This window comes from Ranitomeya imitator, chromosome 2, assembly GCF_032444005.1.
Source record: "Ranitomeya imitator isolate aRanImi1 chromosome 2, aRanImi1.pri, whole genome shotgun sequence".
In the NCBI taxonomy this organism is placed as follows: domain Eukaryota; kingdom Metazoa; phylum Chordata; class Amphibia; order Anura; family Dendrobatidae; genus Ranitomeya; species Ranitomeya imitator.
Window position 1 is genome coordinate 626,802,290 of NC_091283.1, and position 288,358 is coordinate 627,090,647.

Genomic DNA, 288,358 nt, shown 5'->3' on the forward strand with positions numbered 1-288,358 from the left:
CTCCAGGTTGCCTTTCCTGAGCTTCTATCTTCAGGCTCTTGTTGAATAGTGGTTAAATGGAACAACTGCATTTGGCGTACTAGTTGGTTTGGGGCCTACTAACAGTGTCTGCCGCTCCTTGCTGTTCTCCTGGTTTCCTGTCCTGAAATTCCATTTTCAGGCTCTCGTTAAGTAGTTGTTAATGTTAGACTGCATTTGGCCTACTAGTTGGGTTGGGGCCTACTATCGGTGTCTGCCACTCCTTGCTGTTCTCCTCCACTGAACAAAGCTGTGCCGCCTGTTTACTACGGTTGCCAATTTTGAACTGCATTTCGACTACTTACTGATTTGGGCCTACTCTCTGTGTCAGCCTCTCATTCCAGTTGTCCTCCACTGCAATGCCCCCTGGTTAGTCCTGTGTTACCAATTTTGAACTGCATTTAGCCAACTTTTTTCTTTGGGCCTATATCTGTGTTTCCTCCTCATCCTGCCCATTGCCCAGCCAGTGATAGATGAGTCTGCTGGTACATTGACCCATAACGCAACATTCCCCGTGCACGCTACACAGCAAGATTGTGACCCTGCTGAAAGTCAGGTTCCTCTTCCCGCATACCATACCACCTTACACGGGGACAAAGAGGAAGGTGCAGATGAAAGTGCAGGTTCCTTCATCAGGTGGGGAGAGAATACTAGTTGGCGACGTCACTGGCACAGGGCCTCTCATAGTACGCAAAAGTGTTGCTGCCGGTGGGAGGCGCCCCCGTCGTGCAAACACACCGCTGTACTTTGAGGGGCCCTGTGCCAGTGCCAATGCCAACGAGTGGGCCCCCCCTGCTTGCTCAGGATCACAGCACTTGCAAAGTTGAAATACTTACCTCTCCCTGCTCCACTGCCGTGACGTGGTCCAGATTTCCTGGGCCCACTAATTACTTGAACCAGCCCTACCCCCCACAACTTTAGCCAAATGACCCCCAATTTCAAATGCCTTCCAATTATTATAAGGTAAATTACGATTCACAAGCTTCTGTAACAAGAATGGATGTTTTTGCCATTAAAATGGGCAGTGTAGGTGTTTTCCTGGCCTCCACTCACTGCCGACTATGCTCCCCCATTGACTTGCATTGGGTTTCGTGTTTCGGTCGATACCCGACTTTTCGCGATAATCGGCCGATTCCACTCGACTCGACTTCTAAGATAGTCGGGTTTCGCGCAACACGGCTCGACTCTAAAAAGGTCAAGGTCGCCCAACCCTAGTAGTCAGTAATGGTTACTTTTTTTAACCAAGCATAGGGAAAAAATTATGGAATCACTCAATTCTGAGGAAAAAATTATGGAATCACTCAATTCTGAGGAAAAAATTATGGAATCATGAAAAACATGTTCTTGATTTCTTTTAGTGTTTCTTAAAGCCAGAAAGTTGCCATTTGAAATGACTTTAGTTTTGTGCCATGTCTGTGATCTGCTTTTTTCCTACAAAATTAAATAACTGAATGAACATCCTCCAAGGCCGATGATTCCATAATTTTTGCCAGGGGTTGTATGTCACTGTTGTCAGTTTATGGACTAATCAGAAATAAAATTCCAATGAGAAATGTTTGCAAAAAATGTTTTACTTTTGAGTAGTATGCGATTTGAAGCAATCTGTATAGTATTTTTGTATAATCAGTGTGAGTAAACCCTCCCCCACTCCAGACTTTTACTGATGAGCAGAACAAATGTGCTTTGATCCACACTCGAGTAGCACATTACTTAAAAAGGAACTGTACTTTTAAAAATCTTTGCATGGATCAATAGTACAGGCAAATATAAAAACTTTGTAATATATCTTATCAGAGAAATCAGTTTCCTTCTTACTCATCAGATGCTTCTTCCCCTCCCCAGCCTGAATTTTTCATCCACTGTGAAAAATCAGCTGAAGTCCATCTTGCTCATAGAAGACATGTAGCAATTGTCAGGTGGCACAGCCCATTATACTCTATGGAGAGGGGAGGTGGGAGGATGAGGGAGGCGTTGGGAAGGAAACATACAGAAGCAAACAGAAAAACATTGTGGAGAGCTCTATATAACAAGTATTATATCTCACACCAGAGATTGATTCAAATCAAGACAGCTCAGCTCTGCTATATCATGTCCTCCATGTTGCTATAGCTTATCTATGTGAGCTAAAAAGTGAATGAAGAGCAGGTGTTACCCTCTCTGTGATGTCTATGAGAGAAACAACTGCAGCTCGTCTCCTCCACCAGCAAACAATGAATTGGAAGTTATAGATAGAGCATGGAAGGAGGAAAACTGGTGAAAATGCAGGATAGAAGTCACATAATGTCCAGAAATAGTGTTATTCCTCATGTAATTATGTAATTAGATGGACATACTGCCCAGGTTCCCTCTTGAAGACACATGTATTGTTAAACTATAATGTGTATTGTGACATTCATTTTTGGACATAGACTTGTGTCCTGCCCCACAGTAGTAAGAGTTATGGTTATTAATTAAGACTATCCCAGAGTGGGAGGGGCTAAGGTGTAGGGACAGAGACAGTTTCCTGTCAGGATCTCAGATAGGGCCCAGCGTGCCACACAAGGAGACCTAAGGTCTGACCAGTCAGCAGAGCCATGTGATGTAGGTGTCCTAAACTTGAGTGGAGACCGATTCAAAGGATGGCATGATCCTGAGTCGCGAGAGAGTAGTGACCAAAGGATAGAGTGATCAATTGGAGACAGGTCCTGGGACAGGACACCTTGCAGTATGGCCCTGAGTTTATAACTCAGAGAGGTAATGGGCCAGGATGGAACAAACAATGTGAGATGAAGAGAGTACCCTGGGTCTGAGTTCCAAGGCATGAGGCACAAAGATGCCAAGTACTATTGGCATATTGGCAAACTAGTTCCCTTGAGAGGAAAGAGGATGCAGAACTGCGGGTTGTTTGAAAATAGGACTCTCACCAACTGGACTGTAGTACCGAGCTGGGTTGTGGTGAAGGCAGGTGAACCAGTGGAGACAGAGACCAAGCGACTTAAGAGATGCTCAGTATTGTGAAGGAAATGTTCATCAAGTTGTGTACCCACTATCTTTTGTACATAATCCCTAACAAGTTTTCATTCAGTAAAAGGTTCATTTTTGAAGTCCTTAACACCTAGTCCTGGCGTGCAGGGGCATAGTATCCCCATAGGACAAGTCCATACATCCAGTCAGGATCCCCACTTTCATGTAACGTGCCAGGCATAAAAGATGAGTGCCTTGCCCATGGCTACCACCAGTGCACCGTTACACACACACACAACAGCTTATTCTGAAAAGTTGCTCAAATTACCGTTAAATGAACTAAGCTACCAAGCCATGAACAGCTATAGCCATATATACTGGGTTCACAGCCTTTCATTCTCCTGGTTGGTGGGAATTGGAACCCAATCAACTGTACATTTATTTTTTATCCTATTCTATATTAATTTTGCCACTTTATCAATATGCCAAAAGAACAGCTGTACATAAGGCAGTCTTTTATGTCTAAATTGCTATTACTGTCAAGTAACAATGTTGGTGGCACCTTGAACTCAAAAGGCAAATGGTGTATTGAACTAGTAATTGTGTGCACCAAGTGAGGTCAAGGCATGCAGAGGGTAAGTTCAATCTGGATTCACCATAGAAGTGCAATATGCAAGAGAGGTCCAAGCCAACATGGCCGCTCCTTCCTCCCCGCAGTCAGTGCCCGCTTCGTACTCCCCTCCAGTCAGCGCTCACACAGGGTTAATGGCAGCGCTAATGGACCGCGTTATCCCACGGTCTAACGCACTCGATTAACGCTGCTATTAACCCTGTGTGACCAACTTTTTTACTATTGATGCTGCCTATGCAGCCTCAATAGTAAAAAGATCTAATGTTAAAAATAATAAAAAAATAAAAAATGATCATATACTCACCTTCTGGCGCCTTTCTTGCTCCTCGCGACGCTCCGGTGACCGCTCCATGCAAGTGGCAGGTTCCAGTGGCAAGGATGGTATGCGACAAGGACCTGCCATGACGTCACGGTCATGTAACCGCGACGTCATCACAGGTCTTGCGAGAAGGACCTGCCATGATGTTACGGTCATGTGACCGCAATGTCATCACAGGTCCTGCTCCCATACCAAACTGTTGTGAATTCTGTTGTTGAGCTCCCTCCTGTGGTCAGTAATGGTACTTCGGCTGGTTCTGTCCATGGACTTTCTCTGGTGGCTGTGGGTGTTTCTGAGTTTCCTTCCACAGGTGACGAGCTTAATTCGTTAGCTGGCTACTCTATTTAACTCCTCTTGGATCATTGCTAGATGCCAGCTGTCAATGTTGTACTATGGCTCTAGTTTGCTCCTGGATCGTACTGGTTACCTGTTACTCCAGCAGAAGCTAAGTTCCTCTTTGCTATTTTGCTTGTTTGCTATTTTTTCTGTCCAGCTTGCTATTGTTAAATATTGCCTTGCTTGCTGGAAGCTCTGGGACGCAGAGGGGCGCCCCCCGCACTGTGAGTCGGTGCGGAAGGGTTTTTTTTCCCTGCACTCTCTGCGTGGCTTTTGTAGGTTTTGTGCTGACCGCAAAGTGACCTTTCCTATCCTCTGTCTGTTCAGTAAGTTGGGCCTCTCTTTGCTAAATCTATTTAATCTCTGTGTTTGTGATTTCATCTTGCTCACAGTCAATATATGTGGGGGCTGCCTTTTCCTTTGGGGAATTTCTCTGAGGCAAGGTAGGCTTATTTTTCCTCTTAAGGGCTAGCTAGTTTCTGAGGCTGTGTCGAGTTGCATAGGGAGCGTTAGGAGCAATCCACGGCTATTTTTAGTGTGTGTGATAGGCTTAGGGATTGCGGTCAGCAGAGTTCCCACTTCCCAGAGCTTGTTCTGTGTTTTGTGGCTATCAGGTCTTTCCGGGTGCTCTTAACCATCAGGTCCATTGTTGTCCTTACCACCAGGTCATAACACCAACCCTGGGACCAGAAGCTGCCACGTGCACTGCACACAGGGCCAGGACTTCAACGGAGGGTGAGTATATGTTTATTTTTTATTTTAAGTCTGTATACTACATGGCTCTGTGCTGTATACTCCGTCGCTGTGCAATATACTACGTGGCTGGGCAATATACTACGTGAATGGGCAATATACTACGTGGCTTGGCAATATACTACGTGGCTGGGCAATATACTACGTGGCTGGGCAATATACTACGTGACTGGGCAATATACTACGTGGCTGGGCAATATACTACGTGGCTGGGCAATATACTACGTGACTAGGCAATATACTACGTGGCTGGGCAATATACTACGTGGCTGGGCAATATACTACGTGGCTGGGCAATATACTACGTGGCTGGTCAATATACTACGTGGCTGGGCAATATACTACATGGCTGGGCAATATACTACATGGCTGGGCAATATACTACGTTGCTGGGCAATATCTACGTGGCTGGGCAATATACTACGTGACTAGGCAATATACTACGTCGCTGGGCAATATACTACGTGGCTGGTCAATATACTACGTGGCTGGGCAATATACTACATGGCTGGGCAATATACTACATGGCTGGGCAATATACTACGTTGCTGGGCAATATCTACGTGGCTGGGCAATATACTACGTGACTAGGCAATATACTGCGTGGCTAGGCAATATGCTACGTGGCTGGGCAATATACTACGTGGCTGGGCAATATACTGCATGGCTGGGCAATATACTACGTGGCTGGGCAATATACTACGTGGCTGGTCAATATACTACGAAGCTGGGCAATATACTACATGGCTGGGCAATATACTACGTTGCTGGGCAATATCTACGTGGCTGGGCAATATACTACGTGGACATGCATATTCTAGAATACCTGATGCATTAGAATCGGGCCACCATCTAGTAAAAAAATAATTGTGTGGAATGGTCTCATTGTTTCTATGGAGCTCAATTCTCACATATCTCACTCTCAGAGGAATAAGCATTTGGCACCAGACCAGATCACGACTTTTTACTAATTTTGGAATTAATACGAAATTACATAGTAACATAGTAACATAGTTAGTAAGGCCGAAAAAAGACATTTGTCCATCCAGTTCAGCCTATATTCCATCATAATAAATCACCAGATCTACGTCCTTCTACAGAACCTAATTGTATGATACAATATTGTTCTGCTCCAGGAAGACATCCAGGCCTCTCTTGAACCCCTCGACTGAGTTCGCCATCACCACCTCCTCAGGCAAGCAATTCCAGATTCTCACTGCCCTAACAGTAACGAATCCTCTTCTATGTTGGTGGAAAAACCTTCTGTCCTCCAGACGCAAAGAATGCCCCCTTGTGCCCGTCACCTTCCTTGGTATAAACAGATCCTCAGCGAGATATTTGTATTGTCCCCTTATATACTTATACATGGTTATTAGATCGCCCCTCAGTCGTCTTTTTTCTAGACTAAATAATCCTAATTTCGCTAATCTATCTGGGTATTGTAGTTCTCCCATCCCCTTTATTAATTTTGTTGCCCTCCTTTGTACTCTCTCTAGTTCCATTATATCCTTCCTTAGCACCGGTGCCCAAAACTGGACACAGTACTCCATGTGCGGTCTAACTAGGGATTTGTACAGAGGCAGTATAATGCTCTCATCATGTGTATCCAGACCTCTTTTAATGCACCCCATGATCCTGTTTGCCTTGGCAGCTGCTGCCTGGCACTGGCTGCTCCAGGTAAGTTTATCATTAACTAGGATCCCCAAGTCCTTCTCCCTGTCAGATTTACCCAGTGGTTTCCCATTCAGTGTGTAATGGTGACATTGATTCCTTCTTCCCATGTGTATAACCTTACATTTATCATTGTTAAACCTCATCTGCCACCTTTCAGCCCAAGTTTCCAACTTATCCAGATCCATCTGTAGCAGAATACTATCTTCTCTTGTATTAACTGCTTTACATAGTTTTGTATCATCTGCAAATATCGATATTTTACTGTGTAAACCTTCTACCAGATCATTAATGAATATGTTGAAGAGAACAGGTCCCAATACTGACCCCTGCGGTACCCCACTGGTCACAGCGACCCAGTTAGAGACACTACCATTTATAACCACCCTCTGCTTTCTATCACTAAGCCAGTTACTAACCCATTTACACACATTTTCCCCCAGACCAAGCATTCTCATTTTGTGTACCAACCTCTTGTGCGGCACGGTATCAAACGCTTTGGAAAAATTGAGATATACCACGTCCAATGACTCACCGTGGTCCAGCCTATAGCTTACCTCTTCATAAAAACTGATTAGATTGGTTTGACAGGAGCGATTTCTCATAAACCCATGCTGATATGGAGTTAAACAGTTATTCTCATTGAGATAATCCAGAATAACATCCCTCAGAAACCCTTCAAATATTTTACCAACAATAGAGGTTAGACTTACTGGCCTATAATTTCCAGGTTCACTTTTAGAGCCCTTTTTGAATATTGGCACCACATTTGCTATGCGCCAATCCTGCGGAACAGACCCTGTCGCTATAGAGTCCCTAAAAATAAGAAATAATGGTTTATCTATTACATTACTTAGTTCTCTTAGTACTCGTGGGTGTATGCCATCCGGACCCGGAGATTTATCTATTTTAATCTTATTTAGCCGGTTTCGCACCTCTTCTTGGGTTAGATTGGTGACCCTTAATATAGGGTTTTCATTGTTTCTTGGGATTTCACCTAGCATTTCATTTTCCACCGTGAATACCGTGGAGAAGAAGGTGTTTAATATGTTAGCTTTTTCCTCGTCATCTACGACCATTCTTTCCTCACTATTTTTTAAGGGGCCTACATTTTCAGTTTTTATTCTTTTACTATTGATATAGTTGAAGAACAGTTTGGGATTAGTTTTACTCTCCTTAGCAATGTGCTTCTCTGTTTCCTTTTTGGCAGCTTTAATTAGTTTTTTAGATAAAGTATTTTTCTCCCTATAGTTTTTTAGAGCTTCAATGGTGCCATCCTGCTTTAGTAGTGCAAATGCTTTCTTTTTACTGTTAATTGCCTGTCTTACTTCTTTGTTTAGCCACATTGGGTTTTTCCTATTTCTAGTCCTTTTATTCCCACAAGGTATAAACCGCTTACACTGCCTATTTAGGATGTTCTTAAACATTTCCCATTTATTATCTGTATTCTTATTTCTGAGGATATTGTCCCAGTCTACCAGATTAAGGGCATCTCTAAGCTGGTCAAACTTTGCCTTCCTAAAGTTCAGTGTTTTTGTGACTCCCTGACAAGTCCCCCTAGTGAAAGACAGGTGAAACTGTACAATATTGTGGTCGCTATTTCCTAGATGCCCGACCACCTGCAGATTTGTTATTCTGTCAGGTCTATTAGATAGTATTAGGTCTAAAAGTGCTGCTCCTCTGGTTGGATTCTGCACCAATTGTGAAAGATAATTTTTCTTGGTTATTAGCAGAAACCTGTTGCCTTTATGGGTTTCACAGGTTTCTGTTTCCCAGTTAATATCCGGGTAGTTAAAGTCCCCCATAACCAGGACCTCATTATGGGTTGCAGCTTCATCTATCTGCTTTAGAAGTAGACTTTCCATGGTTTCTGTTATATTTGGGGGTTTGTAACAGACCCCAATGAGAATTTTGTTACCATTTTTCCCTCCATGAATTTCGACCCATATGGACTCGACATCCTCATTTCCTTCGCTAATATCCTCCCTTAAAGTGGACTTTAGACAAGACTTTACATAGAGACAAACCCCTCCTCCTCTCCGATTTTTACGATCCTTTCTAAACAGACTGTAACCCTGTAAGTTAACTGCCCAGTCATAGCTTTCATCTAACCATGTCTCGGTTATTCCCACTATGTCAAAGTTATCTGTAGATATTTCTGCTTCTAGTTCTTCCATCTTGTTTGTCAGGCTTCTGGCGTTTGCGAGCATGCAGTTTAGAAGATTTTGTTTTGTTCCAATCTCCTCGCTGTGGATTGTTTTAGAAATGTTCTTACCTCCCTTCTGAGTATGTTTTCCTGGATCTTCTTTGTTCAAGTCTAATGTTTTTCTTCCCGTCCCCTCTTCTTCTAGTTTAACGCCCTCCTGATGAGTGTAGCGAGTCTTCTGGCGAATGTGTGTTTCCCAGGTTTGTTGAGGTGTAGTCCGTCTCTGGCGAGGAGTCCATCGTACAAGTAATTCACACCGTGGTCCAGGAATCCGAATCCTTGTTGTCTGCACCATCGTCTTAGCCAGTTGTTTGCATCAAGGATCCTGTTCCATCTCCTGGTGCCATGCCCGTCTACTGGAAGGATAGAAGAAAAAACTACCTGTGCATCCAGTTCCTTTACTTTCTTCCCCAACTCTTCAAAGTCTTTGCAGATTGTCGGTAGGTCCTTCCTTGCCGTGTCATTGGTGCCAACATGTATCAGAAGAAATGGGTGGACGTCCTTGGAGTTGAAGAGCTTTGGTATCCTATCGGTCACATCCTTGATCATCGCACCTGGAAGGCAGCATACTTCTCTTGCAGTTATGTCCGGTCTGCAGATGGCTGCTTCTGTGCCTCTCAGTAGTGAGTCTCCCACCACCACCACTCTTCGTTGCTTCTTGGCTGTACTTTTTGCTGTCACTTGTTGCTGTGTGCCCTTTTCTTTTTTGCTTGCTGGTATTGCTTCATCCTTAGGTGTGCCATCTTCATCCTCTACAAAGATTTGATATCGGTTCTTCAGTTGTGTGGTTGGTGATTTCTCCATGGTCTTCTTGCTTCTTTTGGTCACATGCTTCCACTCATCTGCTTTTGGAGGTTCTCTGACACTTTTTTCACCTTCTGTGACCAGTAGAGATGCTTCTGTTCTGTCTAGAAAGTCTTCATTCTCTTTGATGAGTTTCAAAGTTGCTATTCTTTCTTCCAGACCCCGCACCTTTTCTTCTAAAAGGGCCACTAGTCTACACTTCTGACAGGTGAAATTTAATTCTTCTTCTGGTCGATCTGTGAACATGTAGCACATGCTGCAGCTCACCATGTAGGTTGTCACATCTGCCATGTTGCTCCTAGATCCTGCTGACTTGCTGTGTGTTTTCCTTCTTGTGTAATCTACTCAGCCAAGCTCTCTTGCAATAATGTCCTACAGGCGCGCGGTTTGGTGATTCTTTCCAAGCAGCTGGTCCCGGCTGTACCCAACGATCTTCTAGCTTAGGGAGACTCTTCGCTTTTCCCAGAAGGCACCTGGAATATGCAAATTAGCCTCCTCAAGCTTGAATCCCTGGTTTGGTGATTCTTTCCAAGCAGCTGGTCCCGGCTGTACCCAACGATCTTCTAGCTTAGGGAGACTCTTCGCTTTTCCCAGAAGGCACCTGGAATATGCAAATTAGCCTCCTCAAGCTTGAATCCCTGGTTTCCTCAAGCTTGAATCCCTGGAATTCTTATATATGTATATATATATATATATATATATATATATATATATATACACACACAATCGAATGCACATTTCTTTCCCCATCCAACACGGAATATTGGAATAAAGAAAATAAGGGGGTCATAAGAACCACTAGTGAATCCAGCATCGTGTTACCTGTGTGCCAATAAGCAGGTATGTACTTAATCAGTACTTAACACACCACATCGACTCATATCTACAGTTGCAATGAAAATTATTCAAACAAATCATTACAAATTAGGTTTCCTTGCAAAATTTACAAACGTTCTGCTGTATGCGATAAACTAATCAAACAAGAACAATGTGAATAGCTTAACACGACTATTATAACAAGTGGTTTCTTCAAATTCTACCCTAAATTATACTTTTACGGGCAATCTCAGAATTATTCACCCCTGTCATGACAAGTGTCTTTAGTTCATCACAGATGAATGTGGTATGATGTTTTAGCCTAAGATTTCCTAAGACTAGACTGAATTCATCTTGCTCTTCACATGCTTCAAGTTTCCCATGCCAGACAGGTAAAACAACCCCACCGAGCCATAACTATGCTTCACTGTAGGCAGGGTGTTCTTTTTAGCTTATGCCTAATTTTTCTCCCACCAAACATACTGCTGATCTATAAGCCTGACAGATTTTGTTTGCATGCTACATAGAAAAGAACTTCTGTTGTTTGTTCAAAAAGTTTGGAGCATATTGGAGTCACTTTTTGTGCTTTTGGGTCAGTAGTAGTGTATGTATTGAAGTTCATACATGGAGACCTTCAGAGTTTAATAAGCACTACACTGTGCACTGTGCTGCTGCCACCAAATTTTGAAGTAGTTCTTTTGCGGTCACTTGATCCTGCCTCTTGAGGAATTTGGCGTCAGTCGATGACAGCTTCCTTTTTCTGCCACATCCAGATAGGGTACTCATTGTTTTTTGAACCTTGCACTCATGAACTAAGATTTCATTAATTATTTTTGCTATATTTTACATTATATGCCTTGAGGGTGCAAACCAATGTTCTCTTCACTTAAAGGGGTAATCAAGGACTTCATATTTTTTTTTTACTAGAGGCCTAAGAACTAACAAGCAGGAAGTTACTAACTACCTGTTAAGGGACGAAACGCGCGTTGGGGTGCTTAGGGAAGACTGCATGTAGCAGACCACCACCAATGTAAGTGCTATATCAGCATTCCCTTATTTGATTATGGCCTCAGTAGGATACAAGCGGAACCGGAAATAGGATATTTCATGGGGCTAAAAAGTGGGACCGAAATATGCACTGTGCACTTTGGTTGTAGGTTGGTCTGATGGTGGAATATTTCCCCGATATGTTTAAGTAGTGACCTTGATATTCTATGTGGAATTATGTTGTACTATTTATACATGAACTTTGCGGAGTTTGTTTTATGAAGATTGTATATTTTAATAACGGCACGTTAAACTGGATTTTTTCTCTTGTGGTTACTGATATTTGCCAGTTTGTGTGCCCCGGTTACTTGAATGGGTTGTGCTATATTCTGTGGTCTGGTGAAACTAAAATTGAACTTTTTGGGTATAATGACCATCGCTACGTTTGGAGGAAAAAGGGAGAAGCTTGGAAGCATAAAAACACCATCCCAACTCTGAAACACGGGGGTGGCAGCATCATGTTGTGGGGTTGTTTTGCTGCAGGAGGGACTGGTGCACTTCACAAAATAGATGGCTTAATCAGAAAAAAGAAAATGTGACAATACTGAAGCAACATATCAAGACATCAGCCAGGAACTTAAAGCTTAGATGGAAATGGGTCTTCCAAATGGACAATGACCCGAAGCATACTGCCAAAATGGTAACAAAGTGCCTTAAGGATAACAAAGTCAATGTTTTGGAGTTACCATCCCAAAGTCCTGATCTCAATCCTATTGAAAATTTATAGGCAAAGATGAAAATGCAGGTGCGAACAAGGCGACCTACACACCTTGATCAGTTACAGCAGTTTTGTCAGGAGAAATAGGCCCAAATTCCGACCAACTATTGGGAGAAGCTTGTGGAAGGATATCCCAAACATTTGACCCAAGTCATTCAGTTTAAGGGCAATGGTACCAAATGTTAATGAAATATATATAAACTTTTGACTTTGCAGTAAGTAATAAAAATGCCTTAAACATTCTCACTCTCTAATTATCTTATTATTCCTAATTGACCTAAAACCGTGAAGGTTTATTCTGATTTCATGTCAGACATTGAGAAAAACATTCAATATATATAAACTTCTGGTTTAAACTGTAGATACGGAAGGAGCTTCTATTGGCTAAGGAATAATTAAATGACCGGCTCCCTCTTAGCGTGTCAAAAGTAATCAGGTTTACACAAACAAAATATGTTAAAGTTCTCCCACTTCTGAATCCTACGTAGTGTATCTATAGTTTGTGCCACACAACTTTTCTGACCACATGATATGCTCTTGTCCTGTCTTTAGCTTTAAACATATACAAGTCCTTAATGAAGCCATGTACGAGAGCTCTTAGGGTATGTTCCCACAGCTGTAACCGTCGGCGCTTTGGACGCAACGCATAGGGCTGCAACCTTGAATTTTGGGGCCCTAAAATGGCAAAATATTCGGGCTCCTTTGAGACTCCGCCCATGCTCCTCCCCATCTCCCCCTCCAACCCTCAAACCTTCCACACAGTCCCACCACCCACTCATAGAAAAACTCCACATCTGCATTACGTCCTCACCAATCACACATTATCAGTTCCCATCTAACACCATATCACATACATAACCAGCAGCTTTTTCTTTGGGTAATAGATTTTTTTTAAGCCACCACCACAACAAGATAGGCTCTTTTCGCCGGGCCGTACTCTACTGTAACCTATTAAACATTTGTTAAAATATCCTGTACTCTTTTTAGGTATATTTTTATTTATGTTTCTTTAAGGGCATGTGTCACATACATGTTTTAAAATGAACAATAATGCCACATGCAAGGGACAAATACAGCTACACCATGGCCGGACCACATATTACCATCACAAAGTGACCAAATACTGCAATACTGATCATTAATAATAAAAAAAACACAATGCTAATTTTACCATAAGTGCCATTATACACAGGAGCTTTGTATATAGTATACATTGTATCATGTCAGTGTACACGTAATACAGTGATCACCATTGACATTATACACAAGAGCTCTGTATATAGTGTCAGTGCACAAAAAATACGGTGATCACCAGTGACATTATACACAAGAGCTCTGTATATAGTGTATAGGAAATACAGTGATCACCAGTAACATTATACACATGAGCTCTGTATATAGTGTCAGTGTACAGGTAATACAGTGATCACCAGTGACATTATACACAGGAGCTCTGTATATAGTGTCAGTGTACAGATCATACAGTTATCACCTATGACATTATACACAGGAGCACTGTATATAACATATACAGTGGATACGGAAAGTATTCAGACCCCTTTAAATTTTTCAATCTTTGTTTCATCGCAGCCATTTGGTAAATTCAAAAAAGTTCATTTTCTTTTCACATTAATGTACAAGCCATGAACAGCTATAGCCATATATACTGGGTTCACAGCCTTTCATTCTCCTGGTTGGTGGGAATTGGAACCCAATCAACTGTACATTTATTTTTTATCCTATTCTATATTAATTTTGCCACTTTATCAATATGCCAAAAGAACAGCTGTACATAAGGCAGTCTTTTATGTCTAAATTGCTATTACTGTCAAGTAACAATGTTGGTGGCACCTTGAACTCAAAAGGCAAATGGTGTATTGAACTAGTAATTGTGTGCACCAAGTGAGGTCAAGGCATGCAGAGGGTAAGTTCAATCTGGATTCACCATAGAAGTGCAATATGCAAGAGAGGTCCAAGCCAACATGGCCGCTCCTTCCTCCCCGCAGTCAGTGCCCGCTTCGTACTCCCCTCCAGTCAGCGCTCACACAGGGTTAATGGCAGCGCTAATGGACCGCGTTATCCCACGGTCTAACGCACTCGATTAACGCTGCTATTAACCCTGTGTGACCAACTTTTTTACTATTGATGCTGCCTATGCAGCCTCAATAGTAAAAAGATCTAATGTTAAAAATAATAAAAAAATAAAAAATGATCATATACTCACCTTCTGGCGCCTTTCTTGCTCCTCGCGACGCTCCGGTGACCGCTCCATGCAAGTGGCAGGTTCCAGTGGCAAGGATGGTATGCGACAAGGACCTGCCATGACGTCACGGTCATGTAACCGCGACGTCATCACAGGTCTTGCGAGAAGGACCTGCCATGATGTTACGGTCATGTGACCGCAATGTCATCACAGGTCCTGCTCCCATACCAAACTGTTGTGAATTCTGTTGTTGAGCTCCCTCCTGTGGTCAGTAATGGTACTTCGGCTGGTTCTGTCCATGGACTTTCTCTGGTGGCTGTGGGTGTTTCTGAGTTTCCTTCCACAGGTGACGAGCTTAATTCGTTAGCTGGCTACTCTATTTAACTCCTCTTGGATCATTGCTAGATGCCAGCTGTCAATGTTGTACTATGGCTCTAGTTTGCTCCTGGATCGTACTGGTTACCTGTTACTCCAGCAGAAGCTAAGTTCCTCTTTGCTATTTTGCTTGTTTGCTATTTTTTCTGTCCAGCTTGCTATTGTTAAATATTGCCTTGCTTGCTGGAAGCTCTGGGACGCAGAGGGGCGCCCCCCGCACTGTGAGTCGGTGCGGAAGGGTTTTTTTTCCCTGCACTCTCTGCGTGGCTTTTGTAGGTTTTGTGCTGACCGCAAAGTGACCTTTCCTATCCTCTGTCTGTTCAGTAAGTCGGGCCTCTCTTTGCTAAATCTATTTAATCTCTGTGTTTGTGATTTCATCTTGCTCACAGTCAATATATGTGGGGGCTGCCTTTTCCTTTGGGGAATTTCTCTGAGGCAAGGTAGGCTTATTTTTCCTCTTAAGGGCTAGCTAGTTTCTGAGGCTGTGTCGAGTTGCATAGGGAGCGTTAGGAGCAATCCACGGCTATTTTTAGTGTGTGTGATAGGCTTAGGGATTGCGGTCAGCAGAGTTCCCACTTCCCAGAGCTTGTTCTGTGTTTTGTGGCTATCAGGTCTTTCCGGGTGCTCTTAACCATCAGGTCCATTGTTGTCCTTACCACCAGGTCATAACACCAACCCTGGGACCAGAAGCTGCCACGTGCACTGCACACAGGGCCAGGACTTCAACGGAGGGTGAGTATATGTTTATTTTTTATTTTAAGTCTGTATACTACATGGCTCTGTGCTGTATACTCCGTCGCTGTGCAATATACTACGTGGCTGGGCAATATACTACGTGAATGGGCAATATACTACGTGGCTTGGCAATATACTACGTGGCTGGGCAATATACTACGTGGCTGGGCAATATACTACGTGACTGGGCAATATACTACGTGGCTGGGCAATATACTACGTGGCTGGGCAATATACTACGTGACTAGGCAATATACTACGTGGCTGGGCAATATACTACGTGGCTGGGCAATATACTACGTGGCTGGGCAATATACTACGTGGCTGGTCAATATACTACGTGGCTGGGCAATATACTACATGGCTGGGCAATATACTACATGGCTGGGCAATATACTACGTTGCTGGGCAATATCTACGTGGCTGGGCAATATACTACGTGACTAGGCAATATACTACGTCGCTGGGCAATATACTACGTGGCTGGTCAATATACTACGTGGCTGGGCAATATACTACATGGCTGGGCAATATACTACATGGCTGGGCAATATACTACGTTGCTGGGCAATATCTACGTGGCTGGGCAATATACTACGTGACTAGGCAATATACTGCGTGGCTAGGCAATATGCTACGTGGCTGGGCAATATACTACGTGGCTGGGCAATATACTGCATGGCTGGGCAATATACTACGTGGCTGGGCAATATACTACGTGGCTGGTCAATATACTACGAAGCTGGGCAATATACTACATGGCTGGGCAATATACTACGTTGCTGGGCAATATCTACGTGGCTGGGCAATATACTACGTGGACATGCATATTCTAGAATACCTGATGCATTAGAATCGGGCCACCATCTAGTAAAAAAATAATTGTGTGGAATGGTCTCATTGTTTCTATGGAGCTCAATTCTCACATATCTCACTCTCAGAGGAATAAGCATTTGGCACCAGACCAGATCACGACTTTTTACTAATTTTGGAATTAATACGAAATTACATAGTAACATAGTAACATAGTTAGTAAGGCCGAAAAAAGACATTTGTCCATCCAGTTCAGCCTATATTCCATCATAATAAATCACCAGATCTACGTCCTTCTACAGAACCTATTTGTATGATACAATATTGTTCTGCTCCAGGAAGACATCCAGGCCTCTCTTGAACCCCTCGACTGAGTTCGCCATCACCACCTCCTCAGGCAAGCAATTCCAGATTCTCACTGCCCTAACAGTAACGAATCCTCTTCTATGTTGGTGGAAAAACCTTCTGTCCTCCAGACGCAAAGAATGCCCCCTTGTGCCCGTCACCTTCCTTGGTATAAACAGATCCTCAGCGAGATATTTGTATTGTCCCCTTATATACTTATACATGGTTATTAGATCGCCCCTCAGTCGTCTTTTTTCTAGACTAAATAATCCTAATTTCGCTAATCTATCTGGGTATTGTAGTTCTCCCATCCCCTTTATTAATTTTGTTGCCCTCCTTTGTACTCTCTCTAGTTCCATTATATCCTTCCTTAGCACCGGTGCCCAAAACTGGACACAGTACTCCATGTGCGGTCTAACTAGGGATTTGTACAGAGGCAGTATAATGCTCTCATCATGTGTATCCAGACCTCTTTTAATGCACCCCATGATCCTGTTTGCCTTGGCAGCTGCTGCCTGGCACTGGCTGCTCCAGGTAAGTTTATCATTAACTAGGATCCCCAAGTCCTTCTCCCTGTCAGATTTACCCAGTGGTTTCCCATTCAGTGTGTAATGGTGACATTGATTCCTTCTTCCCATGTGTATAACCTTACATTTATCATTGTTAAACCTCATCTGCCACCTTTCAGCCCAAGTTTCCAACTTATCCAGATCCATCTGTAGCAGAATACTATCTTCTCTTGTATTAACTGCTTTACATAGTTTTGTATCATCTGCAAATATCGATATTTTACTGTGTAAACCTTCTACCAGATCATTAATGAATATGTTGAAGAGAACAGGTCCCAATACTGACCCCTGCGGTACCCCACTGGTCACAGCGACCCAGTTAGAGACACTACCATTTATAACCACCCTCTGCTTTCTATCACTAAGCCAGTTACTAACCCATTTACACACATTTTCCCCCAGACCAAGCATTCTCATTTTGTGTACCAACCTCTTGTGCGGCACGGTATCAAACGCTTTGGAAAAATTGAGATATACCACGTCCAATGACTCACCGTGGTCCAGCCTATAGCTTACCTCTTCATAAAAACTGATTAGATTGGTTTGACAGGAGCGATTTCTCATAAACCCATGCTGATATGGAGTTAAACAGTTATTCTCATTGAGATAATCCAGAATAACATCCCTCAGAAACCCTTCAAATATTTTACCAACAATAGAGGTTAGACTTACTGGCCTATAATTTCCAGGTTCACTTTTAGAGCCCTTTTTGAATATTGGCACCACATTTGCTATGCGCCAATCCTGCGGAACAGACCCTGTCGCTATAGAGTCCCTAAAAATAAGAAATAATGGTTTATCTATTACATTACTTAGTTCTCTTAGTACTCGTGGGTGTATGCCATCCGGACCCGGAGATTTATCTATTTTAATCTTATTTAGCCGGTTTCGCACCTCTTCTTGGGTTAGATTGGTGACCCTTAATATAGGGTTTTCATTGTTTCTTGGGATTTCACCTAGCATTTCATTTTCCACCGTGAATACCGTGGAGAAGAAGGTGTTTAATATGTTAGCTTTTTCCTCGTCATCTACGACCATTCTTTCCTCACTATTTTTTAAGGGGCCTACATTTTCAGTTTTTATTCTTTTACTATTGATATAGTTGAAGAACAGTTTGGGATTAGTTTTACTCTCCTTAGCAATGTGCTTCTCTGTTTCCTTTTTGGCAGCTTTAATTAGTTTTTTAGATAAAGTATTTTTCTCCCTATAGTTTTTTAGAGCTTCAATGGTGCCATCCTGCTTTAGTAGTGCAAATGCTTTCTTTTTACTGTTAATTGCCTGTCTTACTTCTTTGTTTAGCCACATTGGGTTTTTCCTATTTCTAGTCCTTTTATTCCCACAAGGTATAAACCGCTTACACTGCCTATTTAGGATGTTCTTAAACATTTCCCATTTATTATCTGTATTCTTATTTCTGAGGATATTGTCCCAGTCTACCAGATTAAGGGCATCTCTAAGCTGGTCAAACTTTGCCTTCCTAAAGTTCAGTGTTTTTGTGACTCCCTGACAAGTCCCCTAGTGAAAGACAGGTGAAACTGTACAATATTGTGGTCGCTATTTCCTAGATGCCCGACCACCTGCAGATTTGTTATTCTGTCAGGTCTATTAGATAGTATTAGGTCTAAAAGTGCTGCTCCTCTGGTTGGATTCTGCACCAATTGTGAAAGATAATTTTTCTTGGTTATTAGCAGAAACCTGTTGCCTTTATGGGTTTCACAGGTTTCTGTTTCCCAGTTAATATCCGGGTAGTTAAAGTCCCCCATAACCAGGACCTCATTATGGGTTGCAGCTTCATCTATCTGCTTTAGAAGTAGACTTTCCATGGTTTCTGTTATATTTGGGGGTTTGTAACAGACCCCAATGAGAATTTTGTTACCATTTTTCCCTCCATGAATTTCGACCCATATGGACTCGACATCCTCATTTCCTTCGCTAATATCCTCCCTTAAAGTGGACTTTAGACAAGACTTTACATAGAGACAAACCCCTCCTCCTCTCCGATTTTTACGATCCTTTCTAAACAGACTGTAACCCTGTAAGTTAACTGCCCAGTCATAGCTTTCATCTAACCATGTCTCGGTTATTCCCACTATGTCAAAGTTATCTGTAGATATTTCTGCTTCTAGTTCTTCCATCTTGTTTGTCAGGCTTCTGGCGTTTGCGAGCATGCAGTTTAGAAGATTTTGTTTTGTTCCAATCTCCTCGCTGTGGATTGTTTTAGAAATGTTCTTACCTCCCTTCTGAGTATGTTTTCCTGGATCTTCTTTGTTCAAGTCTAATGTTTTTCTTCCCGTCCCCTCTTCTTCTAGTTTAACGCCCTCCTGATGAGTGTAGCGAGTCTTCTGGCGAATGTGTGTTTCCCAGGTTTGTTGAGGTGTAGTCCGTCTCTGGCGAGGAGTCCATCGTACAAGTAATTCACACCGTGGTCCAGGAATCCGAATCCTTGTTGTCTGCACCATCGTCTTAGCCAGTTGTTTGCATCAAGGATCCTGTTCCATCTCCTGGTGCCATGCCCGTCTACTGGAAGGATAGAAGAAAAAACTACCTGTGCATCCAGTTCCTTTACTTTCTTCCCCAACTCTTCAAAGTCTTTGCAGATTGTCGGTAGGTCCTTCCTTGCCGTGTCATTGGTGCCAACATGTATCAGAAGAAATGGGTGGACGTCCTTGGAGTTGAAGAGCTTTGGTATCCTATCGGTCACATCCTTGATCATCGCACCTGGAAGGCAGCATACTTCTCTTGCAGTTATGTCCGGTCTGCAGATGGCTGCTTCTGTGCCTCTCAGTAGTGAGTCTCCCACCACCACCACTCTTCGTTGCTTCTTGGCTGTACTTTTTGCTGTCACTTGTTGCTGTGTGCCCTTTTCTTTTTTGCTTGCTGGTATTGCTTCATCCTTAGGTGTGCCATCTTCATCCTCTACAAAGATTTGATATCGGTTCTTCAGTTGTGTGGTTGGTGATTTCTCCATGGTCTTCTTGCTTCTTTTGGTCACATGCTTCCACTCATCTGCTTTTGGAGGTTCTCTGACACTTTTTTCACCTTCTGTGACCAGTAGAGATGCTTCTGTTCTGTCTAGAAAGTCTTCATTCTCTTTGATGAGTTTCAAAGTTGCTATTCTTTCTTCCAGACCCCGCACCTTTTCTTCTAAAAGGGCCACTAGTCTACACTTCTGACAGGTGAAATTTAATTCTTCTTCTGGTCGATCTGTGAACATGTAGCACATGCTGCAGCTCACCATGTAGGTTGTCACATCTGCCATGTTGCTCCTAGATCCTGCTGACTTGCTGTGTGTTTTCCTTCTTGTGTAATCTACTCAGCCAAGCTCTCTTGCAATAATGTCCTACAGGCGCGCGGTTTGGTGATTCTTTCCAAGCAGCTGGTCCCGGCTGTACCCAACGATCTTCTAGCTTGGGAGACTCTTCGCTTTTCCCAGAAGGCACCTGGAATATGCAAATTAGCCTCCTCAAGCTTGAATCCCTGGTTTGGTGATTCTTTCCAAGCAGCTGGTCCCGGCTGTACCCAACGATCTTCTAGCTTAGGGAGACTCTTCGCTTTTCCCAGAAGGCACCTGGAATATGCAAATTAGCCTCCTCAAGCTTGAATCCCTGGTTTCCTCAAGCTTGAATCCCTGGAATTCTTATATATGTATATATATATATATATATATATATATATATATATATATATATATATATATACACACACAATCGAATGCACATTTCTTTCCCCATCCAACACGGAATATTGGAATAAAGAAAATAAGGGGGTCATAAGAACCACTAGTGAATCCAGCATCGTGTTACCTGTGTGCCAATAAGCAGGTATGTACTTAATCAGTACTTAACACACCACATCGACTCATATCTACAGTTGCAATGAAAATTATTCAAACAAATCATTACAAATTAGGTTTCCTTGCAAAATTTACAAACGTTCTGCTGTATGCGATAAACTAATCAAACAAGAACAATGTGAATAGCTTAACACGACTATTATAACAAGTGGTTTCTTCAAATTCTACCCTAAATTATACTTTTACGGGCAATCTCAGAATTATTCACCCCTGTCATGACAAGTGTCTTTAGTTCATCACAGATGAATGTGGTATGATGTTTTAGCCTAAGATTTCCTAAGACTAGACTGAATTCATCTTGCTCTTCACATGCTTCAAGTTTCCCATGCCAGACAGGTAAAACAACCCCACCGAGCCATAACTATGCTTCACTGTAGGCAGGGTGTTCTTTTTAGCTTATGCCTAATTTTTCTCCCACCAAACATACTGCTGATCTATAAGCCTGACAGATTTTGTTTGCATGCTACATAGAAAAGAACTTCTGTTGTTTGTTCAAAAAGTTTGGAGCATATTGGAGTCACTTTTTGTGCTTTTGGGTCAGTAGTAGTGTATGTATTGAAGTTCATACATGGAGACCTTCAGAGTTTAATAAGCACTACACTGTGCACTGTGCTGCTGCCACCAAATTTTGAAGTAGTTCTTTTGCGGTCACTTGATCCTGCCTCTTGAGGAATTTGGCGTCAGTCGATGACAGCTTCCTTTTTCTGCCACATCCAGATAGGGTACTCATTGTTTTTTGAACCTTGCACTCATGAACTAAGATTTCATTAATTATTTTTGCTATATTTTACATTATATGCCTTGAGGGTGCAAACCAATGTTCTCTTCACTTAAAGGGGTAATCAAGGACTTCATATTTTTTTTTTACTAGAGGCCTAAGAACTAACAAGCAGGAAGTTACTAACTACCTGTTAAGGGACGAAACGCGCGTTGGGGTGCTTAGGGAAGACTGCATGTAGCAGACCACCACCAATGTAAGTGCTATATCAGCATTCCCTTATTTGATTATGGCCTCAGTAGGATACAAGCGGAACCGGAAATAGGATATTTCATGGGGCTAAAAAGTGGGACCGAAATATGCACTGTGCACTTTGGTTGTAGGTTGGTCTGATGGTGGAATATTTCCCCGATATGTTTAAGTAGTGACCTTGATATTCTATGTGGAATTATGTTGTACTATTTATACATGAACTTTGCGGAGTTTGTTTTATGAAGATTGTATATTTTAATAACGGCACGTTAAACTGGATTTTTTCTCTTGTGGTTACTGATATTTGCCAGTTTGTGTGCCCCGGTTACTTGAATGGGTTGTGCTATATTCTGTGGTCTGGTGAAACTAAAATTGAACTTTTTGGGTATAATGACCATCGCTACGTTTGGAGGAAAAAGGGAGAAGCTTGGAAGCATAAAAACACCATCCCAACTCTGAAACACGGGGGTGGCAGCATCATGTTGTGGGGTTGTTTTGCTGCAGGAGGGACTGGTGCACTTCACAAAATAGATGGCTTAATCAGAAAAAAGAAAATGTGACAATACTGAAGCAACATATCAAGACATCAGCCAGGAACTTAAAGCTTAGATGGAAATGGGTCTTCCAAATGGACAATGACCCGAAGCATACTGCCAAAATGGTAACAAAGTGCCTTAAGGATAACAAAGTCAATGTTTTGGAGTTACCATCCCAAAGTCCTGATCTCAATCCTATTGAAAATTTATAGGCAAAGATGAAAATGCAGGTGCGAACAAGGCGACCTACACACCTTGATCAGTTACAGCAGTTTTGTCAGGAGAAATAGGCCCAAATTCCGACCAACTATTGGGAGAAGCTTGTGGAAGGATATCCCAAACATTTGACCCAAGTCATTCAGTTTAAGGGCAATGGTACCAAATGTTAATGAAATATATATAAACTTTTGACTTTGCAGTAAGTAATAAAAATGCCTTAAACATTCTCACTCTCTAATTATCTTATTATTCCTAATTGACCTAAAACCGTGAAGGTTTATTCTGATTTCATGTCAGACATTGAGAAAAACATTCAATATATATAAACTTCTGGTTTAAACTGTAGATACGGAAGGAGCTTCTATTGGCTAAGGAATAATTAAATGACCGGCTCCCTCTTAGCGTGTCAAAAGTAATCAGGTTTACACAAACAAAATATGTTAAAGTTCTCCCACTTCTGAATCCTACGTAGTGTATCTATAGTTTGTGCCACACAACTTTTCTGACCACATGATATGCTCTTGTCCTGTCTTTAGCTTTAAACATATACAAGTCCTTAATGAAGCCATGTACGAGAGCTCTTAGGGTATGTTCCCACAGCTGTAACCGTCGGCGCTTTGGACGCAACGCATAGGGCTGCAACCTTGAATTTTGGGGCCCTAAAATGGCAAAATATTCGGGCTCCTTTGAGACTCCGCCCATGCTCCTCCCCATCTCCCCCTCCAACCCTCAAACCTTCCACACAGTCCCACCACCCACTCATAGAAAAACTCCACATCTGCATTACGTCCTCACCAATCACACATTATCAGTTCCCATCTAACACCATATCACATACATAACCAGCAGCTTTTTCTTTGGGTAATAGATTTTTTTTAAGCCGCCACCACAACAAGATAGGCTCTTTTCGCCGGGCCGTACTCTACTGTAACCTATTAAACATTTGTTAAAATATCCTGTACTCTTTTTAGGTATATTTTTATTTATGTTTCTTTAAGGGCATGTGTCACATACATGTTTTAAAATGAACAATAATGCCACATGCAAGGGACAAATACAGCTACACCATGGCCGGACCACATATTACCATCACAAAGTGACCAAATACTGCAATACTGATCATTAATAATAAAAAAAACACAATGCTAATTTTACCATAAGTGCCATTATACACAGGAGCTTTGTATATAGTATACATTGTATCATGTCAGTGTACACGTAATACAGTGATCACCATTGACATTATACACAAGAGCTCTGTATATAGTGTCAGTGCACAAAAAATACGGTGATCACCAGTGACATTATACACAAGAGCTCTGTATATAGTGTATAGGAAATACAGTGATCACCAGTAACATTATACACATGAGCTCTGTATATAGTGTCAGTGTACAGGTAATACAGTGATCACCAGTGACATTATACACAGGAGCTCTGTATATAGTGTCAGTGTACAGATCATACAGTTATCACCTATGACATTATACACAGGAGCACTGTATATAACATATACAGTGGATACGGAAAGTATTCAGACCCCTTTAAATTTTTCAATCTTTGTTTCATCGCAGCCATTTGGTAAATTCAAAAAAGTTCATTTTCTTTTCACATTAATGTACACTATGCACCCCATCTTGACTGAAAAAAAAAACAGAAATGTAGAAATTTGTGTAAATTTAATAAAAAAGAAAAACTGAAATATCACAGTATTCAGACCCTTTGCTCAGACACTCATATTTAAGTCACATGCTATCCATTTCCTTGTGATCCTCCTTGAGATGGTTCTACTCCTTCATTGGAGTCCAGCTGTGTTTAATTAAACTGATAGGACTTGATTTAAAAAGGCACACACCTGTCTATATAAGACATCACAGCTTACAGTGCATATCAGACCAAATGAGAATCATGAGGTCAAAGGAACTGGCCAAGGAGCTCAGAGACAGAATTGTGGCCAAGATTACAGCAGAATTTCTGCAGTACTCAAGGTTCCTATGAGCACAGTGACCTCCATAATCCTTAAATGGAAGAAGTTTGGGCCCACCTGAAGTCTTCCTGGACCTAGCCATCCAACCAAACTGAGCGATCATGGGAGAAGAGCCTTGGTGAGAGAGGTAAAGAAGAAACCCAAGATCACTTTGGCTGAGCTCCAGAGATGCAGTAGAGAGATGGGAGAAAGTTCCACAAAGTCAACAATCACTGCAGCCCTCCACCAGTCAGGCCTTTATGGCGGAAGCCTCTCCTCAGATGAAAGACATATGAAAGCCTGCATAGAGTTTGCTAAAAAACACACATGAAGGACTCCCAGACTATGAGAAATAAGATTATCTGGTCTGATGAGATGAAGATAGACCTTTTTGGAGATACGGTAATTCTAAGCGGTATGTGTGGAGAAAACCAGGCACTGCTCATCACCTGCCCAATACAATCAGGCAGGGAACTCAGAGCACCACAGGGAACTCAGCTAGTCTGTACCCGCAGTTTCTATAGGGACTGCACCCCCTTCCCGTGCCTTTCCGGATCCTTACCTTTTATACAAAAAGCTCTCCTTTGGAGCATGTACTTGGCTGCTTCGTACTGTGGTTCTTCTCCCTTTTTGTATTATCTTCTCCCAAGCGAGGTTTGAAAAAGACCCGTCTTGGGGTTGAAACGTTACCTCGATACCTTTGTTTTACTGTGGTGACCCCTAATAAAAGTCTGCTCATGATATGCATTTGAAAATCCAAATTTTGAGTGCGGCTGTTTTTTCCCTGAATTTACAATACAATCCCAACAGTGAAACATGGTGGTGGCAGCATCATGCTAGGGGGGTGTTTTTCAGCTGCAGGGACAGGATGACTTTTTGTCATTGAAGGAAACAGGTACAGAGATATCTTGGATGAAAACCTCTTCCACAGTGTTCTGGACCTTAGACTTGGCCAAAGGTTCACCTTCCAACAAGACAATGATACTCAGCACACAGCTAAAATAACAAAAGCGTGGCTTCAGAACAACTCAGTGACCATTCTTGTCTGGCCCAGCCAGATCCCTGAACTAAACCCAATTGAGCATCTCTAAAGAGACCTGAAAATAGCTGTCCACCAACGTTCACCATCCAACCTGATGGAACTGGAGAGGATCTGCAACGAAGAATGGCAGAGGATCCCCAAATCCAGGTGTGAAAAACTTGTTGCATCATTCCCAAGAAGACTCATGGCTGTACTAGCTCAAAAGGGTGCTTCTACTCAATACTGAGCAAAGGGTCTGAATACATATGATCATGTGATATTTCAGTTTTTCTTTTTTTAATAAATTTGGAAAAATTAACCGTCTAATGTCAGGGCCGTATTTAGAGTTTTTGCTGCCGTAGGCACTTTTCGTGCTGCCTACCTCATTGGTGAGTATGACTAATGCAGACCCTGTCGGCAGTGACTTAGGCTACTTTCCCGTCAGCGATTTTTTCCATTCGCGGCAGATCTGGCAGTTTTTCCGCATAACGGATCATTTACGGCAACACTGTGTTCGGCCTCATTCATTCCCTATGGGACTTGTGGACATGTGCAGCACTTGCGGTTTTGCTGCGATCCGGAAAATGTGGTACTTGCAGCAATGGAAAAAAAAGTTGCTAGCTGTGTTTTTTTTGTCTCACCGCAAGTGCAAAACCGCAAGTGCTGCACACGTCCGCAAGTAGCCATCACTACCTGTCCCTGCACCTTGCTAGCTCATCCCTGACCATCCCTCCCTGACCTAAAACTACACTATATAGCTTAGAAAAACAATTTATTACCTGACATATTCCTACGATAATGAGGGCTCCAGGCTACGGCATCAGTGCATTGTTTTCCCTGTGGAGGGATTCAGGAAGACGGCCGCCACAGGCGGCGCATGTGCAGACTGAGATCGCATCTGCACCAAGAACCCAATCTCCGCCTTCGGTGGACCACAGCTTCAGAAATATGGCCGGTAGGAAAGCAATGCACTCCACTTAGCTCTTACCGCCAACATCGGGCCCGCAGCATTGCACCACTGTGACACTCCCTCCTCCCATTCAGGGCCCTCTGCATGGTCCCACTTCTGCCACTGCAGACTTCCAGAGGAAGGGACTCAGCCTCCTGTGATACTGTTTACAAGACAGGAGACCGCTATTACTGGACCGGGGACGCTATTACAGGGCAGGGACATGTGTATGCACACACACATACATACACTGCACAGGGGGGCACAGTATGCACACGCACACACACACTGCACAGGGGGGCACAGTATGCACACACACACATACACTGCACAGGGGGGCACAGTATGCACACGCACACACACACTGCACAGGGGGGCACAGTATGCACACACATGCATACACTGCACAGGGGGGCACAGTATGCACACACATACACTGCACAGGGGGGCACAGTATGCACACACACACATACATACACTGCACAAGGGGGCACAGTATGCACACGCTCACACACTGCACAGGGGGCACAGTATGCACACACACACACATACACTGCACAGGGGGGCACAGTATGCACACACCCATACACTGCACAGGGGGGCACAGTATGCACACACACATACACTACACAGGGGGGCACAGTATGCACACATACATACACTGCACAGGGGGCACAGTATGCACACACACACTGCGCAGGGGGGCACAGTATGCACACACACACTGCACAGGGGGGCACAGTATTCACACACACATACACTGCACAGGGGGGCACAGTATGCACACACACACAGATACACTGCACAGGGGGCACAGTATGCACACATACATACACTGCACAGGGGGCACATTATGCACATACACACACTGCACAGGGGGGCACAGTATGCACACACACACTGCACAGGGGGGCACAGTATTCACACACTGCACAGGGGGCACAGTATGCACACACACACTGCACAGGGGGCACAGTATGCACACACACAGACTGCACAGGGGGGCACAGTATGCACACACACACTGCACAGGGGGGCACAGTATGCACACATACATAGACTGCACACACCCATCACAAGGCAGTCTCCAGTGAGCAGATGAGCAGAGCGGCCACGCCTCCCGGCCTCAGCAGGATAACTCCGCAGCAGTGTGCCGCCAGCCGGCATGAGCGCCTCACTTCAAGCCGAGGTCTCGCTCTGGCCCAGTGTTCTCCACTTACCTGTCAGATCCCAGGACCGCCCTAGACAGCTGCGATCTGGACTGGGTGCGCTGTGCCGCTCTGGATCTCCTCCTTCCAGTCAGGTGAGTTCGGCAGACACTGACTGCACACAGTGTGGGCATGTCTGCAGTGCAGGGATGCTGCTGCCGACACCTAGCCTTTAACCCAGCAAGCAGCCAGAAGTTGGGGGACCGTCCCAGGGGCATCTGCACCCTGCGCCCCGGCCCAGCCTAGCCTGCCCCCGGCGGGATCCGAGACCCCCACAGCAGCCGGAAGACAGGTGGGTGGACGGGCCGACACAGGACTGTCAGGCAGGAACTAAACTTGGCGCCTCAGAGAGGAGGGGGTAGGGCTTGTACTGTGACTTGTTTCCGCTTCCGGATCCCTGTGCAGTACACGTGATGGCGCTGTATCTGAGATCCCCGCAGCAGCCAGAAGACTGAGGAGGGTGGGAGGCGGGCGGACCCTGACTGTAAAAAAAAAAAACTTAAAAAAAAACTTTAAAAAAAAAACACCTTGCCTTGCTCAGGTGCCGCCCCCTGCATCCTGCCACCCTAGGCACGTGCCCTCAAGTGCCTAGTGGCAAATACGGCCCTGATTCCAGCACCGGTGAAAGTGCACCTGCGCGGGACAGCGATGCTACTGTGCAGGCGTAAGATTTTGTTGTGCTATGTGGATGACAAGTCATCCATATTTATCAGAGCCGAAGGACGACACTTAGGAGCAGAAAGGAGGCACACAGACCACAGAGATGACGCCCGACCAGCCTCACTTAAATAAAGTGTGGGAGCAACTCAAATGTTTTGTTTGGGGGTAAACAGGGGGTCAGGAGTCAATATACATGTTCGTGTAATGCAGCACAGAGGAGATAAAGGTGGCAGCATTTGTTGAAAGACTCAAACACTGGTGATAAGTTCCCTTTAAAAATAGACTTTTGTTTCCACAAAACTGCAACACAGGGCAGTAAAATGCAAGTTACAGAAATTAAGGGTGGGCAGCCTGGGGGTCGTGATTCTACAGCATTACAGTACATACACACATATACATACATAGGTCAGGCGTCACCGCTGTCACTGGGGTTACCCTAGCCGTTAGCGTGCACCTGCTCTTTACCTTCCGCTAGGCCCTGTCATAGTTGTGACCTTTTTTCCCCATGTACCTATCCTCTACCATATGGTGTTTACCGTTTACAGCAGTATTATGACCATGTGTTACATTATGCTGGGGTGGTGAGATGTAGGGTGTTTTTCTCCCCCTTTCTATGCTATGTCGTGGTTTACAATGTGATTATTACTGATGTCCAATGATTTTTTAATCTTTTTGTACTAATAAAGATAATCTTATTTATATCTTTACTATATGCTCCTGGTTCTCCTCCTTTTCTTATATGTGTATATATATATAGTTGAATCGCCCCCACGTAAGGGCAATGGGGTACTCAGTACCGGATCCTTCATCTCCTTCAGCGAGGATGTCACGGTGGCCCGACCCGGCCCGTGGCCCTATGAGGGGCGCCCAATAATAGGCAGAGTTCGTAGTTAACGGTAGTGTTCGTGACGCCACCTATGGTATTCGGTCAGAGTGACCGACGCTGCTTAGGGGTCCGCTGGGGTGATATGATGGCAGCTAGATGGTATACCTTCCCACAGGTGAAGTATATCCCCAGGGCTTCCCAGAGGTGGAGATGGTGATGGTGTGAGGCGCAGTTAATAACGAGGACACAAAGGGTTCAGTCTCTTTACCTTTACTGAAGGCTTTTGCATCCGCAGTCCAGAGTACAGGATTACAGGGTAGACAGGGTCCAGCCGGTCTGATGACACTTCCAGAGTCCCCCTTTCCAGTTGGAAATCAGTAGAATTCCTACTACCGCTCGAGCGTTGTGGTACCCCCCTGCTGAGCAACTCGGTAAGGTCGTCACAACTTTTGTAGATGTTATCTGTTCTCTCTGTCCCCCAGATGGATAGGACAAACCCGTATGACTGTGGTGGCCTGAGGCTATTTTATAGGGACCCTAGTGTCGCCCCTCCTCCACGTTGCCACCTTGTCTGCTTAGGTTCTTAGGTTGGACAGCCAACTTGGAATTGACTGCCCTGCCGGTCTTTGAAGTAAAGCATAGAGTCTATTCCTCCCTCTGTGTTCCGGCCACCAGCCCGTGCTCCAGAAAGAGGCAGCCTCTCACAGGACAGGACTCCTTCTGGTTTTCTATTCTCTTTCGCCGTGACTTCGTGTCTCACTCCCTACAACACAATTCTCTTCGTATCCTTTCTTAGGATGCTGCCGCATGGGTTGCAGGCACAGCTCCGTGTACCTTCGCTCTCCTCCTCAGACTGTAGTCTGGATCTGACTAAAGATCACTCTAGCCAGCTCGACCTGGAGACCTTTCTTGTCGGTCCCCAGCCAGGAACTCTCCTCCTTCTGCCTAACTTCCTATCCAACCCACCAGTTTTACCTTATGTGAGGAGTGGCCTAGTAAATAGAACTCTTGCTCCCCCTGGTGGCCTGGAGTGTGAAGTGTGCTGTGGGTCTTGTGATACCTGGCAGGGTGAACTCCTTTGGTGCCATCAGACGTAACATCACTCCCCCTGGTGGAAGAATGACATTACTGCAATGACCAGGACTCTGGGGCGCTGCATATATATATATATATATATATCTATAATATAACGCTGGGAGCGTCACTCTGTCCGAAGCCTTTATAGACTGCGCAGGCGCAAGCGTCGGCGCAGTCTGGGCCTCACAGAGTGACGCTCCCGGGAGATCGCGGTATGCGTTCACACTGAACGCACACCGCGATCTCCAACAGAGAAGCAGGGACCGCCAGGAGGGTGAGTATCGGCCATATTCACCTGTCTTGCGTTCCATCGCTGAGCGCCGCCATCTTCCCGGTCTTCGGCCTGTGACCTTCAGTTCAGAGGGCGCGATGACGCGTTTAATACGCGCCGGCGCAGCCCTCTGACTGAACAGTCACAGCCAGGAGACCGGGAAGATGGCGGCGCCCAGCGGTGGAACGCAGGACAGGTGAATATAGTAACTGCTGGGGGGCCTGAGCTGGCGGCGATACCGGCACCTGACCCCCACAGCGCGCCGGTGTCCCCGCCTGCTCAGGCCCCCGGATGGGTGCAGCACATGACAGGATGGGGACGCAGGATGGGTGCAGCACATGACAGGATGGGGACGCAGGATGGGTGCAGCCCATGACAGGATGGGGACGCAGGATGGGAGCAGCACATGACAGGATGGGGACGCAGGATGGGAGCAGCACATGACAGGATGGGGACGCAGGATGGGTGCAGCACATGACAGGATGGGGACGCAGGATGGGTGCAGCACATGACAGGATGGGGACGCAGGATGGGTGCAGCACATGACAGGATGGGGACGCAGGATGGGTGCAGCACATACCAGGATGGGGACGCAGGATGGGTGCAGCACATGACAGGATGGGGGCGCAGGATGGGTGCAGCACATGACAGGATGGGGACGCAGGATGGGTGCAGCACATGACAGGATGGGGACGCAGGATGGGTGCAGCACATGACAGGATGGGGACGCAGGATGAGTGCAGCACATACCAGGATGGGGACGCAGGATGGGTGCAGCACATGACAGGATGGGGACGCAGGATGGGTGTAGCACATACCAGGATGGGGACGCAGGATGGGTGCAGCACATGACAGGATGGGGACGCAGGATGGGTGCAGCACATGACAGGATGGGGACGCAGGATGGGTGCAGCACATGACAGGATGGGGACGCAGGATGGGTGCAGCACATACCAGGATGGGGACGCAGGATGGGTGCAGCACATGACAGGATGGGGGCGCAGGATGGGTGCAGCACATGACAGGATGGGGACGCAGGATGGGTGCAGCACATACCAGGATGGGGACGCAGGATGGGTGCAGCACATGACAGGATGGGGATGCAGGATGGGTGCAGCACATACCAGGATGGGGACGCTGGATGGGTGCAGCACATGACAGGATGGGGACGCAGGATGGGTGCAGCACATACCAGGATGGGGACGCAGGATGGGTGCAGCACATGACAGGATGGGGGCGCAGGATGGGTGCAGCACATGACAGGATGGGGACGCAGGATGGGGACGCAGGATGGGTGCAGCACATACCAGGATGGGGACGCAGGATGGGTGCAGCACATGACAGGATGGGGGCGCAGGATGGGTGCAGCACATGACAGGATGGGGACGCAGGATGGGTGCAGCACATGACAGGATGGGGACGCAGGATGGGTGCAGCACATACCAGGATGGGGACGCAGGATGGGTGCAGCACATGACAGGATGGGGACGCAGGATGGGTGCAGCACATGACAGGATGGGGACGCAGGATGGGTGCAGCACATACCAGGATGGGGACGCAGGATAGGTGCAGCACATGACAGGATGGGGACGCAGGATGGGAGCAGCACATGACTGGATGGGGGCGCAGGATGGGTGCAGCACATGACAGGATGGGGACGCAGGATGGGTGCAGCACATGACAGGATGGGGACGCAGGATGGGTGCAGCACATGACAGGATGGGGACGCAGGATGAGTGCAGCACATACCAGGATGGGGACGCAGGATGGGTGCAGCACATGACAGGATGGGGACGCAGGATGGGTGTAGCACATACCAGGATGGGGACGCAGGATGGGTGCAGCACATGACAGGATGGGGACGCAGGATGGGTGCAGCACATGACAGGATGGGGACGCAGGATGGGTGCAGCACATGACAGGATGGGGACGCAGGATGGGTGCAGCACATACCAGGATGGGGACGCAGGATGGGTGCAGCACATGACAGGATGGGGGCGCAGGAAGGGTGCAGCACATGACAGGATGGGGACGCAGGATGGGTGCAGCACATACCAGGATGGGGACGCAGGATGGGTGCAGCACATGACAGGATGGGGGCGCAGGATGGGTGCAGCACATGACAGGATGGGGACGCAGGATGGGGACGCAGGATGGGTGCAGCACATACCAGGATGGGGACGCAGGATGGGTGCAGCACATGACAGGATGGGGGCGCAGGATGGGTGCAGCACATGACAGGATGGGGACCCAGGATGGGTGCAGCACATGACAGGATGGGGACGCAGGATGGGTGCAGCACATGACAGGATGGGGACGCAGGATGGGGACGCAGGATGGGTGCAGCACATACCAGGATGGGGACGCAGGATGGGTGCAGCACATGACAGGATGGGGAAGCAGGATGGGAGCAGCACATGACAGGATGGGGACGCAGGATGGGAGCAGCACATGACAGGATGGGGACGCAGGATGGGTGCAGCACATACCAGGATGGGGACGCAGGATGGGTGCAGCACATCACAGGATGGGGGCGCAGGATGGGTGCAGCACATGACAGGATGGGGACGCAGGATGGGTGCAGCACATGACAGGATGGGGACGCAGGATGGGTGCAGCACATACCAGGATGGGGACGCAGGATAGGTGCAGCACATGACAGGATGGGGACGCAGGATGGGAGCAGCACATGACAGGATGGGGGCGCAGGATGGGTGCAGCACATGACAGGATGGGGACGCAGGATGGGTGCAGCACATGACAGGATGGGGACGCAGGATGGGTGCAGCACATGACAGGATGGGGACGCAGGATGAGTGCAGCACATACCAGGATGGGGACGCAGGATGGGTGCAGCACATGACAGGATGGGGACGCAGGATGGGTGTAGCACATACCAGGATGGGGACGCAGGATGGGTGCAGCACATGACAGGATGGGGACGCAGGATGGGTGCAGCACATGACAGGATGGGGACGCAGGATGGGTGCAGCATATGACAGGATGGGGACACAGGATGGGGACGCAGGATGGGTGCAGCACATACCAGGATGGGGACGCAGGATGGGTGCAGCACATGACAGGATGGGGGCGCAGGATGGGTGCAGCACATGACAGGATGGGGATGCAGGATGGGTGTAGCACATGACAGGATGGGGACGCAGGATGGGTGCAGCACATATGACAGGATGGGGACGCAGGATGGGGACGCAGGATGGGTGCAGCACATACCAGGATGGGGACACAGGATGGGTGCAGCACATGACAGGATGGGGGCGCAGGATGGGTGCAGCACATGACAGGATGGGGACGCAGGATGGGTGCAGCACATGACAGGATGGGGACGCAGGATGGGTGCAGCACATGACAGGATGGGGACGCAGGATGGAGACCATATACCAAAATAAATGCCCGCCACCCGGGCGTAGAACGGGTTCAATAGCTAGTATATATATATGTATATATACACACACATACCTACACACACACTACATATACAGACACATAAGGTGCATATATATATACATATATAGATATATATACACAGTACATATATATATATATATACATATACTCAAACTACAGACACGTGACTTGCACATATTCACACTTTACACATTGAGCATACACCTATATACTCACCTCTTTCTTCAGGCAGCTGGATTTCTTCATCTGACGATACTTCCTAGGAGCAGGGGATTTCAGGTCCCTTGCTAGGGCAGTGGTTGCACACATGGGCCTGAGCCCTCCTCTCTAAGCCCTGCATCCTCCAGCACTGACCCTCTCTAAGCCCTACATCCCCCAGCACTGATCTTCTCTAAGCCCTGCATCCTCCAGCACTGTCACTCTCTAAGCCCTGCATCCTCCAGCACTGACCTTCTCTAAGCCCGCATCCTCCAGCACTGACCCTCTCTAAGCCCTGCATCCTTCAGCACTGATCCTCTCTAAGCCCTGCATCCTCCAGCACTGATCCTCTCTACGCCCTGCATCCTCCAGCACTGATCATCTCTAAGCCCTGCATCCTCCAGCACTGACCCTCTCTAAGCCCTGCATCCTACAGCACTGTCCCTCTCTAAGCCCTGTATCCTCCAGCACTGACCCTCTCTAAGCCCTGCATCCTACAGCACTGTCCCTCTCTAAGCCCTGTATCCTCCAGCACTGATCCTCTCTAAGCCCTGCATCCTCCAGCACTGACCCTCTCACCCTCAGCCCTGCATCCTCCAGCACCGATCCTCTCACCCTCTGCCCTGCATCCTCCAGCACTGATACAGCAGAGGAGGGAACGCTGCAGTTGCTATTGGAGGAGCTCAGTGCTGGGATCTTCCATAGTCTTTTTCTCCTCACAGCACTGGCCCCACCCACCTTCTCTCATTGGTTTATGTAGCTCCCCTGCTTGATTTCATTGGCTGGGTGCTCCAGACAGCAGCTGTGGTAAAGATGTGGATCCAGGACAGGTATATATGTAAATTATCCCAGTGGTCACCGCTGCTCCTGCTCACATGAAAAGACCATTTGAGGCCACGCCTCCTTCTCCTGCTCCTGAGCGGCTCCTGTTACCACATCAAAGGTGCTCCTGCAGAGGGAGCGGCCCACTGCAGGGGGCAGCCCCTCTGGCAAATGCCAGAACTGCCCGATGGCCAGTCCGGCCCTGGCCTGAACCTTTTATGGGCACTGTCTTCTCATTGGCAGCCCCAAGCTCCTGATTTGCTGTGGTACCTGCAGGAGTTAGATGGGACAGGAGACTTGCAATCTCCTGCCCTCCGGGTTCAGTGGCTGGCTCTGCAATTTCCACATCTCATGGCGCTTTCCTCTGAGGTGAGCCCTCTCGCCGCTTCAGACCCCAGGCTCCTCTCCTTTGCCTCTTCTCCTCTCATTCTCCCTAACAGACTGAACTCCAACACCTCCTCCAGGTCACAATTTATAGGGAAGTTCCCCTGAAACTGGGTTTAGAGTTCCCCCTTCTGGTCTGGAGTCAGGACGGTGTTGCATGTCAGTGTTACCTGATTAAGGGATCACTCCTTGTTTCCAGGCATGACATCACCTCCCCCATGAGGAAGACAATACCATTGTGGCATCCAGACTCCTGGGGTGCCACAAGTATGCAGCATGATAGCTATTGAGGTGTCATAATACAGTGTTGGAGCTAATGCAAGGGCCTTTATACAGTACAGTTTAAGGCAGGGGTGGGGAACTTCAGGCCCCAGGGTCATTTACATTCCTTGATGACCTTTTATAATGCCCCAGGGCAAATTCTCAGGGACCGCATTCTTGGGCAAGGAGCTGTATTTTGATTGTCACAAGCTCATTAATTTCTTCTTGCTCTGTTAGCACATACACGCAGTGTTCACAACACTGAAGGGCATGCAATGAAAGATTACGTACTGAAACCAGTGCAAGAGTCAGGATTTACCTTGTGGGCGGAGTTTGTACGGCCCCCGAAGAATGGTAAAAATATCCAAATGGCCCTTAGCAGAAAAAAAGATTCCCCACCCCTGGTTTAAAGGCTACTGTGGGGCCATCATACAGTGTGGGGGTTATTGGGGGGTTATTGTGGGGGTTGTCATAAACTGGGGTTTATATAAAGTGTGGGGACTTTATATTGTGTGGGACCTACTGTGGGAACCATTAACCCCTTCACGACATGCCCCATACTAGTACGGCGCATGTCGTGTCTCCCCCTTTGATGTGTGCTCCGGCGGTGAGCCCACATCAAATTCGCGACATGTCAGCTGTTTTGTACAGCTGACATATGCGCGCAATAGCAGCGGGTAAAATCATGATCCACCCACCGCTATTAACCTGTTAAATGCCGCTGTCAAACACTGACAGCGGCATTTAACTACGGTTTCCGGCCACGTGGCTGGAAATGAGTGCATCGCCGACCCCCTTCACATGATCGGGGTCGGCGATGAGTCAGGATGATAACTATAGAGGTCCTTGAGACCTCTATGGTTACTGATGCCAGTCTGCTGTGAGCGCCACCCTGTGGTCGGCGCTCATAGCAAGCCTCCAATTAAGCTACAGCAGCGATTTGATGATCGCTGCTATGTAGTTGAGACGATCAAGTGGTGCCAGCTTCTAGGGTCCCATGGAGGCTATTGAAGCATGGCAAAAGTTTTTAAAAAAAGTTTTTAAAAATATGAAAAAAATTAAAAAAATATAAAAGTTTAAATCACCCCCCTTTCGCCCCATCCAAAATAAAACAATAAAAAAAATCAAACCTACACATATTTGGTATCGCCGCCTTCAGAATTGCCCGATCTATCAATAAAAAAAAGCATTAACCTGATCGCTAAGCAGCGTAGCGAGAAAAAAATTCGAAACGCCAGAATTACGTTTTTTGGTCGCCACGACATTGCATTAAAATGCAATAACCTAGACATGTTTGGTGTCTATGAACTCATAATGACCTAGAGAATCATAATATCAGGTAAGTTTTTGCATTTAGTGAGCCTAGCAAATAAGCAAAACAGAAAACAAGTGTGGGATTGCACTTTTTTGCAATTTCACCACACTTGGAATTTTGTTCCCATTTTCTAGTAGAAGACATGGTAAAACCAATGGTGTCTTTCAAAAGTACAACTCATCCCACAAAAAATAAGCCCTCACATGACCATGTTGATGGAAAAATAAAAAAGTTATGGCTCTGGGAAGGAGGGGAGCGAAAAACGAAAACACAAAAACGAAAAAGGTCCGCGGCGGGAAGCGGTTAAAGAGTGTGTAAGCTACTGTGAGGGCACAGAAGAGACATTTTACTATGTAAAGGACACAGTGGTGGCATTGCTATGTGAGGCAGTAAGAAGATCCCTGCGCCTATACCACACAGCAGGTGCAGTAATAGGGACACATACCGCAGAGCGGGTCAGCATTGGGGTATTAGCAGGATGAGTTTTTGCAGGTTGGGAATAGATGGGGACAGTGCTGAAAATATGAGACGTTAAATGCGTCTTTGGTGTAAAGTGTAAGCAGGTCCAGGGGTGCAGTAACACAGGGAATGCAGAGCAAGAGTCAACAACAATGTGGTTTAATTTATAACAATAGTGAACTCCTCGCAGCGAGGCAACAGATAATTAACAATAGAATTAAGGCATAACACAACAGTCTTGTTATTAAAATTCACTTATCGTGACTTCTCTGTTCCTCAATCGCATGCAGTCTGATGAGAGTTGTAACACCGGCAATGGCATCCTCAGGCGTAACCCGCCAACATGCGATCCAGCTTCTGATGGCAAAGGGCAGTCACCGGTTTTGCCCATTGAACCCCTAGTCCATTAATCTGTAAAGCCGAAGTGGGTAATGCCGTGGATGTCTCTACCCGGGGTGCTATGGCCTTCGGTAAGATGGCCGAGTGGCACTATATACGCATGCGCAGGCATTTTGTGACCGCGCAATACCACGGAACCTCTTCCTCTGTCTTATGTATTACGGTGTCGCTCTCCCTGGAGCGCATGGGGCCCGTGTGCTTTCCGGTGTGAGGTGACCAGGTGTACCGAGTACAGATGATGAAGATATTCCTGATGATGCTATTGGTCAGCTTGTTAACTTTAGCTCCACCATTTTGCGCTCCCTTGTTTGTATATTGTATATATACTGAACCCAGTACTACAACGGCATACCCCTTGAGAAAGGCATCAGCCGAAACGCCCGTCGGGGTGGACAGGGGAGAGGTGCCTGTTCGCACAAGTGATATTCTTGCACTGACCGGTACGTATGTTTTGAGTGGGCTTCTTTTTGCTGTTAAATTGTAAACCTTAGTACTTCCTACATGCAGCCATACTATATTAGTCCTACATCATTATTAGTCTGTCTGCACGGTCAGTGCGTGGACTTTTATACACTATAGGCACTTACCCCCTGCCCTTTTCAGGTGCATGCCATGGGTAGCACGGGGATTGCTTCCTCCTGTTATGTTTTTATCTGTTGTTATTAATAAAGATTTTTTGTACATTTGCATATACTGTACTTGGACTCTTGACTGTTTTTCTTTGGTTTGGTTTGTATTAATATGGGTGCAATGGAAAAACACTTTTTCAAAGTTTCAAAAGCTTTACTGGCCACACTGGACCATACGGAGAAATCCGTGCCTCTCTTGGTCATGTCTGTCAATGGTTTGGCTACTACTGAAAAGTCTTTAATAAATTTGCGATAGAAATTTGCAAAACCTAAAAACCTCTGTAAAGCCTTAAGGTCCTCAGGACGATTCCACTCCAAGACCGCCCTGACCTTAGCCGGATCCATACGAAAACCTGTGGAGGATAAGAAATAACCCAGAAACGGAATCTCTTTGACCGCGAACATGCATTTCTCAAGTTTGGCAAACAGTTTATTGTCCCTGAGTACCTGAAGGACCTGCCGTACATGATCCTGATGTGACTCGAGGTCAGGGGAATAAATTAAGATGTCATCGAGATATACCACCACAAACCTACCTATTAAGTGACTAAGTATATCATTGACAAAGTGTTGAAACACAGCAGGAGAATTACTTAAAGGGAACCTGTCACCCCGTTTTTTGAGATTGAGCTATAAATACTGTTAAATAGGGCCTGCGCTGTGCGTTACTATAGTGTATGTAGTGTACCCTGATTCCCCATGTATGCTGAGAAATACATTACCAAAGTCGCCGTTTTCGCCTGTCAATCAGGCTGGTCTGGTCAGGTGGGCGTGTTCACAGCGCTCTTTTCTTCCCCAGCTTTCCGTTGGTGGCGTAGTGGTGTGCGCATGTCCAGAGTTCCGACTTCCCTGCGCCCACGTGAAGACACAGCGCGCGATCTGCGCTGTAATCCCTTGCATCGGTGGGGGCGGCCATCTTCCTGGGGCCGCGCGTGCGCAGATGGAGTGCTCTGCTGCACGGGGCTTCAGGAAAATGGCCGCGGGATGCCGCGCGTGCGCATTAGAGATCGCGGCGGCCATTTTCCCAAAGCCGAGCTCGGCGGCTTTGGGAAAATGGCCGCCGCGATCTCTAATGCGCACGCGCGGCATCCCGCGGCCATTTTCCTGAAGCCCCGTGCAGCAGAGCACTCCATCTGCGCACGCGCGGCCCCAGGAAGATGGCCGCCCCCACCGATGCAAGGGATTACAGCGCAGATCGCGCGCTGTGTCTTCACGTGGGCGCAGGGAAGTCGGAACTCTGGACATGCGCACACCACTACGCCACCAACGGAAAGCTGGGGAAGAAAAGAGCGCTGTGAACACGCCCACCTGACCAGACCAGCCTGATTGACAGGCGAAAACGGCGACTTTGGTAATGTATTTCTCAGCATACATGGGGAATCAGGGTACACTACATACACTATAGTAACGCACAGCGCAGGCCCTATTTAACAGTATTTATAGCTCAATCTCAAAAAACGGGGTGACAGGTTCCCTTTAACCCAAAAGGCATAACCAAGTTCTCGTAATGTCCCTCTGGAGTATTAAACGCCGTCTTCCATTCATCCCCCTCCTTCATCCGAATCAGATTATATGCCCCCCTGAGATCTAATTTGGAGAACCATTTAGCCCCCACAATTTGATTAAAGAGGTCCGGAATAAGAGGGAGCGGGAAAGAATCCCGGACCGTAATTTGATTTAATTCACGGAAGTCTAAGCATGGGCGTAAACCCCCGTCCTTCTTCTTTACAAAGAAGAACCCAGCAGCAATGGGTGATGACGAGGGTCTGATATGACCCTTGGCCAGACTCTCCGTGATATAGTCCTTCGTGGCCTGTCTCTCTGGGGCAGAGGTAGCCTACTCTTAGGCAGTTTAGCACCAGGAATGAGACGTATGGCGCAATCATAAGGACGGTGTGGAGGTAGCTCTCGACTCCCCTCCTCAGAGAATACATCCTCAAAATCTGAGATGAACTCTGGCAAAACCTGAGAACTCAATCCGGCCAGCCGAGTACCCATGCAATATTCCTGACAAAACTCACTCCATCTAGTAATCTCCCGAGTCTGCCAGTCTAACACTGGGTTGTGTAACGTGAGCCATGGTAAACCGAGAACTACAGGCGACGGCAAACCCCCCAACACATAACAATCTAATGACTCAGAGTGCAACGCCCCTATTTGTAGGCTCACCCCACGGACAATTTGAGTGAAAATCCCCTGGCTCAAAGGTGCAGAATCAATGGCAATTATAGGTATGGGTCTAGACAACTCTTGAGTCTTAAGCCCATGTGCCTGAACAAACCCAGCATCAATTAAATTAAACCCTGCCCCAGAGTCCAGAAAGGAAGAGATATTGAACCTACTTTCACCAAGATGAATCTCAGCTGGTAGGAAAAATTGAGGTTTACCTAAGGAGGAAATTAGTGCACCCGAGTTGCCAACCTCCCCGCAAAGCGGGCTCAATAGTTTTCCGGCGGTTGTCTTCTAGAAGGACACACATTCACATAATGACCCCTTCTGCCACAAAAAAAACATGCACCTCCCTTACGCCATACTACTGCCCCTTAGAATGAGAAACGCCACCCAACTGCATAGGTTCTCCTAGAGACTCAGGTTCTGATGAGTCCAAATCTGAATTACCCTTGAATAGCGGCAATTCATTAAGTCTCTGGCACAGGCGGCGGTCCACACGGATCGCAAGAGATATAGCTACCTCCAGTGTGGTTGGTGTCTCCTGTAGAGCGAAGGCATCTTTTACTTTATCAGATAGGCCCTGATAGAATTGACTGCGGAGTGCAGGGTCATTCCACATTGTGTCAGTAGCCCATCTCCGAAACTCAGAGCAGTACTCCTCTACCGGCCGGTCTCCCTGTGTAAGATGGCGTATTGTGGACTCAGCGAGGGAGATGCGGTCAGGATCATCATACACTTGACCTAAGGCTTGAAAAAACTCCTCCACAGTCCGTAACGGCAAAGCGTCAGCGGGAAGTGAAAATGCCTAGGCCTGAGGGTCACCTTGTAGGAGCGATACTATAATTCCAATCCTCTGCTCCTCTGAACCTGAAGTGTGAGGACGCAACTTAAAATACAATTTACAGGCCTCCCTGAATGTAACAAATTTGTCACGCCCCCCAGAGAACCTGTCAGGTAACGCAATTTTAGGCTCCAGCGAAGCTTGTGGAGGTGTAGCAACCCCTGTAGTGGCCACTGGAGTGCGCTGTACAACCGCCGAGCGGAGGTCAGCCACCTCTAGACTGAGTTGCTGCATTTGTTCAGCTAAAGCAGCAATGGAGTCCATATTGGACAAAGAAAATTTTTAAGGTCAGTGATACTGTCACGCCGTTTACGGCGAAAAAGGGGCAAGACGGCGTACTGGGACCCCCCGCACCTGTCCCTGCCACTATAATGGGGCCCTGGCTTTCCCTTATCTCAGGGGTACCTATGATGGTTAGGAGACCTGAGCCGCCAGCGTATCCCTGTCTCCTGTGCAGACCCTATCAGTGGCCCCCTCTCCCCCCAAGGGAGGTGCACTGCACCAGTGTAACAATACAACAAATAACAGGGTATACAGACAAGGTAACTAAAAGTCTCAAACTCACCAAATGCTCACACAACCACAGAGGAAACACAGAGAAGGGAAGAGAAGGAATAAACTAGGAAGGAAAACAGGTTTAACATGCAACCAAAACAGCAGACACCAATCTCTGTAAATAAACCTCCAAGCTCCTTCAACCTCCAAGCCAGGCAGTAGAACTGATCACTGACAATAGCTGAAGTCAGGACTGGGTCTATATAGAGGATCAGATTACAAAATCCACTTCAGCTGAGAGAGACCCAGCTCTCAGCAATAAGGTTAACTCCTGCACTGCTGGCACAATGCAGCCAAGTCAGAATACAGGTGAAGAGCTTCTGTTCACTGTGTGTGAACGAGGCCCAGAGCACTTCGGTTCTCTGGAACCTCTCTGTCGTGGTAGCCCCAATGACAGGGATATTGATTAAAGTTTATGTTCGTGATGCCACCTGTGGAATTCGGTCAGTAGGGACCGATGCTGCTTAAAGGGGTCCTCTGGAGTGATGGTAGGGCATCTAGATGGTATAATTTCCCACAGGTGAAGTAGGTCCCCAGGGCTCCCGATGTATAGGTAACATAGTAACATAGTTATTAAGGTTGAAGGAAGACTTTAAGTCCATCTAGTTCAACCCAGATGAAGATGGTGAATGGTGTGATGAAGAACGAGGACACAGGTTTGCAATGTCTTTACCTGGTTTACTGTAGCTTCAGGCAACCGCAGTCCAGGGCACCGGACAAAAGGTAAAGGCAGGGTCCGGCCGGCTTGGAGGCGACTCCAGGTCCTCTCACCAGGTAGAGATCAAAGCTTTCCTAAAAGTGCGGTGGTGATGTGGGTCCTTACTGCCTATGGCTTCAAATAAGGTCCTCACAGTTCCTCTCTGTCCCCCATAAAGGTTAGGAAACAACCCGTATGACAGGTGAACTGGGCCGTTTTACAGGGTCTCTATCATGACCCGGGCCCTATAAATATTGCTGTGTCTCCTGGATATCAATGCGGACAGGTGATCTACAATCCAGTTGTCCTGCCGGTTTCTGCTATGCCACTATATAGTGTCACGCTCACGCCCTGACTGGTGGGCGTGAGCTCGGGGGTTTGTGGCCCCACTGTGCCACAAACCAGACTACCCTGAAAGGGGCGTGACTATGACAGCTGCCTGGGTTTTCACTGGAGCCTCTGATGGTGAGGTCAGGCTTGTGCAGCAGGCAGCAGCCAGGTGCTACTCCAGGGTGGTGTCTGGCTGTGGCTGCTGATCCCACTTGGGACACAGGAACACCAGGATTGGTGCGGACATCAGGCAGGTCTGGCAGAAGAGCACGGCTGAAACTCTGATGAGTAGGCTGGCACGGCTGAGACACAGGACTGGCAGAGACACGGCAGAGAACACAGGGCTGGCAGAGACACGGCAGAGAACACAGGGCTGGCAGAGACATGGCAGAGAACACAGAGCTGGCTAGGACGGCAGGAAACACAGGACTGGCTAGGCACGGCAGGAAACAGGACTGGAAGGCACGGCAGGAAACAGGACTGGCGGGAACACTGGATTGGAAGGCACGGCAGAGAACTCAGGACTGGTTATGAAGGAACACGTAGGGGCCTGTTCACACTGGAGGTGCAGGTACGGATGTGTAGTTAGGAGGAACAGGTAGGGACCTGTTCATACTGGAGGTGCAGGAATGAATATGTAGAATGAATAAACAGGAAGGGACCTGTTCACACTGGAGGTGCTGGCACGGAAATGTAATATGGAAGAACAGGTAGGGACCTGTTCACACAAGAGGTGCAGATAAGGAAACAAGCAGAAAGAAGTAAGAGGGAACAGGTTGGGACCTGTTCAGACTGGAAGAGAACTGCAAGGCTGCGAATAGGAGCGGTAGAGCAGCAAGAGATAGCACAGCAATAAAAGCTAAGCAGAGCGGAGCCACAAGGAATGTGGAGAGGAGCTGCAGCAAGAGATACTGCTGAAGCTAAGCAGAGTGGAACCGCAAGGATTGCGGAGAGGAGCTGCAGCAATAGATTACTGCAGCAACGGGAGCGGAGCAGAGTAGAATGGAGCAGAATCGCAGGAGTGCAGAGTAGAGATCAAGCCACAAAGCTACAGAGCAGGCAGAGCCGCAAGAGTGCGGAGCAGAAGCAGACTGGGAAACAAGGAAAGACACAGCAGGGGAGGAAGCCACAGACACGGAGACCAAGATAAGACTAAGTACAGACAAGGCAATGGAACAAGACACAAGGACAAAGACACAGAGACCAGGATATTCTGCCTCCTGGAGGGCGGACAACAAGATCAAGGCAATAGCACAGAGAAAAGCCTCCAGAGAGGGAGTAACACAGAGCAAGACCAGGCAAACTCAGAAGCTAGACACAAACTGAGCTAACACATTGCACAGGCCCAGACCACAGGGTGGAGCTGCACTATATACTGGAGGCCTCTTGGTAATTGGTCAGGAACAGATTAGACAGATGCACCTGATTCCTATAAGAACCATAGAGTTCAGGCGCCGGCCCCCTATACACACAGCCATGAAGCATGCAGAGAGCAGAGACACAGAACATGGAGCTGGCAAGAAACAGAAACCACATCATGGCCTGGAGCAGTGGGTAAGATTGTGTGAGAAATGAGAGGCCATGCCGTGATGCCAGCAGAGTTGTTACATATAGTTCAGCACGGCCACGTTCTTCCGGCTACCGGAATCTGCACTAGCCAGGGAGGTAGCCACTTCCCAGCTCTGTTCCACTGGCTCTATTCTCCTGCGCTTCTCCCTCCTGCAATCTCTTCCACAATCTGTTCATCTTTCTTAATTCTTTCAATGCTTGAGCTGCAGCCCCTCCGGCTGCACGGCTCCAAACACGTTCCTATCCCCAGACTGCTCCAGTCTGCTGTCAGGTGCTCTCTGCTCCCTTGGTCTCTCTGGACCAACTCCTCTCTAACTTCCCCTCCAGCCAGAATATATCAAGGCAGCTCCCCTTAATCCGGGTTCAGAGCTCCCCTTCTGGCCTGGAGTGTGAACGTGTTGTAAGTGAGATTTACCTGGTGATAGTTATCCTTCATCGCTTCCAAGCGTGACATCACTCTCCGCAAGGGGATAGTAATGCCACTGTGATGACCAGGACCCTGGGGCGTCACACACGCCTGTCAGCGGGAATACACCTCATGATCCTGCACCTTCTCAATGCGAGCACCGCACACTGTATGTCCAAGTACCCGAAGCTCTGCGCGCTCACTGGCTCCACGGGGTCCACACGTAACCTCTAACAGTCTCAGCTCTGCACCCTCTCTCTCCTCGCAGAGCACAGTGCACACCTGCTTCCTCTCCCTGCCGGCAGGAAACTCTGCTCCTTTACCACACTTCCCGCTCTCTACCTTGTCTCGCCACGCCCTCTCTCACCAGGTCATGGGTCCTGTCCGGCTCCCTATTCTTCCCCCCTGGCAACACTGAACGCAGCCTCGACAGTTCCGGACTCGGCATTGCGCAGGTACCCACAGCCCGGTCTTCCTCCTTACAAAATTTCTACAGACGAGTCGTGGCTGGAGAAGTTGTCATGTTGGTCTGGGCCAGATGGAAAAGTGAAGGACTATCAGAAAGAATGTCACCTGTGAGTCATTATCTTTAACTCCGATATTTTGCCCTCTCTGAACTGAGCCCCTAGCTACGTCTCTGCCCTAAACATGCTGCCAGAGCTACAATGGAAGGGTTTAGATCAAAGCATATTGATGTATGTGAATGGCCCAGTCTCAGTCCAGACCTAAATCCCATGGAGAATCTGTGGCAAGACATGAAAATTGCTGCTCACAGATGCCAACGTCCAATCTCACTGAGCTAGGTTGCAATAAAGAATGGACACAAATGTCAGCGCTAGATGTGCAAAGCTGGTGGAGACAGACCCCAAAATACTTGCAGCAGTAGTTGCAGTGAAAGTTGGTCCTACAATATACGGACTCAGGGGGGCTGAATACAAATCATGTCACAATTTTCAGATTTACACTTTTAAAATATTTAGAAGAACATTAATTCTTTCTTTCACGTGTCACAAATATTACTTTGTATTGGTATATCACATTAAATCCCAATAAAATACATTTTTGTGTGTGTAACATAATAAAATGTGGAAAAGTTCACAGGGTATGAATACTTTTCCAAAGCACTGTAGGTATTGATAGACAACTTTGAAAGACCATTTATACTGTATGGAGGGTGGGTCTTACTGACAGTTTCCCGATAGTGAAGCATTTCTCAGACTTTGGGAAACAGCATGATCTACAACTTTCTACACAGGGATGAGGTTGCAGCCCTGCTTTTGGGCTTTTTAGACATGCAGAAGAGCAAATCAACAATTTCAGCACATACTTTGTCTTTCCTGTGCTTTCACTATTGCAGAACATCTGGTGGTCCAGATGCACATAACCAAAAATATTCCCAACATTATCCTACACTATGAGCATGGCCGGCTGTAGCTGTTCACTGACAGCAATAGGTTTCTTGTGGGATCAGTGATTTTAGGACCCAGTGGCAGAGTCTGCTCATTCTCACCAGTCAGCCAGCATAAGTGACAGGTTGTGTCCCCACCCACAGGGCAGGCTGCATTCTGCATCTGTCAAGTACAGACTTTGGCAAAGGCACCGGCTCCTGGTGAGACATCTAACCTGCTCTGGGTGTAAAAGAAGAAGGCAAGAGCAAGGAAGCCTCCTACCAAGTGCTCCATGTCATGGCTGGGCTCAGGGTGGTCATGGATGCTGAGGGATGACTTCATGAACTCTTCTGGGAGGACATTCTATCCCACAAGTGCCTCTTCCAAGAACTTTGTGAGTGCCTCACCTGTTTACCTCTGTATTTTATCATCTCCCTCGCTTGCGTCTACTGTTACAGGTTTATTCTTCTTTGTTACGTAAGTGATTCTTTGTGTGTGTAGTATACAGTAGGACAATAAGTACACCTGAGACTTATAGTTCTTCCTAGGGCAGGAAAATGTCTATCTGCCATTAGCTTTGGCAACCTATTTTTCTCTGGTGGCTGCAAAGCTACAAGTTCAAGACATGTCCTATTGAGCTGGGATTTGTAGTACTACAATGAGAGTTTTGCACCTATTTTTTTTAATCCTATTAAAGTCACATTTATATCAATAGTGTCATTGACCCTTGTATATAGGATATTCAGCAATGTGGGATGCCCTGATTATAATTCTGCGTTAAGGGGTGATGACTTTAGGAATGTGTTTGTGCACCGTCCATTCTTCCCACAGATTTGTGTATCTGAAGTTTTCCCAATGGGAGTTTGGGTTAGAAGTCACTTATTCCTGTGTGGGAAGCGGCTACTGAGCAGATCGATGAATGACGAGGAGCAAGTGACAGGAGGTTCACTAGATTCATAGCTTACAGACTGTGGGAGTCTGCAATCTGCAGTCGGATCCAGTAATGACTGTATATATTGTCTATACACTTTCCATACTTACAGCGGATAAGAGTAATCGTACCAATGTCAGGATTGTTCCATAAGACTTAAGTCACTTTCTTTTTATCCTTGTGGTACACATTGCCATTTTAGCGCCACATTGTTCAAAACGGGGCATGCGGGGGTCATAAATTTTGCGCGAAATCAAAAATTCTTATTTTTGTCTATCTTTTTTGCTCCTTTTTTAGAGCAAAAGTTTTCAAGATCGATTTTAAAAGTTACATGCAACTCTAGTTTTTGTGCAGAACATCCTGGTGTACAAGAAAAATCACTCAAGGGGGTACATTTGCGTAAAAATGTTCTGACTTTTTAAAAAAAAAAATCACAAATAATGAATCAACTGGAAACTTCTGTATTATGAAAAAAAAAGTCAAATCAACAAGTGGGAAATAGGCTTCAAAATGGGCGCAACTTAAAGTGAAAAATTGGTGAAAAACAAAAAGTAGCCTTCAAATGGGAAAAACTAGATGAAAGATGGGGAAATTCAATAGTGACTCGGACTCATAGTTTTAATGATTCTGACTGCTCACAATGGAAATAATGCTTGTGCGCATTGATGATATTTATCATTTATTTATTGAAACTATCAGCAATGATTATCGGGACATGATCGGCTGCATTTTGCTTGGCCAGATTATGTAAGTACTTGTCCACACAAGAGCTCACCTGGGGTTAGATACTTCCCTGATGCCAAAAAACCTGAAAAATATCTGCACTCTGAGTTCTGCTCCGGAAGTGGCGACTGTGTGTTTGCCACAGGCGCTTGCTTGGACTTTGTAAATTTATACTGCATCTTGTTAGTAGTGTATTTCCTGAGTTGTGCAACGAGCTACAGGTTACTGATCACCTTGTGACTCTAAAAGTAGTGTGGGTGAGAGCTGGGATATACCAGGTGTGTGGATATAGAATATGAACGAGTGCAAATATGTCCAGGGGTGGGGTGTTAGATGGCATGAGTGCAATCATGCATTGCCTGTATGTCTGTGGCCAAAATAATAGCTGATGAAAGCAGAGGATTGGAAGACGCTTCAATGGAAGACCAGCTCTTATATTCATATATCTGTGCGATTTATGAAGATCAGGCAGTAAGATGACACAATGAACCCGATTTATGACCAGGGCTCGATATTTGGTGCCTACTGCTAGTCGTCAACCACCTATACAAGTCCTAACCACAGAAAAGCTCATGAGATACCTACAACTCAATGAGATATATCACTCTACTAAATGGATAGAAACATTTACATTTTCCCCAGGCATTATTTTAGGTTTATAATTAAACCAGAGAAAAGAGGACCATCTAAGTCCCATAGCTCATCATCATATATGCGATGTGACAAAAGCTGCTATGGAGGTGAAAATGGGCCCATTTACCTCTTTGGCCCCTGTATGGCTGCACAGGTTTCACCAATTATATGTCCGCCCCTGAATCAAGGAATCCTCGAGTAACGCTTTTTTGGTTTCCGGGATTATTAGACCACTAGGCGGTGCTCTTCCATTGCAGCGTTCGCAGATATAGCAGATTTCACCTTTCATAGGATGCTATTTCGAAAGAATAAGCAGTGAAAATGGAAAATGATCAGTTCAATAAAAATTGTGCATGTGAAAAGCAATTTTTTTTTACAGGAAGCTAACTGTGCATTTATACAATGTGAACTCAACTGGAAAAAAAAACCTAATGTGAGTTTGTCTAATGTTTCAGGATATTTTTCTCTAAAATCGTAATTCCACATCATATAAGTGGAATATAATGTATGCTCAGCGCATAATGGGTCAGTGAACCAAAAATACGCTGATCACCGGAAGAACCTGGCTGCTTAGTGGTTTCTAATTGGACAGGGTTCAATACAATCCTTTTAATCCAGCAAATAATATTCCAGACAATCATACTGTCCGCCACAAGTTCCAAGTAATTCCAAATGCAAAAACGTGTAGAAACTAAGGCTCTGTTCACGTGTATGCTTGTCTATTGCGTTTTGGAAACAAACAGAAAATCCCCTTTTTGCATCGCGTTCATGCCCACGTTTGATGGTCACGTCGGGGCTTGCATCGCAACACGGGATTTGGGCAAATGCGCCAACAGGATCATTGACTATAATGGCACTGACAGAGTCAATGTGGGTTCTGTTGTGCATAATTTCCGGTCGTATACACCTCTGACATAGAAGACACGTTTTGAGGGGTGGTTCAGACGCAAACCCAGACAGCACCACTGAACGTGGGACAGAACGCAATGTGAAAACACCCTAAGTGATCCGTTCCATCAGTTATGCAAACGGAAGGGCCCTATTAATTATTAGGGTTCCGGTTTTTAGAGCATAAGAAAAAATTCTACATGCAGAAATATATTTTTTTTTCATCCTAAAAAAATAGACACCAAACAGACCCTATAATAATCAATGGGGCACCTCCCCTTGTGTAACCAATGCAATGGACCACTTATTCCTAAAATGGATCAGATAAATGGAAACATGAGCAGAACCAAAAAATGAGGAACAATCAAAAATTTGTTTTTTTTTATTAACGTAAGTCCAGGAAAAAAAAACTGATGCACAGTAATTTGCCTTGTCTAGGGACTGAGGGTCACTAGATGACAGAGGGATTCTAAAAATACCAACGGGATAATCCCTGTGTCATTCATTGCCCTGACACTACTGGCTTTTTTTTTTTCGGCTCTGCTATTTTATCAGAAAAAGTTGTGCTGCTTGCTGTCTATTAGTGTTTTTTTTTAATTACGAGTAAGTTCTGCACCCCTGCATGGACTGATAGCTACTTTTCTGATTAACCAGTAATACAGAATTTGATATTCGGACTCTGTCCCCAACTGCTAGAATGCACAAAGTTCTCTCCCCAATTTTTTATAGTAAAGGCGGAAACAGACCGCCGTATAACTCGTGCGAGGATCGCATCGTAAACCTCGTACTGGTTGTCGGCTCTCCTGACCTGAGCTTCACAACTGCATAGAAATCCATCATGCTGTCATGCTCACGTCAGGAGAGGTGCCGGCCCGTCCGTGCAGTGCAATGCGATCATCGCACGAGAAATACGGCAGTCTGTCTCTGCCCAGATACAGTTAATTTTGTGAAGCTGTCCATGTGTATTCACAATATATCATGGGGATTGCGTATTTTAAGATTGTAGACTTTCTGCTGGAACATTCAGTAGGAAATGCGTGTAGCTGTATGAGGAGTAATGTGCACACTAACCACATGCAGTAAGATCTTCCATCATGCTGGTTTCAGTATCCGATTTAGATTTCTTTAATCATATGTGTGATGTTTTTTTTAAGCATGAAATTCTAGATGATATAAGCGCTGAAGATATTTCTCTCCATGGGGCAATAACCTCAGTTCTCTCCAAATTTCTAAGTACCTCAAACCATTTATGACATGTAAGTTGAAAATGAGAAATCCAGGCACCCAAGGGTGTAAAATGAAGACTCCAAAATCAATTTTTAACTAATTTTCAGGATCTGTAGGGGCAAACAACCAAGTTCGCAATGTGAAACCATAGTACTCATTTTTCATGTACAAGATGGAAATCAAAATTGCAGCTACCCCAAGGTGTAAACCAAAGATCCCAAAATCAATTTCCAACAAATTTTCAGGAACTGTTGGAGCAAACAACCTAGTTTTAAAGGTTGGGTTTATAAGTGCCTTAAACCATAGTAGCCATTCATCATGTGCAAGATGGAAATCCGAGGGCTAAGGGTATAAACTGTGATCCCCAAAATCAATATTTGAACTCATTTTTCAAATCACTAGGCAAGTATAGATCTATTCATGCAATGTGGCAGCTGGAGATGGCAACTGCTGAGGGAACCAGAGGGCAGGTTAATGGCAGGGAATCTAGCACTAGGTGGATTAGGCTCCCTGATAACACCAACGTAGTGGGGGAAATTAGTCAGTGATTTTGTACAAACTTCTGAGTGTTTTACCAACTTAAAAAATGGCGGCACCTATGTTTTATTCAAAGCTTATTCTATGGTTATTCACCATGGCTTTAGATGCTAATGGTTCCTAGCAAAACTAGAGCATGAATAGTTACAACAGACGTTGTACGTATATTGCTTGGCTGTTATCGTGCTGTGGTGTATATCTAAATAATAGGAAATTGTGATAAACTGACCTTTTTTTCTGCACAAACAAGCATATACGGTATATAGTGGTTTTCTTTGTGATTGATATCTGTGTGGTTTTCCTGTTTAATTTGTATGAAATTTCAAGAACTGGGTCTATTGTTATGTGAAATTAGTATACAGGCATATATGCATATAGTCTAGCTGTCTATTTGTCCAACTCTATAGGTATTTCAATCAAGAAAATAACATATCTTTATGGATAAGCCCTTAATAAGCTAATAAGAAGAGAAGCGCTTTTAGCGCTTGTCTAATAGGAGTTACCACCTCTGGATCTTCATTGGTTAAAGTCAAGAGCTGCATCCAGTCTGTCTACTAGCAAATGGTGTCTGAAAGGGGCTTTAGTATTGGCATACATGGAGGAAAAAAGTAAAGACTATCTCACAGTATCAAGAGTCACCTCACCGCCATCTGCATATAAGGGCTCATTTCCACTTGCGAGAAAAACGGACGAGTGCAATCCGATAAAGAATGGGATTGCACTCGGACCAATGTTATTCAATAGGTGTCTTTTCATTTGCGATTTTTTTTGTCAGCCAAAATCGGACTGAGAAAAAAATTGCAGCATGCTGCGATTTGCTGCGAGTCTCGGACGAGACTCGCCAATACAAGTCAATGGGTGCGAGAGAAAAAACGCATGGAATACGGACCATCCATATTCCATCCATTTTTTACGGATACCTTACCATTCTGTGGCACAGAACACTGTAAATAGTCCTGTAAATGACTGTATAAAAGTAGTTGCAGAGAAAAAAACAGATTGCATACGGATGTTATACGGATGTAAAACGGATGGTGCGATTAAAAAATCGCATTGAACACGCATGACAATCGCATACTTTTCATCCCTTTTTTCGGTCCAGATTACGGACCGTTTTTTCTCTCGCAAGTGGAAATGAGCCCTTAGAGAGGTATCTGCAATGTGAGGGGTCCATCTGTTAAATGGAGATTGTAATGATCCAGAGAATTCACTGTTTGGTCCAGGCACTGGACAAATATTCATCCCAAAAGTCTTACATAAGACAACCCTATGTGGAGCCAACTTTGGAGAAAATCATACAAATTGGAAAAAGGATGCCAGCATTTTCCAAAATCAATCTCCTTTGTTAAAAGTTCTATACAACACAGCAAAAAGGGCAGTATTTTGTATTTTTCACAACCAATCACAGTATAAGTTTTGACAATATGGAGGAAAAAGTATCATGTTGATCAGGGAGTGTCATTGGACTAGAGTTCGTAGTGGACCTACTCAATGCAACAGAGTTTAGTGGGTTGGAGAGGCCGGATTGTATTTTATTTTTCTGTGAAGTTCTAGAATATTCACGAGTCCTTAAGGAAACTTTAGAATTAAAAGCAAAGTGGATAAATTCTATTAAGACACATTTTCTTACCTCCAGTGTAAAGAGACTGATTAAGAATAACCATTGTGAATATTGATACCATACCAAGTTAATGCTATTTGTATGCTTTGAGCTGATCTATTTCAGAATTGACTGGTTGGATCTTTTGGATCACTCACCAAGTATAAGAATCATGAACATAGTTTTCAGAGCAGTAGATGCTCTGTTATTAGTTGCCCTTATCACTGTCCAGTTACTATATATCTCTTATAGGGTTGAGCGAAACGGGTCGAACATTTTCAAAAGTCGCCGACTTTTGGCTAAGTCGGGGTTTCATGAAACCCGATCCGACCCCTGTGCGGGGTCGGCCATGCGGTACGCGACTTTCGCGCCAAAGTCGCGTTTCAATGACGCGAAAAGCGCCATTTCTCAGCCAATGAAGGTAAACGCAGAGTGTGGGCAGCGTGATGACATAGGTCCTGGTCCCCACCATCTTAGAGAAGGGCATTGCAGTGATTGGCTTGCTGTCTGCGACGTCACAGGGGCTATAAAGAGGCGTTCCCGCCGACCGCCATCTTACTGCTGCTGATCTGAGCTTAGGGAGAGGTTGCTGCCGCTTTGTCAGAAGCAGGGATAGCGTTAGGCAGGGTCCATTAACCACAAAACCGCTTGTGCTGCAGCGATTTGCACTGTCCAACACCACCCTCGGTGTGCAGGGACAGTGGAAGTTTTTTTTTTTTTTTTTTTCCCCTCAGCGCTGTAGCTCATTGGGCTGCCCTAGAAGGCTCCCTGATAGCTGCATTGCTGTGTGTACGCCGCTGTGCAAACCAACTGCTTTTTTCAAAGCACAAATCCTCTTGTTCCTTCCTTTCTGCACAGCTATCTTTTTTGTTTGTCCACACTTTTTATTTCATTTGTGCATCAGTCCACTCCTTATTGCTGCCTGCCATACCTGGCTGAGATTACTGCAGGCAGGGAGATAGTAGCTGCCTGCCATACCTGGCTGAGATTACTGCAGGCAGGGAGATAGTAATTGTAGGACATTCCCTGTTTTTTTTTTTTTTTTTTTTTTGGTGGGAGATTAAGATTGGCAATTTGGCATTTCTGCTAGAGTGCCATCCCTGTGTGTGCCATCTCTCTCACATAGTGGGCCATAGAAAGCCTTTTCATTTTTCTGTATTTTTTTTTGTGGGGTGTATAAATTCTCCCTGATAAAAATACAGTGGGAGATTAATATTGGCCTTTGGGCTTGTGTGCCAGTCCTGAGTGTGCCATCTCTCTCACAAATAGTGGGCCATAGAAAGCCTATTTTATTTTTTTTGGGGTTTTATAAATTCTCCCTGAAAAAAAGGGAGATTAATATTGGCCTCTGGGCTTGTGTGCCAGTCCTGAGCGTGCCATCTGTGCCAGCCCTAGGCGTGCCATCTCTCTCACAAATAGTGGGCCATAGAAAGCCTATTTATTTTTTTTTTTGGTTTTATAAATTCTCCCTGAAAAAAAGGGAGATTAATATTGGCCTCTGGGCTTGTGTGCCAGTCCTGAGCGTGCCATCTGTGCCAGCCCTGAGCGTGCCATCTCTCTCACAAATAGTGGGCCATAGAAAGCCTATTTAATTTTTTTTTTTGTTTTATAAATTTTCCCTGAAAAAAGGGAGATTAATATTGGCCTCTGGGCTTGTGTGCCAGTTGTGAGCGTGCCATCTGTGCCAGTCCTGAGCGTGCCATCTCTCTCACAAATAGTGGGCCATAGAAAGCCTATTTAAATATTTTTTTGGTTTTATAAATTCTCCCAGAAAAAAAGGGAGATTAATATTGGCCTCTGGGCTTGTGTGCCAGTCCTGAGCGTGCCATCTGTGCCAGCCCTGAGCGTGCCATCTCTCTCACAAATAGTGGGCCATAGAAAGCCTATTTAATTTTTTTTTTTGTTTTATCAATTTTCCCTGAAAAAAGGGAGATTAATATTGGCCTCTGGGCTTGTGTGCCAGTTGTGAGCGTGCCATCTGTGCCAGTCCTGAGCGTGCCATCTCTCTCACAAATAGTGGGCCATAGAAAGCCTATTTAAATATTTTTTTGGTTTTATAAATTCTCCCAGAAAAAAAGGGAGATTAATATTGGCCTCTGGGCTTCTGTGCCAGTCCTGAGCGTGCCATCTGTGCCAGTCCTGAGCGTCCCATCTCTCTCACAAATAGTGGGCCATAGAAAGCCTATTTTATTTTTTTTTGGGGTTTTAGAAATTCTCCCTGAAAAAAGGGAGATTAATATTGGCCTCTGGGCTTGTGTGCCAGTTGTGAGCGTGCCATCTGTGCCAGTCCTGAGCGTGCCATCTCTCTCACAAATAGTGGGCCATAGAAAGCCTATTTAAATATTTTTTTGGTTTTATAAATTCTCCCAGAAAAAAAGGGAGATTAATATTGGCCTCTGGGCTTCTGTGCCAGTCCTGAGCGTGCCATCTGTGCCAGTCCTGAGCGTCCCATCTCTCTCACAAATAGTGGGCCATAGAAAGCCTATTTTATTTTTTTTTTGGGTTTTAGAAATTCTCCCTGAAAAAAGGGAGATTAATATTGGCCTCTGGGCTTGTGTGCCAGTTGTGAGCGTGCCATCTGTGCCAGTCCTGAGCGTGCCATCTCTCTCACAAATAGTGGGCCATAGAAAGCCTATTTAAATATTTTTTTGGTTTTATAAATTCTCCCAGAAAAAAAGGGAGATTAATATTGGCCTCTGGGCTTCTGTGCCAGTCCTGAGCGTGCCATCTGTGCCAGTCCTGAGCGTCCCATCTCTCTCACAAATAGTGGGCCATAGAAAGCCTATTTTATTTTTTTTTGGGGTTTTAGAAATTCTCCCTGGAAAAAAAAAGGGAGATTAATATTGCCCTTTGGGCTTGTGTGCCAGTACTAAGCGTTCCATCTCTCTCTCTCTCTCTCAGTCAGTGGGCCATAGAACGCCTATTTTTGGTTTTATTTGTTTTCTAAATTCTCCCTGAAAAAATCATTTTATTTTATTTGGTTTCTAAATTCTTCCTGATAAAATCATATTTTTTTTATTATTTTTATTTCTAAAGTCTCCCTGAAAAAAAAAAAAAAAAAACAACCAAAAAAACAGTGGGAGATTAATATTGGCCTTTCTGCTTGTGTGCCAGTCTTGACTCCTGGGTGTGCCATCTCTCTCTCTCTCTCTCTCTCTCTCTCTCTCTCTCTCTCCAATTGTGGTCCATAGAAAGCCTATATTTTTTTTCCTTGATTTGGGTTCTAAAATCTACCAGAGAAAATAACTACATCAATCATTGGTAGAAAAATATTGGCCTCTGGGTTTGTGTGCCACTCCTGACTCCTGTGTGCGTCATCTCTCAGTCAGTGGGCCATAGAACGCCTATTTTTGGTTTTATTTGTTTTCTAAATTCTCCCTGAAAAAATCATTTTATTTTATTTGGTTTCTAAATTCTTCCTGATAAAATCATATTTTTTTTATTATTTTTTTTTCTAAAGTCTCCCTGAAAAAAAAAAAAAAAAACAGTGGGAGATTAATATTGGCCTTTCTGCTTGTGTGCCAGTCTTGACTCCTGGGTGCGTCATCTCTCAGTCAGTGGGCCATAGAACGCCTATTTTTGTTTTTATTTGTTTTATAAATTCTCCCTGAAAAAATCATTTTATTTTATTTGGTTTCTAAATTCTTCCTGATAAAATCATATTTTTTTTATTATTTTTTTTTCTAAAGTCTCCCTGAAAAAAAAAAAAAAAAAACAACCAAAAAAAACAGTGGGAGATTAATATTGGCCTTTCTGCTTGTGTGCCAGTCTTGACTCCTGGGTGTGCCATCTCTCTCTCTCTCTCTCTCTCTCTCTCTCTCTCTCTCTCTCCAATTGTGGTCCATAGAAAGCCTATATTTTTTTTCCTTGATTTGGGTTCTAAAATCTACCAGAGAAAATAACTACATCAATCATTGGTAGAAAAATATTGGCCTCTGGGTTTGTGTGCCACTCCTGACTCCTGTGTGCGTCATCTCTCAGTCAGTGGGCCATAGAACGCCTATTTTTGTTTTTATTTGTTTTATAAATTCTCCCTGAAAAAATCATTTTATTTTATTTGGTTTCTAAATTCTTCCTGATAAAATCATATTTTTTTTATTATTTTTTTTTCTAAAGTCTCCCTGAAAAAAAAAAAAAAAAAAAAAACAGTGGGAGATTAATATTGGCCTTTCTGCTTGTGTGCCAGTCTTGACTCCTGGGTGTGCCATCTCTCTCTCTCTCTCTCTCCAATTGTGGTCCATAGAAAGCCTACATTTTTTTTCCTTGATTTGGGTTCCAAAATCTACCAGAGAAAATAACTCCATCAATCATTGGTAGAAAAATATTGGCCTCTGGGCTTGTGTGCCACTCCTGATTCCTGTGTGCGTCATCTCTCACTCAGTGGCCCATAGAAAGCATATAGTTTGTTACATTTGTTTTCTAAATTCTCCCTGCAAAAATCTATTTTTTTTTTTTGGGGGGGTTTCTAAAGTGTTCCTGAAAAAAATAAAAATAAAAAAAAAATAATAGTGTGACATTAATATTAACATTTGTGCTTCAGTGACAGTCCTGCGTGTGGGGCATCTCTCTAATTTGCAGCCACCAAAAAAAGAGTGTGTAACATTGGGCCTGATTTTCGCTGTGGTCTCACCAACCTGTAAAGGGGTAGCTAAATCATACTGAAGTTATAGCTCACCGTGTAAGTTGTGTGACTGCAACAAATAACGTTAGTTTGGTTACGTTTTTAAAACAATGAGGAAGTCTAGTGGAAGAGGTCGTGGCCGGGGGCGTTCATTGTCAGCTGGTAATGAGGGTAGTGGTAGTGGTGGAGCATCAGGTGGTCGTGGGGGAAAAAATATTGCACCTAAGTCTGGAGCTGTGGAGCCAGGTTCGTCGTCCGGCTACACAAGGCCTCGAACGCTCCCTTTTCTGGGATTAGGAAAACCGCTTTTAAAGCCGGAGCAGCAAGAGCAAGTTTTGGCTTATCTTGCTGACTCAGCCTCTAGCTCTTTTGCCTCATCTCGTGAAACTGGTAAAAGTAAAAGCAGCGCGTCGTTAGTGGATGTTCACGGTCAGGGACAAGTCACTTCCTTGTCCTCTTCAGCAAAAACAACAACAGAGAAGAATGCAGCAGGCGACACAACGGGTTACTCCATGGAGCTCTTTACACATACCGTCCCTGGCTTAGAAAGTGAAGCAGTTAACAGTCCATGCCCATTACAAATTGAATCTGACATGGAGTGCACTGACGCACAGCCACAGCCAGACTACTATGCTGGTCCTTTGACTCAGACCACAACATTGCCCTCGCAGGGTGCTGATCAAGAATCAGACCCTGATGAGACTATGTTGCCCCATCACGAACGCTATACCACCGAACGACACGGTGACACAGACGAAGTTGCGCAGGAGGTACAAGAAGAGTTATTAGATGACCCAGTTCTTGACCCCGATTGGCAGCCATTGGGGGAACAGGGTGCAGGCGGCAGCAGTTCTGAAGCAGAGGAGGAGGAGGGGCCGCAGCAGGCATCAACATCGCCACAGGTTCCATCTGCCGGGCCCGTATCTTGCCCAAAACGCGTGGCAAAGCCAAAACCTGGTGGAGGACAGCGTGGCCATCCGGTTAAAGCTCAGTCTGCAATGCCTGAAAAGGTATCCGATGCTAGAAAGAGTGCAGTCTGGCATTTTTTTAAACAACATCCAATTGATCAGCGCAAAGTCATCTGTCAAAAATGTTCTACTTCCTTAAGCAGAGGTCAGAATCTGAAAAGTCTCAATACTAGTTGCATGCATAGACATTTAACCACCATGCATTTGAAAGCTTGGACTAACTACCAAACGTCCCTTAAGGTTGTTGCACCCTCGGCCAATGAAGCTAGTCATCAACGCAACATCCCTTCCGGCAGTGTAGGACCACCATTTAGCGCACCACCTGCTGTATCTGTGCAGGTATCTTTGCCAGGCCAAAGCAGTCAGGGTCAGGGAATCACCAGTTTCGTAGTAGGAAACACTGCATCTAGGGCACCGGCGGCAACAATACCATCTCCCACCGTCTCTCAGTCTGCCATGTCCACCGGCACCCCCGCTAGTTCCACGATCTCCAGCTCTCCAGTCCAGCTCACCCTACATGAGACTATGGTTAGAAAAAGGAAATACTTAGCCTCGCATCCGCGTACACAGGGTTTGAACGCCCACATAGCTAGACTAATCTCGTTAGAGATGATGCCCTACCGGTTAGTTGAAAGCGAAGCTTTCAAAGACCTGATGGACTACGCTGTACCACGCTACGAGCTACCCAGTCGACACTTTTTTTCCAGAAAAGCCATCCCAGCCCTCCACCAGCATGTTAAAGAGCGCATCGTCCATGCACTCAGGCAATCTGTGAGCACAAAGGTGCACCTGACAACAGATGCATGGACCAGTAGGCATGGCCAGGGACGTTACGTGTCCATCACGGCACACTGGGTAAATGTGGTGGATTCAGGGTCCACAGGGGACAGCAAGTTTGGGACAGTTCTGCCTAGCCCACGGTCTAGTAAACAGTTGTCTGTAGCCGTTCGCACCCCCTCCTCCTCCTCCTCCTCGTCCTCCTGCAGAAGCAAGAGCTCGTCCACAGACCGCAGTCGCACAAACACTCCATCCGCACCTGCCACTGTTGCACACCAGGTCTCCCATTATGGGGCAGCTACTGGCATACGTCAGCAGGCTGTATTGGCTATGAAGTGTTTGGGCGACAATAGACACACCGCGGAAGTTCTGTCCGAGTTCTTGCAGCAAGAAACGCAGTCGTGGCTGGGCACTGTAGATCTTGAGGCAGGCAAGGTAGTGAGTGATAACGGAAGGAATTTCATGGCTGCCATCTCCCTTTCCCAACTGAAACACATTCCTTGCCTGGCTCACACCTTAAACCTGGTGGTGCAGTGCTTCCTGAAAAGTTATCCGGGGTTATCCGACCTGCTCCTCAAAGTGCGTGGACTTTGCGCACATATCCGCCGTTCGCCTGTACACTCCAGCCGTATGCAGACCTATCAGCGTTCTTTGAACCTTCCCCAGCATCGCCTAATCATAGACGTTGCAACAAGGTGGAACTCAACACTGCACATGCTTCAGAGACTGTGCGAACAGAGGCGGGCTGTTATGTTTTTGTGGGAGGATACACATACACGGGCAGGCAGTAGGATGGCAGACATGGAGTTGTCAGGTGTGCAGTGGTCGAAGATTCAAGACATGTGTCAAGTCCTTCAGTGTTTTGAGGAATGCACACGGCTGGTTAGTGCAGACAACGCCATAATAAGCATGAGCATCCCCCTAATGCGTCTGCTGATGCAAAGTTTGACGCACATAAAGGATCAGGCGTCTGCACCAGAGGAAGAGGAAAGCCTTGATGACAGTCAGCGATTGTCTGGTCAGGGCAGTGTACATGACGAGGTACCGGGCGAAGAGGAGGTGGAGGATGAGGAGGATGATGGGGATGAGTATATTTTTAATGAGGAAGCTTTCCCGGGGGCACGGGAAATTGGTGGCGTGGCAAGGCCGGGTTCTGGTTTTTTGAGGGACACAAGTGACGTAGATTTGCCTGCAACTGCCCCTCAACCAAGCACAACCGCAGATTTGACAACGGGAACTTTGGCCCACATGGCGGATTATGCCTTGCGTATCCTCAAAAGGGACACACGCATTACAAAAATGATGAACGATGACGATTACTGGTTGGCCTGCCTCCTTGATCCTCGCTATAAAGGCAAATTGCAAAATATTATGCCACATGAGAACTTGGAACTAATATTAGCAACAAAACAATCAACTCTTGTTGACCGTTTGCTTCTGGCATTCCCTGCACACAGCGCCCGTGATCGTTCTCACACGAGCTCCAGGGGCCAGCAGACCAGAGGTGTTAGAGGGGCAGAAATCAGAAGTGGCGTTGGACAGAGGGGTTTTCTGACCAGGTTGTGGAGTGATTTTTCTATGACCGCAGACAGGACAGGTACTGCAGCATCAATTCAAAGTGACAGGAGACAACATTTGTCCAGTATGGTTACAAACTATTTTTCATCCCTTATCGACGTTCTCCCTCAACCGTCATTCCCATTTGATTACTGGGCATCCAAATTAGACACCTGGCCAGAATTGGCAGAATATGCATTGCAGGAGCTTGCTTGCCCGGCAGCTAGTGTCCTATCAGAAAGAGTATTCAGTGCTGCAGGTTCAATACTAACAGAAAAAAGGACTCGTCTGGCTACCCAAAATGTAGATGATCTAACCTTCATTAAAATGAACCACAACTGGATTTCAAAATCTTTTGCCCCACCCTGCCCGGCTGACACCTAGCTTTCCTATGAAAAGGTCTTGCCTGTGGACTATTCTGAATGACTTTTCCAATCTCGTAATTTTCTTCACCTGATTGTCCAGCATACGACATGTTTCCACCTCACGAAATGGCCAAACTCCCCACACGGGGCCGTGCTATCGCCACTTTGCGCTTGGACCCTTGAGAGTGCTGTTTGTCTGAAGAGGTGGGTGTGGCCGCTTTTGGTCGACGGCACTGCCACTGGGTCCCTCATAGTACAATAAAGTGTCTCTGGCGGTGGTGGTGCGCACCCAACGTCAGACACACCGTTGTAATATGAGGGGCCCTGTGCCTGTACCGCCGGCCACAAGACAGTTCCCCCCCCCAGCTCAAACAGTGCTCTACCACTAGCAAAATTATCTCTCACAGCTTCACCAATGTGTAGTCTAGCCGCTGACATCCTTCAATGCCTGGCACTGACAATACCATTGTTTTGACATTTTTGTTATGTTAGGCCTTCGAAGCCTGTCTGCGGTCCCTTCTTTCTACAACTACTACACTGACCAGGCCACTGCTGGCCGTGTTACCCTGGAACCAATTTAAAAGTGCCTACAGTCAGCCCAATTTTGTTATGTTAGGCCTTCGAAGACTGTCTGCCGTCACTCCTTCCACTAGACTTCCACTGACCATACACTGCTGCCCATGTACCCCTGGAACCAATTTAAAGTGCCTACAGCCAGCCCAATTTTGTTATGTTAGGCCTTCGAAGCCTGTCTGCGGTCACTCCTTCCACTAGACTTCCACTGACCAGACCACTGCTGCCCGTGTACCCCTGGAACCAATTTAAAAGTGCCTACAGCCAGCCCAAGTTTGTTATGTTAGGCCTTGGAAGCCTGTCTGCGGTCACTCCTTCCACTAGACTTCCACTGACCAGACCACTGCTGCCCGTGTACCCCTGGAACCAATTTAAAAGTGCCTACAGCCAGCCCAAGTTTGTTATGTTAGGCCTTGGAAGCCTGTCTGCGGTCACTCCTTCCACTAGACTTCCACTGACCAGACCACTGCTGCCCGTGTACCCCTGGAACCAATTTAAAAGTGCCTACAGCCAGCCCAAGTTTGTTATGTTAGGCCTTGGAAGCCTGTCTGCGGTCACTCCTTCCACTAGACTTCCACTGACCAGACCACTGCTGCCCGTGTACCCCTGGAACCAATTTAAAAGTGCCTACAGCCAGCCCAAGTTTGTTATGTTAGGCCTTCTAAGCCTGTCTGCGGTCCATTCTTTCAACTACTACTACACTGACCAGGTCACTGCTGCCCGTGTACCCCTGGAACCAATTTAAAATTGCCTACAGCCATGTGTTATTATTTTAGGCATTCGATGCCTGTCTGCGGTCCATTTTTTCAACTACTACTACACTGACCAGGTCACTGCTGCCCGTGTACCCCGGGAACCAATTTAAAATTGCCTACAGCCATGTGTTATTATTTTAGGCCTTCGATGCCTGTCTGCGGTCACTCCTTCCACTAGGCCTCCACTGACCACACCACTGCTGTCCGTGTACCCCTGGAACCAATTTAAAATTGCCTACAGCCAGCCCAATTTTTTTATTTTAGGCCTTCGATGCCTGTCTGCGGTCCATTCTTTCAACTACTACTACACTGACCAGGTCACTGCTGCCCGTGTACCCCTGGAACCAATTTAAAATTGCCTACAGCCATGTGTTATTATTTTAGGCCTTCGATGCCTGTCTGCGGTCACTCCTTCCACTAGGCCTCCACTGACCACACCACTGCTGTCCGTGTACCCCTGGAACCAATTTAAAATTGCCTACAGCCATGTGTTATTATTTTAGGCATTCGATGCCTGTCTGCGGTCCATTTTTTCAACTACTACTACACTGACCAGGTCACTGCTGCCCGTGTACCCCTGGAACCAATTTAAAATTGCCTACAGCCATGTGTTATTATTTTAGGCCTTCGATGCCTGTCTGCGGTCACTCCTTCCACTAGGCCTCCACTGACCACACCACTGCTGTCCGTGTACCCCTGGAACCAATTTAAAATTGCCTACAGCCATGTGTTATTATTTTAGGCCTTCGATGCCTGTCTGCGGTCACTCCTTCCACTAGGCCTCCACTGACCACACCACTGCTGTCCGTGTACCCCTGGAACCAATTTAAAATTGCCTACAGCCATGTGTTATTATTTTAGGCCTTCGATGCCTGTCTGCGGTCACTCCTTCCACTAGGCCTCCACTGACCACACCACTGCTGTCCGTGTACCCCTGGAACCAATTTAAAATTGCCTACAGCCATGTGTTATTATTTTAGGCCTTCGATGCCTGTCTGCGGTCCATTCTTTCAACTACTACTACACTGACCAGGGCACTGCTGGCCGTGTACCCCTGGAACCAACATCAGAAAATATAAAAATAAGTATTTTGCTTATAAAAAAGAAAATACTGGTGAGATATCAAATGCAGACATTTTAACATTAAAAACAAACACACAACTAAAATCTGGTACAGTACTAAAAATGGCCACCAGCTACAATTACTTTCTCCTGCAAGTAGTTAACTGAAAGTTTTTTTAAATTGAAAACACACATATGGCATCCACCGAGTGTTGTCCTGTCGCGTCTTCTTTATATTATTGCCGAGAAGATGCAAAATAATGAAAATAATAAAATCATTAATTACCAAAATAATAGAGAAAGTCAACACCACATTGCAAATAAACATTCATTCCAAATAAAGAAGCAGGGCGCGTCCGAGGGTGAGTATATACCTAATAAGAATATAATCACCCTCGGACGCGCAATGCTTATTTCCAACAGCCTTCCTTCCTAAGAATCAGCCCTTCCGTCGTGTAGAGAGACGTTGTGTTACACTCCAAGGTGTTCCCCAGGTTGCCTTTCCTGAGCTTCGATCTTCCGGCTCTCGTTTAGTAGTTCTTGGAAACTACTCTGCATTAGGCCTTCAAATTGGGTATGGGGTGTAGAGAGATGGTGTGTTCCACTCCAAGGTGTTCCCCAGGTTGCCTTTCCTGAGCTTCGATCTTCCGGCTCTCGTTTAGTAGTTGTTGGAAACTACGCTGCATTAGGCCTTCAAATTGGGTATGGGGTGTAGCGAGAGGGTGTGTTACACTCCAAGGTGTTCCCCAGGTTGCCTTTCCTGAGCTTCGATCTTCCGGCTCTCGTTTAGTAGTTCTTGGAAACTACACTGCATTAGACCTTCAAATTGGGTATGGGGTGTAGAGAGAGGGTGTGTTACACTCTAAGGTGTTCCCCAGGTTTCCTTGCCATTGCTTCGGTCTTCCGACTCTCGTTTAGTAGTTGTAGAAAAGTACACTGCATTAGGCCATACAAAATGGGTATGGGGTGGAGAGAGATGGTGTGTTACACTCCAAGGTGTTCCCCAGGTTGCCTTTCCTGAGCTTCTATCTTCAGGCTCTCATTAAATTGTGGTTAAATGGAACAACTGCATTTGGCGTACTAGTTGGTTTGGGGCCTACTATCGGTGTCTGCCACTCCTTGCTGTTCTCCTCCACTGAACAAAGCTGTGCCGCCTGTTTACTACGGTTGCCAATTTTGAACTGCATTTCGACTACTTACTGATTTGGCCCTACTCTCTGTGTCAGCCTCTCATTCCAGTTGTCCTCCACTGCAATGCCCCCTGGTTATTCCTGTGTTACCAATTTTGAACTGCATTTAGCCCACTTTCTTCTTTGGGCCTATATCTGTGTTTCCACTTCATCGTGCCCATTGCCCAGCCAGTGATAGATGAGTCTGCTGGTACATTGACCCATAACGCAACATTCCCCGTGCACGCTACACAACAACATTGTGACCCTGCTGAAAGTCAGGTTGCTCTTCCCGCATACCATACCACCTTACACGGGGACAAAGAGGAAGGTGCAGATGAAAGTGCAGGTTCCTTCATCAGGTGGGGGGAGGAATACTAGTTGGCGACGTCACTGGCACAGGGCCTCTCATAGTACGCAAAAGTGTTGCTGCCGGTGGGAGGCGCCCCCGCCGTGCAAACACACCGCTGTACTTTGAGGGGCCCTGTGCCAGTGCCAATGCCAACGAGTGGGCCCCCCCTGCTTGCTCAGGTTCACAGCACTTGCAAAGTTGAAATACTTACCTCTCCCTGCTCCACTGCCGTGACGTGGTCCAGATTTCCTGGGCCCACTAATTACTTGAACCAGCCCTACCCCCCACAACTTTAGCCAAATGACCCCCAATTTCAAATGCCTTCCAATTATTATAAGGTAAATTACGCTTGACAAGCTTCATTAAGAAGAATGGATGGTTTTGACATTAAAATGGCCACTCTAGGTGTTTTCCTGGCCCCCACTCACTGCCGACTATGCTGCCCCATTGACTTGCATTGGGTTTCGTGTTTCGGTCGATCCCGACTTTACGTCATAATCGGCCGATTTCACTCGACCCGACTTTGGACATAGTCGGGTTTCGCAAAACCCGGCTCGACTCTAAAAAGGTCAAGGTCGCTCAACTCTAATCTCTTACATAACCAGAGTGTGTACTGGATTACCGTGTGCGGACCAGGTCCAGCAATTTGTCCCTTGGTGGACAGGGGCCGTTTTTCCATAACTTTTTGCTTTTAGTTGAATTTTTGCAAAACGCAAGAATAAATAAAGGTGAATCCCATTTTGTGGCAGGGCTCTTATAATGTATACCTAAAAGCCACAGCTCAAAGCTCCTACCCCTTAGGCATCTAACCCTTATCCCTGTTCTCATGTGTGGCATTAAGGACAAGAGCTTTTATCTAACTGCTATACTTGCACAAAATAAGAAAACTAATGGATATTATTCTTGTCTTTGTAAACATAATCCTACATCGCCCTTTGTTCTAAGCTATCGGCAGCTTCTCTGAGGTGGTACAGCTTTATGTAACCTGAAATTTCTATGGAAAAAGGCTAGGTCTTATAGGAAATCTTTAACATGCCCTCATAGGATGGAGTTAATAGGTACTAAGTACACAACACACAATCCATACTCTGGAGCCACAACACAGAAAAACCTAAAGGGATTGTCTGGTGAAAACAAGTTATCACTTATTCCAGTAGTCGGACCCCCACTGATTGTTAAGTTATCACCTATTATCAGGATAAGTGATATCTTGTTTTCATCAGACAACCACTTAAAGTACTTGTAAATATAGATACTTTAAAGACCTAGCCTTCTTCCATAGAAATTTCAGGTTACATAAAACTGTACCACCTCAGAGAAGCTGCCGATAGCTTAGAACAAAGGGCGATGTAGGATTATGTTTACAAAGACAAGAATAATATCCATTAGTTTTCTTATTTTGTGCAAGTATAGCAGTTAGATAAAAGCTCTTGTCCTTAATGCCACACATGAGAACAGGGATAAGGGTTAGATGCCTAAGGGGTAGGAGCTTTGAGCTGTGGCTTTTAGGTATACATTATAAGAGCCCTGCCACAAAATGGGATTCACCTTTATTTATTCTTGCGTTTTGCAAAAATTCAACTAAAAGCAAAAAGTTATGGAAAAACGGCCCCTGTCCACCAAGGGACAAATTGCTGGACCTGGTCCGCACACGGTAATCCAGTACACACTCTGGTTATGTAAGAGATATATAGTAACTGGACAGTGATAAGGGCAACTAATAACAGAGCATCTACTGCTCTGAAAACTATGTTCATGATTCTTATACCTGGTGAGTGATCCAAAAGATCCAACTAGTCAATTCTGAAATAGATCAGCTCAAAGCATACAAATAGCATTAACTTGGTATGGTATCAATATTCACAATGGTTATTCTTAATCAGTCTCTTTACACTGGAGGTAAGAAAATGTGTCTTAATAGAATTTATCCACTTTGCTTTTAATTCTAAAGTTTCCTTAAGGACTCGTGAATATTCTAGAACTTCACAGAAAAATAAAATACAATCCGGCCTCTCCAACCCACTAAACTCTGTTGCATTGAGTAGGTCCACTACGAACTCTAGTCCAATGACACTCTCTGATCAACATGATACTTTTTCCTCCATATTGTCAAAACTTATACTGTGATTGGTTGTGAAAAATACAAAATACTGCCCTTTTTGCTGTGTTGTATAGAACTTTTAACAAAGGAGATTGATTTTGGAAAATGCTGGCATCCTTTTTCCAATTTGTATGATTTTCTCCAAAGTTGGCTCCACATAGGGTTGTCTTATGTAAGACTTTTGGGATGAATATTTGTCCAGTGCCTGGACCAAACAGTGAATTCTCTGGATTAGAGTTGAGCGACCTTGACCTTTTTAGAGTCGAGCCGGGTTTTGCGAAACCCGACTATGTCCAAAGTCGGGTCGAGTGAAATCGGCCGATTATGACGTAAAGTCGGGATCGACCGAAACACGAAACCCAATGCAAGTCAATGGGGCAGCATAGTCGGCAGTGAGTGGGGGCCAGGAAAACACCTAGAGTGCCCATTTTAATGTCAAAACCATCCATTCTTCTTAATGAAGCTTGTCAAGCGTAATTTACCTTATAATAATTGGAAGGCATTTGAAATTGGGGGTCATTTGGCTAAAGTTGTGGGGGGTAGGGCTGGTTCAAGTAATTAGTGGGCCCAGGAAATCTGGACCACGTCACGGCAGTGGAGCAGGGAGAGGTAAGTATTTCAACTTTGCAAGTGCTGTGAACCTGAGCAAGCAGGGGGGGCCCACTCGTTGGCATTGGCACTGGCACAGGGCCCCTCAAAGTACAGCGGTGTGTTTGCACGGCGGGGGCGCCTCCCACCGGCAGCAACACTTTTGCGTACTATGAGAGGCCCTGTGCCAGTGACGTCGCCAACTAGTATTCCTCCCCCCACCTGATGAAGGAACCTGCACTTTCATCTGCACCTTCCTCTTTGTCCCCGTGTAAGGTGGTATGGTATGCGGGAAGAGCAACCTGACTTTCAGCAGGGTCACAATGTTGTTGTGTAGCGTGCACGGGGAATGTTGCGTTATGGGTCAATGTACCAGCAGACTCATCTATCACTGGCTGGGCAATGGGCACGATGAAGTGGAAACACAGATATAGGCCCAAAGAAGAAAGTGGGCTAAATGCAGTTCAAAATTGGTAACACAGGAATAACCAGGGGGCATTGCAGTGGAGGACAACTGGAATGAGAGGCTGACACAGAGAGTAGGGCCAAATCAGTAAGTAGTCGAAATGCAGTTCAAAATTGGCAACCGTAGTAAACAGGCGGCACAGCTTTGTTCAGTGGAGGAGAACAGCAAGGAGTGGCAGACACCGATAGTAGGCCCCAAACCAACTAGTACGCCAAATGCAGTTGTTCCATTTAACCACAATTTAATGAGAGCCTGAAGATAGAAGCTCAGGAAAGGCAACCTGGGGAACACCTTGGAGTGTAACACACCATCTCTCTCCACCCCATACCCATTTTGTATGGCCTAATGCAGTGTACTTTTCTACAACTACTAAACGAGAGTCGGAAGACCGAAGCAATGGCAAGGAAACCTGGGGAACACCTTAGAGTGTAACACACCCTCTCTCTACACCCCATACCCAATTTGAAGGTCTAATGCAGTGTAGTTTCCAAGAACTACTAAACGAGAGCCGGAAGATCGAAGCTCAGGAAAGGCAACCTGGGGAACACCTTGGAGTGTAACACACCCTCTCGCTACACCCCATACCCAATTTGAAGGCCTAATGCAGCGTAGTTTCCAACAACTACTAAACGAGAGCCGGAAGATCGAAGCTCAGGAAAGGCAACCTGGGGAACACCTTGGAGTGTAACAAACCCTCTCTCTACACCCCATACCCAATTTGTAGGCCTAATGCAGCGTAGTTTCAGACAACTACTAAACGAGAGCATGAAGATCGAAGCTCAGGAAAGGCAACCTGGGGAACACCTTGGAGTGTAACACACCCTCTCTCTACACCCCATACCCAATTTGTAGGCCTAATGCAGCGTAGTTTCCGACAACTACTAAACGAGAGCCGGAATATCGAAGCTCAGGAAAGGCAACCTGGGGAACACCTTGGAGTGTAACACACCCTCTCTCTACACCCCATACCCAATTTGAAGGCCTAATGCAGTGTAGTTTCCAAGAACTACTAAACGAGAGCCGGAAGATCGAAGCTCAGGAAAGGCAACCTGGGGAACACCTTGGAGTGGAACACACCATCTCTCTACACCCCATACCCAATTTGAAGGCCTAATGCAGCGTAGTTTCCAACAACTACTAAACGAGAGCCGGTAGATCGAAGCTCAGGAAAGGCAACCTGGGGAACACCTTGGAGTGTAACACAACGTCTCTCTACACCACGGAAGGGATGATTCTTAGGAAGGAAGGCTGTTGGAAATAAGCATTGCGCGTCCGAGGGTGATTAGATTCTTATTAGGTATATACTCACCCTCGGACGCGCCCTGCTTCTTTATTTGGAATGAATGTTTATTTGCAATGTGGTGTTGACTTTCTCTATTATTTTGGTAATTAATGATTTTATTATTTTCATTATTTTGCATCTTCTCGGCAATAATATAAAGAAGACGCGACAGGACAACACTCGGTGGATGCCATATGTGTGTTTTCAATTTAAAAAAACTTTCAGTTAACTACTTGCAGGAGAAAGTAATTGTAGCTGGTGGCCATTTTTAGTACTGTACCAGATTTTAGTTGTGTGTTTGTTTTTAATGTTAAAATGTCTGCATTTGATATCTCACCAGTATTTTCTTTTTTATAAGCAAAATACTTATTTTTATATTTTCTGATGTTGGTTCCAGGGGTACACGGCCAGCAGTGCCCTGGTCAGTGTAGTAGTAGTTGAAAGAATGGACCGCAGACAGGCATCGAAGGCCTAAAATAAAAACACATGGCTGTAGGCAATTTTAAATTGGTTCCAGGGGTACACGGACAGCAGTGGTGTGGTCAGTGGAGGCCTAGTGGAAGGAGTGACCGCAGACAGGCATCGAAGGCCTAAAATAATAACACATGGCTGTAGGCAATTTTAAATTGGTTCCAGGGGTACACGGGCAGCAGTGACCTGGTCAGTGTAGTAGTAGTTGAAAGAATGGACCGCAGACAGGCATCGAAGGCCTAAAATAAAAAAATTGGGCTGGCTGTAGGCAATTTTAAATTGGTTCCAGGGGTACACGGACAGCAGTGGTGTGGTCAGTGGAGGCCTAGTGGAAGGAGTGACCGCAGACAGGCATCGAAGGCCTAAAATAATAACACATGGCTGTAGGCACTTTTAAATTGGTTCCAGGGGTACACGGGCAGCAGTGGTCTGGTCAGTGGAAGTCTAGTGGAAGGAGTGACCGCAGACAGGCTTCCAAGGCCTAACATAACAAACTTGGGCTGGCTGTAGGCACTTTTAAATTGGTTCCAGGGGTACACGGGCAGCAGTGGTCTGGTCAGTGGAAGTCTAGTGGAAGGAGTGACCGCAGACAGGCTTCCAAGGCCTAACATAACAAACTTGGGCTGGCTGTAGGCACTTTTAAATTGGTTCCAGGGGTACACGGGCAGCAGTGGTCTGGTCAGTGGAAGTCTAGTGGAAGGAGTGACCGCAGACAGGCTTCGAAGGCCTAACATAACAAAATTGGGCTGGCTGTAGGCACTTTAAATTGGTTCCAGGGGTACATGGGCAGCAGTGTATGGTCAGTGGAAGTCTAGTGGAAGGAGTGACGGCAGACAGTCTTCGAAGGCCTAACATAACAAAATTGGGCTGACTGTAGGCACTTTTAAATTGGTTCCAGGGTAACACGGCCAGCAGTGGCCTGGTCAGTGTAGTAGTTGTAGAAAGAAGGGACCGCAGACAGGCTTCGAAGGCCTAACATAACAAAAATGTCAAAACAATGGTATTGTCAGTGCCAGGCATTGAAGGATGTCAGCGCCTAGACTACACATTGGTGAAGCTGTGAGAGATAATTTTGCTAGTGGTAGAGCACTGTTTGAGCTGGGGGGGGAACTGTCTTGTGGCCGGCGTTACAGGCACAGGGCCCCTCATATTACAACGGTGTGTCTGACGTTGGGTGCGCACCACCACCGCCAGAGACACTTTATTGTACTATGAGGGACCCAGTGGCAGTGCCGTCGACCAAAAGCGGCCACACCCACCTCTTCAGACAAACAGCACTCTCAAGGGTCCAAGCGCAAAGTGGCGATAGCACGGCCCCGTGTGGGGAGTTTGGCCATTTCGTGAGGTGGAAACATGTCGTATGCTGGACAATCAGGTGAAGAAAATTACGAGATTGGAAAAGTCATTCAGAATAGTCCACAGGCAAGACCTTTTCATAGGAAAGCTAGGTGTCAGCCGGGCAGGGTGGGGCAAAAGATTTTGAAATCCAGTTGTGGTTCATTTTAATGAAGGTTAGATCATCTACATTTTGGGTAGCCAGACGAGTCCTTTTTTCTGTTAGTATTGAACCTGCAGCACTGAATACTCTTTCTGATAGGACACTAGCTGCCGGGCAAGCAAGCTCCTGCAATGCATATTCTGCCAATTCTGGCCAGGTGTCTAATTTGGATGCCCAGTAATCAAATGGGAATGACGGTTGAGGGAGAACGTCGATAAGGGATGAAAAATAGTTTGTAACCATACTGGACAAATGTTGTCTCCTGTCACTTTGAATTGATGCTGCAGTACCTGTCCTGTCTGCGGTCATAGAAAAATCACTCCACAACCTGGTCAGAAAACCCCTCTGGCCAACGCCACTTCTGATTTCTGCCCCTCTAACACCTCTGGTCTGCTGGCCCCTGGAGCTCGTGTGAGAACGATCACGGGCGCTGTGTGCAGGGAATGCCAGAAGCAAACGGTCAACAAGAGTTGATTGTTTTGTTGCTAATATTAGTTCCAAGTTCTCATGTGGCATAATATTTTGCAATTTGCCTTTATAGCGAGGATCAAGGAGGCAGGCCAACCAGTAATCGTCATCGTTCATCATTTTTGTAATGCGTGTGTCCCTTTTGAGGATACGCAAGGCATAATCCGCCATGTGGGCCAAAGTTCCCGTTGTCAAATCTGCGGTTGTGCTTGGTTGAGGGGCAGTTGCAGGCAAATCTACGTCACTTGTGTCCCTCAAAAAACCAGAACCCGGCCTTGCCACGCCACCAATTTCCCGTGCCCCCGGGAAAGCTTCCTCATTAAAAATATACTCATCCCCATCATCCTCCTCATCCTCCACCTCCTCTTCGCCCGGTACCTCGTCATGTACACTGCCCTGACCAGACAATCGCTGACTGTCATCAAGGCTTTCCTCTTCCTCTGGTGCAGACGCCTGATCCTTTATGTGCGTCAAACTTTGCATCAGCAGACGCATTAGGGGGATGCTCATGCTTATTATGGCGTTGTCTGCACTAACCAGCCGTGTGCATTCCTCAAAACACTGAAGGACTTGACACATGTCTTGAATCTTCGACCACTGCACACCTGACAACTCCATGTCTGCCATCCTACTGCCTGCCCGTGTATGTGTATCCTCCCACAAAAACATAACAGCCCGCCTCTGTTCGCACAGTCTCTGAAGCATGTGCAGTGTTGAGTTCCACCTTGTTGCAACGTCTATGATTAGGCGATGCTGGGGAAGGTTCAAAGAACGCTGATAGGTCTGCATACGGCTGGAGTGTACAGGCGAACGGCGGATATGTGCGCAAAGTCCACGCACTTTGAGAAGCAGGTCGGATAACCCCGGATAACTTTTCAGGAAGCACTGCACCACCAGGTTTAAGGTGTGAGCCAGGCAAGGAATGTGTTTCAGTTGGGAAAGGGAGATGGCAGCCATGAAATTCCTTCCGTTATCACTCACTACCTTGCCTGCCTCAAGATCTACAGTGCCCAGCCACGACTGCGTTTCTTGCTGCAAGAACTCGGACAGAACTTCCGCGGTGTGTCTATTGTCGCCCAAACACTTCATAGCCAATACAGCCTGCTGACGTATGCCAGTAGCTGCCCCATAATGGGAGACCTGGTGTGCAACAGTGGCAGGTGCGGATGGAGTGTTTGTGCGACTGCGGTCTGTGGACGAGCTCTTGCTTCTGCAGGAGGACGAGGAGGAGGAGGAGGAGGAGGGGGTGCGAACGGCTACAGACAACTGTTTACTAGACCGTGGGCTAGGCAGAACTGTCCCAAACTTGCTGTCCCCTGTGGACCCTGAATCCACCACATTTACCCAGTGTGCCGTGATGGACACGTAACGTCCCTGGCCATGCCTACTGGTCCATGCATCTGTTGTCAGGTGCACCTTTGTGCTCACAGATTGCCTGAGTGCATGGACGATGCGCTCTTTAACATGCTGGTGGAGGGCTGGGATGGCTTTTCTGGAAAAAAAGTGTCGACTGGGTAGCTCGTAGCGTGGTACAGCGTAGTCCATCAGGTCTTTGAAAGCTTCGCTTTCAACTAACCGGTAGGGCATCATCTCTAACGAGATTAGTCTAGCTATGTGGGCGTTCAAACCCTGTGTACGCGGATGCGAGGCTAAGTATTTCCTTTTTCTAACCATAGTCTCATGTAGGGTGAGCTGGACTGGAGAGCTGGAGATCGTGGAACTAGCGGGGGTGCCGGTGGACATGGCAGACTGAGAGACGGTGGGAGATGGTATTGTTGCCGCCGGTGCCCTAGATGCAGTGTTTCCTACTACGAAACTGGTGATTCCCTGACCCTGACTGCTTTGGCCTGGCAAAGATACCTGCACAGATACAGCAGGTGGTGCGCTAAATGGTGGTCCTACACTGCCGGAAGGGATGTTGCGTTGATGACTAGCTTCATTGGCCGAGGGTGCAACAACCTTAAGGGACGTTTGGTAGTTAGTCCAAGCTTTCAAATGCATGGTGGTTAAATGTCTATGCATGCAACTAGTATTGAGACTTTTCAGATTCTGACCTCTGCTTAAGGAAGTAGAACATTTTTGACAGATGACTTTGCGCTGATCAATTGGATGTTGTTTAAAAAAATGCCAGACTGCACTCTTTCTAGCATCGGATACCTTTTCAGGCATTGCAGACTGAGCTTTAACCGGATGGCCACGCTGTCCTCCACCAGGTTTTGGCTTTGCCACGCGTTTTGGGCAAGATACGGGCCCGGCAGATGGAACCTGTGGCGATGTTGATGCCTGCTGCGGCCCCTCCTCCTCCTCTGCTTCAGAACTGCTGCCGCCTGCACCCTGTTCCCCCAATGGCTGCCAATCGGGGTCAAGAACTGGGTCATCTAATAACTCTTCTTGTACCTCCTGCGCAACTTCGTCTGTGTCACCGTGTCGTTCGGTGGTATAGCGTTCGTGATGGGGCAACATAGTCTCATCAGGGTCTGATTCTTGATCAGCACCCTGCGAGGGCAATGTTGTGGTCTGAGTCAAAGGACCAGCATAGTAGTCTGGCTGTGGCTGTGCGTCAGTGCACTCCATGTCAGATTCAATTTGTAATGGGCATGGACTGTTAACTGCTTCACTTTCTAAGCCAGGGACGGTATGTGTAAAGAGCTCCATGGAGTAACCCGTTGTGTCGCCTGCTGCATTCTTCTCTGTTGTTGTTTTTGCTGAAGAGGACAAGGAAGTGACTTGTCCCTGACCGTGAACATCCACTAACGACGCGCTGCTTTTACTTTTACCAGTTTCACGAGATGAGGCAAAAGAGCTAGAGGCTGAGTCAGCAAGATAAGCCAAAACTTGCTCTTGCTGCTCCGGCTTTAAAAGCGGTTTTCCTAATCCCAGAAAAGGGAGCGTTCGAGGCCTTGTGTAGCCGGACGACGAACCTGGCTCCACAGCTCCAGACTTAGGTGCAATATTTTTTCCCCCACGACCACCTGATGCTCCACCACTACCACTACCCTCATTACCAGCTGACAATGAACGCCCCCGGCCACGACCTCTTCCACTAGACTTCCTCATTGTTTTAAAAACGTAACCAAACTAACGTTATTTGTTGTAGTCACACAACTTACACGGTGAGCTATAACTTCAGTATGATTTAGCTACCCCTTTACAGGTTGGTGAGACCACAGCGAAAATCAGGCCCAATGTTACACACTCTTTTTTTGGTGGCTGCAAATTAGAGAGATGCCCCACACGCAGGACTGTCACTGAAGCACAAATGTTAATATTAATGTCACACTATTATTTTTTTTTTAATTTTATTTTTTTCAGGAACACTTTAGAAACCCCCCCAAAAAAAAAAAAAAGATTTTTGCAGGGAGAATTTAGAAAACAAATGTAACAAACTATATGCTTTCTATGGGCCACTGAGTGAGAGATGACGCACACAGGAATCAGGAGTGGCACACAAGCCCAGAGGCCAATATTTTTCTACCAATGATTGATGGAGTTATTTTCTCTGGTAGATTTTGGAACCCAAATCAAGGAAAAAAAATGTAGGCTTTCTATGGACCACAATTGGAGAGAGAGAGAGAGAGAGAGAGAGATGGCACACCCAGGAGTCAAGACTGGCACACAAGCAGAAAGGCCAATATTAATCTCCCACTGTTTTTTTTGTTTTTTTTTGTTTTTTTTTTTTTTCAGGGAGACTTTAGAAAAAAAAATAATAAAAAAAATATGATTTTATCAGGAAGAATTTAGAAACCAAATAAAATAAAATGATTTTTTCAGGGAGAATTTATAAAACAAATAAAACCAAAAATAGGCGTTCTATGGCCCACTGACTGAGAGATGACGCACCCAGGAGTCAAGACTGGCACACAAGCAGAAAGGCCAATATTAATCTCCCACTGTTTTTTTTTTTTTTTTTCAGGGAGACTTTAGAAAAAAAAATAATAAAAAAAATGTGATTTTATCAGGAAGAATTTAGAAACCAAATAAAATAAAATGATTTTTTCAGGGAGAATTTAGAAAACAAATAAAACCAAAAATAGGCGTTCTATGGCCCACTGACTGAGAGATGACGCACCCAGGAGTCAAGACTGGCACACAAGCAGAAAGGCCAATATTAATCTCCCACTGTTTTTTTTTTTTTTTTTTCAGGGAGACTTTAGAAAAAAAAATAATAAAAAAAATGTGATTTTATCAGGAAGAATTTAGAAACCAAATAAAATAAAATGTTTTTTTCAGGGAGAATTTAGAAAACAAATAAAACCAAAAATAGGCGTTCTATGGCCCACTGACTGAGAGATGACGCACCCAGGAGTCAAGACTGGCACACAAGCAGAAAGGCCAATATTAATCTCCCACTGTTTTTTTTTTTTTTTTTCAGGGAGACTTTAGAAAAAAAAATAATAAAAAAAATGTGATTTTATCAGGAAGAATTTAGAAACCAAATAAAATAAAATGATTTTTTCAGGGAGAATTTAGAAAACAAATAAAACCAAAAATAGGCGTTCTATGGCCCACTGACTGAGAGATGACGCACCCAGGAGTCAGGAGTGGCACACAAACCCAGAGGCCAATATTTTTCTACCAATGATTGATGTAGTTATTTTCTCTGGTAGATTTTAGAACCCAAATCAAGGAAAAAAAATATAGGCTTTCTATGGACCACAATTGGAGAGAGAGAGAGAGAGAGAGAGAGAGAGAGATGGCACACCCAGGAGTCAAGACTGGCACACAAGCAGAAAGGCCAATATTAATCTCCCACTGTTTTTTTTTTTTTTTTTTCAGGGAGACTTTAGAAAAAAAAATAATAAAAAAAAAAAGATTTTATCAGGAAGAATTTAGAAACCAAATAAAATAAAATGATTTTTTCAGGGAGAATTTATAAAACAAATAAAACCAAAAATAGGCGTTCTATGGCCCACTGACTGAGAGAGAGAGAGAGAGAGATGGAACGCTTAGTACTGGCACACAAGCCCAAAGGGCAATATTAATCTCCCTTTTTTTTTCCAGGGAGAATTTCTAAAACCCAAAAAAAAAATAAAATAGGCTTTCTATGGCCCACTATTTGTGAGAGAGATGGGACGCTCAGGACTGGCACAGATGGCACGCTCAGGACTGGCACAGAAGCCCAGAGGCCAATATTAATCTCCCTTTTTTTCTGGGAGAATTTATAAAACCAAAAAAATATTTAAATAGGCTTTCTATGGCCCACTATTTGTGAGAGAGATGGCACGCTCAGGACTGGCACAGATGGCACGCTCACAACTGGCACACAAGCCCAGAGGCCAATATTAATCTCCCTTTTTTCAGGGAAAATTTATAAAACAAAAAAAAAAATAAATAGGCTTTCTATGGCCCACTATTTGTGAGAGAGATGGCACGCTCAGGGCTGGCACAGATGGCACGCTCAGGACTGGCACACAAGCCCAGAGGCCAATATTAATCTCCCTTTTTTTCAGGGAGAAATTATAAAACCCCCCAAAAAAATAAAATAGGCTTTCTATGGCCCACTATTTGTGAGAGAGATGGGACGCTCAGGACTGGCACAGATGGCACGCTCAGGACTGGCACAGAAGCCCAGAGGCCAATATTAATCTCCCTTTTTTTCTGGGAGAATTTATAAAACCAAAAAAAAAAATAAATAGGCTTTCTATGGCCCACTATTTGTGAGAGAGATGGCACGCTCAGGGCTGGCACAGATGGCACGCTCAGGACTGGCACACAAGCCCAGAGGCCAATATTAATCTCCCTTTTTTTCAGGGAGAATTTATAAAACCCCAAAAAAAATAAAATAGGCTTTCTATGGCCCACTATTTGTGAGAGAGATGGCACACTCAGGACTGGCACACAAGCCCAAAGGCCAATATTAATCTCCCACTGTATTTTTATCAGGGAGAATTTATACACCCCACAAAAAAAAATACAGAAAAATGAAAAGGCTTTCTATGGCCCACTATGTGAGAGAGATGGCACACACAGGGATGGCACTCTAGCAGAAATGCCAAATTGCCAATCTTAATCTCCCACCAAAAAAAAAAAAAAAAAAAAAAACAGGGAATGTCCTACAATTACTATCTCCCTGCCTGCAGTAATCTCAGCCAGGTATGGCAGGCAGCTACTATCTCCCTGCCTGCAGTAATCTCAGCCAGGTATGGCAGGCAGCAATAAGGAGTGGACTGATGCACAAATGAAATAAAAAGTGTGGACAAACAAAAAAGATAGCTGTGCAGAAAGGAAGGAACAAGAGGATTTGTGCTTTGAAAAAAGCAGTTGGTTTGCACAGCGGCGTACACACAGCAATGCAGCTATCAGGGAGCCTTCTAGGGCAGCCCAATGAGCTACAGCGCTGAGGGGAAAAAAAAAAAAAAAAAAACTTCCACTGTCCCTGCACACCGAGGGTGGTGTTGGACAGTGCAAATCGCTGCAGCACAAGCGGTTTTGTGGTTAATGGACCCTGCCTAACGCTATCCCTGCTTCTGACAAAGCGGCAGCAACCTCTCCCTAAGCTCAGATCAGCAGCAGTAAGATGGCGGTCGGCGGGAACGCCTCTTTATAGCCCCTGTGACGTCGCAGACAGCAAGCCAATCACTGCAATGCCCTTCTCTAAGATGGTGGGGACCAGGACCTATGTCATCACGCTGCCCACACTCTGCGTTTACCTTCATTGGCTGAGAAATGGCGCTTTTCGCGTCATTGAAACGCGACTTTGGCGCGAAAGTCGCGTACCGCATGGCCGACCCCGCACAGGGGTCGGATCGGGTTTCATGAAACCCCGACTTAGCCAAAAGTCGGCGACTTTTGAAAATGTTCGACCCGTTTCGCTCAACCCTACTCTGGATCATTACAATCTCCATTTAACAGATGGACCCCTCACATTGCAGATACCTCTCTAAGGGCTCATTTCCACTTGCGAGAGAAAAAACGGTCCGTAATCTGGACCGAAAAAAGGGATGAAAAGTATGCGATTGTCATGCGTGTTCAATGCGATTTTTTAGAGTCATGCCTTGCCATTAAACCTCCAAGAGCCCTTTTACCTATAAAGAACACTAGAAGGCAGGTTCGGACTGGCCTATAGGGTCAGCGACGAACTGGAGCACCTTGGGTCCACCAGAGAAAATCATTCTTGGGGCCCACTATGTAATACTAATATAAGGTAGTACCCATCTTAATTATGTAGTAGTGGTTAGGGTAGCCCCCTCATAGAATATAAGTAGCCTCCCTCATGGAATATAATGCAGCCCCCCTCATAGGGTATAATACAGCACCCCACAAAATATAATGCAACCCCCTCATAAGGTATAATGCAGCCCCCCATAGAATATAATATAGCACACTCATATGGCATAATGCAGCCTTCCTCATATAGTATAATGCAACCCCTCCATAGAATATAATGTAGCCCTCTCAGAGTATAATGCAACCCCTCATAAGGCAGCCCCCCATAGAATATACTGTAGCCCCCTCATAGGGCATAATGCAGCCCCCTGAAAGGGTATAATGCCTCCCCACTCCACCACTGTCATTAGTCTCCCCCTCCACCCCCATCATTGTACTCATCACCACCTCCATCATTGCCTTTTCACCCACCAACTCCATCATTGCCTTCTCCCCCACCACCACCATCTTTGTCCTTTACACCACAACCATCATTGCTTTCTCCCCCACCACCCCATCATTGCCCATTCTAACACCTTCATCATTGCCTTCTCCCCACCACCCCATCATTGCCCATTCTACCACCATCATTGCCTTCTCCCCATCATTGGCTCGCCCACCACCATTATCATCATTGCCTCCCCCACCACCATAATTGCCTCCCCCATCACCAACATTGCCTTCTCCTTCACTACCCCATCATTGCCTCCCCCACCACCATCATCATCTTTGCCTCCCCCACCACCATCATCATCATTGCCTCCCACACCACCATCATCATTGCCTCCCCCACCACCATCATCACCTCCCCCACCATCATCATCATTGCCTCCACCACCATCATCATCGCCTCCCCCACCATCATCATCATTGCCTCAACCACCATCATCATCGCCTCCTCCACCACCATCATCATTATTGCCTCCACCACCATCATCATTGCCTCACCCACCACCATCATTGCATCCCCCCCACCATCATCATTGCCTCCTCCAACACTATCTTCATTGCCTCCACCACCATCATTGCCTCCCCCACCACTATGATCATCATTGCCTCCACCATAATCATTGCCTCCCCCCACCACCATCATTGCCTCCCCCACCATCTTCATTGACTCCACCAACACCATCCTTGTCTCCCCCACCACCATCATCATTGCCTCCACCACCACCATCATTACCTCCCCCCATCATAATCATCATCATATCCTCCACCATCATCATTGCCTCCACCACCATCAGCATTGACTCCACCACCACCTTCATTGCCTCAGCACCATCATCCTTGCCTCCCCCACGACCATCATCATTGCCTCCCCCACCACCATCATCATCATTGCCTCCACCACCATCATTGCCTCCACCATAATCATTGCCTCCCCCACCACCATCATTGCCTCCCCCACCACCTCCATCATCATCGCCTCCACCACCATCATCATTGCCTCCACCACCATCTTCATTGACTCTACCAACACCATCCTTGTCTCCCCCACCACCATCATCATTGCCTCCCCCACCACCATCGTTACCTCCCCCAATCATAATCATCATCATATCCTTCACCACCATCATTGCCTCCACCACCATCAGCATTGACTCCATCACAACCATCATTGCCTCAGCACCATCATCCTTGCCTCCCCCACCACCATCATCATTGCCTCCCCCACCACCATCATCATCATTGCCTCCACCACCATCATTGCCTCCACCACCATCATTGCCTCCCCCCACCACCATCATTGCCTTCTCCCCCACAACCCCATCATTGCCTCCCCCACCACATAATCATCATTGTTCCCCCCACCATCATCGTCATCATCATTGCCTCCCCCACCATCATCATTGCCTCCCCCACCACCATCATTGCCTTCTCCCACACAACCCCATCATTGCCTCTCCCACCACCATCCATCCCACCACCACCATCATCATTGCCTCCATCACCACCATTATCACCATCATTGCCTCCACCACCATCATCATTGCCTCCCCCACCACCATCATTGCCTCCACCACCATCATTGCCTCCCCCAACCACCCCCATCATTGTCAATCTCCACACACACACAACACCACTATCACACATACAGCGCCACACACAGACAGCACCGCACCACTCTCACACACACAAAGCACCGCATCACACACACACACAGCCACACACACAGCACCTACTCACCTCTCTGCACGTTCCCGGCAGCTGCAGCACATGCCACGCTGAATGATAATGTCATCCAGCCGCGCTGAGTCAGACAGGAAGTGCTGGGCAGGCAGGCAGGAAGGAATACAGCGTCAGATCACTGCAGATCCGCTCCGGTCCCAAGCGCTGGGGCCCCGATTCAGCAGCATCGGCGGGCAGTGTTAGCCTCAGCCTGCGGCTAACTCTGCCCGCTATTACAGTGAAATCAATATTCACTCTTCTCCACGCCCATGGGGCATGGGGAGCGTGAATATTCATTTCTCTTTAGCAGCGGGACAGTCTCCTGTTTCCAGCTGCTGCTCTCTGGCACCGGGAGGGCCCCCCTTGGCTCAGGGGGCCCATAGCAGCTGGATGTGCCACTATTAGCGACACACCACTGGCTGGGGAGCCCTGGAGCAGTGGGGTCCCTAGGCAGCTGCTGGCCAATGTGTCAGCAGGTGTCAGTGCCTGGGCCCTCCGGAGAATCCTCCGGTTCTCCGATGGGCCAGTACGACCCTGTATAGGGTAACAGGGGAATCCCCCGGTGGGCCCCCAACTCCACTGTATGGGAAGTACTTTTCATAATTCACTCTGTACAGAAAAAAGCAACATCTCGTCATTCACTCGCTAAACTACCCGAGATATAGGTAAATTTGTGAACAAGGGTAGTATAATATTTGTATGCAGGTGAAAAGTTGCCCCCCCCCCAAGTCAATGTTACTGGTGGGCTCTTGGCCCCCCAGTCCGACACTGCTGGAAGGACTAACATGTAGGACTCCCAATGTGCTATCCTTAATAACACATATCTTCCAAGTTTCAACTCTTCATTGAACAGGAAATTGGAACATAGCCTCTTTTCTTACTGTTGGGGTGTTGTTTTGGGGGTTTGGGTACTAATGATAAAAACAGGCATGACATACCTTTTACTTCACAGACTTTATGTCTTTACGGATTCAGTTGACCATGCTTAATATTTCTCACTGGCTGTACAGTTTTGACTTGCTGCCATTGGACATCAACTTTTGACTCTTTTTTCATCATTGGGAGCAATTGTTAATACTTTGGACCAAAGCCATGGTTCCATTGAAGTAACATCCAAGATGCAGGTAAAGAACAGGGGGCACTGCTTGGGGGATGTTCTTTGGTGGCTTGGCAGTAGGGAGCTGTCGCTTCCCTCCATAATCCGCCTGAGATGTTTCCTGAACTTGGATCGTCACTCTTACTGGCCCTCTACAGGTGTCCTGGCTTCATGTTTTGGGTTAAGGAGCTCAAGTTATGGAGAGGTCACGGGTCACATCTAACACTGAAAACTCTTTAGCAATTATTTAGCAATTAGGAACGTTTCCTGAGGGTAATGGCTTACGCCTTGACCTTATCTTGCACACTGGAGACTTTCTATGAAGTAGTTCCTCTTTCTATTAAAACCTCCTAACTGGTCGGTGGTGCCTGTGGTGGAATCTGGTTTGAGCTGGCCGTGGAATGCTACCCCCGAGGGCGCATAAGAACAATATTACGTGTGTCAAATCTTCTCTAGCCGGATTAAACATAAAAATGTGAAAGGGTTTAATCTGCCTAATGAACAAGCGTATTGTTTAAGCAAACGCTAAGGCTCTACCATGTGGTGCAAGGTACCTGTGTAAGGCTCAAACAATGACCCAATGCCCAAATCAGACTAAAATGCATCCGGTTTAGTGCACACCTCTTTCCCTTGTGCCATGTCTCTCAAATTTCTTCCAACTTGAAATATTAACTTTTGATTTTCTGTCATTTATGCTGCTTTTAGAAGAAGGGCCAATAATTGGGAAAGGAGCCTTCTTAAAACCGCTTGGTCCCAAAGAGGTCAACAATCACAAAAGCAAAACGCTTGTTTTTCCACTGTGAGAATTTTTTAGCCGGCTTTAAAAAATCATAATTCTCGGCAGCACATCACCCTGTGTAAACAGGACTTTTGCTGCCAAGAACAACAATATGTTATACGCACATATTCGTCATTAATTTACGCACATGGATTTGCAGGCGACCAATCAAAACAAGCCATTAAACAACTGCCAAGTGACTGGCATGTTATTTAGAAACCTCTCAAGGTTTATGGAGAGAAACTTAATCTCATTTTTTGCAAAAATCAAGCATCCTCATTCTCAGGACCTGCATTTCTATAGTTCTCATCCTGAACCGATTTTCTGCATATCTTATGCCATTATGAAAACATGCACTAGCTTGTGTGTATATGGTAAATGTTGTTTGTAGATATAAAATGGGGTAAATAACAGAAAAATATGAATAAAATATGGTAAATGACAAGACACCATGGTGCCCTGAAATACCCTATCATAGTGATTTATTTGCATTGCGTCTCTCTTATTTTGGATCTGCCACATCATCTTTTTTTCAGGTTTATGCTCCTATGATATAACAGAAAACCAGGAATGTTTAGTGCAGGTGTGAACCTAGCATTAGAAAAGAGTTTCCATTGGCAACAGTTATTGACCAATGATATATTATGGAAGCGCATTGTTATTATCAAGGTTGACCTTATTGGAGGCTGTATACATTTACTGTATATGAAAAGAGCTCCTTCTAGTGGTAGGTGCAGGCAACAACAATTTCATCATTTAATAGTACCCACCTGCTCCCAATAAAAAAAATTACCAATAAATGCTAAACTCAGAGATAAAATAGCTGTTTCCCTATTTTCTATCCTTGCGTTGTTCCTCTGATTTCCAATCCCCTCTTCATTTATGTAAAATGGCTGCCCGCGTATGTTTATTGTGCTTTGAAAGTTTGAGACCCTCCTCGGACTCTCGCTTGAAAATGACACCTTTTAGGCCGGGATCAGACAATTGTATTTTCTCTCTGTGAATTTCTCCATCTTCTCTGTTCTCTGTTGTATGAATCTGCAGAAATCGGACTGCACTCGGATGACGTCCGAGTGCAGTCCGATGCTTTACATGCGCTCATAGACTTGCATGGGTGCATGTCATGTTCTCATACACTTTATGCAGTATTAGCCCTCTGTGTCTGTACTGCTACATACTTAGGCAGGTAACTGGTTCATGCAGCTTTACATGAACACCTGAGCCTTACACTATAGCTGGTCCGAATAACTAAAGCAATTGTTACCATCCACCTCTCGTGTCTCCCCTTTTCCTCATAGTTTGTAAGCTTGTGAGCAGGGCCCTCACTCCTCCTGGTATCTGTTTTGAACTGTATTTCTGTTATGCTGTAATGTCTATTGTCTGTACAAGTCCCCTCTATAATTTGTAAAGCGCTGCGGAATATGTTGGCGCTATATAAATAAAATTATTATTATTATTATTATGTCATCCAAGTAGCGGAGCCACTCGCAGCATGCAATCTGTTAATTATTGATGGAGACACTTTGGTTGTATTAATGGGGGATTGGCCACACTTTTGAATGGAGTTTCCAAAAATATTTCACAGGACATGCACGATATACTGTATCATTAGTTGGGTAAATACCACTATTATTCTTGCAGTGGATGTTTTTACTTCTGTAATTGATGACTGTATGCGTGTGATGACTTGTGAATGCGACCAAACCATGAAAACCACTGTGTGTGCATATACATTGTGAGCTTCCTATTCTGTGTCCTGGCGATGAACTGCATGCAAGTTAACCCCTTCATGGCTAGTGTTAGCCTTCTATTTTAACTAGGCTCACACCTTCCTTAAAATACTACACATATTAGTGATTTTCTATAAATTATATAGTTATTGGGTACTTGTCTATTGCGTGTATTTGCATGCATAGATATTGGTACAGAACTATACAAAAGTTTTTGGCAGGTGTGGAAAAAACATGCTGCAAATTTAGAATGCTTTAAAAAATAACAGTGTTGATAGTTTATTTTTTAATCAATTAACAGAATGCAAAGTGAATGCACAAAATAGAAATCTAAATCGAATCAATATTTGGTGTGCCCACCCATAGAGCATGACCTGTGACAACCTCACCTTTGTAGCAGAGTTTGGCTGTTCCTCACCAAGTTTTCACCCTCCTTTGCTGCTGTTTCTGTTTCAGTTAGGCTAGTTTCACATTTGCGTTAGAATCCGCAGCGTTTAATCCGCAACCGTAAATGAAGAAAAAACCGCCTGGACACGCGTACAAACGCTGCGTTTTTTTTACACGCATACGGTAACTCATGCGGTTTAAAAAACGCTTTTGCGTTTTTTGTGCACATCGTAGAAAATTTTACAGGAGAAAAATCTAGATAAACAGACACCGCCAATGGGACTACAGAGGGCGTGTATTATGGGATATCTACATATGGAGCCTAGGACTGCTGAAATTTTAACAGTGTGCTACTGTATCCTGTGTCATGATGGATCTTCGCATGGAGAGCTTTCATTTCAACCTGGATTTAAGCATCAAGCTGTTTCTTGCCTGTGCGTTTGCTTGGGAGCAACAAAGAAATCGAGAAAGACAGAGAAGGACACGGCATAGGCGTTTTTGGAGACACCCCATTTTCGAACTCCAGGAGAACGTGGAGCCTACCACACGCTATATGGCCAGCTTAATGCCAACCCGGACAAATTTCTGGAATATGCCCGGATGTCGCAAGACTCTTTTCAGGATTTGCTTGGTCGTGTCCAAGGAGCCATCTGGAGACAGGACACCCAGCTCCGTAGAGCAATTCCTGCAGAGGAACGTCTGCTGGTTACATTAAGGTACGTAATAATTCTAAACAAATGCCAGTCATTGAGTGGCTCAATGATATTGAGGTCAGGAGACTGAGACAACCACTCCAGAACCTTCACTTTGTTCTGCTGTAGCTAATGACAGGTCAATTTGGCCTTGTGTTTTGGATCATTGTCATGTTGGAATGTTTAACTACATTCAATGCGCAGCTTCCAGGATTATGATTGCAAATTTGCCTCCAGTATTTGCAGATCACATGCTGCATTCATCTTTCCTTCAACTTTGACTAAGTTTCCTGTGCCTTTGTAGCTCACACATCCCCAAAACATAAACGATCCACCTCGGTGCTTTACAATAGCAATGGTGTTCCTATCATCATAGGCCTTGTTGACCTCTCTCTAAATGTAATGTTTATGGTTGTGGCCAAAAAGTTCAATTTTGGTCTCATCACTCCAAATTACCTTGTTCCAGAAGTTTTGAGGCTTGTGTCTGTGCTGTTTTGCATATTGTAGGTGAGATACTTTGTGGAGAACTATTTTCCTGGCAGTTGTGGACGACATTTTTGTTGGTCTACCTGACCATGGTTTTGTTTTTACAGAGCCCCTAATCTTCCATTTGTTAATCACAGTTTGAACGCTACTGACTGGCATTATCAATTTCTTGGATATCTTTTTGTATATCTTTCCTGTTTTATACAATTCAACCTTTTCCCATAGTTCCAATAGTTCCGTTGACAATTATTTTGCTTTCCCCATGACTCACAATCCAGAAATGTCAGTGGCTGTATGAAAGATGCAAGAGTCTGTCTGGATCCCATCCACACACACTGATTACAAGCAAACAGGTCACAGGTGACAATATTACTTATAGAAGCCATTCAAACCAATTTGTGTCAACTTCTGTGCATGTTATCAGGCCAAAATCACCAGGGCATGTGAACTTTTGATCAGGGTAATTTGGATGTTTTGTGCTGTCATTGTGATTTAAAAAGAGAAAACACAGTAGTTTAACAATAAATGGCTTCACCCAACCACTAACCACCCCTCCATAAGTGACCCCATTTTACAAACTACACTTCTCAATTAATTCATATAGGGGTGCAGTGAGCATATTGACACCACTTGTGCCTCACAGAATTTTATACCACTGGGTGGCGAAGAAGCAAAATTTAAATTTTTACCACAAAAATGTTGTTTTAGCCTCAAGTTTTAATTTTTTATAAGAGATAATATAAAAAATGGACCATACAGTTTGTTGTGCAACTTCTTCTGAGTGCACTAATACTCTACATGTAATCGAGAACTGCTTTTCAGGCACAGTGGAAAGTTCAGAAGGGAAGGGGCGCCATATTGTCATGCAGATTTTGCTGTTATGGTTTGCGGATGCCACTGAAAAGAGCCCCTGAAGTGCGAGGACAGCAAAACCCTACAACATCAGAACCCCCATAAGTGACCGCATTTTACAAAATACACCTCTCAATGAATTCATTTAAATGTGCAGTGATCATATTGACACCACAGATGAATCACAGAATACCATTGGGCAGTAAAAAAGTAATAAAATTTTTACCACAAAAATTTTGTTTCAGCCCCAGATTTTATATTTTCACGTGAGGAAATTGCCAAAATGTGTCCCACAAGTGATACCCCATACGTGGCTGTACAGTACTGCTTAGCTATATGGAGAGACTCATGAGGAGCACTATTTGACAAATAATAATATGTGGACTCCATATAAATTTGTGGACTCCATATAAAGAGCCCCTAAGTGCCAGAAGAGCAGAGTCCCCACTAAAATGACCCCAGTTTGGAAATTACACCCCTCTGCGAATTTATCTACAGATGTAGTGATGATATTAATTTCAAGGGTGTTCTCCAGAAACAAACAGCAGTAGATGTTCCTGGGTGAAAAATGCAAATCTGCGATTTTAGTGTCAGTACATTGTCCTGCCCATACATTGTGCCTAGCTAGTGCTTCTGAGGACATGGACCCCGTAAATTAATATAAAGTATGTGGATTGATTCAAACCCAAATATATAGAGTAGATAAGCAAATTGGGATCTAAAAAATAACCTTTATTGAACTATTTAAAAAAAAATCAAAATACAAAAAAAGTAACACAAAGTGCAGCGTGCAAGTGTGCAGAAATGGATACAGCATCCAAGATACAATTAGAGAATAGCATCCTCCCCCTACCATTTACTACAGAAACCGTGGTACCTGTATATATATCATGGAGTTTGTCAAAAGAGCGTCACCCTGATCAAAGGTACCAGCACCATTTAATGGTCACTGTAACACTAGTTGACTAAATAGGTAAAAAAAAATGGATCCCGGGTACTAAGCAAGATGAACCAATGTCAATGTAGGCAATTGCCTGTGCCTGGTGACTAGCAATGTCCCCCTGACATAGGTCAAAACCTGTACAGAGGACTGGTATGTAGAGGTTAACTAATGTCTTTCAAGATAGGTTTGAAGCCAAGGCTGATTTAACAGCACCACAGTTATGGATCAATACCTTACCTTGGGGATCAAATTGTAGTAACTCGTGAAAACATCAGAAATGGCTGTTAAAAATAAATTTCTTACATTACCTTCCACATAGTAATGCTATAGTCATGAACACCGATATGGTGTATGTATATGAGGCAAGTACACAGGAGGATCAATACACAAGAAGCTACTCCTAATTTAGTACAGTTACAGCAGAAATTGTTAGGATTATGACACCAAAAAAATCAATTACCGTATATACTCGAGTATAAGCCGACCGGAGTATAAGCCGAGGCACCTACTTTTGCCACAGAAAACTGTGTAAGCTTCTTGACTCGAGTATAAGCCGGGTAGGCATTGTCCCCCTCATCCCTGTCCTGCTATGTGTGGCTCCCCCTGTCCTGATATGGACAGGATTCCCCTGTCCTGGTATGTGTCTCCTCTGTCCTGTCCTGGTATGTGGCTCCCCCTGTCCTGGTATGTGGCTCCCCCTGACCTGGTATGTGGCTCCCCCAGTCCTGGTATATGGCTCCCCCTGTCCTGGTATGTGGCTCCCCCTGTCGTGTTCTGGGATGTGGCTCCCCCTGTCCTGTCCTGGTATGTGGCTCACCCTGTCCTGTCCTGGTTTGTGTGGCTCCCCCTGTTGTATGCATGGCTCCCCCGATCCTGCATTGCTCAGCTACCCCATCCTGCATTGCTCAGCTCCCCCGGTCCCGCATTGCTCAGCTGTTATGATACGGTGGTCTAGGAGCAACATGGAACGAGCTCTGAAGGAAGTGGTAACTGTACTGACCGCAGTCCCTAAGCTCAACACAACACTAAAAGTAGCCGTGGGATGCTCCTAACTCTCCCTAGGCACCTCGTCACAGCCTAAGAGCTAACTACCCCTAAAGATAGAAGCAGGAAAACTATCTTGCCTCAGAGAAAATCCCCAAAGGATAGATTAGCCCCCCACAAATAATGACTGTGAGTGGAGAGGGAAAAGACATACACAGAATGAAACCAGGATGAGCACAGGAGGCCAGTCTAGCTAAATAGATTTGACAGGATGGAATACTGTGCGGTCAGTATAAAACACTACAAAAATCCACGCAGAGTTTACAAAAAATCTCCACACCTGACTAAAGGTGTGGAGGGTAAATCTGCTTCCCAGAGCTTCCAGCAAGACAGAATTAATTCATACTGATAAGCTGGACAAACATAGAAAGCACAGAACGGATAAGTCCACAATCTATGGACAGAAAAGAGCAAGCAAAAACTTAGCTTTGCTGAACTGGTCAGGATAACAGGGAAATCCAAAGAGATGTGAATCCAACCAGGAACCATTTACAAGTGGCACTGGCTGAAGAAAGAGCCAGGCATAAATAGCCGAGCAGAAAAGACGATCAGTGGAAGCAGCTGAAGACAGCTAAATCCAAGGAGCAGCCATACCACTAGAAACCACAAGAGGGAGCCCAAGAGCAGAACTCACAAAAGTGCCACTTACAACCCCCGGAGGGAGCCCAAGAGCGGAATTCACAACAGTACCCCCCCCTTGAGGAGGGGTCACCAAACAATCACCAGAGCCCCCAGGCCGATCAGGACGAGCCAAGTGAAAAGCACGAACCAAATCGGTGGCATGGACATCGGAAGAAACAACCCAAGAATTATCCTCCTGGCCACAACCCTTCCACTTGATAAGATACTGAAGCCTCCGCCTCGAAAAACGAGAATCCAAAATCTTCTCAACCTCATATTCCAACTCTCCCTCAACCAACACCGGGGCAGGAGGGTCAACCGAGGGAACAACGGGCCCCACATATCTCCGCAACAAAGATCTATGGAAAACATTATGAATGGCAAAAGAGGCTGGAAGAGCCAAACGAAAAGACACCGGATTAATAATTTCAGAAATTTTATAAGGACCAATAAACCGAGGCTTAAACTTAGGGGAAGAAACCTTCATAGGAACATGACGAGAAGACAACCAAACCAAATCCCCCACACGAAGCCGGGGACCAACACACCGACGGCTGTTAGCAAAACGTTGAGCCCTTTCCTGAGACAACGTCAACTTGTCCACCACATGAGTCCAAATCTGCTGCAGCCTGTCCACCACAGAATCCACACCAGGACAATCAGAAGGCTCAACCTGCCCAGAAGAAAAACGAGGATGAAAACCAAAATTACAAAAGAAAGGTGAAACCAAAGTGGCCGAACTAGCCCGATTATTAAGGGCAAACTCGGCCAACGGCAAGAAAGACACCCAATCATCCTGATCAGCAGACACAAAGCATCTCAAATAGGTCTCCAAGGTCTGATTAGTTCGCTCAGTTTGGCCATTAGTCTGAGGATGAAACGCCGAAGAAAAAGACAAATCAATGCCCATCCTAGCACAAAAGGTCCGCCAAAATCTAGAGACAAACTGAGAACCTCTGTCAGACACAATATTCTCCGGAATGCCATGCAAACGAACCACATGTTGAAAAAACAATGGAACCAGATCTGAGGAGGAAGGCAACTTAGGCAAAGGTACCAGATGGACCATTTTAGAGAACCGGTCACAAACAACCCAGATAACAGACATCTTCTGGGAAACAGGAAGATCCGAAATAAAATCCATGGAAATATGCGTCCAGGGACTCTCAGGGACCGGCAAAGGCAAATGCAACCCACTAGCGCGGGAACAGCAAGGCTTGGCTCAGGCGCAAGTCCCACAGGACTGCACAAAAGCACGGACATCGCGCGACAAGGAAGGCCACCAAAAGGACCTAGCAACCAAATCTCTGGTACCAAAAATCCCAGGATGACCAGCCAACACTGAACAATGAACCTCAGAAATCACCTTACTTGTCCATCCATCAGGAACAAACAGCTTCCCCACAGGACAGCGGTCAGGCCTATCAGCCTGAAATTCCTGAAGCACCCACCGCAAATCAGGGGAGATGGCAGAAAGAATCACCCCTTCCTTAAGAATGCCAACCGGCTCAAGGACTCCAGGAGAATCAGGCGAAAAACTCCTAGAGAGGGCTTCAGCCTTAACATTCTTAGATCCCGGAAGATACGAGACCACAAAATCAAAACGGGAGAAAAACAGGGACCATCGAGCCTGTCTAGGATTCAGCCGCTTGGCCGACTCGAGGTAAATCAGATTCTTATGATCGGTCAGGACCACAACGCGGTGCTTAGCTCCCTCAAGCCAATGTCGCCACTCCTCAAACGCCCACTTCATAGCCAACAACTCCCGATTGCCGACATCATAATTGCGTTCCGCAGGCGAAAACTTTCTGGAAAAAAAAGCACACAGTTTCATCAAAGAACCATCAGACTCTCTCTGAGACAAAACGGCCCCTGCCCCAATCTCAGAAGCGTCGACCTCAACCTGAAAAGGAAGAGAAACGTCCGGCTGACGCAACACAGGGGCAGAAGTAAATCGGCGTTTAAGCTCCTGAAAGGCCTCAACAGCCTCAGAGGACACATCAGTGCCTTTCTTCGTCAAATCAGTAAGGGGCTTAACCACACTGGAAAAGTTGGCAATGAAACGGTGATAGAAATTAGCAAAGCCCAAAAATTTTTGAAGGCCCTTTACAGATGTGGGTTGGATCCAGTCATGAATAGCTTGGACCTTAACAGGATCCATTTCTATAGACGAGGGAGAAAAAATAAAACCCAAAAAAGAGACCTTCTGAACTCCGAATAGGCACTTAGACCCCTTCACAAACAAAGCATTATCACGAAGGATCTGGAACACCATCCTGACCTGCTTCACATGAGACTCCCAATCATCTCGGAAAAAATCAAAATATCATCCAAATATACGACCATGAATTTATCAAGATAATTGCAGAAAATATCATGCATGAAAGACTGGAACACAGATGGAGCATTAGAGAGCCCAAATGGCATCACAAGGTATTCAAAATGGCCTTCGGGCGTATTAAATGCAGTTTTCCATTCGTCACCCTGTTTAATATGAACACGATTATATGCCCCTCGGAGGTCAATCTTAGTAAACCAACTAGCCCCCTTAATGTGAGCAAACAAATCAGTAAGCAAAGGCAAGGGGTATTGGAATTTGACCGTGATCTTATTAAGAAGACGATAATCAATACAGGGTCTCAAGGAGCCATCCTTCTTAGCAACAAAAAAAAAAACCCGCTCCCAATGGTGATGAAGAGGGCCGAATATGCCCCTTCTCCAAAGACTCCTTAACATAACTCCGCATGGCGGCATGCTCTGACACACAGATTGAAAAGTCGTCCCTTAGGGAACTTGCAACCAGGAATCAAGTTAATAGCACAATCACAGTCCCTGTGCGGTGGAAGGGAACTGGACTTGGGCTCATCAAATACATCCTGGAAATCCGACAAAAACTCAGGGACCTCAGAAGAGGGAAAAGAGGAAATTGACATCAAAGGGACGTCACTATGTACCCCTTGACAACCCCAACTAGTCACCGACATAGTTTTCCAATCCAGCACCGGATTATGTTCCTGTAACCATGGAAAACCCAGTACAACAACATCATGCAGGTTATGCAACACCAGAAAACGGCAATCTTCCTGATGTGCTGGAGCCATGTACATAGTCATCTGCGTCCAGTACTGAGGTTTATCCTTGGCCAAGGGTGTAGCATCAATACCCCTCAAAGGAATAGGGCTTTGCAAAGGCTGCAAGGAAAAACCACAGCGCCTGGCGAATTCTAAGTCCATTAAGTTCAGGGCAGCGCCTGAATCCACAAATGCCATGACAGAAAAGGATGACAATGAGCAAATCAGGGTCACAGATAAGAGAAATTTAGGCTGTATAGTACTAATGGTAACAGACCTAGCGACTCTCTTAGTACGCTTAGGGCAATCAGAGATAACATGAGCAGAATCACCACAGTAAAAACACAGCCTATTCTGACGTCTGAATTCCTGCCGTTCTGTTCTAGTCAAAATCCTATCACATTGCATAGGTTCAGGACTCTGCTCAGAGGACACTGCCATATGATGCACAGCCTTGCGCTCGCGCAGACGCCGATCAATCTGAATGGCTAGAGACATAGATTCGCTCAAACCGGCAGGCGTAGGAAAGCCCACCATGACATCTTTAAGGGCTTCAGAAAGACCTTTTCTGAAAATAGCAGCCAGAGCCTCCTCATTCCATTTAGTGAGCACAGACCATTTTCTAAATTTCTGGCAGTATAATTCTGCCGCTTCCTGACCTTGACACAAGGCCAACAGGGTTTTTTCTGCATGATCCACAGAATTAGGTTCGTCATACAATAATCCGAGCACTTGAAAAAATGCGTCTACATTCAATAATGCCGGATCCCCTGTTTCAAGAGAAAAAGCCCAGTCTTGAGGGTCACCACGCAGCAAGGATATGATGATTTTTACTTGCTGAATGGGATCACCAGAAGAACGGGGTTTCAAAGCAAAAGACAATTTGCAGTTATTTTTAAAGTTCAAAAACTTGGATCTGTCCCCAAAAAACAAATCAGGAGTAGGAATTCTAGGCTCTAAAGCCGGAGTCTGGACAACATAGTCTTGGATACTCTGTACTCTTGCAGCAAGATGATCCACACGAGAAAACAAACCCTGAACATCCATGCCAAAGCATATATCCTGAACCACCCAGATATCAAGAGGAAAAAAGAGACAAACCAGAGCACAGAAAAAAAAATGGTTCAGAACTTTCTTTTCCTTCTTTTGAGATGCATTTAATTCATTTTTGGCCACTTGTACTGTTATGATACGGTGGTCTAGGAGCAACATGGAACGAGCTCAGAAGGAAGTGGTAACTGTACTGACCGCAGTCCCTAAGCTCAACACAACACTAGAAGTAGCCGTGGGATGCTCCTAACTCTACCTAGGCACCTCGTCACAGCTTAAGAGCTAACTACCCCTAAAGATAGAAGCAGGAAAACTATCTTGCCTCAGAGAAAATCCCCAAAGGATAGATTAGCCCCCCACAAATAATGACTGTGAGTGGAGAGAGAAAAGACATACACAGAATGAAACCAGGATGAGCACAGGAGGCCAGTCTAGCTAAATAGATAGGACAGGATGGAATACTGTGCGGTCAGTATAAAACACTACAAAAATCCACGCAGAGTTTACAAAAAATCTCCACACCTGACTTAAGGTGTGGAGGGTAAATCTGCTTCCCAGAGCTTCCAGCAAGACAGAATTAATTCATACTGATAAGCTGGACAAACATAGAAAGCACAGAACGGATAAGTCCACAATCTATGGACAGAAAAGAGCAAGCAAAAACTTAGCTTTGCTGAACTGGTCAGGATAACAGGGAAATCCAAAGAGATGTGAATCCAACCAGGAACCATTTACAAGTGGCACTGGCTGAAGAAAGAGCCAGGCATAAATAGCCGAGCAGAAAAGACGATCAGTGGAAGCAGCTGAAGACAGCTAAATCCAAGGAGCAGCCATACCACTAGAAACCACAAGAGGGAGCCCAAGAGCAGAACTCACAAAAGTGCCAATTACAACCACCGGAGGGAGCCCAAGAGCGGAATTCACAACACTCAGCCCCCCCGGTCCCTCATTGCTCAGCTCCCCAGTCTCGCATTGCCCAGCACCCCTGGTCCACATTGCTCACCTCCCCCGGTCCTGCATTGCTCAGATCCCCCTTTCCCACATTGCTCAGCTCCCCCTTTCCCACATTGCTCAGCTCCCCCATCCCCCATGGCTCGGCTCCCCGTGCCATGGTTGTATGCATGGCTCACATTGCCCCCCATCATACTCACCCTCCTCGCGCCTGCATCTCCACCCCTGCGCTGGTGGCTCTCTTCTGCTCAGCGATCATGTGGTACTGCTCATTAAGGTAATGACTATGCGCTCCATGCCTATGGGAGTGGAGACACGTTCATATTCATTACCTTAATGAGCGGTACCACGTGACCGCTTAGCACAGGAGAGGAGATACGCTGGCGCCGGGACAACAGAGATGCAGCGACGGAGGGTGATCTCTTCTGTTATCCGGCAGCTGCAGCTATCACTGTGCCACAGCCACCGGCTTCTGTCACCCGCTGCTCCGCCACCCCCCTCCCCTGCCGGATTTCTAGACCGTGACTTGTGTATAAGCCGAGGGAGGTGTTTTCAGTATAAAAATTGTGCTGAAAATCTCGGCTTATACATGAGTATATACGGTACATCAAAAACACTTTTCCAGAGCCTTTGTGCTACCAGTAACGAGGAAGCCCCCTATATTTCCATTGACAGATAACGGACCTGAGAGAGGACTTGCTTTTTTTGTGGATTGAGTTGAAGCTTTTATTGAGAATATTTTAGATAACATTTTGGATCACATTTATCCGGCGCTCAACACTGAGCGCTTACATTGGGGTTTTCTCTTATATTTTTGAATGACGTGCTTCAGAAGAAACCTCTGAGGGTTCTATTCACCATAATGAGGCTCTAGACTTTGTCTGTTCTCTATTCAGCAGTGTCTTTCTTTTCAGAGTTGTATAAAATTGTGGTCGACCGTGCTTTTAAAAAATGCCAGATCATAAGCCAGACGACGTCCACAGTGCATCCATCTGTCTCATTTCATTATTTGGAATCTTCTGCCAGTGGTTCAGTCTGAATCAAATATTTCAGAGATTTACATGGAAACCTTGTTGTAAGCGCTCAGCATAGAGCACAGGATAAATGTGAGCTGAAACTTACTGTGATCTTTGGTGAAGAATTGGTTTTATTTTTTATGCCGTTCCTCACTTGATATAAGTGATTAGACAACTTTATTCTTCAGGTCGGTGCGATTATAGTGTAGAGGATCGTAAAGACTGGTATACACCCCTACCCCTTTAAGTACGTCCCGGTTGCTGCACTGTGTAAGGATAATTTCATTTTGCTATGTATATGGTGTCTTCTAAACGTTTGCTGTTATATGAATGTGTCAGTACCTTACTTGGCCCACAAGATGGGTACGTAATAAATAGTGGATTATAGGAGGAGTTTACTGAGGTAAGGCAGGAACAGTTTCCTGGTTAGAGTCAGTGGAGCTAGAGAGCCTGAACAGCTTGGGCGGGCCTTAGAGCCCGAGCTACCCAGTAACTTCATAACGTTATAAGCGAGAAGCCCAGCCATCCAGGTCCCAGGGGGGGGCAGAAGTACAGCTTGAGCAGCAGTGTGCCAGCAGTGGTGGAGAAGAGGTTACAGTGGTGGTCATAGCAGTACAGGGATACAGGTGGCTCTATAATGTTTCAGCTTACTGCATGGGCTGATGCCCTCATATCCAATGCGAAACGGAAGAAGGAATCCTAAGTGTAGTGAGTCTGAACAGGGAAGATGCTGCATTACCGCAAGAGATGGTAGGACCCGGGCATATACTGAAGACCATAGGAAGAGGTGCAGGGAATGTGGAGAATCTGGACTGTATGGAACCATATGCTGATGTTGTATCAAATAAGCATGTGCTGCAAAGAGAAACAAGTAAAGTTTTGCATTTTAAGTTACAACTGGACTGTGTCTCTGTTTGTGCGCAAACATATGGAGAAGACTTCCAGCAACCTGGAGGAGAATCTGAAAGGATGGAGAACAGAGAGACAGGTATACTGATTAAAGGACAGTCTTTTCATGTGAAGGGAAACCAGAGCATGCAAGATCTATTATGCTCAGCCACGACTACAGCTCTGGCGCTCCCCCCAAACTAGAAATACCAGATTTATATAGTTTTTTTTAATCTTTGGCTGCTATCACACTAAAAAAGCTTTTTTTTTTCAGAAACAAGTATTTGGATCACTATATTTTGAAAGCTATGATTTTTCTGTATTTCTACCGACAGTCATATGACGGCTTGTTTTTTGCTAGATGAGTTGACGGTTTTATTGGTATAATATTGGGACAGATAACATTTTTTTGTTCACTTTCTATTCAGATTTTTGGGAGGCAGAATGAATAAAACCAGCAACTAATTTATTAATTTTTTTGAGGGATTTTTTAATGCCATTCACTGTGTGGTAAAAGTGATACAACAGCTTTGTTGTTCGAGTCAGTACGATTACAACATTTATAAAAAAAAATTTTGTTTTGCCGCTTTTACACAATAGAAACTATTTTATAGAAAATGAATTGTTTTTGCATTGCTGCATTCTGAGAGCTATAGGTTTTTTATTTTTTTCTGCTGATAGAGCTGTATGGTGGCTTGTTTTTTTGCCGGACAAGATGACATTTTCAGTGATATCCATTTTATTTCCATTCGACTTTTTGATCACCGCTGATCATGACGACCTTGGGTTGCCATGACAACGTGGCGCCGTTGGGAAAAGAGAGGTGCCCCTTCCCTCTCCTAACCTTCCAAATGCTGCGATCAATATTGATCATGGCATTTAGGGGGTTAAAAAGGCGGCAGCAGTGCGGGTGTTGCACCTGGCTGTGACAGCCAGGGCTAGGCTATCATGTAAGTCGAGCTCCCAGCGGTGATCGTGCAAGCACATCTTCTATGCTGTGCATTATCGCCATGACATACCTATATGTCAAGGGTCAAGGAATCCTAACCAACCATGACGCATAGGTACGTCTAAGGTCATGAACAGGTTAATGCGTATCTAATAAAAGTACCTTTTTAAGGGGTTTGTTGACACTGGTAGATAATTGTAAACTTGACTCTTTCTTTGTACTGTCTATATATATAATTGATTTGAGTTGGCATTCAAAACTACAATTCACCTCATAAAAAAGCTGTCATACAGCTATGTCTATGGAAGAATAGAAAGAGTTATAACTTTTGGAAGAGAGGAATAAAAAATAAAGCTAATAAATTAAAAATGTCTCCAGCTGGAATGGGTCAAAGGGAACCTGTCATCACATATGAATCTCCTAACCTGATGTTGCCTTATTATTACATGGGACAATAACCATAAACTTGGAAATATTAAACTAACCAAATGACTGTGGATGATATAGTTTATGGGAGCAGATATGGTTTTACCGTATAGTGGAATGGTAAATTGCTTTTGTTACTACACTGTGTGCAGAATTATTAGGCAAGTTGTATTTCAGAGGATTCTTTTTATTATGGATCAACAACTATGTTCTCAATCAACTCAAAAGACTCATAAATATCAAAGCTTAATATTTTTGGAAGTTGGAGTGTTTTTTTTTTAGATCTTAGGAGGATATCTGTTTGTGCAGGTAACTATTACTGTGCAGAATTATTAGGCAACTTAATAAAAACCAAATATATTCCCATCTCACTTATTTTCACCAGGTAAACCAATATAACTGCACAAAATTTAGAAATAAACATTTCTGACATGCAAAAACAAAACCCCCAAAAATTAGTGACCAATATAGCCACCTTTCTTTATGATGACACTAACAGCCTTCCATCCATAGATTCTATCAGTTGCTTGATCTGTTTGCGAACAACATTGCGTGCAGCAGCCACCACAGCCTCCCAGACACTGTTCCGAGAGGTGGACTGTTTTCCCTCCCTGTAGATCTCACATTTTATGAGGGACCACAGGTTCTCTATGGGGTTCAGATCAGGTGAACAAGGGGGCCATGTCATTATTTTTTCTTCTTTGAGACCTTTACTGGTCAGCCACACTGTGGAGTAGTTGGAGGCATGTGATGGAGCATTGTCCTGCATGAAAATCATGTTTTTCTTGAACGATACCGCCTTCTTCCTGTACCACTGCTTGAAGAAGTTGTCTTCCAGAAACTGGCAGTAGGTCTGGGAGTTGAGCTTCACTCCATCCTCAACCCAAAAAGGTCCCACAACTTCATCTTTGATGATACCAGCTCATACCAGTACCCCACCTCCACCTTGCTGGCTCTGAGTCAGAGTGGAGCTCTCTGCCCATTACTGATCCAGCCTCTGGCCCATCCATCTGGCCCATCAAGTCACTCGCATTTCATCAGTCCAATAAAACCTTTGAAAAGTCAGTCTTAAGATATTTCTTGGCCCAGTCTTGACATTTTATCTTATGTTTCTTGTTCAAAGGTGGTCGTTTTTCAGCCTTCCTTACCTTGGCCATGTCCCTGAGTATCACACACCTTGTGCTTTTTGTTACTCCAGTAAAGTTGCAGCTATGAAATATGGCAAAATTGGTGGCAAATGGCATCTTGGCAGCTTCACGCTTGATTTTCTTCAATTCATAGGCAGTTATTTTGCGCCTTTTTTGCCCAACACGCTTCTTGCGACCCTGTTGGCTATTTGCCATGAAACACTTGATTGTTCGGTGATCACGCTTCAAAAGTTTGGCAATTTCAAGACTGCTGTATCCAACTGCAAGACATCTCACAATTTTGGACTTTTCAGAGCCCGTCAAATCTCTCTTCTGACCCATTTTGCCAAAGGAAAGGAAGTTGCCTAATAATTAAGCATACCTTATAAAGGGTTTTGATGTCATTAGACAACACCCCCCCTCATTACAGAGATGCACATCACCTGATTTACTTAATTGGTAGTTGGCTCTCAAGCCTGAACAGCTTGGAGTAGGACAACGTATAAAAAGTATCATGTGATCAAAATAATAATAATAATAATAATAATAATAATAATAATAATAATCTTTATTTATATAGTGGCAACATATTCCACAGCACTTTACAGTTTAACAGCTTCAAACATAACAGTCATAAGTAACAATGTTAACAATACAATAATTAAAGCAACACAACCCTGCTCGTGAGAGCTTACAATGTACAAAATACAACTTACCTTTTAATTCTGCACACAGTGTATATTTAGACATGGACTCTGTAACTATCAACTTATTTAAACATAACAATCCTCATGTAGATCACAACAATAGGATCAAGAAGTGTTTCCAAACACAATTTTTTTTAGAAAAACAAAACAATTTATTCAAACATAGATAACTAAACAGTAAAATCAGATGGTGCCTCAGACCAAGCAAAAAGCGAAGGCCAAGCGAGCGAAGTGGAACTCAGCAAACAGTATATACTGTGAGAAAAGTTTTTTTTCCCCTCTTTTAAGATTTTCTAATTATAGAGGTATATAGATGTATATTTAGTGAATGACACATTGCAATATTTTTCATTAAACATTATTAGTATAATACTTGCACCGAACAACTTGTCCACATTGTCAGTGGAAAGAAGGAGAAAAAAAAACTAAATCATATCTGCAGTTTCAGAGCAAGTGCTGAGGGCGCAATTCACCCATATCACAAAACACCCCTAATCAATTGTATCATTCCTCCAACAGCCCACAAATATAGATTGCACAAGGTCAGTTCCTCAACATATTACCTCTAAGCGTGTTCCACAGCGAAACCACTGCCGAGTGACAGGCTGTGCCTCCAGACCCCAACGCACGTTTCGCAGTCACTTCTTCCTGGGGGTGTGTCTATGGACAGGCATCATATGACTTATACCATCCTACAGCCAATCATAATAACCTGGGGGGAGCTATACCGTTGGGAAGCCAGTAAGTATTCAGGGGCATGTCTATAGGCGGAGTCAGATGATTCAGATTCAAGAAGGAGGAGCAATCCAGACCACCAGCATACAGGCGCACAGACGATTATAGATACTAATTGCCACTATAAATAAATAACGCCTTTCACAACAATTGCCAGACCGGACCGAAAACCCAAATAGGACTATCCAGGCACGCAGTTAAAACCGAAGAAAAGATATATTATTGCTAATGGGAGGTATTTCACACGAATTATAGAGAGGAGCAAAACATCCGGATGGCAAACATAAACGGAGCAATGTGAACTCACATCAAGAATGTCACTACCGCACCGTGATTGTGCCCCTAGTATATTAAATATATCAAAACGCATGACCCATATTGTAAAAGCGCATAGATTAATGGCAAAATAATAAACCAACATTAATCAGTATAAAACCCACAACACTAGCTGGCCTTAACACACATCCGTCACACTTGAAATTCAATTCCCCAGATAAGGCAGATTTATGTCGTCATTCATTAGTCAGACTAAAGTGGGAGGAGTTATATTATCATGTGTCAGTGGATAGGAGTCAAAGGACTCATATCATACAAACGGCCAGTTGGATTCAAATGGGAGGAGTAAATCAACCATACCACCAAAGAATGCACATAGGGAGGGCCATAACAGCACACTCACTCATATGGATCAATAGACACAACCACCCCGCGGCCAATGCCAAGCCTCAAAAAGGATTATATATACTAAGACTGTGAAAAACATCACATACTAAAGTGACCCGTGCACATGAATATACAAACAATTTAAAAATATATTAACGTGCAAGGGGCAAATGCCAGAATCATACCTACAATTATTTTTAAGATTCTAACAATGTGTATAATATTGAAGTTAAAAAGGCCCAAGCCATTAAAGTGATAAGTGCATGAAAAATGCTTAAAGTGCATTAGGTAAAGGGAAGAACAGTAGGCCTCGTGTAGAAAAAGTGAATAGTGAACCTATACCAAAGTCATGCCAACGATGAGAACCATCAGCCGACCCCCCCTGCAGGATAGGGGACAACAGCAAGAACATCACCTGGCGAGATTTGGTAAAGGAGAAAGACCCCAAATGACTAAGCCATTAGACACAAGACAAAGGAAGAAAGACTTATGTTACGTGTTACGTAACCACTCTGCACCCAGAATATGTTGTGCAGTTATATGTATGTATAATAGGTTCCATGTTTGATGCATGTACCTAATGCATCATCCCACAGGCTGCGCCCCCCCACCTTTGTAATTCCCACAGTAAATATCGGCAGGCTCCGGCCACCTGCAGCTATTGTAATGTATGTCTGGCCTACCGCTTTTCTATTGGCCTGCCCTCTGTATTTGTGTGATATATTCTGTGTCCTGTGAGTAAAGTGTTGTCAGACTGGAAATACGTGGAGAAGCAGTGATCTTTTATATGCGCCCATGTAACCAAGCAATTCCAGCCAGCGTCCTTCATTCAGACTCCAGCCAAAGCAGGGTGGACCTCCTGAAACACGGGGTGGTACTGAAAGAGGTACCCCAGCTTGGTAGACCCCATTACAACTTATTTTATAGAAATATTCTTTTGCTATGTACAAATAGATTTAGTATTATACATGTAAATGAGACTTGAATCTAGGGTCCCAACTCGTTTTACAGTATCAATCACAGAAACTATAGAAACTATGAAGCCACGGATAACTATATTAATTGATTATTCCTAAATACCCAGAGAAATTGCACCTTAACCCATACCAAATGGTCTACCAACCCGCAATAACTAACAAATATATGTCCGTTCAAAAAAGGCCTGGACCCTACCCTCATATTGTTAAAGGCCATGTACAGTATATTGAAAAAATTCTTTCTCCCCCCAAAACATTAGTCCATATAATCTTCCAAGACAAAAGCTTAATATTGGTCCACAGATCAGGTATATGATTCTTCTTTTTGTCTTCCTTTCTTCTTTTTTCTTTTCTATTTCTCTTTTTTCCTTTTTTCAACAACTGGAGGACCAGTCCAAGGTAGAAACAAGTCCCTATATCGAAGTCATCAAGAAAGATTCTGCTCCATAATACCAGATTATAGCAGTTCCAGCTTGAAACAGCCCCATACACATAATGGTTCCATCATATAAATTCCTAAAACATAAGAAAACAGTTAAAATAAAGCTAAAAGGCAAAATAGCCAACCCTACCACAAACACAAGATTAAAACCAGAGAGCGAAATACAAACATTTATCAGAGTATCTATAGGAATGCACTAAACCCAAGATTCTCATTGAGACCATTGGGAGCCAAAGTGCCCAAATGATATATCCATCGACTCTCTACCTGAGCGAGAGTTCTTCCCAAATCTCCCCCCCTAGGCCCCAAAGAAACCAGATCAATCCCCTTTACCTTCATGAGATATGGATCACAGTCATGAAATTTCTTGTAATGTCTCGGAATTGTCTTTAAACTGGAAATGTCATCCACACTCTTTGCTTTCTCAATGTCCACGTGATGTTCACGAATTCGGACTTTCAGTTCCCTTGTGGTAAGGCCAATGTATACCTTACCACATGGGCAGCTAGCATGGTAGATGATTCCTTTTGATAATGTGGCACCCCTAGGGGTATTTGCCACAAAAATAGTTACTGACAGTAAGTACAAATACTAAAATAGCAAGACTGCACTACCACCTCCGGCCAGAAGGGGGAGCTCCAGAGACTCCCCTTGATCCATTCTGGTCTGAGAGAAGAAATGGCAGTTGGGCCAAGGAGCTGAAAGTGAGAGGTCATACAGTTGAATCTCTAACAGCCCTGTGACTGTTACCAGGCCTAAATCACCGGCCTGAGGAGAAGAGGGATAGAGAAAAAGGACATTGTGAGAACCGGGTAGCATTAATCACTACCCAGAACAGGCGCAAAGACGGATACCGGATCCGTGGCTGTATTCATTACATATAATACAGCAACCGGAAAAACGTGAGGTGATATCAGCTTCACTAGGGTCGGACGCAGCAACAGACACAGAGTTCAGCGGTACTCCTGGAGGGGGTAAGCCGATAAAAGGACTCGGGTTGCCCGTCGAACCAGGACCCGGAGGGGACAGATTGGGCCGGCAGCCAGTTCACATACAGCAGCAGGGCCACACAGATATTGCGTACAATAAGAGGCGAAGACCCCGGCAGGGTCAAAGTAACTCAGAGTTCCTATACAGACTCCGGTGACAGGACTGGTTGTAAATCCTTTTTTGTTAAAGTAAACTGGTTAAACGTTTCAGTGCCTCAGTCTTTCATTTGGACAATAGCCATCTATCCAGGATTGGGATCATCACCGCTGGGAGAACCTGCTGCTGATCAAGTAAGTGCCTGTTCCCTCACGATACCCTTTACACTGTGCATTGCCTGAGGCCACAGCACCGGGTCAAGCCACCCGTGACACCCCCCTCAAGAGACAGACCCCATTGGTCCGGTGCTGGGTACCCCGGTCTCTTGGGCGTCACAATTGGTGTCACGAACAGGATCTAGCCAGCCCGTATACCGGGTATTGTGTGCCGTGATTGGAGCCCAAAACTGTGAAAACTTGGATGAAAAATCTTGAAAATTGACTTTATTAAAGAAAAATCCATTCTCCATTGAAAACTATTGAAAGTGACTTTTCCCCATTGGTTATAATGGAGTAAAGATGGCCGCCATCCCCTGAGGTAATCACTTCATAACCGTTAGGCACGAGACTGTTAATTGAGCTACGCCATCACCTGAGCCCCAGTCTAACTGAAAAACTTCAGAATCCGCCATTACAGAGCGCGGTGGGTGGGAGCAGCAGGGGGCGTGTCATTGTGGGCGGCACCAAGCTGAGCGCTCTGACATCAGAGCAAGGGGAAAATCGATCCTGCTGCACAGCGGAACGAATCTACACTATCCCGACGGAAGCGGAGGACCGGAAGGGTCCGGATTAACTAAGGGGGCACAGTATGTCGCAGCAAGGAGGCGCCGCAGCATCCGGCGACGCTAATGCAGCTGAAAGACAGAGTGTCGATAGAGAGTCCGGTAGCGCAGCGGTGCAAGGAGTGGCGCCCATCATGCCGGTGCTGATGCCATATACCCCGGGTGGCCCATGGCTTCCAATGTATGAAGGTGAGCCTAATACCCTTGACGATTTCAGAGAAAAGATGCTGGCCCATTTTGACATGTTCCCTGTGGGTGAAGTTCAGCGTGTTAGTCTCCTGATGATGCAGTTAAGTGGCCATGCTAAGCGAGAAGTCACAGCATGGGCAGCTCATCTAAAAGGCACTGTTGAACGCATATTTGCTGGATTAAAAGCTACATTTGAAACCACTGCCAGCAGCAAAGCTAAAGTACGATTCTTTAATTGCAAACAAAAAGTTAATGAGGGCGTGAGAGACTTTGCCTTAAACCTGCAGGAAGCCCTTAAATCACTTACACTGGCTGAACCCATTTTTAACACCGGAGCGGATAAACTGCTAAGAGATCAATTTATTGAGGGACTCTACACCCCTTCTCACCGGGGGCATGTGAGCATGCTTGTTTTTAAGAACCCTGAATTGACATTTGCCCAATTAAAGGAGAGCGTTATACGTCTCCAGCTGGCAGAGGCACCTCGGGATCAGGATCCTGCGCAACTCATGGCAGAGGCTCCTCAACAACATGGAGTACCAGTGACATCAGCTATGTCCGGGGCCATTGCTAAGCCCCTGGGGCCCAGTACTAATGAGGCTCTTCAACAAAAGCTTGACTCTTTAACTGATGTTGTTGCTTCAATGGCTAAAACCATGCAGGAGATGAGAGGACCCAAGATGGAGTTGTCAAACCGTAGAGAAGGTGTTCCATGGATGAGACCCCGGAGATACCCGACATGGAGAGGACGACCCCGCGACCGCTACCAACTGGATGGACAGCCCATTTGCCGCCGTTGCCAGCAGCCAGGCCACTTTGCACGAGATTGTGATTTAAACGGGAATCCCCTGGGAATGCGGGCCGCTTCACAGGAATGAACTTTCAAGGCCCAACACCCTGGCACGACAGGTACATCGGAGGACGACCCATTATCCCTATCGTGCTGGACGGAATGCCCCTCAACGCTTTGCTGGACACAGGTTCCCAGATTTCATCTATACCGTATATCCTTTATAAGAGGTACTGGGCTGATGCAGATATTGATAAAGGGCCCTCTGATGTTGAACTAGATATATGGGCCAGTAATGGTAAGTTGGTACCGAAACTAGGATTCAGGGAGATGACCATAAAGATTGGTAAAGTAGAATTGAAGAAACAGGGTATAATTGTTGTTGATGTTGACCGGCGGAACTGTGAACCAACTGTATTGATAGGAATGAATGTGTTAGAGAACTGCTTTTCCGAAGTCATTTCTGTCTTACAGCAAATTGCTGAAACTGCCCAATCCTGCCAGCAGAGAGTTCTCCGGAGGGAAATAAAAGTATTGATGTTAAGGCAACAGGTAGAAGTTGCAGGTGGAGAAATCGGCAGTGTGAGGGTAAGTGATCCAACATCTATTGTAATCCCACCAAAAACAGTAATGCTGGTATGGTGTAGAGCAGCCATTGGTACTAAGGGACGAGATTATCAAGCCTTAATAGAACCAGTGTACACCGACAGCAGGCCCACTATACTCACAGCACGAGGGATAGTCGAGGTACACCGGGGACGAGTGCCGGTACGACTTTTGAACTGTGGAGAGGAAGAGGTCACTTTGCCAAGGTATGCTACAATGGCAAAGCTATATACTGTTGACAACAATGCCATCACAACCATTGAGCCCTTAGAACCAACCTGTCAGGTGGAAGGCAATGGCTCAGATGGAGAAATGGAGGATTGGTGCCAACAGCTACACGTGGGCATAAATTCAACACCTACCCATCAAAAACAAGGGGTGTATAGGCTAGTGACGGAATATGAACAAGTCTTCAGTAAACACCCATTGGACTTCGGACGGATAGAAGGGGTAGAACACACAATCCCCACCAGTGACCATCCCCCAATAAAAGAAAGATATAGACCCATACCGCCCGCTCACTATCAATGTGCAAAAGATATGCTGAGGGAGATGAAACAGGCCGGGGTAATAAGAGACAGCTGTAGCCCCTGGGCGGCCCCTCTAGTGATTGTCAAAAAAAAGGACGGAACCATGAGAATGTGCGTAGACTACCGGAAGATTAATAACATCACCCATAAAGACGCCTACCCCTTGCCTAGGATAGAAGAGTCCTTAACTGCTTTGAAATCTGCTAATTATTTTTCCACCTTAGACTTAACAAGCGGGTATTGGCAAGTCCCTGTGGCTGAGCGAGATAAGGAAAAGACGGCATTCACCACACCAATGGGTCTATGTGAATTTAATCGCATGCCGTTCGGACTCTGCAACGCATCCGGTACCTTCCAGCGGCTGATGGAATGCTGCCTCGGACACAAGAACTTCGAGACCGTCCTCCTGTACCTAGATGATGTGATCGTCTACTCAAAGACTTACGAACAACACTTAATAGACCTGGCAGAAGTGTTCGAAGCCTTATCCAGGTATGGCATGAAAGTCAAGCCATCCAAATGTCACCTTCTCAAGCCAAAGGTACAGTACCTGGGACACATCGTGAGTTCGGAGGGAGTAGCACCAGATCCCGAGAAAATAAGCGCCATAAGGGATTGGCCAAGACCTACCAGCGCAAAAGAAGTGAGACAATTCCTGGGATTGGTGGGTTACTATCGCAGATTTATAAAAGGATTTACCAAGTTGGCAGCACCCTTGCAAGACACCTTGGTAGGGCAGACGAAGAAACCTTCAAACCGAAACCCTCCTTTTCAGTGGAACGACGAAAGGGAAGACTCCTTTGAACAACTAAAGAAGGCACTAACCGGAGAAGAGGTTCTGGCATACCCAGATTACCATCAACCTTTCATCCTCTACACCGATGCCAGTAATGTGGGACTAGGAGCGGTGCTGTCACAAAAGCAAGAAGGTCGGGAGAAAGTCATCGCCTTTGCAAGTAGAAAGCTCCGGCCTACTGAAAGAAATTCAGAAAATTACAGCTCCTTCAAATTTGAACTACTGGCAGTAGTTTGGGCTGTGACTGAACGTTTCAAACACTATCTGGCCGCTGCAGAATTTATTGTCTATACTGACAACAATCCGTTGACCCACCTGGACACAGCCAAATTAGGTGCGTTAGAACAGCGATGGATAGCCCGGTTATCTAATTACAACTTCAAGATCAAGTATCGAGCAGGTCGCAAGAATGGAAATGCCGATGCCCTGTCCCGGATGCCACACTTGAGAGATGTAGAAGAAGAAATGGGGGAGCTTGAAGAAATTGAACTACCAGCCTTCCATCATCCCAAGGCAAAACATCATCAGTCAAGTACCTATCAGAAACAACAAGAGGTGAATTTAAATCCGTTAGCACACCATAGATGGGCTGACACCCAAGACAGCAATCCGGCTGTGAAGTTGGTGAAGGAACTGTTAACTGAGCAAAGTGCATATCCCGATGAGGATGCCCCAGAAGAGACGCATCAACTCTGGAAAGAGAGAGGCAAAATGTTCCTGTATCAAGGGAAGCTCTGTAGAAGGTACACCAATCCGAAAACACATGAATTGGTTTGGCAGATTATCGTGCCTAAACAAGATGTCAAGATGGTCCTCGAAGCTTACCATAATGGTGCTGGTCACTTCGGTTGGAAAAAGTTAGAAGTACTTCTAAGAGAAAGATTTTATTGGGTCGGGATGAGAAAATCAATCGAACAGTGGTGCAGAAATTGTGGCCCGTGCAACCTCAGAAGAAACGATCAAAAGAACCAAAGAGCACCACTGCAGCCCATAATCACCAAACAACCACTTGAACTTGTAGCCATGGACCACGTGAAGTTGACACCAAGCCGGTCTGGCTATGCCTATGCCTTGACCATCGTGGACCATTATTCACGCTTCTTGGTAGTAGTACCCGTAAAAGATCTGACAGCAAAAACAGCAGCCAAAGCGTTCCAAACGTACTTTTGTAGACCCCATGGATATCCGGAACAGGTTCTCACCGACCAAGGTACAGCCTTTGAATCAGAGATCTTCAGAGAATTCTGTAATATGTATGGTTGCAAAAAGATCCGGACGACGGCCTATCATCCATAAACAAACGGCTTATGCGAGAAGATGAACCATATTGTAATAGAACTACTAAAGACTTTACCTGAGGCAGAAAGGAATCAATGGCCAGAGAAATTGCCTGACTTGGTGGATCTGTATAATCATGTCCCGGTGAGTTCCACCAATTGCACCCCAGCTTACCTTATGCGTGCAAGACCCGGCCAATTACCAATCGATCTAGAAATGGGAATTCTGAAACCAGACGCAGAAGTCCAAGACTCCAATTGGGATATCATACGGCAAAAGCAGTATCGCCAAGTGCAAGAGAGTGTGGAAAGAAGCCTTCAGCAAACTAGAGAAAGACAAGAGCGAACTTTCAACCAGAATGCTCTAGCGACCCCATTAAGACCAGGTGACCAAGTGCTCAAGAGAAATCGTCGAACCAATAAACTGGACAATCAGTGGGAAGCCGTACCCTACACAGTTTTACCAACAAGAGTGGATAATCCTAAAATGTGTCTCATTAGCAAAAACGGAGGCTTAACATCTGTACTAGTGTCAAGAGACAATCTTAAATTATGTCCGAAAGCATTGAAAGAGCCAGACGTTGTCCAGCCAGAACCAGAAGTTATTCAACCCATACAGGTTCAACCAGTAAAGGAAAAAGAAGAGGAAGTGTATCACACCTGTATAGGAGACTTTCCCAAAACCCTACTAACATACCATGGTGCAGTAGTGGTTCCCATGGTGGCCTTTTACCCAACACCAAACCCAATACCAGAAGTCCCAAGACAGGAAGAGGCTGACCCCGTACTACAGGAGGTTCCAGGCCAGGAAGAACAGATTCCTGGTCAGAGTAATCCCATTCACGGTGGACTTGCCAACTCCATAGTCGTGGAATTATCTTTAGCAGAGCGGGCAGATACTACATCCGCAGTAGACAGTAGTACACCACATGAAGAGACACCGCTATTACGTAGATCACAGCGTAGTACCCAGGGTCAATTACCGGCCAGGTATGCAGATTACCAACTATAAAGCTCATAATGTGAATTGTATATATGTTATGCCGTATATAGTTAAACAGAAAATGTAGTATAGTCATTGTTATCAGTCTGCAACGTTTAAGCCCAGTGCCTACAGAGACTTGTCTGTATGAACTTATTGCATATTCTTGAACTTTTTATCAGCCCGGAGGCACTAAATCAAAGCTCCGGAAAGACTGCTTTTTGAACTTTGCTTTTTGCTCTTTTTGAACTTTCTTTAGACTTTATATTGATAACTCCGTTGGAAAAATGGAACTAAATTCCTGGACACTAAGTACAGTGCCGTTCCTAATACCTTCAAGGATAGAACTGTATTAATGGACGCTATTTGAAGTGACTTTTTACAGAACTCTATTTTTGTTTCCTTGAGTGGTTTTTGTAACTTTTAATTTTTAAGACTCTGTACATATTAATTGTTATTTCAAAATGTTATTGTCCCACAGTCCCGGAGTACTGTTCTTAACTAAGGGGGAATGTGGCACCCCTAGGGGTATTTGCCACAAAAATAGTTACTGACAGTAAGTACAAATACTAAAATAGCGAGACTGCACTACCACCTCCGGCCAGAAGGGGGAGCTCCAGAGACTCCCCTTGATACAATTCTGGTCTGAGAGAAGAAATGGCAGTTGGGCCAAGGAGCTGATAGTGAGAGGTCATACAGTTGAATCTCTAACAGCCCTGTGACTGTTACCAGGCCTAAATCACCGGCCTGAGGAGAAGAGGGATAGAGAAAAAGGACATTGTGAGAACCGGGTAGCATTAATCACTACCCAGAACAGGCGCAAAGACGGATACCGGATCCGTGGCTGTATTCATTACATATAATACAGCAACCGGAAAAACGTGAGGTGATATCAGCTTCACTAGGGTCGGACGCAGCAACAGACACAGAGTTCAGCGGTACTCCTGGAGGGGGTAAGCCGATAAAAGGACTCGGGTTGCCCGTCGAACCAGGACCCGGAGGGGACAGATTGGGCCGGCAGCCAGTTCACATACAGCAGCAGGGCCACACAGATATTGCGTACAATAAGAGGCGAAGACCCCGGCAGGGTCAAAGTAACTCAGAGTTCCTATACAGACTCCGGTGACAGGACTGGTTGTAAATCCTTTTTTGTTAAAGTAAACTGGTTAAACGTTTCAGTGCCTCAGTCTTTCATTTGGACAATAGCCATCTATCCAGGATTGGGATCATCACCGCTGGGAGAACCTGCTGCTGATCAAGTAAGTGCCTGTTCCCTCACGATACCCTTTACACTGTGCATTGCCTGAGGCCACAGCACCGGGTCAAGCCACCCGTGACACCCCCCTCAAGAGACAGACCCCATTGGTCCGGTGCTGGGTACCCCGGTCTCTTGGGCGTCACAATGTAAAAGTAATACATCTTCTTATTTCATATTTTTAGACCCATCAAAGTTTGAGAAAAATATGGTTTTAACACAGTTGGCACAAGCCTTGCATCTACCACAAGGATTAAATCCAGCTGGTTCCTGATGAAGAATATTAACTTTTTTAGTGGGCTCATAATGGCTGTGTACCAATATATCTCAGAGATTTCTAGATCTCTTGGCTATTATAGATGGAGTAGGAGGCAAGATTTGTTTCAGAACAGGGTCCGTAAACAGAATAGGCCAATGTTTATTCACGATCCATTTTAGTTGGTACCATTTATTGTGAAAGCTGGTAATGAATCTGACTTGGTTGCTATTGGTATCCTTGACAGTACCTTTTTTTATTTCATTGTCATAAAGTATCCCATTTCTGGGTGTGTGTTTTTTGCCCGTAAGTAACTCCTCCATATCATCTTCGGGTTATATCCCCGTTCCAGAAATCTCCCTGCCAATTCCTCTGATTGTACCTCAAAGTCATGGTTGTCGGAGCAGATACGCCTGACTCTTAGGAATTGCCTCACCGGGATTCCATTAATTGTGGTCTTTGGATGTGCAGATTGTGCATGGAGAACAGGGTATGTTGCTGTCTTCTTGCGAAAAACTTTGGTGGTAATATTTCCATTGGGCAGGGCACTGTTGTGAATTCCGCTCTTGGGCTCCCTCCGGTGGTTGTAAGTGGCACTTTTGTGAGTTCTGCTCTTGGGCTCCCTCTTGTGGTTTCAAGTGGTATGGCTGCTCCTTGGATTTAGCTGTCAGCAGCTGCTTCTACTGATTGTCTTTTCTGCTCGGCTATTTATGCCTGGCTCTTTCCTTTAGCCAGTGCCACTTGTAAATGGTTCCTGGTTGGATTCACATCTCTTTGGATTTCCCTGTTATCCTGACCAGTTCAGCAAAGCTAAGTTCTTGCTTGCTCTTGTCTGTCCACAGATTGTGGACTTATCCGTTCTGTGCTTTCTATGTTTGTCCAGCTTATCAGTATGAATTATCTCTGTGTTGCTGGAAGCTCTGGGAAGCAGATTTACCCTCCACACCTTTAGTCAGGTGTGGAGATTTTTGTAATCTCTGCGTGGATTTTTGTAGTGTTTTATACTGACCGCACAGTATTCCATCCTGTCCTATCTATCTAGCTAGACTGGCCTCCTGTGCTCATCCTGGTTTCATTCTGTGTATGCCTTTTCCCTCTCCACTCACAGTCATTATTTGTGGGGGGCTAATCTATCCTTTGGGGATTTTCTCTGAGGCAAGATAGTTTTCCTGCTTCTATCTTTAGGGGTAGTTAGCTCTTAGGCTGTGACGAGATGCCTAGGGAGAGTTAGGAGCATTCCATGGCTACTTCTAGTGTTGTGTTGAGCTTAGGGACTGCGGTCAGTACAGATACCACTTCCTTCAGAGCTCGTTCCATGTTGCTCCTAAACCACCAGATCATAACAGGGCACACACCCGCAGATCCAGGAAATCAACACATCTGCCATGGGAAAAAGTAAGTTTGATGTTAAGATTGTAGTAGTGGCCGGAGCTGGAGCCGCCCCTCCCCCCAGCGGCGTAAGTGGAGGTCAGCATGACCATGGGATGGAGGGAGGGGTTAGGGTTAAAGAGGTGGGGTCTTAGAAAGAGCGGGAGCTTAAGTAGCAGTGAGGGGGGTGGGGCCTGGCAGTTCCCGCTCTCTGGGCAGCTTGAGTCCCGCCCTATTTGTTTATGGTTATTTGGGGGTGGTATTTTTATTACGATGGGGAATTATTTAATTTTGTTAACAAGGGTCATTGTGACCGTGGTGGCTGGGGGGAGTCCTTGGAGTTGGTGGAAATCGGGTTGGGGGAGCCATTGGCTGATGGCTCCTCTGTATTTAGAGTTCAATTGGTTTTGGATCTGGTGACTGGGGTGGGGGTTCCGGCAGGGGTGGTCGGTTCCCCTGGATTTTAGCGTGAACAGTGAACCCGCTGGGGTTTTTTGGTGCTCCCGAGCCAGTGTGGTAACGGCTGGGAGTAATTTGGTTTTTGATAATGGTCACTCTATGCTGTGTGGATCACCAGATTCTTGGGAGCTCCAAGGACTCCTTCACAGTTTTAATTGTTGGTGGTTTTATATATTTCAATGTTTGTTGTTTATGTTAAATAAAAAAAAGGCTGCTGTGGCCGATACTATTCCAAAGAATCTGTTGTATGTGTTTTATTTGCGGTTAACGGGGCTTGCACTTTGAGGTATGTGCAATGATGGGTGGGGGTGGGGTGGGTGCCCCTTACCCCAATCGCTCGACATTACCAGGGTCATGTGATTAAGCGTGTTCATCCTTTGGTCCAACTCATCAAGTCCTCTCTTCCACACAAACCAAATGTCATCTATATATCTCATCCATTCCTGAATGAGATGACTTTGGTGGGTGGGATTGCAGATAAAAATGTCTCTCTCCCAGTCCCCCAGAAATAAGTTTGTGTAGGAGGGGGCACAGCAAGCCCTCATGGCAGTCCCCTGTAACTGCAGGTATGTGTCCTGCCCAAATAGGAATACTTATTAGTAGGGTTGAGCGACCTTGACCTTTTTAGAGTCGTGTCTGGTTTGCGAAACCAGACTATCTCAAAAGTCGAGTCGAGTGGAATCGGCCGATTATCGCAAAAAGTCGGGGATCGACTGAAACACGAAACCCAATGCAAGTCAATGGGGGAGCATAGTCGGCAGTGAGTAGAGGCCAGGAAAACATGTACAGAGCCCATTTTAATAGCAAAAACATCCATTCTTGTTACTGAAGCTTGTCAATTTTAATTTAGCTTATAATAATTGTGAGGCATTTGAAATTGGGGGTCATTTGGCTAAAGTTGTGGGGGGTAGGGCTGGTTCAAGTAATTAGTGGGCCCAGTAAATCTGGACCACGTCACGGCAGTGGAGCAGGGAGAGATAAGTATTTCAACTTTGCAAGTGCTGTGATCCTGAGCAAGCAGGGGGGGGGGGCCCTCGTTGGCATTGGCACTGGCACAGGGCCCCTCAAAGTACAGCGGTGTGTTTGCACGGCGGGGGCGCCTCCCACCGGCAGCAACACTTTTGCGTACTATGAGGGGCCCTGTGCCAGTGACGTCGCCAATGAGTATTCCTCCCCCCACCTGATGAAGGAACCTGCACCTTCATCTGCACCTTCCTCTTTGTCCCCGTGTAAGGTGGTATGGTATGCGGGAAGGGGGACCTGACTTTCAGCAGGGTCACAATCTTGCAGTGTAGCGTGCACGGGGAATGTTGCGTTATGGGTCAATGTACCAGCAGACTCATCTATCACTGGCTGGGCAATGGGCAGGATGAGGAGGAAACACAGATATAGGCCCAAAGAATAAAGTGGGCTAAATGCAGTTCAAAATTGGTAACAGGACTAACCAGGGGGCATTGTTTTGTTCAGTGGAGGACAACTGGAATGAGAGGCTGACACAGAGAGTAGGCCCAAATCTGTAAGTAGTCTAAATGCAGTTCAAAATTGGCAAGAGTAGTAAACAGGCGGCACAGCTTTGTTCACTGTAGGAGAACAGCAAGGAGCGGCAGACACAGATAGAAGGCCCCACCCCAACTAGTAGGCCCACTGCAGTTTTAAAATTCCGCTGTATTGAGTGGCGCAGCCAGACACTACAAGTAGGCCTTAAACCACAAAGTTGGCTCAACGCTGGATTAAAAAAGGTTACATGGGTACACGTTCTGCATTGTTGTGCTCAGTGGAGGACAATTGGAAGGAGGGACCGCAGAAAGACTTTGTAGGCGTAAAATTACAAAATAGGCTCTATGCAGCTTCGATTATGTGGCAACCTGGAGAACACCTTGGAGCGGCAGACACGACCCAGACCCAACTTGTAGGCCTAATGTAGTGTTGTTTCAACAACTACTTAAGACGAGCATGAAGATTGAAGCAATGGAGAGGAAACCTGGAGAACACCTTGGAGTGGAAGACACCGTCTCTACAACCCAGACCCAACTTGTAGGCCTAATGCAGTGTTGCTTTCAACAACTACTAAACAAGAGCTTTAAGATTAAAGCAATGGAGAGGCAACCTGGGGAACACCTTGGAGTGGAACACACCGTCTCTACACCCCAGACCCAACTTGTAGGCCGAATGCAGTGTTGTTTTCAACAACTACTAAACGAGAGCCAGAAGATTGAAGCAATGGAGAGGCAACCTGGGGAACACCTTGGAGTGGAACACACCGTCTCTACACCCCAGACCCAACTTGTAGGCCGAATGCAGTGTTGTTTTCAACAACTACTAAACAAGAGCTTTAAGATTGAAGCAATGGAGAGGCAACCTGGGGAACACCTTGGAGTGGAACACACCGTCTCTACACCCCAGACCCAACTTGTAGGCCGAATGCAGTGTTGTTTTCAACAACTACTAAACGAGAGCCAGAAGATTGAAGCAATGGAGAGGCAACCTGGGGAACACCTTGGAGTGGAACACACCGTCTCTACACACCATACCCAAGTAGTCGGCCTAATGCAGTGTTGTTTTCAACAACTACTAAACGATAGCCAGAAGATCGAAGCAATGGAGACGAAACCTGGGGAACACCTTAGAGTGGAACACACCGTCTCTACACCCCTGACCCAACTTGTAGGCCGAATGCAGTGTTGTTTTCAACAAATACTAAACGAGAGCCAGAAGATTGCAGCAATGGAGAGGCAACCTGGGGAACACCTTGGAGTGGAACACACCGTCTCTACACCCTAGACCCAACTTGTGGGCCGAATGCAGTGTTGTTTTCAACAACTACTAAACGAGAGCCAGAAGATTGAAGCAATGGAGAGGCAACCTGGGGAACACCTTGGAGTGTAACACACCGTCTCTACACCCCAGACCCAACTTGTAGGCCGAATGCAGTGTTGTTTTCAACAACTACTAAACAAGAGCTTTAAGATTGAAGCAATGGAGAGGCAACCTGGGGAACACCTTGGAGTGGAACACACCGTCTCTACACCCCTGACCCAACTTGTAGGCCGAATGCAGTGTTGTTTTCAACAACTACTAAACGAGAGCCAGAAGATTGAAGCAATGGAGAGGCAACCTGGGGAACACCTTGGAGTGGAACACACCGTCTCTACACCCCAGACCCAACTTGTAGGCCGAATGCAGTGTTGTTTTCAACAACTACTAAACGAGAGCCAGAAGATTGAAGCAATGGAGAGGCAACCTGGGGAACACCTTGGAGTGGAACACACCGTCTCTACACCCCAGACCCAACTTGTAGGCCGAATGCAGTGTTGTTTTCAACAACTACTAAACAAGAGCTTTAAGATTGAAGCAATGGAGAGGCAACCTGGGGAACACCTTGGAGTGGAACACACCGTCTCTACACCCCTGACCCAACTTGTAGGCCGAATGCAGTGTTGTTTTCAACAACTACTAAATGAGAGCCAGAAGATTGAAGCAATGGAGAGGCAACCTGGGGAACACCTTGGAGTGGAACACACCGTCTCTACACCCCAGACCCAACTTGTAGGCCGAATGCAGTGTTGTTTTCAACAACTACTAAACAAGAGCTTTAAGATTGAAGCAATGGAGAGGCAACCTGGAGAACACCTTGGAGTGGAACACACCGTCTCTACACCCCAGACCCAACTTGTAGGCTGAATGCAGTGTTGTTTTCAACAACTACTTAAGAAGAGCCAGAAGATCGAAGCAATGGAGAGGCAACCTGGGGAACACCTTGGAGTGGAACACACCGTCTCTACACCCCAGACCCAACTAGTAGGCCTAATGCAGTGTTGTTTTCAACAACTACTAAACGAGAGCCAGAAGATCGAAGCAATGGAGACGAAACCTGGGGAACACCTTAGAGTGGAACACACCGTCTCTACACCCCTGACCCAACTTGTAGGCCGAATGCAGTGTTGTTTTCAACAACTACTAAACGAGAGCCAGAAGATTGAAGCAATGGAGAGGCAACCTGGGGAACACCTTGGAGTGTAACACACCGTCTCTACACCCCATACCCAACTAGTAGGCCTAATGCAGTGTTGTTTTCAACAACTACTAAACGAGAGCCAGAAGATCGAAGCAATGGAGACGAAACCTGGGGAACACCTTGGAATGGAACACACCGTCTCTACACCCCTGACCCAACTAGTAGGCCTAATGCAGTGTTGTTTTCAACAACTACTAAACGAGAGCCAGAAGATTGAAGCAATGGAGAGGCAACCTGGGGAACACCTTGGAATGGAACACACCGTCTCTACACCGCAGACCCAACTTGTAGGCCGAATGCAGTGTTGTTTTCAACAACTACTAAACGAGAGCCAGAAGATTGAAGCAATGGAGAGGCAACCTGGGGAACACCTTGGAGTGGAACACACCGTCTCTACACCCCAGACCCAACTTGTAGGCCGAATGCAGTGTTGTTTTCAACAACTACTAAACAAGAGCTTTAAGATTGAAGCAATGGAGAGGCAACCTGGAGAACACCTTGGAGTGGAACACACCGTCTCTACACTCCAGACCCAACTTGTAGGCCGAATGCAGTGTTGTTTTCAACAACTACTAAACAAGAGCTTTAAGATTGAAGCAATGGAGAGGCAACCTGGGGAACACCTTGGAGTGGAACACACCGTCTCTACACCCCAGACCCAACTTGTAGGCCGAATGCAGTGTTGTTTTCAACAACTACTTAAGAAGAACCAGAAGATCGAAGCAATGGAGAGGCAACCTGGGGAACACCTTGGAGTGGAACACACCGTCTCTACACCCCTGACCCAACTTGTAGGCCGAATGCAGTGTTGTTTTCAACAACTACTAAACAAGAGCTTTAAGATTGAAGCAATGGAGAGGCAACCTGGAGAACACCTTGGAGTGGAACACACCGTCTCTACACCCCAGACCCAACTTGTAGGCTGAATGCAGTGTTGTTTTCAACAACTACTTAAGAAGAGCCAGAAGATCGAAGCAATGGAGAGGCAACCTGGGGAACACCTTGGAGTGGAACACACCGTCTCTACACCCCAGACCCAACTAGTAGGCCTAATGCAGTGTTGTTTTCAACAACTACTAAACGAGAGCCAGAAGATCGAAGCAATGGAGACGAAACCTGGGGAACACCTTAGAGTGGAACACACCGTCTCTACACCCCTGACCCAACTTGTAGGCCGAATGCAGTGTTGTTTTCAACAACTACTAAACGAGAGCCAGAAGATTGAAGCAATGGAGAGGCAACCTGGGGAACACCTTGGAGTGTAACACACCGTCTCTACACCCCATACCCAACTAGTAGGCCTAATGCAGTGTTGTTTTCAACAACTACTAAACGAGAGCCAGAAGATCGAAGCAATGGAGACGAAACCTGGGGAACACCTTGGAATGGAACACACCGTCTCTACACCCCTGACCCAACTAGTAGGCCTAATGCAGTGTTGTTTTCAACAACTACTAAACGAGAGCCAGAAGATTGAAGCAATGGAGAGGCAACCTGGGGAACACCTTGGAATGGAACACACCGTCTCTACACCGCAGACCCAACTTGTAGGCCGAATGCAGTGTTGTTTTCAACAACTACTAAACGAGAGCCAGAAGATTGAAGCAATGGAGAGGCAACCTGGGGAACACCTTGGAGTGGAACACACCGTCTCTACACCCCAGACCCAACTTGTAGGCCGAATGCAGTGTTGTTTTCAACAACTGCTAAACAAGAGCTTTAAGATTGAAGCAATGGAGAGGCAACCTGGAGAACACCTTGGAGTGGAACACACCGTCTCTACACTCCAGACCCAACTTGTAGGCCGAATGCAGTGTTGTTTTCAACAACTACTAAACAAGAGCTTTAAGATTGAAGCAATGGAGAGGCAACCTGGGGAATACCTTGGAGTGGAACACACCGTCTCTACACCCCAGACCCAACTTGTAGGCCGAATGCAGTGTTGTTTTCAACAACTACTTAAGAAGAACCAGAAGATCGAAGCAATGGAGAGGCAACCTGGGGAACACCTTGGAGTGTAACACACCGTCTCTACACCCCAGACCCAACTAGTAGGCCTAATGCAGTGTTGTTTTCAACAACTACTAAACGAGAGCCAGAAGATTGAAGTAATGGAGAGGCAACCTGGGGAACACCTTGGACTGTAACACACCGTCTCTACACCCCATACCCAACTAGTAGGCCTAATGCAGTGTTGTTTTCAACAACTACTAAACGAGAGCCAGAAGATCGAAGCAATGGAGACGAAACCTGGGGAACACCTTAGAGTGGAACACACCGTCTCTACACCCCTGACCCAACTAGTAGGCCTAATGCAGTGTTGTTTTCAACAACTACTAAACGAGAGCCAGAAGATCGAAGCAATGGAGATGAAACCTGGGGAACACCTTAGAGTGGAACACACCGTCTCTACACCCCTGACCCAACTTGTAGGCCGAATGCAGTGTTGTTTTCGACAACTACTAAACGAGAGCCAGAAGATTGAAGCAATGGAGAGGCAACCTGGGGAACACCTTAGAGTGGAACACACCGTCTCTACACCCCATACCCAACTAGTAGGCCTAATGCAGTGTTGTTTTCAACAACTACTAAACGAGAGCCAGAAAATCGAAGCAATGGAGACGAAACCTGGGGAACACCTTAGAGTGGAACACACCGTCTCTAAACCCCTGACCCAACTTGTAGGCCGAATGCAGTGTTGTTTTCAACAACTACTAAACGAGAGCCAGAAGATTGAAGCAATGGAGAGGCAACCTGGGGAACACCTTGGAGTGGAACACACCGTCTCTACACCCCAGACCCAACTTGTAGGCCGAATGCAGTGTTGTTTTCAGCAACTACTAAACAAGAGCTTTAAGATTGAAGCAATGGAGAGGCAACCTGGAGAACACCTTGGAGTGGAACACACCGTCTCTAAACCCCTGACCCAACTTGTAGGCCGAATGCAGTGTTGTTTTCAATAACTACTAAACGAGAGCCAGAAGATTGAAGCAATGGAGAGGCAACCTGGGGAACACCTTGGAGTGGAACACACCGTCTCTACACCCCAAACCCAACTTGTAGGCCGAATGCAGTGTTGTTTTCAACAACTACCAAACAAGAGCTTTAAGATTGAAGCAATGGAGAGGCAACCTGGGGAATACCTTGGAGTGGAACACACCATCTCTACACCCCAGACCCAACTTGTAGGCCGAATGCAGTGTTGTTTTCAACAACTACTAAACAAGAGCTTTAAGATTGAAGCAATGGAGAGACAACCTGGGGAACACCTTGGAGTGGAACACACCGTCTCTGCAACCCAGACCCAACTTGTAGGCCTAATGCAGTGCTGTTTTCAACAACTACTAAACGAGAGCTAGAAGCTCGAAGCTATGGAGAGGAAACCTGGGGAACACCTTGGAGCGGCAGACACCGTTAGTAGGCCCTACCGAAGTAGTACTAGTAGCCCCAATGCAGTTTTCAAATTCCTATAGGCTGAAAACCAGACTATAGACGCTCAGCTTTTTTAAAAGGAGGACAGCTGTATTGAGTGGCGCAGACAGACACAGGTGGTAGGCCTTAAACACAAAATTTGGCTCAATGCAGTTTAAAAAATTTACAGGGGTACACAGGCAGCATTGGTCTGTTCAGTGGAGGACAATTTCAATTATGGACCACAGACAGAGTTTGTATGCCTACTATTAAAAAAGGATGCTCTATGCAATTTAAAATAGGTTCCAGGGGTACACGGGCAGCAGTAGACAGGTCACTGGAGGACTAGTGGAAGGAGAGACCGCAGACAGGCGTAGTAGGCCTAAGATAACAAAATTTGGCTGTAGGCACTTTAAAATTGGTTCCAGGGGTACACGGGCAGCAGTAGACAGGTCACTGGAGGACTAGTGGAAGGAGGGACCGCAGACAGGCGTAGTAGGCCTAACATAACAAAATTTGGCTGTAGGCACTTTAAAATTAGTTCCAGGGTTACACGGGCAGCAGTAGACAGGTCACTGGAGGACTAGTGGAAGGAGGGACCGCAGACAGGCGTAGTAGGCCTAACATAACAAAATTTGGCTGTAGGCACTTTAAAATTGGTTCCAGGGGTACACTGGCAGCAGTGGTCAGGTCAGTGGAGGACTAGTGGAAGGAGGGACCGCAGACAGGTTTAGTAGGCCTAACATAACATAATTTGGCTGTAGGCACTTGCAATTCTCTTGCAGGGGTACACAGGCAGCATTGGTGTTGTCAGCGGAGGCCGATTGTAATGAGTGTCTGCCAGTTAGTACTCCAAAAAAATAAATAGATGTTAATGTCTCGCATTACACCAAAACCAAAACACAAAAGGGTGGAATACTCAGGTACAGGGGTGGGCTCCTCTACTGAGTTTTAGACCTAGTAATTTGGCGCTAATTATATACTGGTGTAAATATAGGACACTGCCCCTGACTATGTTAAGTACCATCATACATGTCAACACAATGGTATTGTCAGTGCCAGGCATTGAATGATGTCAGCGCATAGACTAAACATTGGTGGAACTGTGAGAGATAATTGTGCAAGTGGTAGAGCAATGTTTGAGCTGGGGGGGAACTCTCTTGTGGCCGACGGTACAGGCCCAGGGCCCCTCATGTTACAACAGTGTGTCTGACGTTGGGTGCGCACCACCACCACCAGACACACTTTATTGTACTATGAGGGACCCAGTGGCAGTGCCGTCGACCAAAAGCGGGCACACCTACCTCTTCAGACAACCGGCACTCTCACGGGTGCTTGCGCCAAGTGGCGAGACCACGGCCCCGTGGGGGGAGTTTGGCCATTTAGGGAGGTGTAAACATGTCGTATGCTGGACAATCAGCTGCTGCAAATTACGAGATTGGAAAAGTCAGTCAGAGTAGTCCACAAGCAAGACCTTTTCATAGGAAAGCTAGGTGTCAGCCGGACAAGGTGGGGCAAAAGAATTCGAAATCCAGTTGTGGTTCATTTTAATAAAGGTTAGATCATCAACATTTTGGGTTACCAGATGAGTCCTTTTTTCGGTTAATATTGAACCTGCAGCACTGAATACTCTTTCTGATAGGACACTAGCTGCAGGGCAAGCAAGCTGCTGCAATGCATATTCTGCCAATTCTGGCTAGGTGTCTAATTTGGATGCCCAGTAATCAAATGGGAATGACGGTTGAGGGAGAACATCGATAAGGGATGAAAAATAGTTAGTAACCATACTGGACAAATGTTGTCTCCTGTCACTTTGAATTGATGCTGCAGTACCTGTCCTGTCTGCGGTCATAGCAAAATCACTCCACAACCTGGTCAGAAAACTCCTCTGTCCAACGCCACTTCTGATTTGTGCACCTCTAAAACCTCTGGTCTGCTGCCCCCTGCAGCTCGTGTGACAACGATCATGGGCGCTGTGTGCTGGGAATGCCTGAAGCAAACGGTCAACAAGAGTTGATTGTTTGGTTGCTAATATTAGTTCCAAGTTCTCATGTGGCATAATATTTTGCAATTTGCCTTTACAGCGAGGATCAAGGAGGCAGGCCAACCAGTAATCGTCATCGTTCATCATTTTAGTAATGCGTGTGTCCCTTTTGAGGATACGTAAGGCATAATCCGCCATGTGGGCCAAAGTTCCAGTTGTCAAATCTGCGGTTGTGCTGGGTTGAGGGGCAGTTTCAGGCAAATCTACGTCACTTGTGTCCCTCAAAAAACCAGAACCCGGCCTTGCCACGCCACCAATTTCCAGTGGCCCCGGAAAAGCTTCCTCATTCAAAAAATACTCATCCCCATCATCCTCCTCGTCCTCCTCCTCCTGTTCGCCCGCTACCTCGTCCTGTACACTGCCCTGACCAGACAATGGCTGACTGTCATCAAGGCTTTCCGCTTCCTCTGCTGCAGACGCCTGCTCCTTTATGTGCGTCAAACTTTGCATCAGCAGACGCATTAGGGGGATGCTCATGCTTATTATGGCGTTGTCTGCACTAACTAGCCGTGTGCTTTCCTCAAAACACTGAAGGACTTGACACATGTCTTGTATCTTCGACCACTGCACACCTGACAACTCCATGTCTGCCATGCTACTGCCTGCCCGTGTATGTGTATCCTCCCACAAATACATAACAGCACGCCTCTGTTCGCACAGTCTCTGAAGCATGTGCAGTGTTGAGTTCCACCTTGTTGCAACGTCTATGATTAGGCGATGCTGGGGAAGGTTCAAAGACCGCTGATAGGTCTGCATACGGCTGGAGTGTACGGACGAACGGCGGATATGCGAGCAAAGTCCGTGCACTTTGAGGAGCAGGTCGGATAACCCCGGATAACTTTTCAGGAAGCACTGCACCACCAGGTTTAAGGTGTGAGCCAGGCAAGGAATGTGTTTCAGTTGGGAAAGGGAGATGGCAGCCATGAAATTCCTCCCGTTATCACTCACTACCTTGCCTGCCTCAAGATCTACAGTGCCCAGCCACGACTGCATTTCTTTCTGCAAGAACTCGGACAGAAGTTCCGCGGTGTGTCTGTTGTTGCCCAAACACTTCATAGCCAATACAGCCTGCTGACGCTTGCCAGTAGCTGCCCCATAATGGGACACCTGGTGTGCAACAGTGGCAGCTGAGGATGGAGTGGTTGGACGACTGCGGTCTGTGGACGAGCTCTCGCTTCTGCAGGAGGACGAGGAGGAGGAGGAGGGGTGCAAACGGCTACAGCCAACTGTTTCCTATACCGTGGGCTAGGCAGAACTGTCCCAAAATTGCTGTCCCCTGTGGACCCTGCATCCACCACATTCACCCAGTGTGCCGTGATGGACACGTACCGTCCCTGCCCATGCCTACTGGTCCATGCATCTGTTGTCAGGTGCACCTTTGTACTCACAGATTGCCTGAGTGCATGGACGATGCGCTTTTTAACATGCTGGTGGAGGGCTGGGATGGCTTTTCTCGAAAAGAAGTGTCGACTGGGTAGCTCATAGCGTGGTACAGCGTAGTCCATCAGGGCTTTGAAAGCTTCGCTTTCAACTAACCGGTAGGGCATCATCTCTAACGAGATTAGTCTAGCTATGTGGGCGTTCAAACCCTGTGTACGCGGATGCGAGGCTAAGTACTTCCTTTTTCTAACCAGAGTCTCATGTAGGGTAAGCTGGACTGGAGAGCTGGAGATCGTGGAACTAGCGGGGTTGCCGGTGGACATGGCAGACTGAGAGACGGTTGGAGACGGTATTGTTGCCGCCGGTGCCCTAGATGCAGTGTTTCCTACTATGAAACTGGTGATTCCCTGACCCTGACTGCTTTGGCCTGGCAAAGAAACCTGCACAGATACTGCAGGTGGTGCGGAAAATGGTGGCCTTACAGTGACGGAAGGGATGTAGCGTTGCTGACTACCTTCATTGGCCGAGGGTGCTACAACCTTAAGGGACGTTTGGTAGTTAGTCCAGGCTTGCAAATGCATGGTGGTTAAATGTCTATGCATGCAACTTGTATTTAGACTTTTCAGATTCTGACCTCTGCTTAAGGTAGTTGAACATTTTTGACAGATGACTTTGCGCTGATCAATTGGATGTTGTTTAAAAAAATGCCAAACTGCACTCTTTCTAGCATCGGATCCCTTTTCAGGCATTGCAGACTGAGCTTTAACCGGATGGCCACGCTGTCCTCCAACAGGTTTTGGCTTTGCAACGCGTTTTGGGCCAGATACGGGCCCGGCAGATGGAACCTGTTGCGATGTTGATGCCTGCTGCGGTCCCTCCTCCTCCGCTTCAGAACTACTGCCGCCTGCACCCTGTTCCCCCAATGGCTGCCAATCGGGGTCAACAACTGGGTCATCTATAACCTCCTCTTCTATCTCGTGTGCAACTTCGTCTGTGTCACCGTGTAAGTCGGTGGTATAGCGTTCGTGACGGGGCAACATAGTCTCATCAGGGTCTGATTCTGGATCAGTACACTGCGAGGGCAATGTTGTGGTCTGAGTCAAAGGACCAGCATAGTAGTCTGGCTGTGGCTGTGCATCAGTGCACTCCATGTCAGATTCAACTTGTAATGGGCATGGCCTGTTAACTGTTTCACTTTCTAAGCCAGGGACGGTATGTGTAAAGAGCTCCATGGAGTAACCCGTTGTGTCGCCTGCTGCATCCTTCTCTGTTGTTGTTTTTGCTGAAGAGGACAAGGAAGCAACTTGTCCCTGACCGTGAACATCCACTAACGACGCGCTGCTTTTACATTTACCAGTTTCAGAAGAGGAGGCAAAAGAGCTAGAGGCTGAGTCAGCAAGGTATGCCAAAACTTGCTCTTGCTGCTCCGGCTTTAAAAGCGGTTTTCCTACTCCCAGAAAAGGGAGCGTTCGAGGCCTTGTGTAGCCAGGCGACGAACCTGGCTCCACAGCTCGAGACTTAGGTGCTATATTGTTTTTCCCACGGCCACCTGATGCTCCACTACCACTACCATCATTACCAGCTGGCAATGAACGCCCACGGCCACGACCTCTTCCACCAGACTTCCTCATTGTTTTAAAAATGTCACCAAAGTAACGGTATTTGTTACTGTCAAACAACTTACAAGGTGAACTCTAACTTCTGTATGATTTAGATATCCTTTTATAGGTGGGTGAGACTGCAAGGAAAATCAGGCACGATGTTACACACTCTGTTTTCTTTGGCACCAAATGAGAGAGATGCCACACACGCAGGACTGTCACTCAAGCACAAATGTCAATATTAATCTCCCACTGTTTCTTTTTTTTTCAGGGAGAATTTAATAACCAAAAACAGGCACTAGGCTTTCTGTGGCCCACTAATTCTGAGAGATGGCACACACGACTGGCACAGAAGCACAAAGGCCAATATTAATCTCCCACTTTTTTTTTTGTCAGGGAGAATTTATAAACCCAATAAAAAATAAACACTAGGCTTTCTATGGCCCATTATTTGAGAGAGATGGCACACTCAGGACTGGCACACAAGCAGAAAGGCCAATATTAATCTCCCACTGTTTTTTTTTCAGGGAGAATTTAGAAACCAAATGTAAAAAAAAAGGCTTTCTATGACCCACAATTTGAGAGAGATGGCACACTCAGGACTGGCACAAAAGCAGAAAGGCCAATATTAATCTCCCACTTTTTTTTTTTTCAGGGAGAATTTAGAAACCAAATTTTAAAATAAAAAACACTAGGCTTTCTATGGCCCACTATTTGAGAGAGATGGCACACTCAGGACTGGCACACAAGCAGAAAGGCCAATATTAATCTCCCAGTTTTTTTAATTTTTTCAGGGAGAATTTAGAAACCAAATTAAAAAAAAAAAAGGCTTTCTATGGCCCACAATTTGAGAGAGATGGCACACTCAGGACTGGCACACAAGCAGAAAGGCCAATATTAATCTCCCACTTTTTTTTTTTTTTCAGGGAGAATTTAGAAATCAAATTTTAAAATAAAAAACACTAGGCTTTCTATGGCCCACTATTTGAGAGAGATGGCACACTCAGGACTAGCACACAAGCACAAAGGCCAATATTAATCTCCCACTGTTTTTTTGGTCAGGGAGAATTTATAAACCCAATAAAAAAAATTAAAAAAAATTAGGCTTTCTATGGCCCGCTATTTGAGAGAGATGGCACACTCAGGACTGGCACACAAGCAGAAAGGCCAATATTAATCTCCCACTGTTTTTTTTTCAGGGAGAATTTAGAAACCAAATTTAAAAAAAAGGCTTTCTATGACCCACAATTTGAGAGAGATGGCACACTCAGGACTGGCACAAAAGCAGAAAGGCCAATATTAATCTCCCACTTTTTTTTTTTTTTCAGGGAGAATTTAGAAACCAAATTTTAAAATAAAAAACACTAGGCTTTCTATGGCCCACTATTTGAGAGAGATGGCACACTCAGGACTGGCACACAAGCAGAAAGGCCAATATTAATCTCCCAGTTTTTTTATTTTTTCAGGGAGAATTTAGAAACCAAATTAAAAAAAAAAGGCTTTCTATGGCCCACTATTTGAGAGAGATGGCACACTCAGGACTGGCACACAAGCAGAAAGGCCAATATTAATCTCCCACTTTTTTTTTTTTTCAGGGAGAATTTAGAAACCAAATTTTAAAATAAAAAACACTAGGCTTTCTATGGCCCACTATTTGAGAGAGATGGCACACTCAGGACTGGCACACAAGCAGAAAGGCCAATATTAATCTCCCAGTTTTTTTGATTTTTTCAGGGAGAATTTAGAAACCAATTTAAAAAAAAACACTAGGCTTTCTATGGCCCACTATTTGAGAGAGATGGCACACTCAGGACTGGCACACAAGCAGAAAGGCCAATATTAATCTCCCACTGTTTTTTTATTTTTTCAGGGAGAATTTAGAAACAAAATAAAAAAAAACACTAGGCTTTCTATGGCCCACTATTTGAGAGAGATGGCACACTCAGGACTAGCATACAAGCACAAAGGCCAATATTAATCTCCCACTGTTTTTTTGGTCAGGGAGAATTTATAAACCCAATAAAAAAAATAAAAAAAAATTAGGCTTTCTATGGCCCGCTATTTGAGAGAGATGGCACACTCAGGACTGGCACACAAGCAGAAAGGCCAATATTAATCTCCCACTGTTTTTTTTTCAGGGAGAATTTAGAAACCAAATTTTAAAAAACAAAAAAAAAGGCTTTCGGTCCACAATTTGAGAGAGATGGCACACTCAGGACTGGCACACAAGCAGAAAGGCCAATATTAATCTCCCACTTTTTTTTTATTTTTTCAGGGAAAATTTATAAACCAAATTTAAAAAAAAAAACACTAGGCTTTCTATGGCCCACTATTTGAGAGAGATGGCACACTCAGAACTGGCACACAAGCAGAAAGGCCAATATTAATCTCCCACTGTTTTTTTTATTTTTTCAGGGAGAAATTAGAAGCCAAATTTAAAAAAAAAACACTAGGCTTTCTATGGCCCACTATTTAAGAGAGATGGCACACTCAGGACTGGCACACAAACAGAAAGGCCAATATTAATCTCCCAGTGTTTTTTTTTTCAGGGAGAATTTAGAAACAAAATTAAAAAAAAAACACTAGGCTTTCTATGGCCCACTATTTGAGAGAGATGGCACACTCAGGACTGGCACACAAGCACAAAGGCCAATATTAATCTCCCACTGTTTTTTTTGGTCAGGGAGAATTTATAAACCCAATGAAAAAAAAAATAGGCTTTCTATGGCCCACTATTTGAGAGAGATGGCACACACAGGGATGGCACTCTAGCAGAAATGCCAATCTTAATCTCCCACAACTTATTTTTTTAGGGAGAATTAAAAAAAAAAAAAAAAAGGGACTGTCCTACAATTACTATCTCCCTGCAGTAATCTCAGCCAGGTATGGCAGGCAGCAATAAGAAGGAGTGGACTGCTGCACAAATTAAATCAAAAGTGTGGACAAACAAACAAGAAAGCTGTGCAGAAAGGAAGGAACAACAGGATTTGTGCTTTGAAAAAAGCAGTTGGTTTGCACAGCGGTGTACACACAGCAATGCAGCTATCAGGGAGCCTTCTAGAGCAGCCCAATGAGCTACAGCGCTGAGGGGAAAAAAATGTAGCTTCCACTGTCCCTGCAAACAAAAGGTGGTGTTGGACAGTGGAAATCGCTACAGCACAAGCGGTTTGGTGGTTAATGGACCCTGCCTAACGCTATCCCTGCTTCTGACGAAGCGGCAGCAACCTCTCCCTATGCTCAGATCAGCAGCAGTAAGATGGCGGTCGGCGGGAACGCCTCTTTATAGCCCCTGTGACGCCGCAGACAGCAAGCCAATCACTGCAATGCCCTTCTCTAAGATGGTGGGGACCAGGACCTATGTCATCACGCTGCCCACACTCTGCGTCCACCTTCATTGGCTGAGAAATGGCGCTTTTTGCGTCATTGAAACGCGACTTTGGCGCGAAAGTCGCGTACCGCATGGCCGACCCCACACAGGGGTCGGGTCGGGTTTCGTGAAACCCGACTGTGCCAAAAGTCGGCGACTTTTGAAAATGAACGATCCGTTTCGCTCAACCCTACTTATTAGAGCGGATATTGGTAGGACTATCATTGTATATGGAGAAGGGTTAATGTGACTACACTTGCATATCAAGGATAACCTTGTGAGGTGGCATTTTGAGGTTGCTTCTCTGATCGTACCTGTGAATTATCACCGTGTATGGATAAGGTGTATGGCTATGCACATTTTCAAAGATTTTGAGACTGACACAAATTTTGGTTTTCTCATAGTTTGCTGCTTTAGTGTTTTTAGATCTTTAGTCAGTTGCTTCTATGGTCACTGAAATACAATTATATTCTATAAATTTCATAGGTTTTTAAAAGTTTAGTGACAAATACATAACGTTTATGCAAAGTCGCAATATTTACAGCATTCACAATTATTTTTCAAGACTTCTACAATTTGCCCTGGCATGCTGAAAACCATCTTCTGGGCCAAATTCCAACAGATGATACTGCATTCTTGTCTAGTTAGTGTTTGGAGATTATCATAATTACTATGTTTATGATTGTCCACCGCTTTTTGAGGTTTGACCGCAGCTTCGCAATGGGATTGAGATCTGTTGAGTTTCTTAGACATGGACCCAAAATTCAATGTTTTGTTCACTGAGCTACTTAGTTATCAATTTTGCCTTGTGAGATTTTGTTCCATCATACTGGTAACGGCATTGCTCTTCACCAAATTGCTCCTGGATGGTCTGGAGAAGTTGCTCTTGGAGGATGTTTAGATCCCATTCTTTAATGACAATGTTCTTAGGCAAAATTGTGAGTGAGCCCACTTCCTTGGATAAAAGCAACCCCACACATGAATGGCCTCAGTATGCTTTGGCATGACTCAGGACTTCAGCCAGTGACTGGAGTACATTTTGATCATAATTGACACCACCTTTGTAGAGTAAATTATAATGAATTTGTTAGGTGCCCTTGGCCATGAAGCTAAAACTTCTATATAAACAGTTTCCAGATATGGCGGCAACTATAGTAAAAAGGCCGAAAGTGTCATGATTTTTGCAAAACTATGAGTTGCGCAAAAAATTTGTGGCATTTCAAACATTTTCATACCAGAGTTTTGGCAAAAACTGTTTAGTAAGCAAGGGCAACTGTATATAATTTTTATTAGCAGTGGCAAGCATCGCAGAAATGGTCCTTGTGTCAGTGTCTGAGCCCTCCGGAGCATTCTCCGGTCCTACTGTGTGCCAGTTCAGCACTGCATAGAAGCCATTACTGGCTTATGATTTGTTATTGTACCTTTACACATCACTGGAAAGCATGAACTTCCTTTATTGGCAACCATGGCGGTTCACAATCGTTTAACCTAGATTTCTAGCTGTACCGTTTTATCGTTTGCACCATCTGTTGTTTACTATCACTGTCTGTTCTTCATCAAAGAATTGCTGAATTTCACACCTCTTACCATCTCCGCAACCCAGGAAACTTTTCAGAGTTTTTCAACTCTGTCACAAAACAGATCAGACACTTCATTTGTCCAAATTTCTGCTGACACTAAATATTCAGTACTGAAACACTAACTTGCTCCATGCAAAATATTTTCCATTAAAATTGAACTGTACTTTGAAGCAAGATATTGCATTGTGAACTTTCTTCAAATTTGTTCTGGTGCTTTTTTATACCTGTGTTTGAGTCAATGTGTGTTTACATGCACTTACCATGACAGATTAGAATTTGCATAGGATAACCTAACATATTTTATAATAGTTTTGCTTTTGTCTTTTTTGGATCATCCAAGGCTAAAAATGATAGAACTTGAAGGACACATGTGTGATCTATTTTCATCCTAACAATACCACAATGGAGCCAAGCCTCATCATAGTAGTCTTGTAGTTCCCACTCGTTACTTTCCAAAAGAGGCTATATGATATTAAGCAGCAAGCATGTGGGTGGTTTGAGAGAATTTCATAGCAGAATTAGTATGTAAGTGAAGCGATGGCCGGGGGACCACCACGGTGCAGGAAGACTACTGTACACAAGATGAGGTGCAAACAACAAAGGGTAGATTTATTGGAAGGCAAGGAATGAAGTGGATGAGGAAAATGCAAACAGGGGTATGCAATGGCAAAAGATAATTTACAAGAGTTATATTCTTTAGCTTGTCCGTAAAATAGCACGGTTCTCCAACTTTTACAGACTCAATCAAGTAAATACAAACAACAAACAAAGAATGATGCTACTCTACGTATAACCTTCCTGGCCTTTACTAAGTAGGCCACACGGCTGCCATGTTCTGAGTATTGAAGCCTTCACTAGGCCCTGACATGTGCACAAAACAGGAACAAACTCACGGTGATGTTGGGGACTCAGATCCAGTCCCGGGGGGCCCCAGCAGTCTAGTATGGTGGCGCGCACAGCTCTCTGCCAGGTCTGTGAAACGTGGTCTTCTCCTTGCTTCTGGGTCCTGGGGGTGCTCATGGAAACTGTAAATCCCTTTCTCAGTATCTTCGTGGCTCCTCAAACTAACACAGGACAGCCACCCTCGCTGCATCCGGAAAAGCCTGTCAAATCTCACAAGTCCACTCTGTTACAGGCTTGGGGTCCTCTCATGCAGCTATATCAGGACATAGTTCTCCTCTCTTGCAGCTATCAGCACAAAAGTTCTCTCTGCAGCAGCCTGAGCTCACACATAGTTCAGGCTCCACCCCTGCCATCTGCACAGTCCAGTCCATTCATACAGTCTATTGCAGGGGAGAAGCAGAACATTCTATCACGCCAGACAACGGGGTGCAGTCTCTTAAAGTAACAGCGTGTTCCTTACTGTTCATAACAACAGCACCACCCTCCTACATAAGTATTCATTCAAAATATTACAAACCACAACAATGATTAAAAGTGCAAAGCATGTGTGATTGATAAAGTACTTCTAGGTTACCACTATGGCTCAGAGGTTAGCATTGTTGCTTTGCAGCACTTGGGTCCTGGGCTAAAATCCCCCCAAGGACAACATCTGCAAGGAGTTTGTATGTTCTGCATGGGTTGCCTCCCACCAGTGTCGGACTGGGGTGCCAAGGGCCCACCAGTAACATTGACTGTGGGGGCCCACTTTTCACCTGCATAAAAATATCCCAGTGCCCGCCTTCACAAATTTACCTATATCTCTATATAATAATAAACTGGGTAGTTTGGTTAATGAATGAGGAGATGCTGCTTTTTTCTGTGCAGAGTGAATCAAGTGAATTATACCCAGCACTGTAGGGTTGGGGCCCAGATCTGCACAGGGGCCCACCGGAGCATTCCCCTGTTACCTTATGGGCCAGTCTGAGCCTGGCTCCCACACTCTAATAGAGGAATTAGACTGTGAACTCCAATGGGGAAAGTGTTGTTAATTTCTGCAAAGTGCTGCAGAATATGAGCAGTATGATATATAAGCAAGCATAATATATAAAGACACCATATGCTGTTAAAATACCATATATTTCCATAGCTCTTTTTTGTATCAGTTAGGCTACGTTCACACTTGCATACCGGGGCTTTGCGGATGGCTGTGTACTTCCTCCCTGAAGCTCCGCCCACTTCTGCAATTCTTCCATTTATGTCCGCCTACTTCTGCATGCGTCCTGTGAACCTTTCCAGCAGTTGCCGGCTGACCAAAATTATCCCAAGAGTGCAGCGACAACTCATCCAAGAGGTCACAAAAGACCTCACATCAACATCCAAAGAACTGCAGGCCTAACGTCTTCAATTAAGGTCAGTGTTCTTGACTCCACCGTAAGAAAGAGACTGGGCAAATATCTCCTGCATGACAGAGTTCCAAGACAAAAACCACTGCTGAGCAATAAGAAAATAAAGGCTTGTCAGTTTTGCCAGAAAACATCTTGATGATCCCCAAAACTTTTGGGAAAATACTCTGTGCACTGATGTGATAAAAGTTGAACTTTTTAGAAGATGTATGTTCCATTTCGTCTGTCGTAGAAGTAACACAACTTTCAGAAAAGAAACATCATACCAGCAGTAAAATATGGTGGTGGTAGTCTGATGGTCTCTAGCTGTTTTGCTGCTTCAGGACCTGGAAGACTTGCCGTGGTAAATGGAACCATGAATTCTACAGTCTACCAAAAAATCCTGAAGGAGAATGTCCAGTCATCTGTTAATGACCTCAATGCGAATTGCACTTGGGTTATGGAGCAGAACAATGATCCAAAACACACCAGCAAGTCCACCTCTGAATGGCTTAATAAAAGAAAAATTAATATTTTGGAGTGGCCTAGTCAAAGTCCTGACCTTAATCTGATTGAGATGCTGTGGTATGACCATAAAAAGACAATTCATGGTTGGAAACCGTACAATGTTACATAGTTACATAGTTATTAAGGTTGAAGGAAGACTATATGTCCATCTAGTTCAACCCATAGCCTAACCTAACATGTTGATCCAGAGGAAGGCAAAAAAACCCCATGTGCAAAGAGTAAGCTCCACATTGGGGAAAAAAATTCCTTCCCGACTCCACATACGGCAATCAGACTAGTTCCCTGGATCAACGCCCTATCAAGGAATCTAGTGTATATACCCTGTAACATTATACTTTTCCAGAAAGGTATCCAGTCCCCTCTTAAATTTAAGTAATGAATCACTCATTACAACATCATACGGCAGAGAGTTCCATAGTCTCACTGCTCTTACAGTAAAGAATCCGCGTCTGTTATTATGCTTAAACCTTTTTTCCTCCAACCGCAGAGGATGACCCCTTGTCCCTGTTTCAGGTCTATGATTAAAAAGATCATCAGAAAGGTCTTTGTACTGTCCCCTCATATATTTATACATTAAAATAAGATCACCCCTTAGTCTTCGTTTTTCCAAACTAAATAGCCCCAAGTGTAATAACCTATCTTGGTATTGCAGACCCCCCAGTCCTCTAATAACCTTGGTCGCTCTTCTCTGCACCCGCTCCAGTTCAGCTATGTCTTTCTTAAACACCGGAGACCAGAACTGTGCACAGTATTCTAAGTGTGGTCGAACTAGTGACTTGTATAGAGGTAAAATTATGTTCTCCTCATGAGCATCTATGCCTCTTTTAATGCATGCCATTATTTTATTTGCCTTTGTAGCAGCTGCCTGACACTGGCCACTGAATTTAAGTTTGTCATCCACCCATACACCCAGGTCTTTTTCATTGACGGTTTTGCCCAGAGTTTTAGAATTAAGCACATAATTATACATCTTATTACTTCTACCCAAGTGCATGACCTTACATTTATCCCCATTAAAGCTCATTTGCCATTTATCAGCCCAAGCTTCTAGTTTACATAAATCATCCTGTAATATAAAATTGTCCTCCTCTGTATTGATTACCCTGCAGAGTTTAGTGTCATCTGCAAATATTGAAATTCTACTCTGAATGCCCCCTACAAGGTCATTAATAAATATGTTAAAAAGAAGAGGGCCCAATACTGACCCCTGTGGTACCCCACTGCTAACCGCTACCCAGTCCGAGTGTGCTCCATTAATAACCACCCTTTGTTTCCTATCCCTGAGCCAGCTCTCAACCCACTTGCACATATTTTCCCCTATCCCCATTATTCTCATTTTATGTATGTGACTGAAGTACAACAATTCTGCAAAGATGACTGGACCTAAATTCCTCCAGAGCGTTGTAAAGGACTCATTGCCAGTCATTGCAAATGCTTGATTACAGTTGTTGCTGCTAAGGGTGGCCCAACCAGTTATTAGGTTTAGGGGGCAATCACTTTTTCACATGAAGACCCTGTAGATTTGGATTCTTTTTCCCTTGATTATAATAAAGTCCTTTATTTAAACACAGCATTTTCTGTTCACTTGTATTTTCTTTGTCTAATATTTACATTTGTTTGGTGATGTGAAACATTTAAGTGTGACAAACATGAAAAAGGATAGGAAGTCAGGGGAAGGGAGCAAATGCTTTTTCACACAACTGTATATACACAGATACAGTATATATATGTACAGTACAGACCAAAAGTTTGGACACACCTTCTCATTTAAAGATATTTCTGTATTTTCATGACTATGAAAATTGTACATTCACACTTAACGCATCAAAACTATGAATTAACACATGTGGAATTATATACTTAACAAAAAAGTGTGAAACAACTGAAAATATGTCTTATATTCCAGGTTCTTCAAAGTAGCCACCTTTTGCTTTGATGACTGCTTTGCACACTCTAGGCATTCTCTTGATGAGCTTCAAGAGGTAATCACCGGGAATGGTTTTCACTTCACAGGTGTGCCCTATCAAGTTTAATAAGTGGGATTTATTGCTTTATAAATGGGGTTGGGACCATCAGTTGTGTTGTGCAGAAGTCTGGTGGATACACAGCTGATAGTCCTACTGAATAGACTGTTAGAATTTGTATTATGGCAAGAAAAAAGCAGCTAAGTAAAGAAAAACCAGTGGCCATCATTATTTTAAGAAATGAAGGTCAGTCAGTCCGAAAAATTGGGAAAACTTTGAAAGTGTCCCCAAGTGCAGTGGCAAAAACCATCAATCGCTACAAAGAAACATGGCTCACATGAGGCCCGCCGAAGAAAAGAAAGACCAAGAGTCACCTCTTCTTCTGAGGATAAGTTTATCCAAGTCACCAGCCTCAGAAATCGAAGGTTAACAGCAGCTCAGATTAGAGATCAGGTCAATGCCACACAGAGTTCTAGCAGCAGACACATCTCTACAACAACTGTTAAGAAGAGACATTGTGCAGCAGGCCTTCATGGTAAAATAACTGCTAAGAAACCACTGCTAAGGACAGGCAACAAGCAGAAGAGACCTGTTTGGGCTATAGAACACAAGGAATGGACATTAGACCAGTGGAAATCTGTGCTTTGGTCTGATGAGTCCAAATTTGTCAGTCCAACCACCGTGTCTTTATGCCACACAGAAAAGGTGAACGGATGGACTCTACATGCCAGGCTCCAACCGTGAAGCATGGAGGAGGAGGTGTGATGGTGTGGGGGTGCTTTGCTGGTGAGACTGTTGGGGATTTATTCAAAATTGAAGGCATACTGAACCAGCATGGCTACCACAGCATCTTGCAGCGGCATGCTATTCCATCCGGTTTGCGTTTAGTTAGATCATCATTTATTTTTCAACAGGACTATGACCCCAAACACACCTCCAGACTGTGTAATGGCTATTTGACCGAAAAGGAGAGTGATGGGGTGCTACGCCAGATGACCTGGCCTCCACAGTCACCAGACCTGAACCCAATCGAGATGGTTTGGGGTGAGCTGGACCGCAGAGTGAAAGCAAAAGGGCCAACAAATGCTAAGCATCTCTGGGAACTCATTCAAGATTGTTGGAAGACCATTCCCGGTGACTACCTCTTGAAGCTCATCAAGAGAATACCTAGAGTGTGCAAAGCAGTCATCAAAGCAAAAGGTGGCTACTTTGAAGAACCTAGAATATAAGACATAATTTCAGTTGTTTCACACTTTTTTTGTTAAGTATATAATTCCACATGTGTTAATTCATAGTTTTGATGCCTTCAGTGTGAATGTACAATTTTCATAGTCATGAAAATACAGAAAAATCTTTAAATGAGAAGGTGTGTCCAAACTTTTGGTCTGTACTGTATATATATATATATATATATATATATATATATATATATATATATATGTATGTATATATATATATATATATATATATATATATATATATATATATTGTAGGGGTTCCACTCACTCAGCTGCGACGGCTGACACTCAGGAGGCAGGTTCCTTTAAAGTTCACTGGGTTTATTGCTCCATAAACCATATGACAAAACAACAGAAAGCAAATAGCCTTTGGGTCAGGCAAAGAAAAACAAGGGTCCAGTTCATCCGGCTCAGTCCTGAAGCCGTAACACACTCAGGAGGGTTTCACCTCCACACATATCTCTCTGTGTTAAGCATTAGGCTTTCTTTTATATGTCTAACCACACCCAGAACCCATCACATGACCAGACATGTGGTTGTGACATCACCACAGGTCCTGAAACACATATAGGTAGCTATGGTTACATCACAGTAGCAAGCCATCTATAAGGGACATATCTCCCATCGATTAGACACCCTTTAGCCACGCTACATACCTCCCCCCTCTGCCTAAAGCCGTGGGGCTTGGCACTTTCTCCCACTAGACAAGGGATTCTTGACAGGGCATCAGCATTACCGTGCAGCTTTCCAGCCCTATGTTCCACATGGAAACAGAAGTCCTGCAGGGCTAAGAACCAACGGGTGACCCTAGCATTTCTACCCTTCGTTTCCCTCATCCACCTAAGTGGGGCATGGTCGGATATCAGTCTAAATTTACGTCCCAGCAAATAGTATCGTAATGTGTCGACTGCCCATTTTATGGCCAAGCACTCCTTTTCAACGACTGAGTAGTTCTTTTCAGACGAGGACAGCTTCCTACTCAGATAGAGAACAGGATGCTCCTCTCCATGTAGTTCTTGGGAAAGGACTGCTCCCACCCCAACATCTGAGGCATCTGTTTGAAGAATAAACTCTTTCTTGAAGTTTGGGGCCATCAGAACGGGTTGCTTACATAAAGCCTCTTTCATTTCTTGGAAGGCTGAATCTGTTTCTTCGGACCACTTAACCATTACTGATTTTGTCCCTTTTAGCAGGTCAGTCAGAGGCGCCGCCATTGTGGCGAAGTTTGGGATGAACCTCCTGTAATATCCCACGATTCCCAGGAAGGCTTTAACTTGCTTCTTGGAAACTGGTTTTGGCCATGTTTGAATTGCCTCCACTTTACTGATTTGGGGTTTTATTTCTCCATGACCCACTATGTATCCAAGGTACTTAGCTTCTTCTTTACCCAATGCACACTTCTTCGGGTTTATTGTAAATCCGGCCTCTCTTATAGCATCAAACACCGCTTGGACTTTCTCCAGATGACTCTCCCAGTCCGGGCTAAAGATGACGATATCATCTAGGTACGCAGCAGCGTATGCCTTGTGGGGTGCAAGGACTCTATCCATAGCCCTTTGGAAGGTGGCCGGAGCTCCCTGTAGGCCAAATGGCATCCGGACATACTGGAAGCACCCATCTGGTGTAGAAAACGCCGTCTTCTCCTTGGCTTCCTGTGCCATGGGGATCTGCCAATACCCCTTCGTCAAATCCAAGGTGGTTATGTACCTGGCGGGCCCAAGCCTTTCGATGAGCTCATCAACGCGGGGCATGGGATATGCGTCGAACTTAGAGACCTCATTCAACTTCCTATAGTCATTGCAAAATCTCCACTCCCCATCAGGTTTTGGGACCAGGACAATTGGGCTCGACCAACCGCTCTTGGATTCCTCAATGACTCCAAGCTTCAACATACGCTCCACTTCCTTGGAGACTATTTCTCGACGGGCCTCAGGAATTCTATAGGGCTTCACGTTCACGCGCACATGGGGCTCTGTCAGGACCTCATGCTCTATGATCTTCGTGTACCCAGGCAACTCGGAAAACAGGTCCCTGTTTTTCTGGAGTAACTCCCGGCATTGCTGTTTCTGGGACTCCGATAGCGTCTCCGCTATAGTAACCGCTCCAACCTCATCTTCTGGGTTGCTTAACAACGATGGAGTTACTGTCGGCTCTCTATCTTGCCACGGCTTGATAAGGTTGACATGGTATACTTGGAATGGTTTCCGTCTTCCTGGTTGGTGAATTTTATAGTTTACTTCACCAAGTTTCTCGACAACCTCATATGGCCCTTGCCATTTGGCCAAGAACTTGCTTTCCACTGTCGGAACTAACACAAGAACTCGGTCTCCCGGATTGAATTGCCTCACTCTTGCAGACCGGTTGTAGACCCTGGCCTGAGCTTCTTGTGCTTGGAGAAGGTGTTCTTTCACGATAGGCATCACCTTTGCAATCCTCTGCTGCATCAGGGCCACATGCTCAATGACGCTTCTGTGGGGCGTGACTTCGGCTTCCCAGGTTTCCTTGGCTATATCCAGGAGTCCTCGTGGATGTCGGCCATACAGAAGCTCAAATGGTGAGAAACCTGTGGAGGCCTGTGGAACTTCACGAATGGAAAACATCAAATAGGGTAAGAGACAATCCCAGTCTCTACCGTCTTTTTCTATAGCTTTTCTCAGCATGCTCTTCAGTGTCTTGTTAAATCTCTCAACAAGGCCATCTGACTGAGGATGGTACACCGAGGTCCTCACCTGGGAGATTTTCAGGGCTTTGCATAGTTCCCTCATCACCTTGCTCATGAAAGGTGTCCCCTGGTCAGTCAGGATCTCCTTCGGCAGACCTGTCCGGGAAAAGACATGGACCAACTCGCGAGCTATACTCTTTGAAGAAGAATTTCTCAAGGGAATTGCCTCAGGATAGCGTGTGGCATAGTCCAGGATGACTAATATATACTGATGGCCCCGGGCTGATTTAACTAAGGGACCGACCAAGTCCATGGCAATTCTCTCGAATGGCACCTCAATAATGGGCAGTGACACAAGGGGGTTTCGGAAATGAGGAGTGGGAGCAGTTAGCTGACATGTAGGGCAGGACCTGCAATAGTTCACTATTTCCCGGTGGCACCCAGGCCAATAGAACCTCTGCACAACCCGTTCCTGCGTTTTTTCCACCCCTAGGTGTCCACCCAAGATGTGTGAATGGGCCATGTCCAACACCTTCCGTCTATATGGACCCGGCACTACCAACTGCTCTACCAACTCCTCCCTTATTTTCGTGACCCGGTACAACAACTCCCTGCTCATTAGAATGTCAGATGCAGGGGACACTTCCTCCTCATCTCCAGCCAGGACACAAAAAGGAAACCTGTCTGACTCTGGGTGTGGCACCACCCTTCCAGGGTTCACTGGTTCCCTACTCTTGCTAGGGAGCTCAGAACCTTTCCCCCACAAATCCCAAAACAAACAGAAATCCCGGCCAATAATTATAGGGTGCAACAAGTCCTGAACGACGCCGACTATGTGGGACTCCGTGCCACATGTCGTTTCAATGTTCACACTGGCCACAGGGTAGTCCTTTGCATCACCATGTATGCACCGCACTCCGACCTTCTTTCCCGGGAGCAGGTGGAGAGGAAAAGTGGCCCTCACCAGGGTCACTAGGCTCCCCGAGTCTAACAGTGCCGTTACTGCTCGACCGTTCACCTTTACGGGACACGCTTGAGGTCCCTCGTTGGGCGGAGAGTTCACACTGCAGGCTGGATACGCATAGTATGAACAACGGCGTCCCATGCTACAGTCCATCTGCTCAGTGGTCTGGGAACATCTGGCAGCTATATGTCCTGGCTTGTGGCACCTCCAACAAACAATATCACCCGTAGGGACCTTGGGCACCACCTCCCCCGCCCTTGGTGACCTTGGACGCGCCACCCCTTTTTGGGGCTCAGCTTCCTTCTGGGACCCCCAGTATGGCATGGGCTGCCTCCTGAAGGAGCCTTCCAACCCTTGGTATCTCTCAACCAGTCCGATCAGCTCGTCGGCATTCTGGGGATCACCCTGGGCAACCCAAGTCTGTATAGGCCTCGGGAGGGAATGGACAAACCGATCCATCATCACCCGTTCTACCATTTGAGCAGGCGTAGATGACTCTGGCTGCAGCCATTTCTGGACCAGGTGCAACAGATCAAACATTTGGGAACGAGGTGGTTTGTCCCGGTGATAGCCCCAGGAGTGAACTCGCTGTGCCCTGACAGTCAGTGTCACCCCCAAACGTGCGAGAATCTCGGCTTTCAATTTGTGATACTCTTTGGCATCCTGCAAGGTCAAATCATAGTACGCCTTCTGGGGTACTCCTGTCAGGTATGGCGCAAGTACCTCTGCCCACTGCTCTGGCGGAAGTTTTTCCCTCTCAGCGACCCTCTCAAACACCGTCAGGAAGGCCTCAACATCATCCCCGGGAGTCATTTTCTGCAATGCGCGTCTTACCGTCTTTCGAACGTGGGTGTCATCAGCCAAACCTGGGGTTGGGGCGCTCGCCTTGCCCTGGATGGCGGTTGCCAGAAGCTGCATCTGCTGCTGGCTCTGTTGTACCTGCTGCATCAACAGCCTGTTGGTCTCTTGCTGCCTTTGCTCCTGCTGGACCAAGTGTTTCAGCAAGTCCTCCATTTTCTCCGGCAATGCTTGCTGGCTTGCAACAGCCTTGACCCAGGACATTCAAAAAATAAACTCACTTCTCCGCTGGGAACGCTGCTCGCATGTCTCCACCAATTGTAGGGGTTCCACTCACTCAGCTGCGACGGCTGACACTCAGGAGGCAGGTTCCTTTAAAGTTCACTGGGTTTATTGCTCCATAAACCATATGACAAAACAACAGAAAGCAAATAGCCTTTGGGTCAGGCAAAGAAAAACAAGGGTCCAGTTCATCCGGCTCAGTCCTGAAGCCGTAACACACTCAGGAGGGTTTCACCTCCACACATATCTCTCTGTGTTAAGCATTAGGCTTTCTTTTATATGTCTAACCACACCCAGAACCCATCACATGACCAGACATGTGGTTGTGACATCACCACAGGTCCTGAAACACATATAGGTAGCTATGGTTACATCACAGTAGCAAGCCATCTATAAGGGACATATCTCCCATCGATTAGACACCCTTTAGCCACGCTACAATATATATATATATATAGTAGTGCAGCGATATCCACGCTGTGCAGTGATGAGGCAGTGACCCAGGAAAGTTCCAAAACAAAAGTCTTTTTAATGGTCAACTAACAAAAATACACAGCACCTCATATCCTCCGGATCACAGCCCAGAGGTATATCCTCCAGATTTCAGCCAATAAGCATGCCAGTCCACCTACAAGACCAGTTGCCGTGGGCAACTGCACTATCGTGTATGGTGTGGGTGCCAGGCTTTTCAGCTTCCTTGTTTGTTTGGCTCCCTTCCTGTGTTCCCTCACACAGGTGGAGCTCTGCAGAGACTTCCACTCTGCACCTTGCAAACTCCAAACTGACACTGACACTGACCCTGACACACCCAAACCCTTTACAGCAGGGTTTTAACTAGAAAATGTGGCCGGGGGAGGGAACAGACTGCCCCACTACAATCCTGTAGTCCATTTAAAAAATATAAGCTCATCAGGTTTTCTTAAATCTTCCCTGGACAAATAGCAAGAACTATACTCTTTTTTATTTTGCATTGCAATCACAGCTACGTCTGTGACTGGAATGCACTCCCATGGCCTCAATACGCCTCCGTGCATATCCTGGGGGGAACACACAGCGACCCTCACATGTGATGCCGATCTCTGCCTCACAATATATATATATATATATATATATACATATATATATATATATATATATATATATATATATATACACACACGCATAGATAGTGTGTTTATATACAGGTGCTTCTCACAAAATTAGAATATCATCAAAAAGTTTATTTCAGTTCCTCAATACAAAAGTGGAACTCATATATTATATTATAGAGTCATTAGAGTCATGGGAAGAGGGAATCAATATCACCATTACACACTGAACGGGAAACCACTGGGTAAATCTGACAGGGAGAAGGACTTGGGGATCCTAGTTAATGATAAACTTACCTGGAGCAGCCAGTGCCAGGCAGCAGCTGCCAAGGCAAACAGGATCATGGGGTGCATTAAAAGAGGTCTGGATACACATGATGAGAGCATTATACTGCCTCTGTACAAATCCCTAGTTAGACCGCACATGGAGTACTGTGTCCAGTTTTGGGCACCGGTGCTCAGGAAGGATATAATGGAACTAGAGAGAGTACAAAGGAGGGCAACAAAATTAATAAAGGGGATGGGAGAACTACAATACCCAGATAGATTAGCGAAATTAGGATTATTTAGTCTAGAAAAAAGACGACTGAGGGGCGATCTAATAACCATGTATAAGTATATAAGGGGACAATACAAATATCTCGCTGAGGATCTGTTTATACCAAGGAAGGTGACGGGCACAAGGGGGCATTCTTTGCGTCTGGAGGAGAGAAGGTTTTTCCACCAACATAGAAGAGGATTCTTTACTGTTAGGGCAGTGAGAATCTGGAATTGCTTGCCTGAGGAGGTGGTGATGGCGAACTCAGTCGAGGGGTTCAAGAGAGGCCTGGATGTCTTCCTGGAGCAGAACAATATTGTATCATACAATTATTAGGTTCTGTAGAAGGACGTAGATCTGGGTATTTATTTATTATGATGGAATATAGGCTAAACTGGATGGACAAATGTCTTTTTTCGGCCTTACTAACTATGTATTACAAACAGAGTGCTCTATTTCAATTGTTCCGTATGTGTTTCACCACCCTCCCTGCACTGCATGACTTCATGTGAATAAATCGCTTTTTGCTCAACACCGGTGAGTGCGCTGTTACTTTTCTTGTTCTGGATACTCTTATACAAATTGTTTTTTTCATGAAGCAGCACCCAGGTGGAGCTTGTATAGCGATTACTTTTTTTCCATTGTGACTAAAGGCTTATACGGTGTGGCATTCAATACCCCTGAAGCAAAAAGGGTCTAACGTATAACGGCTGTGCGATTGCAATATTTCTGGACTGTGGACTTATTTCAAGTGTTTATTTCTGTTAATGTTAATGATTATGGCATACAGTCAATGCAGAGCTCGGAGGCATGGCGTGTTTGTAAATAGTATTTTTTTTCCTAACTTTATGTGTGCACATTGCGGGTAGCCAATCAGAGTGTAGGAAACATTCACAATGTCCTGACACAACAGCTTTTGTCATTGGCTGCTGAAATCACATTTCCCTCCCTATATAAAGAGCAGACATCTTGTTTTTGACCATTTGGAAACTGTAACAGCACAGAGAGGCTGCTTCTGACACTGGCAGTGTTAGAAGATATAGTTTAGATTGTTAGCTAGGCGGTTGTTTCTTACTCAGATAGTTTAGCCAGGTAGTGTCTTGTGTGGCTGTGAAATCGACCTTCCAGCTATTTTTTTGTTGTTGCCATTACTGAGGTTCACAGACAAAGCCAGCAGAGCACATGTCATACAAGTGTGTTGTACACTGCTTTATTATTATACATTTATTATTATACATTTTTATAGCGCCATTTATTCCATGGCGCTTTACATGTGAATACGGGGCAAATATAGACAAATAAATTAAACACTGCTTCTATTGTGTTCCATGTACGGGTATAAAATCTTATTTTTTCACTAGCTAAATGTGAAACAGCATGCCATATCCCACTTTGACATTTAGTGCTGTGATGGCATTGTGTTAGGGTATGTGTCCACGTTCAGGATTGCATCAGGATTTGGTCAGGATTTTATGTCAGTATTTGTAAGCCAAAACCAGGAGTGGGTGATAAATGCAGAAGTGGTGCATATGTTTCTATTATACTTTTCCTCTAATTGTTCCACTCCTGGTTTTGGCTTACAAATACTGACATAAAATCCTGACCAAATCCTGAACGTGGACACATACCCTTAGGCATCGGGATTTTCCCTCTGCACCGGGTAGATCCAAAGTGTTGTCTGACTTTGCAGTCTCCCATTCTGTTCAGGCCGCAGTAGGGGCTGCTCAGCAAAGAAGTCAGTCTCAGCGTCTTGCTCAGACTCAGGCTGTTCACTTGGTTACTGCTGGCCTTCCAGCCAAAGTTATGGTAATCAGCAATAAGCAGCGGCAAACAGACGCCCCAGATGCTAAGTCCTGAAATCACTCTACTGAGCATGCTCGTGAGGTGGCGACTTCTCGTTGGTGGTCGGTCGTCAGCTGCTCAGGTGAGGTGGCAGTTACGGATTGGTCTTCGAGCAAGGTCCTGTTTGACTGGACTTAAGCGGAACGTATAAAAGGTTCTCTGGAACGCACGCTGATGTGCTAAAGATTATTTATATCTTATGAGTGTATGGAACATAATGGTAGTGTTGACTTGTCTGGTTGTGCACAGGGCAGACGTATAGCCTTTAGAATTCCGACACCTCCGGAGAGGAGTTTGAGTGAATTCAGGGCAAGCCTGTAGCCTTTGGAATTACGGCACCTCCAGAGAGGAGTTTGTGTGCGTGCACATGCTGTGATTGTGTCCACTACCTGTTCCCTTGCCTCTGTGAGGGTTGCGTTCTCCTGTGACGTTAACAGGGATCGTCTTTAGCACGATACCTGCTCTGTTAGTGTGTGAGAGTGACACAGCTCTACTGCAGAACATCTATTCTGTTGCTGTGTGCGAGTGACACAGCTTCATGTGTTATACACTGAGTGACGTTTAACTCAGTGCAAGCTAGCTATTGCTCGCTGTGTGTTCAGCCATTGTTCATATTAGCTGCAGTTTTCCATCTCTGCATGGTGGACTTTAGATTGCAATCGCACTTCACCATAATTTATGTTCATTAATAATAATAATTTTTATTTATATAGCGGCAACATATTCCGCAGCACTTTACAATTAAGCGGGGACATGTACAGGCAATAAATTCAATACAAGTTAAGACAATTTAAACAGTGACATTAGGGGTGAGGTTCCTGCTCGCAAGCTTACAATCTACAAGGAAATGGGGGGACACAATAGGTGAAAAGTGCTTGTTATTTCAGGTCTGGCAATTATAATAAATAGGGATTTTCATATAAAGCTGCATGATCCGGTCATCAGCCCATGTGTTTAAGTGCAATAGTCAAGTATCAAGTGCAGTTATCATGTGCATGGAGGGTGTGGAGACAGATGAAGAGTAGGGTGCAGATTCAGAATAATATTTGGAAGGAAAGAACAGGGCAAAGTTAGTTTACTGAGTAGTTGATGTGGTAGGCTTGTTTGAAGAGATGGGTTTTCAAAGCGCGCTTGAATAGGTCGGGGCTAGGCATCAGCCTGATCGTCTGGGGAAGTGCATTCCAGAGAGCTGGCGCAGCACGACAGAAGTCTTGGAGACAGAGGTGCGAGGTTTGGATATTAAGGTACCATTACACTAAACTATTTACCAACGATCACGACCAGCGATACGACCTGGCCGTGATCGTTGGTAAGTCGTTGTGTGGTCGCTGGGGAGCTGTCACACAGACAGCTCTCTCCAGCGACCAACGATCAGGGGGAAAACTTCGGCATCGTTGAAGCTGTCTTCAACGATGCCGAAGTCCCCGGGTAACCAGGGTAAACATCGGGTTACTAAGTGCAGGGCCGCGCTTAGTAACCCGATATTTACCCTGGATACCATTGTAAAAGTAAAAAAAAACACATACTCACATTCCGATGTCTGTCACGTCCCCCGGCGTCAGCTTCCCTGCACTGTGTAAGCGCCGGCTGTAAAGCAGAGCGGTGACATCACCGCTGTGCTCTGCTTTACGGATAGCCGGCGCTGACACAGTCAGTGCGGGAAGCTGACGGCGGGGGACGTGACAGACATCGGAATGTGAGTATGTAGTGTTTTTTTTTAACTTTTACAATGGTAACCAGGGTAAATATCGAGTTACTAAGCGCGGCCCTGCGCTTAGTAACCTGATATTTACCCTGGTTACCAGTGAACACATCGCTGGATCGGTGTCACGCACGCCGATTCAGCGATGACAGCGGGTGATCAGCGACCAAAAAAAGGTCCTGATCATTCCCAGCGACCAACGATCTCCCAGCAGGCGCCTGATCGTTGGTCGCTGTCACGCATAACGATTTTGTTAACGATATCGTTGCTACGTCACAAAAAGCAACGATATCGTTAACGAAATCGTTATGTGTGAAGGTACCTTTAGTCTTAGGTCATTTGTAGAACGGAGGGCACGTGTAGGGTGATAGACAGAGATGAGAGAGGAGATATAAGGCGGTGCAGAACTGTGGAGAGCTTTGTGGGTGAGAGAGATGAGTTTATACTGGACCCTGTAGTGAATGGGTAGCCAGTGTAATGACTGGCACAAGATGCAGGCATCGGTGTAGCGGCTGGACAGAAATATGACCCTGGCTGCTGCATTCAAAATGGATTGGAGAGCAGAAAGTTTGGTAAGAGGGAGACCGATCAGAAGAGAGTTGCTGTAGTCCAGACGAGAATGAATAAGAGAGACAGTAAGAGTCTTAGCAGTTTCAAAGGTGAGAAAAAGTCGGATTCTGGAGATGTTTTTAAGATGCAGGTGACAAGAGCGAGTGAGTGATCGGATATAGGAAGTAAAGGAAAGTTCGGTGTCGAATATGACCCCAAGACAGCGGGCATGCTGCTTGGAAGTTATGTTTGAACCCTCCAGGGTAATTTCGATGTTGGGTAGAGTGAGGTTAGTAGAAGGGAGAAACACAATAAGTTCCGTTTTCGAGAGATTTAGTTTCAGATAGAAGGAGGACATGATGATAGAGACAGCAGACAGACAATCCTTGGTATTTTGAATTAGGGTATGGGTGATGTCCGGGGAAGAAGTGTATAATTGGGTGTCGTCAGTATAGAGATGATACCCATATCTGCTGATTGTTTATCCAATAGGGGCAGTGTATAGAGAGAAGAGGAGGGGGCCTAGGACTGAGCCGTGCGGAAACCCTGATAGTAAGGGGACGAGGAGAGGAAGAGGAGCCGGCAAAACATACAGTGAAGGAGCGGTCAGAGAGGTAGGAGGAGAACCAGGAGAGGGCTGTGTCCTTGAGGCCTATAAAGCGATCTGACAACCCTAACACATTGTTCTGTGATTTGAGCTGTTGTGCATGAACAAATATTTTTTGGTGTAGTTGCTACCATGATTCACCATGCCATATCTCACCTTATTATTTAGTGGCAGTGAAATTCCACAGTGTGTATAGCTCATGTACTTTAAAAAAAAAATTCTGTTGCAAAACGTGATACAGTCCATTGTATCCAACATTGTCATTTTGTGGCTGTCTGCAGACCTCATGCACATTAAAAAAAAAATTCTGTTGGTAAACAATTCGACCCGCCGTATTCCATGTTGTAATGTTATGGCGGTGATATGAAATTGTCTGCAGACCTTAAACATATTAAAAAACATTAATAATTTTTTCTGTTGAAAATAGTGATACATCCCACCATGTCCCACGTTGTCATTTTGTGGTGGTGATATGAAGAGTGATACAGCCTGCTATATCCAACCATGTCATTTAGTGGCGTTGAAATTGTTCTGTGTGTAGAGCCGTGCACATTAATTTTTTTTTTTTACAAATTTGATACAGCAGCCACGATCTGAGTTTGAAATTGTTTTGAACCTGTCTTCTAGATTATGCGCATCTTTGGCATCCAATTTCTCTCTGACATCTTTTATGCCTAGCTTGAGACGCGCATCTGTTACACCTATCCTCTAACGAGCATCAACTGCTCTCTGGTAATTGGTGTTGGGTAAACGACTAATCGTTGTAAGCTGGATCCCGGATCTCATACCTCCCATAGCTGCCCTGTTATAGATCCTGTTGTATATTCCCATTTAACGACACGTCAGCCATATTTCTCTGGCAAACTTGTACCTTACCAGCAGCAACTGTAGGAAAGAGGGCATTCCAACCCAAGGGACAATCTTCTAGATTACACGGGCCTCAGCCACACTAAAAATATATTTTTTTATGTTACTAATGGGACACAGAAAGGGAGGTCTCAGTTTGAAATTGGAGCATGTAGTCAATGTTATACAGGCCTTGTCGACAGGCCCCTCAAAAATTCTTCTGTTACTAATGTAATACAGTAGGGGACATCTAATTAAAAAATAGTTTGAAGCATATCTTCGTCATCCAACCCTCATCCACACTTAATTCTTTCTTCTGTATATAGCCTATTCTCTACTTCTCTACTTTTGTAAACAAGCACCTGTTATTTTTGTCACCCCCACCTGTAGGCTCTGAAGAGCAGGGTCATCATTATTTTTGCTTTAATTGTTTGATTATCTTAAATTTGGTAAATTTTGACTGTTTTATATGAACTTCTGACATGTAAAGCTATGCGGAATGTGTTTGCGATATACAGTATAAATAAAGATTATTATTATTAGTAGATTGAAGATGTGAAGTTCAAGCTGTTAGTTTTGCCATGTGTAGGAGGAAAGAATCTTTTACATGAGCACAACTGCACAAACAAGGGCTCGCTGCTGTCCTGACACAGGGTGGAGAAGGGTGAACACGACAAGCTTCTGGACTGTGAGAGAGGTGCAGGAGGAAATGTTACAGTGGATTGAGAAAGATAGGGTGATTTTGGTATGTAAGATCAGTCAGAAACAGCAGGCATGTCCACTTCCGTATCAGCTGACAGGCTCTCAGTCAAGCCAACTGTAGGGGGTAAACAAGTGAAGATTCTGCGGCCAAAGACTTGTGTGACAACACTTGCCACGGTAAGCGAGGAGGAAGAATCAGAAGATACGGTTGATAGAGTGCATTACAGCACAGGGACATTCCCAGATTGATGCATGTTGATTGCGCATGTGCCAGTTCATGCATGTAGTACTGAAATTATTTCATTTTTTTAACTCTACTATGTAGTTTTTAAAAAATTTGACAGATAACGTGATTTTTAGATCTTTGCAGGTCTGAAAAAAAAAACCAAGCTAGGCAACTGCAGAACCGCGAATGCTGTTGTCTACTGCCAGAGTTGGGCTCAGGATGCATTGGTTGTCATGGTTGCATAACTCTGGGTTTACATAACCTCCTTGTCTTCCTCCTCCTCCTCTGCTGAGCTGCATGCCTCTGGGTTTACACCAAGTGTGATTTACTACCTCATCGTCATCCTCTCTGTGTGAACAATTCTGCAGACTCAGCCATCTGTGGTTCGAAATAGTCAGTTGGGCAGTTGGAGAGCTGTGATGTGGGTGAAAACAAGGGTAATTGGGGTGCCAGCACTGAGGACTGTACTGTGTGTGATGCTAAGGTGGAGGAAGAGGAGCAGAGGCCGCTTGATGCAGCGCTTGCCATCTGCTGGACCACATGTTCTTTTTGGCCCTCGTCTACAAAGCGTACCGCTGTACAACTGCCAAAGAAAGGGAGCGGAGTAGCCCGTCCAGTAACAGAAGTTGTAAAAATGCTGCGCAATTGCTCACTGCAGGAAAACAAACTGACTTCTCATCCCTCATATCATACCTGTCTCACAGCCCTAAACAGCTATTCAGTACTTTCAATTTTCTCCTGCGTCCTTCAGCTCCTCCCCCTCTCCTCTCATCTCAGCTGAAGACTTTGCCTCACCACCTGTTAACTTGACACAATAATATCCCAACTCATTCCAAGCCTATCCCACTTCTTCAACCTGTAACTAACAACTGGTGTTTTCACTCCTGACTGAAATATACCTCGATCACACACATCCTCAAAAATCTCACCTTTGACCCATCCTTTGTGTCAAGCTATTGCCCCATATAATTTCTCCCCTATACCTCCAAAGTACTGGAGCAACATATCCATTTTGAAGTGTCCTACCACCGCTCCTCTTGCTCCCTCTTTGACCACTTACAATCCGGCTTCAGACCGCATTATGCCACTGAAACTGCCCTGACTATAGTCACCAATGACCTACTAACCATCAAATGAAAGCGACGTGAGTTTGTCCTCTTCCTTCTCCTGGACCTGGCATCTGCTTTTGGCACAGTGTATCATTCCTTCTTACTACAGACTTTCTGATCTGTTGACATTACATACTTGGCCCTATATTGGATCTCCTCATACCTAGACATTCAGTGTCTCCCACTCACTCCCACTATGTGTCGGTGTGTCCCTTAAGGTTCAGTCGCACTATGCTTATGCCACCTTCTGTAGGTCAGCCATGGAGTAGCACCTGGTGCCACCTCCTTGTCCCTCCTTGGGTCGCAGTCTTCATCTGCTTCCACTTGTCGGAGTTGGGATTTGGTAGGCCACCTAGTAACACTCCTCCAGGCTTTCAGATAGATACGGCACAGTGGTTCCACCACCTTGCCTATTACAGTCTCCATCTGCTGGGTTGGCTGCAGTGGAAGAGGTGTCCGTCCCCGCTATGCTAGTTCCACTCTATTGCAATTGATGCCACTTTGCTAGTGTCTGCCACTAATTTTTGTAAATGTGTAGGCTCCTAGTTGGGTCTCCTTCATGCGTGTTGCCTGTAGCAGTAGGCCTCCAAGACCGTCAGGAATCTACTTCCTTGTAGTCAACTATCCGTGTTACTATCCTTGTATTTTTCTTATAATAGCAGTCTACGAAACAGATATTTTTGCCACCTGTGTGTGGCTAAGCATGAAAGCAGGTAGAGCTGTTGCATGTGACATCAGGGCTTCCAGCACAGCAGGCCTACACCAATCCCACACCCACCTTGTCTTACTTTGACGTTTAATTGAAAGCTGAAAATGCTGGCACAGATCCCGATACCTTATACAATTTGTACTGTTGGTGAATAGCGGTCACTTTCCTGGTGTCTCCTTTTAATTTGATGTGTTTTGGCAGCTTTTGGGACTGTTTGAAAGTGTTGTGCATGCTTTTGTCTTTGCCTCCCATTGACTTGAATGACGTTCAGTTATGTTCAGCGAATATTCGACAAATGAATCGGCGAATGTTGCAAATTCGGCGATCGTAATCTGAAACGAACATTGAAATATTTGCTTATCTCTTAATAGACACCTCTCCATTACTAACACCAATGCTTGATGCCTGGTGTGACTTTCAACAAATCACAGCTGACATCAACCCCAAGCCCCGTTTACCACAATTGCCACCGCACCAGGGCAATCGGGAAGAGTGAAGGTAAAGCGCCAGATTTGGGGCATCTAATGTGATAGAGTGGCTGTGGGCTGATGTTTTTAGGCTGGGAGGTGCCCACTAACCGTGAACCTTCAAAGACTGATAATATCAGCTCACAACTGCCTGCTTTACCTTTGCTGGCTCATAAAATAGTGGGGACCTCCGTGTCATTTTTTGATTCTGAGTGTTCTGGCAGTGGATTTACTGCACTTGGCTGATGCAATTTCTTGGTTCCTTTTGAGATGTGTGTGTAAAAATCCAATGGCATACGCATGGTCCATGTGCTGTCCATTTTTTTTCTCGCAGCCAATAACTTGCATTGGCGAGTGCAATCCAATTCTCTCCTGCCATCACACTCCCTAAAAGAGATTTGAGCAGTCAAGCTGAGCCTGCATGTGTACGGTGACAGGGGTATAGATTATTTGGGCTAACAGCTATCTGATGTGTGTGAACACTTATTACTTACGTCCCTCGCACATTTGCATCCTCAATTCAGGCAAGAAGTTCATGTGTCCTATATGGGGAGAGGGGAGTAAGCCATTGTCCTCTGGAAGTCACTTACCTCCCATGAAAGTTTGAAAGGATTTGTCAGGTTTGGCTGCCATTAATCTAGTGTGTATGGCTAGCATTATTCCAGATAGTAGTGTTTAACAGTTTATGGTGCAGATTGGTGTGTGGCTGGATGTCCACCCAGCCACGGACGATTTTGAAAGTCATTGTCCTGCTGCAGGTGACCAAAATTGTGGCGACATACCCAGCTCCACTGTGTGGTCACATTTTTAGTTCTTTTCCCTTTCCCAGTGACATTACTTTTTACTGCCTATTGTCTTATAATAAGTCACCTGTTGGCCTGTTATCTTCTGAAAACTCCTATGATTTACCGTAAGAGAGATTAAGATAATAATGTCAATTGAGGAATTGCTATTCATGCACTTCTCTAATCTAGCCAAGAAATTTGGCTCCAATAGTAGAGCTTAGAAAAACTGTACATGCCTGCAAATACTGTACAAACAAGCATTGTGTAATTGAGACATTTTTTCCGAGCAAATAGAATTCTGTGTTTTGGGCACAATGGTCGGGTGCTATATATAGTGGTGTTCCCTATTTATCTAGTGCTGAAACGTTCTTTTGTAGAAAACATGTTCTATGTCATTGATTGGTGGCACATGAAGGAAGTGATATTTCATTTATTAATTGCTGAAAAACAATTGTCTTCATTGTAAATCATGATGTCTGATTGTGTAACTGAGGATTATATAAGAGAACATTGTGTTACCTGCGGACTACCGCACCATAACCTGGGAATGCAATATCTACTGTATGTTCGCTTTCTATGCGTATTTATTTCATTTAACAAGAAAATCAGGGATCACTTCAATATGATGATTGGAAAAATAGGTCTTAAATGTGGCCCATCTGCAGTAACAGAGACAGTTTGTATTCCTTGAAAGAATAGCATTGGGGGGGGGCAAAAATGGATTGCATCCTAACTAGTGATGAGCGAATATACTCGTTACTCGAGATTTCCCGAGCACGCTCAGGTGTCCTCCGAGTATTTGTAAGTACTCGGAGATTTAGTTTTCATCACCTCAGCTGAATGATTTTCATCTGTTAGCCAGCTTGATTACATGTGGGGGTTCCCTAGCAACCAGGCAACCCCCACATGTACTTATGCTGGCTAACAGATGTAAATCATTCAGCTGAGGTGCTGAAAACTAAATCTCCGAGTACTTACAAATACTCGGAGGACACCCGAGTGTGCTCGGGAAATCTCGAGTAACGAGTATATTCGCTCATCACTAATCCTAACTAGTGATGAGCGAATATACTCGTTGCTTGGGTTTTCCCGAGCACACTCGGGTGACTTCCGAGTATTTGTTAGTGTTCGGAGATTAAGTTTTCATTGCGGCAACTGAATGATTTACAGCTACTAACGAGCTTGATTACATGTGGGAATTCCCCCTGGCAACCAGGCAACCCCCACATGTACTCAGCCTGGCTAATAGCTGTAAATCATTCAGCTGAGGTGATGAAAACTAAATCTCCGAACACTAACAAATACTCGGAAGTCACCCGAGCAATGAGTATACTCGCTCATCACTAATCCTAACTATTATGAAAAAACCCTCATTAAATAAAAGTATTTTCTTTAACCCTCCCCCCCCCCCCCCCCGGTTGTATTGGATTATAAATGTTGTATTGTCAGTTGCACATTTTTCCCCAGATTTCAAACCAGTTTTACTACCTAATTAAAATGGGATGTCTGGAAATCATATGTAACAGCGCCTGTAAAAATTGCACTAATGTCCAAATTAGTTGAAGAAGGTATTTTTGTTTGGGGTTCTTTGGCTAGCACCTTTGACATGGAAAAAAATCCTTTTTTTTACATACAGTATATGTTAGGGATTACCTTTAATTAATAAAATTGCATTGATTTTCATTCTGAAATCTTCCTTTTTTCATTCATTTGCAGACCTGATAGGTCAGTTCCTCTTGTGTATGTCCAGTATGTTGCTGTCTTCACTTACTTCTTGTATCAGCCCATTCTTCTCTATAGTTCATTTTGTCTGCCCTCCCTGAGACTGTAGATGGTTTCCCCCCTCTTCAGTACAGATACCTCCCCATCTCTAAGACCTCATTCAGGCATCAGTGATTTTTCTTGTTAGAAACAAACAGACCAATTTCCATCAGTGTGCCGTTTCAGATTTTCAGCAGTGTTTGGTCAGTGTGTAATCAGTTTTAGCATTAGAGTTTCATTAGTTTTTTTTCCGATTGCAATAAAAATGCTCATGGAGGTTTCTCAACCTTCTTCTGTGAAAGTCAGTGAAAAACAGACAGCAATAGGAGGATGAAACTAGAATGATGTCTAAGTGCTGTCCAAGTTTTTCATTGACCCAAAGAGTTTAAATACTGAGTTTGATCCGTGTCAAGGATAATGGTGGACCACACTTGACTTCGTAGCGAAGCTGGATGCCCTTTGTCTCAGTGAAAGAATTTGTGCACGATGCATAGTCCCGTCTGTGTACGTGACATCTGTCTTCACATTATGGCCTAATTCACATGTCCATTTTTTGCATATGAAGTCAGTGATTTTTATCCAATTTTCATTGTCCATCATATGTCCATTTTTATCATCTGTTCTTCTCACGTGTAGCTCATACCCATTAGATAGTAAAATATGGAAGGGGCACAGATCGTGTCTGTCACATTGACTTGAATGGGAAATTTTGATCCCAAACTGGAGCAATATCGGACGTGTCTCCACATTTTTATTGTCTGACTAATGGTCCGCCACATGAACAAGGACCTGTGAACAGCCACATAGACTATAACAGATAATAATGTTCTATCCATGAAAAACAGACATCTGAACAAGTCCTAAGGGTTCGCTCACACTGGTGTAGATTCTCTCTTGCGAGTGAATTTGGCCGATTACACTAATGACACTCAGCTCGTACTCTCCCAGAGATTTATCCGAGTGTCATCTGAGTGTGATCCTATTCTCTCACGTGAGAGAATCACAGCACAGGTGTGAAGATGGAGAACTTACGGTAATTTCTCCATCTTCTCCATTGTCTCAGTGAGCGTACATCGCACTGTATGGGTGCACATGGTTCAATTATCGGAGGCATTCACAGCAAACTGTGATTATTTTCTCATGCAGAATCGGCATGAGAGAAAAAATTGCCCCATAGTATTTTTAGTAATAGTAATTTTTTTTTTAATGAAGACTATTTAAGAAGGAAATCAGCAATTAAATAAATTCAGAAAGTATACATAGGCTTCAGAGCAGTTTCCAAACAGGACAATGCCTTTTCTTCGGTGCTGATTGAGAGTCCAAATGACATAAGAGGGCATAAGGTGAAAGTACTGTCCCAGCTGGACATATTATAGGGAATCTGTCAGCAGGGTTTCACCCCCAAAACCATTTATATGCACATGTACGGTAATTCTTTCATAAACGAGTCTGGCAATACCCTTACCTGGCCAGTCCGTTCCTCCATTACTGAGAAATCAGCATGGGAATTTATATGCAAAGGAGGTTAAAGCACTATTCGTAGATCTGAGGCCTCTGTCACTCCAGTTCTGTTCCCCACCCAGGATGATAAATAGAGCTGGAGTGACAGAGGCCTCAGATCTACATCCTTGTTTACAATAATTGAATTGCTGATTTCTCAGTAATGGAGGAACGGGTGGATACTGCCGGACTTGTCTTTCAAAGAGCTACATGTGCATATAAATAGTTTGGATAGTAAAATGCTTCAGAGATTCAGTTTAATATGTAGTTTTGTGGGAAACATTTGGCATAACTTGTATGTTACTGGAAGTTATACCCAATAAATAAAACCTATTCTACTGGGAGTGAATATGCGTACTAATTCCAGCTGGGTAGCCATATTGATCGGTGAACCTACTAGCATTTCCTTTCATGGGGCTTCGTATTAGAGATGAGGGTATGAATGGTGCCAGATGCAAGAAAAGATGTAGCAGAAAGTAGTGAAGAAAAGCTGAGAGTATGTCAAGTATGAACTTTCTGTGTCCTCTTCTTAGCCCTGACTGTTTTGTGCACTTCTCCCGAAAGCTCCATCAGAAGAGAACAGAAGATCCTCCAGATGAGGTTACCAGCGCCCAGTGATGCCCCAGACTGCCTTCCTCCGTGTCTTGCTGGTACTGATAGTGCTTTGCCAGGTACAGAAATAAATGACATATATGATTCTGCTTCTTTCATTATGTGCCCAGTGATGGTTGAGAAGACACAGATTGAGCAGTGTTTCCTGGAAGTCCTCCAACTGTGCTCATGAGGGAATGACCAGGAGTGCAGGTCACATCCTCTGTTCTGTGAGAGGCAGACGTGCACGCTCAGCGACATGCATCATGCATGGATGTAAATAGGAGTGACAGTTCACAGACAATGTCTTTCTAATGGCTTGCAGGCCTCGCGAAGAAGCCACATTAAAGTGCATTGCTGTTAACAATTCATATTATCCTTCCAAATTTAAATTGTCACTCCCGTCATAAGTCAAAATGGAGCAGATTTCCTATTTATAAAGGGCAAGGAGCCTTCTCCTCTGCTCACTGTTACCCCTTATTTCATTTTTAAATAATTTGATTTTCTGGTTGCACTTATTAATGAACCAACTAGCAATATCATAAAGGGTTTATTCAAAGTTGCGGCAATAAAACCTGCCTAAAGAAGCAAGCATTTTCATCACAATTTGTAATACAGCAATAGGATTTTAATAAGTAAAACATCAAAGTTTAGCTTAACCTTTGATAGGATCATAAAACAGCATAAAACAGTTCAGAAGAGAGGTAAGGCATCAGGCTCAGTGACAGATTCACTGTTAACTCATTCTCTGGTACATACATTTTTCAAAAATTTTTATTGACATCCTATTTGAAAAATTATTTGCGTAAAAAATGTATGAATTTACACAAAAATAAAGCAGTCAGTCTTCTAATCAATAAAGATGCTGTACATGTTAATTACCAGTGATAACGGTTGTGATAGATTGGGCTAAGCGTAAAACATTTGTCTAGTTGCCAAAATAAGACAACAGAAAATGTTATTACATTTTTCTTAGATAAACAAAACAACCTTTAATGATCAAAAAGGCGACCAAGATACATGTGTAGGCTATATACAAAGTTGAAATAAAGGCTGTGGTCATAGGTCATGTAGGTCATGTTTTGTCATGATTTTAATCAGTTTAGCAGTAATTGCTTTGTGGCACTTTTGCTGGTTTTGCCACATTTTTCACATAGCACAACTATGTATTGAAAAGTACCTCTATATTTACACACACACACATATAAGTATATATATATATATATATATATATACAGTGGGGCAAAAAAGTATTTAGTCAGTCAGCAATAGTGCAAGTTCCACCACTTAAAAAGATGAGAGACGTCTGTAATTTACATCATAGGTAGACCTCAACTATGGGAGACAAACTGAGAAAAAAAAATCCAGAAGATCACATTGTCTGTTTTTTTAACATTTTATTTGCATATTATGGTGGAAAATAAGTATTTGGTCAGAAACAAAATTTCATCTCAATACTTTGTAATATATCCTTTGTTGGCAATGACAGAGGTCAAACGTTTTCTGTAAGTCTTCACAAGGTTGCCACACACTGTTGTTGGTATGTTGGCCCATTCCTCCATGCAGATCTCCTCTAGAGCAGTGATGTTTTTGGCTTTTCGCTTGGCAACACGGACTTTCAACTCCCTCCAAAGGTTTTCTATAGGGTTGAGATCTGGAGACTTGCTAGGCCACTCCAGGACCTTGAAATGCTTCTTACGAAGCCACTCCTTCGTTGCCCTGGCGGTGTGCTTTGGATCATTGTCATGTTGAAAGACCCAGCCACGTTTCATCTTCAATGCCCTTGCTGATGGAAGGAGGTTTGCACTCAAAATCTCATGATACATGGCCCCATTCATTCTTTCATGTACCCGGATCAGTCGTCCTGGCCCCTTTGCAGAGAAACAGCCCCAAAGCATGATGTTTCCACCACCATGCTTTACAGTAGGTATGGTGTTTGATGGATGCAACTCAGTATTCTTTTTCCTCCAAACACGACAAGTTGTGTTTCTACCAAACAGTTCCAGTTTGATTTCATCAGACCATAGGACATTCTCCCAAAACTCCTCTGGATCATCCAAATGCTCTCTAGCAAACTTCAGACGGGCCCGGACATGTACTGGCTTAAGCAGTGGAACACGTCTGGCACTGCAGGATCAGAGTCCATGGTGGCGTAGTGTGTTACTTATGGTAGGCCTTGTTACATTGGTCCCAGCTCTCTGCAGTTCATTCACTAGGTCCCCCCACGTGGTTCTGGGATTTTTGCTCACCGTTCTTGTGATCATTCTGACCCCACGGGGTGGGATTTTGCGTGGAGCCCCAGATCGAGGGAGATTATCAGTGGTCTTGTATTTCTTCCATTTTCTAATTATTGCTCCCACTGTTGATTTCTTCACTCCAAGCTGGTTGGCTATTGCAGATTCAGTCTTCCCAGCCTGGTGCAGGGCTACAATTTTGTTTCTGGTGTCCTTTGACAGCTCTTTGGTCTTCACCATAGTGGAGTTTGGAGTCAGACTGTTTGAGGGTGTGCACAGGTGTCTTTTTATACTGATAACAAGTTAAAACAGGTGCCATTACTACAGGTAATGAGTGGAGGAAAGAGGAGACTCTTAAAGAAGAAGTTACAGGTCTGTGAGAGCCAGAAATCTTGATTGTTTGTTTCTGACCAAATACTTATTTTCCACCATAATATGCAAAAAAATGATAAAAAACAGACAATGTGACTTTCTGGATTTTTTTTCTCAGTTTGTCTCCCATAGTTGAGGTCTACCTACGATGTAAATTACAGACGCCTCATCTTTTTAAGTGGTGGAACTTGCACTATTGCTGACTGACTAAATACTTTTTTGCCCCACTGTATATATATATATACTAGATGTTGGCCCGATTCAAAAGCATCGGGTATTCTAGAATATGTATGTATGTATGTATGTTGCGCTGTCAGTGGTGTTTAAATCCCTCACTAATATCGCTGATTGTCTGATATCCGAGACAGACATACAATTAGACCCGTAGACAACACAATGGCGGCACTTGACAGCAGTGGAGGACAATGATGATTCCAGAATTTGCAGCAGACTGTGCCCGTTGCTGATTGGTCGAGGCCTGGTGGCCTCAACCAATCAGCGACGCGGGATTTCCAGGACAGACAGCCAAACCCTTAGACAGTTATATATATACTAGACTGTGGCCCGATTCTAACGCATCGGGTATTCTAGAATATGCATGTCCCTGTAATATATGGACAATGATGATTCCAGAATTCGCGGCAGACTGTGTCCGTCGCTGATTGATCGAGGCAACCTTTATGACATCATTGTCGCCATGGCAACCATTATGACATCTACGTCGATACTGTGCCCGTTGCTGATTGGTCGAGGCCTGGCAGCCTCGACCAATCAGAGATGTGGGATCTCCAGGACAGACAGACAGAAAAACCCTCACGGCCTCGACCAATCAGAGATGCGGGATTTCTACGTCGATGCTGTGCCGGTCTCTGATTGGTCGAGGCCTGGCAGCCTCGACCAATCAGAGAGCCGGGATTTCCAGGACAGACAGACAGACAGACAGACAGACAGACGGAAAAACCCTTAGGCAATTATATATATAGACTAGATTGTGGCCCGATTCTAACGCATCGGGTATTCTAGAATATGCATGTCCCCGTAGTATATGGACAATGATGATTCCAGAATTCGTGGCAGACTGTGCCCGTCGCTGATTGGTCGAGGCAACCTTTATGACATCATCGTCACCATGGCAACCATTATGACATCTACGTCGATACTGTGCTCGTTGCTGATTGGTCGAGGCCTGGCAGCCTCGACCAATCAGAGACGCGGGATGTCTACGTCTTTTATGACATCATCGTCGCTGTGCCCGTCGCTGATTGGTCGAGGCCTGGCGGCCTCGACCAATCAGAGACGCGGGATTTCCAGGACAGACAGACAGACAGACAGACAGACGGAAAAACCCTTAGACAATTATATATATAGATAGACTAGATTGTGGCCCGATTCTAACGCATCGGGTATTCTAGAATATGCATGTCCCCGTAGTATATGGACAATGATGATTCCAGAATTCGCGGCAGATTGTGCCCGTCGCTGATTGGTCGAGGCAACCTTTATGACATCATTGTCGCCATGGCAACCATTATGACATCTACGTCGATACTGTGCCCGTTGCTGATTGGTCGAGGCCTGGCAGCCTCGACCAATCAGAGATGTGGGATCTCCAGGACAGACAGACAGAAAAACCCTTAGACAATTATACATATAGATATATATACTGTATATATACATATATACACAGTGGGTACGGAGAGTATTCATTCCCCTTTAAATTTGTCACTCTTTGTTTCATTGCAGCCATTTCGTAAATTCAAAAAAGTTATTTTTTTTCATTAATATACACTCAGCACCCCATCTTGACTTAAAAAAGCAGAAATGTAGCAATTTTTCAGACCCTTTGCTCAGACATTCATATTTAAGTCACATGCTGTCCATTTCCTTGTGATCCTCCTTGAGATGGTTCTACTCCTTCATTGTAGTCCAGCTGTGTAGCGCCAACAGCCTCTGGACTCTACGCTGACAGACACAGGAAACCTTCTTGCGACAGCTCGCATTGATGTGACATCCTGGATGAGCTGCACTACCTGAGCCACTTGTGTGGGTTGTAGAGTCCATCTCATGCTACCACGAGTGTGAAAGCACAATCAACATTCAAAAGTGACCAAAACATCAGCAAGAAAGCATTGGTACTGAGATGTGGTCTGTGGTCCCCACCTGCCGAACCACTCCTTTATTGAGTGTGTCTTGATAATTGCCAATGATTTCCATCTGTTGTCTATTCCATTTACACAACAGCATGTGAAATTGATTGTCAAACAGTGTTTGATTTCACAGAAGTTTGATTTATTTGGAGTGATATTCTGTTGTTTAAGTGTTCCCTTTATTTTTTTGAGCAGTGCGACACGGTCCCACAGCATACTCCCAATTCAGCACTGCTATAGTTAGTCCTTCCTTAGTCTGTTTTGCCCCAGACCAGAGAATTTCCATGCCAAAGACAATTGCCACTTGGCGAGAGACCTGCCCTTCTGTACTGTACTTCGTAGTGACCTAGCGTACTCCTGTTCCAAGCTCACTGCTTCTGAGAGTTCCCTCAGCTATTTCGCGCTGGTACTGAGGGCATCTGCCCAAGCTATAAGCTGCCACATTACCTACCTACCTGTGAGCTACCTGTGTCCCCGTCCTATCACTGCTTCTGTCTGGATTCTCCTTTCCCGCTGCTGTACTGGCCACTGCTACTCAGGCCCGATGCTGTGGATGGCTGGGCTTCTCTCTTAGCAAACGTTGCATGGTCGCTGCTATGGCCCTGGGTACTTCAGCCCGTGTGGACTGTCTGGGCACCCGGGCCCTTCTGACTCAAATGAGGAAGTTCTCCCTCACTGAGCTGCAGCTGACCCTCCTTCCTATTTCCAGTGCTATAACTGAAACTATAATGTACCCCATCTTGTGGCTAAACTTGGATAGTAGACTTTCCCTATGACAAACAATGAACCTCTTCTCATACAAAGCAGTAATAAATACGTACATTATGACACATACACAATAGCAGTAGACGAGGGGTACAACATTACATTATACATAAATATACACTACAACATATGGTCCCGGGCTGAGCAAGAATTGCAAGGACATATTTCAAGGGGTGGGGGCATTCACAATCTAGGTCACCCCTTAAAGATGCATACGTCCAAATCCCGTTTTGCGGGAGATGCAGACGTAAATCCCGACAAAGTTACTGTACGGGTGCTGGGACACAATGTGAAAGCACCCTAATGGCATAACAGGATGAAGGATATTTGAACAGGTGCTGCCACCAATCTCAAATGGGAATTTATTTTCTGATTACCCATGTCACACACAGTTGTGCTCAAAAGTTTACATACCCAGACAGAAAACACAGTAGTTTGACAATAAAGGGCTTCACCCAACCACTAACCATGAGTGGAGAAAAAGTTTTGGTGTTATCATTCTTATTTTCTGAAAAAAGGCCAAGAAAGCACAAATTCTGCCGGGGTATGTAAAATTTTGAGCACAACTGTATAAGGTGCTCAGATAACATGCTCATATAAGGCGTTATCCCAGCATGCTCGTGTGCTATCAGAATGGCTTTGAAAAATATGTTCGAGTCCCTGCGTCTGCATGTCTCATGGCAGCCGCAACACATGCCGGGATTGGGCTGTTTGTTAGAAAATCTCTGCATGTGTTGCGACTGTGGAACTGGAGCACCTGCTAGGGCCATGGGGATACTTGGTATCAGGCTGGTTCTTAAAGGGGATGTGCCACGGCAGCAGTGACCCGGTCCGTAGCCCTGGGCATCCAATAGAAGAGTCAATTACATAAAAAATTGTAAATGTTCGTGACGCCACTTGTGGTACAAGGCAATAAAGCTGCTAGTCGACGCTGCTTCAGAGTCCACTGGGGGGGCTGATGGTGATGCAGCAGAGTTGGTACAGCTCTCCTCAGGCAGAGCTTTAGTCACAGGGCACTTAGGTTGATGAAGATGAAGATGTTGATAGTAGATGTGGTGCAGGGGGGGGGGGTGCAGTAAATAAGTGTGAGGACACAGCAGGGTGCAGTTTCCAATGCTTTACTCACAGTTCTTAGTTGCCTCAGCCAGGGTGCTGTGTCCTCCGGATTTGTGGTCCAGCCAGCTCTCAAGCAACTTGGGTGCACTTTCCAGAACCCGCTTTCTATGTTCCTTGCCTTTCTGTTTCTCTGCACTGGCTTCGCCTCTCTTGCTCTGTGCCTGCCACACAGTGTCCCAAGCCAGCAGCCATATATCTTGTCGGGCGGTGAGCTCTAGACCCCCTGGAACCTATCCGGCTGCCTTTTCAGCGAATGTGTGCAGATGTGGCTGTGCTTCTTGCAAATGCCACAGCCTCTGGTTATCCAGCTGAGTCCTTAGTTTCTCCACTAGAATGGGGCCGGTCCCCTGACTGCAACCTGGTCCCTCCACCTGACTATGGTCAGCGTGAATACGAACCCCACGGGTGGACTTCTCACTACCCGTGCCTCTAGGACCCCTTCCTTCTCTTCTTTCTTTAGCATCACTTTCCTTCAGTTCCCTCTCTCTTAGGGAACTCCTTTCTGTCTGTCTTGATCTTTATGTGTCCTCTCACTCTCACATCTGCTTTCCTCTCTTTCTCCCTGCAGACTCCCTGACTCCACCCACACCCTCTACCTATATATCCCCTCTAGACTGGGATGAGGCTATCCTCCGTAAGGGTACGCCCAGGTGCCCTGACTGAAGTGTCTCATGTTGGATGCTGTTGTGGGGTTCTGTGCAGTGCCCCCTCCTTACCTGAGAGTGGAATACCACACCTCTGGCTGAGATGCAGTACTCTGTGGCGATTGGACCCCAGGGGCGCACAGAAGAAGTGTGGGACATGCAGCTGCGGGGACTCGAACATATTATTTGAGCACACCAAAGTTACTCGGTTAGCACATGAGCATACACAGACAACACCTTATCCCAGCATGTTCACTCATCAGTAATAACAACATAACATTAATTTAGGCACACTAGTGAGATCGTGAGGGAAGCCATGTCTTGGCAATAGCATACTTAGCATAATAGGGAATTGCTATAGGAAAGGTATGCCATTAATGAGTAATACCAGAGTCTGGAAGAACACTGCCCACATATTGTCAGTATAACTGTCTTGCAAATTTATGGATATCTTGAACACTCAAAGATTGTTAAAAGGAATGTTGAAAGGAATGACAATCCTCAGTTGCTTCCTCCCCACTCCACCATAGAAGTACAAGTCTGACCAAGCATAGACTGACTGGGTGTTCAGTAATCTCATGCTCCTTGTTGGTCGAAAGTGAATGAGTCATACAAAACTGAACTACTCTTTCAATCAATTTTAAGATAAACAGTAAAGCTAAGAATTTTTTGTGATTTTTTTTTCCTATGTCACTATCTACTACAAAAATTTGTAAATCTTGAAATTTTATCTCTAGTCACTGAGTCTCAGAAAAGATTGGTGCTTCCTGACTTGTACACATCATTTTTCGGCAATCATCTCATTATTATCAGAGGCAGAATCATAGCAATGGATAACAAAAGAGCAGACATTCATAATTGGTGGTGATTATAGATTACTTCTTCATCCTCTCTGCATAATGACCTCTGCGCAGGTCACAGAGCATGCCTAGAAAAAAATCCCATAGACGTTAATGAACATCTGCAGTCTACAGGTTCACCAACCTTTTATTAAACTCTTCCAATTGGCTCCTAATGAGCTTAACTGGCCAGTTCAAAACATGGATCGGTGAAGTAAGAGACGCTCTTACTCCAACAATCAGGTCCTATTCCAGTTTTTAGATTCAATGTAAATCTAAGAGAAAATGTCTCATTTTGTTGCATACACCCCGATTACCTACATTTTGACACTTTAGAAGTAGCACGGATACAATATACGTACAATATATTATTATTCCATATGACTTTGTGAAGTTGTAACAGAGCGCTTGTCTGAATCATTGGAAGCTATGTGCGCTATGTGCATGAAGTAGGCCGTGCATCAAGTTACTGCCATTTAGGAAGCACTTCTGAATGCTGCGTTAGCTTCTGCATAACATCACTTTTCTGTATGTCTGTGAATTGGCTTCCATGTCTGTTTTCTTCACAGGCCATCTCAGCTCAGGTAATGGATTACCTGTATGACAGCTGGAGGAAGTATGAAACTGAGTGCCAGCAGAATATGTCCATGGAGCCCCCTCCAACAGGTGAACTCCATGATGTCTTTATCATATATGCTTTCCAAATGTAGGCTCATAACTATGTATTCAATCAGTAACAGATGACAACATAAACTACACCATGTTCCAAATTATTATGCAAATTACATTTTTCGCAGATTTTCCTAGATGGTCGGTGCAAATGACAGTCAGTCTAATAAAAGTAATCACCGTTAGAGTATACATCGAATTTTATTGAAGAAACCTCCCAATGATAACAGTATAATCTCCAAAATGAATAAAAACTCAAAATGCACTGTCCCAAATTATTAGGCACAGTAGAATTTCTAAACATTTGATATGTTTTAAAGAACTAAAAATGCTCATTTGTGGAATTTACAGCATTAGGAGGTCACATTCACTAAACAAAAAAGCTATTTAACTCCAAAACATCCTAACAGGCCAAGTTACATGTTAACCTAGGACCCCTTCTTTGATATCACCTTCACAATTCTTGCATCCATTGAACTTGTGAGTTTTTGGAGAGTTTCTGCTTGTATTTCTTTGCATGAAGTCAGAATAGCCTCCCAGAGCTGCTGTTTTGATGTGAACTGCCTCCCACCCTCATAGTTCTTTTGCTTGATGATACTCCAAAGGTTCTCTATATAGGTCAGGGGAAGATGGTGGCCACACCATGAGATTATCTCCTTTTATGTCCATAGCAGCCAATGACTCAGAGGTATTATTTGCAGCATGAGATGGTGATTTGTCATGCATGAAGATGATTTTGCTCCTGAAGGCACGTTTCTGCTTTTTATACCATGGAAGAAAGTTGTCAGTCAGAAACTCTATATACTTTGCAGAGGTCATTTTCACACCTTCGGGGACCTTAAAGCGCCCTATCAGCTGTTTCCCCACGATTCTGGCCCAAAACATGACTTCTCCACCTCATTGCTGACATCACAGCCTTGTTAGGACATGGTGGCTATCCACCAACCATCCACTACTCCATCCATCTGGAACATCCAGGGTTGCTCGACACTCATCAGTAAGCAAGACAATTTGAAAATTAGTCTTCATGTATGTCTGAGTCCACTGCAACCATTTCTGCTTGTGAACCCTGGTTAGGGGTGGCCAAATAGTAGGTTTATGCACAACAGCAAGCCTTTGAAGGATCTTACATCTCCAGAGGCACCAGCAGCTTCAAATATCTGTTTGCTGCTTCATAATAGTATTTTGGCAGCTGCTGTCTTAATCCAATTAAGTTGTCTGGCAGATACCTTCTTCATTATGCCTTTATCTGCATGAAGTCTGTCTGTGCTTTCTTTCAGTCACAAATCTTTTCACAGTATGAAGATCACTCTTAACTTTTCGTGAAATATCTAATGTTTTCATACCTTGTCCAAGGCATTGCACTATTTAATGCTTTTCAGCAGCAGAGAGATCCTTTTTATTTCCCATATTGCTTGAAACCTGTGGCCTGCTTAATAATGTGGAACATAATTTTTAAGTAGTTTTCCTTTAATTAGAATCACCTGGAAAACTAATTATCACATGTTTAATATTGATTTCAGTGATCCACTGAGCCCTGAGACACAATACCATCCACGAGTTTATTTGAAAAACAAAACGTTTAAATCTTTATGACACTTAAATCCAATTTGCATAATAATTTGGAACACAGTGTAAAAAATTAATCTTCATGTTATTCTTGACTAGTCCAAGATATCTAACCAAATTGGCCTTTCTTGGTTGTGTAGCTGTATCTGCAGGTTTTAATGTAAGGCCTTGTTCACAAGACCGTATTTTCAGTCCGAGTGCTGTCCATGAGTAGAACAGACCAATGTTACTCACTGTGCCATTGTAGATGAGTGATTTTTTCTCAATGTGTAAAAAGATTATATCGTGCACTAGATTCTTCCATATGTTGGATAAAAATCATCCATTCAAGTCTATAGCTGCACAAAAAAATGTATACCATACAGAGCCACAGAAAGGAATCTGTGGCAATACTGTAACATAAGAAACTGTACATGATCTTATGAAATTATTAAATTATTAAATTAAAAAAATGGATTGCACACAAATGACAAGTGAGAAAAAAAAATTGGCCATTTTTTTATGGATAAAGCCAAACTTTTTTTTATAGCTCATGTAAACCTACCCTTCCAGGAATAAAATCAGTCCTCCAACTTGACTATCAGCTTCTATAGGTAGACATTTGGAAACTTGTTCAGAAGAGTCTAGGACTGACGTCACATAAATGCAACAAAGTGGTCAATTGGGATTCTCCTTCCTTGGCTAAGAAAATAATAGCCCTGCAAGAATAAGATTATGGTCCAACATCATTATAGCAAATAAAAGGACAATGTGTTGTCTTTACATCAAGGTTCCCCCATCAAGTTCAACTCTAAGTTGTTTTTTCTTGAAATCTTCACAAAAAATTGATTTATTTTTACTGTAATTCGTTAGGATTGGTCTGCAACAGGACATTTGATAAGTTCTCCTGCTGGCCAGATACGCAACCTAATACCACTGTCAATGTCTCATGTCCCTGGTTCCTGCCTTGGTACAAGAAAGGTAAGACATCTTCAGTAAGTGTTATTAGCAATAAATGAGTCCTGCAGTAACAATATTGTCCCCTCTCAGTGCAGCATGGCTCAGTGTACAAACACTGCGGACCAGATGGGCAATGGGCAGCCACGGTGCATGGCCATCTTTTACGCGATGCCCGGGAATGTCAACTTGACCAAGCAGATGTGGAGGACCAGGTACAATTATATAGAGTTCCCCACAAACATCGATTGCTGATGTTTTATAAGTTCCACAGAACCACTATTGTCGATTCGAGTTCCTGTCACTTGTGAGGTGGTGTTATACTATTTGCATCTCTCATTTCTAATAGGAATTGACTCTATGAGACTCATTGTTCCTCTAGCTGGTAGTTCTTTGAATGTGTGGTGGGCTTTTTTGCCATGACATTCCCCCACCCATTTTCACTCATTGACTTTAGGTTGGGTCCTGAGCTTGCCAAAAATCTAAGTTGTTTAAGTTGTTGTAACCGACTTTGTTATGTAAGAAAATGTAGACATAAGCTAGCAAATCATTTTGGAACCAGAATTGTGGTTCTACTGATGTTTCATTGGCTTGCAGAATGTTTCTTTAAGTAGGTATCAAGATAGTACTGATTAGGGGACCAGCATTCTAACAATCTCAATATTCAAAACCTCCCACTGTTTCGCTGGCCCCAAGACTTTTCTCATGTTGCACCAATTCAATGGAATGCGCTTCTCAACTTACTACCATCATTCACAGTGTCTCAAATATACTTTTAGTGCACAATTCTTTTTTTAGGCAGGCTTACCACCCAATCTACATTTCTCAGAACATATACAGATACTGGCTAGGTGAAAGTCTGATGCATCTTTATATATATTTCCATAAAATAAATTTTAAATAAAGAATTAATTAATATAAACATGCACACTTCTACCATTTGAATTATTAATTAGTTTGTTGTATAGAAAGTCTAAATCTGGTTGTACATGGAACCATCTGCAAGGTGCTGGTAATTATGTTGGCGATATATTTATTTTATTATTATTACTCACTTTTATAGCACCATTATTTCCACAGCACTTTACAGACATTATCGGCACTGTCCCCATTGGGTCCCACAATCTAGATTGCCTATCAGTATGTCTTTGGAGTGTGGGAGGAAACGGGAGAACCTGGAGGAAACCCACGCAATCACGGGGAGAACATACAAACTCCTTGTAGATGTTGTCCTTGGTGGTATTTAACCCCAAGACCTCAGTTCTGCAAAGCAACAGTGCTAACCACTGAGCCACCGTGCTGCCCTCTGTCTAACCAAACACAATGGATCAGCTTCACTGATCATCAGAAGCAGATAACAGAACATTATGTGCATGGGTTTTTAACCTCAATGAGTGGTCAAATAGACAAATGTCCCTAAATTCCAACTACGGTATAAAGTAATGTATATCACAAAAGTAATGTATCTTTTATGATTAGTTGGTGATATAACATATGCAGAACTCCAGGTTACTTTTAATGATAGGGGTACGGATAATGTATTGACAGTCCACATATGAAGATTAAACTTCAAATACAACTGCAATAATACAAGCTAATACGGAGGATGTTCATTTCTGTCGGATTATGTTATTGGGTGATTGATGTCAGTAACTTAGGTTGTATAATGGGAAATTACTTTAATAGGTAATGTGATCTGAGCTATGTCAGAGTGATTCAGTAAACACTGATGGTTGATGCTGAAGCTCCATGATGATGGAAAATGTACATGGTGATTTTTTTCCTTCATTTTTGAGGAAAGGGTGCATTTTGTTATCGATAATAGATCTGTTATTCTTAATTTACAGGAAAAATTTGCCAAGACCTATGAAAGCTTTAAGATCATGTACACTGTAGGGTATTCTATGTCGGTGGGGTCCCTCATACTGGCACTTGCTATTCTTGTGGGATTCAGGTACGTTGATGTTAAGATGGAAACTATTGCCCGCTCCTAACCTATTTGTTTGAAAATTATATACAAAACCAATTATATCCCCAATCTCCTGTCATCTGTGGGGTTTTCCCTAAATATGGCCTTAATACCTGGTTAATTTAGGTGGATTTTTGCCAATTTTGACAGTCGAGTTTACAGACTGACCAATGGTCCTTTAACATCTCTCAGTGGAAACAAGCATCTGACAGGATATATGTCAGCACTATTGAAATAACATGCATATTGCATTAATCTGAACAGGCATATAGAGAAGTCTGGACTAATAGCCAGAACTTGTGCATGTGCATGAGCAATTTAAGGGTATGTGCACACGTCCGGATTTTTAGCGTTTTTTTTTGCGGAATTTCGCTATTAAAACGCTATAATTCCGCATCAAAAAAGCTAAAAATATGCATCCTATCATTTAGAATGCATTCCGGATTTTTTGTTCATATGGATGCGTTTTTTTCCGCAAAAAAAACGCATTCCGCAAAAAAAATAGACATGCTCATTCTTTTTTTTTGCGGATTTATAAGCCAAAATGACTTTCAGGAAAAAAAAAAAAAAGGAAAATTCCGCAAAAAATCCGCGCAAAAACCGCGAAAAATCCGTGCGGAAAAAAACGCGATTTTCTGCCAGAATTCTCCGGATTTTGTCAGGAAAATAACCTGACGTGTGCACATACCCTCAAGGAGGCCAGTGACCATAGACATGAGATATTTATTGGTAAATCCAATCCGTTTGGGTGGGATCTGCAAGCAGTTTATTGTTGTTACGCAACCATAGATACTACCTTGTTAGAGCTGCCAACAGGTATCTAATATACAATGGGTAAAAATAAGTATTTGATACACTGACGATTTTGCAAGTTTTGCCACCTACAAAGAATAGAAAGATCTGTAATTTTTATCGTGGGTACACCTCAACTGTGAAAGGCAGAATCTAAATATAAAAAACAGAAAATCACATTGTATGAATTTTACATAGTTAATTTGCATTTTATTGCATGAAATAAGTATTTGATACAATAGAAAAACAGAACTTAATATTTGGTACAGAAACCTTTGTTTGCAGTTACAGAGGTCAGACGTTTCCTGTAGTTCTTGACCAATTTTGCACGCATTGCAGCAGAGATTTTAGCCCAGTCCTCCATACAGATCTTCTCCAGATCTTTCAGGCTTTGTGGCTGTCGCTGGGCAACAAAAGTTTTCTATTGGGTTCAATACTGGAGACTACAGTAGCTAAGCCACACAATGACCTTGAAATTCTTCTTATGGAGAGACCCTTAGTTGCTCTGGCTGTGTTTTCCGGGTCATTGTCATGCTGGAAGCCCTAGTCACGATCCATTTTCAGTCCTTTTACTGGGAGAAGGAGGTTGTTGGCCAAAATCTTGCGACACATGACCCCATCCATACTTCTTTCAATACAGTGCAGTCGTCCTGTCCCCTTTGTAGATAAGCACCCCCAAAGTACCATGTTTCACGGTTTGGATGGTGTTATTGGGGGTTGCACTCATTCTTCTTCTTCCTGCAAACACAGTGAGTGTTTTATATTGAAGTTATATTGTGGTCTCATGATCTCATCTAACCATATGACCTTCTCCCATGCCTCCTCTGGATCGTCCAAATAGTCATTGGTGAACTTCAAATGGACCTGGACATGTGCTGGCGTGAGCAGAGTGACCTTGCCTTCTCTGCAGGATATTAATCCAGGACAGCCTAGTGTGTTACTAAAGGCAATGTTTGAGACTGTGGTCCAAGCTCTCTTCATCTCAATGACCAGGTCATCCCATGTAGTTCTGGGTTGATTTCTGACCTTTATTAGAACTATCCTTACCCTGTGAGGCTAAATCTTGCATGGATCCCAAGGCTGAGAAAAATTGACAGTCATCTTGTGTTTCTTCCATTTTCTAATAAATGTAGGCCCCTTGAAAAATAGTGAGGAAAGAATGGTTGTAGATGACGAGGAAAAAGCTAACATATTAAACACCTTCTTCTCCACGGTATTCACGGTGGAAAATAAAATGCTAGGTGAAATCCCAAGAAACAATGAAAACCCTATATTAAGGGTCACCAATCTAACCCAAGAAGAGGTGCGAAACCGGCTAAATAAGATTAAAATAGATAAATCTCCGGGTCCGGATGGCATACACCCACGAGTACTAAGAGAACTAAGTAATGTAATAGATAAACCATTATTTCTTATTTTTAGGGACTCTATAGCGACAGGGTCTGTTCCGCAGGATTGGCGCATAGCAAATGTGGTGCCAATATTCAAAAAGGGCTCTAAAAGTGAACCTGGAAATTATAGGCCAGTAAGTCTAACCTCTATTGTTGGTAAAATATTTGAAGGGTTTCTGAGGGATGTTATTCTGGATTATCTCAATGAGAATAGCTGTTTAACTCCATATCAGCATGGGTTTATGAGAAATCGCTCCTGTCAAACCAATCTAATCAGTTTTTATGAAGAGGTAAACTATAGGCTGGACCACGGTGAGTCATTGGACGTGGTATATCTCGATTTTTCCAAAGCGTTTGATACCGTGCCGCACAAGAGGTTGGTACACAAAATGAGAATGCTTGGTCTGGGGGAAAATGTGTGTAAATGGGTTAGTAACTGGCTTAGTGATAGAAAGCAGAGGGTGGTTATAAATGGTATAGTCTCTAACTGGGTCGCTGTGACCAGTGGGGTACCGCAGGGGTCAGTATTGGGACCTGTTCTCTTCAACATATTCATTAATGATCTGGTAGAAGGTTTACACAGTAAAATATCGATATTTGCAGATGATACAAAACTATGTAAAGCAGTTAATACAAGAGAAGATAGTATTCTGCTACAGATGGATCTGGATAAGTTGGAAACTTGGGCTGAAAGGTGGCAGATGAGGTTTAACAATGATAAATGTAAGGTTATACACATGGGAAGAAGGAATCAATATCACCATTACACACTGAACGGGAAACCACTGGGTAAATCTGACAGGGAGAAGGACTTGGGGATCCTAGTTAATGATAAACTTACCTGGAGCAGCCAGTGCCAGGCAGCAGCTGCCAAGGCAAACAGGATCATGGGGTGCATTAAAAGAGGTCTGGATACACATGATGAGAGCATTATACTGCCTCTGTACAAATCCCTAGTTAGACCGCACATGGAGTACTGTGTCCAGTTTTGGGCACCGGTGCTCAGGAAGGATATAATGGAACTAGAGAGAGTACAAAGGAGGGCAACAAAATTAATAAAGGGGATGGGAGAACTACAATACCCAGATAGATTAGCGAAATTAGGATTATTTAGTCTAGAAAAAAGACGACTGAGGGGCGATCTAATAACCATGTATAAGTATATAAGGGGACAATACAAATATCTCGCTGAGGATCTGTTTATACCAAGGAAGGTGACGGGCACAAGGGGGCATTCTTTGCGTCTGGAGGAGAGAAGGTTTTTCCACCAACATAGAAGAGGATTCTTTACTGTTAGGGCAGTGAGAATCTGGAATTGCTTGCCTGAGGAGGTGGTGATGGCGAACTCAGTCGAGGGGTTCAAGAGAGGCCTGGATGTCTTCCTGGAGCAGAACAATATTGTATCATACAATTAGGTTCTGTAGAAGGACATAGATCTGGGGATTTATTATGATGGAATATAGGCTGAACTGGATGGACAAATGTCTTTTTTCGGCCTTACTAACTATGTTACTATGTTACTATGTTGTCCCAACAGTTGTTGCCTTCTCACCAAGCTGCTTGTCTACTGTCCTGTAGCCCATCCCAGCATTGTGCAGGTCTACAATTTTGTACTTGGTGTCCTTAGACAGTTCTTTGGAGTATGATTGATTGAGTGTGGGCTCAGGCATTTTTTTATATACGGTAGTTAACAAGTTCAAACAGGTGCAATTAATACAGGTAATGAGTGCAGAGTATGAGGGCTTGTTAAAGAAAAACTTACATGTCTGTGAGAGCCAGAATTCTTGCTGGTTGGTGGGTAATCAAATACATATTTCATGCAATAAAATGTAATTTAATTATTTAAATATCATACAATGTGATTTTTTTTCACATTCTGTCTCTCACAGTTGAAGTGCTCCTACGATAAAAATTACAGACCTCTACATTCTTTCTAGGTGGGAAAACCTGCAAAATCTGCAGTGTATCAAAGTCTTATTTTCCCCACTGTATATACAGTACCTGCCTAAAACCTGCTAAAATGGCCAAATAGATTTGAAAAAAAGCTATGGCAAAGGAAGAATAAGTGATATGATACAAATGCTCGATAAAAAAGAGATTTACATGGCTGATACAGCCATACAAAGATATTCATACATAAGCTCATACCTCCCATTACTACCCCCTCTTACCGCTCCCTATCTAATATGAACTACCACAATCCTTCCAACGTAAGACCCGTGCCCTTGACGCCCACCCCCCTGCTCCCTCTCTCTGGAGCATTCTGGAATGCCCGCTCAATCTTCAATAAGCTTCATGTGATTCATGACCTTTTTCTCTCTTGCAATCTTGCCTTCCTCGGCCTCACAGAAACATGGAAACATGGCTGACACCCTTGGACACCGCCTTCCCGCTGCGCTCTGTTACGGTGGCCTCCATTTCACCCACACTCCTGGCCCCGGCAACAGACACGATGGAGGAGTGGGTCTTCTTCTTTCTTCTAACTGCACCTTTAACCCAATCCCACCTCTACCCACCCTTATTCTCCCCTCTTTTGAAGTCCATTCTGTCCACATACACTCTCCCTCCAACTTCCAAGTGGCCGTCATATACCGACCTCCGGGCCTGGCCACTGCCTTTATTGATCAATTCTCCACCTGGCTTCTTCACTTTCTTTCCACTGACATTCCCACTATCATCATGGGTGACTTCAACATCCACACTGATACCCTTCAGTCAACAGCCTGCAAACTCCTGTCCCTTACTTCATCCTTTGGACTTACTCAGTGGTCCTCCACAGCCACCCACACAGATGGAAATGCATTAGACCTGGTCTTCACCCATCTCTGCTCTCTATCTAACTTCACCACCTCCCCTCTCCATCTATCCAACCACCATCTACTCACTTTTTCATCCTTGTCCACCTCACCTGTCACCCATGTCAGCAACATGCACACCCCCGCAGAAACCTTGCATAATTAGACACCCACACGCTCTCTGACTCTACCACTGGCATCCATTTCCTCACTCCATGACACAGATGGTGCCACTGCTTTCTACAATGCCACTCTGCCATCAGCTATTGACGCGGTCACCCCTCTCGTTCATGGCAGAGTGCGACGCATCAACAGACAACCCTGGCACAATAGCACCACTAAAAAGCTCCAGCAAGTGTACAGGGTTGTAGAGCAACGTTGGAAGAAAATAAATTTGCAAGACGACTTCACTGAATTCAAACAGGCAACATTCGCTTTCAAATTTGCCCTCACCTCTGCTAAACAGGCCTGCTTCACAACCCTTGTATCTTCCCTATCCTATAACCCCAAACAGTTATTCCAAACTTTTAACTCCCTCCTCCGCCAACCACTGTCCCCTCCAACCTCCCTCATCTCTGCTGAGGACTTTGCAACACACTTTAAAAATAAGTTCTTAAAAAATATGTCTTCATTGTTCAACCACTACAACCTCTTTGTATATCAGACTAATGCCCAAACCCCATAACTTCCCTATCCAACATCACTGAAGGGGAGCTTAATTGTCTCCTCTCCAAATCGCACCTCACCACCTGTGCGCTCGACCCCATCCCTCCTCTTCCCCAACCTCACCACCACTCTTATCCCATCCCTAACCCACCTCTTCAACCTATCGCAAACTTCTGGTACCTTCCATTCTGCTTTTAAACATGCCACAATCATGCCTATCCCTAAAAAGCCAACCCTCGACCCAACCGCTATATCCAGCTATCGCCCAATATCGCTGCTCCCATTCGCTTCCAAACTCCTGGAGCAGCACGTTTACGCTGAACTTTCCTCCCACCTCTCATCTAAGGCTACTTTCACACTAGCGTCGGAATCTCCCCGTCGCAGTGCGTCGGGCAGAGATTCCGAAGCTAGCGTTTAAGGCACTGCACAACGGGTGCAGCGGATGCATTTCTCCGGTGCATCCGCTGCCCCATTGTGAGGTGCGGGGAGGTGGGGGCGGAGTTCCGGCCGCGCATGCGCGGTCGGAAAAAGCGGTCCGTCAGGAGCAAAAAACGTTACATGTAACGTTTTTTGCTCCCGGCGGTCGGCCACAACACGGCGCAACCGTCGCACGACGGTTGCGACGTGTGGCAAAGCGTCGCAATGCGTCGCTAATGTTAACCTATGGGGCAAAAACGCATCCTGCAAACAACTTTGCAGGATGCATTTTTTGCCATAAACGACGCATTGCGACGTCTGGCAAAAAACGCCAGTGTGAAAGTAGCCTAACTTGCTCAGTGACAATCTACAATCTGGTTTCCGCCCCATCACTCAACTGAGACAGCCCTGACCAAAATTACTAACGACCTACTTACAGCCAAAGCTAACTGACAATACTCTATACTCCTCCTCCTAGACCTGTCCTCTGCTTTCAGCACAGTTGACCACTGCCTCCTACTACAGATCCTCTCCTCCTTTGGCCTCAAAGACCTCGCCCTATCCTGGATCTCCTCGTACCTTTCCAACCACATATTCAGCATCTCCCACTCCCAAACTTCCTCCTCATCCCATGCTCTCTCTGTTGGAGTCCCCCAAGGCTCTGTTCTAGGACCCCTACTCTTCTCAATTTATACACTTGGCCTGGGACAACTCATAAAGTCCCATGGATTCCAGTACCACCTTTATGCTGATGACACTCAGATCTACCTCCCAGGCCCAGACGTCACCTCTCTGCTGTCCAGAATCCCGGAGTGTCTATCAGCCATATCCTCCCTTCTTCTCCTCTCGCTTCCTCAAACTCAGTGTGGACAAATCTGAACTTATCATCTTTGCTCCATCTCACAGATCTGCCTTACCTGAGCTATCTATCGCAATTAAAGACATCACGTTTTCCCCATACCGGAAGTCCGCTATCTCGGAGTAACCCTTGATTCTGCCCTGTCCTTCAAACCACACATCCAAGCTCTTTCCACCTCCTGTCGCCTCCAGCTCAAAAATATCTCCAGAATCCATCCTTTCCTCCACCCTCAATCTACTAAAATGTTTGTGCATGCCCTCATCATCTGCTGCCTTGACTACTGCAACATCCTTTTCTGTGGCCTCCCTGCTAACACTCTCGCACATCTCCAGTCCATCCTTAACTCTGGTGCCCGACTAAGTCATCTCTCTCCTCGCTACTCTTCCGCTTCTCCCCTCTGCAAATTACTTCACTGGCTCCCAGTCCCTCAGCGTATCCAGTTCAAATTACTAATACTGACCTACAAGACCATCTATAACCTGTCTCCTTCATACGTCTCTGAACTAATCTTCCGATATCTTCCCTCATGTAATCTCCAGTCCTCCCAAGACCTCCTTCTCTCCTCCACACTTATTCGCTCCTCACCCAACCGCCTCCAGGACTTCTCTCGAATATCCCCCACCCTCTGGAATTCTTTGCCCCAACACGTTAGACTATTAACCACATTCGGATCCTTCAGATGGAACCTGAAAACCCACCTCTTCAGGAAAGCATACAGCCTGCACTGACCCCGCTGCCTCCTCACCACTATCGGGGCTACCGCCTCACCAACACCGGAGCTGCTGAAACCCCCCCAACTACTGTCTCCTTCCCCACCATCCTGTAGAATGTAAGCCCGCAAGGGCAGGGTCCTCTCCCCTCTGTATAAGTCTGTGATTGTAAGTTTGTTTACTGAAACGGATATCAGTAATTTGTATGTTACCCCTTCTCCTGTACAGCACCATGGAATGAGTGTTGCTATATAAATAAATAATAATAGTAATAATAAGTGATATTTTATCAGATGTTATCAATCTTTGTTTGATCTATCAATAATGTTCTTGATGATAAGCAATAAACACATTGGTGGAATCTTCCCATAAATATTCAACCACTACTATAACAGCTAAGACCAGTGCTGGAGACAGCTATGGATTGATTGTTGACCAGTAATCTTACCATTGAATGATTCCACAGTTCTTATGTCTGATATCACATTTCCTTTCTTGCAGTAAACTCCATTGTATGAGGAATTACATTCATATCAACCTGTTCATCTCATTCATTCTGAAGGGAGTGTCTGTGCTAGTGATTGACGCCATGCTGAAAACTCGCTACAGCGAGAAGATTGAGGAGGAGTACCTACATGTCTGGCTTAGTAGTGAGGTGAGAGGTTATATGCTTGCATGAAGTCATTCTGTAAATACATATTGAGAAATAAAAAAGAGCCTCTGTTGTTAACCTCGGTTGATGTTATTGTGTTTTAGAATTGGAATCTGTATACCTTTATGATCCATGTAATTTGTCATGTATAATCTTCAATGGTCCATCTCATTAAGTGTTGTTTTTTCAGGTGTGTGTTCTATGCATGGTTTTCATAAATAGAACACATACCCATTATCATTTATGGAGAAGTTCACATGTCCGTGTCCTTTTTTTGCCCATAAGTCTACAAAAAAATCATGGAAACATGCCATTTTGACCTGATTCATTGATTAAAATGAGCCATATAAGTCTGTGGGTCCATCCATGTTCTGTCCGTTTTATGCTTTGTAATGGAAAGGAGATGCTAAGCAAGTCTATCTCAGTTGCATGAGAACAAGAGAACAAAGCTGGATCGAGAACATTCTTTATCACATGTGCAATATTAAAAACATCCTTTTAAAAAATATATTTAGTTAAAGAATCTCATTAAAGACTTGGTCTGACACCTAAAATTTCCTTTCAAAATATCTATTTTTATACTCTTACCACTTTTGTAATTAGTTTTATTATAAAATACCCTACACTTCTCCCTACCCTGTTAATCCCTTAATTTTATTTCACTTCATGTGATTTTTTTATTTAAGAGGATTCTCAAACAAGGTGTTATCAGATAGCTGGTGCTGCACTCACACACAGTCTATGAAACCGCCTGGAGCAGGATGTCATCAGGGTGAGGCACTGTGGTCACTTGCCACATGTTCTTTCATTGGCATGGATTAAGGACATCTTCAGATGGCAGCGATCAAAGAAACTGTAGTAAGTGACCACAACATCACCCTATGATAACATCCGATTTCAGCGGGCATGTGATAGATGCTGCAGAGAAGTGAATGCAGCCCCTGCCTCCAGATTATGCCTCATTTGAGAATCCTCTGAAAAGAAACGTCACCAGAAGTGATGTAAAAAAGCACATTTTGGAATTAGCAGGGTACGGAGAAGTGTTGGGTGTTTTATCATTAGGCAAACTTCAAAGAAATGCTTAGTATTTAAAAATAGACATTTATTAAGGTCATTCTAGATATCAGAACACCCCTTTGATGAACAGAGGATAAACTTTAAATATTATCTACTTTCTGGTTTAATAAATGACCTCTAATCAGAGATGGATCAAGTCATGGGAGATGATTGTAGTGATTCCCATCCACGATGGTACCATATCAGACAGGAAGTGTAGATGATGATAAACCTCCCACACATGAGTAATTCAACAGCTTAGGAAGCTGCCTCCAAAATTAAAAATGCAGTCACCTGCCTTCCACATGAGCAAGCACTTATTACTTTTAGCATCTATATGTACTCTGGTCATCCATATAACATTTTTACTTTCTACCCTTTTTACCCACAAATTCCCAGGCTGGTTGTCGAGCTGCTTCTGTTCTCATGCAATATGGAATTATTGCTAACTACTGCTGGCTGTTGGTGGAAGGGATATACCTACACAACCTTCTGGTCTTATCTGTGTTTTCAGAGAGAAGCTACTTTGCTCTGTATGTTTGCATCGGATGGGGTGAGTAAGGAAGCCATGCAGACCTATTGATTTGTCCTACAAGACTACAAAGCTACTAGTATCAAAAATGTAGTGGTGAAGTACCCTTCCTATGTAGTATCTAGATGCCATACAGAAGGCAACATTGCCACTCTCTGAGAAGTTGTAGTTGGAGCGCCCCCAGACGCAGGGTCGCGGGTTACTCGGTACCGGTCCTCTGCTGGCTCAGTTCTGGGGATGTCACGGTGGCTGGACCCGGTCCGTGACCCTGCTAAGGGGCGCCCAATGAAAGGTGATACGAGTCTGTCAAGGGTTTGTGACGCCACCTGTGGTGTTCGGTCAGGGTGACCGACGCTGCTTGGGGTCCACTGGGGTGATGTGATGGCAGCTAGATGGTATACCTTCCCACAGGTGAAGTAGGTCCCCAGGGTTTCCCAGTAAGATGGATGGTGATGGTGTGAGGTGCAGACAATAACGAGGACACAGGGTTGCAGTCTCTTTACCTCTTTACTGAAGACTTCAGGATCCGCAATCCAGAGCACAGTTAACAGGGCTGTCTGAGACTGGCCGGTCCGAAGGCACATCCAGAGTTCCCTTTGCAGGTGGAAATCGTTGCCTACTTCTAGCGCCTGTGTGTTGTAGTGCTTCCCTGCTGAGCATTCGGGATAGTCCTCACAACTTCTATTCTCGTTCATTCTAATTCGTTCCAGTTCTTTCTAATTTTCTGTCCCCCAGTATGTTATGGCTAGGACGCACCCGTTTGACGGGTAGGCTCGGAGCTCTTCCGGGACCCTAGAGATGCCCCTCTCCACGCGTTGCCCCCTATGTCTGCTTAGGTGATGTAAGGTAGACAGCCAACCTATGATTAACGGTCCTGCGGTATTTGAAGTAAGGCATAAAGTCAGTCACTTCCTCGGTGTTCCGGGCACCGGCTACGCGCCTCAGTAGGATGTTGCCGTTCTCCGGGCACTACTCCTACTGGCTCTCCTTTGTGCTTGATCTCGTTTCTCACTGTCCACAATATCCTTCGCTTCATGTCTCTTTCTTAGGATACCACCGTGGGTAGTGCAGGCGCGGTTCTGTAACGTTCTGTTCTTGTCGCTAGGTACCTGCCAGGTTCCCATGCCTGACAGGGACCCCCCTGAATCTTCTCCCTGCAACACCCCCTGCGACGGGATGTTGCCTGAATCCAACCCAGTCAGCTTCTCACTAACTTCCTATCCAACCCCTAGTTTTACCAGTGTGAGGAGTGGCCTAATAAATAAAACCTTTTTCTCCCCCTAGTGGCCGGAGTGTGAAGTGTAATGTGTGCTGGTGATACCTGGTCAGAAGAACTCCTTTAGTGCCATCAGACGTACCATCACTCCCCTTAGTGGCAGAGCAACGTTACTGCAACGACCAGGTCTCTGGGGCGCTGCATAGTCACTACTGGTAATGGTGGGTGGAGAGGTCTACCAGCTTGGCTGGATTATCCAGCTGCCATCACATGGGTGATCACATGGATTGCCATCCCAGATCCTATCGTGAAAATAACCAAACCTAAATAAGAGTGCAGCAGATATATAGCAAAAAAAAATATATAGACAATCACAATAAAATCTCTGCGAGATTCTTGATGAGCTTCTTGTTTCTATACTGCGTGGACAGACTTCATGGTTCTGCAGTGTCCTTCACCACCACATTTTGGAGCATGAATATGGGCATCCATTCAGTATGAATGAGGTTAAATATTTTGAATAAAACATAGCTTGACCAAGTAGCATAGGTTTTTTATGGCCTTCCCTTTATGCAAAGGTATACTGTCATGACTGGAAATGCTGCCATAAGGCTATGTTCCTACGATGAGTTTTTGGTCAGTTTTTAATGTTTCAGATTTTCTGCAGCATTTCTGCACTAATGAGGTAAATTAGGTAACGCATTTTTTTCATTCGTGTTTTATTACATTTTTTACATGTGCTTTTATTATGTTTTTAATGCTGTGTTTTTTTGTCTCTTTTTGACATGTCAGGTTTTACATAAAGCTACTTTTTTATACTTCCTGGTATTTTGATTTGATAAAACTTTATTGATAGCGTCATGTGCAGGTTACACATGATTTCTACCTGTGGAATTTTAGCATGTCCGCATCTAATGCAATTTTATGGGAAAAACCTGCAACATAAAACTCAGTATGTTGTGTGTTTAAAATACACACCGCAGGTGAGTTTACGCTGCATGAAAAAAATAACACAGTGGGCACAAGATGTCTATAAATCCCCTCCACTTTACTAGAACTGTAACAAACTGCGTTTTTGGCACAGCAAAAATTCCCAGTACAAAAACTCAGCAAAATCTAATCGTGGGAACTAAACCTAAGGCTGGTTTCACATTTGCGTTTAAATCCGCAGCGTTTAAAATGCATCCGCAAGTGGTGAAAAAAACGCATGTAAACGCGTACAAACGCTGCGTTTTTTAGACTCATGTGTTGTCGCATGCGGTTAAAAAAATGCCGCGTTTGTACGCGTTTACATGTGTTTTTGCCTGCGTTTGCCTTTTTGGTACGCATGATGGGAAATTTCACAAGCTGGTTTTTGTTCATTCTGCTTCACAAAAATCGGAATAAAAAAAAGCAATCAAAAATGTCACGTGCCCGAAAATGTTACCAATAAAAATGTCAACTCGTCCCACAAAAAACAAGACCTCACATGACTCTGTGGACCAAAATATGGAAATACTGTAGCTCTCAAAATGTGGTAACGCAAAAAATATTTTTTGGACTAAAAAGCTGTTATGGCTGGCAATCAGGCAACACAGCGTGCAGTAATCAGCGCACATACAGAGATCTGGCAATAACCAAAAACAATAGGACGAGCTCTGAGACGTGGAATCTCTGTAGACTGCAGTACCTGATCTATCCTCACACAACTATAAGCAGCAGTGGATTGCGCCTATCACTACCTATGCAACTCGGCACTGCCTGAGGAGCTGACTAGCCTGAAGATAGAAATACAAGCCTGACTTACCTCAGAGAAATACCCCAAAGGAATAGGCAGCCCCCCACATATAATGACTGTTAGCAAGATGAAAAGACAAACGTAGGAATGAAATAGATTCAGCAAAGTGAGGCCCGATATTCTAGACAGAGCGAGGATAGCAAAGAGAACTATGCAGTCTACAAAAAACCCTAAAACGAAAACCACGCAAAGGGGCAAAAAGACCCACCGTGCCGAACTAACAGCACGGCGGTGCACCCCTTTGCTTCTCAGAGCTTCCAGCAAAAGTTAATAGCAAGCTGGACAGAAAAAACAGAAAACAAACTAGAAGCACTTATCTAGCAGAGCAGCAGGCCCAAGGAAAGATGCAGTAGCTCAGATCCAACACTGGAACATTGACAAGGAGCAAGGAAGACAGACTCAGGTGGAGCTAAATAGCAAGGCAGCCAACGAGCTCACCAAAACACCTGAGGGAGGAAGCCCAGAGACTGCAATACCACTTGTGACCACAGAAGTGAACTCAGCCACAGAATTCACAACAGTACCCCCCCCTTGAGGAGGGGTCACCGAACCCTCACCAGAACCCCCAGGCCGACCAGGATGAGCCACATGACAGGCACGAACAAGATCTGGGGCATGGACATCAGAGGCAAAAACCCAGGAATTATCTTCCTGAGCATAACCCCTCCATTTGACCAGATACTGGAGTTTCCGTCTAGAGACACGAGAATCCAAAATCTTCTCCACAATATACTCCAATTCCCCCTCCACCAAAACAGGGGCAGGAGGCTCCACAGATGGAACCATAGGTGCCACGTATCTCCTCAACAACGACCTATGGAATACATTATGTATGGAAAAGGAGTCTGGGAGGGTCAGACGAAAAGACACCGGATTGAGAATCTCAGAAATCCTATACGGACCAATAAAACGAGGTTTAAATTTAGGAGAGGAAACCTTCATAGGAATATGACGAGAAGATAACCAAACCAGATCCCCAACACGAAGTCGGGGTCCCACACGGCGTCTGCGATTAGCGAAAAGCTGAGCCTTCTCCTGGGACAAGGTCAAATTGTCCACTACCTGAGTCCAGATCTGCTGCAACCTGTCCACCACAGAATCCACACCAGGACAGTCCGAAGACTCAACCTGTCCTGAAGAGAAACGAGGATGGAACCCAGAATTGCAGAAAAATGGAGAGACCAAGGTAGCCGAGCTGGCCCGATTATTAAGGGCGAACTCAGCCAACGGCAAAAATGACACCCAATCATCCTGGTCAGCGGAAACAAAACATCTCAGATATGTTTCCAAGGTCTGATTGGTTCGTTCGGTCTGGCCATTAGTCTGAGGATGGAAGGCCGAGGAGAAAGATAGGTCAATGCCCATCCTACCACAAAAGGCTCGCCAGAACCTCGAGACAAACTGGGAACCTCTGTCAGAAACAATATTCTCAGGAATGCCATGTAAACGAACCACATGCTGGAAGAACAAAGGCACCAAATCAGAGGAGGAAGGCAATTTAACCAAGGGCACCAGATGGACCATTTTAGAAAAGCGATCACAGACCACCCAAATGACCGACATTTTTTGAGAAACGGGAAGGTCAGAAATGAAATCCATCGAAATATGTGTCCAAGGCCTCTTCGGGACCGGCAAGGGCAAAAGCAACCCACTGGCACGTGAACAGCAGGGCTTAGCCCTAGCACAAATTCCACAGGACTGCACAAAAGCACGCACATCCCGTGACAGAGATGGCCACCAGAAGGATCTAGCAACCAACTCCCTGGTACCAAAGATTCCTGGATGACCGGCCAGCACCGAACAATGAAGTTCAGAGATAACTTTACTAGTCCACCTATCAGGGACGAACAGTTTCTCGGCCGGACAACGATCAGGTTTATTAGGCTGAAATTTCTGCAACACTCTCCGCAAATCAGGGGAGATGGCAGACACAATGACTCCTTCCTTGAGGATACTCGCCGGCTCAGATAACCCCGGAGAGTCGGGCACAAAACTCCTAGACAGAGCATCCGCCTTCACATTTTTAGAGCCCGGAAGGTATGAAATCACAAAATCAAAACGAGCAAAAAATAACGACCAACGGGCCTGTCTAGGATTCAAGCGCTTGGCAGACTCAAGATAAGTAAGGTTCTTATGATCAGTCAATACCACCACGCGATGCTTAGCACCCTCAAGCCAATGACGCCACTCCTCGAATGCCCACTTCATGGCCAGCAACTCTCGGTTGCCCACATCATAATTACGCTCAGCAGCAGAAAATTTCCTGGAAAAGAAAGCACATGGTTTGAACACTGAGCAACCAGAACCTCTCTGTGACAAAACCGCCCCTGCACCAATCTCAGAAGCATCAACCTCGACCTGGAACGGAAGAGAAACATCAGGTTGACACAACACAGGGGCACAGCAAAAACGATGCTTCAACTCCTGAAAAGCTTCCACGGCAGCAGAAGACCAATTAACCAAATCAGCACCCTTCTTGGTCAAATCGGTCAATGGTCTGGCAATGCTAGAAAAATTACAGATGAAGCGACGATAAAAATTAGCAAAGCCCAGGAATTTCTGCAGACTTTTTAGAGATGTCGACTGAGTCCAATCCTGGATGGCCTGAACCTTAACCGGATCCATCTCGATAGTAGAAGGGGAAAAGATGAACCCCAAAAATGAAACTTTCTGCACACCGAAGAGACACTTTGATCCCTTCACGAACAAGGAATTAGCACGCAGTACCTGGAAAACCATTCTGACTTGCTTCACATGAGACTCCCAATCATCTGAGAAGATCAAAATGTCATCCAAGTAAACAATCAAGAATTTATCCAGATACTCACGGAAAATGTCATGCATAAAAGACTGAAAAACAGATGGAGCATTGGCAAGTCCGAACGGCATCACCAGATACTCAAAATGACCCTCGGGCGTATTAAATGCCGTTTTCCATTCATCTCCCTGCCTGATTCTCACCAGATTATACGCACCACGAAGATCAATCTTAGTAAACCAACTAGCCCCCTTAATCCGAGCAAACAAGTCAGAAATCAATGGCAAGGGATACTGAAACTTAACAGTGATCTTATTAAGAAGGCGGTAATCAATACACGGTCTTAGCGAACCATCCTTCTTGGCTACAAAAAAGAACCCTGCTCCCAATGGTGACGACGATGGGCGAATATGTCCCTTCTCCAGGGACTCCTTCACATAACTGCGCATAGCGGTGTGTTCAGGTACGGACAAATTAAATAAACGACCCTTAGGGAATTTACTACCAGGAATCAAATCGATAGCACAATCACAATTCCTATGCGGAGGTAGGGCATCAGACTTGGACTCTTCAAATACATCCTGAAAGTCCGACAAGAACTCTGGGATGTCAGAAGGAATGGATGACGAAATAGACAAAAATGGAACATCACCATGTACTCCCTGACAACCCCAGCTGGTTACCGACATAGAGTTCCAATCCAATACTGGATTATGGGTTTGTAGCCATGGCAACCCCAACACGACCACATCATGCAAATTATGCAGTACCAGAAAGCGAATAACTTCCTGATGTGCAGGAGCCATGCACATGGTCAGCTGGGCCCAGTACTGAGGCTTATTCTTGGCCAAAGGTGTAGCATCAATTCCTCTCAACGGAATAGGACACCGCAAAGGCTCCAAGAAAAATCCACAACGTTTAGCATAATCCAAATCCATCAGATTCAGGGCAGCGCCTGAATCCACAAACGCCATGACAGAATACGATGACAAAGAGCACATTAAGGTAATGGACAAAAGGAATTTGGACTGTACAGTACCAATAACAGCAGAGCTATCGAACCGCCTAGTGCGTTTAGGACAATTAGAAATAGCATGAGTAGAATCACCACAATAGAAACACAGTCTGTTCAGACGTCTGTGTTCTTGCCGTTCTACTTTAGTCATAGTCCTGTCGCACTGCATAGGCTCAGGTTTACTCTCAGACAATACTGCCAGATGGTGCACAGATTTACGCTCGCGCAAGCGACGACCGATCTGAATGGCCAAGGACATAGACTCATTCAAACCAGCAGGCATAGGAAATCCCACCATTACATCCTTAAGAGCTTCAGAGAGACCCTTTCTGAACAAAGCCGCTAGTGCAGATTCATTCCACAGAGTGAGTACTGACCACTTCCTAAATTTCTGACAATATACTTCTACATCATCCTGACCCTGGCATAAAGCCAGCAGATTTTTCTCAGCCTGATCCACTGAATTAGGCTCATCGTAAAGCAATCCCAGCGCCTGGAAAAATGCATCAACATTACTCAATGCAGAATCTCCTGGTGCAAGAGAAAACGCCCAGTCCTGTGGGTCGCCGCGCAAAAAAGAAATAATAATCAAAACCTGTTGAATAGGATTACCAGAAGAATGAGGTTTCAAGGCCAAAAATAGCTTACAATTATTTCTGAAGCTCAGGAACTTAGTTCTGTCACCAAAAAACAAATCAGGAATCGGAATTCTTGGTTCTAGCATCGATTTCTGATCAATAGTATCTTGAATCTTTTGTACATTTACAACGAGATTATCCATTGAGGAGCACAGAGCCTGAATATCCATGTCCACAGCTGTGTCCTGAAGCACTCTAATGTCTAGGGGAAAAAAAAGACTGAAGACAGAGCTAAGAAAAAAAAATGATGTCAGGATTTCTTTTTTCCCTCTATTGGGAATCATTGGTGTGGCTCCTTGTACTGTTATGGCTGGCAATCAGGCAACACAGCGTGCAGTAATCAGCGCACATACAGAGATCTGGCAATAACCAAAAACAATAGGACGAGCTCTGAGACGTGGAATCTCTGTAGACTGCAGTACCTGATCTATCCTCACACAACTATAAGCAGCAGTGGATTGCGCCTATCACTACCTATGCAACTCGGCACTGCCTGAGGAGCTGACTAGCCTGAAGATAGAAATACAAGCCTGACTTACCTCAGAGAAATACCCCAAAGGAATAGGCAGCCCCCCACATATAATGACTGTTAGCAAGATGAAAAGACAAACGTAGGAATGAAATAGATTCAGCAAAGTGAGGCCCGATATTCTAGACAGAGCGAGGATAGCAAAGAGAACTATGCAGTCTAAAAAAAACCCTAAAACGAAAACCACGCAAAGGGGCAAAAAGACCCACCGTGCCGAACTAACAGCACGGCGGTGCACCCCTTTGCTTCTCAGAGCTTCCAGCAAAAGTTAATAGCAAGCTGGACAGAAAAAACAGAAAACAAACTAGAAGCACTTATCTAGCAGAGCAGCAGGCCCAAGGAAAGATGCAGTAGCTCAGATCCAACACTGGAACATTGACAAGGAGCAAGGAAGACAGACTCAGGTGGAGCTAAATAGCAAGGCAGCCAACGAGCTCACCAAAACACCTGAGGGAGGAAGCCCAGAGACTGCAATACCACTTGTGACCACAGAAGTGAACTCAGCCACAGAATTCACAACAAAAAGCGTCTTTCAGTGTGTGACAGCTGCCAATCATAAAAATCCACTAGAAAACCGCTTATAAATAGAAATCAAACCCCCTTCATCAACTCCTTAGTAAGGGAAAAATTAAAAAAATGTATTTATTTCCATTTTCCCATTAGGGTTAGGGCTAGGGTTAGAGTTAGGGTTAGGGTTAGGGCTAGGGTTAGGGTTAGGGCTAGGGTTAGGGTTAGGGCTAGGGTTAGGGTTAGGGCTAAAGTTAGGGCTAGGGTTAGGGTTAGGGCTAGGGTTAGGGCTAGGGTTAGAGTTAGGGTTTGGATCCCTTTATCACCTTGATGGTGGCTTAGGGTTAGGGCTAGGGTTAGGGCTAGGGTTAGGGTTAGGGCTAGGGTTAGGGTTTGGATCCCTTTATCACCTTAATGGTGGCTTAGGGTTAGGGCTAGGGTTAGGGTTAAGGTTTGGATCCCTTTATCACCTTGATGGTGGGGGGTGGCTTATCAGTGTCTAAACTTGTTTTTCTCTATTGAAACGCATACGTTCAAAACGCAACCAAACGCATGTGCTTAAAAACGCATGCGTTTACATAGACAGCAATGCTTTTTTTTACGCAAACCGTGCGCAATTGAATGCATGCGTTTCCTGGCGGCAAATAGACGCCTCTAAAAATACTACATGTTGCATTTCTGCTCCAAGCCGCAAGCGACAAAAAGACGCATGCGTCGTCAAACGCGGCCAAACGCGAACAAAAAGAAACGCATGCATTTTTAATGTTAAATATAGGAAAACACGACGCGTTTGTTTATATGCGGTAAAAATGCAGCGGCAAAAAACGCAAATGTGAAACCAGCCTAAGGCAACATGATATTGCATGATGTGCTTTTAAGATTTTTTTTTAACTAAAATGCATCTCTATTCTATTGCTAATGTTTCCTATGGAGTCCGCAGTGCTGCGTGCTTGATTTTACGAATTTGCCGGCAATGCATAATAATTAAAATGGCTGGACAAACTAATTAGAAAGAGTACACAAATCTTTGGCTTTGAATTCTTCTATTTCAATAATATAATTGTTGTGAACTTTAAGAAATTCACCCTGAACTTGACCTATAATCCATCTGTGCCCCAGAAGGGGATCACACAAGCAGCAATGCTCTGATACATATCCACTGTGTGTATCATTATACAGCCTAAATAACGGCTGCCACAAAGTTAGCTGCATTTTGCTGAGGGCTTCACAGATCAAACATCATTTTTGTTTTATGTCTAACGCTGTAAAAGTATAAAAACAGAGACACCATGGGGTTGTCCTAGGACACAGAAATAGCCCTTCTGCCAGATTGGTACTTAGGCTTGTGTATGTGAGTTTGTCTTTATATCATATATACAGGTGCTTCTCACAAAATTAGAATATCATCAAAAAGTTTATTTGTTTCAGTTCTTCAATACAAAAAGTGAAACTCATATTCTATAGAGTCATTACAGACAGAGTGATCTATATCAAGCGTTTATTTCTGGTAATGTTGATGATTATGACAACCCAAAAGTAATTTTCTCAGTGAATTAGAATAATTAACAAAAACACCTGCAAAGGCTTCCTAAGCATTTAAAAAGGTCCCTTAGTCTGTTTTAGTAGGCTCCACAATCATGGGGAAGACTGACGACTTGACAGATGTCCAGAAGGCAATCATTGACACACTCCACAAGGAAAGTATATTTTGATTTCATTTGGAAATCAAGGTCCCAGAATCTTGAGGAAGAGAGGAGAGATAGACAATCCAAGCTGCTTGAGGTCTAGTGTGAAGTTTCCACAATCAGTGGTTTAGGGAGTCATGTCATCACTAGCCCACCCCAGAAACACCATAAAAATAACTTGATTTAACGAAATTAAAAATAAATCCTTTCTCAGTCCTTTGGATTTATATTACTTATTTAGTCTCATTGTGTTATACAGGTGCTCCTCTCTTATTCATCATTCCTTGGGTGGCTGTGAAATATACCTATGAGAATGTAATGTAAGTACATTTATTTTTTTGGTAGAGGACAAAAATATATATATATTTTTTCATCCTGGATGAACTGAATTAAAAATGTTTAAGGTTTCTATATATTCCTAAAAGTGTCAACGTTTTACTTAAATAGTAAATAAAGTAAACTAAATCTTTATCTAATAAAATGCTAATAAAAAAACAACAGTACATGCGTTAAATATGGCCCGCAGCATATCTAAATAGATGCGATCAAAGGTTAAAAATCCAGGAAGGCTGTGTGTCCACAGGTAGCAATTGTTAAGTTTGCAGCCCCCATAGTTACTCAGATATGTAAGAACATGTACGAGCAGTGACATAACATCAGCGGAGAAGTAGTGACGGGATCACAAGTAATGCTGTTGCAAGATGATTCACATAAAATGAGGGCTGTTTATTTAAAAGCTGTTGCGGGTGATAAGACTCATTACTGCTTGTCACAGGGACTGGCCAATTTCCCGAGAAGCTCTGGAGCAGAGCCAAATGTCAGCAAACGTCTTTGAAACTCATGAATCTGTAGTACAGCTATTATCTGGCACTTCTCTCCACTGCAAATCTTCATTATGCACTGGATGTATAACAATTCTGCATTTCCCAGAGAGTAGTGATACTGAAATATTTGACTTTTCTCACTGGCCACAAAATAAACTGACTTTCTTCATGCAACATTTCAGCTTTGCTGTGTAGACTGGGACAGAATCGGCACATTCACCTCAGAATGAAACAACTGTTAGTCAATATTGACTTATGTCTATGAATAGCCCCAAGTTTACTTAGACATACAAGATTACTTAGAAAGTATTTTTTACTACATTTGTAGACCTTTATTTTTGCACATATCAAGGCATTACACATACCGAATGTTAGGGCTAGCGGAACGCACCAAAAAATAAAGAGATTGATACGAGATGCATTCGCAGCCCGGGGTCCACCGTGCAGAGATGGTACCTGCTGCTATGTAATGGCGGATGGACACTTAGCTCACACGTGGGTTAGACTTCACCCAGTGTGAAATGGTAGCGAGCTCTGTTGATTCACAGAGTCACACAATATGCTGCACCCTGTTAGCAGTCACAAGGTGCAGCTGCAAGACACTAGTGGGATCCCTAAGAATCACCCCCACTAATCTGGTAATTGAACTGGCTCTGACCCTCGGTGGCTTTTGAGCCTGCGCCTGAGGATGCCCCAAGTCAGATGCACAGACCAAGCGGAAATTCCCACCCTATACTGACGGTTGTCAGGAGAGCGCATTGATGGCACACGGTGCCATAGAGACGGGCACTGCAACGTGTGCTTAGTGTGCAGATAGCACTGTCGGGCGCTAGATAGCTTCCACCATTCGCGAGCAGTCAACAACACTAGGAATGGGAATGATTAAGGAGCTTTCATCCATCAACAGTCATTCATCTACACTCACACATTGCCAAGGTTTACACTAGCGCATGGCCGAGCGGCCATGCGAACCTTTTATAGCAGTAGCGCTCCAGGACCTTCCTGATGATCCAATAGGAGCCGCAACAGGACCTGAGCATGGGTCCAATGGGAGGTCACCCCGTGGGCATGCTCATTGTGGGAAAAGCAGGACTTAGTCCCTGAAACGCCTGCTCGCCGCTGAACAGTGCTGGCTACAATGGCAGAGCCTGGAAAGCTAGCAGTACCCAAGCACACAGTATCAGCTTGAGCCAGACCCTGAGATCAATGTCTCTGCTGAGCAGGTTCCACTGTGGCTGGAGGAGAATGGGAGACTGCAGTGAACATGGTTTGAGATTCCCCGTGTGCAGCGGCGGGAACTCGACACCTAACACCGTATCCTGTTCCTAGCAAATCATATTATTTTTACTATTATTTATTTATATAGCACCATTGATTCCATGGTGCTGTACATGAGAAGGGGTTGCATCAAAATACAAATATCTCTTACAGTAAACAAACAGAGGACCCTGCACTTGCGGGCTTACATTCTACAGTATTATAGGGAAGGAGACAGTAGTTAGGGGGTTGCAGTAGCTCTGATGGTGTTGAGTTGACTGCGCGGTCATTGCAGATTGTAAGCTTTTTTGAAGAGATGGGTTTTCAGGTTCTGTCTGAAGGATCCAAATGTGGGGGATAACAGGATGTGTTGGGGCACAGAATTCGGGAGAAATCTTGGATGCGATTGGGTGAGGAGCGAATAAGCATGGAGGAGAGAAGGAGGTCTTGGGAGGACCGGAGATTACGTGATGGAAGATATTGGGAGATTAGTTCGGAAATGTAAGGAGGAGAAAGGTTATGGATGGTTTTGTAGGTCAGTGTTAGTAGTTTAAACTGGATATGCTGGGAAATTGGGAGCCAGTGAAGGGATTTGCAAAGAGGAGAAGCAGGAGTATAGTGAGGCGAGAGATTAATTAGTTGGGCAGCAGAGTTAAGGACAGACTGGAGGGGTGCGAGAGCGTTAGAAGGTAGGTCACAGAGGAGGATGCTGCAGTAGTCGAGGCGGGAGATGATTAGGGCATGCACAAGCATTTTGTTAGAGTGAAGGCTGAGGAAAGGATGGTTTCTGGAAATATTTTTGTGCTGGAGGTGACAAGAGGTAGCGAGAGTTTGGATATGCGTTTTGAAGGACAGGGCAGAGTCAACTTTTGCTCCAATGCAATGGATTTCTAGGACAATGGAAAGTGTGATTTCATTTATTGTGATAGATAGATTGGGTAGGGAAGATATGCGAAGTGGTGGAAAGATAATTAATTCAGATTTGTCCACATTGAGCTTGAGGAAGCGAGAGGAGAAGAAGGAAGTAACGGCTGACAGACACTGTGGAATTCAGGACAGCATATAGGTGACATCTGGGGCAGAGAGATAGATCGGAGTGTCATCAGCATATAGATGGTACTGGAAGCCATAGGACTTTATGAGTTGTCCAAGGTCAAGGGTATAGATTGAGAAGAGAAGGGGTCCTAGGACAGAGCCTTGAGGGACACCAACAGAGAGAAAGCGAGATGAAGAGGTAGTATGGGAGTGGGAAACGCTAAATGTGCGGTTGGTAAAGTATGAGGAGATTCAGCATAGGGCAAGGTCTTTGACAACAAAGGAAGAGAGGATCTGTAGTAGGAGGCAGTGGTCAACTGTATCAAAGGCAGAGGACAGGTCATGAAGGAAGAGTATAGAGAATTGTCTGTTAGCTTTGGCTGTAAGTAAGTCGTTCGTAAGTTTGGTCAGGGCAGTCTCAGTAGAATGCTGGGGATGGAAGCCATATAGTAGGTTGTCGAAGAGGGAGTTAGATGCAAGATATCCCACTTATTAAACCTGACAGGGCACACCTGTGAAGTGAAAACCATTCCCGGTGACTACCTCTTGAAGCTCATTAACAGAATGCCAAGAGTGTGCAAAGCAGTCATCAAAGCAAAAGGTGGCTACTATGAAGAACCTAGAATATAAGATATATTTTCAGTTGTTTCACACTTTTTTGTTAAGTATATAATTCCACATGTGTTAATTCATAGTTTTGATGCCTTCAGTTGGAATGTACAATTTTCAAAGTCATGAAAATACAAAAAAATCTTTAAACGAGAAGGTGTGTCCAAACTTTTGATCTGTACTGTATATATATAGACTGTATATATGTTTTCATGAATATTTGAGCGCATAGATCCATTATATGTCCATTTTGCAAGCCGGCGATTTTTCTTGCCATACGGATGAAAAACGGATGCCATACAGAGGTTTACATGCGCAAAATACGCAGCCACACCTTGCCTACGGATGACATACGGATCACTGTTCAGGGAACATTTCTGTGTATTTGGTCCATAAAAAAACGGATCGTATTTTTATACATTGTGTGTGACTCCAGCCTCAGGGCGTATGTCAGTATGGTGAGAGTAAGTGTGGAGGAAGAGAAATAAATTTAGTACATTTAATAAAAGTGGTTAGTTGTACCTTCTGTTCCTTTCTGGTTATTTTTCTGGGATATTTCTGCTGTATACTTAAAGAGCCATACTTATGGAGCCAGACCATGGTCAGATGGACCTGGGACTCACAATTTATAGCAACCTAAGTGCACATGAAATAGGCCAGGTGAAATCAGGAGGGAGGGGCAGCAGGGAGACTGATCGCAGACACAGGAGGGGAGAAATTAGAAGTCAGATGGGCTAATTATGCAAATTGTCTCTTCAGAGAGAAAGAGAGCTAGAACTCTAGTGCCACCTATTGGAAGGTAGCAATCCTACAAGTTAATGTTGACCCTTTAGCGAGCCTTGTTACATGACTTAGGATAATAGCCAAACCAGAATCTCAATTTGCAGACACTGTGTTTTGGGGTACTGCCCCTCATCAGTGCAAAGCGGAGATCTGGTTTGGCTGCTTCAGAGGCGTCAGACATTATCCAAGAAGTATTGTTTCTCCTTGCGGAGATCGACATGCTAAGCATGCCAAGATGAGGAGACTTAAGGTACCGTCACACTGAGCAACTTTCCAACGATCACGACCAGCGATACAACCTGGCTGTGATCATTGGAAAGTCCTTTTGTGGTCACTGGGGAGCTGTCACACAGACAGTTCCCCAGCGACCAACGATGCCGAAGTCCCCGGGTAACGAGGGTAAACATCGGGTTACTAAGCGCAGGGCCGCGCTTAGTAACCCGATGTTTACCCTGGTTACCTTTGTAAAAGTAAAAAAAAACAAAACACTACATACTCACATTCCGGTGTCTGTCACGTCCCTCGCCCTCAGCTTCACGCACTGACTGTGAGCGCCCATGTTTACCCTGGTTACCCGGGGACTCATCGCTGGATCGGCGTTACACACGCCAATCCAACGATGACAGCGGGTGACCTGACGACAAAATAAAGTTCTGGACTTTCAGCTCCGACCAGCGATGTCACAGCAGGATCCTGATCGCTGCTGCGTGTCAAACACAACGATATCGCTATCCAGGACGCTGCAACGTCACGGATCACAATCGTTATCGTTCTAAAGTTGCTCAGTGTGAAGGTACCTTTAAAGCTGCAATGCTCCTCTGGGTAATATGCTAATTATGCAAATTGTTTTTTCAGAGAGGAAGAGAGCTAGAACTCTAGTGCCACCTATTGAAAGGTAGCAATCCTACAAGTCAATGTTGACCCTTTAGCGAGCCTTGTCACATGACTTAGGATAATAGTGAAACCAGAATCTCAATTTGCAGACACTGTGTTTCGGGGTACTGCCCCTCATCAGTGCAAAGCGGAGATCTGGTTTGGCTGTTTGAGTGGTGTCAGACCGTTATCCTAGAAGTATTGTTTCTCCTTGCGGAGATCGACATGCTAAGCATGCCGAGATGAGGAGACTTAAAGCCGCAAGAGACAATTTGCATAATTAGCATATTGCCCAGAAGAGCATTGCAGCTTTAAGTCTCCTCATCTCGGCATGCTTAGCATGTCGATCTCCACAAGGAGAAACGAAACGATACTTCTTGGATAAAAGTCAGAAGGGAAAATGCAAACAGGAGATAGTCAGACCCAAATGGACAGATAAAGCCAAATGTGTGTTGGCATCAAGGAATTATGGTGAGAAACATGCAGGAAGAAAACAAAAAAAACTTAAACTTACTTGACAGCTCTCTAGTCAGTAAATTTTGCAGGCCCCGCTGATCTTGCCCCAAATCTCCAAGACACAGTGAGCTAGAATATTTCTTTATTCAGGCAGACAGCAAAAGGAACATATGAGGGAGGTGAGTGCAAGACTTTGGAACAGGGCATGACTACATAAAAAATAGCTGTGTGCTTGGCATGCCGCAAATAATTTTTTATCCCAGATGTTTGCCTCGGAAAGTTGGCAAGCATGACACAAAAATATGCCATTGTACCGATAAATTAAAGCTGCATATTTTGGGTGTATAACAGTTTTCAGCTGCAATTTTACACTACAACAGCCCATCTTCTGGATAAGATTATACAAATTTTGCAATCAAAATAAAAAGGGTTAATGTTGCTTCATTAGTACATTTGATCTTTTATTAGAATTCTCAAAGCTTTTTGGAGCCAAGTGAAATCATTAATAATTGGCCTGTGATCAGTATGGAAGGAATGACCATTGGATGATTAAGAAAAATCTTGGAGACAGATTCAGTGCTATTAATGACTACTAATGCATTCTGCTTGACTCTTGTAGAGCGGCTCTTAATCATGATTTTCATGTTCCGGTATAGGTGTTGGACCACAAATCACAACATGGCATTCTGGTGGATTCTACGGTCTCCTGTGTTCCTTGCTATACTGGTAATTCATGGTAGAAATGATACCCCATACGATTGCCATATTACAAAAGAATGTGCAGCTTACTTTTTTAGGGGTTAAAAAAAGGAGCGTATATTACTGAAATGGTGCCCTTTCTGGGACTTATAAAGGAAAGGCTAGTAAAGAGCTATGAATGAATGCCAGACGGTGCAGCAGAAGTAGCTACTTTATCTGAGTCTTTGAGGCATGAGAAATTGTGTCTACTGAGCTTACAGGTTTCATTGATGTATCATGCATGCTATATTTGGCTGACCGTGCATGTGTTTTCATTTGGCAGGGGACAGTTGGTAGGCCTCCATACAAATAAGATACATGGACACTTTAAAAAGATCCACATTTGGAGACATGGCTGAGTTTTTTCTCACCTGTAGCACAGATTCATCTCACTGTCCTAGTCTTATTTCTTAGCTGCCGTGCTAGCACCCATCTATGACCAGCATGGTAACCCAGTGACCTATTAACCGTGACCCAGAGATAAAATGCTCAAACACTGGGATGTAAGCTGGCGCAGTTCCAAGTCATCTAGTAGTCACCACTACTCCTATTATTACCGTAGCAGTAGTCGATTTACGTACAGCGATCTTGTGATTCAGAAAATGTAAGTGATGATGCCATTTTTTTCCACATACAGTTAATTTCTAATTATAACTGACAAGTGCAATATTGTTTAGAAACAAAAAAAAACACATTGGAAATTAAATGGTTATTCCTGCAATATTAATCATCATTCAATGGCTTAAATTCCCAACATAAATACAGTTATCAAATGCAATCAATTTCCAAAAGTGCGCGTTTCTCATCGACTGAAAATCTGCATTTTCGATGGTTTGCTTCCTGGTTTCCCATAGGTATGTCCTGTTCTATTTTCATGACAAGTCGCACATGCTCAGCATATTCCTGGGTTATCCTCATCTTACTTTCCAGTGACACCGCTAATTGTACCGTCCTCTAAGCACAGGGTGGCCATGGGCACTATGTGCCGCCTGTTGTCAAAGAAGGAAAAAGATGTCCTTCTCTACATCTGTGCCATTCCGCTATGTAATAGAAGAAGCAGAGTAGGTGTCAAAACTCAGTTGCCAGGTGTCCCGGGACCAGGGACGCCTTCCCTGTCCCTAATGCTAGGGGCGCCCTAGCTCACCCTGTTCTCCGGATTACTTCTGATGGTGAAGATGCCGAGGCCACGTACCTTGCCTTAGCTCCTGAATCCGCCCTCAGTCAGAGGGGAGTAGTAGTGTACCATATTGCACAAACCAGACTTAACAAGGTAATATGAACAGGGGTAATGAAAAATTCCAAACATAGAAATATACTCACACATATAACAGACGAATGCACCGGGGAGTGGAGGATGGGGTTAAACTCAAAGTATGAGAAGGGAATTATCACACACCCAAAACCTAGCAACAGTCACAGATAAATAACCGAACATTTACTCCTTAAATAACCAACAACAACCTCCAGCCATGCAGCAAAAGCCACTCTGACAATTAGTGCTAGCCAGGGGCCAGACTATATAGGAGATGGGAGTGGCTAATAGTGCACAGCTGAGAGTCTAAAGGCTCCAGGAGCTCTCAACATAGCAGATTAACCCCTGCACTGCCAATACAAAGTTACACTGTTTAAAATAAAGGTGAAGTGCTTCTCATCAGTGCAGGAGTAGGAGAAATCAGACGCTGCATTCTTCTGGCTCCCCTCTATCGCAGTAAACCCGTGACAGCTGGACTACTAATTACTAAACCAAAGGTTTTTCTCATTAAAAGCATGAACAATTCTGTCCATATTTGTTATAATGGAGACCTCCTACCTATAATTACAAAGTACAACTGGGCCTTTATCTACACTGTCAAACAGATAAACTGTCAGCACACAGTTTTAATTTTTTAACACTAGAAATCCCAGAGAGGGGTCTGTTGTGAATTCTGTTGTCGAACTCCCTCCTGTGGTTGTGAGTGGTACTTCGGCGAGTTCTGTCTATGGGCTCCCTCTGGTGGCTGTGAGTGAAGCTGCTGCTTCTGAGGTTCCTTACACAGGTGACGTGGGTTGTCCTTCGGTTGGCTTCTCTATTTAACTCCTCTCAGATCGTTACTCCATGCCAGCTGTCAATGTTTTTGCATTTGTTCAGTTTGCTCCTGGATCTCTCTGGTGACCTGCCTTCTCCTGCAGAAGCTAAGTTCCTGATAGTCATTATTTGTTCACTATTTTCTTGTCCAGCTGGTTTTCATGATTTTGTCTTGCTAGCTGGAAGCTCTGGGATGCAGAGTGGCCCCTCCACACCGTGAGTCAGTGCGGAGGTCTTTTTTGCACACTCTGCGTGGTCTTTTGTAGGTTTTTGTGCTGATCGCAAAGTTACCTTTCATATCCTCTGTCTATTTAGTAAGTCTGGCCTCCCTTTGCTGAAACCTGTTTCATTTCTGCGTTTGTGACTTTCATCTTTACTCACAGTCAATATATGTGGGGGGCTTCATTTACCTTTGGGGAATTTATCTGAGGCAAGGTAGGCTTTATTTTCTATCTCTAGGGCTAGATAGTTCTTAGGCTGTGACGAGGCGCCTAGGTCTGGTCAGGAGCGCTCCACGGCTATTTCTAGTGTGTGTGATAGGATTAGGGCTTGCGGTCAGCAGAGCTCCCACATCCCAGAGCTCGTCCTGTATGAGGTTTAACTATCAGGTCATTCCAGGTGCTCCTAACCACCAGGTCATAACAGGGGTCATTTAACATTTCTACCTTTGGAACCTTTGGAGCTCGAAACTTCAGGGTCTTCTAGTGTTAAACAACTCTGCAAAATGAAAGCTGCACTGTGACTAGTTGCTATGGGCGACAAAGAGCCAGGGGAGGATACATGGGGAGAATATACCTAAAACACATACAGAGCTGAAGAATGGAGTATTAGAAACCTTGTGGTCCCCAGGGACCACTAGCAGATCCTATGAGCAGAGGGAGGAGTAGCTAATGTTATATGTGCATGGGCGAGAGCAAGGAGCCAGGAGAAGAAGCAGAGGGTTGTGGGAAATGTAAGGACCTCATGTTGCCCCAGAGAAGTACCCCTAAAAATGTAAAGGGAATCTGTCAGTAGGATCAACCCTCCTAAATCGTCTACATAAGTAGGCAGGTCCTAAAAAGTTTATTAAAATGATATCTTGATATTTACAATCTGATGTCTTATTCCTGAGAAATACACTTTTTTTTTGTAAATAATCTCTTAATATCTGTAGGGAGAACACTGATTTGCATGAGAATCTGCCCCAGAGCTTATTTTAAATGAAAGGGGGAGTTACCAGTGTGAGACATGTAGATCAAGAGAACAGGCTGTCAGTCATTATATGTCTCACACTGTTAACTCCCCCTTTCATATGTTCAGAATTCCTGTGTTAAAAATAATAGAAACAGGCTGTACTGAACCTCCCTCCATTGCGCCTCTGCCGCTGATCCGGTAATTGTTCACCGGATGCATCAATGACATCATGCCAACAGCGTGCCTGGGTTGTTGGTCCTGGAAAGAGTGAATATCAGTTGTATTTATTATTTGTAACATTAACACATTAATAGCATGCAGGATGATGACAGGGAAACCCCCATTAATCATTCAGTTGAAGAAATATTGATTTTTTTGGTAAATTTCCTGTTGAACTCATCATGTAAGGGAATCTATGACTATTCAAAAAAGAAAAGAGGGAGAGATAGGAGACCTGCCTAATGTTACATTTTAAAAATATTTGTCTTGGATAATCATTTATGATAATCTTAACTATTGGAAGTGAATGCAGTAACTTTACTCAGTTAAAAAAAACTGTGCCAAAGCCCTTCTTAACAATGACTGCCTATAAAAAAAATTAATTTACTACAATTGAATACCTTTGAGGCATTAAACTCCATAATAGACCTTAAAGTCTTTTAAAATGATCTGACGTTGAACAGTTTCTCATAAAACCACAGAACTCTAGCACATACTGTCACATCAGAATTTAGGTGGGAGATCAGGTGAAAAGAAACCAATGTCATTAGATCCGTCCTTAGGGATCTGGCTATTTCTGGCTTTCCTCAGTTAGGAGGGAGAAGATCTCTTTTGCAATGTATCAGTAATGACCTTCAGTAATATCGCCACTAGAACCTCACAATATATATTTGTAAATCTGCTCCTCTAATTTATCATTACCAGATGAAAAGATCCATTGTTTCCATATTTCAGTGTTACTGTTGTCTTGTTGCATATCAGCAGGATGACGACCTGGTGACGAGATTGCCTGGTCAGCTAGGTCCATTATATTTGTGTGACATTCTTTTCAGGAACCAGTTCCCATTGTTTCTGCCTCAGTCACTGGGAGGCACTGAGCCTTTGGTGACATGAAGTGACAACCTGTGGCCCTATGTGATTCTCTGGGACTTCTGGTGCAGTCCTGGCTATGAGCTGTCTTTGGTTTCTCGCTGTTAATCCTGAATGTTGTTGCTGGCTATTAAGCTCCAGAATTCCTGTTCACCATTGTCAGTTATAGTTCTCCTAGAGCTGGTCCACATGTGTTTGTCTTTGTCCTGCTAATATTTTTCCTTGGCCAATATTCTGACCATCCATGTGCCTCCTAGTTTTGATGTGGCTTTCTGACCACTCTTTGCCTGCCAGATGCTTGCGCTAGGGTACCACACACACTGCCCTATGACAATTTGCTGGTCTTTTAAACTAAACCAAAGTAGTTTATGTCAATGTAGTTTATGTCCTTCAGCATTCATCTCCAGGGCCAGACTGACACAGTAATGGGTCCCAAAACCTAAACTGAAGACAACACCATTTGGAGATGATGCTGTAGTCCATCACTTATCAATAGGTTCTATTTCTATAAATTGATTCATGACTAGCATATTACACCTTATTAATTAAATATTGTATTTTACAATGATAAAACAAAGATTATTATGCTGTGCACATGTTCTGCATAGATGGAGAACATCCTCTCACAATCCTTTCGTTCTTGCATGTCCAAGTAACCTTAATGACACCTTTCACATGTCTGACTATGTTTTCCTATTTCTTTCAGATCAATTTCTTAATATTCATGCGGATTATCCAGATTCTGTTGTCCAAGATGAGAGCTCATCAGATGAGGTACACAGACTATAAACTCAGGTGAGAGACATGTGAGCTCAGCATCATGATAGCATTGCTAAGACACTAAGGGACGTTATGTTCACAATGGAAGGACTAGGTATTATGGGAAAACACCTATGTGTGTGATGTACAAATCCATGTTTCATACAGTGTCTCTCACCAGGTTGGCCAGGTCAACACTCACCCTGATCCCTTTGCTCGGAATACACGAGGTGGTATTTGCATTGATCACAGATGAAACTGCACATGGTACTCTGAGGCTGGTTAAACTCTTTTTCGACTTATTCTTTAGTTCCTTCCAGGTAGGTAGGTTCTGTAGATCTCTTTCAGTCTCCAGTTCCTAGCAGAACCTCACAACATTGCTCAATGTTTTCTCTGCAGGGTATGCTGGTGGCTGTGCTGTATTGCTTTGTCAACAAGGAGGTAAGAGAGGGTATTTTAGGATGGGTGGTGGGACAATTTAACTGAAATACAGACAGCAAACCTTCCGCAAATAACTCTGTTCAATGTTTTGCCAACAATTTTGTGCATTGTAATGTGTTTTTCAAAGAGGAATTGTCAATCAATAAGACAAGGCCTAAGTAAATATATGTAATCTCCATGACATAAAATGCAGCGTATGTCTATTGCCAGCTTAGTGGGCAACATACTGGAATTTAGATTTCTTCACAACTTCTAAGGGTGCATCAAAACAATCTCATGGCTAAAGGAAGCGATCCTGTAAATAACATGAGATTAAAGCATAACTCCATTTGGAAAGCTTGTCTTGAAGATTAAAACTGATGGCAGGAGATGCCTTTAGAATGGTAAGCTAGACCAAATGCTAAAAGAACCATCAGATACTGAAGGCTCTTCTGCTAAAGGTACTGTCACACTCAGCAACTTTGCAAAGCAAACGACAACAATCCGTGACGTTGCAGCATCCTGGATAGCGATCTTGTTGTGTTTGACACGCAGCAGTGATCTGGATCCCGCTGTGCCATCGCTGGTCGGAGCTAGAAGTCCAGAACTTTATTTCGTCACCAGGTTGGCATGTATCGTCATGTTTCACATCAAAAGCAACGACGCCAACAATGAGCATAGGGCCCCTAGATGTGTGTCGGATCGGTACACTCCGGCTGTTTGACATGGAGCTAACAACCAGTGAGAACGAGATGTGAGTCGCCGTCACTGGATCGCTCCTGCATCATTCTGGAGTTGCTGTGTTTGACGTCTCTACAGCGACATAAACAGCGACGCTCCAGCGATCTAGTTTAGGTTGGCTCGTTGTCTATATCGCTGCAGCGTCGCTGAGTGTGACGGTACCTTTAGGAAAACGCTTATCAAAGCAGAGATAAAAGTTGCACCATACCATATAGATTACAGGAGTTGTCCTGGCTTGGGACAAATGCTGCAGTCACAAGGAGTAAGTGAAGACTGCCGAATCCCAGAAGGTCCTGCAGACTTTTGTCCCAAGCCCAGACTGCCTCTTTAAAATCAAGTGAAAACCAAAACTTCATACATAAATTTCGTTAGCCCCTTGTCTTGAGCCAATGAAAATGAGCAGCGAAACAGCACAGTTTAAATGTAAAGGATTTAACTGTGCTCTCAGCATTATGGCCAACTGCCCAATAGGCACGGAGACCTGCCGATGATGTTAGAGTAGTGTCTGGAGACCCCCATACACATTAGGCGAGTTCTAACACATTTAATGTGTATCTTGACAATGATGTGTTCACTGGTGATTTTATCATTGTGACAAAGCAGTGAGTCCTTGAGTCCTTATGACATGAGGAAAATATTCTTTAACACAAATCTACATTTTCAACTCTCAGTAAAGTTTGTCTTTACAGATCTATTAATCTACTACTTGCAAAGCTAAACATTAGAGAGAAAACCCGAACAAAGTAAATAAAAATGTTATAAAATTAGAAATCATTCTGGCACCTTGCAATTAATCTTCGTACACTAAGATTAGTACACTAGGCAAATATTTTCATTATCCTGAGAGTTACATATTACTAGGGCTCCTTCCTGAAGCTGGATGCCCAAGGACTTGGATGCACAGAGGATTCCAATGGGCATGCTCAACTGCATGCCCATACCCTACATATGCATGCCATATATGCATTTTCTTTAAATTCAGTGATACATTCGCTGTAATAACTGTCTATGGCCTCCACTTGTGGCTTGGACTCCTGCTTCCTGCTCAGGACATCTGCATCTTTATTTATAGAGAAGATATGTAAATCATTGTCTATCTATAAACACAATCTTGAGCCAAGCTTTAATGGAAGATTTGTACAGATGTGGGACTTGGACCGATCAGCCTCAATAATGGAGCAAACATGCATAATAATGAGAGGAGATATGGGGGGAGAGCCCTGGCCTTATCAGTCATGTAAATCTGCACATATGGCCCCCAGGCCCAGTACTGTATGTGAAAATGGTTCTAAGTGATGGGTAGGTGATGTACGTCTACATAAAGATGCTGAGCTGATGTATTCCTTTATTTCAGAGATAATACCCCTTACCTCCTGTAACTCCCCCCCCCCCAGCCTGTTTTCACCTTCCTGACCAAGCCAATTTTTACAATTCCGACCACTGTCAATTTATCAGGTAATAACTCTTGAACGCTTCAACAGATCCCACTGATTTTGAGATTGTTTTCTCGTGACATATTGTACTTCATGATAGCGGTAACAGTTCTTCATTATGACTTGCTTTTATTTGTGAAAATATCGGAAATTTGGCGAAAATTTGGAAAATGTTGCAATTTTTAAACATCTTTTAAACGTTTAATTTTTATACCATTAAATCAGAGAGTCAAGTCACACGAAAAAGTTAATAAATGACATTTCCCACACGTCTACTGTACATCAGCACAGTTTTTGAACAACATTTTTTTTTATTAGGAAGTTATAAGTGTTAAAAGTTGACCAGCGATTTCTCATTTTTACAACAAAATTTACAAACCCATTTTTTTTAGGGACCACCTCACATTTAACGTGACTTTGAGGGGTCTATATAGAAAATATCCAAAAGTGACATCATTCTAAAAATTGCACCACTCAAGGAGCTCAAAACCACATTCAAGAAGTGGAATGGAATGTGGAAGAAAAAAATATTTAACTTCTTTTCACAAAAATTTTACTTTAGACCCAAATTTTTTATTTTCACAAGAACAAGAGGAGAAAATGGATGCCAAAATTTGTTGTGCATATTCTCCTGAGTATGCTGATACCTCCTATGTGGGGGAAACCACTATTTGAGCACACGGCTTGGGCTTGGAAGGGAAGGATCACCGTTTGACTTTTTGAAAGCAAAATTATCTGAAATTGAGAGCGGACTCCATGTCGTGTTTGGAGATCCCCTGATGTACCTAAACAGTGGAAACCCCCCCACAAGTGACCCCAATTTGGAAGCTTGTGCAATTTCTCCTGAGTACTCAGATACCCCATATGTGCTCAAAAACTGCTTTTGAGGCACATTGCAAAACTCAGAAGGGAAGTACTGTCATATTGGAGTTCAGATTTTGCTGGACTGGTTTGAGGGTGCCATGTCACATTGGTAGAGCAACTGAGGTGCCAGAACAGCAGAACCCCCCAAAAAAAGTGACCCCATTTTCCAAACTACACCTCTCAATGAATTCATCTACGGGTTCAGTGATCATATTGACACCACTGGTGTGTCACAGAATTTTATGCCATTGGGAAATGAAGAAAAAATATTTGCAGTTTAACCACCAAAATGTTGTTTTGGCCCCAGATTTTACATTTTCACACTGATAAATGGGTAAAAATAGCACCAAAATTTGTCCCACAATTTCTGCTGAATGTGGAAATACCCCATATGTGGCTGTACAGTACTGCTTAGCCATAAAGCGAGACTCAGGAGGGGCAAAGCGCTATTTTCCTCCAGGAGATCAGATTTTGCTAGAATAGTTTGCAGACTCCATATACAGAGCCCCAAAGTGCTAGAAATGCAGACAAGTGACCCCATTTTGGAAATTATACCCTTTTGGGAATTTATCTACAGATGTAGTGACAATTTTAACTCCATGGGTGTTTTCCAGAAGCAGGCAGCAGTGGATTTTACTGAGTGAAAATTGCAAACTGCCATTGTAGTGCCCAGTACATTGCAGTCACTAGTATGAGTACATTGTAGTCACCAGTATGTTGTAGTACTCAGTATGTTGTGGTGCCCAGCTCATGCTTCTGGAGACACACACCTGTAAATTAAGTGGGCTGTCATTGCTACAGAAATGCCAACATGTGGGTGTTAAATGTGGTTTAGGCACACTGGGGCTAAGAAGGAAGGGGGACATTTAGATTTGGGAGCCGAGAATTTGCTGAATTTCTTTTGGGGCCAAGAAGCTATATCGATTTTCTAGAGCCTTTGTACTACCAGTAATGTGGAAGCCCCCTATATTTCCGTTAACAGATAACGGAGCTGAGCAGATGCTTACTTTTTTGTGGACAGTGTTGAAGCTTTTGTTGGGAAAATTTTACATAATATTTGGTATCACATTTATCCAGCGCTCTACGCTGAGCACTTACATCAGGATTTCCATCTAAATCTCTGAGTGACATGATTCAGATGAAACCCCTGAGGCAGGCATTCACTATAATGAGAAAGCTTATCATCAGAGCAGAAGGCATAACAGCAAATAGCCTATACTTGGACCCAATACCTACATAGTTGGACCCAGCGCAAGGCAGGGGGAGAACACTCCAAAATATATTATACATCTAATAATATTCTCATATAGCACTAAGCATTTTTCTATGAACTTTAACCCCTTTACCCCCAAGGGTGGTTTGCACGTTAATGACCGGGCCAATTTTTACAATTCTGACCACTGTCCCTTTATGAGGTTATAACTCTGGAACGCTTCAACGGATCCCAGTGAATCTGACATTGTTTTCTCGTGACATATTGTACTTCATGACAATGGTAAAAATTCTTTGATAGTACCTGCGTTTATTTGTGAAAAAAATGGAAATTTGGCGCAAATTATGAAAATTTCGCAATTTTCCAACTTTGAATTTTTATGCAATTAAATCACAGAGATATGTCACACAAAATACTTAATAAGTAACATTTCCCACATGTCTACTTTCCATCAGCACAATTTTGGAACCAAAATTTTTTTTTGTTAGGGAGTTATAAGGGTGAAAAGTTGACCAGCAATTTCTCATTTCTACAACACAATTTTTTTTTAGGGACCACATCTCATTTGAAGTCATTTTGAGGGGTCTATATGATAGAAAATACCCAAGTGTGACACCATTCTAAAAACTACACCCCTCAAGGTGCTCAAAACCACATTCAAGAAGTTTATTAACCCTTCTGGTGCTTCACAGGAATTTTTTGAATGTTTAAATAAAAATGAACATTTAACTTTTTTTCACAAAAAATTTAATTCAGCTCCAATTTGTTTTATTTTACCAAGGGTAACAGGAGAAAATGGACCCCAAACATTGTTGTACAATTTGTCCTGAGTACGCCAATACCCCACATGTGGGGGTAAATTACTGTTTGGGCGCATGGCACAGCTCGGAAGCAAAGGAGCGCCATTTGACTTTTCAATGCAAAATTGACTGTAATTGAGATGGGACGCCATGTTTCGTTTGGAGAGCCCCTGATGTGCCTAAACATTGAAACCCCCCACAAGTGACACCATTTTGGAAAGTAGACCCCCTAAGGAACTTATCTAGAGGTGTGGTGAGCTCTTTGACCCACCAAGTGCTTCACAGAAGTTTATAATGTAGAACCGTAAAAATAAAAAATCATATTTTTTCACAAAAATTATCTTTTCGCCCCCAATTTTTTATTTTTCCAAGGGTAAGAGAAGAAATTGGACCCCAAAAGTTGTTGTGCAATTTGTCCTGAGTATGCTGATACCCCATATGTGGGGGTAAACCACTGTTTGGGCGGATGGGAGAGCTCGGAAAGGAAGGAGCGCCGTTTGACTTTTCAATGTAAAATTGACAGGAATTGAGATGAAACGCCATGTTGCGTTTGCAGAGCCCCTAATGTGCCTAAATAGTAGAAACCCCTCACAAGTGACACCATTTTGGAAAGTAGACCCCCTAAGGAACTTATCTAGATGTGTGGTGAGCGCTTTGACCCACCAAGGGCTTCACAGAAGTTTATAATGGAGAGCCGTAAAAATAAAACAAAAATTTTTTCCCACAAAAATTATTTTTTAGCCCCCAGTTTTGTATTTTCCCGAGGGTAACAGGAGAAATTGGACCCCAAAATGTGTTGTCCAATTTGTCCTGAGTGCGCTGATACCACATAACCACATATGTGGGGGGGGGAACCACTGTTTGGGCGCATGGGAGGGCTCGGAAGGGAAGGAGCTCCATTTGGAATGCAGACTTAGATGGAATGGTCTGCAGGCGTCACATTGCGTTTGCAGAACCCCTAATGTACCTAAACAGTAGAAACCCCCCACAAGTGACCCCATATTGGAAACTAGACCCCCCAGGGAACTTATCTAGATGTGTTGTGAGAACTTTGAACCCCCAAGTGTTTCACTACAGTTTATAACGCAGAGCTGTAAAAATAAAAAATCTTTTTTTTCCCACAAAAATAATTTTTTAGCCCCCAGTTTTGTATTTTCCCAAGGGTAACAGGAGAAATTGGACCCCAACAGTTGTTGTCCTATTTGTCCTGAGTACGCTGATACCCCATATGTTGGGGTAAACCCCTGTTTGGGTACACGGGTGAGCTCGGAAGGGAAGAAGCACTGTTTTACTTTTTCAACGCAGAATTGGCTGGAATTGAGATCGGACGCCATGTCGCTTTTGGAGAGCCCCTGATGTGCCTAAACAGTGGAAACCCCCCAATTATAACTGAAACCCTAATCCAAACACTCCCCTAACCCTAATTCCAACGGTAACCCTAACCACACCTCTAACCCTGACACACCCATAACCCTAATCCCAACCCTATTGCCAACTGTAAATGTAATCTAAACCCTAACTGTAACTTTAGCCCCAACCCAAACTGTAGCCCTAGCCCTAACCCTAGCCCTAACCCTAGCCCTAACCCTAACCCTAGCCCTAACCCTAGCCCTAACCCTAGCCCTAACCCTAGCCCTAACCCTAACCCTAGCCCTAGCCCTAATGGGAAAATGGAAATAAATACATTTTTTTAATTTTTCCATAACTAAGGGGGTGATGAAGGGGGGTTTGATTTACTTTTATAGTGGGTTTTTTAGCGGATTTTTATGATTGGCAGCCGTCACACACTGAAAGACGCTTTTTATTGCAAAAAATATTTTTTGCGTTGCCACATTTTGAGAGCTATAATTTTTCCATATTTTGGTCCACAGAGTCATGTGAGGTCTTGTTTTTTGCGGGACGAGTTGATGTTTTTATTGGTAACATTTTCGGGCACGTGACATTTTTTGATCGCTTTTTATTCCGATTTTTGTGAGACAGAATGACCAAAAACCAGCTATTCATGAATTTCTTTTGGGGGAGGCGTTTATACCGTTCCGCGTTTGGTAAAATTGATAAAGCAGTTTTATACTTCGGGTCAGTACGATTACAGCGACACCTCATTTATATCATTTTTTTATGTTTTGGCGCTTTTATACGATAAAAACTATTTTATAGAAAAAATAATTATTTTGGCATCGCTTTATTCTCAGGACTATAACTTTTTTATTTTTTTGCTGATGATGACGTTTTTTGCGGGACAAGATGACGCTTTAAGCGGTACCATGGTTATTTATATCTGTCCTTTTGATCGCGTGTTATTCCACTTTTTGTTCGGCGGTATGATAATAAAGCGTCGTTTTTTGCCTTGTTTTTTTTTTTTTTTTCTTATGGTGTTTACTGAAGGGGTTAACTAGTGGGCCAGTTTTATAGGTCGGGCCGTTACGGACGCGGCAAAACTAAATATATGTACTTTTATTGTTTTTTTTTTATTTATTTAGATAAAGAAATGTATTTATGGGAATAATATATATATTTTTTTCATTATTTAGGATTTTTTTTTTTTTTTACACATTTGGAAATTTTTTTTTTTACTTTTTTACTTTGTCCCAGGGGGGGACATCACAGATCGATGATCTGACAGTTTGCACAGCACTCTGTCAGATCACTGATCTGATAGCAGTGCAGGGTGCTTCACAGTGCCTGCTCTGAGCAGGCTCTGTGAAGCCACCTCCCTCCCTGCAGGACCCGGATCCGCGGCCATCTTGGATCTGGGCCTGGAGCAAGCAGGGAGGGAGGTAAGACCCTCGCAGCAACGCGATCACATCGCATCACTGCGGGGGGCTCAGGGAAGCCCGCAGGGAGCCCCCTCCCTGCGCGATGCTTCCCTGCACCGCCGGCACATCACGATCATCTTTGATCGCGGTGTGCCAGGGGTTAATGTGCAGGGGGCGGTCCGTGACCGCTCCTGGCACATAGTGCCGGATGTCAGCTGCGATAGGCAGCTGACACCCGGCCGCGATCGGCCGCGCTCCCTCCGTGAGCGCCGCCGATCGCGCTGGACGTACTATCCCGTCCGTGGTCATGGGGGCCCACCCCACCTCGACGGGATAGTACGTCCGATGTCAGAAAGGGGTTAATGTTTCCAGATGTAGTTAGTGATGTACATGCAGTTGCCTACCTGATCCTTATGCTTTAATTGACTCTGAGACTGTTCTACCTGTCTTTTTATATGTATATGATTATGTTTTTCTCATTTCAATAAATAGGTATTTTTAGACATAAATACTTTCTGGAAATTTACTCCATGGTTTCTGTATAAAACTCACTGTAGCAAGGCAGCAGAGTTACTCTGGACTCCATTTGCCTCTGTTCAGTGGTGTCCTTCTTTTCAGAAGTTCACAAAACTGTGGCGGGCTGTGCTTTTAAGCACGTTTAAAAAGACAGACACCGCTAGAACTTAAGCCATACGTCATTCACAGTGCCTCCATCTGCCTCATTATGGGGAATCTTTCGTCAGGGGTTCTGTCTAAATCACGTACAGTTGTGCTCAAAAGTTTACATACCCCTGCAGAATTTTTGCTTTCTTGGTCTTTGTCCAGAGAATATGAATGATAACACCAAAACTTTTTCTCCACCCATGGTTAGTGGTTGGGTGAAGCCATTTATTGTCAAACTACTGTGTTTTCTCTTTTTAAATCATAATGACAACCCAAAACATCCAAATGACCCTGATCAAAAATTTACATATCCTGGTGATTTTGGCCTGATAACATACACAGAAGTTGATACAAATGGGTTTCACTGGCTACTAAAGGTAACCTTCCCACTTGTGACCCGTTTGCTTGTAATCAGTGTGTGTGCATAAAAGCTGAGTGAATTATCTGGGATCCAACCAGACTCTTTCATCTTTCATCCAGCCACTGATGTTTCTGGATGGTGAGTCATAGGGAAAGCAAAAGAATTGTCAACGGATCTACAGGAAATGGTAGTTGAACTGTATAAAACAGGAAAGGGATACAAAAAAAAAATCCAAGGAACTGATTATGCCAGTCAGCAGCATTCAAACTGTGATTAACAAATTAAAATCAGGGGCTCAGTAAAAACAAAACCACAGTCAGGTATACCAATAAAAATGTCATCCACAACTGCCAGGAAATTTGTTCGGGATGCAAAGAAAAACCCACAAATAACATCAGCTGAAATACTGGACTCTCTGAAAACTAGCGGTGTGGCTGTTTGAAGATACACAATAAGGAGTCACTAGAAGAAAAATAAGCTGCATGGCCGAGTCACCAGAAGAAAGCCATTACTGTGCAAATGCCACAAGTATCTGACCTACAATATGCAAAACATCTCAGAGACAAGCTTCAAAACTTCTGGAACAAGGTAATTTGGAGTGATGAGACCAAAATTGAACTTTTTGGTTGCAACCATAAACGTTACATTTGGAGAGAGGTCAACAAGGCCTATGATGAAAGGAACACCATTCCAACTGTAAAGCACGGAGGTGGATCACTGATGTTTTGAGGATGTGTAAGCTACAAAGGCACAGGAAACTTGGTCAAAGTTGAAAGAGAGATGAATGCAGCATGTTATCAGCAAATACTTCTGTGCATGGGACTTACTTGGACATTCCAACATGACAATGATCTAAAACACAAGTCCAAGTCGACCTGTCATTGGCTACAGCAGAACAAAGTGAAGGTTGTGATGTGGCCATTTCAGTCTCCTGACCTCAATATCATTAAGCCACTCTGGGGAGATCTCAAGCATGCAGTTCATGCTAGGCAGCCCAGGAATTTACAGGAACTGGAGGCTTTTTGCCAAGAAGAGTAGGCAGCTTTACCGTCTGAGAATATAAAGAACCTCATCCACAACTACCACAAAAAGCTTCAAGATGTCATTGATGTTAAAGGGGGCAATACACGGTATTAAGAAATTGGGTATGTAAACTCTTTTGATCAGGGTCATTTTCATGTTTTGGGTTGTCATTATGATTTAAAAAGAGAAAACACAGTAGTTTGACAATAAATGGCTTCATCCAACCACTAACCATGAGTGGTGAAAAAGTTTTGGTGTTATCATTCATATTCTCTAAAATAAGGCCAAGAAAGCAAAAATTCTGCCTGGGTATGAGAACTTTTGAGCTCCACTGTATTTACATAGAAACCAAATGTGAGCCAAACCTTACTGCGATCTTTGGGAGGCAGAAAAAATAAATCAACAGCAGGTCAAGAATTGGTTTTATTTATTTTTTATGCCATTCCTCGTGTAGTATAAGCAATTAGATGACTTAATTCTTCAAATCGGTGCGACTACAGCGATACCAGATTTATATTGTTTTTTATGTTTGGCTGCTGTCACACACTAAAAGACATTTTTTATTGCAAAAAACAGTTTTCACATCCCATATTTTGATAGCTATAATTTTTCCATATTTTGGCTGACAGTCATGTGAGGGCTTGCTTTTTGCAGGACGAGTTGCCATTTTTATTGGTACCATTTTTGGACACGTGACATTTTTTGATCGCTCTCTATTTCGATTTTTAGGAGGCAGAATAAACAAAAACCAGGAATTGTTGTTTTTTTTTATCCCATTCCGCTTGTGGTAAAATTGATAAGGTAGCTTTATTCTACAGGTCAGTACAATTACAGCAATACTACATTTATATCTTTGTTTTATATATTTGGCGGTTTTACACAATAAAAGCTATTTTATAGAAAAAATTATTATTTTTGCATCGCTTTATTCTGAGAGCTATAACTTTTTTATTTTTCCTTTGACTGAGCTGTATGGTGGCTTGTTTTTTGTGGGACAAGATTATGTTTTCTGATATACCATTTTTATTCACATTGGTGTTTTTGATTATGTTTTATTCCTCTTTTTATTCAGCAGTATGATGATAAAGCACAGTTTTTGCCTCATTTTTTATTTATTTTTTTAACGGTGTTCACTGAAGGGGTTAACTTGTGGGACAGTTTCATAGATTGGGTCGTTCCAGACGCGGCGATACCAAATACATGTAATTTTGTTTACATAAATAAGTGTATTTATTGGATTAATATTTTTACTTTTTTTTGTCCTCTATTTTGTGATTTATATTATATTTTTTTATATTTGTAATAACTTTCCACAATGCGGATTTGCTGCGGATCCGCAGCGGATTTTTCCGCGCAGAAACGCTGCAGATCCGCACTGTGATGTACAGTACAATGTTAATCAATGGGATTAAAAAATAGCTGTGCAGATGGTGCAGAAAAATCAGAGCGGAATTGCTGCAGATTTCAAAAGAAGTGCATGTCACTTCTTTTGTGCAGATCTGCAGCGTTTCTGCACCTCTCCATGTTAAAAATCCGCAGTGGCAAAAACCGCAGAAAATCCGCACAAAATACGCATCAATTCCGCATAAAAACTGCACAAAATCCGCATAAAAACTGCGGCTGCGGATTTTGCCAGGAGATGCGGATTTTGTGCAGAAAATTCTGCACCTCTTTTCCTAAGTGTGCACATAGCACAACTGTACAGTGACAGAACGCTGATTTAATACTCTGCAATGCTTCTGAGGGTATGTGCACACGTCAGGATTTCTTGCAGAAATTTTCCTGACAAAAACCGGACATTTCTGCCAGAAATCCGCATGTGTTTTTACCGCGATTTTGATGCGTTTTTGACGCGTTTTTTGTGCGTTTTTTGTGCGTTTTTTCCCAAATGCATAGAATTGCGGGAAAAACGCAGAAAATCCGCAAAAATAGTGAACATGCTCATTTTTTTACCGCGATGCGTTTTTTCGCGGAAAAAAAACGCATCCATGTGCACATAACATTCAGAATGCATTCTAAATGATAGAATGCATAATGTATGCGTTTTTAATGAGTTTTTTATAGCGTTTTTCCCACGAAAAACCGCAAAAAAAACGCGAAAAAACCTGAACGTGTGCACATAGCCTTAGAGCAGCGTCTGACATGCAGGGAGGAGGAGTGTCAGCTCATGCTCTCAGCACTCAGCGTGCACTCGCGCGATCATGGCGCTGTATATATACGGCGATTTACGGGAAACCAGCTAGCTCCGTATATATATGGCGCATGTAGGGAAGGGGTTGAAGAAGCACTCCTCCCATCAAAGCTTTTATCATCTTAATATATTGCAGTCATCATATTATATAGCACTGTGTACTTACAATTGCTCATTCTGGCTTTCTACCTAGCTAATTCTTCTGTTTTCCATTATGTCTGTGAGCAGGTAGCCGGATGCAGTGACAGACAGGAGGCAGAGCAAGAGTTAACAGGTTTATTAACAAAGGGATAACTCCACGGAGGGAGGTGTTGGGTAAGCAGGGATATGGCAGCAGGAAAAGGCCCCAGTATGAGGGCAGGTTATACTTATCAGTTCGATGGCTTCTTAGCTGCAGAGTTCTAATGCTCAACGGTGGCGCCTTGGCAACCGGAGCGTGATGATCCCGGGGTAACCCTGAAGAAGTTGCAGATCCGGTTCCTAACGGTGACAACGAGTCCTCACTGTCTCGAGTGGGATCCTGGGTCTGGATTCGCCGGAGGAAGGAAGAATAGTCTATGATGCTGCCTGAGCATGGTTCAGCTTGGCAGAACACTACGGGTGAGGTAGGACACAGTTCTATGCAAGTCACCCTGTCTGTCTCAGGCGGCACGTGCGCAGCAAAAACTGGCCCAGAGCGTCTGGCACTTTCGGATGCAGAAGGCACACTGTAGGTCTCTGCTCACAGTCACTGTACTTTACAGTCAGAGGTCTATAGCGCGGGCCTGCGCTGTCACATTGCTCGAAGGATCGAGCACCAACCTTCCCTTGCTGCGCACGCTGTCTTTCCGCCAAGTCTCCTGCTCTCCTCCCGCTCACAGCCCCTTATATATCAGACATGCCCCTGTTGAACAGTGCAAAGGTCAGTCCGGGTCAGAAATCTTTCCCCGAGGCAACAATGGTGACAGCCCCGACACTTCCGGAACCAGAGCAAGAAAGGTACCCCCGGTCCAGTCCATCTTCTTACATGTCTATGATATCACATGATTAAAAACTGACTAGCTCAATCATTCTAAGCTCTTTGTAGAAACAGGAGGTCTCTTTTCCCTCCCTGCATTTATCATCCCCCACATCAATTCCTGACCCAGCAGCTTCTCTTCCGCCCTACCAGGGACTTTGCAATGAGAAGAATTGTACCTCTAGTTATGACTCATACAGGGAAAAGAGACTTCCTGTTTCTACATAGAGCTCAGAAGGGCTCAGCTAGTCATTGATGATGTCATAGATCTAAGGCAAAATGAGCAATTGTAAGTACAGAGTGCTATATACCGTATTTTTTGGACTATAAGACGCACTTTTTCCCCAAAAAATTGTGAGAAAAATGGAGGGTGTGTCTTAAAGTTGGAATGCAGGCTTACCGGTTGGTTGTGGCAGTAGTGTGGTGGCAGCAGAGGTCCGGGGATGATGAGGCGTGGTGAGCGGTATGGCGTGAGCAGAGTCCCTTCCACAGGTGAGGTGACGCCACGGCCCGGTATTCAAGGCGAGTAGCAGAGCCGGGTGAATCACAGCTTTCTCGGTGGCGGCGGCCATCTTCCTGAGGCCGCGCATGCGCAGATTGAGTTCTCTGCCTCCCGGGGCTTCAGGAAAATGGCCGTGGGAGGCCGCACGTGCCCAGACTGAGATCGGGGCGGCCATTTTGCTTAAGCCGAGTTCGCAGATTGAGATCTCGGCTGCAGGAAAATGGCCACTGCGATCTCCATCTGCGCACGCGCTGCTTCCCACGGCCATTTTCCTGAAGCCCCGGGAAGCAGAGCACACAATCTGTGCACGCGTGGCCTCAGGAAGATGGACGCCACCACCGAGAAAGCCGTGATTCACCCGGCTCTGCTACTTGCCTTGAATACCGGGCCGCGGCATCACCTCACCTGTGGAAGGGACTCTGCTCACGCCATGCCACTCACTGTGCCTCATGATCCTCAGGAAGATGGTCGCCACCACCGAGAAGCCAGTGATTAACCCAGCTCTGCTGCTCGCCTTGGACACCGGGCAGCGGAGTCACCTCACCTGAGGAGGATCTGGATAAGTTGGAAACTTGGGCTGAAAGGTGGCAGATGAGGTTTAACAATGATAAATGTAAGGTTATACACATGGGAAGAAGGAATCAATATCACCATTACACACTGAATGGGAAACCACTGGGTAAATCTGACAGGGAGAAGGACTTGGGGATCCTAGTTAATGATAAACTTACCTGGAGCAGCCAGTGCCAGGCAGCAGCTGCCAAGGCAAACAGGATCATGGGGTGCATTAAAAGAGGTCTGGATACACATGATGAGAGCATTATACTGCCTCTGTACAAATCCCTAGTTAGACCGCACATGGAGTACTGTGTCCAGTTTTGGGCACCGGTGCTCAGGAAGGATATAATGAAACTAGAGAGAGTACAAAGGAGGGCAACAAAATTAATAAAGGGAATGGGAGAACTACAATACCCAGATAGATTAGCGAAATTAGGATTATTTAGTCTAGAAAAAAGACGACTGAGGGGCGATCTAATAACCATGTATAAGTATATAAGGGGACAATACAAATATCTCGCTGAGGATCTGTTTATACCAAGGAAGGTGACGGGCACAAGGGGGCATTCTTTGCGTCTGGAGGAGAGAAGGTTTTTCCACCAACATAGAAGAGGATTCTTTACTGTTAGGGCAGTGAGAATCTGGAATTGCTTGCCTGAGGAGGTGGTGATGGCGAACTCAGTCGAGGGGTTCAAGAGAGGCCTGGATGTCTTCCTGGAGCAGAACAATATTGTATCATACAATTAGGTTCTGTAGAAGGACGTAGATCTGGGGATTTATTATGATGGAATATAGGCTGAACTGGATGGACAAATGTCTTTTTTCGGCCTTACTAACTATGTTACTATGTTACTATGTAACTATGTTAAGAAGGGACCCTGCTCAGGTGCACGCTGTACCGACCACCGCACCTCAGCATCACCTCACCTCTGCCGCCACTATGCCTCCTGTGACCCTGCTCTGCCACCGCCAACCCTCAGGTAAAATACCTTAAATTCGGACAATAAGATGGACCCCCATCTTATTAAAAAATCTTTTTTTCTGCAATTTTCACCCCAAATTTGGGGTTCGTCTTATGGTCCGGTGTGTCTTATAGTCCAAAAATACGGTAGTTTGTTGGCTGCAATATATTAAGAGGATAAAAATGTTGATGGCAGTACTTCTTAAATTTTTCTATATGTTTGCCAGATGCTAGTATTACCATTACCTTCCCAAAATCAGGAGTGTTAAATATTTTTATATATACAACATATATATTTTTAAAATATGTAAACCAGAGAAAATGTGCAAGGATTTTGACGATCATACTTTCCAGGGAGAAATATGAGAAGAAAGATACCGAAAGGAAGACACATATAATACCAGTTGTTGTGAATTCTGTGGCTGAGTTCACTTCTGTGGTCACAAGTGGTATTGCAGTCTCTGGGCTTCCTCCCTCAGGTGTTTTGGTGAGCTCGTTGGCTGCCTTGCTATTTAGCTCCACCTGAGTCTGTCTTCCTTGCTCCTTGTCAATGTTCCAGTGTTGGATCTGAGCTACTGCATCTTTCCTTGGCCTGCTGCTCTGCTAGATAAGTGCTTCTAGTTTGTTTTCTGTTTTTTCTGTCCAGCTTGCTATTAACTTTTGCTGGAAGCTCTGAGAAGCAAAGGGGTGCACCGCCGTGCTGTTAGTTCGGCACGGTGGGTCCTTTTGCCCCTTTGCGTGGTTTTCGTTTTAGGGTTTTTTGTAGACTGCATAGTTCTCTTTGCTATCCTCGCTCTGTCTAGAATATCGGGCCTCACTTTGCTGAATCTATTTCATTCCTACGTTTGTCTTTTCATCTTGCTAACAGTCATTATATGTGGGGGGCTGCCTGTTCCTTTGGGGTATTTCTCTGAGGTAAGTCAGGCTTGTATTTCTATCTTCAGGCTAGTCAGCTCCTCAGGCAGTGTCGAGTTGCATAGGTAGTGATAGGCGCAATCCACTGCTGCTTATAGTTGTGTGAGGATAGATCAGGTACTGCAGTCTACAGAGATTCCACGTCTCAGAGCTCGTCCTATTGTTTTTGGTTATTGCCAGATCTCTGTATGTGCGCTGATTACTGCACGCTGTGTTGCCTGATTGCCAGCCATAACAGTACAAGGAGCCACACCAATGATTCCCAATAGAGGGAAAAAAGAAATCCTGACATCATTTTTTTTTCTTAGCTCTGTCTTCAGTCTTTTTTTTCCCCTAGACATTAGAGTGCTTCAGGACACAGCTGTGGACATGGATATTCAGGCTCTGTGCTCCTCAATGGATAATCTCGTTGTAAATGTACAAAAGATTCAAGATACTATTGATCAGAAATCGATGCTAGAACCAAGAATTCCGATTCCTGATTTGTTTTTTGGTGACAGAACTAAGTTCCTGAGCTTCAGAAATAATTGTAAGCTATTTTTATCCTTGAAACCTCATTCTTCTGGTAATCCTATTCAACAGGTTTTGATTATTATTTCTTTGTTGCGCGGCGACCCACAGGACTGGGCGTTTTCTCTTGCACCAGGAGATTCTGCATTGAGTAATGTTGATGCATTTTTCCAGGCGCTGGGATTGCTTTACGATGAGCCTAATTCAGTGGATCAGGCTGAGAAAAATCTGCTGGCTTTATGCCAGGGTCAGGATGATGTAGAAGTATATTGTCAGAAATTTAGGAAGTGGTCAGTACTCACTCTGTGGAATGAATCTGCACTAGCGGCTTTGTTCAGAAAGGGTCTCTCTGAAGCTCTTAAGGATGTAATGGTGGGATTTCCTATGCCTGCTGGTTTGAATGAGTCTATGTCCTTGGCCATTCAGATCGGTCGTCGCTTGCGCGAGCGTAAATCTGTGCACCATCTGGCGGTATTGTCTGAGAGTAAACCTGAGCCTATGCGAGTGCGACAGGACTATGACTAAAGTAGAACGGCAAGAACACAGACGTCTGAACAGACTGTGTTTCTATTGTGGTGATTCTACTCATGCTATTTCTAATTGTCCTAAACGCACTAGGCGGTTCGATAGCTCTGCCGTTATTGGTACTGTACAGTCCAAATTCCTTTTGTCCATTACCTTAATGTGCTCTTTGTCATCGTATTCTGTCATGGCGTTTGTGGATTCAGGCGCTGCCCTGAATCTGATGGATTTGGATTATGCTAAACGTTGTGGATTTTTCTTGGAGCCTTTGCGGTGTCCTATTCCGTTGAGAGGAATTGATGCTACACCTTTGGCCAAGAATAAGCCTCAGTACTGGGCCCAGCTGACCATGTGCATGGCTCCTGCACATCAGGAAGTTATTCGCTTTCTGGTATTGCATAATTTGCATGATGTGGTCGTGTTGGGGTTGCCATGGCTACAAACCCATAATCCAGTATTGGATTGGAACTCTATGTCGGTAACCAGCTGGGGTTGTCAGGGAGTACATGGTGATGTTCCATTTTTGTCTATTTCGTCATCCATTCCTTCTGACATCCCAGAGTTCTTGTCGGACTTTCAGGATGTATTTGAAGAGTCCAAGTCTGATGCCCTACCTCCGCATAGGAATTGTGATTGTGCTATCGATTTGATTCCTGGTAGTAAATTCCCTAAGGGTCGTTTATTTAATTTGTCCGTACCTGAACACACCGCTATGCGCAGTTATGTGAAGGAGTCCCTGGAGAAGGGACATATTCGCCCATCGTCGTCACCATTGGGAGCAGGGTTCTTTTTTGTAGCCAAGAAGGATGGTTCGCTAAGACCGTGTATTGATTACCGCCTTCTTAATAAGATCACTGTTAAGTTTCAGTATCCCTTGCCATTGATATCTGACTTGTTTGCTCGGATTAAGGGGGCTAGTTGGTTTACTAAGATTGATCTTCGTGGTGCGTATAATCTGGTGAGAATCAGGCAGGGAGATGAATGGAAAACGGCATTTAATACGCCCGAGGGTCATTTTGAGTATCTGGTGATGCCGTTCGGACTTGCCAATGCTCCATCTGTTTTTCAGTCTTTTATGCATGACATTTTCCGTGAGTATCTGGATAAATTCTTGATTGTTTACTTGGATGACATTTTGATCTTCTCAGATGATTGGGAGTCTCATGTGAAGCAAGTCAGAATGGTTTTCCAGGTACTGCGTGCTAATTCCTTGTTCGTGAAGGGATCAAAGTGTCTCTTCGGTGTGCAGAAAGTTTCATTTTTGGGGTTCATCTTTTCCCCTTCTACTATCGAGATGGATCCGGTTAAGGTTCAGGCCATCCAGGATTGGACTCAGCCGACATCTCTAAAAAGTCTGCAGAAATTCCTGGGCTTTGCTAATTTTTATCGTCGCTTCATCTGTAATTTTTCTAGCATTGCCAGACCATTGACCGATTTGACCAAGAAGGGTGCTGATTTGGTTAATTGGTCTTCTGCTGCCGTGGAAGCTTTTCAGGAGTTGAAGCGTCGTTTTTGCTGTGCCCCTGTGTTGTGTCAACCTGATGTTTCTCTTCCGTTCCAGGTCGAGGTTGATGCTTCTGAGATTGGTGCAGGGGCGGTTTTGTCACAGAGAGGTTCTGGTTGCTCAGTGTTCAAACCATGTGCTTTCTTTTCCAGGAAATTTTCTGCTGCTGAGCGTAATTATGATGTGGGCAACCGAGAGTTGCTGGCCATGAAGTGGGCATTCGAGGAGTGGCGTCATTGGCTTGAGGGTGCTAAGCATCGCGTGGTGGTTTTGACTGATCATAAGAACCTTACTTATCTTGAGTCTGCCAAGCGCTTGAATCCTAGACAGGCCCGTTGGTCGTTATTTTTTGCTCGTTTTGATTTTGTGATTTCATACCTTCCGGGCTCTAAAAATGTGAAGGCGGATGCTCTGTCTAGGAGTTTTGTGCCCGACTCTCCGGGGTTATCTGAGCCGGCGAGTATCGTCAAGGAAGGAGTCATTGTGTCTGCCATCTCCCCTGATTTGCGGAGTGTTGCAGAAATTTCAGGCTAATAAACCTGATCGTTGTCCGGCCGAGAAACTGTTCGTCCCTGATAGGTGGACTAGTAAAGTTATCTCTGAACTTCATTGTTCGGTGCTGGCCGGTCATCCAGGAATCTTTGGTACCAGGGAGTTGGTTGCTAGATCCTTCTGGTGGCCATCTCTGTCACGGGATGTGCGTGCTTTTGTGCAGTCCTGTGGAATTTGTGCTAGGGCTAAGCCCTGCTGTTCACGTGCCAGTGGGTTGCTTTTGCCCTTGCCGGTCCCGAAGAGGCCTTGGACACATATTTCGATGGATTTCATTTCTGACCTTCCCGTTTCTCAAAAAATGTCGGTCATTTGGGTGGTCTGTGATCGCTTTTCTAAAATGGTCCATCTGGTGCCCTTGGTTAAATTGCCTTCTTCCTCTGATTTGGTGCCTTTGTTCTTCCAGCATGTGGTTCGTTTACATGGCATTCCTGAGAATATTGTTTCTGACAGAGGTTCCCAGTTTGTCTCGAGGTTCTGGCGAGCCTTTTGTGGTAGGATGGGCATTGACCTATCTTTCTCCTCGGCCTTCCATCCTCAGACTAATGGCCAGACCGAACGAACCAATCAGACCTTGGAAACATATCTGAGATGTTTTGTTTCCGCTGACCAGGATGATTGGGTGTCATTTTTGCCGTTGGCTGAGTTCGCCCTTAATAATCGGGCCAGCTCGGCCACCTTGGTCTCTCCATTTTTCTGCAATTCTGGGTTCCATCCTCGTTTCTCTTCAGGACAGGTTGAGTCTTCGGACTGTCCTGGTGTGGATTCTGTGGTGGACAGGTTGCAGCAGATCTGGACTCAGGTAGTGGACAATTTGACCTTGTCCCAGGAGAAGGCTCAGCTTTTCGCTAATCGCAGACGCCGTGTGGGACCCCGACTTCGTGTTGGGGATCTGGTTTGGTTATCTTCTCGTCATATTCCTATGAAGGTTTCCTCTCCTAAGTTTAAACCTCGTTTTATTGGTCCGTATAGGATTTCTGAGATTCTCAATCCGGTTTCTTTTCGTCTGACCCTCCCAGACTCCTTTTCCATACATAATGTATTCCATAGGTCGTTGTTGAGGAGATACGTGGCACCTATGGTTCCATCTGTGGAGCCTCCTGCCCCTGTTTTGGTGGAGGGGGAATTGGAGTATATTGTGGAGAAGATTTTGGATTCTCGTGTCTCTAGACGGAAACTCCAGTATCTGGTCAAATGGAAGGGTTATGCTCAGGAAGATAATTCCTGGGTTTTTGCCTCTGATGTCCATGCCCCAGATCTTGTTCGTGCCTTTCATGTGGCTCATCCTGGTCGGCCTGGGGGTTCTGGTGAGGGTTCGGTGACCCCTCCTCAAGGGGGGGGTACTGTTGTGAATTCTGTGGCTGAGTTCACTTCTGTGGTCACAAGTGGTATTGCAGTCTCTGGGCTTCCTCCCTCAGGTGTTTTGGTGAGCTCGTTGGCTGCCTTGCTATTTAGCTCCACCTGAGTCTGTCTTCCTTGCTCCTTGTCAATGTTCCAGTGTTGGATCTGAGCTACTGCATCTTTCCTTGGCCTGCTGCTCTGCTAGATAAGTGCTTCTAGTTTGTTTTCTGTTTTTTCTGTCCAGCTTGCTATTAACTTTTGCTGGAAGCTCTGAGAAGCAAAGGGGTGCACCGCCGTGCTGTTAGTTCGGCACGGTGGGTCTTTTTGCCCCTTTGCGTGGTTTTCGTTTTAGGGTTTTTTGTAGACTGTATAGTTCTCTTTGCTATCCTCGCTCTGTCTAGAATATCGGGCCTCACTTTGCTGAATCTATTTCATTCCTACGTTTGTCTTTTCATCTTGCTAACAGTCATTATATGTGGGGGGCTGCCTGTTCCTTTGGGGTATTTCTCTGAGGTAAGTCAGGCTTGTATTTCTATCTTCAGGCTAGTCAGCTCCTCAGGCAGTGTCGAGTTGCATAGGTAGTGATAGGCGCAATCCACTGCTGCTTATAGTTGTGTGAGGATAGATCAGGTACTGCAGTCTACAGAGATTCCACGTCTCAGAGCTCGTCCTATTGTTTTTGGTTATTGCCAGATCTCTGTATGTGCGCTGATTACTGCACGCTGTGTTGCCTGATTGCCAGCCATAACAACCAGTACAGACATAGTAGTTTACATGCAGTCTACTACACGATTGATTTGTGAGGAGGGTAGCACAAGCCAAGTGACATATATTACTTTTCTTTATCCACCTTCTTTAACAATCGCTCAATCTGTCCACCCACAGGTCCAGTACGAGCTTCTGAAAAAATGGAAACTTTGGAAACTTGGGAAAGATATTGAAGAGGAATACAAACATACAAACAGCCAAACCCCTCGAGCCGGACTCGGAAGCATCTGTGAAAAACACAAATTGGTCGATAGCTGTAAGAATGGTGCCGGAAAGTCACGGAACAGTGAAAGCACATGGTACCATGAAAAGATGGGCAGCAGTACCACAGAGCAAATCACCCTGAGTGAACGCCAGCACAGCTTCGAGTACCCTGATAGCAGCTCGGAGCATGTTCTCTAGACTACGATGGGTCACTGTGTATCCTGAAGGAGGGATCTACACAAAGGAATGAGGAGATTTTAGACTGTGCCATAGAAATGCTTGTGCAGATGGAAAGAAACCATGAACAAGTTCTACCTTGGATTTTGAGATATGTTGTAAAGAAGATGACAGTTATGAGCCGTTTTAGCTAAGAACTAAGTTGAAAAGAACAGGAGGAGAAAACGCAGAGGTAAAACATAGTAACTGTGTTGTTGGACATAAGCTTTAGTTCTATGATTTTCACAGCATTTGAGCAGTATTATATGACTAGACCAATGTTGTGAGGTGTCTTGTCAGAGAACCTGATCTGGATGCCCACCACATGCTATTACTCAAACATACCTCTGTCCACACAACATTTCTCTCAATCCTCATTACCCAGAATTGGGAGGCATCATGGCCTTCTAACAAATGAAGACTTTTCTGCTCTATGAACTAGTTGATATAGAGAAGACACTGATTGTAGGTATGTTGACTCCTGAACAAGATCTGCAGAACCAAATTAATATATGAATATAGCAAATACATGTCTTGTAAAAAAAGGTTGCACAAAATTCATAGAAAGTTGTTTTATTTTAACTTAAAAATACATTTATGTTGCTGTGATTGTCAGTAACCCAAAGGTCTGTTTGTGAGCTTCTGTAACTAGTGATGAGCGAGTGTACTTGTTGCTCGGGTTTTCCCGAGCACGCTCGGGTGACCTCCGAGTATTTATGACTGCTCGGAGATTTAGTTTTCATCACGGCAGCTGAATGATTTACAGATACTATCCAGGCTGAGTACATGTGGGGGTTGCCTTGTTGATAGGGAATCCCCACATGTAGTCAAGCAGGCTAGTAGCTGTAAATCATTCAGCTGCCGCAATGAAAACTACACTCGCTCATCACTATCTGTAACCATTTGTCTGAGCTGCTCTACAAGTTAAATATGCTTTCTTGTGTGTCTGTTTTCACTTTTTTGTAGTTAATACTTAAAGGGGTTGTCCAGTACTTTAATATTGATGACTTATTTTTAGGATATGTAGCAAATACCAGATTTGTGGGGGTGCGACACATGGTACCTCCACCGATCAGCTGTTCCCAGTGCTGGCTTTATGTGCTTAGTTGTGGAGCAGAACAGCACAGCTCCGTCAATTGTATAGTGGCCGTGGGGGAGTACTGCACATTCACATTTAAATGAATAGGGGTGGGACCGCAGTACCCCGCTTCAGCTACTATGCAGTTGACGGAGCTGTGCTGTTCTGTGAAGGACCTGGGTGTCATACCCCCACCGATCTGGTAGTTACTACCAAACCTAAAGATAGGCCATCATTATCAAAGTACCGGACAACCCCTTTAGATGACTACAACACCGAACTGGTCTTTAGTTAGCTCTTAACCATAAAACAACATAAAATTACATAACATTTAAAGGGTCACTTCAATAAAGTTAGGCTGATCTGATGTCCAAAGCAATGACTAACAAAATTGCAAAGTGCTGTATTTACCCAAAATTACTTTTTCAGTCCGAAGAATCACTTTGAGATGCAGGAGCTTCCGAGGTGTTTACACTCTGTGGAACTTGTTGCCTAATACCTGTTGTCCATTGTAATCTGTCTTTTCCAGCAGAAATGCTAGTACGGATATGGGGGAGGTAGCACAAGGGGAGGGTATTTGTCTTTGCCCCTGCTTCTTGATCTGTCAAACATACAGACATAATCGGATAATCAGTCCATGAAAAAAGGGCATGTGAACAAGTCGTTGGACACTGGGAGGTGCAATGATTGATGGAAAAAGAGGAAAATAAAGTTCTATCACCCCTGGTGCTGGCAGAATATAGATGAAGAGAAAATTTGGATTCCAAAAATTAACGTCACGTTACCGAGCTAGAGAGTCCAGAAAGTATCTGGACATGCTTGACTGGTTTGTGCCCCAAAAGCAATTTTAACTTGTGGGGAATTAGGACCGCAAGACCATACTCTGATTTTAGGTAAAAGGACAAGTATAGTTTAGAGATTAATAAGTTGATGCCAGTAAGACAAATTAACAGGATAGTAATGAATCTCTAAAAAGTGTCCCACATACAAATGTATAATGTGAGTGCAGTAGACATCAGGAGAAGATAAATAATTAAAAGTATTAACACAAAAAATCCTTACAATATAGGCAGCCACCCTCAACTGACACGTTTCACATTCACCGCTTTATCTGCGGTTTTTTAAAATTGATTAATACAATCGGGACGGTCACAATTTTCCTGAAACAATGACCTTAGACCAAAATTGTCAGGGTTTGTATAAGCCCTTCCCACAAATGTGCGATTCCTGGGCTTGGTTAGGGGGAGAGTAGGGGGCAAGTCTAAAACATCCATAAGTTACTAACACGGATGTACCAGTCAAAAGTTTGGAGAAAATGTTCATATAATAGTTTTCCTTGTTCTTATCGGAATATACACATTGTAGATTCAGAAGGCATCAAAACCATGAAGGAACACATGTAATGTAGGAATCTATGGTTTAACACATATTCATGTTTGTTTTGCATGAGTTTATTTATCTCTTGTTTCTATATGTGTTCTTTTCACCAACTTTTGACTGGTATTTTAAGTATTTGGTACAAAATAATGTGGTATTACTACATGTTATATGCTATTACTAATGTTGCAGGTAAACCTACTATACAGTTGTAATCAGAATTATTAAACTTCCATTGTTAATTAGGTTTATTATCAAAATTTTCAAACCTTCTGCTGTTTGCAATAAAACAATCAAGCAAGAGCAATTTAAATATTACAACACAACTAATATAACAAATGGTTTCTCCAAATTCCTCATAAAATGCTCCTACTGACTACAGCAGTCTCAGAATTATCTAACCACTTTCATAAGTGGTACTCGCCTGTCCTGGCTCCAGTGCCGGACTTTGCTCCCTTTGGCCCTCTCCCTTTGAAGTACTCCATGCCGCATTTCTCCACTGACATAACAGCCATAGGCCTTTTAACACTGGCTCAGGCAGAATTCAGGTCCTATTTAAATTGTTCTTAAGTTAGTTTATTGCAAATAACAGAGTTTGGCAATTTTGCTAATAAACCATATACAGTATATGGTGGATAGTTAACCGTAAACTAGATCCATCTTTATAATTTATTATATGCCAGCCTCTAAAATTACACACTGCTAAAAAAATAAAGGGAACACTAAAATATATCATAGATATCACTGAATGAAATATTCCAATTGCAAATCTTTATTCATTACATAGTAGAATGGGTTAAAACAATAAAACATAAAAATGTTCAATGTAAATAAAAATGAATATCCCACGGAGGTCTGAATTTGGAATAATGCTCAAAATTAAAGTGGAAAATCAAATGACAGACTTATCTAACTTGAGTGGAAATGCCGCAAAAAAGGAAATGATGCTCAGTAGTGTGTGTGGCCTCCACATGCCTGTATGACCTCCCTACAACAGCTGGGTATGGTCCTGATGAAGCCATTGATGTTCTCCTGAGGGATCTCCTCAAAGGAGGTGTTGGTGGATGGAAGGAGTCATGATGTCCCAGATATGGGCTTCAGGTCTGTGAAACGAGCAGGCCAGTCCATAGCATCAATGCCTTCATCATGCAGGAACTGCTGACACACTTCAGCCACATGAGGCCTAGAATTCTCATGCATCAGAAGGAACCCAGGGCCCAGTGCACCTGCATACTGTATGGTCTCACAATGGGTCTGAGGATCTCATTCTGGTACCTAATGGCAGTCAGGGTACCTCTGGCAAGCACGTGGAGGGCTGTGTAGCCCTTCAAATAAATGCCTCCCCACCACCCCACACCATTAATGAGCCGCTACCATGCTGGTAATGCTGGAGAATGTTGCAGGCAGCAGAACATTATACATAGCATCTCCAGACTTTGCCATGTTTGTCACATGTAAACAGTGTGAACCTGCTCTCATCCGTGAAGAGCACATTGCGTCAATGTCAAATCAGCCACTCAGTGTTCTCTGACAAACGCCAACACCCACTTGTGGACATCTGGCCCTCATACCTCCCTCATAGAGTCTTTATATGACAGTTTGAGCAGGCACATGGATGTTAGTGGCCTGCTGGAGGTCATTTTGCTGCTGCCCTCCTACAGCCCCATCCGCATTTCCAGGTGTACTGGCCTGTCTCCTGGTATCTGCTCCATGCTCTTGACACTGTGCTGACAGACACAGCTACCTGTCTTACCCAGCTCACATTTAAGTGCCATCCTGGATGAGCAGCATTACCTGAGCAACCTTTGTGGGTTGTAGACACTGCCTCATGCTACTGTACAGTACCTCTATGAATGAGAGCAATGCCAAAATGCAAAAGTGTCTAAAACAGCCAAAAAGAGAACAGAGAAATGGGCTGTGGTCACCCCCTGCAGAACCACTCCTTTATAGGGGTTGTCTTGCTAATTGCCTATCATTTCTACCTGTTGTGTGTTTAATTTGCACAACAGCAGGAGAAATTGATTCACAATCTGTGTTGCTTCATAACTGGACAGGTTGATTTCACAGTAGTGTGATTAACTTTGAGTCACATTGTGTTGTTTAAGTGTTCTCTTTATCTTTTTGAGTAATGTATATACAGTTAGGGCCAGAAATATTTGGACAGTGACACAATTTTCGCGAGTTGGGCTCTGCATGCCACCACATTGGATTTGAAATGAAACCTCTACAACAGAATTCAAGTGCAGATTGTAATGTTTAATTTGAAGGGTTGAACAAAAATATCTGATAGAAAATGTAGGAATTGTACACATTTCTTTACAAACACTCCACATTTTAGGAGGTCAAAAGTAATTGGACAAATAAACATAACCCAAACAAAATATTTTTATTTTCAATATTTTGTTGCAAATCCTTTGGAGGCAATCACTGCCTTAAGTCAGGAACCCATGGACATCACCAAACGCTGGGTTTCCTCCTTCTTAATGCTTTGCCAGGCCTTTACAGCCGCAGCCTTCAGGTCTTGCTTGTTTGTGGGTCTTTCCGTCTTAAGTCTGGATTTGAGCAAGTGAAATGCATGCTCAATTGGGTTTAGATCTGGAGATTGACTTGGCCATTGCAGAATGTTCCACTTTTTGGCACTCATGAACTCCTGGGTAGCTTTGGCTGTATGCTTGGGGTCATTGTCCATCTGTACTATGAAGCGCCGTCCAATCAACTTTGCAGCATTTGGCTGAATCTGGGCTGAAAGTATATCCCGGTACACTTCAGAATTCATCCGGCTACTCTTGTCTGCTCTTATGTCATCAATAAACACAAGTGACCCAGTGCCATTGAAAGCCATGCATGCCCATGCCATCACGTTGCCTCCACCATGTTTTACAGAGTATGTGGTGTGCCTTGGATCATGTGCCGTTCCCTTTCTTCTCCAAACTTTTTTCTTCCCATCATTCTGGTACAGGTTGATCTTTGTCTCATCTGTCCATAGAATACTTTTCCAGAACTGAGCTGGCTTCTTGAGGTGTTTTTCTGCAAATTTAACTCTGGCCTGTCTATTTTTGGTATTGATGAATGGTTTGCATCTAGATGTGAACCCTTTGTATTTACTGTCATGGAGTCTTCTCTTTACTGTTGATTTAGAGACAGATACACCTACTTCACTGAGAGTGTTCTGGACTTCAGTTGATGTTGTGAACGGGTTCTTCTTCACCAAATTAAGTATGCGGCGATCATCCACCACTGTTGTCATCCGTGGACGCCCAGGCCTTTTTGAGTTCCCAAGCTCACCAGTCAATTCCTTTTTTCTCAGAATGTACCCAACTGTTGATTTTGCTACTCCAAGCATGTCTGCTATCTCTCTGATGGATTTTTTCTTTTTTTTCAGCCTCAGGATGTTCTGCTTCACCTCAATTGAGAGTTCCTTTGACCGCATGTTGTCTGCTCACAGCAACAGCTTCCAAATGCAAAACCACACACCTGGAATCCACCCCTGACCTTTTAACTACTTCATTGATTACAGGTTAACGAGGGAGACGCCTTCAGAGTTAATTGCAGCCCTTAGAGTCCATTGTCCAATTACTTTTGGTCCCTTGAAAAAGAGGACGCTATGCATTACAGAGCTATGATTCCTAAACCCTTTCTCCGATTTGGATGTGGAAACTATCATATTGCAGCTGGGAGTGTGCACTTTCAGCCCATATAATATATATAATTGTATTTCTGAACATGTTTTTGTAAACAGCTAAAATAACAAAACTTGTGTCACTGTCCAAATATTTCTGGCCCTAACTGTAGAACAGGTTTGAGGACATGAATGTAGTGTCATGACTCATTAGCCATTTCTGTGATAAATTTATTCTGGCCTTTTTGTATTGTCTACCTAACATTCTCCATAATTCTACATAGTTTTTTTTACTAGTAATAATAGAAAACAGGGATCTGTTGCTGCTCAACATTTACACATTGCACAATTAGGCGGTAACCTTATATTACATCATAGACTTGATTGCAGCTACATTGCTTTGGTGTGTAGTGCTCACCAAGAAAGAAGTCCACTCTTAGATAAGAATAAAGGCGAAATGGGGCATTCCCCACTTGGCGTTAAAAAAATTCCTTTATTGCATTCCATAAAACAGGGATCGTGGAGACAAATGTGGCTGTCTCCACCTTCGTACAGATTTAACATGAATAAGTCTGGGCTGCTGCTGATCCCTGACTTCCTCTTCATGGTCAATCTGCATGAAGGCGCGGACAGTGATGCCAGATTGGGCGCCGGGCACCACCTGTTACAGCACCGTACGAGAGCTCCAGGACCGCGAGTGCTGACACTGATGGCACGGTGCCAGCACAGGAGAGGAGTATAGGTTTTTTTATTTTATCAAGGTCAAACATTTAGTTCAAGAAGGGCTTGTCATAGTAGTGGACACCCCTTTAAAAATAGCCTTATAGCCCTGTAATGTCAGTTGAGAAGTTGGAATTTAGAATCTTGGTTGTTATTATGATATGGTGAAACAGCTGGTCCCCAACACTTTATGACTCGGAGCCATGTAATAATGCAGTGTTTTATAAGAAGGTGGACTAGAGGTGTCTGAATATACAATAATGTCACCATGCTAGATGGAGCTATCTTTTTAATCATATGAATATATGTAAAATTATATACGGTATACAGTGCTGTGCAAGTTTTAGGGACGTATGGAAAAAATGCTGCAAAGTAAGAATGCTTCAAAAATACAAATGTCGTTAGTACTGTAGATTCCCATCATCCCTAAATATAGTTGCAGGTCATTGATGGTTAGGCGATGGGACTGGAGCGCCCCCAAGGGCTAGGGGTACTCAGTACCGGGTCCTTCGGTTCACAGGGGGATGTCACGGTGGCTGACCCGGTCCGTGGCCCTTGGGACGTCCATTGTAAAAGATGGAAAGGTCTTTAAGGGGAATGTTTGGGACGCCACCTGTAGTATTCAGTCAGGGTGACCGATGCTGCTTTAAGGGGTCCGCTGGGGTGATGTTATGGCAGCTAGACGGTATACCTTTCCACAGGTGAAGTATGTCCCCAAGGCTTCCCAATGTGTAGGTGGTGGATGGCAAGAGGCACAGTGAAGAACGAGGACACAAGGTTGCAGTCTCTTTACCTTTTACTGAAGGCTTCAGCATCCACAGTACAGGGCACCACACCACAAGGCAGGCAGAGTCCGTCCGGTTTGAATGCAAATCCAGAGTCCCCTTATCCAGGTGGAAATCAGTAGCCTTCCTCTAGCGCTGCGGTGTTGTAGTACCTTAATGCTAAGCCTCTCATAAGGTCCACACAACTGTTGAAGATGTTACAGATGTTATGTCTCTCTCTCTGTCCCCCAGATGGATAGAACAAACCCGTATGACCGGTGGCGTGAGGCGTTTTACAGGGACTCTATCATGCCCCAGCCTCTTGTAGGTACCACCTTGCCTCCTGGGTATAGGGCGGATCAGTAATGTGAAATTAGCTGTCTTGCCGGTCTCTGGAGCAAGGCATAAAGGACTGTTGCTCCCTCGGTGTTCCGGCTACCGGGATCCTGCGCCTCAGAAGGAGGCAGCCTGCGCAGGGCAGAACTCCTTCTGGTATCCACTCCTTTGCTATGACTTCTTCTCACTCTCTACATTACAGTTCTCTGTTCGTGTCCTTCCTTAGGAACTGCTGCATGTGGGGCAGGCGCAGCTCCGTAACCTTCCGTCTAGGCCTCTGACAGGATCCTGCCCCTGTCAGGGACCAACTACCTGAGCAAAGCTCAGACAACAACTGCCTAACTTCCTCTCCAGGCCACCAGTTTTACCTAAGTGTGAAGAGTGCCCTAATAAATAGGAGCATAGCTCCCCCTGGTGGACTGGAGTATGAAATGTGTTGTATGTTTGTGTTACCTGGTAAAGAGATCTCCTTTATTGCCTCCAAACGTAACATCACTTCCCCCTAGAAGAAAACGATATTACTGCAATGACCAGGACCCTGGGGAGCTGCAGGACCAGGCATGGCTTGGCATCACTTAATGGGGCATCCTAGCTATGCCATTGTAATTAGCAGTTACTCTGTAAATGCATGTCTGTGTAAGGGTTAAAGGGTGACATTCAGGGAGCCCCTTAGGCTGTGCTAAATAGAGTGGCCAGAATAAAGTCTGATCATTGAAATCCATTTTGAGATGACAGATTGTTACAATGACTGCATGATCAGACTACATACAAAGTGTTTGTAGTCTGTGCCCATAGCAGGGGCAGACATACCATTAGTGCAACCGCACAGGGTAACAAGAGGCAAGGGGGCCCACTTCTTCCAAAACAGGTGGAATTGTGCATTATGATGAGTTATTGGACTAGAAAGGGCCCATTAATTGTCCTTGCGCAGGGCCCTCTTCTGTCTGTGTCCGCTACTGACCCGTAGAGATACATAAGGCTACCACTAAGTTGTATACACTAAAGAGACATAATATTTTTAGGGGATGAACAATAAAAGGCACACAAGTAATAATCAATAATAAATAATCAACCACATTACTTTTATCTAGTATACATGGTTGAATGCTTTAATGGACCCTGGCTGCCTCCATTGTGTTCTTATCTTTCTTCTCCACTGTCCGTCCTGAGTCTGATGATGTTTGTGTCTATTTCCAGATATGTGATAAATGAAGAGCATGTCTGTTTATGTTGTCAGCCTTGTGTAATTATAAGGGGTGTACCCCCCCCCCCCAAAGCTCCTACAGTTGAGACTTTGGGGCAGAGGAGACGTATGTTGGTGGATCTTTCATGATGCTTTGTCCTTATGTCTTACATTTCTGCGTCTGAAGGAGCAGCTCTGTGTCCCGCTACCCAACAAGAATCTCACACTCCTCATCTGCTCTTCCTCTCCTCACATCCCACTCGAAGTTGTCTGAGATAATCTCTGCTTTTTCCATCAGTCCCATTATTCCAGCACTGGCTTGTCTCAGAGATGACCCCCTCCCCCCCCCAGGCTCGTCCTTCTCTTTGGTCTGTCACCAGCTTCTGTGCAGACCTTTTTGTCCAGAGTCCAATCTCCCAGCCACAAACCCTCCCCTTATGACCATGACCCTTTCCTGGCATGTTATTTGGTTTAGGATCCACAAGTTAGCACATGATTAACCCTTTCCTGGAAGCAGAAATGAAGATGAACACCAGAGATAAATACTGGAGATACAAGCCACCTGATTTATCGTGCGATGTGCACAGCTGGGCTTAGACTTAAAGATTTTTCTACATAAGATAAATTATCTGATGCGCACGCTATCACAAACAGATGTAAATTTGTCTTTGCTGAGGTTGCCAAACATGTAGCAGAGCTGACTTTTCTGTCAGGTGTAGCAGATCTGACGCACAACTCTTCGTGCTCAAAGTATGTTATTATCTATGCCTTTACATAGGACTGCAGGTAAGCTTACTTATCCGTTTTGGAATTGCCGTGCAAATTTCGTCATGGATGGTGGTGGTGAAATGTGAATTTAAACAGGGTAAAATCAACAGTGAAAACACAAAACCTATATTGACTTGCTGACGATGTTAAAGGGGTATTCCAATCTCTAAGATCCTATCCCAATACGTAGTAGGTGTAATAATAATAATATTAGCAAATACCTCCAATTAGAAATGTAATACAGTTTTTCTGATTGTCTATGCTGCTTACCCCATGTGCAGGGCATTACAATAGCTTAGGAATCAATGGTTAGGATCACTCATATAGTTGTTAGTGGTTGTAACCATGGATATATAAGCTACAGCAATGCCCTGCACATGGGGTAAGAGACATAGCGAATCAGAAGAACTATACTGCATTTTTAATTAGAGCGATTTGCTAATATTATTATTAGACCTACTACATATTGGGGTAGGATCTTGGAGATGGAAATACCTTTTTAATCATGTGCATTAGGTTATGTAAGATGTCATCCACAATGCTGGTCAAGTTAGTGGGAAAATCTGTCCGCTTCTGCCAAGAGGTGAAACAACATTTAGCTTCAGATGTGGGTTTGACCCATGGGATCCACACCTAAAAAGTTAGCCTCAAAGCGGGTAGGAGGGAGTGTGGAGCGTTATTAAGTGCTGCGCCTGCTGCACACACAGTAGATGCTAGCTATGTTACACAGCCATCATCTGTCTCTATTAACAATGAGCTCAGATCATAGTAACATAGTTAGTAAGGCCGAAAAAAGACATTTGTCCATCCAGTTCAGCCTATATTCCATCATAATAAATCCCCAGATCTACGTCCTTCTACAGAACCTAATAATTGTATGTTACAATATTGTTCTGCTCCAGGAAGACATCCAGGCCTCTCTTGAACCCCTCGACTGAGTTCGCCATCACCACCTCCTCAGGCAAGCAATTCCAGATTCTCACTGCCCTAACAGTAAAGAATCCTCTTCTATGTTGGTGGAAAAACCTTCTATCCTCCAGACGCAAAGAATGCCCGTCACCTTCCTTGGTATAAACAGATCCTCAGCGAGATATTTGTATTGTCCCCTTATATACTTATACATGGTTATTAGATCGCCCCTCAGTCGTCTTTTTTCTAGACTAAATAATCCTAATTTCGCTAATCTATCTGGGTATTGTAGTTCTCCCATCCCCTTTATTAATTTTGTTGCCCTCCTTTGTACTCTCTCTAGTACCATTATATCCTTCCTGAGCACCGGTGCCCAAAGCTGGACACAGTACTCCCTGTGCGGTCTAACTAGGGATTTGTACAGAGGCAGTATAATGCTCTCATCATGTGTATCCAGACCTCTCTTAATGCACCCCATGATCCTGTTTGCCTTGGCAGCTGCTGCCTGGCACTGGCTGCTCCAGGTAAGTTTATCATTAACTGGGATCCCCAAGTCCTTCTCCCTGTCAGATTTACCCAGTGGTTTCCCGTTCAGTGTGTAATGGTGATATTGATTCCTTCTTCCCATGTGTATAACCTTACATTTATCATTGTTAAACCTCATCTGCCACCTTTCAGCCCAAGTTTCCAACTTATCCAGATCCATCTGTAGCAGAATACTATCTTCTCTTGTATTAACTGCTTTACATAGTTTTGTATCATCTGCAAATATCCATATTTTACTGTGTAAACCTTCTACCAGATCATTAATGAATATGTTGAAGAGAACAGGTCCCAATACCGACCCCTGCGGTACCCCACTGGTCACAGCGACCCAGTTTGAGACTATACCATTTATAACCACCCTCTGCTTTCTATCACTAAGCCAGTTACTAACCCATTTACACACATTTTCCCCCAGACCAAGGATTCTCATTTTGTGTACCAACCTCTTGTGCGGCACGGTATCAAACGCTTTGGAAAAATCGAGATAGACCACGTCCAATGACTCACCGTGGTCCAGCCTATAGCTTACCTCTTCATAAAAACTGATTAGATTCTTTTGACAGGAGCGATTTCTCATAAACCCATGCTGATATGGAGTAAAACAGTTATTCTCATTGAGATAATCCAGAATAACATCCCTCAGAAACCCTTCAAATATTTTACCAACAATAGAGGTTAGACTTACTGGCCTATAATTTCCAGGTTCACTTTTAGAGCCCTTTTTGAATATTGACACCACATTTGCTATGCGCCAGTCCTGCGAAACAGACCCCGTCGCTATAGAGTCCTTAAAAATAAGAAATAATGGTTTATCTATTACATTACTTAGTTCTGTTAGTACTCGTGGGTGTATGCCATCCGGACCCGGAGATTTAACTATTTTAATCTTATTTAGCCGGTTTCGCACCTCTTCTTGGGTTAGATTGGTGACCCTTAATATAGGGTTTTCATTGTTTCTTGGGATTTCACCTAGCATTTCATTTTCCACCGTGAATACCGTGGAGAAGAAGGTGTTTAATATGTTAGCTTTTTCCTCGTCATCTACAACCATACTTTCCTCACAATTTTTTAAGGGGCCTACATTTTCAGTTTTTATTCTTTTACTATTGATATAGTTGAAGAACAGTTTGGGATTAGTTTTACTCTCCTTAGCAATGTGCTTCTCTGTTTCCTTTTTGGCAGCTTTAATTAGTTTTTTAGATAAAGTATTTTTCTCCCTATAGTTTTTTAGCGCTTCAATGGTGCCATCCTGCTTTAGTAGTGCAAATGCTTTCTTTTTACTGTTAATTGCCTGTCTTACTTCTTTGTTTAGCCACATTGGGTTTTTCCTATTTCTAGTCCTTTTATTCCCACAAGGTATAAACCGCTTACAGTGCCTATTTAGGATGTTCTTAAACATTTGTCATTTATTATCTGTATTCTTATTTCTGAGGATATTGTCCCAGTCTACCAGATTAAGGGCATCTCTAAGCTGGCCAAACTTTGCCTTCCTAAAGTTCAGTGTTTTTGTGACTCCCTGACAAGTCCCCCTAGTGAAAGAAAGGTGAAACTGTACAATATTGTGGTCGCTATTTCCTAGATGCCCGACCACCTGCAGATTTGTTATTCTGTCAGGTCTATTAGATAGTATTAGGTCTAAAAGTGCTGCTCCTCTGGTTTGATTCTGCACCAATTGTGAAAGATAATTTTTCTTGGTTATTAGCAGAAACCTGTTGCCTTTATGGGTTTCACAGGTTTCTGTTTCCCAGTTAATATCCGGTTAGTTAAAGTCCCCCATAACCAGGACCTCATTATGGGTTGCAGCTTCATCTATCTGCTTTAGAAGTAGACTTTCCATGATTTCTGTTATATTTGGGGGTTTGTAACAGACCCCAATGAGAATTTTGTTACCATTTTTCCCTCCATGAATTTTGACCCATATGGACTCAACATCCTCATTCCCTTCGCTAATATCCTCCCTTAAAGTGGACTTTAGACAAGACTTTACATAGAGACAAACCCCTCCTCCTCTCCGATTTTTACGATCCTTTCTAAACAGACTGTAACCCTGTAAGTTAACTGCCCAGTCATAGCTTTCATCTAACCATGTCTCGGTTATTCCCACTATGTCAAAGTTACCTGTAGATATTTCTGCTTCTAGTTCTTCCATCTTGTTTGTCAGGTTTCTGGCGTTTGCGAGCATGCAGTTTAGAGGATTTTGTTTTGTTCCAGTCTCCTCGCTGTGGATTGTTTTAGAAATGTTCTTACCTCCCTTCTGAGTATGTTTTCCTGGGTCTTCTTTGTTTGAGTCTAATGTTTTTCTTCCCGTCCCCTCTTCTTCTAGTTTAACGCCCTCCTGATGAGTTAACCTTTTATTTACCGGGCATTAGTACAATTGTGAGGTTCCCTTTGGGCTACCATTAAAGCATGCTTAAATCACCATTCTGGCTTTCCTGTGAAGCTCAGCCATAGGATTGACTTCACAGGAGTCCATGAATAGTCCTATACACTGTGGCATTGCAGTGTACAGTACAATTTATCAGATGATCGCAGCTTCAAGTCCCCTAAGGCCTCTTTCACACTTCAGTCTTTTGGCGTCAGTCACTACCGACATAGTGACGGATTGACGGATCCGTCACAATTGTTGCGAAAACGGTTCTAACGGATCCGTTTTTTTGACGGATCCGTTACTTGGGGGTTGTCTGGGAGAAGTATCTACTTTTTGGAGCATGCGCAATTGAAAAAACGGATTGGGGCGACGGATCCGCCGAAAAAACGGTTGCGGCGGATCCGTCACCCATAGGCGCCCATTCTATGGAATGGCGGACGCGACGGATCCGTCGCGATCCGCCATTTCGGCGTTGACAAAAAACGTTCCAATGTCCGTCTATTTTCAGAAAACGTCCGCCAAATGTCGACGGATCCGTCGCATGGCGGATGGAACGGACGACCATCCGTCACAATCCGTCACTAATGCAAGTCTATGGGAAAATAACGGATCCGTCAAAAAAAATGACGGATCCGTTATTTGAGGAAAATGGCGGTTTTAGACTGACGCCAAATAACTGAAGTGTGAAAGAGGCCTAAGGGGACTCAAAAATAAAGCAAAAAAAGTTTAAAAAAAATATAAAATAAAAGGAAAATATATATTATATTCTAATCACCCCATTCCTCCCCCAATTAAAACTACAGAAAAAAAAATTGGTATAATCAAATCCATAAATGTCCAGTCTAGCAAAATATTAAATTAACTAACCAGACCAGTAAATGTCATAAAGACATTAAACAAAATCAAAACTACACAATTCCATTTTATTTCTTTGGGGTTATTTCATCTCCCTAAAGCAATGCAATGGAAAGCAATCAAAATGTTGTATATATAATACAAAACTGGTACCGATATAATTGTCAGCTCACTGCACAGAAAGCTCACAACTGAAATGAAAAAGAAGTCTATGTAAGTTTGGCACCACTAGAATCGTTCTGATCTGGAGAATCATGTTGTCATGGGTTGTGCATGGTATTGCAGCTCAGCGCCATTCACTTCAGTAGGGCTGCGTGGCAATACCAGACACAACTCATGGTCGGGACTCTAAAAGAAAACAACCATATTTTTCGAATCATGGACAAACTCTCTTAAAGCAGCCATGTTTTTCAAATCCTGGACAGCCCCTTTAATGACAAATTCGCCTCTGCTACTTCTGTATATGTCATGATATTATGAAAACGACCAATTTATTTCAAGGGTATTGTTAGTAAAATTATACATTTTCCCATTAGTTTGGTTTTATTATTTGATAAAAAGAACAGTCAGAAAAAAAGCTTGTCAATGGTTGTATGTACCGTCACATTGTTCAGTAAATGGAAATTTTTGATTTTTTTTTTTCCGTCTAGGCGTAAGTTGCCAAAGATAGCTTCTCAGGTTTACTCAATGTTATGTCAGCGCTAAAACTGTACATATGTATATATGAAGTATGTAATGTCACGATTTCTATGTGTCAGCATGGTAACCTACAGAATGATGTTAATAAATCCTCTCCGTGGCGTAATTCCTCTGTTTTCTGCGCTGTTATTTGTGAGGCTGGTTTGTCAGTAAATCATGTGGATTGACGGGTTTTACGGAAATGGACAAAGTGAACATTTTTTAACATCGAGGACTATTCTATGTGAAAAGCTGTAAAGAATCCAGCTGTACCCGTAAGGATGCCATACAGTTAGTATAAGCTACTGCTTTTTCCTAAGACATCTGAGAACTTTCAGCTGAAGACCAGTGGAGTTCCCTTAATAAAATATGTTCTTGTGTTTTCTAACTTACACCTCGCCTTAATCAAACAATTTATTCAACCACCTTTTACATTCCTATTGTGTAAAGGGTGACGGTCAACGGGTGCCAGAATGAACAGTGCAAATGAGTTTCTTTGAAAAGATGCGGAAAAAACCCACTTTCTTGTAAAGGTATGTTCACACCACCGCACTTTTAGCTTGAGTGTTTTCTGTGAGGAAAAAATAACCCCACACAGACATCGTTTGAAGCAATGTTATTCAATTAAGTTGTTCAGATGACCATTTTTTTTTTACACAGACCAAATGTCCACGTGGAAAAAACGCAGCATGCAGTATTCTCTTCCGTATTTCAGATGAAACTCGCCTTATTCAAGTCTATGTGAGCACGAGAAAAAAAATCGGATCCAACATGAGTAAACTGTATAGCTTTCAGTTTTTACAAATACATTGCCATTTTTGACAAGGGAAACTGTGTTTGATCTGGTAAATTGCTGCTAACTGCTAATGTATAAAACCGGATGCCACACCCATCGTAATACAGATGAAAAATTGTCTGTTTTCACTTACAATAGAGACTGGTCCCTTAATTTGTGCGCTTATAGCTCTCCCACTTGGACTTATGCTTAGTGCACTTGTTTATGGTTTATAATATTTTTTTTAATATATTTTTTTGCCATTGCATTCCGTTTGTGCTGTGTGTCTGAGTCATTGCAGTAGTCTGTTATCTAAGTGTTGTGTGTTGATCACTTACATAAGACCTTTCACCAAATTTTTCATGTTGAGCTAGAAACAATGTAATAGTGACCTCGACTCCTGATGAAGAAAGGGTGAGTGAGAGCCTCACTGCCACCAGAGGAACCAGTCCAGATGGAGAGGCTTGGAGGACTGTACAGTTGCTAGAGTTTATGCAAGTCCTATTGTGGTGATGTGTCGAAAAGAGGCCTGTGTAGAAGAAGGCTTCTCAGGAGCAAATAAGTTGCAGAAATATTTGAAGAGGCAGTGCCTCATGAAACAAAGTAAAGTTACAACTGTTAAAAGTGACTGTGTAGTGTCTGTGCCCAGGGCCGGCGTTAGGGACAGGCAGACCAGGCTGCCGCCTAGGGCCCCTGCTCCTTCAGGGGCCCCCAGCCAGTGGCTATGGGACCCCTGAGTAAGAGGGACCCAGCTTCATGCCTCCCCCCCCGCATCAACGCATTCATTGATGCCGATACAGTTGAAAGCATTGATGGAGGAGAGACCGTCATGTGATGCTTCCGCTCCCATCACTCCCCCTCTTCCTCCGATATAGCGTGTGACAGCAGTGCAGCTGATGAGACGTTGAGACGCTTTGCAGAAACCAGAGCAGCAGGGGGACAAGGAGGAGAGGTAAGTATTTTTTGTGTGTATGCATGTGTGCATGTGTGTCTGCTGCATGATACTGTGTGCAGACTGACTGCACTATACTGTGTAGTGTGTGTGTCTGCTGCACTATACTGTGTGTGGTGGTACTGCACTATTCTGTGTGTGGTTGGGTGCTGTATTAGACTGTGTGAGGGGATTGCACTATACTGTGTGTGTGTCTGCTGCACTATACTGTGTGGGGGGCTGCATTAGACTGTGTGTGGGCAGTTCCAAAGGACCCAGGTCCCTCTCCTCTCAGGAGACTCCTTAGAGTAGATCATTTGAGGTATATGATTTTAGTATATGAAATCAAGTGGAGGAGGGAGTTAATTATAATTATATAGAGAGGTTTTTATGGAGATGCATGTGTATACGTACATGTATATATATATATATGTGTGTATATCTATGTGTGGATCCCCCCGTTACCTCCAATTAAGCCCGTATAAGGCCTTTTAAAGATATATATATATATATATTTTTTTCTCTTCCTTTCTTTCTCCCTCTCTCTCCTTTTATGAGTTTTTATCAAAGATTTTTAGAGGATTCTGCGAGAGATTCTTATAAAGATGCTTAGTAGAAATATTATAGCTGACAGCTATCGGTATAACGTGCCTATTGTTTGGCCATTATCAAGTTTTTAATCTCAATTGTACTTATGGGTTATGTACATATATTTCCATTTTTAATACATACACTATTTTAGAGATTTCCAAATAAATTATGTTTTTAACGTATACACACATATGTGGGGTAATTTACCCATTTATTTATTTGTTTATTATATTAGTATGCTTCCAGATACATTTATTTGTCCTATCACATCATATTATATCGAAATAGATCGGAGTATATGCACTGTGCCCTGTAGCAGTCTAGGGGCATGTAGATAGTACTTAGGAGATCGATGTGGATGTCTGCACATATGCCGGAAAACCTGGGTTTAATCAATAGGGGGCGGGACGTAGAGATGGCAGGGCACTATATAAGGTATGGTGAGCCAGGGGAACGGTAACCCTGAGGAAGAAGAGGTTCACTCTTCGAAACGCGTTGGTTGTTTCCTATCCCCCTTTTTGAGCGATCTTGCGCTCCGTACTGCAGGTGACGTCACTAGGTAGGAGAAGCCTATCGGCCATCTTTTTTGTTACATGCGGTAATCAGGGAATGCTACCGGCCGGGGCTTCCCTATACCGCACCCCGCCATCTGATACACACTGCACCATAGCCCCAGGGGCACTGACCGAGCGGGTGAAGATTTCCGCAGCACAGGTCCACACTCAGCAGTATCTAACTGTGATAAGGTAAGCGGAGGGACATCGGTGTCCGAACGCTATTCTAAATTAGTGTGGGGTAGTGGAGGAACTGTCTACTTGTTCATGTGGTACCGTTCCCGGGATTCTTTTGCCATTAGCTATACGGTTAGGGTCCTGGTGGATTCCTTTTCACCAGATAGTGTACGCAGGTGGCATTTGTTCTTAGTTTCCTCCAGTGCGGTATCTACTGTTTTTATTGGTTTATAGTGATACAGGGGGGCACCACCCTGTCTGATACCAGCGGCTGAGGACCCACAGCTTTTTGGGTGAGCGCCAGTGTTATTGTTTTACTGTTGTTTGATAAAATGTATATTTCCCACTCAAAAATGTTGATGCCCAAACAAAAAATTTTTCTTTGTTGGATGGGGTCTGCCAGAGCTTTTTTTTATTATCTTTATTTTACTCAACCAAACTTTTAACCACAAAATCATGTGTACATCTGGAACTCGATGATGAAATGTTATGCACTAGAGGACTCCTGGTGAGCAAGTCCATTTTCAGCCTTCGGGTGGTCTGTGTTGCAGGTTAAAGGGAACCTTACAGCTGACACGTGCTGCCCTATCCACGAGCAGCATGTATCAAACAATGGCTTTATGATTTCACAATATGATTTCATAGTTTAGAAAAAAAGGGAAAATGGTTTTTCCCTTTTTTTTCTATTCTACGTTGTGCATAAATATGTGATTCTTCAGAATTTGTTTTAGTCTTTGCCTGATGAAGAGACATATGTAGTCTCGAAAGCCTGCAATTTGTTACCATCTTTTCAGTTAGCCATTAAAAGGTATCAACCACTGAGGACTCTCAATTCTAAATATTTTTTGAAATGGCAGTTAGCATCCACATGTTTGACATTACTGAAGTGATGAGAAACCACTTTATTTACGGGTGCGTGTCTCCATAAGCATGAGCTGGGCACAATGTACGTGCACTGTAATATATTGGACACTAAAATGTACAGGCACCACAATGGCATATTTGCATTTTCACTCTGCAATGTCCACTGCTGCTCATTTCTAGAAAACATCCACAGAGTAAAAATAATCACTACACCTGAAGATTAATTTCTAGATGGGTGTAATTTCCAAATTGGGGTCAATTGAGGGAAGTTTCTGTTCTACTGCCACTTAGGGGCTCTGCAAATGCAGTCTATAAGTATTCTAGGAAAATCTGCTCTCCAAAAGTCAATGAGCGCTCCTTCCGTCTCGAGTCTTGCCTTGCGGCCAAACAGTATTGTTCAGCCACATATGAAGCATTGCCACATTCAAGAGAAATTGTGTAACAAATTTTACCTATTTCCCTTTACGAAAAGGTAAAATCTGGGGCTAGAACAGCATTTTTCCTTTACTGTCCAATGGTGAAACACATGTGGTGTCAACATGCTCTCTGCATTGCTAGATGATTTCAGAAAGCGGTGTAGCTTTCAAAATGTGGTCACTTATTGGGGGTCTTGTTATCCTGACACCTTAGAGCCTTTGCCAATGTGATACGGCACCCGCAAACCATTCCAGGCAAATCTGCATTCCAATGTGGTGCTTTTTCCCTTCTGAGTTTGGCACTGTGCCTAAAAAGTAGTTTTTGACCACATATGGGGTATTGCCGTACTCAGGAGAATTAGCCCTTCTGAAAATTATACCTGTGGGTTTAAAATGCTCACTACACCCCTAGAGAAATTCTTCAACAGATGTAGTTTCAAAAATGGGATCACTTGAGCTGGTTTCTGCTGTTTTGTAACATTTTTGGCTTTCTAATGGCGGCATGGTGTCCGCAATCTATTCCAGGCAATTTAGCATTTCAAAAATGAAATAGAGCTCCTTCCCTTCCAAGGCCCTCAGTGTGCCCAAACAAGAGTTTTTGACCACATATGGAGTATCCCTGTACTCACGAGAAATTGCACAACATATTATATGGTCCATTTTCTCCTGTTACCATTGTGAAAATTAATTATTTGGGGCTAAAACAACCTTTTTGTGGAAAAAAAACATGCTTTTTCGCGGTCCAATATTTTTAAATTCTGTGAAGCACCTTCAAGATGCAAGACGTTCACCACACCTCTAGATAAATTCCTTGAGGGGTGTAATTTCCAAAATGGGGTCACTTGTGGGGGTTTCCATTGTTTAGGCACATCAGGGGCTCTGCAAATGCAACACAGTGTCCGCTATCTGTTCCAGACAATTTTCCACTCCAAAAGTGAAATGGTCCTCCTTCCCTGCCGTGTCCCCTATCAGAAGTTTTCCACCACATTTCAGGAGAAATTGCACAACAAATTGTTTATCCATTTTCTCCAGTTACCCTTATGAAAATGTTAAATTTGGAGTTAAAGCAACATTTTTGTGGGAAGAAGTAACATTTTCATTTTTTTCTTCCACAATGTTTTAATTCCTGTGACGCACCTAAAGAGCTAATAAACTTCATGAATGTGGTTTTGAGATCTTTCAGGAGAGCAGTTTTTAAAATGGTGTCACTTTTGGGTATTTCCTGTCATAAAGCCCTTTAAATTAATTTCACATGTGATGTGGTCCCTAAAAAAATAGGTTTTGTAAATGTTGTTGGAAAAATGAAAAACTGCTGATTCACTCTTAACCCATCTAACTTCCTAACAAAAAATGATGCTTATGTAAAGTAGACATGTGGTAAATGTTATTTTTTAATTTATTATTTTGTGTGATATAACTATCTGGTTTCAGGGCATAAAAACTCAAAGTCTGAAAGTTGCAAAATTTGTAAAATGTAAAATTTTTGGTATTTTCATAAATAAACACAAATTATATCAACCGAAGTTTACCACTAAGGCCTTAGTCACACTCAACGTATAAAAAATCTGTCCGATTTTGACGGCCGAGAATGTTCTTAATATGGTGATCCGTGTGTAATCCATTTGCAATGCGATTATGCAATTTCCTCGCATCTAGTATCCATATGACATCCGTAAGCAATGCGATTTTAACATGAGCTTGTGTTAGGGTTGGCGGAACGCACCGAATATATATATTTATTAGAAGAAGTTGGTGCGTTCGCAACCCGGGATCCACCGTGCAGGAAAACACCTGAAGCTAGATATGGCGGTACAATATAGTAGTATAAACAGACTCTGTTACTTCACAGAGTCTGTAAGCAAAGATAACGCTGTTCCCTGTTTGGCTCACAGAGGAACACAGCTACTTAGTAGAGCAGATGGTGGTCATGCAGTCAAATGCAAACATGAAACTCCTCGCCGGAGGTGCCAGAATTCTAGGGGCTTATTACAGCCAGGTCCCTGAATACACACACACACGAAACTCCTTGCCGGAGGTGCCAGAATTCTAGGGGCTTATTTCAGCCGGGTCCCTGACGGCATACAAACATGACCACACTGGCGCTGAGCTCATACATAAATTGATACTAGCGCATGGCCGTGCGGTCATGCGAACTTCTTATAGCTGCAGCAAGTACAGGACCTTCCTAGAAGGACCAATGAGAGGCTGCCACAGACGTAGAACACCTTTAGGACCTTCCTAGAGGACCAATAGGAGTTGCTGCAGTACCCTAGCATGTGACCCCTGATCTCCAATGAGAGATCTTACCCTGGGCATGCTCAGAAGGGGCAAAGTAGGACTTTGTCCCAAAGACGTCTGCTCGCTGCTGACCAGTACTAGCTACAATGGCAGAAGCTGGATGGACAGCAGTAACCCTTTGCACAGTGTCAGACCGAGCATGACGCTGGGACCGACGCCTCCGCTGAGCAGGCTCCACTGCGGCAGGAGAAGAATGGGAGACCGCAGCTGTTGAAACATTTTTCTCGGCTCCTGGCTTCATTTATGTTGACATGAGAAAAACCTACAAAGAATGTAAGGTACACAATGTAGTCCCAATATTAAAGAAGGATACCACTGCATAAAAAGTATGGTACATACAGCAACTCAGTAAATATGCATGCACAGTGGCATAGAAAGGTCTCACCATTCCAGTAAAAGAGCCACACCTCATTTACGATAATCCTGAAAAAGTCACTGTGGCTGAGTACAAGATCTGTAAGTTGGTTCGGGGAGGTTGTAGAGCTCAGGACTACTGCTCAGAGTTTATTTGCTGGGCAGTAGAGACCCCCTGGAATAACCCAGTTCTTCGGAGTCAGTTCTGCTGGGACTTTCAGATCAGATAAAGGACATGCTGGTTTACAGCCCTTGTCCACAGTCCCTGGAGGAAGCTATAACACTTGTTTTTCATATAGATAGATGCCTGAGAGATAGAAACACATGCAAAGGCATTTCAGTGGCATCTTACTCGCCATTAGTTGAAACTTGTGAACCTATGCAAAACGCTGCATAGGTTGCAAAGGGGTTGCAGAACTTGGAGCATAAGCTCGTTTTTGTCTAAACCATGGTCATTCAGGTCACATCATGGTTCAATGTTTCAAATATAACAAAAATGGAGACAACTCTAAAATGTAAAGATGCCGTTTCCAAGAGTCTGAGATTGTCTATAGTACAATCATCAGTTTTGTTTTCTTACAGGTATTCATGGAGACTGTCTGATTTTATTTTTATTCTTGAATTTGTGGATTCATGTTCTACCTTGAATCTAATTGATCATGATTTTGTTGTAACTTGTGGTTATTTGTCTTCTCTCAGCCTTTCCATTCAAGTTTCAGCAAATGACAACTCTCCTTTTTCACAAAGTTATGTTACCATGAAGGTCGAAAATGTATGTGTAAACGTAGAACTGTTACATACTGAATCGATTTCATTCATAGTTTTTCCTTCTCTACCTGTCAAGTTAGTGTTAGGCCTGCCATAGTTAATTAAGCACAATCCAGTAATCAAGTGGGAGACTCAAGAGATTAAGTCTTGGGGTGACTCTTGCTTTTCCAAATGTCGGTCGAGATCTTTGCTTCTATGAGTACTCACGTTCCAGATTTCATTCAGACATTCTGTGACATTTTTTTCTGAGACTAAGTGTGATGATCTTCCGTGCATAGGTCATATGATTGTGCTAGCAACTTCATACCAGGAGGTAAAATGCAGAAAACCCGTTTGTTTAACCTTTCTCTTTCAGAGAGTTAGGTCTTGAAAGAATATATTCAAAGAGTGTGGCTAAGGGTCATATATGGCCATCCACCTCTCCAGTTGTTGAGGTTTTTTTGTGTAAAAAAAAAATGGAGGGATGCATCTGTGCCTAGATTTTAGAGAGATTAATAAAATCACGGTTCACAATCCTTACCCTTTGCCCCTTATACCTGACCTTTTTAACCAGTTATCCAGAGCGAAATGGATTTTTACTTGACTTGAGATGGGGCATAAAACGGTATATGCACTCACCAGGGTGACGAATGGAAGAGCACATTCAATACGCTTGAGGGTCATTTGGAAAATTTGGTGATGCTGTTCAGGTTAACCAATTCTCTGCTCTAACAGTCTTTCAAAGTTCCATAAATTACATTGTTTGGTCTCTGGTGGGACTGGATGACATATGGAATTACTCCCGTACTCAGGAAGAGCATCGTGAGCATGTCAGCCAGGTTCTCCCCATTCTACGTGACAACTATATTTTTGCTGAACTGGAAAAATGTCAATTTGAAGTACAGCAGGTCTACTTTTTGGATATTTAGTTTCTGCATCGGGATTATGGATGGACGCCATTAAGGTGCAAGCAGTTCTTAACTGGATTCAACTAAGTAATCTGAAAGTGTTGCAGAGATTTCTTGGCTTTTCAAATTGTTATCGAAAGTTCATTAAGAACCTTTTGGTCATAGCCAAGCCTTTAACTGACATTACTAAGAAGGGAACAGATTTTCTTCTTTGTCAGTCGAGGCGGTAAATGCTTTTTTGGCTCTCAAGAAAGCTTTCTCTAAGGCGTTTGTTCTCAGTCAACCTGAGGTCAATCTGCCTTTCTTTTGTCGAAGTAGACTCTTCCTCTATTGGGATGGGAGCTGTTCTTTCCCAAAAAAGAGTGGGTGTCTACATCCTTGTGCTTTTTCTTCCCAGAAGTTCACTCATTCAGAATCTAATTATGATTTAGGTGCATGAGAACTTATGGTGGTTAAAAGAGCCTTTGAGGAATGTTATATATTGATGCTACTAAATGCTTAAACACCAGACAGGCTCAGTGGGTCTTTTTTTTACCCAATTTGACTTTGTAATTACTTACATTCATGGCCGAAAGTGTTGGCACCCTTAAAATTGTTCCAGAAAATACAGTATTTCCCCCATAAAATTATTTCAATTACATTTTTCGTTGTGCACCTGTTTATTTCCATTGGGTGTATTAGAACAAAACAAATAAAAATCAGAGAAAAAAAGGCAAATTTGACATAATTTCACACAACACCCCCAAAATGGGCAGGACAAAATTATTGGCACCCTCAACTTAATATTTGATTGCACACCCTTTGGGATAAATGACTGCAATAAATCACTTTCTATAACCAGCACCAAGCTTCTTCCAAATCTTAACTTGAATTTTTGACCACTCTTGTTTTGCAAACTGTTCCAGGTCTCGCATATTTGAAGAGTGCCTTCTCCGAACAGTAATTCTAAGATCTCTCCACAGGTCTTCATTGGGATTGAGATTCGGACTCATTGCTGGCTACTTCAGAACTCTCCATCACTTTGTTTCCATCCATTTCTGGGTGTGTTTGAAATATATTTGGGGTCATGGTCCTGGTGGAAGTCCCATGACTTAAGATGCAAACCCAGCTTTCTGACACTGGTCACTATATAGTGACCCAAAATCCTTTGCTAATTTTCAGATTTCATGATGCCTTGCACACAGTCATTACACCCTGTGGCAGAGGCAGCACAACTACCCCCAAAACATCAAGGAACTTCCACTATATTTGACTGTAGGTACTGTGTTCTTTTAACATTCCATTTTCAGTAAACAGTAGAATAATGTGCTTTAACAAAATGGTCTATCTTGGTATCATCTGTCCACAAAATGATTTCCCAGAAGGATTTTGGATATTGTACATTTAGGCAAACTGCAGTCTAGATTTCTTATGTCTCTGTGCCAGTAGTGGGGTCCCCCTGGGTCTCATGCCTTAGCATTTCATTTAATTCAGATATCGACAGAAAGTTCGTGCTGACAGTGATGCACCCTGAGCCTGCAGGACAGATTGAGTATCCTGTGTTGCAAACTTTCAGCAATTTTTCTCTGCCATCCACGTTCAAGGAGATTAGCTACAGCGCCATGGGTTGTAAACTTCTTGTTTATGTTGCACACTGTGGACAAAGGACAATCAATACCTCTGGAGATGGACTTGTAACCTTGAGATTGTTAATATTGTTCAACAATTTTGGTTCTCAAGTCCTCAGACAGTTCTCTTCTCATCTTTCTATTATTCATGCTTAGCGTGACACACATGGTCACACAATGCAAAAATTAAGTCAGTGTCTCATATTTGCATCTAGTTTCAGGTATGATTTTCATATTGCCCACACCTGCTACTTGCCAAAGGTGAGTTGGAATGAGCATCACATGCTTATAAACAAAGTAATTTACCCACCATTTTGCAAAGGTGCCAATAATTTTGTCGGACCCATTTTAGGGGCTTTGTCCAATTTGCCTTTGTTTCTCTATTTTTTGTGTTGTTCCAATCCAATACACACAAAGGAAATAAACGTGTATAACAAAACATCTGAATTGCAATAATGTTCTTGAAGAAATACTTCATTTTCTGGAACAATTTTAAGTGTGCAAACACTTTCAGTCATGACTGTATCTCCCCAGATCTAAGAATGTCAAGGCTGACGCTCTATCCTGTAGCATTGATCCAGAGTTGAGGGACAAAATCCAGTCAAGATTCTTTGTGAGGAGGTGTCTGGTACACTGAGGATAGATCTCAGGCAGTGTTTCCAGAATGCTCAGAACAGTGCATCGAAACTTTTACCTATAAACAAACTTTATGTACAGCCCACTTAATGCTTAGATCTTCTTAATGAAGTGCATGCTTCCATTTTAGCTGTTCATTCGGGTTCTTCTAGTGGCAGAATGCTCATAGGGATATTGAAGAGTATGTCCATAGATGCAAAGTTTGTGCCAGGGCTAAAGCCTCTCGTCAAGTTCCAGTGGGTTATCTCTTGCCTAACAATATTCCATCACAGCTCTGGATCCACTTGCAAATGCAATTTTTTTCACAGATTAGCCTAGCTCTGGCAGTGATACAATGGTGTGGGTGGTGTTTTTTAGCAAAACGGTTGATTTGGTCCCACTTCAAATGTTGCCAACTGCTAAATGCTTGGTAACTTTGCTAATTTTTCATACAGTTAGGTCCATATATATTTGGACAGAGACAACATTATTCTAATTTTGGTTATAGACATTACCACAATGAATTTTAAACAAAACAATTCAGATGCAGTTGAAGTTCAGACTTTCAGCTTTCATTTGAGGGTATCCACATTAAAATTGGATGAAGGGTTTAGGAGTTTCAGCTCGTTAACATGTGCCACCCTGTTTTTAAAGGGACCAAAAGTAATTGGACAGATTAAATAATTTTAAATAAAATGTTCATTTTTAGTACTTGGTTGAAAACCCTCTGTTGACAATGACTGCCTGAAGTCTTGAACTCATGGACATCACCAGATGCTGTGTTTCCTCCTTTTTGATGCTCTGCCAGACCTTCACTGCGGTGGTTTTCAGTTGCTGTTTGTTTGTGGCCTTTCTATGTGAAGTTTAGTCTTTAACAAGTGAAATGCATGCTCAATTGGGTTGAGATCAGGTGACTGACTTGGCCATTCAAGAATATTCCACTTCTTTGCTTTAATAAAATCCTGGGTAGCTTTGGCTTTATGTTTTGGGTCATTGTCCATCTGTATGAAACGATGACCAATCAGTTTGGCTGCATTTGGATGGATCTGAGCACACAGTATGGCTCTGAATACCTCAGAATTCATTTGCTGCTTCTGTCCTGTGTCACATCATCAATAAACATTAGTGACCCAGTGCCACTGGCAGCCATGCATGCCCAAGCCATCACACTGCCTCCACATTGTTTTACAGATGATGTGGTATGCTTTGGATAATGAGCTGTACCATTCCTTCGCCATACTTTTATCTTTCCATCATTCTGGTAGATGTTGATCATGGTTTCATCTGTCCAAGGAATGTTCTTCTAGAACTGTTCTGGCTTTTTAGATCTTTTTTAGTAAAGTCCAGTCTAGCCTTTTTATTCTTGATGCTTATGAGTGGCTTGCACCGTGCAGTGAACCCTCTGTATTTACTTTCATGCAGTCTTCTCTTTATGGTAGATTTGGATATTGATACGCCTACCTCCTGGAGAGTGTTGTTCACTTGGTTGGCTGTTGTGAAGGGGTTTCTCTTCACCATGGAGATTATTCTGCGATCATCCACCACTGTTGTCTTCCGTGGGCGCCCAGGTCTTTTTGCATTGATGAGCTCACCAGTGCTTTCTTTTTTTTCAGGATGTACCAAACTGTAGATTTTACCAATCCTAATATTGTAGCAATTTCTGGGATGTTTTTTTCTGTTTTTGCAGCTTTAAGATAGCTTGTTTCACCTGCATGGAGAGCTCCTTTGACCGCATGTTTACTTCACAGCAAAACCTTCCAAATCCCAGCCCCATACCTCAAATCAACTCCAGGCCTTTTATCTGCTTAATTGAGAATGACATAACGAAGGGATTGCCCACACCCGTCCATAAAATAGCCTTGAAGTCAATTGTCCAATTACTTTTGGTTACTTTAAAAACAGGGTGGCACATGTTAAGGAGCTGAAACTCCTAAACCCTTCATCCAATTTTAATGTGGATACCCTCAAATGAAAGCTGAAAGTCTGAACTACAACTGCATCTGAATTGTTTTGTTTAAAATTCATTGTGGTAATGTCTATAACCAAAATTAGAAAAATGTTGGCTCTGTCCAAATATATATGGACCTAACTGTATCATTAAATTGCATGGTGTTCCCAAAAACATTATTTCTGAAAGAGGAGCTCAATTTTTGGCTAGCTTTAGACATAGGTTTTGCTCCAGATTGGGTAGCAAGCTGTAATTTTCCTTATGTTCTCATCCCAAGACTAATGGGCAAACAGAAAGGATGAACCAAGAGGTAGAGTAGTATTTGAGATGTTTTGTTTTCCTCTAATCATGAAGACTGGGTGGAGTTTCTTCCGCTTGTCGAGTTTGCTCTAAATAACTGTACCTCTATGGCTACTACGACCTTGCCTGTTTTCTGCTGCTGGGGTTTTCATCTAGTGTTTGGGAACTTTTAGGGGGTTACAGTCCTCCGAACCAGAAGATGAGAAATTTTCTTCCTGATTAAGGTCTGGAAAGAGGTCGAAAGGAGTCTTTTGGTAACTAATCATCAGGCGAAAAGAGGTGCTAACTGCAGACATAGGAAGACTCCTCTCTTTAGGGTAGGGGATTTTTTGTGGCTGTCCAAAAATAATCTATGCTTAAAGGTGACATTTAAGAAGTTTGCACCTAAATTTGTAGGTCCTTATAAAAATTATTAAAATATTAAATCCTGTGACAGTTAAGTTGCAACTTCTTATTGCCTAGAGGATCAATAATTCTTTCTATTCTTCCCTTTTAAAAACTTTTTAGGGGGCACCTGGTCCTTAAGACCTAATTGAGTGTATTTGGAAAGGGATCGGGAGTATGAGGTAGAGAAAGTTTTTGGTTCCAGGCAGGTCAGGCGCCATCTGCAGTATCTTGTTAAGTGATAAACTTATGGTCTGGAAAATAAATCCTGGGTTGATTCGAAGAATCTTCATGTGGATATCCTGGTAAAGGATTTCGGTCAGACAGTAGGGGCTTCCGAGGGACTGGTGGTCCCTCATAGACTCACACTGTCATAACTCGGTTTGAGGATTTGATCCACTGACCTGTTGCTCAGTGGTCAGTTCCTCTGTCTGCTGAGCTATTGCCTTTTCTTCCCTGTCTGACAGCGGCATTTAACATTTAACAAAATGTGTCACTAATCCCTCCCATCTTCACCCGTGTCACATTACCGCAGGTCGCAGATGAGTTGGCTTGACAACTCGGGATCTGCAGCAGACCTCTGTGGTTGTCATTACCGGATTGCTATGAGCACCGCCCATCGGTCGGTGCTCATAGCAAGTGAGCATTTCTGCTACATAGAGCTGCAGCCCTGCTCAGAGCAGCACAAGCGATCGGATGTTCACAGATTCTAGTCTCCCATGGATCAAAGTTGTGCATGCTCGGCCTCTGCCCTATAGAGCTGCTGAGCGCTGTGCTCGGCTATTTCCATAATTTCCATAGACAAAGAATAAAGTAGATACCAGATGATACAGATACCAGACATACAATTGTTCTTTAATTAAAACAGGTCAGCCACTCCCACATTATTGTTATCACCATTGACTTAAAAATCCATACTGTAATTTTACCTTTAAATTATCTGCTAAACAAAAAGGTTCACATACTTTTGCACTTATGAGCGAAGTTTAGGACTAATCAACAATTATTGGAATTTTATTGATGCAGTTGTTGGTTGTTGCTCCATAAGGGGTTACACTAAATACTGAAAAGAAAGCTTCACACACTTTTGCCACTCACAGATATGTGATTTTGGATCATTTTCCTAATTTTAAAAATGAGAAAGTCAAGTTTTTTTGACTCATTTGTTTCATTTGGCTCTCATTATCTACTTTAAGTACTTTTGAAGAGTTCACAAACTTTTCATCACAATTGCATATCATTCTGCTGTGCATTAAAAAAAATGTTAAAATGAGACAAAATTAAAAAAACAGCTCTCGTGCAGTTTTTTGTTATGGATCTTTAAATCCTTGTCTTGCCTTTTTCAATTATTAAGGTGGCAAATTGCTCCATGAAAAATATTATTAACCAAAACCGAAAACCAAATTTCATTCAAAATATCTGTCTGTTTAATTCAATAATCTAAGCACTTTTTTAATACACTTCAATTAAATCTCCCAACCGTTCCACTCTATTCTATCGTCCAGTTTTTTTTCCTTCATTTTTTTTTACTTCTATTCTGATGACATTTCATTTGTGAGCCAAAGTGGAGACAGTCTCTAAAGGGCTTTGGAAATTAATGGCATTATATTAGCGAATAAAATAATTACTCTTCACTTTAGCCAAAAGATGAAGAACTGACCCATGGGACAATCCTCCATTAATTAGGAATTTCCTTATATTGTGTAAGAAGATTGGTTTTCTGATCTGGACAATACCTTCTTAATGTCACTGCTTATAGACACGTGAAACAGGTCTAAATGTTCCTAAATGTGAATTTCTGAGCCTAAAGACTTAATTTACTACTGAAGAAGACGCTTACATTCCATACATACAATCTAGGAATTTTATCTACACCCGAGACACAGGTTCATGGATCCTAGTTCAATAAATTATAGAATTCTTACTAAAGTGTTATAAAAAAACAATATATTTACAACTCTTTACATATAAACTTAAGCTGGACTATAAATCTATCAGACGTGGTTTGTGTAATGTTTCCAATACAGAGTTATTCTCCACTCCTTTAGGAACGTGGCATAATATATGTGTTAATCAAAGTGACATAAGTTTATAACAGTCTTATCTCTGCCTATGAGACAATGGGGCTGGAGTGATGTTCAACATTTGTGGATCGATTGTGTAATACATGTGTTTTTTTTTTTTTTTTTCTTAAACCTCATGCATGTAGCAACACATCCTAACAATGTAAAGATTTATTAAACATTGTCGCCTATGGATGAATAACGTCATCCATATCAATAATTAACTATGAATGGAAAATGTTCCTCCTGGGAAAAGAGAAAATAAATGTGTAAGCAAAGCTTAATTATTGTATAGTGAATTACTGTATACTGTATCTCAGGGGTGTCAAACTGCATTCCTCGAGGGCCGCAAACCATGCGTGTTTTCAAGATTTCCTTAGCATTGCACAAGGTGCTGCAATCATTCTGTGCAGGTGATTAAATTATCACCTGTGCAGTACAAGGAAATCCTGAAAACATGACCTGTTTGCAGCCCTTGAGGAATGCAGTTTGACACCCCTGCTGTATCTATTTGGCAACTTAGCAATATGCTTCGTGTCTCAGTTCCTTATTAGATTCTGCTTTTTGTAAATGAACGACAAGTATTCTTAGATCACTTTTTTTTGCCTAAACTAGAAATGGGTCAGGGATGCAAAGGAAAAGGAAAACAAAAGTACTGCATTTTTCTGACTATAAGACGCACTTTTTCCCCAAAAAAATTCTGAGTAAAATGGGGGGTGCGTCTTATAGTTGGAATGCAGGCTTACCAGCACTGGGGGGGCGACAGAGGTGCCGGGATGATGTGGCGCGGTGAGCGGTATGGCGTGAGCAGGGTCCCTTCCACATTTGAGGTGATGCCGCGGCCCGGTATTGAAGGAGAGCAGCAGAGCTGGGTGAGTTACGGCTTTCCCGGTGGCGTCGGCCATCTTCCTGAGGCCGCGCGTGCGCAGATTGAGTTTTCTGCTTCCTGGGGCTTCAGGAAAATGGCCGCAGGAGGCCGCGCGTGCGCAGATTGAGATTGCGGCGGCCATTTTCCTGAAGCCGAGTTCGTAGATTGAGATCTCGGCTTCAGGAAAATGGCCGCCGCGATCTCCATCTGCGCACGAGTGGCCTCCCATGGCCATTTTCCTGAAGCCCTGGGAATCAGAGTACTGAATCTGCGCATGCGCGGCCTCAGGAAGATGGCCACCGCCACAGGGAAAACCGTGACTCACCCAGCTCTGCTGCTCTCCTTCAATACCGCCGTGGCGTCACCTCAAATGTGGAAGGGACCCTGGCCGCAGCCACCTGAGGAAGTGACCGCACATCTGCCGCCGCCACAGCACTGCCGCAACCTCCCCATGGACAGCAGGCCATGGTGTCGCCCACCTAAGCAGGATGGGACCCTGCTCAAGTGCACGCCGTTCTGCCCACCGCACCCCAGCATCACCTCACCTCTGCCACCACCATGCCTCCTGTGACCCTGCTCTGCCACTGCCTGCCCTCAGGTAAGAGATCTTAAATTCGGACAATAAGACAGACCCCCATCTTATAAAAATCTTTTTTTCTGCAATTTTCACCCCAAATTTGGGGTGCGTCTTATGGTACGGTGCGTCTTATAGTCCGAAAAATACGGTACCTGATTGGTTCTTTTACCAGAAACTCCAAACTTTTGTTGCTATGAAGGGCTCCTCCATTTTTTCCAAACCAATTTCAATTTCAATTCTCATTTTTCAATTTTGGCATTTACTTTAAAGGGAATCTGGCATCAGGATAACACAATCCTAAGCTGTCTTATATGAGCATGTTGGTCCTAAAAAGAGGGATAAAATTATACCTTGATATCTGTGAACCAATGACTTATTTCAGACAGTCAGGGAGATCTGTGTCCGGCCCATTTGCATATAATAAAAATGTGGATTTCTCTGGAATAAGACATAAAATTGCAGATATCATGTTGTCATCTTTTCATCTACAACCCATGCAATCTACAGAAGAAATTATGTTACTAATTTTTGTTACTTCATTAGCAACTTATTTACTCTATTGTCAGTTTATTTAAAAGGGGCTGTCCATTGTACAATGTGATAGATCCTGATATCACTAGTTAACTAGACCACTCCAATTTTAACTTACTTTACGATTTTCTCTTATTGCTTTCTAGATGCATCTCATTTATTGGATGTTTGCCAGTGCAAGTATTAGAGCTCCTTGTGACGCTGACTTATGTGCTGCATATTTTATCTGTCAATTCATAAAGTTGTGTATTCACAGATATGGTGGATGATAATAACCAAAGTATGGCTATCCTGATAACCTTTGGGAGCGCACAGGCTGACACATTAATTAGAACACAAGATAACTCTCCCAGTGACAAACACCTTTGTTCCGAAATGGCAATTAGCCAGATCATTAGACTCAAAAAAAGGTATAATTGCTACAGTAATTGGTTGCCAAAGGAATTAATGAGTCCCCAGCTCATGATACCAGATTGAGAATATAGGAAACTAAAGAGAAATATCAGTATTGCAGGAATGTCTGACTTGTAACCAGCTCCTCATAAAACTTCACAAACCTCAAAGATAACAGGGAGATACATTTTTTGTACCGTTTGTTCCACTTGTTCTATATCTACTAACAAACATGGCATTTATATATATACAGCTCTGGCAAAAATGAAGAGACCACCACATCAAAACCCTGTCATGGGCAGCCCAATCTCCAGACCTGAACCCCATTGAAACCTCTGGAATGTAATCAAGAGGATGATGGATAGCCACAAGCCATCAAACAAAGAAGAACTGCTTACATTTTTGCACCAGGAGCAGTGTGTAAGACTGGTGGAAAGCATGCCAAGACGCATGAAAGCTGTGATTAACAATCATGGTTATTCCACAAAATATTGATTTCTGAACTCTTCCTGAGTTAAAACATTAGTATTGTTGTTTCTAAATGATTATGAACTTGTTTTCTTTTCATTATTTGAGGTCTGACAGCACTGGTTATTTTTTTTTTAATTTTTACCATTTCTCCTTTTCAGAAAAAAATACAAAATTTATTGCTTGGAAATTCGGAGACATGTTGTCAGAAGTTTATAGAATAAAAGAACATTTTACATTTTACTAAAAAATATACCTATAAAGAAAAAATCAGACAAACTGAACATTTTGCAGTGGTCTCTTAATTTTTGCCAGAGCTGTATATAATGCTGAGCAAAAGGTTAACGATGTTTTGAGCTTTTGAATCACAGGGTCCATCATTTTACAGAGAAGCTCTTTGTCACAGGACCACAAGTATGAAACTCGCATATGAGTGAAGTGTCCATGTGATGACTGCAGGAACCTGCAGAGCTGAATCCTGACATCACAGCTTCTGAATTCTCACAACTCATGCACTGCACACTTTTAGGCCTGTCCCACACGTCCAGATAATTCCGGTACTGGAAAAATCGGTACCAGAATTATCCGTGTCCGTGTGTCCATGTGCTCACGTGGCACATCAGTGTGGCACATGTGCGGCATCCGTGTGCCGCCCGTGTGCCGCCTGAGGTCCACACGGACCGTGCAGGAGAGACAGCGCTACACTAAGCGCTGTCCCCCCTGCGTGGTGCTGAAGCCGGCATTCATCTCTTCTCCCCCGCAGGAGAGAAGAGATGAAAGATCAAGTTTTTGTTATTTTTTGTTAAAAATAAAGTTTGCTGGTGAGCTCCCGCTTCCCATCCCCCGTGCGCTGCCCGGCCCCTTGCATAGAAATACTCACCTAGCTCCCGCGATGTCTCCTCTCTCCTCTCAGCGCTGGCAGCTTCTCCTGTATGAGCGGTCACGTGGTGCCGCTTATTACAGTGATGAATATGCAGCTCCACCCCTATGGCACCACGTGACCGCTCATACAGGAAGAGCTGCGACGCTGAGAGGATGGAAGCGCCAAGGCAGCTGGGTAAGTATTTTAATGCCAGAGGGCGGGTGCACAGGGGGTGGGAAGGGGGAGATTACCGGGAACTTTATTTTAAAAACAAAAAAAATAAATAAATGATTTTTCATTCCCTCTCTCCAGCGAACGCTGCTGAAGAGAAGAAATGAATGGGGCTTCAGCACCACAAGCTGGGGGGACAGCGCTTACAGTAGCGCTGTCTCCTGCATGGCACACAGACTGCACACGGACAGCATCCGTGTGCGGTACGTGTTTTACACGGACCCATTGACTTTAATGGGTCCGTGTGATCCGTGCATTCCCACAAACACTGACATGTCTCCGTGTTTTCCAAACGGACACACGGTCCGTGAAAACACGCTGACATGTGCAGAGACACATTGATTTTAATGTGTCTACATGAGTCAGTGTCACCTCACGTACCGGAGCCACTGAAGTGTGAAACCGGCCTTAGGATTCTCCCTTGCCGGTGGAGAGGTCATGTCAGCACAAGTATGTGATTTGTATACTTCTGATCACATTCCGACTAGACGTACCCAGCCTCACTCAATTCGTTTTCATTGAGTGAGGCCACACATGTCTAGTCAGCACGTGACTGCATGTATGTAAGTCGCCAGCACAAGAGAATCCTGACAGCGTGCAGGGCGCACTGTGAAAATTCAGAAGTCTGCAGTCACAAAGAATGACTGCAGACTCATTACAAACCTGGACATCCCCTTTAATGCTCCTAACATAAATAAAAACATGAGAATTAGTCAGTATCACAAATAACATTTACATCCAGGTACCTTATAGATGACGTTGTCTTTGGAGCCGTTCTTCTTTTCTTCATCTTGTCCAGACCCCATGATGAGTTTTCTCATCCACAGCCGTCTCTGCAGACTTCCATCTTCTCCATCTTCTCCGCTCTCCACATGATGCCCTTAAAGATAGAAGTGTCATTATAATGCTCTGGAATAAAAAATTGCCCCTCACTATATTGTCTGCACAAAATATGACCCCCACATTGTCCCTCTTATGGTACATGCTCTTTACACTGACCTCTCCTTTCCATACCGGCCCCCATTTTCACACTGTCCTCTCATACTGTGTCCCCCCTATAGGGCCCAGTCTTTATACTGTACCCTCTCATCAGACTCCCCCTCCTTGGTATACTATCCCCTCCTGCCTGTGCCCTTACACTGTCCCCTCATGTTACGCATGCACACATCCCAACACCCTCACTCACCATACTCTGTCCACATACGTTTTTCACATCGCTACTCATACTGTGTCTGCATACATTCCCCCGTTTGCTCCCCATACTGTCTGCACCAATCCCTCATACTGTTTCCTCATATATGCCACCATTCCCCAGTACTGTTTCCTCATACATGCCCCCATTCCCCTGTACTGTTTCCTCATACATGCCCCCCATTCCCCCATACTGTTTCCTCATACATGCCCCCATTCCCCTGTACTGTTTCCTCATACATGCCCCCATCTCCCCCTTTGCTCTTCATTTTGTGTCCTCAAATCTCCCCCACATATTAAATCCCCCCACCCCCACTACAAATCTTCCCACAAACAATAAATAACCCCATCTCCACTCCAAATATCACCCCACACATTAAATCCCCCATCCTCACTCCAAATCCCCCCCCCACACATTAAATCCCCCATCCCCACTCCAAAACTCCCCCACACATTAAACACCCCCATCCCCATGACAAATCTCCCCCCACACATATTCAATCCCCCCACACATTCAATCCCCCATCCCCCATCTCCACTCCAATTCTCCCCACACACAATAAATCCCCCATCTCCACTCACATTAAATCCCTTCCCCACAATAAATCCCCCCATCTCCGCTCATATTAAATCTTCCCCATCCAATAATTAATCCCCCCATCCCCACTCACATTAAATCTCCCCCCCCCACAATAAATCCCACCATCCCCACTCAATAATAATATTAATAATCTTTATTTATATAGCGCCAACATATTCCGCAGCGCTTTACAGTTTAACAGCTTCAAAAACAACAGTCATAAGTAACAATGTTAACAATACAATAATTAAAGCAACACAAGACGACCCTGCTAGTGAGAGTTTACAATCTACAATGAGGTGGGGAAATACAAAGTACAGGTGTGTATTTACAATGATGTATTTACAATGATGGTCCAGCCATCTTCAGGGAGTGGGGGATAGATGGAAGTAGTGAATGGGCTACACACAAACAAAATAACTGACTAGGGAACATGATAGGCCGCTCTGAACAAATGTGTTTTGAGAGAGCGCCTAAAACTATGCAAATTGTGGATGGTCCTAATTTCTTGGGGTAGAGCATTCCAGAGGATTGGCACAGCACGGGAGAAGTCTTGTAGTCGGGAGTGGGAGGTACGGATTAGTGCAGAGGTTAGTCGAAAGTCATTTGCAGAGCGAAGAGGTCGGTTAGGCAGATAGACAGAAATGAGGGAGATGTAAGGGGGTGCTGCACCGTGAAGAGCTTTGTGGGTGAGAACAAGTACTTTGAATTGTATCCTGTAATGAATGGGCAGCCAGTGTAATGATTGGCGAATAGCGGATGCATCTGAGTAACGATTAGCTAGATAGACGACCCTGGCTGCTGCATTAAGGATTGACTGGAGAGGGGAAAGTCGAGTGAGGGGGAGGCCAATTAATAGAGCGTTGCAGTAGTCCAGGCGGGAGTGGATCAGGGCGACAGTGAGGGTTTTTGTTGTTTCTATGGTGAGAAAAGGGCAGATTCTAGAGACGTTCTTTAGGTGTAAGTGGCATGAGCGGGCAAGAGATTGTATATGGGATGTGAAGGAGAGATCAGAGTCACACATAACACCCAGACAGCACGCCTTCTGCCGGGGTGTTATTATGGTGCCACCCACGGAGAGGGAAATGTCAGATTTAGGGAGGTTAGTAGATGGCGGGAGCAGAAGAAGTTCAGTTTTGAAGAGGTTGAGTTTCAGATAGAGAGCGGACATGATGCCAGAGACTGCGGACAGACAGTCAGTGGCGTTCTGTAGTACAGCAGGAGTAAGGCCAGGGGATGATGTATATAGTTGTGTGTCGTCGGCATAAAGATGGTACTGAAAGCCAAATCTGCTGATGGTATGTCCAATTGGGGCTGTGTAGAGGGAGAAGAGAAGGGGGCCAAGGACTGAGCCCTGAGGTACCCCGACAGTGAGAGAAACAGAAGATGAAGTGGAGCCAGAGAACAGAACACTGAAGGAACGTTCAGAAAGATAGGAGGAGAACCAGGAGAGAGCAGTGTCCTTAATGCCAAGTGACTGGAGCCTAGAGAGTAAGAGAGGGTGGTCAACAGTGTCAAAAGCTGCAGATAGATCGAGAAGAATGAGCAGAGAGTGGTCGCCGTAACATTTTGCTGTCAGGAGGTCGTTGGTCACTTTGATGAGTGCAGTTTCTGTCGAGTGTAGGGGGCGGAAGCCGGACTGTGAAGGGTCTAGGAGGGAGTGAATGGAGAGGTAACGGGTAAGGCGGGAGTACACTAGGCGCTGCAAGAGTTTAGAGATGAAGGGGAGATTAGAGACCGGTCTGTAGTTGTTTGTGCAGGATGGGTCGAGGGTGGGTTTCTTTAGTGACGGAGTAATGATGGAGTGTTTGAAGGAGGACGGGAAAATGCCAGAGGAGAGTGAGAGATTAAAGATTGTAGTTAGATGAGTAGTGACGACTGGAGAGAGAGACTGGAGGAGATGAGAGGGAATAGGGTCAGTAGAGCATGTGGTCGGACGAGAAGAGAGGAGCCTGGAGACTTCTTCTTCTGTGATGGGATCAAATGCCGAGAGTGAGCCAGGGGAGATGCAGGGAGGGATGGGAGTCACTGAACTTGGTGATTGGGAGCGGATTTCCTGACGGATATTGTCTATTTTCTCTATAAATTGGGATGCCAGGTCATCAGCACAAATATCTGTGATAGGGGCTTGAGCTTTTGGCCTGAGGAGGGAGTGAAAGGTGTCAAAAAGTTTCTTGGGGTTGTCGGATAGTGAGGAGATCAGAGTGGTGAAGTAGGCCTGTTTGGCAATGTAAAGGTCAGAGTTATAGGTTTTTAACATAAATATTAAGTGTATGAAGTCTTCTGGTGTGCGACTTTTCCTCCATAAGCATCAGCACTCCTAGAGCATCGCTGGAGAAAACGGGTTTGTGATGTGAGCCAGGGCTGTTTCACTCTGTGTTTGGAGGTTCTGAGGGTGAGGGAAGATACTTGGTCTAGGGTGCTTCTAAGAGTGTCATTGTAGTGATGTACCACCAGATCAGGACAGTAAAAAGAGGAGATTGGGAACAGTGATGAGTAGGGTTGAGCGACTTTTAGTTTTTCAGGGTCGAGTCGGGTTTCACGAAACCCGACTTTCTCAAAAGACGGGTCGAGTGAAATCGGCCGATCCTATTGAAAAGTCGGTGTCGGGGATCGGCCGAAACTCGAAACCCAATGTAAGTCTATGGGTTTTTTTTTTTTTTTACATTTCCTTCAGGGCGATATAGCAGAAAAGCCGGTAATTCAATTACTGGCTTTTCATTTCTCCTGCCAAAACCCGACATGATTTGAGACATGGTTTACATACAGTAAACCATGTCATATCCCCCTTTTTTTGCATATTCCACACTACTAATGTTAGTAGTGTGTATATGCAAAATTTCGGCGCTCTAGCTCTTAAATTTAAGGGTTAAATCGCGGAAAAAATTGGCGTGGGCTCCTGCGCAATTTTCTCCGCCAGAGTAGTAAAGCCAGTGACTGAGGGCAGATATTAATAGCCTGGAGAGGGTCCACGGTTTTTGGCCCCCCCTGGCTAAAAACATCTGCCCCCAGCCACCCCAGAAAAGGCACATCTGGAAGATGCGCCTATTCTGGCACTTGGCCACTCTCTTCCCATTCCTGTGTAGCGGTGGGATATGGGGTAATGAAGGGTTAATGTCACCTTGCTATTGTAAGGTGGCATTAAGCCAGATTAATAATGGAGAGGCGTCAATTCTGACACCTATCCATTATTAATACATTTGCATTAAATGATTAAAAAAAACACACACACATTATTAAAAAGTATTTTAATGAAATAAAAACAAAGGTTGTTTTAATATTTTATTGTACGCTCAATCCACTCGCTGAAGACCCTCGCTCTGTAACAAATAAAAAATAATAAACCAACAATATCCATACCTTCCGTAGATCTGTAACGTCCCACGTTGTAAATCCATATGAAGGGGTTAAAATATTTTACAGCCACAAGCTCTGCTAATGCAGCTGTGCTTGTGGCTGTAAACCCCAGCGAATGAAGGTAATGTAGGTCAATGACCTATAGTTACCTTCATTCGCGGTGATGCGCCCCCTGCTGGATGTCCTCATATGACCTCGAGCCTGGGAACTTTTCCCACGCTCCAGGGACATCCAGCAAGGGGCGCATCACCGCGAATGAAGGTAACTACAGGTCATTGACCTACATTACCTTCATTCGCTGGGGTTTACAGCCACGAGCAGCGCTGCATTAGCAGAGCTCCTGGCTGTAAAATATTTTAACCCCTTCAGATGGATTTACAACGTGGGACGTTACAGATCTACGGAAGATATGTATATTGTTGGTTTATTATTTTTTATTTGTTACAGAGCGAGGGTCTTCAGCGAGTGGATTGAGCGTACAATAAAATATTACAACAAACGGTGTGTTTATTTCATTAAAATACTTTTTAATATTGTGTGTGTGTTTTTTTTAACTCTTTCATACAATTGGATTAATAATGGATAGGTGTCATAATTGACGCCTCTCCATTATTAATCTAGCTTAATGTCACCTTACAATAGCAAGGTGGCATTAACCCTTCATTACCCCATATCCCACCGCTACACGGGAATGGGAAGAGAGTGGCCAAGTGCCAGAATAGGCGCATCTTACAGATGTGCCTTTTCTGGGGTGGCTGGGGGCAGGTGTTTTTAGCCAGGGGGGGAGCAATAACCATGGACCCTCTCCAGGCTATTAATATCTTCCCTCAGTCACTGGCTTTACTACTCTGGCAGAGAAAATTGCGTGGGAGCCCACGCCAATTTTTTCCGCGATTTAACCCTTAAATTTAAGAGCTAGAGCGCTGAAATTTTGCACATACACACTACTAACATTAGTAGTGTGGAATATGCAAAAAAAGGGGGATATGACATGGTTTACTGTATGTAAACCATGTCTCAAATCATGTCGGGTTTTGGCAGGAGAAATGAAAAGCCGGTAATTGAATTACCGGCTTTTCTGCTATATCGCGCTGAAGTTAATATAAATATATATATATGTGTCTGAATGACATATATATGTATATATATAAAACGAAACCCGACTTTTAAGTAGAGATCGCCGACCGCCGACCCGATCCCAGAGTGGGATCAGTTCGGGTTTCACGAAACCCGACTTTGCTAAAAGTCGGCGACTTTCGAAAAGTGCCGATCTGTTTCGCTCAACCCTAGTGATGAGTGTAAGGAATCTGAAAGTGTATGAGGGTTAATGGCTTGTAAATTTCTGACTCTCTCAAATTAAATCCCCCCACAATATATCCCTCCATCCCCACTCACATTAAATCCCCCCGATTCCCACTCACATTAACTCTCCCCCCTGCACCTTCGTGTCTTCAGCTCCACTGGAGCACTTACCACCAATCTGCGTCTCTGACTCTGCTCTGCAGCGTGGGCGAGTGACGTCAGCAGCGTGATCACATGACCTGATAACGCTGCTGGCGTCGCTATGACCCGGCAGTCAGAGCTTCAATTGTACTCGCATCTCAGATGCAGTACAATTGAACACTGGGAGCCGGCGCGCTGCAGCTTCTCTGTGCTGGCTGTCAGCTTGACAGTCAGCACAGAGAACAGCTGACTCCCAGTCCGGGGGGCAGCAGAAAGCAGCTGCCGAGGGAGACACTGCGCCCCCCTGCCGGCTGCGCCCGGGGCACATGCCTCGGCTGCCTCCCCTAGATACGCCACTGTCACTGCGTCACTGCATTGTTACTGTTTTGCTCTTAAAAATCTAAATTTTGATTTGTCAGCTTGTTAGTATTTTGAAAATCCACCTTTGGTTTTCAAATCTGCCTGAATCCTTCTGGACATGCTCTCCATCAGATTCAAACATGTGTCAACCCAAATCTGATCCCAAGTCTCTTCTACATGCTTCCAAAGTTGGTGCCAACTCACTTGGGAATGTATACAGCTTTTTCTTCAACTCTACCATAAAGGTTCTGGGGACTGTGGGGGCCAATCCAGCACCTCTACTTCATTGTCATTGAACCATTTCTTTGCCAATCTCGATGTATGCTTCCTATTGTTGACCTTCTGGAACACTATGTCGTCCTTTTCACACCCATAGTACTCGAGTGTACAAAGTAACTTATCTTGTAGGATACTCACATATAGATAAGCATTGAGGCCGCCATCAATCCTCAAGTATCCAATGTCTTTGGCTGTGAAACAACCCCATATTATAAGGCTTCCTCCACCGAACTTGAAAGTTCCTTCTATTGGCTTTTGTCTCATGTCTCCAAATCACCCGTTTCCAATCTTCTACTGTTTTTTTTTATACTTCTTTGCAATCTCAAGTAGATGCTTCTTATGACGATATTGAAGTAGCAGCTTCTTCCCCTTTTTTTAGGCCACCATTTTAGACGTATAATCAATATCAACCAAACAGAGAAAACATGTATGACACCGGATGTCATACTGATGGTAAAAGGACCATTCTAGACGTGTGTAATGTGCGTTGCACGGTGCTTACATGAACCTCTGTGATCTCACTATTATGAAACATACAAGCCTCCTCCACTGCCGTGTTTGCCGCACCACAACTGATAGACCTTGGGATGAGCCAACTTGTTGACTCTGATATTTTGTCTGGACATCCATCTTTTGGCTTTTGAATGGATGGACTTCATTTTGTATTCTTCCAATATGATGCAGTTTGGCAATTTTCTTGGCCGAGAGACCAGTATCGATGAGCTGGATAATGATGTTAATCTCTCTTCTTGGAAAATCTTCTTCATAGATGCTCCTTGATTCGAACAAGTGACCTTTTCGCTTAGGAATCAACCAAATAACAGACTGGGCTATTAGGGAATGTGAGAACACGTTGTAATTTGTAGTATACAAGAAGAAAAAGATTTTTCCACCACCAAGAGCAAAACAGTAGCAATGCAGTGACATGACAAACATGCGCAAGATTAATCATATGCTACATAGTTTCAAGTCAAATTCATGTATGATGTAGCCAAGATGATTGTTTATAAAATGATAGTAGTCTCACATTTGAAGCAGTACTAGATGCTGAGATATGGAGACTGAAAGTCAAATATTCAAAACACTGTTACCCTTTTGGTCATCAGTGTACATATGCGTGTAAAATGTTGCTCTCAATCTTTGATAGTGGCATTTATAGCTTGCTGGGAGGTGACAATCTATGTTCCCATTGGCACCCCGTGTCGCATTTGCAGGGTGCCAATGAATTCCCAGGACAGCCGGGAGGTCTTTTGAAGACCCCCGTGCCTATCATGATGGTACTCTTGTGAATGTCATCTTCTGGCTGGTATTCATAGGAGACCGAGATTTTTGTTATATACATAGGCTTGTGAAATTATTCACACCCTTGGCATTTTTTGTGTTTTACTACTTCACAACCTGGAATTTCACTGTTTTTTGTGTTGCTTTTTTAAGGTTTGCATCAGTTCATGTAAAAAACATGCCTACAACTATTAACATTTGGTTTTCTTTCTATTGTCAAGCAACCAACAAATACGACAAAATAGCTGAAAACTTCAGTGTGCATAACTATTCACCCTTTTGTGGCAATTACAGCTGCAAGTCAATTTCATTAAGTCTCTATGAGCTTTTCCCATCTTGGCACTGGAATTTTTGCCCATTCCTCGAGGCAAAAAAGCTCCAGCTCCTTCAAGTTACATGGTTTCCTCTTGTGAATAGCAATCTTCAAGTCTGACCACAGATTCTCTGTTGGATTAATATCTGGGCTTTCATTATGCCACTCCAAAACATTAACATGTTTCCCCTTAACTCACTTGAGTGTTGCTTTAGCAGTATTCTTTGGGTCATTGCCTTGTTGGAAGGTGAACCGCTGTCCCAATCCCAAATTACTGACAAACTGAAACAGATTTTGCTCAAGAATATACCTGTATTTTGCACCATCCATCCTCCCCTTGATTTGAACGATTTTCCCTTCTGCTATAAAACATCCTCACAACATGATGCTCCTACCACCATGTTTCACTATGGAGATGGTGTTCTTGGGGTGATGAGCTGTGTTGACTTGGCATCAGACATAGCATTTATCTAGGTGGTCAAAAAATTCAATTTTGGTCTCATCTGACCACAGCACCTTCCTCCATACATTTGGGTAGTCTTCCACATGTCTTTTGGCAAACTCAAAAGAAGTCTTACAATTTATGGTTGTAAGTGCCCACTCTTCCATATAGGCCACCTCTATGGAGTGTAAGACTTATTGTGGTTGTATGGACAGATACTCCAGTCTCTGCTTGGGAACTCTGCAGCTCCTTCAGGTAACCCATTGGTCTCTGTGCTGCCTTTCTGATTAATTCCCTCCTTGCCCTGGCTGAGAGTTTTGGTGAGCAACCCTCCCTTGGCAGGTTGTTTGTGGTACCATGTTCTTTCCATTTGATGATAATGGATCTGATGGTGCTCCGGATGATCATCAGAGATTGGAATATTTTTTATAACCCAATCCTGACTTGTACTTCTCAACAACTTTGTCCTTGACTTGTTTGGAGATCTCCTTGGTCTTAATGGTATTGCAGCCTCTGTGGCCATTCAGAAAAGGTGTGTATATACTAACAAACCATGTGACACTTAGATTGCACACAGGTGGACTTCCTTTCACCAAGCAGGTGAATTATGAAGGTAATTGCTTGCACCAGATTTTTTTAGGGGCTTCATCACAAAAGGGTTGAATACATATAGACATGACAATTTTTAGTTATTTGATCCCATACATTTAATTTAAGCCTATATTTTTCTCACTTCACTTCATCAACTTAGATGCATCACACAAATAGGATTACAGAAATATTTCAGCACAGGTTGAAATGTAACAAAATAGGTAAAAGGCTAAGGGGGTGAATACTTTTGCAAGCTGCCATACAGCAATAGTGGAGTATTGCTGTACATAGCACAATGTGTGATCGTAGGTTCAAATCCCCTGAGAACTAAGAAGTACAGTGAAAAAAACGATTTTTTTTTCATATATAAAAATCTTCAAATCAACCCTCTTTTTCCCGCATAAAATTAATAAATAAAAAAAAATACACATATGTGGTATTGTTACTTAAATATCTGATCTAACAAAATATAGAATTAATTAAACAAACTGGAAAATGGCGTAATGAGAAAAAAACCTAAACGGCAAAATTTTTTTTTTCAGCTGCTGTAACACTGCAAAGAAATGTGATAAGTAGGAATGAAAATATCATATCTACCCCAAAACGGTATCCATAAAAACTTTGCCTCAGGGTGCAACAAAACAAGCTTTCACACAGTATCATTGACAAAAAGTTAAAAACAATACGAGTCTCATTTCTGAATTTTTCTTTAGCAAAACAAAATTATGAATCTTTTGTATCGCCATAGTTGTACTGACCTGCAGAATCATATTGGACAGTCATCTTTACCATATAGTGAAAATGATAATTGAAAAAAAATTGTAGAATTGCATTTTTTTTGCAATTTTGCTACACTTGCATTTTCTTTCTGTCTTTCCAGTGCATCATATGATAAAATGAATGGTGTCATTTAAATGTAGAACAAAGTTACGGCTCTATGAGAAGCCATTGATTTCTATAACTATCGCTTTACATCATCAATTATTTTTGTGAAATTAACTACGATTGAACAGTTACAATCATTTCAACTGGAGACAATGGCAATTTTTAACAATCTTTGTTTTATTGTGATTCTTTTATTCTGTTTGGGTAGTTATTGCCAAGTTCAGGAGCATTCACAGAACAATGATGTCACTTTGTAAATTGGGGACACTATGATGCAGTCCTCACTATTATTGAAAGAAATATACTGTATTAGGACGTTATATCTCCAAGAAATACGATACGATACGATACGATACACTTTATTGATCCCGTGGGAAATTATGGTATCACAGCAGCACAACTTAAATCATAAAAATCATAAAGGAATTACATAGTTGACATGACAGTTTGTTGACAGAAGAACATTATACATTATACATTATACATTAGAATAGGACATACACAACGAGTGAACTGAAATGTAGAGAAATAAGTAGACATTCACCTTGGTGGTTTAACCCTAATGTTATTATTGTACATTCCCATGGCAGTTGACACAAACGATTTCCTATATTTTTCCTTCTTACACCTCAGAAGTATTAGCCGGTTACTGAAGGTGCTCTTCTGTCTCATGAATAGCTCATATAATGGATGTGCATTATTGTTCATAATTGTCATACACATTTTCAGAGTTCTTTTCTCCACTACCTCCCCAAAAGAGTCCAGATTGCAGCCCACAGCAGAACTTGCCTTCTTAATAATCTTATTCAGCTTATTAGCATCAGAGGCCCGCACACTACTACCCCAGCACGTGATTGCAAAAAAGATGGCACTTGCCACCACAGACTGGTAGAACATTTCTAACATTTTGCTGCACACATTAAAAGACCTCAGTTTCCTTAGGAAATACAGTCCGCTCATCCCCTTCTTGTAGACAAACTCTGAGTGGCATCTCCAGTCCAGTTTGCTATCCAAATAGACCCCCAAATATTTGTAACTCTCCACCTGCTCTACCTCCTGACCAGCAATAGTGATCGGTAAGCATTCCAACTTAATCCTGCTATAGTTGGCCACCAACTCCTTAGTTTTCTTAACATTTAGTTGTAGATAGTTACCATTGCACCAATCCACGAAATTCAACACCACCCTTCTGTATTCCTCATCCCCCTGATCTCCCCTAATGCAACCCACAACCACGGAGTCATCCGAAAATTTTTGAAGGTGGCAAAGTTCAGATTTATACTGAAAGTCTGAAGTATACAGAGTGAAAAGAAAGGGTGCAAGCACCGTTCCCTGGGGGGCACCTACACTGCTCAATAATCTGCTTGACACCACTGCTCCCATCTGTACAAACTGTGGCCGATCTGATAGGTAGTCAGTTATCCAATTTCTCATCCCCTCCTCAACCTTCATATCAGTCATATTTTTGTGTAGTAAAAGTGGCTGCAGGGAGTTAAATGCACTCGAGAAAGCGAAGAACATCGCTCGCACCGTGGTTCCGTCAATCTCCAGAAATGAATGTACCCAATGTAACAGAGAAAGAATAGCATCATCCACCCCCAATCTATGTCAGTAGGCAAACTGAAGGGGATCGATAAAAGCATTGACCCTTGGTCTTAAGTGAGCAAGCACTAATCTTTCCAAGGCCTTCATAGCGTGAGATGTTAAGGCTACAGGACGATAGTCATTTAGGGTTGCAGGAGAAGAAGTCTTGGGTACCGGCACCAGACAGGAAGTTTTCCATAACACAGGAACCCTGTGTTTGTATACTTCCATTAAATAGGCGTGTAAAGACAGTACACAGCTGGTCTGCACAAACTTTAAGGACACGTGAGCTGAGTCCATCAGGTCCTGCAGCTTTACCAATGTTAAGTGACTTAAACTGCCTCCTCACATCATTTTCGGATACTCTAAAATTAGTCTGCTCATCCTCCAATATCGATGTTGCAGAATTTGCACCCAGGTCCCCTCCACTATACAAATAGTCAGTATAATCAAAGTTCACGTTAAGTGTTCACCACTAATGAATCATTCTTTTAAGGGGAGAAAAAGAGGGGAAAGGAAAAGGGTAAGAGTGTGAACTCATATACCCCCCTGTACACTGGGGGAAATACAGTGGGTACAGTTCAGACCCCTTTAAATTTTTCACTCTTTGTTTCATTGCAGCCATTTGGTAAATTCCAAAAAGTTCATTTTTGGCTCATCAATGTACACTTTACACCCCATCTTGACTGAAAAAATACAGAAATGTAGACATTTTTGCAAATTTATTAAAAAAGAAAACTAAAATATCACATGGTCATAAGTATTCAGACCCTTTGCTCAGACACTCATATTTAAGTCACATGCTGTCCGTTTCCTTGTGATCCTCCTTGAGATGGTTCTTTTCCTTCATTGGAGTCCAGCAATAGGACTTGATTTTGAAAGGCACACACCTGTCTATATAAGACCTCACAGCTCACAGTGCATGTCAGACCAAATGAGAATCATGAGGTAAAAGGAACTGGCCAAGGAGCTCAGAGACAGAATTGTGGCAAGGCACAAATCTGGCCAAAGTTACAAAATAATTTCTGCAGTACTCAAGGTTCCTAAGAGCACAGTGGTCTCCATAATCCTTAAATGGAATAAGTTTTGGATCACCAGAAGTCTTTCTAGACCTGGCTGTCCAGCCAAACTGACCAGTCTTGGGTGAAGAGCCTTGGTGAGAGAGGTAAAGATAACCCCAAGATCACTGTGGCTGAGCTTCAGAGATGAAGTAGGGAGATGGGAGAAAGTTCCACAGAGTCAACTATCACTGCAGCCCTCCACCAGTCGGGCTTTTATGGCAGAGTCATCCGACGGAAGCCTCTCCTCAGTGCAAGACATATGAAAGCGCGCATAGAATTTGCTAAAAAACACATTAAGGACTCTCAGACTATGAGAAATAAGATTCTCTGGTTTGATGAGACGAAGATAGACCTTTTTGGTGATAATTCTAAGCAATATGTGTGGAGAAAACCAAGCACTGCTCATCACCTGCCCAATACAATCCCAACAGTGAAACATGATGGTGACAGCATCATGCTATCGGGGTGTTTTTCCGCCGCAGGGACAGGACGACTGGTTGCCATTGAAGAAAAATGAATGTGGCCAACTACAGAGCTATCCTGGATGAAAACCTTTTCCAGAGTGCTCTGGACCTCAGACTTGGCCGAAGGTTCACCTTCCAAAAAGACAATGACCCTAAGCACACAGCTAAAATAGCAAAGGAGTGGCTTCAAAACAACTCTGTGACCATTCTTGACTGGTCCAGCCAGAGCCCTGACCTAAATCCAACTGAGCATCTCTGGAGAGACCTGAAAATGGCTGTCCACCAACGTTCACATCCAATCTGACAGAACTAGAGAGGATCTGCAAGGAAGAATGGCAGAGGATGCCCAAATCCAGGTTTTAAAAATTTGTTGCGTTATTCCCAAGAAGACTCATAGCTGTACTAGCTCAAAAGGGTGCTTCTACTCAATACTGAGCAAAGGATCTGAATACTTATGACCATGTGATTTTTCAGGTTTTTTTTATAAATTTGTAAAAATTACTACATTTTTTTTTTTTCAATCAAGATAGGGTGCAGAGTGTACATTAATTAGAAAAAATATGAACTTTTTTGAATTTACCAAATGGCTGCAAAGAAACAAAGAGTGGAAAATGTAAAGGGGTCCGAATACTTTCTGTACCCACTGTAATTATTTGATCCTTTGCTGATATTGTAAGTTTGACCACTGACAAAGACATGAACAGTCTATAATTTTAAGGGTAGGTTGATTTTAACAATGAGAAATGGAATATCAAAAATAAAATCCAAATAATCACAGTGTATAAATTATATACATTTATTTGCATTTTGTAGTGAGAAATAAGTATTTGATCCGTCTGGCAAATGACATTTAATACTTGGTGGCAAAACCCTTGTTGGCAAGCACAGCAGTCAGACTTTTTTGTAGTTGATGATGAGGTTTTCGCACATGTCAGGAAGACTTTTGGTCCACTCCTCTTTGCAGATCATCTCTAAATCATTAAGATTTTGAGGCTGTCGCTTGGCAACTCCGAGCCTCAACTCCCTCCATAAGTTTTCTATGGGAATAAGGACTGTTCATGGCTTTGTCAGTGGGAAAACTTACAAAATCAGCAATGGATCTGTAGCACCCGCATCTCTGCCTGCAGTCCCTCTCTCCCTGCAGAGACATCAGCATACTCAGGCTCCCGTCCTGCTCCTTCCGGGTCTGCTGCTGCCTGGGGTGCACGCACTCCTAGCAAGTCTCCACGCACGTGCATACTTCCTCTTTCTTAATGGGGCCATTCCTCTAAAGTGTCCTAAGCCAATGGCTGGAGGTCTCTTACTATTTGAACCACCTCTTCCAACAGGAAGGGTGCCTGTGCAATGTTGTGAGTTTGTTCCTAACACACTTGTCAGTTCTCAGGCCACTGGCGAGTGCACACCTCAACGGCACCAAGCCAGCTGCATCCTCCAGTGCTCACCTCAATGGCAGCAGAACCAGCTGTACCCACCAGTGATTATCTCAACAGCAGCAGAGCCACCTGCATCTGCCAGTGCTCACCTCAACAGCAGCCGAGCCAGCTGCACCAGTGCTCATGTCTCCATCAGAATGTCCTGTCTGCACCTGCGGTTCCTGTCATCTTCTCTACCTGCCTGCATCTGTTGAACATTCCCCCAGGCCATTCCAGCTATCCTGTCCTAGGGGTCAGCCACCATCTATCCAAGGTCAGTCCTGGAGTAGCACTTAGATCACCTCCCTTGTCTCTCCATGGACTGTGGTGTCGTTACCTGCTGCATGTCCGTGGTCAGATTGGGTGAGGCTCCAAGTCATGCCCCTCCAGGTCTTCCTTGGGCTTTGGCACAGTGGTTCCACCACCCAGCCCATTACAGTTTGCACAGGCCATGGAATCCGCTGGCTCCCAGGTGTCTTCCATCTCGGAACTATACCAGGAGGTCTCTCGCCAGAAGGATTGACAGGACAAGATTCTATCCTATCTGTGGGCTGTGAATACTCGTCTCGATACGCTGGCAGCACCCTCTGCTTCCACATCCCCTCAGGTGGCAGTTACCACCATGGTGACCCACTAGGCAGCCAGTTATGCACCAGGTTCCGGACCTCATCTGTCGGCTCCTCCACGCTTTGGCGCAGATCCCACCCAGTGTCGGGGGTTCATTAACCAGTGTACGCTGCACTTCCAACTCCTGGCTCATCAGTTCACCTCGGACTGAGCCAAAGTGGCTTGCTTCTTGGAAGCCTTTCGTAAGGTCTTCGACAAGCCCAGTCGCATTTCTTCTGCAGCCTCTTCTCTGCTCCAGTTTATGCCAAGGTAACCTCTCAATGGGCCAGTTTGCGATCTGTTTCCGTACCTTGTCTTCAGAACTTGCTTGGAACAATGAGGCTCTGGTGGCAACCTTCTGGGAAGGTCTCTCCAGGCGAATCAAGGATGAACTGGCAGGCTGGGAGATACCCACCTCTCTGGATGACCTGGTGTCTCTCGCAAACAGAATTGACATTAGGTTCCAGGAACGGACCAAAAAGGTGAACTGTGAGAGAAGATCGGTACACCTGGCTCCCACCTTCCAACGACCGATCATTAAGCAAGTTTCTGCTGCAACTTATTCACTTGAACCTATGCAGATTGCCCAGGTGAAGATATCCAAGTGCCTCCAAGAGGTTTGTCAGGCCGAAGGGACATGCTTCTACTGCAGCAGCTTTGAACACCTTATTCGGTCCTGCCCCGAGAGACCGGGAAATGCCAGTGCGTAGGGTCGGTAGGAGAGGCTACCCTGGGCAACACTTCTACCTCTCCATTGATGACTCTGACTGTATCTGTCTCCTGCAGCAAAGGGTCTTTTGTTGAATTGGCCCACCTGGACTGTGTCTCCGAGGGTAACTTTGTTCAACAGGCTGTGGTCGAGCAGTATGAGATTCCAGTCCTACATTTTCCGTATCTGTTGGTGATTTCTTCAGTGGATGGAAAGCTTCCAGTTCATCTCGGAGCCTGGGGATTTCCAGGTGGGGATGCTGCATTCAGAAAATATTTCTCTTCACGTGCTGTCTGTTTTCTCTTATGATCTACTTCTAGGTCTTTTGTAGCTGTAAAAACAGGAGCCTCTTCTGGACTGGAGTTCTGGATAAGTATTCCATTGGGGCTCAGGATGTCACAAAATGTGCCTTGCCCCCATTTGTCCTGTCCGGTCTCCTATTTATCCTACTTCTCCTGCTAAGTTTCCTGGCCTGCCCGTAGCATATTGAACGTATGTGGACGTCTTCGACAAGAAGGAGGCTCAGACCTTGCCACCTCATAGGCTGTATGACTTCTCTGTTGACCTCCTGCCGGGTACTTCACCTCCACGAGGCTGAATCTACCCCCTGTCCCAGGCCGAGACCCACGCTATATCTGAGTATATAGAAGGAGACCTCGCTAGGGAATTTATCCGGAAATCCTCATCTCCAGCTGGAGCTGGGTTTTTCTTTGTGAAGAAGAAGGATGGCTCTCTGCGACTCTGCATTGACTACACGGTTATGATCCGGTAAGACTTACGTAGCTGAACCTGACAGGAAGCGGGTTCTTCTCTGGGGACATTCTTCTAATGTGACAGGCCACACTGGACAGAAGAATACTAGTCTCCTTATCTCTCGACACTATTGGTGGCCGACTCTGCGCAAAGATGTTGCGAATTTCATCTCTGCTTGTCCTTCGTGTGCCAGAAATAAGACTCTCAAACAGCTTCCGACTGGTTAGTTGCTTCCCTTGCCTGTGCCACCTGCTCCCTAGCAACACATCTCCATGGATTTCATCACAGATCTGCCAGTGTCAGCTGGATGTACCGTCATCTGGGTGGTGGTGGATCATTTTTCCAAGATGGCTCATTTCATCCCGCTATCTGGTCTTCCATCTGTGCCAGTACTAGCAAAAGAATTCATTCTTCAGATTTTTCGTCTCCATGGTCTACCGCTTCACATAGTCTCCGATAGAGGTGTCCAGTTTACCTCTCTTTTCTGGAGGGCCACCTGTAAGCTACTGGATGTTACTTTGGATTTCTCATCTTCTTACTATCCTCAGTCCAATGGCCAAGTGGAATGAGTCAATCAGATCCTGACTAATTTTCTCCAGCTTTTTGTTAATGCTCATCACAGTGACTGTGCTGAGCTCCTGCCTTGCGCCAAATTCTCTTACGATAACCAAGTGAGCGAGTCTTTGGCCAAATCTCTGTTTTTTGTGATCTATGGTCAACACCCCAAAGTGCTATTTCCTGTGGCTATCACCTCCGATATTCCAGCTGCCGATTCCCTCATCAAGAACTTTTCTAATATCTGGAAGGACACCAAAGCATCTTTGGTTAAATCCTCCGAACGGATGAAAAGACACACATATAAGAGACGTCTGGATTCACCTCTGTTTCATCCTGGAGATAAGGTCTGGCTATCATCTAAGTATATCCTCCTCAAGATACCATCCTATAAATTGAGTCCTCACTTCATTGGTCTCTTCGAGGTGTTGAAACGAATTAATCCAGTAGCCTACAAACTCAAACTTCTGGCCTCCTTGTGGATACACAGTTCCTTCCGTGTGTCTCTTCTCAAATCTGTTGTCCTCAGTTCTTTCTTCAAGGTTCCTGGTGCCACTCAAAATCCTGTCAGCGCTGAGGACGTTTTCAAGGTAGAGAACATTTTGGCCACCAAGAAGTTAAGAGGAAAGACCTTCTTTCTTGTGGAGTGGAAAGGGTTTGGTCCTGAGGAGTGGTCCTGGGAGCCCAGGGAGAACATCCATGCCCCTCTCCTCCTGACAGGCTTGAAAAAGAAGGGACGTAAGGGGGGTACTGTAGCACCCGCATCTCTGCCTGCAGTCCCTCTCTCCCTGCAGAGACATCAGCGCACTCGCCGCCAAGGCTCCCATCCTGCTCTTTCTGGGTCTGCTGCTGCCTGGGGTGCACGCACTCCTAGCAGGTCTCCAGGCACTGTGCTTAGAGCGTGCGCCCACGTGACGTGTGTTCGTGATGCCACCTGTGGAGTTCGGTCAGTTGGGACCGACACCGCTGAAAGGGGTCCTCCGGGGTGATGGTATGGCGGCCAGATGGTGACGCTTCCCACAGGTGAAGCGGGGTCCCCAGGGCTCCCGAGGTGTAGGCAGCAATAATGGTGTATGCTGATAAATAACAAAGGACACCGTATGATAGTCTTTACTTGGTTTACTGATGGAAGCAGTCCATCTCAGTCCAGGGTACCAGGTACAGGTGTCGCTGTGGCCCGACCGGCCTGGAGGCAATAGATGAATCCCCTTTTCCAGTGAGCCAGTGAGATCCGTGAGCCTTTCCTGCTAACGCTGGTGCGTGAGTTCCCTGCTACCTGAAGCTTGCTGGCAAGGTACTCCTCCTTTCCCCTGTCCTGGGACAGGTAAATGTATGGCGGGCAGCTTGAGCCGTTTTACAGGGTTTCTGCCATGACCCGGGTTCTTCAGGTGCTGCTTCACCTCCAGGCGTGGTGTGGGTAAATAACATACGGTCCTATGCCCTCCGGTTCTGCTATGTGTCCTAGAGTACCACAAAATCCTCGGGCTCCCGGTGCCCAGGTTCTGTGCTTCAGCTCTGAGGGTGCCCAGTCACAGTTCCCCTGTGAGCCCTTTTCTATTCCTTTGCTCCTTCCCTCAATGGCTACACTACATACAACCACCCCTCGGGTTCTCGTCCTTCCCTGGAGCTGCAGCTCAGTCCTGGCTGCACAGCTCCATAGTCTGCACTCTGCTCCAGACTTCCTTTCTCCTCAGTGTCTCTCTCCAACTCCACTTCTTGGTCTCCCAGGACCAACTGCCTAACTCCTCCTCCAGACCAGGATATATACAGTGGGGCAAAAAAGTATTTAGTCAGTCAGCAATAGTGCAAGTTCCACCACTTAAAAAGATGAGAGGCGTCTGTAATTTACATAATAGGCAGACCTCAACTATGGGAGACAAACTGAGAAAAAAAAATCCAGAAAATCACATTGTCTGTTTTTTTATCATTTTTTTTGCATTTTATGGTGGAAAATAAGTATTTGGTCAGAAACAAACAATCAAGATTTCTGGCTCTCACAGACCTGTAACTTCTTCTTTAAGAGTCTCCTCTTTCCTCCACTCATTACCTGTAGTAATGGCACCTGTTTAAACTTGTTATCAGTATAAAAAGACACCTGTGCACTCCCTCAAACAGCCTGACTCCAAACTCCACTATGGTGAAGACCAAAGAGCTGTCAAAGGACACCAGAAACAAAATTGTAGCCCTGCACCAGGCTGGGAAGACTGAATCTGCAATAGCCAACCATCTTGGAGTGAAGAAATCAACAGTGGGAGCAATAATTAGAAAATGGAAGACATACAAGACCACTGATAATCTCCCTCGATCTGGGGCCCACGGAAAATCCCACCCCGTGGGGTCAGAATGATCACAAGAACGGTGAGCAAAAATCCCAGAACCACGCGGGGGGACCTAGTGAATGAACTGCAGAGAGCTGGGACCAATGTAACAAGGCCTACCATAAGTAACACACTACGCCACCATGGACTCAGATCCTGCAGTGCCAGACGTGTCCCACTGCTTAAGCCAGTACATGTCCGGGCCCGTCTGAAGTTTGCTAGAGAGCATTTGGATGATCCAGAGGAGTTTTGGGAGAATGTCCTATGGTCTGATGAAACCAAACTGGAACTGTTTGATAGAAACACAACTTGTCGTGTTTGGATGAAAAAGAATACTGAATTGCATCCATCAAACACCATACCTACTGTAAAGCATGGTGGTGGAAACATCATGCTTTGGGGCTGTTTCTCTGCAAAGGGGCCAGGACGACTGATCCAGGTACATGAAAGAATGAATGGGGCCATGTATCGTGAGATTTTGAGTGCAAACCTCCTTCCATCAGCAAGGGCATTGAAGATGAAACGTGGCTGGGTCTTTCAACATGACAATGATCCAAAGCACACCGCCAGGGCAACGAAGGAGTGGCTTCGTAAGAAGCATTTCAAGGTCCTGGAGTGGCCTAGCCAGTCTCCAGATCTCAACCCTATAGAAAACCTTTGGAGGGAGTTGAAAGTCCGTGTTGCCAAGCGAAAAGCCAAAAACATCACTGCTCTAGAGGAGATCTGCATGGAGGAATGGGCCAACATACCAACAACAGTGTGTGGCAACCTTGTGAAGACTTACAGAAAACGTTTGACCTCTGTCATTGCCAACAAAGGATATATTACAAAGTATTGAGATGAAATTTTGTTTCTGACCAAATACTTATTTTCCACCATAATATGCAAATAAAATGATTAAAAAACAGACAATGTGATTTTCTGAATTTTTTTTTCTCAGTTTGTCTCCCATAGTTGAGGTCTACCTATGATGTAAATTACAGACGCCTCTCATCTTTTTAAGTGGTGGAACTTGCACTATTGCTGACTGACTAAATACTTTTTTGCCCCACTGTATCTATCTGAGGGAAGCTCCCCTGAATCCGGGTCCTGAGCTCCCTTCTGGCCTGGATTTGGAATGTGTTGTGTTTGGGTGCCTTACCTGGTGAAGGGAATTCCCCTTGCCTCCAAGCATGATATTACCCTCCTGAAAGGAAGGCAATATCATTGTAACAACCGATCACCTGGGGTGTGACACGCGCGTTCCTCTAAAGTGTCCCCAGCCAATGGCTGGAGGTCTCTTACTATTTAAACCGCCTCTTCCAACATGGAGGTGCCTGTGGAATGTTGTGAGCTTGTTCCTAACACGCTTGTCAGTTCTCAGTTACAGAATCAAATACTTTGTCTCCCCCACCGGACTGTATATCCCAACAACACTCCATAATGCTTGAAAATTAGTGTGAAGTGTTTTGGGGGGAAAAAATTACTAGACTATCATTTTGTGAGACCATAAATTGTATCACAATTATAACAGTTTAATCATTAATAACATTTATTTTATATATCAGTTTACATTTTTTCCGTCTTCCTTTTTCCCCCCACTCATCATTTTTTTTTTTAAAGCAGTTCATGGAATCTATTATTATATTAATTGCCTTAAAGTAGTTGAGAATTTTGCAGACATTTTCAGGGCCCAGAAGGTATACATCATTTTCATTATGGTCATATTACGACTAGCAGTCTCAGTCTGATTATGATGTACCACACTAAGACATTTTGTATTGTATTCTCCAAAGAGAAATCTATGTTGAATATATACATTATATAATTGGGTTTTTTCTTTTGTAAAATGTCATAACCAATATGGAGAAGGACACAATTATTTTTTCTATTTTGGGGAAGTCTTGAGTGACAAAAGAATGATGAGACTTGTAGAGTCACATCCAGTAAAGATGCACGACTTGTGATACATGTGGGGAGGAACTGCTCTGTAATAGAGATTTTTATTGTGTTTTATCAAAACTTGTATAAAAATTAAAACAAGCTGTAGCACGCAATCAGAATTCAACTTTCATTAATAAAACTGAATCTGTTACCAGGTTTTGCCATCTAATCTGAGAGAAGCATGATGTGGAGGCAGAGACCCTGATTCCAGTGAATAGTCAATTATTTGGCTGCATGCTATAGTTGTAGAATCACTGTTTATCAGCAGGAGATTATCACTAGAGGACTAGTAAAGATGCTGCCATGAAATCCTCCATATTCATGTGCTCTGTATAACCCCACCCCCACAACTAACTGGCACCTTTCTTCTTATGCAAAGTAGGCACAGAAAGCTGTCAATCAGTGATGTAGGAGGAGATGTTTTATACATCATTATACCGTGTACGTAGATAAGCATTGCTGCATAGCCATAACTATACACAGAAAAAACAAACAACAACTCAAAGATATTTCATACATACCGTTGATGAGCAAGAAAAGAACCGATGAAGACGCCTGCAGTATACTGAGTACAGCATTCCGGACAGAACGCTCCTGGGAGAAGAGGATCATAGCTGGCGGAGGATCGTTCCGGACAGGACGCTGGAAAGGCAGAAGAGCGTGAAGACGCAGCTCTCAAATAATATGGAATCAATCGCTGTAGAGTCACGGCTTATATTCCGGGACGCCGGGACGTCACATCCTGAGTGTTTCCCTGTGGAGAAACACGCTTATCTGGCTACGCTGCAATTTGTCGAATCGTTACACCCCAGCTGTTTGACATGGAGCTAACAACCAGCGATAATGATAAGCGAGTCGCCGTTACGTCACTGGATCGCTCCTGCATCGTTCTGCTGTTTCCGTGTTTGACGTCTCTACAGCGACCTAAACAGCGACGCTGCAGCGATCGGCTCGTTGTCTATATCGCTGCAGCGTCGCTGAGTGTGACGGTACCTTTAATATACCCCAGTTACCCTATATTGCACAGATCTCAATATATTTGCCTTTTTTCTGACAATGGAGATCCTGAGGAGACACTTCCCAGCTTCGTCTTGGATGATGTGGAGGAGCACATGCCTGGCCTCTGCACCATTCATTGTCTGCTAGACTCCTGGAGAAAGTTGAGTACAGTATTCGGCTAGTTTTGGCAGGCATTAACCCCTTCATGACGGGGGATTTTTCATTTTTCCGTGTTCGTTTTTCACTCCCCTCCTTCCCAGAGCCATAACTTTTTTATTTTTCCGTCAATTTGGCCATGTGAGGGCTTATTTTTTGCGGGACGAGTTGTACTTTTGAACGACATCATTGGTTTTAGCATGTCGTGTACTAGAAAACGGGAAAAAAATTCCAAGTGCGGTGAAATTGCAAAAAAAGTGCAATCCCACATTGGTTTTTTATTTGGCTTTTTTGCTAGGTTCACTAAATGCTAAAAATGACCTGCCATTATGATTCTCCAGGTCAGTACGAGTTCATAGACACCAAACATGACTAGGTTATTTTTTATCTAAGTGGTGAAAAAAAATTCCAAACTTTGCTAAAAAAAAAAAAAAAAAAAAAATTGCGCCATTTTCCGATACTCGTAGCGTCTCCATTTTTCGTGCTCTGGGGTCGGTTGAGGGCTTATTTTTTGCGTGCCGAGATGACGTTTTTCATGATAGCATTTCGGTGCAGATACGTTCTTTTGATCGCCCGTTATTGCATTTTAATGCACTGTCGCGGCGACGAAAAAAATGTAATTCTGGCGTTTCGAGTTTTTTTCCCGCTACGCTGTTTAGCGATCAGGTTAATACTTTTTTTTATTTGATAGATCGGGCGATTCTGAGCGCGGCGATACCAAATATGCGTAGATTTGATATTTTTTTTATTGATGTATTTTGATTGGGGCGAAAGGGGGGTGATTTAAACTTTTATGTTTTTTTTATTTTTTTCACATTTTTTTAAACTTTTTTTTTTAACTTTTGCCATGCTTCAATAGCCTCCATGAGAGGCTAGAAGCAGGCACAACCCGATCGGCTCTGCTACATAGCAGCGATCTGCTGATCGCTGCTATGTAGCAGAATTGCACGTGTGCTGTGAGCGCCGACCACAGGGTGGCGCTCACAGCGACGGGCAATCAGTAACCATAGAGGTCTCAAGGACCTCTATGGTTACAATATACAAGCATCGCCGACCCCCGATCATGTGACGGGGGTCGGCGATGACGTCATTTCCGGCCGCCCGGCCGGAAGCGGTAGTTAAATGCCGCTGTCTGCGTTTGACAGCGGCATTTAACTAGTTAATAGGTGCGGGCAGATCGCGATTTTGCCCGCGCCTATTACGGGCACATGTCAGCTGTTCAAAACAGCTGACATGTCCCGGCTTTGGTGCGGGCTCACCTCGGAGCCCTGCATCAAAGCAGGGGAGCCGGCATCGGACGGTATAGTACGTCCAATGCCGGTAAGGGGTTAATGAATGGAGCGAAGATTGAGCACCAACATTTCATTTAAGATGGGGCTTTGTAGAGCTCATTCTCAAGCTCCAGAGCTCCAGTCTCGGAATCATTGGAGGTCCTAGTAATTGGATCCAAAGCTATTAGGAAATAATCTTTATTTTTTTTAAATTATTTTGGAAAAATATACATGTAAAACCATTTTTTTTTATAAAATTAAAGCTGCGTGAGATAGGACAATGTGTATTCCAGTAATGTGATATTCCCTACACTGTGAGCACAATTATTAGGCAATTTGTACTTTTGAGGATTAATTTCATTATTAAACAGTAACAGCGCTGCTGTTCACTCCAAAAGGTTAATAAACTTGAATATTTAAGAAAGTAATGCTTTTTTTCACTGACCAAATCTGCATGTGTTAACAATCACAGCATGCGCTAGTTTTTCCATAAATCGGATGAGCCTCACCCATTCAAGTCTAAGGGTGTGTAAAAAAACATGAATGCCATAAGGAGCCACAATATAGCATCCGGTTTTTACTAATACATTGAAATTCTGTAACATAGGAAACTGTAAATGGTCTTGTAAATGATTAGTAACTGTAGCTGTAAAAAACGGATTGTAATGGACTGCACTTTTCTGGCTGGATCCCAGAGTAACCTGTATGTGGAAATGCAGGAAAATGGCAGCCCCGTTGCGCGTTTCACTCCCCTGAGGAAGCCCACGCGAAATGTGCGTCGGGGCTGCCATTTTCCTGTATTTCCGTATACTGGTTACTATGGGTACGATGCTTTTTTTCTTTGTCTATGCACTGTCCAGTCTTACAATATTTTAATATGCCTCCCTGGTGAGCTATTACTATTACTGTTGTGACTATTATTATTATTATTATTATACATTTTTATAGCGCCATTTATTCCATGGCGCTTTGCATGTGAATACGGGGCAAATATAGACAAATACATTAAACATGAGCAAATAACAAGGCACACTGGTACATAAGGAGGGAGGACCCTGCCCGCGAGGGCTCACAGTCTGCAGGGGATGGGTGAGGATATATTAGGAGAGGGTAGAGCTGGTTGTGTGGCAGTTCAGTAAGTCCAGGATCACTGCAGGCTGTAGGCTTGTCGGAAGAAGTGAGTCTTCAGGTTCTTTTTGAAGGTTTCCATGGTAGGTGAGAGTCTGATGTGTTGGGGTAGAGAGTTCCAAAGTATGGGGGAAGCACGGGAGAAGTCTTGGATACGGTTATGGGAAGAAGAGATGAGAGGGGAGTAGAGAAGGAGATGTATGGAGGAGACAGGTTGTGGATGGTATTTTATGTCATTGTAAGGGTTTTGAACTGGAGTCTCTGGGCGATAGGAAGCCAGTGAAGGACTTGGCAGGTAGATTAGTTGGACAGAAGAGTGTAGGATGGATTGGAGTGGTGCCAGAGTGCTAGAGGGGAGTCCAGAGAGTAGGAGGTTGCAGTAGTCGAGGCGGGAGATGATAAGGGCATGCACTAGTGTTTTTGTGGTGTCGCGGTCAAGGAAAGCACGGATCCGGGAAATATTTCTGAGTTTGAGACGGCAGGAGGAGGCAAGGGCTTGGATATATGGCTTGAAAGAGAGGGCAGAGTCAAGGATCACCCTGAGGCACCGGGCGTGTGGGACTGGGGAAAGTGAGCAGCCATTGACATTGATGGATAGGTCTAGTATCCATTATGGGGTCACTTGTGGAGGGTTTCTACTGTTTAGGTACATCAGGGGCTCTGCAAATGCAACGTGACGCCTGCAGACCAATCCATCTAAGTCTGCATTCCAAATATTGCACCTTCCCTTCCAAGCTCTGCCATGTGCCCAAACGGTGGTTCCCCGTTTAACAAGAACGAGAAATAGCGGGCACCGCACTGCATTTTTTTGTATGCAGTTTCTTTATAAATGCTATCTTAGCGTGATGCGTTTGATCCATGTTCACACCAAAGGCCTTGGTTTTTCTGCAATGCAAATAATAAAAGCTTCACTAGCGATATTTCTGTTTATTGGGCAGCGCATGCGCTCTGCTTATACCCCTCAGCTATGGATATATGCCAAATGGCAGAAAAAGTCTGTATTCACAGGCTTTTCATGTGATATATATATTCCATACTCTTCTCTATCTTGGGGTTACCTATAGCACTTGTGAGTGGCAAGGAACCACTATGGAGATGGTGGGCACGTGCGCGCATTTTTTGTATGCAGTTTCTTTATAAATGCTATCTAAGCGTGATACTTTTGATCTATATTTACACTTAAGGCCTTGGTTACGCTTGCAATGCAAATAATAATGGCTTTATTAGCGATATTTTTGTTTATGGGCCAGCGCATGCACTCTACACGCATTTCCTGCTGTTTAATGCTCTTGCTCTCATGGTTATTCTGCCACCTGCCTATTAAAAGTCCGGTCGCTTTGTGTGTCAGATCTGTATGCACATCAAATGCCTTGCCTACGACCGTAATACAAATTATTATTATTTATTATTATTATTTATTGTTATAGCGCCATTTATTCCATGGCGCTTTACATGTGCAAATAACAATTGGTTTACTACACTACTCCTGTTTATCTGCTAGCGCATGCGCTTTGGGTTCACTGCAAGCTGCTAGGCGTTCTTATTTCCATAGTTACTCTTGCGCTTGCGCATTGAGATCTTGCCGGCTGGCTTAGCATTTGTGTGCGCAGGCGCATATCAGCGATCTTTGTCAGCGCATATCCGGAAGTTCACTCGGCTCTGCACACGTTGGATTGATCGTACACACCATAGCATCCTCACAGGTGATTTTCATTTTATTTATTATTTGCTGATATATAAGGGGCACGATTGGGATGTGTCTTTCACAACCTACCCCTGATGAAGACGCTCTATTAGCGTCGATACGCGTGGGGCCTTGATCCCCCTGTGGACTCTTTTTCGGTAACCTCTTTATGCACTTTAGCCTGGCTACTTGCACATACTTATGTGCACCTACCGCTTGGGTACTTTTAAAGGGATCACAGCTACATCTTCTCCGTTATTTGGACAACATTCCATAGGGGTTGTGATTAGGTTAACCATTTGGTGAAGTATTTCACAGTGCATTAGTATTGAGGCAGGACTTAGGCATATTGTATGCTATAGAAATAGTGTTATTCATTCTAATATTCTGTCTATTCCTGCTTGTTTGAAGGGGTTACCAGATACACACGGGCCTGTGGTATATGGATTAGGTCAGCTGGCAGCACGGGGTAGTGATTATTTCCATCCTTTACCTCTGTGTAATTTGCTGTATAGTTAACTTTATATATATATATCTTTGTATATGTTTTGCTTGCATCACTTTATATATTGCCATGTTTGCCTGTTTTAACATCTGTGTATGTCCCGGGGGATCTAGGTTGGTCCATTGGATTTTTTAAATGTTTTTAATTGAATGTCCTTCTTGTTGCCTCTTTTGTAGTGATTTCTTAATAAACTATCATGATTGGCTGATCCCACTAGTGTGCATATATTTTCCTCTCTTTTTTGTTTCTCAAACGGTGGTTCCCCCCCACATATGGGGTATCAGCGTACTCAGGACAAATTGGAAAACAAGTTTTGGGGTCCAATTTCTCCTGTTATCCTTGGGAAAATACAAAACTGAGGGCTAAAAAATAATTTTTGTGGAAAAAAAAAAACTTATTTTCACGGCTCTGCGTTATAAACTGTAGTGAAACACTTGGAGGTTCAAAGTTTTCACAACACATCTAGATAAGTTCCTTAGGGGGTCTTCTTTCCAAAATGGTGTCACTTGTGGGGGGTTTCAATGTTTAGGCACATCAGGGGCTCTCCAAACGCGACATGGCGTCCCATCTCAGTTCCAGTCAATTTTTCATTAACCCTGCTGTTCTGTTGGTCAAAAATGACCGACTTTGAACTTCAATATTCTTTAAAATATTCAAGATGCGGCTCTGAAACCCGTGGCCGACCGACCCATCCTCATTTAAGTCAATCAACCACAAGTTTCAGAACCGCATCTTGAACACCCCAAAAAATACCAAAGTTCAAAATAGGTCTCCCCAGACCGAACAGAACAGCAGGGTTAATAAGTCAAATGGCGCTCCTTCCCTTCCGAGCTCTGCCATGCGCCCAAACAGTGGTTTACCCCCACATATAGGGTATCAGCGTACTCAGGATAAATTGCACAATAACGTTTGGGGTCCAGTTTCTTCTGTTACACTTGGAAAAATAAAAAAATGGGGGTGAAAATGTCATTTTTGTGAAAAAATATGATTTTTTATTTTTACAGCTCTACATTATAAACTTCTGTGAAGCACTTGGTAGGTCAAAGTCACACATATAGATAAGTTCCTTAGGGGGTCTACTTTCCAAAATGGTGCCACTTGTGGGGGGTTTCAATGTTTAGGCACATCAGGGGCTCACCAAACGCGACATGGCGTCCCATCTCAATTCCAGTCAATTTTGCATTGAAAAGTCAAATGGCGCTCCTTCCCTTTGCCATGTGCCCAAATAGTGGTTTACCCCCACATATGTGGTATCAGCATACTCAGGACAAATTGGACAACAACTTTTGGGGTCCATTTTCTCCTGCTACCCTTGGTAAAATAAAACAAATTGGAGCTGAAGTAAATTTTTTGTGACAAAAAGTTAAATGTTCATTTTTTTAAACATTCCAAAAATTCCTGTGAAACACATGAAGGGTTAATAAACTTCTTGAATGTGGTTTTCAGTACCTTGAGATGTGCAGCTTTTAGAATGGTGGCACACTTGGGTATTTTCTATCATATAGACCCCTCAAAGTGACTTCAAATGAGATGTGGTCCCTAAAAAAAAATGGTGTTGTAAAAATGAGAAATTGCTGGTCAACTTTTAACCCTTATAACTCCCTAACAAAAAAAAATTTGGTTCCAAAATTGTGCTGATGTAAATAGTATATGTAGATATGTGGGAAATGTTACTTATTAAGTATTTTGTGTGACATATCTCTATGATTTAAGGGCATAAAAATTCAAAGTTGGAAAATTGCGAAATTTCAAAATTTTTGCTAAATTTCCGTTTTCTCACAAGTAAACGCAGGTAATATTGAAGAAATGTTACCACTATCATGAAGTACAATATGTCACGAGAAAACATTGTCAGAATCATCAGGATCTGTTGAAGCGTTCCAGAGTTATAACCTCATAAAGGGACAGTGGTCAAAATTTTAAAAATTGGCCCGGTCATTAACGTGCAAACCACCCTTGGGGGTAAAGGGGTTTAAAAAAACTTTTCAGAATAAGCTGTACTGTGTTGGTACATGAGACGGAACAGTATTTCTGTTCATTTTATGACTTGTATCCAGCATTTTTGCCAGTTCTCCACCCTGCATGTTCCATATTGTAATTTGCAATGCACTGGAAGTGGGGAAAGGGAACTAGCTACAGTGATTTCCCCCATAGA

The 288,358-nt window shown here is 44.2% G+C and overlaps 1 protein-coding gene across 1 annotated transcript; it reads left to right on the forward strand.

The window, feature by feature from the left end:
- Nucleotides 1–47,048: 47,048 nt before the first annotated feature.
- On the forward strand, nt 47,049–224,243 carry GCGR (glucagon receptor). The gene is made up of 14 exons (XM_069755776.1): nt 47,049–47,103; nt 156,705–156,842; nt 165,449–165,545; nt 167,970–168,077; nt 168,147–168,268; nt 169,901–170,007; nt 178,154–178,307; nt 179,760–179,913; nt 190,277–190,337; nt 196,511–196,580; nt 201,626–201,714; nt 201,860–201,998; nt 202,078–202,119; nt 223,388–224,243. Exons 2-14 carry the CDS (start codon nt 156,789–156,791, stop codon nt 223,670–223,672), a joined length of 1,482 nt encoding a protein of 493 aa, XP_069611877.1. The 5' UTR covers nt 47,049–47,103; nt 156,705–156,788; the 3' UTR covers nt 223,673–224,243.
- The last annotated feature ends 64,115 nt before the right edge of the window (nt 224,244–288,358 follow it).

What these genes read in the sequence shown, in the direction of transcription:
- GCGR (XM_069755776.1), top strand. Translation starts at nt 156,789, where the DNA reads ATGCCCCAGACTGCCTTCCTCCGTGTCTTGCTGGTACTGATAGTGCTT. An exon ending in ATGTCTGGCTTAGTAGTGAG is followed by an intron (nt 178,308 to 179,759) that starts GTGAGAGGTTAT and finishes ACAAATTCCCAG; the next exon opens with GCTGGTTGTCGAGCTGCTTC. An exon ending in CTGTGTTCCTTGCTATACTG is followed by an intron (nt 196,581 to 201,625) that starts GTAATTCATGGT and finishes TATTTCTTTCAG; the next exon opens with ATCAATTTCTTAATATTCAT.